The sequence below is a fragment of the Eptesicus fuscus genome, chromosome 7 (assembly GCF_027574615.1).
Source record: "Eptesicus fuscus isolate TK198812 chromosome 7, DD_ASM_mEF_20220401, whole genome shotgun sequence".
NCBI lineage: Eukaryota > Metazoa > Chordata > Mammalia > Chiroptera > Vespertilionidae > Eptesicus > Eptesicus fuscus.
The window spans coordinates 104,808,548-105,084,132 of NC_072479.1; the positions used below are offsets into that span (position 1 = coordinate 104,808,548).

Consider the following 275,585-nt stretch of genomic DNA (forward strand, 5'->3'; position numbering starts at 1 on the left):
TTCTCAGATTGGCCTCTTTCACCTAGAGATACGCACTTCAGGTTGCTCTGTGTCTTTCCGTAACTTGATAGCTCATTTCTTTTGATCTCTGATAACATGCCATGGCCTGGACGCGCCCCAGTTTAGTTATCTGTTCAGCCATCAGAGAACATCGTGGTGGCTTCCCAGTGCTGGCAATGATACATAAACTCATAAACATTCATGGCAGGTTGCTGTGTGCATGCAGGTTCTCAGCTGGCCGGGGCACATGCCCAGCAGTGATGCCAGCTCTGTCAACGAGCAGTGGTTGGTAGGGACAGCCTCTCATGGCCTCAGGGTGCAGACAGCAGCAGCACCCGTGAGAAATGGGGAACAGATGTGTGGAGCTGGAGGGAAATGCTTGGGCCCCAGGCATCTTCCAGCTGGGTGTTTAGTGAGAGGACAGAGAGGGGAGAGGAAGGTTAGTGCAGAGCACGCACTGACCTGCCGGGGGCTCCTGGCAAGGCCTGCAACATCAAGGGCAGGCAGAGGACAGAGGCAGGCTGAGCCCGGCCGGCGTGGCCCAGTGATGGAGCGTCGACCTGTGAACCAGGAGGTCACGATTTGATTCCCGGTCAGGGCACAAGCCCGGGTTTCGGGCTCGATCCCCAGGGTGGGGCGCACAGGAGAAAGCCGATCAAAGATTCTCTCTCATCATTGATGCTTCTCTCTCTCTCCCTCTCCCTTCCTCTCTGAAATAAAAGAAAATATATATATTTCAAAGATGGTTTAAAAAAGCCATGGTGTTTTATTTGTATTTATTTATTTGTTTATTTATTTGTTTGTTTGTTTTTTTTTAAATCCTCACCCAGGGTATTTTTCCATTGATTTTGAGAGAGAGTGGAAGAGAGACGGAAAGACAGAGAGAAACATTGATGTGAGAGAGACACATCGATTGGTTGCCTCCTGCATACGCCCCAACCAGGGCCCCACCTGGAGAGAAGCCTGCAATCAGGTACGTGCCCTTCACCGGAATCAAACCCAGGGCCCTTGGGTCCACAGGCCGACGCTCTATCCACTGAGCCACACCAGCCAGGGCCAAACCACGGTGCTGTAACCGTGGGCCTTAGGAACCGGCAGGCTTTCAGCGGTGGCCGTGGGCAGGGAGGAGCAAGCCAGGATGGGGAACAGCATGAGCTGTGGTCGTGTTTTTTTAATCCTCACTCAAGGATATGTTTATTGATTTTAGAGAGAGAGGAAGGGGGAGAGAGAGAGAAACATCCATGTGAGAGAGCAACATTGATTGGCTGCCTCCCATACGCGTCCTGAGCGGGAATTGGGACTCACCCTTTTGGTGTGCGGGACGACACTCCTACCAACGCGTGCCCGGCCAGGCCGAGCTGTGGCCTGTGGGGGGCCGTGAGGGGCCGTGGGCGTGGCTGGCTGTGAGAGGGAGGCCCGGAGCTTCAACGGGACCACCACCGGGCAGCGGCTCCGGGCCAAGCGGCAGGTGGGCCGGGTGCGGGCGGGGCTTGGCCCAGGTGCTTCCGGCTAAAAGGCTCCCTGGGCGGCGATGGGATGAACTTTTCCACTGTCCTGTCCTGCGTTCCCTTTCTTTCTCAGAGCCGCTCTGTTTGCCTTGAGGCGTGACAGCACCCTGCCCACCGGAAGGGAGTGTCATGTCACCGTGACCCCCACCCCCACCCGGGAGGCTGTGATGGACGTGACTCAGCCTCGCCCAGCCCAGGCTCTGCCAGCCCCGAGCTCGCCCACCAGCTGGGCTGCCCTTCCCTGTGGGCGGGCAGGCTGCTGCCCAGGGGAGGGTGGGGATGGAGGAGGGGGGCCCAGCAGAGAGGTGAGCATTGCTGCTGAGAACAGGGAGCGGCCAGGGCAGAGGGGCCCATGGGTGCCAGCTCGGCCTCTGCCTCTGCTGCCCTGGCTGGGCGGGCGGCCATCACCTGAGGTCACCGTGCACCCTTAGGAGACCAGGGAACACCTCCGGGAGGTGGAGGAGCCAACCGGGGCCACAGCCAGCGAGTGGGTGGGGCTCCCCCAAGGACGTGGATCTCAGCGCTGGGCTTCGAAGCCACAGGTTTATTGAGCACCTACTACACCCGGGACCGGTTCTGAGCACTGGGAACGCCGTGGTGGACGGGACCAGTCCCGCCCTCAGGGGGCGCTCCTCCTGAGGGAGAGAGGGCTACTCAAGGTCTCACAGGACCGTGGAGCCGGGGCCCAGCCTCTCCCCGCAGCTGGCGCCCCCCCCTCCTGCCCCCCGCAGCTCTGAAATGGCTCTTCTCTTCTCCACGTGAAAACTCTAGGTCACCCCGGAAGCTGGGATTCCTAGAAGCTCACCTTCGGAAAGGCCCCCAAGCCACCGGTTCCTCATGACGTCCCTCCGCCCACCCCTGGGACAGGGGCTCACTACCGCCCACGATGACCCATTCTGCAAGTGGAGAGTGCTACGAAGTCCCCCCAGACCGCCATGCGCCTCGTCTCCTCTGCCGCTGCTCCTGGTCCTGCCCCTGGACACCCCATTACACGTCCCCGTCCTCCCGCGGCCCGCCGGTCCCCCTCCGCCTCCTCCTCTTGGGAATGACTGTCCTCGCTTTCCCACCACCCGGCCTTGCCCTGCCCTCAGTGCCCGCAGAGCCCGCCGCTCTAACACTGCCAGGCACTGACCGTCAGGTGAGCGGGACAGAAGCCGCCCGACCCCCGGTTCTTCCGTCTCAGCCTGGGGCGGGGGGCAGAGACCCGGCAGACAGCGGGACCCCACGGGGAGGGCGGGACGGCCACAAGCCAGCAGACGCCACCGTTCCTTCCTTCCATCAGTCACTCCGCGGTCCTCCATCTAGGGCCCCTCAGGCCCGGCCAGTGCCAGGCGGCGCCGCGGTGGCTTTGTGGGGAAGAGAGTAAGAAAAGCGAGGGGACGCCTAACAAAGATGTTTCAGGCAGCGGCCATGCCTTGAAGAAAACAGAGGAGTTTATAGAAAACAACAACAACCAGCCCCACAAAGGTCACGGGGAAGAGAATTCCAGGTGGAGGCCACGGCCAGGGCGAAGGCCCGGAGGCAGGGAGGCCCCACACGCAGAGGCTGAGGCTCCAGCCCAAGAAGCCAGGGCTGAGGGAGGGGGTGTTGGGGGGCGGCAGGGGGCGGGGCTGGAGAGGCGGGAGCTTGAGCTTAATCCGGCTCCAGGGCGAGTTCCCTGGAGGGTCAGACCTCAGCCTCGGCTTCCGGAGGGGCCAGTGTGGACAAGTGCGACCAGGAAAGGCTTTGGGGAGCCAAGGGAACCTTCTCCCCCAGAATTAGAAAAGAGTCCCAATCTAGGAGCAGTGGAAGATTTACCCCCTTTAAAAAAATTATTTTAAAATATATTTTTATTGATTTCAGAGAGGGAGAGGGAGAGATAGTGTTAATGTAAAAAACCTTTGAATCCTGTCAAGAATTTTTGTGAGTTTATTTGAGCCAAACTGTCCTCATATGCTGGGAAGCAGAACCTCAATGAATTGAGATGATGCTCCGGAGAATGGCGGGTACATCCAAATTTATACATTGCAATCAAAGGAGGGACGGAGGTGGGTTACATGACATTCATTGGCGATAGACTAGAGAGGGGGGAGAAAGCAAAGCGGGGGGGAGGGGGAGGACCTCTGGGATTGGATAAAAAGTAAAATGATGGACACATACTTAGGTGGGTGCAGGAACAACTAACATGATAATGAAGGAATTTGTGGCATCTGTCCTGGCGCCCAGCACATTAGGTTGTGCCCCAGGGGCTCCAGAAAAAGGGAAGTTACAAGTTACCCAGACATTTCAGGGGTGTGTTATCATAGATGCAAAAAGACAGATAGGCTCAGCTAAGGTAAAGGTTGACCTTGTCAGTGAAGATACCGGCCTAGGATGTGACTGCCCACCATCACTGCTTTTAGTTCAAGTTTCATTTCAGACCATCCTTTGTGGTGACTTTAGGTCTCTCAGTTTGCAAGACCGAATGCAGGCCTCCCTGAGCTGTCAGGTCAGCATGTGGCCCCTTCCGTCCACAATTGAAACATCAATGGTGAGAGAGAATCATGGATCGGCTGCCTCCGCACGCCCCACGCTGGGAATCAAGCCCGCAACCTGGGCACGTGCCCTGACTGGGAATGGAACCGTGACCTCCTGGTTCATCGGTCGACGCCCAACCACTGAGCCACCCTGGCCGGCCGGGCAGACGCACCCCTTCCAAACGGCTTCTCCAGGAAGAAGCACTGAGGCCTGCTCACGCCCAGCAGCGTGGCCGGAGGGACAGGCGGGTTAGCAGGACGCGGGGAAATGCGCGGCGGCAGGCGCAGCTGCTTTGGAAAATAGCTGGGCGGTTTCTGTAAATGTCGAGCATACATGTATCCACCCGTGACCTGGCGGTTCCACCCGGACGTCACCCAGAGGAATGGAAACCTGTCCCACATGAACTCCTGTACGCGGCGCTCGGCCGCACTCCTCGCTGCTCGGATGCACGGCCCTGGCCTCTGGGCTCGGACTTGCTTTCTGAAGTGGACATTGTTAATCGCTTTCCCACGGCTCGGGGCAGACGGCCAGCGCCTGCAGAAGCAAGATAAGAACCTTCCCCCTGACGGCCCTGTGCACCCCCCCCCCCCCCGCCTCTGCTTGACCGCCTGGTGCACCCACATCCTGACCCTACATGGCATAGTCCTGGCCCCCCCTCGGCTGACACCCACACACTGGTCCCGCCCGCTGAGAGAGAATGGAACACAATTTCCTCAACTCTCACCACGGCTCTTGGCCTGGCTCCTGTCCACACGGACCCGACGCTCACGGTGTCCGGTAAGTGAAAACCACTCACGTGTCATCAACGTGGTGATGGGTGATCGCACGCGGTGTGTCTACCGAGATGCTGACAACCACGACACGGCGTGAAAGACGCTACGTGCGAAGCAGTCCCACACGCGTCGTAGGTTCCAGCGATGTGACAAGGCCCACAGCCAGACCTGCAGAAACAGAAAGGAGACTGTGGCCGCAGGGGCTGCGCGGAGGGTGGGAAGTCATTGCAAACGGGCCTGGGAGCTTCCTGGGGGTGACGGTTGTGCAACTCTGTACGGCTGCTAAAAAGCCACTGAACCACACACTTGAATTGTGCCCCAGCACAGCATGTTGCTTCCTTAATCGGAGCATCAGTCTAGACACAACCCTGGGGGCGGCCACCCAGCTGGGCCAGCTCCCCCAGGCCTTTCCGGCCCCCCTACGGGCCACCTGGGGTGGGGGCGGGCTGTTCTCCAGGTCACAGCGGTTCTTACCTCCCCGGGGGCTGCTCCTTTCCTTCCCTCTCCTCTCCAGCCTGGATCCAGGAAGCGAGGACCTGCCTGCCTTGCTCCTCGCTGTGCCCGCTGCTCCAACAGCAGGTCTCCTTCCGTTCGTTCCGGGAGATTCCATGGAAAAGCAGGGGATCCTCCTGCTGGGGGAGGGTCCTGCCGGGGGCACACCTGTAGGAAGAGGAGTTGGCTGTACGTCAGCTTTCCCACAGATTTCCGTTAAATCTTATTGTGAAGTTCTGATTTCGTTTTAACGAGTACAAGACTCCGGAAGGGAAGTAAACCGGTGCTCTCTCGCTGTTTGGTCGTTCCATCGGAGCAGCACACTTTCATAGCCTTGTGCTAACAGGACCGCCGAACAGCGAACAGCTCCGGGAAGTACTTCAGTTAAGGCAACTCAGCCACGTTTACCTCTTTCTGCTTACAAGGCTTGACCGCCTTTACAGCCCGCCCCCTGCTGGGCGACTGAGAATTGCTCTGGACTCTGAGGATCTCCCTCTTCAGGTGCTCGAAGCCACACCCCACCCCACCCCACATATCCTCTGCCCCCCCTTAGCTCACACCCTCGCCTCTTCACTGCTGTGCTTCCCTCCAGCCTCCGCCCGCCTCGTTCAGCCTCTGAACTACCGCCCATCACATCTCTAAGAACACCACTCATCCCTCTACCCCTCTAAAGCACTCCATGGCTCCCTAGTGCCTGTGGAACTGGCCCAAATTCTTTAGCCTGGCACCTGAGATCCTTCCTAATCTGGCCCTGAGCCATCTTTCTGAAATGACCCCCCACCACTCCCGGCCTCCCATGCAGTTTCCACTCGTTCTTGAAGACACAACTTGGGAAGTGCCCCAGATCACCCCGCCAGCCCCCATGACGGGTGAGCCCCGTGCTGTCCACGCCGCCCCCAGCGCTGAGCTTATGCTGCCTCTTTCATTGCTGCTTGTGTCCGGTCCTTACAAGGAACCGTTTCTCATCTCTTTGAGGACAGGCACCAGGTCTAAAAACAAGTTATCGCGCCTGGCCGGTGTGGCTCAGTGGTTGAGCGTGGACCTAGGAACCAGGAGGTCTCGGTTCGATTCCCGGTCAGGGCACATGCCCTGGTTGTGGGCTCGATCCCCAGTGTGGAGGCTGCAGAGGAGGCAGCTGATAGATGATTCTCTCTCATCATTGATGTTTCTCTCTCTCCCTTCCTCTCTGAAATTAAAAAAATATATATTAAAATGAAAAAAAAAATTATTGCAAAAATTGTAATACTGGTTTGGCACTTTTGCAGTTCTCTTTCCCTCCTCATGATGGCCGTGTGGAGCAGGTGCCACAGGGTCATAAGCCCCACCTGGCAGAGATGAAGCCAAACGCAGAGGCCTAGGCTGCAGTCCCAGCACGCAGCGGGGCCGGGAGAGGGCCGTCCTTGTCCCACTGCCCCCGCAGTCACCCTGTGCGCTTCCCATGTCCCAAGCCTCAGCTATGGCTAGTGACAGCCAATATTTGTCAGTCTTACAATCTCTCACTTCCATCTCTGGACAAAGTCCAGTTGCCATAGTGACCTGCTGTTTCCCTGCAGATACAGCCTCCATCTCTGCCTGTTCCCTAGGCGGCCACACCCTGCACTGGACAGACCGGGTAGGGAGTCCCACGCACCAGGTCACCAGATCCCAATGCAGCTGCTGCCCTTTAACCCCTGTGTGACCTCGAGGAGCCCCTCCCCCCCCAATGAAGGACTGGGCAGCATGCCAGGGCTCTCAAATTAGGTGCTGGGAGCTGTTTGTTTTTTAAATTAGTAAGTCCTTAAGGCGTTGTGGGAAATGTAATTTGCAAAAGTTTAGAGTGCCTAGGCCTGCTGGCTCTCCCCCGACCTGGCCGTAAGAAAGGCGGGCGTCCCTGATGCCCAATGCCAGGCCCAGCTTCTGCCAGCCCCCACCGTGGGCATGCCTGCCGCACCGACTGAAGAGGAAAACGTGTTTACCTGTGATCCACGATTAAGCAGGGCCTCAGACTGAAGAGTCCCGGGTTCGATTCCGATCAAGGGCATGTACCTTAGTTGTAGGTTCCCTGGCCCTGGTCAGGGTGCATGCAGGAGGCAACCAGCCAATGTGTCTCTCACATCGATGTTTCTCTCTGTCTCTCCCCCTCCCTTCCACTCTCTCTAAAAATCAATGGGAACCCCTAGCCGGTTTGGCTCAGTGAATAGAGCGTCGGCCTGTGGACTGAAGGGTCCCAGGTTCGATTCCAGTCAAGGGCATGTACCTTGGTTGTGGGCACATCCCCAGTAGGGGGTGTGCAGGAGGCAGCTGATTGATGTTTCTCTCTCATCAATGTTTCTAACACTCTCTCTCCCTCTCCCTTCCTCTCTGTACAAAATCAATAAAATATATATATATTTTTTAAAATAAAGAAAAGCCTTTCAAAGAGAGAGGCAACCAGCATTTTTTTGAGATCAATCGGAACAGCTGTTCAGGAAGCGCCGATTCAGGCAGCAACCCAAATAGTTCTCCAATCTGGAGGCAAAGGGAAGGGAACAATGACCCCCACAGAAGGAAGGCCTTTCGATGGGTGCAGAGAAGCTGACAGAGGGATGCTAATTCTAAACAACTTTTAAAGCTTTCCGTCCACCAGGTGGCTGCAGGGGGGCATTTCCTGCCCCGTATGCATCAGCCTGCGAGTCACAGCATCTGCTTTGCTGCGATCTTTGCAGACAGTTCTCTGGGATACAATGTTGCCTTAGGCAGAGTCCAAAGGTTCTTCTGCCCTGTTTGTGACATCTCAGAGGTCCGGGGACTAAGACGGGCACCTAAAGTGGCCCGTTTAGGCTATTTTGACTGTCCTTCGGGCAAGAGAGTCTTCCACAGCCTACATCAGCAATTATATTTATGCACGGCCATCACATGACTGAAAAAACCAACACGCCGGCTTTCTCAAAGCATCTACTTCAGTCACTTAGGTGAGAGAGAACTAGAGGACAGGGACGCAGAGCTGGGCCCGGCGGTCCGGGTGGGCAGGGGGGAGCCCGGCCCTCACCAGGAGGCGCGGTTGGTTAGAGGGTTGTCCAAATAGGCCCACGTTGGGGGTTTGGTCCCTGGTCAGGGCACACACAAGAATCAACCAATGATCCCCAGCCGGTGTTGCTCAGTGGTTGAGTGTCAACCTATGAACCAAAAGGTCGATTCCCGGTCAGGGCACATGCCCAGGCTGCAGGCTCGATCCTCAGTGTGGGGCGTGCAGGGGGCAGCTGATCAATGATTCTCTCTCATCATTGATGTTTCTATCTCTCTCTCCTTCTCCCTTCCTCTCTGAAATTAAAAAAAAAAAAGGTCAACCAATTAATGCGTGAATGGGTGGAACATCAGGTCAATGTTTTTCTCTCTAAAAAAGTCAAAAAAAAAATTTTAAAGAGAAGTGGGAGCCTGGGATAGGAGAAAGAAGATACAACCTGGCTGGTGTGGCTCAGTGGTTGAGTCTGAATCTATGAACCAGGAGGTCACAGTTCAATTCCCGGTCAGCGCACATGCCCGGGTTGAGGGCTTGATCCCCAGTGTGGGGCGTGCAGGAGGCAGCTGATCGATAAGTTTCTCTCATCATGAAGTTTCTATCTCTCTCCCTTTCCCATCCCCTCTCTGAAATCAATAAAATACATGTATATAAAAAGGCACAAATAACTCTTCTCCAAGACCACCCACAGACCACGCTGCACACGGGCTTCCCCTGAGGCCGGGCAGAGCCGGCCTGGGCGGTGGAGGCGGACGGGCAGGTGACAGCTGCCACAGGGAGGGGCACCTGCTGCGGTGAGCCCCGGCCTCTCGCTCTCCTGACCACCACTCCTCTCCTGGGGCTGCTGCCACGAATCCCCTCGCCTGGGTGCTGAACACAGAAAAGCTTTCTGCCGGAGACACATCGCGGTGCCTCAGGGCCGGTCCTTCAGGGAGACGCCCCCTGCCTCCCTCCAGCGGTGCCACCGGCCTGCGGCTTCCTCGGCCCGGGCAGCGGCTCCCGCGCGGCCCGTCCGACCTGCCTGCCCCGGTGACGGTCCTCCGCCGTCCCTTCCACTCCGAGAAGTCGTTCCACGGCGGGCTCCTGTGCAGACCCTGACAGTGGGTGCTCCTCCGTGTTTGTGACGCCAGTGCCCGGCCTGGGCGCCCATCAGGAGGCAGCCACTTCCCCGATGGCCCTCGGCCTGAGCGCCCAGTCCCAGGTCCGACCAAGAGCCGGCCCGTCCCGGAGGCGATTTCTGTGCGTGACCGCGGGGCGACTCGTGTGCTTCCTCGCCGGTGCTTTCCCCGCCATCTCATGCTTCACACTCACCAATAAAAAGGGAGCCTGTGAGGGCCCAGGCCCCGCCCCCCCCGCCACCCGGGGACAGCGGAACCCCAGGTCAAGTGCTCCCCGTCCTTGGGACTTTGCCGAGGGGCCGCAGGGGCTGTCCAGGCCGTGTAAGTAGTAAACGCTGCTCCGAGTCCCCACGTTGTTGCCGAAGGGCGTCCTGCGGTCCTGCAGTTACCGCATGGGCTGGTCCGGCCACGCGTCGGTTGTTGATGGCTGAGCCCCCACAGAACGGGCCCCCGAGATCCACAGGGGCTCGTCTGGAGACACCCGCAAAGACTGGCTTCCAACACGGTCCCATTCTGAGCTTCTGGGAAGAACTGCATTGGGGGGCGGGGAGGGGGTGTTCAACTCACTGCCCCCACCAAGAAGGCTGAGGTCCTTGATGGCCCCAAGGCTGAGGTTGAGGGTGATGCCCCTGCAGGATCAGGCCCCGTGGCCGGTTCCGGGCCCGGCAGGCACTGGGGGCACGTGGTGGCCAAGTGCTCCATGGACGCTGCTGCCCCCGCCGCAGGCCGCCATCCCGGCCGAGCTCGCAACATGTCAACGTGTCGGTGTGGAGGGCCGGCCAGCCCCCCTGGCCCCGCTGTGGCTCTGAGGGGCGCACCTGCTCCCCCTGCCGCCGAGGCTACTGCTGGGGGGGAGTGAGGTCTGCTGCGTGCCACCTGGGGCTGCCCGCCTCCTCCCGTGCCCCATCCCAGCCACAGCGTCCAGCCCTGCCCCCTGGGAAGACACTGGGCTCCGGAGTCCGCTCTCCTGTCAGACCACCTGCGGAGCCAGGAAGAGAACCCGGACTCCGGCTGGGGCTACGGTGCAGCATTCAAAATATTTATATATATTTTTTAATTTCAGAGAGAAAGGGAGAGAGAAAAAAACGTCAATGATGAGAGAGAATATTGATCAGCTGCCTCCTGCACACCCCCTACTGGGATCAAGCCCGCAACCCGGGCATGTGCCCTGACCAGGAATCGAACTGTGACCTTCTGGTTCATAGGTCAACACTCAACCCCTGAGCCACGCCAGCTGGGCGCCGCAGCCTTTTTATATAAGAAAAATCACGGACGTTAAACTTGAAAAAGAAAAAACACTGGACAAGTGGGGGGCAGGGGGCTCTGCAGCCTGCGGGCCTGTCCCTGCTAACGTAAATGTGTGAGATGGAGAGCGGGCATCCCAGGCCCGGAAGGAGGAAATGCTATTTTTAACTTCAAAGCATATGAGACACAATATGGCTCGGGCTGGGGCGATCAGAAAAGACCTAAACATACCTCATCTTCCTAAGTGAGAACCCAGAAACAATTGGAGAGGGCTCCTCCTCCCCAGGGAGGGTCCCGAAATGCCAGAGAGCATCCCACGTGGGCACCGCTCACGTTAAAGGACACTGTGGACACCTGTGGACACCTGGTCACTGAGCAGCAGGCGCTGGGCCTGGAGCTGAGCTGGCCACGGCCCCTGCAGCCGAGCACGGCTTGCCCCTTGACCGTGGGAGGCGGGTGGCCTGCGCGGGGAGACCCAGGGCGGGCAGCTCGGGGGCAGTACCGCCCCGCTGGCCTGTGGCGTGGGGACTGCTGGGCGGGGCCGGGAGGGAGGGCAGTTAGGAAGATCCCTTCTTTCCTGCCTGGAGCACCCACCTAGGAACACAGGGGAGCAGCCCATTTGGGAAGCAGGCAAATACTCAGGGAAAAGTCAACGAAATCAAACCAGAGAGTCCCTGTGAAGATGACCACGGGGTGCGACCCTCATCGAAAGCCAGTGCCCGCCGCGTGGCTCTGTGGTTGAGCGCTGCCCCGTGCACCAGGAGGCTGCTGGTTCAATTCCCGGTCAGGGCACATGCCCGGGTTGCGGGCTCGATCCCCAGTAAGGGACGTGCAGAAGGCAGCTGATCGGTGTTTCTCTATCATCGATGTTTCTATCTCTCCCTCTCCCTTCCTCTCTCTCTAAAAAAATCAATAAAAACATATTCAAAAAAGAAAAGAATGCCCGAACCGGTTTGGCTCAGTGGATAGAGCGTCGGTCTGCGGACTGAACGGTCCCAGGTTCGATTCCGGTCAAGGGCATGTACCTTGGTTGCGGGCACATCCCCAGTAGGGGGTGTGCAGGAGGCAGCTGATGGATGTTTCTCTCTCATCGATGTTTCTAACTCTCTATCCCTCTCCCTTCCTCTCTGTAAAAAATCAATAAAATATTTTAAAAAAAAAAAAGAAAAGGAGAGCAAGTCAGGAGAGCTGACGAGGAAACAAACCCTCACCCTGGACGAGCCCGAGCCGCGGCCACGTGGGAGGGGTGCGTGTCCGCTTACAGCCCACCCCCAGGCCGGCTCCGCCCCGCACACTTCCCCCCCGGCGTGCTGTGAGGAAGCACCTGCCCCGAACATGACATCACTACTGTGACCGTCAGCACGTGACACAAATCTATTCAGCAGACACTGTTCGCACCTGGCAACCTGGTCCTCAGCAAACAGAGGCCTCCCTGCTCTCCACGCTCAGACCAAGGCCCGCGTCCCCCAGGGCCCCTCCCCTTCCCGGGGACATCCGGGAGGAAAAGTGACACAGCCTAGCCAGGAGCGTGGGTTGTCAAGGAACGCAAAAAGGCACATACAAATCCGAGCAATATGTGGGAACACTCTGAGGCTTAAAGTGAATAAAGCAGACACACTCCTCCCAATTTCTGACTTATTTGGATTTGGTGTGGCTCAGTGGTTGAGTGTTGACCCGTGCACCAAGAGGTCGCTGGTTTAATTCCCAGTCAGGGCATGTGCCCGGGTTGTGGGTTCAATCCCCAGTAAGGGGCGTGTGGGAGGCAGCGATCGATGTTTCTCTCTCTCTCCCTTCCCCTCTCTCTAAAAAATTTTTTTAAAAAAAGGACCTTTTCTGTCAGTGAGGCATCATTAAAAATATGTGAGTACATATGCACACGACATGACATGTCAATGTGACATGTGTTCACACATGGGTAGGGAAAGACCTCTTATCTGAAGTATGTTCTCAGCATAATGATATGAGAACAAAATCCCATTGCTAACATCATCACAAAAAAACAGGTGGCCAGCCCGGCCGGTGTTGCTCAGTGGTTGAGCGTCGACCTATGAACCAGGAGGTCACAGTTGGATTCCCAGTCAGGGCATACGCCCAGTTTGCGGGCTCGACCCCCAGTTGGGGGCGTGCAGGAGGCAGCCAACCAACGATTCTTTCTCATCACTGATGTTTTTTTCTCTCTCCCTTCCTCTCTGAAATTAATAAAAATGTATTTTTAAAAAATCAGGCAGGAAGTTGAACTTCAAGACAGCGAATGAGCTCAGTCCACGGGGTCAGTGCGAACTCAGTGAAGGCTCTCCCTGAGGCTCACGCCGTCTCGGGTTATTGGGGTGCACCGGTCACTCTGTCCGGCCAACCGGGGCTCCTCCCGTGTTCTTCTGCAAGTCACCGTGTCAGCTGGCTTCGCGGAAACACACATCAAGAGCGTGTCGCGCGGATGGCTGTCCACGGCGCCTACCTCCTCTGCAGCAAGCCCAGGCGCTGGCGTCACATAGGCGGTCTGGCTCCGGTGACAGCGGCGCGCCCGCAGAGCAGGCGACAGGCCCGCTGCCTCCCGCGAGCGCCTGGACAGAGGCCTTTGCAAAGACAAATTACCGCGGGGATTACAGCTGCCTATCGCCCGCGAAGCCAAAGGCAAAGGGAACGAAACCCAAACAGCCTTCAGGTTAAAAACCGTGCTTCCTCGCAGCACAGGGCTGTGAGATACGCAGGTTCCAGTTTTGTTTTTAAATCAGTGCAAAATGTTTAAAACGGGAGTACTTTGTAATAAGCTAAGTCACACCTCAAAGCCATTACCGTCTGTGGAAAGAGCCAGTTTTGTACAGCTGAGTCACTTCTGTCAGCCCTAGTGAAACGCGCTGATACTGTGACTTAAAAGAAGAAACATATTTGCTCGTCACCCCGATCCAGGCACACGGCCCCTAAAACCTGTCATTTCCTCCCTCGGAGCTACGGAGCCATCGTGGTGTTTTTGCTCCTGGTTCCTGAAACAGCTCCGCACACGGAGGTGGGACGGGTTCCGTCGTCCAGGACAAGCTCCTTTCCACCTGCAAGGTTTGCGCTAATTGATGACGAGTGGGGGCTCAGAATAGCCTCACACGGGGGTGGGGCTAGTTCCCACCCCCTCCGAGGGCTGGGTCAGTTGTTAGAGCCCTCTCCAATTGTTTCTGGGTTCTCACTTAGGAAGATGAGGTATTTTTAGGTCTGATTGCCCCAGCCGGAGCCATATTGTGTCTCATATGCTTTGAAGCCAACCATGTGATCACGGGGTTGGCACTTTCAGGGCCACCCCTGCACCCCCGGGAGGGGAGGGCTAGAGGCAGACTCGATTACCAATGCCCAGTGATGTATCAACGACAGTCACGTAACGAGGCCTCCATACATACCCCGAACCATGGAACCGGAACAACGGGCCTCGGAGAGCTCCCTGGGCACCGAGCACTGGGAAGGCCTGGGCATGGTGCCCCGGGGAGGCATGGACGCCCGTGCCTCTCCATCCCTTGCCCTTCGCATCTCTGCCACCTGCTGTTCCCGAGTTGCTTCCTTTATAACAACCAGTACTCTAGTGAGTCAACTTTTCCTGAGCTCAGCTCCGGAAGCTCTAACAACTGACCCAGCCCTCGGAGGGGGTGGGAACCTACGATGTCCAGTCCGTGGGTCAGAAGCACAGGTGACAGCCTGCGCGTGTGACTGGCATCTGAGGTGCAGAGAGGGGGCGGTGCTGTGGGCGGAGCCCTGCTGCTGTGACCTGGCGCCACCTGCAGGCAGACGGGGTCAGAACGGAATTAAACCGCAGGACCAGGACCCCCGGAGAACAGACTTGCTCAGAAGTTCGTGTGAGAGCAGAGGAGAAACTGAGTTTTTTCTAGGAATAGACTCCTTAACCTTCCAAAGAAATGTCTTTATTTACTAGTATTTACAGGGCTCAGGAAAGGAAGAAAGCTCTAGAAAAAGGAAATTTCAAAATAGGTCTTTGGTGAGCGCCGGTCCAGGCTGGAGTCTGGCCCTTACCGTGGTCACTTCCAGGTCGTGAGGATGGATCTCCCCGAGTCTCTCGACCGGATCCCTCTGGGCCCCAGCGACTGGCCCGAGCGACTTCTCAGCTCGCGCTCGGCCCCGTCGCCCTGCGCCAGCTCCTCGTCGTACCTGCCACGGGAGGGAGAAGCACAGGCTCCAGGCCTCGGCGCCGCGGCCACTGGGCTGCAGCGTGGCACGTCCCACGCCGCCCAGGGAAGCAGCCCGCCCCTCCCCGGGGTCTTGGCAGCCCAGAGGCCACCGGGCCCAGGGGTGCAACCTTCCTGACTTGCCGCAGTGGCCGGCCTGCAGCTGACCTGTGACACGGGCCACCCAATGGAATTTCCCAAAGGAAGCGGGAATGAGGTGGCAGGGGAGTGAAGGAGAGAGGGGTCTGGGAATACTTCACACACAGCACCCGTGGGGCGGGCATGGCTAACACACCTCAGACAGGGACGGGGTGCCCAGTGCCAGGCGTGTGGCTAGAGCTGCGTTAGGATTTATTACACCGAGGCCGGGTCTTCTCTGCTACAAAGTGACCTGTCCCACAACATGGCTGGTAAACGGCAGACTGCCCACACAGGCCAAGTCCACACGGAGCCAGGAAACCCAAGCTGGCCTCGGCGGCCCTCGGTCTGAGACACCCAAGGACGAAGGACAGTCCCTCGCAAACTCACAGAACTTCGTAATTGCCAAGAACCTCCTTCGGCGGGGACTTGTTCCATTTACAGTCCGGAATTTCGCCGTTGGGGACCGCGATGTTGAGGGTGTCGTTAATCAGGTTATACTTAAGGATCCGATCGTTGGCGGTGCTGGAGGTGAGAGACGGAGACGCGTTAACCTACGAGAGGAAAGAAACCATGTCCTTCACTCGCGTCCCTTCCTCCTCTGGAGTAAAAACGCACAGTGCAGCAGAAAGCACGGCTACCACGCACTGAGGTCAAGCTGTGCCTCATGCTGTTAGCATCCAATAGCTTCAGGGCACCTTTAGAGGAAGTGTTTTGTGATCTACTTCTTTTGTTGTTGTGCTAATACACACCCAAGGACATTTTTTCCATTGCTTTTCAGAGACAGAGTGGACAGGGAGAGAGAGAGAGAGAGAGAGAGAGAGAGAGAGAGAGAGAGAAACATCAATGTGAGAGACACACATCATTCTACTGCCTCCCGCATGCATGCCCTTGACCCATGACCCTTTGGTGTGTGGGGTGACACTCTAACCACTGAGCACACCAGCCAGGGCTGTTATCTACTTTGATTAGCTGTTAGATGAAACATAAATAACAGTTGAAGGCAGGATTAGGATTTTGATCTACAAATCAGTCATCACACAAATAAGACCTCAGTGCTGACCTGTGAGCTGCGCTCTGTCCTCAGTGCCAAGAGCCACCCAGAGCTTTGCTGGGTCGTGAACCAAATGACCGTGAACAAGTCGCACTGTGGGGTTAAAGTCCATGGTAACGGGCCCCGCTTTGCTGAGAGAGTGATACCTCACAGAGCAACATTCTGACCCGAATGAGGAACCCATCCGACCGATGGGAGGTTAGTCCCACAGGCCTCTGGGGAGCTAAGCAATGTCGCAAGATCCACGGAGCGTCCCACAGGCCCCCAGTCACCTCCTTACTCTCATGTCAGGCACAGTCGTGATGACCTTGGGGAGCACAGGTCGTGATGACCTTGGGGAGCACAGGTCGTGATGACCTTGGGGAGCACAGGATGTGATGACCTTGGGGAGCACAGTCGTGATGACCTTGGGGAGCACAGGATATGATGACCTTGGGGAGCACAGTCGTGATGACCTTGGGGAGCACAGTCGTGATGACCTTGGGGAGCACAGGTCGTGATGACCTTGGGGAGCACAGTCGTGATGACCTTGGGGAGCACAGTCGTGATGACCTTGGGGAGCACAGGTCGTGATGACCTTGGGGAGCACAGGTCGTGATGACCTTGGGGAGCACAGGACTGATGACCTTGGGGAGCACAGAAGTGATGACCTTGGGGAGCACAGTCGTGATGACCTTGGGGAGCACGGTTGTGATGACCTTGGGGAGCACAGGTCGTGATGACCTTGGGGAGCACAGGTCGTGATGACCTTGGGAGCACAGGTCATGATGACCTTGGGGAGCACAGTCGTGATGACCTTGGGGAGCACAGAAGTGATGACCTTGGGGAGCACAGTCATGATGACCTTGGGGAGCACAGTCGTGATGACCTTGGGGAGCACAGTCGTGATGACCTTGGGGAGCACAGTCGTGATGACCTTGGGGAGCACAGGTCGTGATGACCTTGGGGAGCACAGTCGTGATGACCTTGGGGAGCACAGGATATGATGACCTTGGGGAGCAGAGGCAGCAGACATGTAAGTTGTTCAGGTGACTCCCAACTCGTGCTGCCAGCAGGGCAGCAAATGTGCGTGGGAAGGAGGGGCCTCCGGTGCCCTGGAACCGCTGCGGGCACGGCGTGGCACCGTGACTACCAGGAGTGTGCCGGGGTGAGCATGCTGCTGTGTTAGACGTGATCTTCTCAGTGAGGCCCCAGCTCATCCAGGCGAGCGGGACTGCCACTCCAGTCACTCTGTCTGAGACGGAAAGCAAGCCCTGCTGGTGGGGCTCAGCCGGTGAACCTGGTCCTGCACACCCAACGGCTGTGGGTGCAATGCCTGGTCGGGGCACATTCCCGGGATGCAGGTTTGATCCCCGGTCGGGATGCGCATGGGAGGCCACCGATCCATGTTTCTCTCTCTCCCTCCCTCCATTCCTCTCTAAAATCAACAGGAAGCACATCCTCAGGTGAGGTTCCTCATCTCTGAACGGTATGCCACCACTTCCAAGGGCTTCCGGCTCTGCGAGCTCCTTTCCAGCATGGGAGCGACGTCCCCCAGGCGGGCGGGGCGGGGCCTCCGAGCGAGGACTCGTCCATGGAGCGCGGGGCCATGCCGGCACTGAGCTCCCGTCTGTGAGCTGGGCCCCCGGAGGGGCAGACCCCGACGGGCTCATTTCCCACCATCAGCAAATAGACACCTGGACACCTGTCCCCGTTACACTTAAAACCTCCTCAGACGCCCTAGCCCTGCCCCGGCCTGGGCCGTTAGGCTGGGTCAGCGGAGCCGGAGGCGGGCAGCAGGCGGGCGGGGGGAGGGGAGGAGCAGGCTCCCTCCGTCCGCAGTTACCTCGATCAGCCAGGGCTTCAGCCTGTCGTCGATGATGATGTCGTAGCCGTAGCACTCGAAGCAGTGCTTGTCGTTGTTCATCACCGGCTGCAGAGAGAGACCAGGGTTGAGCGTCGACCTATGAACCAGGAGGTCAGGGTTCGATTCCCGGTCAAGGGCATATGCCCGGGTTGTGGGCTCAATCCCTACTGTGGGGGGCGTGCCGGAGGCAGCCGATCAATGATTCTCTCCTCATGGATGTTTCTATCTCCCCCTCCCTCTCCCTTCCCCTCTGGAAAAAAGAAAAGAAAAGAAAGAAAAGAAAGCGGTAGGCTCCCTTCAGCCCTAAGTATCGATGAAAGAGCAAAGCAAACGCCTAAAAGCAAGGAGGCTGCTGGAAGTCCCCTCAGAACCTCAGCTTCTGCCACAACATCCCTTCTGGACTCAACGGCCAGGAGAGCTGATGACAACCCAGGGCACTCGCCAGGCCCACGGCCACGGCAGAGCCGCTCCGGGCGCACGTGGGCAGCCCCGGCGGGAAGTGCCCCTTCCCGAACCTGCCTCAGCCTCGAGTAGGAGGTGAGACCCTAAAAACAGGTATTTGTAGCAAAGCACAAGCGTCACCAGCTCCCAAGCACCCGCGGGGCGGGCCCTTCCCTCCCCCACTCTGCCCCTGCCCGCCCCTCCCGGCCCCGCTCACCGCCACGGCCTTCAGCGACTGCACGATGACCCAGTGGATCTCGTCGAACAGCTTGCCGGTCACCTCCTTGCCGCGGGTGCTCTCCAGGTACAGCCGCAGGTTGCTCACTGTCCACTTGCCCCCGTGGATGTGGTTGTAGTCCTCCTGGCCACGGGAAAGGGGCGGAGCCTCAGGCACTGCCCCGGGGGGACCGGGTGCCGCCCTGCCTCCTCCAGGCGGATCTGCCCAGGGACCACGCTTTTGAAATACTCAACTCGGGACCGTCCTTACGATTAATCATTTATACCTTGTGCTGCATGCTGTGGAAGCCACCCAGGCCCCCCACCACCCCCTTAAGGCACCTCTCACTCCGCCACCCACGCCGACCTCCTTTCCACTCCTACAATGCTCCTTCCTGCCACAGGGCCTTGGCACATGCCGTACCCTCTGCTCGAAGGCTCTTTCCCACCTCCCCTGGGCCGCCCCTGCGCATACTTCAGGCCTCTGCACAATCCCCCGCACGGGAGCCTCTCCGACCCCAGGGACACGGGAACCCCGCCATCCCACGCGCTCCCCTCAGAGCACACATCTCAGGCCGTGGCTACATGCCCCGCGGTGACGCCATCTGATGACTGTCTCCCCCCACACCGCCGACAGGCCCTCGGCCCCATGAGGAGGGACCAAGGTAGGGACTGCCCAGCACTGAGCCTGGGACCAGCCCAGATGGTGCGCAGCGTGTATTTGTTGAACAGATGAACGGCTGAGCGTGGGTGCTCTCACGTGCTTCTCCCAACCACCCTCTAAGGCAAGCATGTCAAACTCGCTGCTGGCGGGCCGCATGCCGCCCACAATGAGTATTTTCGCAGCAGCCAATGTAACAGTATGTAAGAAAACAGGAATTTCCCCATTGCTCTTGTTCTATTTTATACTATACTTTCCGAAATAAACCTACGTTTCTATGAACATTGAAGCTTGTGTGTTTTTTGCGGACCATGTCAACTTAAACCTTGTTTATTTGGCCCCTGTTAGCCTTTGAGTTTGACATGCTTGCTCTAAGGTAACATCATCTCCTTTACAACTGGAGAAACCGAGGCTGAGAGTCCAACTCACCTGCCTGAGGTCACAGAACTCGAGAGGCAAGGCTGGCACTGGCCTCCTGCGTCCCCGTGTCCCCTCCCCCACCGCAGGCTGACGGCAGGACAGCCACACCAGAAACTCAGGGCTCCCACGCGCGGTCGATGCCAGGGCATCTTGCTAGGGCCCCCATACCCACCCCTCCCTCTCCTGCAGAAACAGGGAAAGAAAGAAACCCCAGCCCTGGCTGGCTGGACCCAGTGGACAGAGCATCGGCCTGCGGACTGAAGGGTCCTGGGTTTGATTCCGATCAAGGGCACGTGCCCGGGTTGCAGGCCGGATCCCCAGTGGGGGGCGTGCGGGAGGCAGCCGATGAATGATTCTCTCTCATCATTGATATGTGTCTCTCTCTCTCTCTCTCCTTCCTCTCTGAAATTAATAAAAAATATATTATATGTATAAATATAAAAAGAAACCCACAGAATCACTCCGCTTCCTTCGGCGCGAGGGAGAGCGGCACTCACCCCGTGCTTCTGGATGGCGACGTTGGTGAGGTGGACAAACATGTTGTCCAGCTCGCTGGTGCTGGGCGTGTACTTGACCGTGCAGAAGCGGCAGAACCCGAGCTTGTACCTGCGTGGGGTGCGGGTCAGTCAATGCTCGGAGGAGAAGCACAAAAACGCGACATGGAGCTCTCGACACGGAGCTGTGGGTCTTGTTTTGAACGTTTAAAAGCACTGTGTTAGCTCTGGCCGGTGTGGCTCAGTGGATAGAGCGTCGGCCTGCGGACTCAATGGCCCCAGGTTCAATCCCCGTCACCTTCCTTGTATCTTGGTTGCGGGCACATCCCCAGTAGGGGGTGTGCAGGAGGCAGCTGATCGATGTTTCTCTCTCATCGATTTTCTAACTCTCTATCCCTCTCCCTTCCTCTCTGTAAAAAATCAATAAAATATATTAAAAAACACAAAAAAAACAAAAAAAGCAGTGTGTTGTTTTAATGCTTCGTTTTTTGTAACAGCTTTATCGACATGTAATTCACATGTCCATCTACCTCACTCCCCTAAAGAATTCGAGTCCAGGGTTCTGGCAGATCCAGAGTTGTGCGACCATCACCGCAATCCACTTTGCAACATTCGCATCACCCCACACGGACACCCCGTGACCCCTGGCAGCCGCTCCCCATGCCCAGTGCTGGGCAAACACGTCTACGTTCCGTCTAAAGACCCGCCTGCTCTGGGCACTTCACGTAAACAGAACGATACAACGCGGGGCCCGCCCTGGCTTCTCCCCAAGCATGACCGTGAGGTTGAAGAGCTGCTTTTTATCTGCGAGTCTCGCGCGGGCACCGAGGTTCATCACTGCACTTGACGCTCACCCTAGCCGGGCGCTGGGCACCGGGCGCCTCACCCACCCCCACCACGCCGCCAAGGAGCGCGCACTCACCGCCCCACCTGGAGGATGGGCATGGGCCGGGCCTTACATGTAGCAGCGCAGCGGGCGGTAGGTAGACACGAGGACGTACAGGCGCAGGTCGAACTTCCTCCCGCCGATCAGCAGCGGGTTGCTGATGTAGAGGGAGATCACGTAGGCTTCCTTCGTGGACTGGGACACAAACCTAACCGTGCGGAGAAGGCCGGGATTAGACGGCGAGACCAAAGGCGCACTCAGCCGGCAGGTAACCAGCTCCCGCCTCTCCTTCAGCGAGAAAACGGGGGAGGCGCTGTCCGTGAGGAGCCCCGGGCCTGGGAGCCCCAGGGCAGTGCTCCTAGGGCTGACCTTCCCGGGGCGGGCGACGTGTCATCAGACTTAAGCGCCAGTCCTGGGGTCTCCCACGGGAAAGGCTCACAGCGACAGCAGGTGAGGGCCTCGCAGAGGCAGAGCGAGTCCTGGACGGACGAAATGCCCTGGACTCTGCTCCAAGGAGAACTCCTCCCAGGGAGGAGGCGGGGCCTGACCTGATGCGGCCCCTCTCACCGACGGGGCTCAGGTGCAGACTAGACGAGAGGCGAGGCGAGGCCATCGGTGCCCTCAGCTCACCCAGGTGAGGAGCCTACGGATCTACACAACTAAATGTGCTCGCCAGCAGGTGTCAGGGAGTCAGTCCCAGGTCCTAAGCAGATGCTCTGCTGCCTCAGAAACACTGTAACTGGCCCGGCCAGTGTGGCGCAGTGGGTGAGCATCGACCTATGAACCAGGAGGTCAGGGTTCAATTCCCGGTCAGGGCGCATGCCCGTTTGTGGGCTCAATCTCCAGTGTGGGGCGTGCAGGAGGCAGCCCATCAACGATTCTCTCTCATCATGGATGTTTCCATCTCTCTCTCCCTCTCCCTTCCTCTCTGAAATCAGTAAAAATATATTTTAAAAAACGCGCACACTGTGACTGGACGCGTCTCCAACTTCGGGAACACAGGCTCCTGCTGACTCCCGCTGACTCACCCCGGTTCCCTCTGCACCCCCCTCAGGGAGAGTCTACGATGAATGACGCCCCGGGACAAAGGATGCCCTCCCGCAAAAGCCAGCCCGTGGCCGACAGACGGACGGACGGCGGGAAGCTGCCCGCACTCACGAGGACGTCTTGCTGTCCCGGGACCACTTTTTGATCTGCGAGAGCTTGTTGATGAGGAAGATGCCCTTGCCCTGGGCCTTGCCGCACGGCTTCATGATCCACGTGCTGGACGGGCTCTTCCGGAACTCCTCCACGAACAGGTTGTAGTCGGCGGGCAGCATGTAGGTGACCGGGACGAAGTCTGAAAGGGAAAGCGGAGGGGACCCGTGAGCCAGCCCCGCAGCGGCCGCGAACAGACAACGCTGCCACTGCCTTTCCGGGGCCCGTGTCCCACCCCCACCTGCCCAACCGGCACCGGGCACACCGAGGCCTTCCGCGGCTCAGGGCCGGCACAGTAACAACTCACCAATACACCTGTGTGCAAGCGCGTTACACGTCTGTACCATCTACTAGTGTTCACCGCAGCACCGTGAGCTAGGGACTCACGGCGTTCCCATTTATCAGATGAGGAAACTGAGGCCCAGAGAGCTCACCTACATGATTGTGCCCAGGTGTGTGAAGGGATTCTGAAACTATCCAACAGTCCAGCTTTACCACCAGACAGGGCATGGGTGTGTGCTCTCCCTGGGTGTCGCCAGACACGGCATTTGTAGCTCAGGAAGTGGTCACGCGTGCTGAGCACCGCGGACATTCTCTCCCTCACACAAAGCACACTCCCCAGGCCTCACTCAGATTCCGAAACTGAGCACACACACCCCCCACCCCCGACCCCCAGAGAATCTGGATCCAAAGAGGCGCCCAGCGCAACCTGCACCAGCACATTCCCCCGTCAAAGCCAGCGGGGTCACCTCAATGCCTTGAGCAGCTGAAGAGAAAAAACTCCACTATTTACATGTAAACCTGAGGCCGTGGGAAGGGCACACACCCAGGTAGAGGTATTTCCCATTCTCGTCCTTCTCTGCCAGGGGACTCCCCTCCTTCTCCAGCTCCTTCCGGTATCTCTTAATGTTCTTCACCATCAGGTCCTTCCGGGTCAGCTCGTAGTGGTTCGGAAAGTGGTTGACTATCTGGTCGTCTGAGAGCCGGTAGCCAGTTTCCACGCTGAAGACGTTTCGGATGGTTTGCACGCTCATCCTAAGAGGGGAGCACAGGGGGACGTGCAGGACAGGAGCTCACGTTTGTCCACGCGGGGGTGGTCTCATTAGAGCCCGGGAACTCCCCCAGAGCTTACCCGCCCCACCCGCAGCACCGGAGCCAGCCCACGGCCCACGGCCCACGGCCCACGGCCCACGGCGGCACAGGAAAGACGGCTATGGCATGAACTGTTTGAGGCAGTAGACTATACACCGAACGGTTTCATTCTCTGGCACACAGTAGGTGCTTCATAAATGTTTACCAATTAATGATAACATTGATTATTGATAACAATAATCAACTCTGTAGTCAGGAAAGTCATTTACACAATATTTGCACCCAAAGTCAGGAAGGACAGGGAGCCCTTAAACCCAAACCCCAGGGGTTATTCAAGGCCAAGTCAGCACTCACCCGGGCTGCCCCCTAGGAGGGAGGAGGAGGAGGGAGAGGAGGAGGGAGAGGAGAAGGCCAGGGTCCTGTCACCCTCCGTGCCCTCACCAGCCCCAGGCAGGGAAAGAGCAGGAAGGACGGGAGGGCCGGCACCCACAAGGGAACCAGAGTCACAAAAAGGCAGCTGGTGGCCTCTCGCTGTGTGGTCCCTGCCCCCGCCCCCACCCCAGGGCACCACCTAAGAGGGGGTCTGGAGCACCCAAGATCATTAGAATAAGGAGATTTTTTTTTTACTTTTTATTATGGTAACAGTCAACCGTCTATGAAAGTAGAGAGAGAAACGTGTAACAGAATCCCATGACCCAGCCCACGGCTGTCACCAGCCTTGTTTCGTCTGCGCCCCACCCACTCCCCACACACTCGCCTGCTGTTCTGTTTCCTTAATTTATTTTCTAATTAGAGTTGACAGCACTGGCTTGTTCTGCAGCAATTCCCAGACATCATATCATTTCATCCAAAATGCTCCCGCAGCCCTAGCCAGTTTGGCTCAGTGGATAGAGCATCTGCCTGTGGACTGAAGGGTCCCGGGTTCGATTCCAGTCAAGGGCACATGCCTGGGTTGCGGGCTCAAACCCCAGTAGGGGGTGTGCAGGAGGCAGCCGATCAATGATTCTCTCTCATCGTTGATGTTTCTATCTCTCTCTCCTCCCTTCCTCTTTAAAATCAATAAAAATATATATTTACAAAAAACACACAAAACAAAATGCTCCTGAGGAGCCTCGAGCAGCTCAGGACTCCTTTTCTGTTACACGATGTCCTGTTATACTGTTACCACACCCGGAAATATTCCCGAATATCACCAAATTCAGCAAACCAGGGTCCCAACTTCCCTAATCGTCCGATATACTTTCACAACTCGTGCAAATAAGGGCCGGGCCTTCTGATCAGTTGTTCTCCCTCTCACGTCTCTCTCTCTTTTCTTTAAAATTGATTTTAGAGAGAGAGGAAGGGGGGAGGGAGAGAGAGAGAAACATTGATGTGAGGAATACTGACCGGCTGCCTCCTACAAGGCCCTCATGGGGATCGAGCCCGCAACCTGGGTATGTGCCCTGACCGGGAACTGAACCGGCAACCCTTCGGTGCGTGGGACGATGCTCAACCACCTGAGCCACACCTGAGAGGGGGCAGAGAGCACAGCGCGAACACAGGTGTGGAGGCAAGAATGACGGGACAACGTGCCGCCCGCTGCTTGGGGTGGAAGAACAAGGAGAAGGGAAGTGGCTAAGAGGCCGTAACATCTCTCAAGGCAGCGGCAGGGAGAGCGGGTCCTGAGGAGGGGGATGTGCAGGGAGAAAAGCCCCCAGAGACCCTGATGAGCCCCCCCACCTCAGGGACTCACGGGGCTCTGGACCCAGGTCTGCAGAGGGTCGGGTGACAGAGGCCCGGCCGACTCAATGTCACCCTGCCAGAGGGGCCTGTCCGAGCAGGGAGCTCTGTCACCGCTGAGGGCAGGAGCAGGCCTGGACCGAGGGGGACGGGACCTCCGCCCGAGGGAGGCGGAGGAGGGGAGAGTCCAGGACAACCCCCAGGCTCCGGGTTGGGCGGAGCACCGTCCAGGAGGCGATGCCACATCCTGAGACTAACTCACCTTGGAGGGGGGGGGGGGGGACATGGAGGAGGGGGTTGTAACCTAGGCCAATAGCGCCCTCTCGCCATCCGAGAGGGAAGCGAATGGAAGTACTGGACGGCTCCCACAGGGCCCTCCTGTGACCCCCACCCCCACCCCTGGGCGCTGGGCAGTAAGGCGCTGGCTGTGAGAAACTACCCAGAGGGGGGAGGGCCCTGGTTTTCACCCAAATCCCCGCAGTGGGGACCCCACTCTGCTGCCTGGTAAGCAGGACTGTGGGATCTGAAGCGCCTGGTGAGGAGGCCCGGGACGGCACAGACAGCTTCACCGGGACGCGGTCCTCGCCGGCTGCGACCTGGCCCGGAACCCGTGGCTGACCGACGGGCTCGGACAGCCAGCGGCCCTGCTCCGTACTCACCAGTAAAAGTTCCAGTCCTCGCTCTCCGTCACCTGGACCCATCCTCTCTTTTCGAAGTTATTGATCAGCACTGACTTCTCGATGTCCGTGACCCACTTCACTTTCCCTGCCATAATCCTGCGAGAGAGCGACGCCTCAGGGTGCGAAACGGCAACAAGTCCCTGTCGCCCGGAGGAACCCCGGACCTCCCGGACCTGAGACGCCCCCAAGTTCAGTCCCCCCAGCTGCGGCCCAGCCAGGGGCCTTGCAGTCCCCGGGGACACCGGGCAATGGCTAGAGGCATTTTGTTTGTCACAACTGGGGGGGGGGGGGAATGCTTCCAGCATCGAGTGAGAGGCCGGGGATGCTGCCCGACACCCCAGAACGTACAGGATGGCCCCCCACAACCAACTATCCAGCTCAAATGTCAACTGTTGCCAAAACTGAGAAATCCCGGGTGAGTAGGAAATAAAGGCAGCAATTAGCCATCAATCAATGTCCAACTGCAATTGCAACAGGGTTTCAGGTGAGAATCGCTCCCCTACCCCCCCCCGCCCCCCGCCCCCGGCAGCACCCACACCACAACCACCCGGCCGGCCGCCGCACAAGTGAGGGCAGCAAGGAAACCACCAAGGCGCGTGCTGTGCGCAGCGAGCAGGAAATGGACCTCCGGGAAGGTGGGATGTGTTCCCGGCCCCTGCTCCGGCCCCTGGTCCCGCTATCGTGACCAACGGCCACTCGAGGAGGACGCCTGGGCTGGACTTACCATCGGTTCTTACGGAGCCAGCACGGCGTCCAGCTTCTCGTCACTTGCACGGGCTCTCCCCGGGGTTCTGGCCTAAAGTAACACGACACGCAGGTGAGAGGTACCCAGCACAGACCAAGGGGCACCCTGACCGTCTGAACGTAGAGGACGGCTATGCCGAGGGCCCGGCGGAGAGCGTCCTGGGTTCACAGGAGCACAGAGGGCGGCTCCGAAGCACTCCTATTGCCGTTTAATCCGGTGCCAACTCAAAGCTCAGCTCAGGGCCCGCAGGCTGGGCGTCGCCCGCAGCTTGTTAGAAATGCAAATTCTTGACGCCCCGCCCCCCCATGATGCCCTGGGTCAGACTTTTGGGAATGGGACCCAGCAATGTGTCCTAAGCTCTCAGGAGATTCTTAGGCACGCTGGAGTCCCTTGTTTGAAGGGAACGGGTCTAGCCCTAGCCGGTTTGGCTCAGTGGATAGAGCATTAGCCTGCGGACTAAAGGGTCCCGGGTTCAATTCTGGTCAAGGGCATATGCCCAAGTTGCAAGCTCAATCCCCATTACAATCCCCACTAGAGGGTATGCAGGAGGCAGCCGATCAAGGATTCTCTCTCATCATTGATGTTTCTCTCTCTCTCCCCTCTCCCTTCCTCTCTGAAATCAATAAAAATATATATTTTTTAAAAAAGGGACAGGTCTAGTTCATGTATTTGGTTCCTGTCTTCAACAGGAATGTGGTTCCACTTTTATCTCTTGCTGAGCTCCCAGCCCCCCAGAAAAGTGTCTAGTAAAAGCACACACTCAGTCACTATTCAATGAATTAACCAAAATGAAGACGTGAATTCCCGGCACACACCGTCAGGTAAGAGCTGCCTGTGCCGAGCCGTGAATTGGGCACGGCCCGGCCCTGCAGGGGAGACTTGTGCACGATCACCCACGACGTGCCGCAGCTTTGCCAGCATGAAGCAGGGGCCGAGAGGTGGGCTGGTCTCCGCGGAGTGAGGGAACATCTCGGGGATCATCCGCGCCTACAACCCCAGGAGGACAGGGCTTTGCCAAGAGGCCTTCCTCATCCTGGAGTTTCAACGACTCTCATGAGGCAAAAGCCAGGACAGCCTTTCAGGAGAGACAGCAAGCAGGGCCGCCTCCCTCCCTCTTCCGGTCCAGCCTTCTGAAACCAGAGCCCGGCCCTCATCCCACTCCCCGGACTGTCACTGACTGTCAGTCAAGTCCCAGCGGGGCCAGGGCTCTAGGGCATCTGGATTCGTTTCCAGCTGGCCTTCTTCGACAAGGAAAAAGCGCCATCTTTACTTATTATTTTAAAAATGTTTTATTGATTTTAGAGAAAGAGGAAGGGGGAGAGAGACACACACATGGATTGGTCGCCTCCTGTAGGAACCCTGACCCAGGATCAACACCCCCCTCCACCCCTAACCCCCACTCCCAACCTGGACATGTGCCCCGACCAGGAATCTAATTAGCGACCTTTGGGGGCACGGGGGGACACTCTGACCCACTGAGCCACCCTGGCAAGGGCCCAAAGCGCCATCTTTAAAGAAGATAATAAATAATAACGTAAATGACTCCGATGGCAGCTGTGTTGCCCCGTCCACCGCCTGCCCGCCCGGGAGGCAGGGCCATGCGCCACCAAACTGGGATTCTGAGCGCAGAGCAGGGCCGCGGGCTGGCGCTCCCACAGCCTCGCGCTGAAACGTGCTCAGTAAGTGTTTCCCGAACAAAGAACCGCGTTGCAAACCCTAAACGGCTCACAACCACACGATACTTTCCCGTCTAGGATGGATCCCCTGGAAAGCCCCGGCTACTCTATGAGGTGGGCGACTCCCTCTGCCCAACCCCCTCTCACTGATAGGGAAACCGCGAGGGGAGGTGCCGAGGTCCAGACCCCAGAGAGAGGGGCGCAGAGCGGGGAAGCCCAGGCTCCGGGCCGCTGCGCAGGGCCCTCGCCACAGGTGCGCTGCGCTCAGCAAGACGCCACCGGGAACCACAGACGGCAGCGGCTAAAGCCTGGGCCCGGCGAACTGCGGGAGCAGCCATAGAGAATGCAGCTCCGAGGACCGAGCGGCACAGGCCGAGCCACCGAGGAGGGAGGGGCACAGCCGCGGGAGCCTTCTCCCTGGAGGGCGCGGCCCGGCCGGCATCAGCTGGGCATCACCCTAACGGCGGAGCGGACCGGGCGCCCGCCCTCGCTCGCGCATGCGCACTCACCCAGCCACGCACAGCCTCACCCTCGGTCCCGGGAGCGGCAGCCCGCGCGGGGCCGCACCTGTGGGCGCGGAGCGCGGGGCAGCGCCGAGGAGCGCGGAGCAGGGAGGCCGCACCGCGCCCAGGCCCCGCCTCCAGCCCCGCTCCCTGCTGGCAAGAGGACGCCGCCGCCCGCCGCCCAGCGGATCAAGCCCCCACTACTTCCGGGGCGGCGCCCTGGCAACCGAAGACGCTACCGCCGGCGCTACAACGGCTTCCGGGATCGGGCTTTCCCGGCGGGTCTCTGAGCCCTGGGCTGAGAGCTTGGGAAGAGCCTGCCGCTTAGCCTCCCCCCCCCCCCCCCCCCCCCCAAGCCTCTGAACCTTCAGGGCCCAGAAATGCGGTGGAGAAGGGGGTGTGCGTGATGATTGTGGCACTGAGGCCAGTCCGCTCGTACCCCTCTGCTGCTCAGCTTCTGTATCTGCAAAATCGGGACGGCCGTAGCGCCTACCTGGTAGACTTTGTTATAAGAATAGTATGACAAGTTGAATTCTGCGTGTAGCAATCCATAAATGGCATGCTCAGCCATGACCGGGCAGCTCAGTTGGTTAGAGCGTCCTCCCCATTCGTCAAGGTTGCGGGTTCGATCCCAGTCAGGCCACATATAAGAAGCAACCAATGATGCATAAATAAGTGCAACAACACATTGATGTTTCTCTCGCTTCTTCTCTAAAATCAATAAATTAAAAATATATATTTATTGATTTCAGAGAGGGAGGGAGAGGGAGAGAAAGAGAAACATCAGTGATGGGAGAGAATCATTGATCGGCTGCCTCCTGCACACTCCCTATTGGGGATCCAGCCAGCAACAGGGCATGTGCCCTTGGCCGGAATTGAACCTGGGACCCTTCAGTCCGCAGGCCAACGCTCTATCCACTGAGCCAAACCAGCCAGGGCTAAAATCAATAAATTTTTAGAAAATTAAATAAATGGCCTACTCAAAGTTCAGCTCATTTGTGAAGTGTTCCCTTGAGGGTGGGATAGGTCTAGTTCTTCAAACTATATATTTTCAAACTCTCCCTGTAAGGAAGAAGCAGCCTGGTTTAGTGAGAAGCAAAACTGAAGCCAGACCTGGACTGAATCCTATTGCGGCATTTAAGCTGAAGCCATGTGTCTTCGTCTACTCCGGCTGCTATGACAACAAACACTAGAGGTGGGGTACCTTCTAAACACCACAGATTAACTTTTCACACTTCTGGCACCAGCAGATTGGTCTGTGGTGACGGCTGCTTCCAATAAACGGTTGGTTATCTTACTTTGTCCCCCCATGGCAGAAGGAGTGAGGACGCTCCTTTGGGGCCTCTTTTATTAGGGCACTAATCCCATTTATGAGAGCTCCACCCTCACGACCTATTCACCTTCCAAAGGCCCCACCTCCTGATCCCACCACGTTGGGGCTTAGAATTCCAGCACATGACTTTGAGAGGACATAAACACACCACTCATTGTGCTATGAGAGCAGTTCAGGAAAGAGAGAGTTACACTCAACCAAAAATATTGAACACCCGCCCTAACCGGTTTGGCTCAGTGGATAGAGCATCGGCCTGTGGACTCAAGGGTCCCGGGTTCGATTCCGGTCAAGGGCATGTACCTTGGTTGCGGGCACATCCCCAGTAGGGAGTGTGCAAGAGGCAGCTGAATCGATCTTTCTCTCTCATCCATGTTTCTAACTCTCTATTCCTCTCCCTTCTTCTCTGTAAAAAATCAATAAAATATATTTTAAAAAAAATATTGAACACCCACAGCATTCAAGAAAGGCACAAAAATCAGCCAAGATGAACTGAACACCAAGGAAACTTCTAGACCAGCAGTGAGCAAACCACTGGCCACATCCAGCTTCCCACCTGGTTTTTATCTTTTTTCTTTTTGTTCCACTTGGTTTTTATAGCTCAAAGCTAAGAATGGTCTATACCCATGACCCCAATTAAGTGAAATTTAATTTATCCCACCTCCTCTTAAAAAAAAAAGTCCATGTACTCATTAGCAGACCTGTATTACTAAAAAGTTATACTCCATTGTTATTTTATTTTGTATTTCATCAATTAAAAAGTTGTACAATTTTATGGACAACTGAGCCAGGTCATCCCAAGATGGGGCCCTGACCATACACCCAAGTTGCTATTTTAAACCTCCCGTGGCTGAACCTGGCCCCAGGAGCCAGCAGTACTTGTCAGTGGCAGAGCCTGGATTTGAACCCAGAAAACCTGACCACTCACGCTACTGCTCCCTTGGAAAACAGAGAGCAGCCTCGGGGAAGATGGAGTTTTTCTGGGTGAAGTTCTGAGCTTTGCTTCCAGGGATTCCTGAAACCTCCCACAGGCCTCTCCGAGGCTATTTCCATTCATCACCGCTTACCGTTAGCACCATCTAGTGGAACCAGCGCTCACCTGGAGCCTGCCAGGCCAAGTTCACACCCACCGCACAGCTGCCACTGTCCCTCCACTCCACGGCGCTCAGCCTCAGTGTTCTCTGTCAACTGAGGAGGGGAAGGAGCGTGGGGAGATGACACAGGCGATGCCATACGGCGCCTGGCACCACTGGCTCCTAATAGATGCTCAGTGAGCATGTCTGCTGGCTCCTGGGGCCAGGTTCAGCCACGGGAGGTTTAAAATAGCAATTTGGGTGTAAGGTCAGGGCCCCATCTTGGGATGACCTGGCCCCAGCCCCTCCCCAGCCTCCGCTGTCTGCGGCTTCTCCTCCCTGGGCAGGTGGCCCTCTGCTCCTCAGCCCCGAGAGCAGTGTTGTCACCATGTGGCCTCGAGGCCTTCGCCCCGCCCACTATGGTGCATCCCTTCGCCAGGCTCTTCCTGCCCGGAGGTGGTGACAGTCTGTCCAGGTGTCTTTTTTACTAAGAACCACCGGTTTCACAGTGGCTGATGGCCAGAGCCAGCCACATAGTTTGAGGGGCCCCGTGCAAAATGAAAATACATGCTCCCTTGTTCAAAAATTATTAAGACTTTGAGGCCCTGGCCAAGTAGCTCAGTTGGCTAGAGCGTCCTCCCGATACACCAAGGTTGCAGATTTAATCCCCCAGTCAGAGCACGTGCAAGAATCAACCAATGAGCCCTAGCCAGTTTGGCTCAGTGGATAGAGCGTCGGTCTGTGGACTGAAGGGTCCCAGGTTCGATTCCGGTCAAGGGCATGTACCTCGGTTGTGGGCACATCCCCAGTGGGGGGTGTGCAAGAGGCAGCTGATCGATGTTTCTCTCTCATCAATGTTTCTAACTCTCTATCCCTCTCCCTTCCTCTCTGTAAAAAATCAATAAAATATATATTAAAAAAATAAAATAAAATTATTTCCTTTGAGAGAAAAAAATCCCAAAATTCCGTGGTCCCTGGGTCCCCCTCGTTCTCCGAGGCAGGGGAGGGAGTTTGGAAGCTGTGATCAGCATCTGTGAGACGGGGAGGCCCCCCCCTCCCCCGCACCACCTCCCCTGCCAGGCCTCGGCTTCCCCCTGTGAGGTGGGACCGCAGGACCTGCCCCGTGAGGCTGCTGTGAGGCCGGAAGCGATGGTGATGGGACACTCACCCGCCTGGGAAGCAGTGTCTACTGAGGGGCCCAGCGGTGGGTGCAAGGGAGTGAGATTGCACAAGGGACCCTGCCCTCGGGGGGCTTATGGACCAGGTCCTCCTGGGGCGCCCCCACCCCCAGAGCAGCGGTGTGGACAGCAGTGGCCGCTGACACCAGGCTGGCTGCGCGAGCTGCCCGGACGGCTGTCCTTGTTCAGAGCTAGTCTGTCATCGCACCGATAAACCCGGCTGTCAGGGGGATGTTATTTCTGGATGGAGGGAGGTTCTGCAGGCCTGGCTCCTTCCTGCCGGCACCCACGGGGCCTGCTCCTCGCACGATAACCTGGGGCTTCCAGCCCGCCGCCCGCCGGATGCCCAGGCCCGAGCCGGCCGCCACAATGCTGGGGAGCAGACAGCGCTCCCCTCTGACCGGATTCCTGGCATTGTCTGAGGGAGGGAGGCCTGCTCTCTGTCTGCCTGACAGGCTGCCTGAGATTCGGCTATTTCGGTCACACGGGCCTCTTGGTTTTTGTCCCGAACGCGTGTCTATGGCATCGTCGTGGCACTGAGCTGAGCCGGGCCGGTTGAGCCTCCGCCATCTGCCCTGCAATGCGCTGGTCCCGTTGCCAACTGTCACCTACCCTGTCACCGGCAGCGCTGGCCCCTCCGGTCCCACCAGGGGCTCCTGATGCCAAGCAGCCCTGGCAGCAGCCGTAAATCGGGGTCTACATTAAAGCCCCGGCCTGGGCTATTTCAAGTCTGATTCACGGTGCCTCGCTTAATTTTATCTTGTGGTATCGAGCTGAGTTTTAATTTGCCGAAAGTGCACAGATCTTTTTTTTTAAATATATTTTATTGATTTTTTACAGAGTGGAAGGGAGAGGGATAGAGAGCTAGAAACATCGATGAGAGAGAAACAACGATCAGCTGCCTCCTGCACACCCCCTACTGGGGATGTGCCCGCAACCAAGGTACATGCCCTTGACCGGAATCGAACCTGGGACCTTTCAGTCTGCAGGCTGACGCTCTATCCACTGAGCCAAACCGGCTTCGGCGAAAGTGCACAGATCTTAAGCACTCAGCTCAATGCACGTTTACAGAAGTACAGACGCCATCCATATCACCCCAGGAAGTTCCCTCCTGCCCGCTCCCAGCCGACGCCCACCCCCCCCCCCCCTCAGAGGTAGCCACTGGTCTCACCCCCATCGCCAGAGATCAGCTTTGCTGGTCTTGAACTTCAACGAATGGAACCACGCAGTATGTTCTCTCTGGCTCTGGCTTCTTTCACGGAATATAACATCCCTAAAACAGTTATTGTTTATGACCGGAAACTCAATACACATTCATTGCAAATAATTTACAAGAGAAAGAAAAGACCATTTAAACCCGGCGGCAGTGATCAGTGGTTGAGTGTCGACCTATGAACCAGGAGGTCACAGTTCGATTCCCGGTCAGGGCACATGCCCGGGTTGCAGGCTCGATCCCCAGTGTGGGGCGTGCAGGAGGCAGCCGATCCAGGATTCCCTCTCATCATGGATGTTTCTATCTCTCTAGCCCTCTCCCTTCCTCTCTGAAATCAGTACAAATATATATATATATATTTTTTTAAAAGAGAAGTAAACTATTGTGTGTCTGAGAGGTGGTACTGCAGGGAGGTTGGTACAGAAGTCTAGGGGCCACGGACTGCGGGTTAAACGGGGCTGTCAGGGAAGGCCTCCTGGAAAAGGGACGTCTGAGCCAAGATGTAAGGAAATAAGACAGACAGCAGGTATCTAATGGGAGAGCCTTCGGGGAGAAAACAGCAGGTGCGAAGGCCCTGAGGCCGCCAGGAACCTGTACGTGAGGAACAGCAGGGAGGCCAGTGTGCCGGGGTGGAGTGAGCAACAGCAGTTATAGAAAATGGGGCCGGAACGGTAATTAGGCTGGATTAGGTAGGGCCTCGCTTTCACGCTGTGTAAGAGAGAGAACCCTGGCAGGATTGAGCAAGGGAGGAACCAATCAGAATTTTATTTTGTTTTTGTTAATCCTTGCCTGAGGATTTTTTGTTAATCCTTGCCTGAGGGTATTTTTATCCATTACTTTTCAGAGAGTGGAAGGGAGGGAGGGAGGGGAGAGAGAGATAGAGAGAGTGTGAGAAACATCAATGTGAGAGGGCAGAAACCGGTTTGGCTAGAGCGTAGGTCTGCGGACTGAAAGGTCCCAGGTTTGATTCCGGTCAAGGGCATGTACATTGGTTTCGGGCACGTCCCCAGTGGGGGATATGCAGGAGGCAGCTGATCGATGTTTCTCTCTCATCGATGTTTCTAACTCTCTATCCCTCTCCCTTTCTCTCTGTAAAAAATCAATAAAATATATTAAAAAAAAAAAAGAAACATCAATGTGAGAGAGATACAGGAACTAGTTGCCTCCCGAATGAACATGCCTGGACTGGAAGCGGGGAGCAAACCCGAAACCCAGGCCTGTGTCCTTGGCCGGGAACTGAACCCGCAGGCGGACACTCTAACCACGGAGCCACACCGGCCAGAGCTTTAGTTTAACCGTCACTCAGGCTGCTGTGCTGAGTCCAGGCCGTAGAGGGGCCGGCGTAGAAGCAGGCAGACCAGTGAGGAGACTTTACGCCGACCAGGTGGGAGGACGCGGTTCACAGGCAACGCCAACAGGATTTGCTGAGGAGTCAGGACGGGGTGTCTTCGTTTCTGTCGCCGCCTGACAAACCACAGCAGCCTAGTGCCTCTGAGCAACCGTGAACATTTGTTATCCTCACTGGAAGGGAGTCGGGACCTGAGGGGCAGCGGAGCGGCTGGTTGGCTCAGGGTGTCCATGAGGCGTCGGTGGGGCTGGGGTCAGCTGACGGCTTGACTGGGGCCGGAGGACGCACCGCCAGGCCGGAGCCCTCACGTGGTGCCGGCTGTTCCTCCCCGAAGGTCCCTCCAGGGCCGCCCGCTGTCCCCAGGGTGAGCGAGTCAAACCCGAGCGGGAGCCAGGCCAGAGCCACCCTCCAGCATCCGGCTGGGGAAACGCCAGAGCGCCCCTCTGCCACGTTATGTCCATGAGACGTGAGGGCCGGCCCCGGGCCCCCGCCCCTCAGCTCTGCCCCCGCCCGTGCGGGTTAGCGGCCCACACCTGACTCCAACAGCCCCCGCAGAGCCCCCCTCCGCGGCCTCAGCGGCCAGTGCCCTCACTCCGCACTCCCGGGAGTCGGACAGACAGAGAGGTCAGTAGGTGCCTCAGGGTGAAGGAGGGGACGCGGAGGCCCCCCACTCCTGAGTGACCTCGGACAGAAGTGACGATTGCCAGGCGCTGTCTGCCATCCTCACAACCATTTTTAAAAATATATATTTTATTTATTTTTTACAGAGAGGAAGGGAGAGGGATAGAGAGCTAGAAACATCGATCAGCTGCCTCCTGCACACCCCCCACTGGGGATGTGTCCACAACCGAGGTACATGCCCTTGACCGGAATCGAACCTGGGACCTTTCAGGCTGCAGGCCGACGCTCTATCCACTGAGCCAAGCTGGTTAGGGCCTCACAACCATTTGAGTTGGGTGTTCTCTCCACGTTTCCCAGGAAGTGAGAGAAACTGAGCCCCGATGCGTTAGGCCGTGCTGGGAAGGAAAGCCCCAGCCCTCCCCCCGCCCCCACCCCCCACCCCCGCATCCAGGCCTCTCCGCCCTGCCGGTCAGCCGGCCTCTCCTAGCCTCGGCTCCTTGCCTGTAAAACGGGGGTGTCGTGAGGCTCCCGGAGGCTTCCCTCGCCCACAGAGGCCCCGCGCAGGGCAGGCCGGGCCGGGTGCGCCGAATGCCAAGTGTTGAAGGTGCTGCTGGCCCTGGCCAGGGGACGGGCGGCCGGGCACCTCTGCCCGTCGCGTGAGGCTGGGATGCCCCGTCCAGAGCCCTGGGCACTCAGAGGCTCCGGGAGCCATCTCTCCCATACCCTTCCACGTGGCTCCCGCCTCCAGTTCCTGAGATCTGGCTCCTGGCCTGCTGCCAGCCCTGCCACGGCTCCCTGCCACCCACCGGACGAGGGCCGGCCTGACGCCAGGCGCCCCCGGTACCCCTCCTGCCGGAGGCCTTTCCTGATCGGGCGTGGCCTCTGCAGGGCCGGCTCTGCTGTCCCTCTCCTGGGGGCCCCTCACCTCCTGCTCAGACCCAGGGTGTCTCCTCCAGGTTTGGTCTCACTTGGAGGAGGCATTTGCCACCGTCTCTGGCTCTGCTCTGCCCGGACAAGACCAGGCATGCTTTTCTTCCTCTTCTTCTTCTTTTTTAATCCTCACCCGAGGGTGTTTTTTCTATTGATTTTTAAAGAGACTGGAAGGGAGGGAGGAGGGGGAGAGAGAGATAGAGAGAGAAAGAGAAAGAGAAAGAAAGAGAAAGAGAAAGAGAAAGACTAAGAGAGAGAGACATCTGTGTGAGAGACATATCAATTGGTTGCCTCCCGCACACGCCCCGACCAGGGCTGGGGATCAAGCCTGCAACCCAGATACGCACCCTTATCGGGATTTGAACCCGAAACCCTTCCAGGCACAGACTGACACTCTAACCACTGAGCGACGCTGGCCAGGGCTCTTCCTCTTTAAAAAGAAATCGGCGTTTTTCTGATTACCAAGTTAATACGCTCCTCTACAGAAAACTGGGAAAACAAAGGGAGAAACACTGACCCACGCACCCCCTCACGCTCAGAGACGACCACCATTCCGAGCTCGCGTTCCCTTCCGCGGCGCCGGACCGTCAAACCTCAGTTCTCGAACGCCTCCCATCTCGAATTGTTCAGTTCTCGACCAAATTGCTCACAGACAAAGTCTCCGCTGTCAGCCACCACTGCAGTTTTCACTGCGGTGCTCAGCAGGACACAGAGGTCTCTCAGGCAGCGAGCCAAGGAGAGGACGGTGATTGCGCACGTTTACACGTCGAGAGGCCGGGAGAGGCTAATGCTGCTGCGGGTGTGGAAGTGCGCACAGAGCCACCACCCCAGGCCGCTCAGGGGGAGGGAAGCTGCTGATGGGATCCACGCGGGGCAGGGAGCCAGGGATCGCATTCCGGAGGCGGCGGTGTGTGAACAAGGTCTTGTTGAGGCTGGGAGGGCGTGGCGGGGTACATTCAAGAACAGAAGTGTTTCTGCATTGAACGGCCCATTAGACGTGTTTGTGTGTAAGAAAGGTTATGGCAGGGAGTCCTGCGTGGCTCGGTGGTTGAGCTACCACGAGGTCACCCATTCGATTCCAGGTCAGGACACGTGCAGGAGGCAGCCGGTCAATGATGTTTCTCTCTCACCCGTGTTTCTGTCTCTCCCTCCCTCTCCCTTTCTCTCTGGAACAGCCTTCCGGAACTAATGAAATTCGAGAAACGAGGTTCCACTTTATTTCCTTCCAAGCTTTTTAGATACGGATTAAAAAAAAAAAATCTGGGATGGAACTGGGCATACTGATTGTAAAATGTTTTATTTCATTTACTAGGCTAGTGGTCAGCAAACTCATTAGTCAACAGAGCCAAATATCAACAGGACAACGGTTGAAATTTCTTTTGAGAGCCACATTTTTTACACTTAAACTTCTTCTAACGCCACTTCTTCAAAATAGACTCGCCCAGGCCGTGGTATTTGGTGGAAGAGCCGCACTCAAGGGGCCAAAGAGCTGCATGTGGCTCGCGAGCCGCAGTTAGCCGACCACGGCACTAGGCGATGCATCTCTGAGATACAGTTTCTTTTGTGAAAATGTCAGACTCCTCCGCAGTTCCTACCGGGGACCCCTTGCTAACAGCCTCTGGTTGACTCACCACCTACTGTGCGCCAGGCCCCGCGGGGACGCCTCGGCCTCATCCTTACTGCAGTCCAGGCTGTAGCTTTCCTCCCCAGAAAAGGCTTCACTTTAGGGGTGCACAGACCCCCAAGTCAGACGGGCCAGAGAGACCTGGGTTCAAGCCCCCGCCCTCCAGTTTCCGGGCTGTGTAGCCTCAGACAGAAAACATCATCCCCCTTCTCCCCCAGGCCTGCTTTGGGGTGATAGGAAGCCGGCGTCTTCTGCAGGCCCAAGTCTATGTCACAGGGAGGGGAGCATCAGGATTTTAGAGGTGCAACGGGGAGACCTACCCTGCAGGGGGCCAGCAGGGGCTCGTGGAGCCACCCAGGCGGCATAGGCACTCGAGGGCCCCATCCAGGGAAGGACCCCCCGACCCGGGTGTCCACCAGGCCGTGGCAGGGGAAATGCCTTGGAGGGGAGCCGGCCCTCAGGCTGCTCTGGCTCCCGGCAAGCGGGCGACTGCACAGAGAACAGCAGAGCCCTGGCAAGGCCTCTGGAGCTGGAGGGTTTTCCAGATACGGCAGCGGCAGCGGTTCCCAGCCTCATTTTGGCCACGCCCCCCTGAGCATCTCTAAGTCCTGATGCCCCCCTCCCTGTGACATAGAATTCTTATTATTAAAAAAGTGACTCCTATGCACGTGGAGGAAGCCTGAAAGGCCATTAGCTTGGTCTAAACAGGCTTCCAAAGGCCATTAACTTGGTCTAAACAGGCTTCCATAGAACATGGCAGCCATGAAAGAGAAAAATAAAAGAACGAAAGGACAGTTGAAGTTCTGAGGAAGAAATCACTAAGAAATTGTTAATAATAATAATAATAATATGAAGTGATATGAAAAAATAGCAAATAAAGATTCAAAACATAATAGAGAACTGAAATGCATAAATACGTCACAATATATATTTACTAGAGGCCCGGTGCACGAAATTCGTGCATGGAGGGGGGTTCTCCCTCAGCCCAGCCTGTACCCTCTCCAATATGGGACCCCTTGAGGCCCGATCCTAAACGGGCAGTCAGACATCCCTCTCACAATCCAGGACTGCTGGCTCCCAACTGCTTGCCTGCCTGCCTTCCTGATTGCCCCTAACCGCTTCTGCCTGCCAGCCTGATCACCCCCTAACCACTCCGCTGCCAGCCTGTTTGCCCCCAACTTCCCTCCTCTGCCGGCCTGGTCACCCCTAACTGCCCTCTCCTGCAGGGTTGATCACCTCCAACTGCCCTCCCTTGCAGGCTTGGTCCTTCTCAACTGCCCTCTCTTGCAGGCCGGGTGCCTCACAACTGCCCTCTCCTGCTGGCCATATGTGGTGGCCATCTTGTGTCCACATGGGGGCAGGATCTTTGACCACATGGGGGCAGCTATATTGTGTGTTGCAGTGATGATCAATCTGCATATTATTCTTTTATTAGATAGGATAGAGGCCTGGTACAGGGGTGGGGGCCAGCTGGTTTGCCCTGAAGGGCATCCCGGATCAGGTGGGGTTTCCCTTGGGGTGTGGGGCGGCCTGAGCAAGGGGCCTGTGGTGGTTTGCAGGCCGGTCACGCACCCTGGCAACGCAAGCAGAGGCCCTGGTATCTGGAATTTATTTTCCTTCTACAATTGAAACTTTGTAGCCTGGAGCGGAGCCAAGCCTGGGGCTCCCTCCGAGGCCCACAGCCATTTGTGTTGGGGTTATAATTGAAACTATGTTGCCTTAAGCAGGTGGGCCCCGCCAGGGTGTGTGGAAAGCTTTGCTTCCCCTGTTGCCGGCGGCAACCCTGGCCTGCTCTCTCAAGCTCCATTCTGCCAACATTTGTTTGAATTTGTTTACCTTCTATAATTGAAACTTTGTAGCTTGAGTGGAGGCTTAGGCCTGGAAAGGGCAGGCAGAAAGCTTGGCTTCCTCTGTTACCTAGGAAACCTTGCTCTGTGTGGCTGTAGCCATCTTGGTTTGGGTTAATTTGCATACTCACTCTGATTGGATGGTGGGCGTGGCTTGTGGGCGTGGCTTGTGAGTGTGTCAGAGGTATGGTCAATTTGCATATTTGTCTACTATTAGATTATTAGATAGGATATGCTGTACATGAGGCCCCTAGAACCATAAGAAATGCAAAAGATTCACTGTTAATAACTCATTCTCGAATTGCCCCCCTAAAAATCAAATTGCCCCCCTGTGGCGTGTGCCCTACGCTGGGAACCACTGAGATAAGGTGTCCCAAGGCTGAGGACACAAGTCTGGGATGACAAGTGGAAAAACTGCGTGGTGCTGGCCCCCAGGTGGGCACTGGACGCTGGGCCAGCGCTGGGTGCACACACGCGTGCGCACACACACACACGTAGCCCAGCCCTCGCCCTGGGCCGCTCCCCTCCCCTCCCGCACTCCCGGAAAGCCGTGTCCTCACTTCTCTCCAGGCTTTGCACTGAGGTCAGCGCCTACAAGACTCCCCTGACCACCGGCTAAGGACCCCCACCCCCAACTCTCACGCCCTCCCCAGCTTCACTCTCCCTCCGAGGGTGGCCTGTGCCATGCTCCCAAGCTTCTGACTCCACTGTCTCCCCCACTTGGGTGTGGGCCCCCCACTAGACTGTGTCATCTCTAGATCCCCACCATCTACCGCCCTGCTTGGTGTAGTGCAGGGGCCAATCAATAGTTGTTACAGGGTCCGGGTGAGGCCACGCGTCCCTGGATCCGGGTGAGGCCACGCGCCCCTGGGTCTGGGAGAGGCCACGCGCCCCTGGACCCGGGTGTGGCTGGGTCCCTGGGCCCGGGTGAGGCCACGCGCCCCCGGGTCCGGGTGAGACCACGCGCCACTGGACCCGGATGAGGCTGGGTCCCTGGGCCCGGGTGAGGCCATGTGCCCCTGGGTCCGGGTGAGGCCTTGCGCCCCTGGGTACGGGTGAAGCCGGATCCTGGGTCCGGGTGAGGCCGTGTGCCCCTGGATCCATCTGGGTGAGGCTGGGTCCCGAACCCGGGTGAGGCCACGCGCCACTGGACCCGGATGAGGCTGGGTTCCTGGGCCCGGGTGAGGCCAGGTGCCCCTGGGTCCGGGTGAGGCCTTGCGCCCCTGGGTACGGGTGAAGCAGGATCCTGGGTCCGGGTGAGGCTGTGTGCCCCTGGATCCATCCGGGTGAGGCTGGGTCCCGGGCCCGAGGGAGGCCACGCGCCCCTTGGGTCTGGGTGAGGCCACGTGCCCCTTAGTCCGTGTGAAGCCGTGCCCCTGGGTCCGGCCGAGACCAAACCAGAGGGAGTCGGACCTCCGTTACCACCATTTGTCCACCATCCAGAGCTGAGGGGTCAGTGCTGACATGTACACATAAGGAACTGGTGGACATTGAAATTGGGTCTCAGAAGAACTGTTGGTCCAGAAAGAAACTCACTACAGACTGATTCATTTGCCTGTCAGCATAACTATTATTGCTCGTCTCACATTCAGTTCTGATAAGTATATCTCTAGTGACACATGATCTCGCTCATCTAGGGGAAATGATGAACCACATGGACTGAGGAACAAGAACAGAACCAGAAACAAGGAGGCATCGATCGGACTATCGGGCCTCAGAGGGAGGATAGGGGAGGGTGGGGGGAGGGGGAGAGTTCAACCAAAGGACTTGTGTGCATGCATATGAGCCTATCCAATGGTTAAGTTCAACAGGGGGTTGGGGCATGTGTGGGGAGAGGGGTGGGATGGGAATGGGGGGATGAGGACAAATATGTGACACCTTAATCAATAAAGAAATTAAAAAAAATAATAAAATAAAATACAAATAAATAAATAAATAAATAAAAATAAAGTGTATAGAGTAGGATCTAAAAAAAAATAAAAAAAATAGTTGTTACAGGAACGATAAAAAAAAGTCCTACCCTATGTTGGTGCCGCAAGGCCTGCTGGGCAGCGGTCGTGGCCTCAGCAGGAGGGGCTCTGGGGAAGGGCCCCGGGAAGAAAGGGCTGCCCCACTGGGTCATGGCCACCTTTAGAGAGCAAGATCCACACTCAGTCCCACGGCGCTGGGAAGGCCAGCAGCTCTCCATGGAGAAAGGGAAACGAAGGCCTGGGGGCTGGGGCCAGCTGTGGGGGGTGGGCGGGCAGGAGGTGTAGGGAGACCTGGCCTTGAACGACTCTGCTGCCCACAGGCTGGATGGGCTCCGGTAAGTGGCCTCCTTTTTCAGAGCCTCAGTCTTCTCATCTGTAAAATGGGTTACAAGTTCTCTCTTGCCTGTGCACTGACCCCTGCGGGTGCTCTGGTGTCTGTAGTGGGGGGGGGGAAGGGGTTGTAAGGACTCCAGATTGGAAAAGGTGCTTAGTCCTGAGATTGGGGGACTGACCAGGTGGTGGGAGCAGCGCGGTGGCGGCCATTACTGCTGTTATTGCTATTGTCATTCACCTTCTACCCCAAGGCCTACTGTGGACGGGGAGAGGCCAGGGTCCCCCGCAGGCCCAATTCTTATTCAAAACTTGTTTTCCTCCTCCTGTCCAGGGATCAGCATGTTATCTCAAGGATACTCTCACCTACCCCTCCCTAGGCCTTCCTATCTCCCATCTGTCCCCACTGTCCTCCTCCCTCCACCAGTTTTGCTAATGTTTTCTGAGCACCTACTATGCGCCTGGCACTGTGCCTTCAGCCTCCAGACCCTCTGGAGGCATTCTCACACTCCTGGGCCCCTGAGACCCTGGGCCATCACCCCCCTGCGTCTGATTTTTCATCTGCAGTGAATGTGGAGAGAGGCCCTATTTTTAGGCTTCTGGCTCCTGCCAGGGAGGCACTGTGGTTATTAGGGAGGGTCAGTGCCATCCAGACTTTGGGGGGCTGGGAGACAATGGGATTTGGGGCGGGGGAGGGAGGGAGTGGGGGAGATCAAAGAAAGGATCACAAAGTCATAGGAGGCCAGAAGAGCTCCCAGGGAGGGGGAAGCCTTGGAGCTGGAACTGCAGAGTTTAGGAAACATTTTAGGATTATCTCCTCTTACTCCCCCCGCCCCCCAGCCTGGGGATCTAGGGGGTGGGGGTAGGAGGTGTGTTTGGGGGTTGGGGGTAGGAGGGGATGCCAGACGCTGTCATCCCATTTCTCAGGTGAGGACCCAGAGAGAAAAGTAGGTAACACTGGTCACTACAGAGGCGGGAAGGGGCGAGGGGGCCCCAACAGGTAGCAAGTGAGAGAACTAGGAGCAGGGAGCCCCCGGACCCCCGCTGCTCGGGTCCTGAGGCTGCAGGACTGAGGTAAACAACCTTGTTGTTGTGTTCCTGGGACAATGGCTACTTTGTAATTCCAGCCCTCCTCCACCTCCAACTGAGACCCCACGCCCCTCCCCCCAGGACCCGCCCCTCCTCACCTGCCCGCCCCCCAGGAACCTTTCTGATTTCTCTTCCCTCTCAGACCTTTCGGGGTGGTCTCTGTCCCCCATTTCCCCCTGGGCCCAGGAACCCCAGAGCAGGGCTGGCAGACCCCACTGTGGGAGGCAGGAAAACGGGGGTGCTGTGAGCGGTGCAGCAGGAAGGAGGGGGCGGGGAGGGGGCGTGGGGCGGAGGGTGCCCAGAAAGCGGGTGGCTGCGTGCGCCCAGGGTTCTTGCATTTGCACTCGACGGGAGGTTATGGAAGGCGGAGAGGGCTGCACCTTTGGAATGTATTTCATGCCGCTGAGCGTACACTTCAAACTAGTTACGATGGTACATTTCACGGGTCTTTCACCACAATAAAGAAACTGGAAACCAAAACAGAACTAGGGTAACTCCCGGAGCGCTCAGTTCTCGCTGATTTTGGTGAGCAAGTCGCCGCGTCCTCTCGGAGCCTCGGTGTCCCGGGGAAATAAATGGGCGTGAAACGGACACCGAGCCCTTAGGACGGCTTTGAGGACGGAGGGGGCGCCCCTGTAAGGGTGCGGGGTTCACCCACAGGTGTCCCCTGGCCGGCGGCCTGCACGCCGCGTGCACACGAGCTGGGAACGGAGAGCAGGAGCCGAGCGTCAACAAGCAACCGCGACACTGTAGCGGGTCTGCTCTCCGCACCGGAGCCCGGATTCGGCGGGCGCGGGGCAGGGGCGGCCCCGGGGCGGAGCGGCAGGGGCGGGGCCGGCGGTTTATACGGGAGCGCGGGCCGCCAGCTGCACGCCATCCGCCGCCTGGCTGAGCGCCGTGGGCACCGCCACCCCTGGCACCGCCACCGCCGACGCGAGGTGAGTCCGAGCCCCGCCTTCCCTGCGGGGACCCTCACCCCGCGGCCGCCCGCCCCTTTGCCCAGCCCGAGCCCGAGCCCCCGGAGCGGCCCTGGGTGCGGGCGGCTGGAAGGCGGGAGACCCCAGCTGCTGTCGGGGGTGTCGCTGGCGGGACCCTGGCTCCGAGACACCCCCTCTCTGGCGGGGACCTGGGCTCCCCGCGGGCCTCAGTCCCCGCATCCGAGCGATGGGGCGGCCCCTAAGCCGGGAGGACCGGATCCCTCGCCGTCCCGCTCCGCCCTCCTGCGCGGCCTCGGGGCCGGGCGCCCGTCCCCCCTCCGTGCGCACCGGGCCCGGACGCGGGGGCGCCAGCCGGGCGGCCACTAAAAAGGGAAGATGGCGTCGGGCACCGTCCCCGCGGGACCGAGGTGCCGCCCGCCGCCGCGCACCTGCCCGGAGTGAGCGACGGGCCTGATGACGGGACCGGGGAAGTCCGAGCAGGAACTTGGGCGGCCGGGGCGCGGCGCCACTCCCCTGCCGGGACCTGCGCAGGTGCCGCGGGGGGCGGCGTGCGAACCGCGGGGGCCGCGGCCTGTCCCCGGGAAGCGGGAGTCGGCGGCCGGGGTCCGCACTCCATCCGGTGACCGGCCGCGCCCCGCGCTCAGGCCTCCTGGGTGCGAGTCGCTTTGTAAGCCGATGGCGAGTTGTTCCTGTAATTTTGCAGCACGAGCCCCGGGGCTGGACGGGCTGCTGCTGTGTTGCTGCTGCGGTAACATTGTGCGCGGCACCTGCTGTCCGGGCTCCGGAGAGTGTGTGCTCCGTCGGCTGGGCTCCAGCTCCAGCTCCCGGCCAGGAGGTGCTCAGCCGGTCCTTCCCTCGTTAGGAGGAGACGGCCTGTTGCTCCCCCGGCCGCCTCAGGATGGGTCCCATGTTACAGATGGAGAAACGGTGAGGTTCCGGGAGGGAGCTTACATGCTAAAAGCTCACAGCCATGCTCTGGAAGCCGAGCACAAACCCTCCGCTCAGTCCCTCTGTGTGATCTTCGCTGGGCTACTCTACGGCGGGGCCTCAGTTTGCTCATTCTGTAAAATGGGTCCATGAGGTTTCCAAACCGGGTGTGGAGAACACCGTCCCCAGTGATCACCGTTAGTGGCGTCCTGGAGTTAACACTTGAACCTTATTCTACTTCTTCTGGCCGTGCCTTAGGGATGAGTTTTGAGGAGCGGCGCGTTTTTGTATTATTGGTACCGTTTGCACTCGTTCCCTACCTGGTCTGTCTGAGGCCGACGCTGGGCCTAGATCCCGGTGCCGGCTGCTGAGTGCTGCTCTTCCTCCTGTTTCACCTCTCCTCCACCCTTCCCCTCCCTCCTCACTCCAGGATGTGGGGATTTCCCACCATCTTCTGAACCTCAAGGTCACAGGGATTTCGCTGTGGCTTCTCCAGTCTTACCAACCTTAGGCCATACAAGTTTAGTGCTGCTAGTTGTTTTTTTTGTGTGTGTGTTTTTCTTTAGTTTTTGTTTTAATATGTCTTCAGTATCTAGGAAGACTGGCTTCCAAGCTGCGGGCTTTCAGCCAGTGCCTCAGAATGTCTTCGTGGGCAGGGGGATATACATTATATTTTCAGTGACTTCAGAGAGAAGAAGGGAGCGGGAGGGAGAGAGAGAGAAACATAATGATGAGAGAATAATTGATTGGCTGCCTCCTGCACACCTCCTAACCTGCAACCTCCCCGCCTTTCCCGGCATGTGCCCTGACCGGGAATGGAAGCATGACCTCCTGGTTCATAGGTCGTCACTCAACCACCGAGCCACGCCAGCTGGGTGGAAACATATTTAATAAACCTTCTGAGTTGGCGGCCAGTTGATCTTGGTTTAGGTGGGACCTATCTCGGCCGGGATATTTCTCCAAGCACCAGGGATCCCCAGAGGCCTTCCATCGGATGGTGTGAGGCTTAAAACAAGTGGAGGGATACGCTCAGCACGCCCCCTGTGGGTGTCACTCTCATCACTGCCGCCTCCTCTGAGAAGTCTTCTCTGACTGCCTTGGGTAAAGGTGCTGTCCTCCCGCTCCTCCCACCACCTCCTCTGTCCCGGGACCTTATTGTCCTGCCTCCAGGACACGAAAGGCGGCGTGAAATGGCCCGTGTGGGCCCACTTGGTGTGACTTAGCCCGCCTGGGTGCCGTGAGAGCAGGAGCTCCAGCCCAGCCTGGGCCCAGGGGCGGAGTGGGCAGGGGCCGGCTGCGTGCCAGCTGTGGGCAGTTTCGGGTGGGCAGTAGGTGAGGAGCTGGGCTCCCTGCGCTGCAGAGAAGGCAGAGAGCAGTGTCGGCCGCGTTGGCACTTGTGAGCGTCTCTAGTAAACGGAAGGGGCGTCGGGAAGGGGTCCATTCCGCTGTGTCCTGGGCTGACCCGGAGGCGCGCCCGCTCCTGGAAAGTCCTGTTTGAGGCCCTACTAAGTTTGTGGATGGGGAATGGCGTCTTCCCCCCCTGCCTCGGACAGGGTGGAGCCCACGAGAGACCCGCTGCTTGACCCTCTGCTCAGAACCATTTCGAGGAAGTCCCGGCACGAAGTCCCGGCACGCTCGGTGTGTTGCTGGCGGCCGCCAGGAAGCCTGCAGCGCCCGGAGTGGACGCGCGCAGCCGCCCCCTCGTCCCTTTGTCCTGCCCAGGGTGGGTTGGGGCCGGGCTCCCTGCGAGAAATACGGGGGACGTACGGGATGCAGCCAGGCCCCCGCAGCCCTGTCTTTGTTGGCCTCGAGGCCAGGGCCGCGGGCGGCTCCGGGGAGCAGCTGATTTTCCTAGAGTCAACATTAGGATGTGACAACACAAAACACTGGGGGCGGCCGCTCTGGAAACCTGTTTTTCTGGCGGCAGGAGAAGACACCAGGTCACCAGACTCGGAGGAAGTGCATGTTCCAGGGCGGAGACAAGCCGCCCTAGCCGGTCTGTCTCAGTGGCTAGAGCGCCGGCCTGTGGACTAAATTGTCCCGGGTTCGATTCCGGTCAAGGGCATGTACCTCGGCTGCAGGCTCCTCCCTGGCCCGGGCCCTGGTCGGGGCTCGTGCAGGAGGCCACCTATCGGTGCGTTTCTCTCACACCGATGTTTCTCTCTGTCTTTCCCTCTGTCTCCCACGCGCCCTAAAATCCCCTCAGTGAGGATTAGCCACACCGAAAAGCAAAGAAAAGCCCACCTGGCTCTTGGAGGCTCGCTGTGAACGGGAGGTTTAAGATCGAGGTGACCTGTGTGTCTGGTTTGGAGCTCAGGAGGGGCCCCCCGAGGCAGGGCAGGGCGAGCTGCGGACTCCATGGACCGACCCAGGTGTGACCCTGGGTGCCCAGCGCGGGCGGAGCTCAGGCTCCCGGGACGCTAGCCTCCCGTGGGTGAGCATTGTGTGTGCCCTGCACGCGGGCTGCCTCCTCACAGCTGCCTCCCCACCAGGTTCTCACGCCTGCCCTTTGGCAAAGGTGAGCGTGTGTCCACTCTAGGGTCCCCCAGCCAGGCCTGCCCGGCACCCTGAGCCCAGTTCCCACAGCGTGTGACATGCCGCCTGGCTCCCCCAAGCTGTCCGTGTTCACTGGGCCTGCGCTGAGCTGGGCAGACAGACCAGGAAACGTTTAATGAGACTTTAATGGGCCGAGTGCCCATCCAGGTCTGTTTACCCAAGTGCTGGGAGGAGGAAGATGAGGAGCCATTGATTGGTGGGGAGCAGCTGGGTTCTGAGGCCTGCCTGGAGGAGGGAGCAGCTCCCCCACCCCCCCCCCCACCCCATGCCAGCCTGCGGAGGCAGAGGAAGGGTGTAAAGATGGGGTTGAGGCTGCAATAGGGCTGGGGTGAGTCTGGGGGTGGAGGGGTGGAGGGGTGGGCCCTAGGGGTGTCAGAATCTGGTGAGTGAGCGAGGCCCTCAGAAGGCACTGCAGGGAGACCCCAGCCTGGGGGGAAGAGACCCCGAGGGCTGCCTGCCCCGGGCTCCGCAGGGTTAGCCCCTCGGCCACCGTCAATACACGCTCTTTAACTTACCGGCAGACCAGGTGGCATCGGCATCGGCACCGACACCTGCCCTTCCAATGGCGCTGGGAAGGCACGGGGTCCGCTTGCTGGTGTCCCCCAGGTCCTGGGTGACTGGGACCCCCTGTGACTCGGAGAACGTGACCGCTGGGTTTTTCTTGCCCTGCCTCCTCCCGCCGCCCCCGCCCCCCCGCGTTTTCTCTTTATCTCATTGAACTGTTTATCATAACAGACTGGGTGGCTCAGAAGCAACACGATTTATTTCCCGCCCGTATTTCCCGCCCTTTGGGCGCTGGGAGGCCAAGGTCAGGGCCCACTGACTTCCGTCTCCACCCTGGAGGACGGGGCGGGCCCCTTCAGAAAAGCACGAATCCTATTGGCGGACCCTCCCAAGGGCCCGCCTCCTAAAGCCCCGTGGCCTGTTAGGTCTTCAACATAGGAATGGGGGGTCGGGAACACACCCAAACATTCAGACCAACCACAGCAAACTGACTTAAAATTACCTTCAAGCCCTGGGCTGTTTGGCTCAGTGGATAGAGCGTCGGCTTGCGGACTGAAGGGTCCTGGGTTCGATTCCAGTCCAAGGGCACAGGCCCAGGTTGTGGGCTCCATCCCCAGTGGGGGCCACGCAGGAGGGAGCTGATGGATGATTCTCTCTCATCATTGGTGTTTCTGTCTCTCCCTCTTCTTTCCTCTCTGAAGTCAATAAAAATATATTTTTAAAAAATTACTCTCAAAACCTGTTGTCAAGAGGATTATTAATGTTACACTTCTGCTACAGTTTGGAGTATTTTTATAGATAATCAAGAAGGAAAAGACAGAAAAGAATCTCCCCAACGCTTGTTTTACAGACGAGGAATTCGTCCAGAGTCCGGAGGGGCCAAGGAATTTGCCCGTGGCCCGTGGCCCATGGCCCGTGTCCGTGGCCGAGCTGGCCGAGCACCCAGCCCCAGCCCAGTGTCTTCCAGGCGGGGCCCTGGCATCCGCTCCGCCCCGCCTGCTTGGGCCCCGCCAGCCTGGGGCCGGGTTGGCCTGCTCCAGTGGGGAGACCAGCCCCCCCCAGGTGACCATGGGGCCGTTTTTTTCTCCCATCAACCCCACAAACAGCGGAAACCACTTTGTCCCTGGGCAGGTGTGAAGGCGGCACGCACACACCTGTGTCTTTTCACGTTCCTGAGGGGTTACTACGCAACCTGAAACCACACTCAGGTAGAACTGGAAACAGGAACCGATTCCCTTCTGTCTTGCTGAGGGTTTCAGGGTCACCTGAGGGCATTTTCCCATGGGTTTTTAGAGAGAGTGGAAGGGTGAGGGAGACACAGCAATTGGCTGCCTCCTGCATGCACCCCGCCCAGGGCCTGGGAATGTGCAACCAAGGTCCCCTTGCCCTTGACCAAACCCGGGACCCTTCCGTCCGCGGGCGGGAGCTCTAGCCACGGAGCCAAACCGGCGGTGGCGGTGGTTGAATCTCCAGTCCTGTCCCCAGCTGAGGGGGTCCTCCTCCCTGTGCCTTTGAGGACATAATGATCAGAGAGGTGGTCGCATGTCCGGGGTCACACAGGACAAAGGCCACACGTGAACTGCTGGGTTTGGGGTGAGGGTGATATGTTAGTTGCAGAAGTAATTATATACTCATCAGAGAGAACACTGAAGCCTTCCTCCATCCCTTACCAACTACCCCAGGCATTCCGCGAGCCCCTCCAGAGGTAGCCGCTACGAGACACATTTCCTTCCAGGTCTTCTGTGTTTCCATTTGTCCATAACGTATGTAACCAGCCTGGCCGGTGTGGCTCAGTGGTTGACCTATGAACCAGGAGGTCAGGGTTCAATGCCAGGCCAGGGCACATGCCCATGTTGCGGGCTCGGTCCCCAGTAGCGGGTGTGCAGGAGGCAGCCGATCCATGATTCTCTCTGGTTGATGTTTCTATCTCCCTCCCTCTCCCTTCCTGTAAATAAATTTAAAAATATTTTTAAAAATGTATGTAACCAGTGATATGTACACATTTGCATAAATGGAGTCACAGCTGGCTCCTCTCTTGTGTCCCTCGCCACGCCTTCTTTCCATCTCTTATGGAGACCCACCCAGACCCGCCTCCTTCTGTTTGCCCGGGGCCACCTGCCCACCACGTGTGGACTCGGGGAGGACGGGGGTGCCGGCCCTGCACCAAGCTAAGGTTCTGGAGCGTACGTTGCCAGGTCCCCAGGGCAACCCCAGGGCCTGGCCGTGAATCCGGCTTGAACAGCTCCTGCCAAGTTTTGACCTGAACTGTGGCTATAAAGGAAGTGCCTGGAGTTGGGGGCCTCCGATGGGTGACCAGCCCTTCACTGCTGAGCCTCAGTTTCCTCACCTGTAAAGAGGGGGGCCCCTCCCACAGGGTTAAAACTGTGTATGTATGTGCACATGTCCGTTCTGCCCCGCCTCCACCTCTCTGGGCTCCAGGGCAGGATGCGAACAGGTGGAAGGACGCGTTTTTCCGAGCGTATCGACCCAGGTTGCTGCGTCAGAGTATTTCTGGAGCCCGGATGTGCGTACCCTGCTTTTGTGGCGAAGAGGCTCTGGATTTCCGTTCTCAGCCCTCTCAGGTCCCCATCTGTGAAATGGGGCGAACAGTCCCCTCCTTCTGAGGGAGGCTGTCCTCAGTAGATGCAAATAAAAAGGATGTGGGGGTCACCCGGAGATGAAGTCACAGGCCCGGAGAGCCGCCCTTGGGGAGCCACAGCAGCCAGAGCCAAGCTGGGACTGGCCTTGCCCAGGTCCCCCGCCCAGGGGGGTGCAGCGGGCACCGGGCTGGGCTGGTGGAGGCGGCAGGCTGGCTGCAGGCGGAGGGCGGCTCCCAGGGGGCCCCAGGGGGCCGGGGCCTCAAGAGCCCCTTTTAAGCCACAATGTTCCAAATTTGTGAACAATACCCACCCACCCCCAAGGCCAATTTCCAAAACTTTCTCTTTGCTTGAAATGCCTTTCTCCTTACTTACCTCTCCCTCCCTTTCCCCATGATCTCTCCATCACTCAGGGAAGTGAACCCGCCCCCCGCCCCGAAACAGGCTGTTTGAGCATCTGCAGGTTCAGAATGGCCCAGGCTGGAGCCTGGAGCCTGGACTTCCGCTCCAGGTGGGGAGGGAGTGGGAGGAGGAGGGAGGAGGGGGGGGAGGGGGTGGGTACTTGGTAACTGAAATAGACCTTTGAGACGAACAGCTCTCCCTCCTCCAGAGGCCCAGTCAGGGCACATAAAAGCATCAACAATAAATGCATTAGGGAAGTGGAACAACACGTCGATGTTTCTCTCTCTCTGAAACCAATAAAATTAAATAAAAATGATAAAAGACCAACAGCTCCATTTCAGACCAAGTCAACTATTGACTTGAAACAGTTTTTATAAAATTAATTTTCTTTTTATTGATTTCAGAGAGGAAGGAGAAATAGAAACATCAATGATGAGAATCATTGATCGGCTGCCCTTGCACGCCCCCCACTGGGGATCGAGCCCGCAACCCAGGCATATGCCCCGACTGGAATTGAACCCGGGACCCTTCAGTCCGCAGGCCAACACTCTATCCACTGAGCCAGACTGGCTAGGGCTTGAAACAGTTGTTTTTGCTTTAGTTTAAAAAAAAATAATTTCAGAGAGGAAGGGAGAGGGAGAGAGAAACATCAGTGATGAGACTCATCGATCGGCTGCCTCCTGCACGCCCCCTACTGGGGATGGAGCCCGCAGCCCTGGCCTGTGCCCTGACCTCCTGGTTCATATATCGATGTTCAGCCCCTGAGCCACGCCGGCTGGGTTTTGCTTTAGTTTTGAGTCAGTGGTGGCTGCACACCCGTGGCAGTAAAGGTCCCGGAGCACAGAAGCATCTTTATAATAAAGATGTAACGTGCAAATGGTCGTTACGCCAGGAAGCATAGGGGGCAGGGCAGCAAGCTATAGGGGGGAGGGGCTACAGGAGGGCGGGGCAGCGGGCGGAGAGCTGCTGGCGCTCGGGTTGGTGCGCAGGGCCACCTTATGTAATAAAAATCCAGCCTCCCTCCCGCCCTTCCCAGAGACACGTCTCCTGCACTGATCTGTGCAGAGCAGTGTCTGCTTACTCCGCCTTTCCCTCAGGGCAGCAGCACAGTCACCAACTAGCTGCCCCCTCCCGCTGTGTCCTGTCGCCACGCGCCTTCACGATCTTGGCACCGGGCACCTCCAGACCCGCGGCGTGTCCCTCCCAGGGCCGCCGGGACGGGTGGGTTTCTGTCGGATGTGTCCCTGGAAGTCAGGGGTTCCGGACGTTTGTGACTTGGGTGGATGCTGCCTGAGGGACCCCGCTGCCGTCCTGCCCCTCGTGACCGCTCCCGTCCCACCTGTGGGCTCCTTAGGGGCTTTGCTTGGCGCCTGCCGGGCACGCTGAGGGCCACAGTGGAGCTTTTCCCCCTGGGCAGACGGGTGCTGTTTGCCTGCAGAGGGCCCTGTCCCGGCCGCTCAGGTCAGTCCTGGTCGCACCGCAGTGGCAGGGCTGGACGGAGCCCAGGCCTTCCTGCTGAGGTCAAGGCCGCTCTGCTCGAGCGCGTGCCCGATGCTGTGGGCTCTGGGTGCTCCACCCACCGGGGCATGACCCATCACGGGCGGGGGCAGGGCTGTGACTGGGACGGGGGTGGGGGGGGAGGCCCTTCCGGAAAAGACAGGACCAGGGTTCCCAGCCAGGCCCACCCAGCACCCTGTGGCCTGGCCCCAGGACCCAGTGACCAGGGGGCATTGCCGGGCCATGCCCTGTTCCTGGTTTGCTGACACGTGGCAAGGCTGGGCTTGAGGAGGCAGAGGGTCCACACGCCAAGGAGGGGCCAGCTGTTAGTGTGCGTGTGTGTTTGTGTGCGTGTGCGTGTGCGTGTGTGTATGCGTGCATGGGGCACAGCCTGTGACCTGTGATCTGTTGGAAGGAGCATCTTCCTCCCTCCACTGACCTGCCAGTGACCCCTCTGGTCCCTTCCGCCCTCTGACCTTGGCCTGCCATTTTTGAAATTGAACTTGTCAGCGTCCTGCCTGGGTCTGTGGGTCCCCCACCCGGAGGTTGACACCCCTCCCCCACTTCTGCAGCCCTGGCCTCGCTGTCTTTGGCAGAACACCTACTGTGTGCTGCACCGGAACTCGACTCGCTCAGCTTTCACGCAGCCCTGGGAGGGAGATGGCATGTCCCCATTTCCCAGGCTTGGAAACTGAGGCCAGGCCCGGAGCTGGTGGCTAAGGGCGGGGCTGTTTACCCAAAGCAGGTCAGCCGTGTGCCCCGGCCCGCAGGTGTCCCCACGCCGCGGGGGCGGCTGTCCTCTGCACAGGGGCTAGATTTGCATCCTGACCTCTGCGGGCTAACGGGGCTCCTGGCTGTGTTTTCCAGAGTCTGTAGGAGGGTGGGGGGTGGGCTGTCTGGGTGGGTGGGACGTGTGGCTTCCTTTCACCAAAGAGGGGCTTTAAACCACATATTTGCAAACCTGTTGGAAAAAATAGATGCCGACAGCCAGGCCCGGCTCCGGGATCTGCAGCCGCCGCGGCCTCCGCACGGGCCTTGGCTGAGTCCTGCGACAGGCGCTGCTCCGCTCTGTGCCGCGAGTCAGGGAGGGTGGAGGCCGCGCCTGCGCTGTTGCCGGCTGACGCCGAGTCTGGCACCTGAGCACGGATTCCGCCCCTTTGTCCCCACAGCAGCCTGAGGGCAGCACTGCTGGTGTCAGTGACGCGGGAGGGCACCCCGCAGCCTGGCTCCGAGTCCCTGCTCGAAGTCACAGACGCGGGACCCGCAACGCCAGTGTGGTTGGCTAGAGACAGAGGGAGCAGACGGCCGTGGGAGCCCCGTGGTGCCCCCACCTGGCTCTAGGATCTGGAAGGGGACGCTAGAGCCGAGTTCTTTAGGGGCGAAGAGGCGTGAGCCAAGCCGAGGAGACAGGATGGTGGCCAGCGGGCACTGCCCATGACACATCGGGCATAGTGACAGCCGTCGGTAGTGTGGCAGGGACAGGGCCCAAGGTGAGGGTGGCAGGCGGAACTGGCGAGGTGGCCTGGGTGAGGAGAGGGCCCTGGTCGCGGGGTGGCACGGCTCCCGTGGGGACGAGGAGCCGAGTGGACCCGTGACAGGGTCAGATCGCAGACTGCTGTCCGGGAATCAGGTCGGAGAGAGCCCAGCTGCAGCCTGGAGGCAAGCAAGGCAGGGCAGCGGGGCGGGCGGAGGTGCCCAGACCACGGCCTGTGCCAGGTGCTGGGGCCGCCGGGAGGGACCCATGGAGGCTGCTGGGGGGACCTGCCCCAGTTCCCAGCCACACTCTTCTCCCGCCCAGAGCTAGAGCCCCGGCCAGCCGGCCTGCCTGGGGAGCATTAATGGGTCCTTACCCAGGGCCGAGGTCAGGCCTGGACAGTGGTGGATGCTCGGACACCTGCCAGGATTGTAACGGTGCTGCTGGCTCCTGCCCGGAACAGGAGCCCGGTTTGGGGGAGCGTTACCCTGTTTTACAGAGAAGGCCACGGTGCCTCCACCAGCTCACACTGCGAGTGGCCGGCTGGGTGAGGATGTTAACCAGGATCCCCCCCTGCTGGAGTGTCCGCAGTGGGACTCAGACGGGAGGAAGGCGGGGCCCACATGAAGGTGTAGACTCAGGCCCTGCCCCGAAACAGTTCAGTCCATGGGGGGAGGCCCCACCCCACAGCTCACCCACCCTGGCGCTGCTCAGACCACGCAGGCCTCGGCCCCAGCCTGGCCAAGCTGCCCGCCGTCACTGTCCCTGGTCAGGCACCTCCCTGTAGGACTGTTGGGGTGGTGCCGCCCCATTTGTTGCCAGAGGTTTCCGGGATTGTTTGGAGGTGGGGCGGGAGGGGGGGGTGAGGGGAGAGGCAAGGGATGTGGGGACAGTGGGTCAAGGTGAGGCTCCGAGACCCCAGGCCCAGTGACGTCCCCTCGAGGCCCCAGCAGGGAGGGGTGTCCAGGGGCGCACCCAGCAGCCTCAGCCTGCAGAGGGGGGTGGGCCGGAGGGAGGGGGAACCCCGAGGCCCATGCAAATGAGGGCTGGGACTGCTTTCCCAGGGAAATGGTCATTTCCATAGACACCAGCCCCGGGGCCTGGGTGCAGGCAGCGCTCCTGGTCACAATTCCTCAACCACCCGCTTACACCAGCTCCAGTGCGGTGTGCGCTCACTGCCTGCCCCCTGTGCAGGGCGCCCTCCCCCGGAGCCCTCCTCCGTTCATCTGGGTCTTTCCTGTCTTTAACGAAGTGTTACATTTTTCTTTCTTTCTTTTTAAAATATGTTTTTGTTGATTTCAGAGAAAGGAAGGGAAAGAGAGAGAAAGAAACATCAACGATGAGAGGCAATCATCGATCGGCTGCCTCCTGCCTGCCCCACACTGGGATTTGAACCGTGACCTCTGGGTCATAGGTCGACGCTCAATGCTCCACCCCTGAGCCTCACTGGCTGGGCTGGAGTGTTCCGTGTTTCTCCGGAGATTTTAAGCGTGTTCTGTGAGATTCATTCCGGATCAAAACCTGTGACGATGTATTTCTTTTCTCCTGGTCCCTTCTGGTTGCCCTGCAGGGAGGCGGTGGGTTTCTGTCTGTTGATCTTGGATCTGGAACCTTGAAACGCCTGCCTTTTACGAAAGGACCCCTTTCCTTCTGCCGGCGGGGATGGTGCCATCCTCGGTTCCCGCAGCGGCTTCCTTCATCACCGTCCTCTCTGTGGAAGTCTAGCTCGGTCCTCCTTCCTTTGGGACTACTGCCCCTCCCCGAGTTCTCCTTTCTCTGTCCCAACGGGCCAAGTTGCCGGAAGAGGGGTGAAATGAGGCAGGGCTGGGGTCACGCCCTGGCTGCCGGGATCAGGGCTGGTCCTTTCAGCAGCCAACCTCCCCTCCCCCCAGTCATAAGGCTAAGGAGTCACTCTGGCTACAGCAGTGGCTTCAGACCGTACTGGTTACGTGTCGTGAACAACTGCGGAGGGGCCGGACGCACGGCCCCAGCACCCCCCCCCCCCCCCCCGGCGCTGAGGAGGGAAGGCTGCACCCCCAGCGCTGGGCGTTTGGATTGCTGACAGCATTTAGGGTCTTAGGAAGGTCACCCTGCCCTTCCCCGGACACGTGTGCAGGCCCGAGGGTCTGGGGGAGTCCCTGCGTCTTGGCCCTACCTGCCTTTCACCTGTGCCTGCAGGCCCCTCGGCAGGCAGCGGCGCCCCGCCCCCCCCCCCCCCCCCCCCCCCCGGGTGCGGATGCTGGGCCTGACCTGCCAGCTCCTCTCTGCAGGGCGGGGGCTGTCCTGACAGGTGCGCTGGCATATGCCAGGCCGCGGGCTCGCCGAGCCATTGTGGCTGTGTTTACACCTTCAGGTCTGATTTCTCCGCCGCTCCCGCCCCCGCCCCCGCTCCCGCACTGCCTGTCCGTGGGCTCCATCTGGAACAGACGGAAAACTGCCGCTTCCCGCTTAGGAAACGCAAACAGCCGTCCCTCTCTGAGAGGCGCTCCGGGCAGTTCTTCTCGGGAACAGTGCTGTCCTTGTGCGCCCCCTCCCTCCTCCGAGGCCCCCCACCCCCACCCCCTGTGCCTGTCTGCGCCCTCGATGACGCCGCGGCTCGGCCTCGCTGCGCCTGCCTTTCGGGCGCATGGTTGAGACTCACCTGTCTAGACTCGCCCGGCACCTGGGGGCCCCAGCTTCCCTCTGTGTTCCCTGAGCCCTGCCCGCCTTCGCCTTCTGTGCCCTCACCCTTTCACGCTGGAGCAAGTGGGGGCGCACTCTTGTCCAGCCTCTGTCCCCGGAGGGGGGTGCCCTCTGACCCCGGAGGGGGGTGCCCTCTGTCCCCGGAGGGGGGTGCCCTCTGTCCCGGAGGGGGGTGCCCTCTGACCCCGGAGGGGGGTGCCCTCTGTCCCGGAGGGGGGTGCCCTCTGACCCCGGAGGGGGGTGCCCTCTGACCCCGGAGGTGGGTGCCCTTTGACCCCGGAGGGGGGTGCCCCTGCACGGCATGCCTGCAGACATCACTCTAGGAGCCGGGAGGTCTGGGGCTCTGCTCCGTCTTGGTTCAGGGCGGGCAGACGTGCGGAGTTGGACCCGTTTCAAAGCCCGGGACGCTGTTGTAAGAAGATAATAGGGAAACGCAAAGGGAAGGCCGTGAGGTTAGCGCCCTCCCTCAGTGCTCCAGGCTCTGCTCCAGGCACTGGCAGGAGGCCCCTCCCCCCCAACCCCCGAGCGGGGGGCTGCGGGTGCCGTACAGATGAGAGAACGGGCGTCACGCGGCTGAGTGGCAGAGCGGGGACTTGAACTCGGACTCTTTGGTTCCATCCATCCTCCTCCTCTGGACCCACGGCCGTCTGGCACAGCGTGGGGTACACGATGGTCAGCCGGGGCACAGCTCGCCCAGCGATCACGTGGTGACGTGAGCAGTTACTGATGTGGGAGTTCACAGGTGAAATTGTGGGCCTTTGGCTGCAGGAATGGGAAGGTTAGTGAAGGGCCATTTGAACAAACTGGGTTTTACCTTTCCTGCACAGGCAGCCAGTGGCGTGTATTTTCTGTTGTTCCCATGGTGCCACCGGAGAGCCAGCTCTTCCCCGTGGCTGTGTCCTAGCCTGGCAGTCACTGGACTCAGCACCTCCGTGCCCCGGAAGGCGGCTCAGCTCCAGCCCCACTCTGTGCTGCAGGCAGCAGGAGGGAGAGCGGCCCAGGCCCAGTCCGCTCCCTCTCAGCCCCCACGTCAGACTTCTGAGACGGCAGTGGCCAGGACTGGGTTACATGGCCATCCCTAGCTGCAAGGCATGCTGGGAAAGGGAGAGCAGGAGTGTCGTGATGGGCTTAGATGCACAAGGATTCGGGGCCGCCCTGAAGAAACTTAGTTGTTAGCAGGGGACGGGGGGTGAGGGAGTGGGGGGGGCCGTAAATAAGAGCCTTGCTGAGACGGTGGAGGAAGGAGCTGTAACGCTCTGTGGGAGGGATCCCATGTTTGAGATTGTGTGATGTGTGACTGTGCTTAGAAACAAAGACTGGGAGATGGGCAGGGTCCCGTGGAACTGGGACTGCCCGACTGCTCCTCACGCCGCTTACCTGCTTTTCCGCTCCCGGGAAACAGTGCCACGGAGCGGTGCTCTGTCACTACTGCCAGCCGCCGTCACTACTGCGACGACAGACACCTGGGTAGTTGGCCAGCCGCCTCCTGGGGGCCTTCCTTATATTTGTGCGCTGATGCCCTTTTTCTTTTCACAAAGAGGAAAGACCAGAGCCCTCAGGAGTCATTTCAGACCCCTGACGTTAGAAATGTCTGAGGGAGAACAGAGAGGTGCGGTGACTTACCCAGAGACACACAGCCAGCGTGTGGGGATTCGTGCTGGGGGGCTGGGTGGGAGGAGGCTGATGACGGCTTTAGCAGAGGGAGCGTGGGCGAGGGTAGAGGTCAGGGCGCATGGTTTGGGCGTCGGTCAGCCCGTGTTTGTCCTTTTCTTTCTTTTTTTTAATTTATTGATTAAGGTATCACATATTTGTGTCATCAACCCCCCCATTCCCATCCCCAACCCCCCGCCACACACACACACACGCATGCCCCCCTCCCCCTGTTGTCCGTGATCACTGGTTAGGCTCATATGCAAGCACGCAAGTCCTTTGGTTGATCTGTTTGTCTGTCCTTCCCCCAGAGAAGACATGTCTCAAGCAGGACGCCTCTCCCGGAGCCTCATCTTGTGCACCTTCCTTCAGGAGCATGGCCTGCGAGCGGCGGCGGACCCGGGCGTGACCAGTCTCCTCCAGTTCTATCCTGAGCCCCTCGGGTAGGTCCCGCTAGCTGTCTGTGGGCCCGCCCACCCCAGTCCTGGTCCGTGGCCTTTGGGGGGCGTGGTTAGGAGAGCAGGCCTTCTGGTCTGGGCAGGGCTCCAGAGTGGAATTCCCCGGGTGTGGTCGTGGAGGCCAGTGCCCCGGGCAGGGAAGCTGTGTTCTGGTCCCGTTTCACGGAGGGCACCTTCGGCGCCAGCCATCCAGTGACTCAAGCTGTGGCCTTAGGACGGAGTGCCTCCCGGCCCCCATGATCGCAACCCCTTCATCAAGGCCTCTTAAGAGCCTGGCCAGGTGTGACTCCGTGGTTGAGCATCAACCTTGAACCAGGAGGTCACTGTTCGATTCCTGGTCAGGGCACATGCCTGGGTTACAGGCTCGATCCCCAGTGTGGGGAGTGCAGGAGGCAGCTGATCAAAGATTCTCTCTCATCAAGGATGTTTCTCTCTCTCTCCCTCTCCCTTCCTCTCTGAAATCAATATTTTTTTTTTAAAAAAAAGGCCGCTTAAGAGATGGATCGAGGTAGCCTGAGGCCGCTTCAGACTCTGCTGCGGCTCCTGGCCCTGGCTGGGGGGGGGGGTGGCGAAGAGGGCACGTGCCCAGGATCAGTTCAGGGTCCCGGGTGCTCTAGGCCTCAGGACTCTTAGTCATTAGATCTTGGACTTGGGGGTTGGGGCTGGTTGGGCTGTGAGGGCGGAAGGGACCCACAATGCGCCTTTTCCCTCCACCTGCCCCGTCTGTAGATGGCAGCAGGGGACGTCCAGCTGGCAGTTTTCCTGAGGCCCCACAGGGTATGGGGTATCGGCATGCAGGTGGGACCTCAGCCCACTCCCTGGTGCCAGCCGGCCCTCCCCACCCTCCCCGTCCCCCATTGCTCCTGGAGCAGAGAGCATGGCCCAAGACTGGGCGGGTGGCCGGGGCTGCTGTGCTGGGAGGGCTCTGGTCTGGGAATCCCCAGGCAGCGGCCTAGTCACTGGGATGGAATGTGTGGCAAACCCCGGAGAGCAGGGCTGTGACCCGCCCAGGCACCAAGGGGGAGGGCGCACCTCAGGCGGGGAAATTGGGGGAGTGTAGGCGCCACTTCCATGAAGGAGTCCGTTCAGTGAGTAGGCCCCCGATGGGCTGGTCAGCCCCTCCTCTCTCAGGGGTGATGACAGAGGAGGTTTCAGGATTGGGGACCAGGGAACAGGTCCCTGAGCACCTCCCCATGAGGAAGAGGGTGAGGTGAGGCCCCTGTGGGAAGCCAGCCTGTGATCCGGGGGGCTCAGCCCCCCACCTGCCCAGCTCCAATGCCCAAAATGCCTCCATGTCCTCCTACCCTGGCTGAGGGCTCAGACCAGACCGGAAGCCCCCGCCCCCACTTCTGGAGTCCCCGGTGGACAGACCTCGATGGCTGTCTGCCGCGAGGTGGGAGCCAGAGGCCTGAAGGTTGCCTGCCCCGCGCCCCGCTCTGCGCCCCGGAACCTGTGGCCCAGTTGGCTGGGTGGGTTAGGTGTGAGTCGCTGACACAGCCCACCCTGCTTCCCTGCCCCCCTCAGAGCCCTGCCTCACGAGGTGGCCATGCGGCTGGCCGTCATCGGGGACGAGCTGCAAGTGAGATGGACGCTGCCCCGCTTTGCCCACCTGCCCCGGATGGCCATGTACAGGTACCAGCCCCCGCCCAGCGTCGCACTCTGTCCTTCCTGCCTTGGCCGCCGACAGCCGGACCTCGAATGACAGACGTGCTGAGTGGGCTCCGATGGTGGTGCCCGGATGCTGGTGCCTGAGTCCCTGGCAGAGACGCTCATGACGTGCCGGCCTCCCTGAGGGTCCTCAGACCTCATGGATTGCTCCGGGTGGGGACAGAGAATCCTTACTTGAGACCAGGCCCCAAGCGGGTGCGGTCCCTTGGTCTCAGGGAGGCAGCCTTCTTTTGGGGAGCCCAGGCCTGTACCCAAACATAGCTTCTCTGGAGGGAGGACCTGCTCCCCTGGGACCCGCCTCTTTGGGCTGTGGACAGTGGAGGGTTTTCCATGTGGCCAGGTCCAGAGCGCAAGGCCAGACGCCAGTGCGCTGGCAGGTGGGGGTGGGGTAGGGGGGGAAGACAGGGGAGCGGGGAGAGGAGACAGACAGGAAGTCAGGTGAACTGAGGACCAGAAACGGCCATGGAGCATGGAGAGACCCTCATTGCGGAGCCACCCAGGGAGGAGGGCGAGGGTGGGCGTGGTGGCCGGGGAGCGGGGACGTGCCCACGTCTCCCCACAGCTGTCCGCGCAGTAGTGGCCACTCCCTCTCCCTCTGTCTTACAGCTTCGCTCACACCTACAACCAGACCGGCCTGAGGGTTGTGCTTACAAGTGTTATGGGGGGTCTCACTTACCTCAGGGGGAACAGAAGGTTCTGGAGCTTCCTGATCCTCAGGGACTGGGTGAGCCTGGGCAGTGGAGCTGCTCCGTAAAGCGTTCCCTCTCGTGGCCCGCTCCCCGCCACCCCCTACTGCTTGTCTGCCTGCTCCCCCACTTGTGCCTGGTCCCGAAGCCTCTGGGCTGAGCCTGGGATTGTTGGCTGCACGGCCCTGGGGTGCCCTGCCTGCTTCACACCCGTGTCCACACCTTTCCCTCCGGTTCCTCACTCACCTGCCAGGCGGGGACTCTTGTCCTGAGCAGCTTTCCTACCCCCCGCCCCCGGCCCTGTTCCTCCCACCGGCACAGTGGATTGTCCCCCACCCCTCAGCCTGTCCTCGGGGGCACCTGCCTCTCCTACCCTCCTGCCCTCCTCCTCTCCCTGGACCAGGTCCCAGAGCCCCGTTCCTGCGGGAGATGCCCTTGTTCACCCGCCTTACCGACTCCCTCCTCACACCCCGCTCACACCCCAGGGCTGACCACCAGCCCCCCAGGTGGTCCTCACTCTCCGCTTCCTCTCACAGGTGGCCCCCCGCCAGGGCCAGGGACGGGGGCGCAAGCTGTCCGGGCTGCTGCTGCTGGTGCTGCTGCTAGACTGGGGCCTGCACCTCCTCCAGTGACGGACGGACGGACGGACGCGCTGCTGGCCAGTGCGGGGCGGGCTGGCCCCTCCCCCCCCACCACCCTGGAGGTGGCCTTGTTGGTTTTGTCTTTTTAACTGTTTTCTTATGATCCCTTTTTTATATTTAACTGCTGAGTGCTGGGACACTCCTGAGGTTTCCTCCGTGTTGTTTTGGTTTTGTTTTTGTAAGAAATGAAATATACCTCTGGGATCTTCACGGCTCTCCCTCCCGGCTCTCCCTCCCGTGGGCCATGCCGCAGCGCTGGGGAGTGCTGGTCACACCCGCGTCTGCGACGCCCGCAGCAGAGGGAATCACTCTGCGGGAGCAGATTCTGAGGGGCGAGGAGAGCTCAATAAAATGTTGGTTTCCATTCGTCTCTGGTCCTCTCTGGGTTTGCAGTGTGGGCTCCATCTTGCCCCTTGGAGGGAGATGATGGGGGGGAGGGGAACGCCCCAGCCACTTGCCTGCGTCACAGCCTCAGGCTCCCCCCCACACCTAAGTGCTGCTTGGGCCCCCCAGCACCGGCTCACTCTGCCCTTCACGTCTTGGTGCCTGACATTGACCTTTAGGGGTTCTGTCCTTGGGGCTGCCCTCCCTCCCACGCGTGCTCATCCAGCCCTGCCTGCGGGCGCGGTGCAGCCTCTGAGCGGGCGCACAGGAGGGGGAGGCTGGCAGGGCCCCAGGATTCCCACAGGGGCAGAGGGACGACCCCTCCTACTTAAAACCAGCTTCGGCCCGAGTCCGTGGTGATCTAAGAAGCCTCTTCAACCCCAAAAGGCAGGACCAGTGGCTGTTCCTCTCAGGCAGGCTCGGGATCCCCAAAGAATCTCCACAGTGCTCCCCATCACCCGAAGCAGCCCTCTCCCTCAGGCGGGGCTCGCCCAGGGTGGACACGACCCCACACCCCGGGGACCTGAGGCGGAGGCTGTGGGGCCAGGAGGGGCCCCATCATCTTCCATTTCGGGGCCTTTGCACACGGCCCCTGGTCTGGTCAGGATTTCTGGAGATGAGGTGAGATGGAGGCTCAGAAGCGTGCCCGGGGCACCCTGCTCCTGCCAGGGCAGGAGGGCAGCGCCCAATCCAGGGAGCCAGGGGACCCAAAGATGGAGGGACACCCCGCACAAAGATGGTGTTGGTGTCCCCAGGGCGGGGGGACTGGCTGCCAGCCCTCCAAGGAGAGTACGTGGGCTCCCCCGAGACTCGGCTCCCCCACAGCTCCCCACTCCCTGTCTCCTCCAGATTCAGTTGGCAGGGGCAGGGCGAGGGCCCACCCTCCCCCCACCCTCCCCAGGACTCGGGGTGGAGGTTCTCGCCACACCCTCGGGGTCCCTCCTGTGCCACTGCCTCTCGCTGGCTGTTCGGCTCCTCCAGTGGCTTGGAGCACGCTCAGACCCAGGGCACCCTCCCAGAGGAGCAGCAGGCCTGCCACATCCGCTGCCTCCACGCACCCCGCTCCCTCTCGCGGGACTTCCTGAGGCTGAAGGGACCTCGGACCCCTCCCTGCCTGCAGCGCAGCCCGCCCAGAGCTGGTCCCCTGACCGCGCTGCTCAGCACTCCACAAAGGGGATTCCAGCAGAACTGGCAATTACTTAAAAATAATAAAGTTCTTTGTGAATGTTTGAAAATTTCTACATGTTTTAAGAAACAGTTCTTGCCCGGCTGACGTGGCTCAGTTGTTGAGCGTCGACCTATGAACCAGGTCATGGTTCGATTCCCAGTCAGGGCACATGCCTGGGTTGCAGGCTCGATCCCCAGTGTGGATTGTGCAGGAGGCAGCCGATCCATGATTCTCTCATCATTGATGTTTCTCCCTCTCCCTCTCCCTTCCTCTCTGAAATCAATAAAAAGGTATTAAAAAAAAAAAACATCTTCAAGGAATGTCTGGACAGTCGGCATATCCGCAGTGGCTCTCGGCCAGGGCTGTGGAGACCGTGTTTGGGGGTCACAGTGGCCAGGAGCCGGCACAGCTGCCCACAAGCTGGGGTTCCCACAGGGGGGCCCTGCTGAGAAACACTGTGGAATGAAACACCAGCAGCCCCGCCCAGGATTTGAAGAGCCAGCACATCAGCAACATGTGAAGACTAACGGGCTTCGTTCCCAGGAAGGCTTGCCCCCTGTCTCTGATCAGTGAGAACCTCCCGAGGAGAGAACCGAGATGGCAGCGTAGGTAGGTAAACGCCCGCTGGTACTTCCCGCCTCCCACAATGGCATCAGCATTACACCTAAACCAGAACCACCATCGTTTGGAACCACCTGAAAGCCGGCTGAATGGAAGTCCTACAAGAAGGCACACTGGTAGGAGGGGCGGAGGCACCGAACGGGCTGGACCGGCACCCTCGAGTGCCACTTCTTTAATCAGGAGGGAGACTGTCTCTGCGGAGGCCCCCGTGAGGAACAAGGGGTCCCAGCCCCACACCAGACCCCCAGCCCAGGCTCCCAGAGCTGGGAAGACAAGTCCCCATAACTACAGGCTGTGAAAACCTGCAGGGATTGGGGCTCAGTGACACAGAGGCTGCTGGAGAACCAGCTGTTCCTCTTAAAGGGCCAGCGCATGAACTGAACTTACAAGGTCCTGCTTCCTCTGAGCTCCAGCACCGGGCGGGGGGGGGGGGGGGGGGAGAGAAGGCTCTGGGGGACCCAGACATACTGGGAGGAACTGGATTGTCTGGCATTGGGGCAGAAACTAGAACCAGTAGACAGCTTCAGATCATACCAGATTACAACTCCACATCCACAGCAACACACTCACAGAGCAGACACAGTGAGCAAGTCCTGCTCCATAGGGGTGTCTCCTGCACAGCAGCTCCCACTGTAGGGCAGCGGGTCCTCACAGCCAACTGGCCTGGAGGTCAATTCCTCCCAGTGACACCAACAGCACTCAAGGCTCAGCAGCCCCTTCACATAAGCAGCACAGCTGCCCCTCCCCCAGCATCCAAACACGTGTGGAGGAGAGATGGACTGTTGTATAAATACTCACTTTATGTGCTTTAGTGGCGTCACACAGTCCCTCCCCATCACTGGCAGGCGGAGACCGGACAGGAAGCAGCAGGAACAGCCTCCTCTGGGGAGGCCAGGCTGGCTCAGCCCCCGCCGCCCCCACCCCACCCCGAGGTCATCGGAGACCCTACAGGTCCTCGTCCGCGGCCTCCTCGGCCTCGAGCACGTCCACGTGGCTGTAGGACTTCCAGGCCTGCAGGTTGCAGCTCCGCAGGATGGCGCCCAGCTGCTTCCCGGGCCCCACCTCGAAGGTCCGGGGGAAGTCGGAGCCTTTCTTCCTCTCGTACAAGGCGTGCATCGTCTGCTCCCACTTCACCGGGGAGACCACCTGCTTCACCAGCAGCTGCTGGATGTGCGCAGGGTGCATGTACCTGCTCCCGCTGACGTTGGCGTGCACGGAGACCAGGGGCCTCTTCACGTCGATGGCCTTGAGGACCTGCGCCAGGGGCTCCACGGCGGGCTCCATGAGGCGGGTGTGGAAGGCCCCGCTGACCGGCAGCATCTTGGTGCGTCGGAAGTGGAACCTGGAGGAGTTCTTCTGGAGAAACTGCAGAGCCTGCAAGGGAACGGGAGGAGGGGTAAGCCAAGCAAAGCTCAGGAAACGACACAGCAGCCAGCACGGCTCCATCACAGCCCCGGTGCAGAACAGGCTCACCGCACCTCCTCCCACACCTCCTCCCGCAACCACAGGCGGTGACGGACTCCAGGCACCTCATTCGTGAGAGCGGCTCCCGAGTCAGTGCCCCAGGAGGCCCCCTCCAGGAGGCCCCCTCCAGGACCTGACCATGGACCGGTGCCCAGGCAGGCGACCAGTGTGGCTGAGACCTGAGGCGGGAACCGCGGGATCTGGGTCCCATCTCAGCACTGTCATTCACTAGTTGGTGGCCCCAGGCAAACCACTGGATCTCTGACCTCCTCCTTCCTCCCTAAAAAAGCACAATTTCATCTACTTTGAAGGTTGCTGGGAAGTGATCAGACCGGAGGGGTGTGACAGAGTCTGATTACAAAAGGGAACTATCTAGCCCTGGCTGGAGTGGCTCAGTTGTCTGAGCATAGCCCTGTGCACCGAAAGGCTGCCAGTTCGATTCCCGGTCAGGGCACGTGGCCAGGTTGTGGGCTCGATCCCCAGTGTGGGGCGTGCAGGAACAGCCGATCAATGATTCTCTCTCATCACTGCTGTTTCTTCTATCTCTCTCTCCTTCTCCCTCCCTCTCTGAAATAATGAAAATACTTAAAAATAAAAATCAACATAGAATCTTTAAAAGGAAAAAATTTAAAAAGCAGTCTATTGCAGCGGTCGCCAACCTTTCGGACCTCACGGACCACCAGTGGTCTGCGGACCACGGGTTGGCGACCGCTGGTCTAATGTGTTCATTTTCCATCCAATTCCGCTACCCCTCGTCATGGTTACTAGGGCTGTTTTCATGGTCCTACGTAACCTCCACCGTGAAAACCCAGGAGGCTCCCAGCTCATTCCCAGCGCAGGGTCTTCCCTGGCCCCCTCTTCCGGAAGCCCATCTCGACCCCCAGGGCCAACAGGCCTAAACCAGGAGCTGCTTGCAAACAACATAATGTGCAAATGTCTTTAACAACAGATATTCTTAAGAGACCTTTGCTCTCAGGACACAGCCCAGGGCCGCCCTCCACTGGGACCTGTGCACTAAACAGTCTGCCGTTCCCCTCAAACCCGACACCATCCACAGCCTGCTCCCCCAAACCCAACACCATCCACGGCCTGCTCCCCCCAACCCGACACCGTCAGGGCCTGCTCAGAGCCTGGGCCAGCTGCTCCCTGGAAGACTAAGTTAAGCCTTAAAAAGGTCACGGCAGTTGCATGATCTTGGGTGATTTTACTTTACCTCTGTGCCTCAGTTTCCTCCTCTATAAAATGGGGTAACGGCAGTAGTTACAGGGCTATGGTAAGGAGAACTATGCTTGGCAAACAAGTGCTATTTAAGGTTAGCAGTCATTCTCTGGAATACCAAGCCCATCCCTGCCCACCGGGAAACGTTGTAACAGGGCACCTAGTCTGTGCCCCCACAGGAGGAGGGTTCGTTTTGGGTGGCACGGCACCTCTGGGGGCCCCTCCCTGCAGGGGTGCATCCTGCCCGCCCAGGCATGGCCAGGGCCGCCCTTGGCCCTCCTGTCACTCTCCTGTGCTGTTTGCAGCTTGAACCCCGGGGGCAAGTGCAAAGTAGAGCCCAGCCCAGCACCGCTTACCCGGCGTGGGGACCTCTCCTGTGGGGACCACACCCGCGGGGACCATGGAGGGGTTCGGGCCGTCACTGCGGCAGAATCCAGACGCCCTGCCTGCCCTGGTGCCTCACATCCGTGGCCACCCTCCCCCCACCCCCGACCCCAGCTCACGGAGGGCCGTGCCCCAGCAGCCTCTGCACAGAGGCCTGTTGACTCCATGCGGGGAGGCCTGTGACCCAGCATCCTGTGTGGACCCTGCATCATTTCAGTGGGTCCCATAGTGCTTTCCATGGAGCCTCCGACTCCTCCAACTCGAGTCCCAGCCGTGGGCCCAGCCGTGGGCCCAGCAGGCTCCCCTGTGGCTGGCGCTCAGGTCAGCGCTGGTCCAGCAGCGGCGCCGAGGGTTTTACATCCTGGGCTGAAGACCCCGGCACTTCCAACAGAACCGAGAGGCCACACCTGGGGCTCCGGGGGCCACCGGGCGATGCCCACCTGCCCGGGAGGCTGCGAGGGAGAGGCCTCCGGGGTGGGGTCCGCCTGGCCCACTCTGCACTTCGTCCCAATGAGCAGCCAGCTTCATGAAGACGTGGAGGCCGCTGTACCTGGTCTCCGGTCTCCTCCCCATCTTGTCACAAGAGGGACCTGCTGGCTCTCGCTGACCCAGGAGACACGGGACACCTGGCTGCTGGCAAGGCCTGAGCGGGAGCCCTGAGCAGTCAAGTGCAGGAAAGCACTCGAGTGAGACCGGCTTCAGCCCCGGCGCCGCCTCCCTCCCCTCCAAGCACTTGCCCTCTGCCTCCACTTCCTCGTGTGTGAGGCTGAGCCCAGACTCCCTGCCGCAGAGCAAGGACTGGCTGGGAGGACCAGACGAGGCGTGCGAACAGCGCCCTGCGCCCGCAGCCCTCCCTCGGGTTCCTGTCTGCACTCAGCCCGAGGCGGGCGGGCACCCTCTCCCCGGCATCCATCTCCTCCAGGCACTGCCATCTGGCGTCCCCTCCGTGGGCCCACTGGTGGACAGCCTGGCCCTGGCTGTGCCCTGGACCTGGTTCCCCCGATCCCAGCGGCCTTCCTTCGATGGCAGGAACCTGGCTCATCAGCCACGGGGCCCTCAGCGCCTGTCACAGAGGAGCTGCTTGGAGGGTCGTGCAGAAACAGACATCTGAGAGCAAGCAGGCGGGCAGAGCAGCCCAGCAGGAGCCAGCTCTCCCCTCTCTAAGGAAGCAGCACAGCAAGGCTGTGAGAAGCCCAGAATGTTCTGCAGGGAGGCCCTGGAGACCATCTGGCCAGCCCTTTACCCCTCAGGTGGGCTGGCGGTTTGCCCAGGGTCCCTGCCTGTACGTGTGAAGCGGGGATGGCACCCGCCTTCGGCCTCCTCTGCATCGCTCCCTGCCCACGCTCCTGCCCTCACCTACTTCCCAAGCCCACGGCTGGGCAGAGCACCCGCCGCGCCGCTGGGGCTCACGGGGTGGCAGATGCCAACCTCCTCGCGGGACCAGGGTCAACACCAACCTCCAGGTGTCCCGAGATCACCCTGCAGTCCGGGAACAGGTAGTTGGCCACCTCGCACACGGGGTTCTCTATGCCCAGGGTCTTGCAGTGCTCCCGGGCTTCCAGACAGGCGGACGTGAACTTGGTCTGGGGCTGGCCGAGGACGGACAGCATCCCGCTGGGGACGGCTTCCGAGGCCTCCTGCATCGCCTCAGCCCGGATTTTCACCGCGTACAGACCTGGCCGGAGAGAAATGCATGGGAAATCAGCGTACGTAAGAGGGAGGGACTGAGTGTCTGTGGGACACGGCACCAGCTCCACACGGCGTGCCGAGGCACTGACGTCGGCATTTGTCACCGGCCACACGGCCGTCGTTCTGTCTGCGCCCATCACTCAGAGATGTGCCACTGTCACCAGGAAGCAGTGCTGTCCTCAGCCGGCATAGATGGACTCACGGAGCTCCCACCCAGAGGCCGGCCTGGTGTAGGGTCTGACCAGGGGTGATCTTGTCTGCAGGCACTTTTTCATTGTCACAACTGGGGGGGAGAGGGGTGCTACTGGCAACTGGTGGGTAGAGGCCAGGGATGCTACTCAACATGCAAAGCACCCCCAAAGCAAAGAACGATCTGTCCAAAATGCCAACAGTGCTGTCGCCGAGAGACCCCGGTGTGCGGCGAAAGGCAGGTGTTCGGGCCACGTTGCTTTGGGCAAGTCGTGGTCTCCTTCCAGGTCAAATTTTTTAGTCAGTACAACGAGGATAACAGTATGCACCTGCCTGGACTGTTGTGAAAAGTCAGGAGTAGTTAGTTTATTATGTAAGAGAAATCTTGTTGAAGAGGAAAAACAAGAGCCAGCAGGTATTTGGAATAATGTACCAACTACAAACAATTACATGAGCTTCAGTAATGTAATTATTATAAACCCGGCACTGCCACCCTCACTCGGCAGCTCTGCCAAGGCAGACGACCGAGAGCAAGGCTCCTGGCTCTGTGGCTCCGGAGAGGGGAGAGGACAGGGCTGGACCCAGCTACGCAGCGCCAATGGCCGTGACCCAGGAATGACCTGTACCTACCGTCCCTGACCAGACCCAGGGGCCATCCTGGGTTTGATGGGACAGCAGAGAAGGTCTGAGGAGCGAGTCCTGCACTGCGTATCTAACGTCCTCAGTCACTTGGTACCAACATGTGTTTGTACTGAGCTCTGAGCCCCCTTCCTGGCAGCGAACGCGTAAGAGCCTGTGGTGGGACGTAGCAGAGAACACGCAGGAGAGAGAACATGGGAAATCCTCCCACGCAGGCATTCAGGAAGTAGCTATGCAAAACGTCAAGCGAGAAAACTGAACACAGAATGTGCACCTGATATAATTCTGAAAATTACACGCGTAAAACTATTTATGTACATATAAAAGAGTTTTATTAGCAAGTAGGAAATATGAAACTTTTTCATTTCCTTAATAGTGCTATATATCTTTAAAAACACTGAGGTGAAGTCACAAAAAAGATAAGCAGTTTCAAGTGTACAAGGCAGTGTACTTGTTGCATTCATGCTGTGCAACCACCAGCTCTCGTTTCAAAACTCTCCACCATCCCATGAAACACCGCACCTGCTGCGGGTAATCACTCCGTTCTCCTTCCCTCCACCCCAGTAACCACTCATCTGTTGTCGCTGGACCTTTCACACGCAAGGATCACACAGCATGTGACCGTTGTGGCCCGCACTGAGCACCTGTTTGAGGTTCATCCACGTTGCAGCCTGTGTCGGTGCTTCACTGCTTTTCACTCCTGACTACTATTCCAGCACAGACACTTGATCAGCTCGTCCGCTCATCGGATGATGGACGTTTGTACTGCTTCCGCCTTTTGGGTGTTATACACATCTGTGTACACGTCTTCATCCTCGGTACAGACCCCCGGGACGACTGCTGGCGCACATGGTGATTCTGTTTCGCTTTTTGAGGAAGCACCACGCTTCCCCACAACGGCTGCGCCATTTTACACTGTTACCCGCACCGGGGAAGGCTCCTATCTTCACACCCGTGCCAACACTTATTCTTTCCCTTTTTGTCACTGATGTTGTAAATTAAAGCCTTCCTGCCCTAGCTGGTTTGGCTCAGTGGATAGGGCGTCGGCCTGCGGACTGAAAGGTCCCAGGTTCGATTCCGGGGGGGGGGGTACATGTGCCCTCAACCATGTACCTTGGTTGAGGGAACATCCCCAGTGGGGGGTGTGCAGGAGGCAGCTGATCGATGTTTCTCTCTCATTGATGTTTCTAACTCTCTATCCCTCTCCCTTCCTCTCTGTAAAAAATCAATAAAACAAATATATATTAAAAAAAAATTAAAGCCATCCTAGTGGAGCCCTGGCCGGGTTGGCTCAGTGGATAGAGCGTCGGCCTGTGGACTGAAGACTCCCAGGTTTGATTGCAACAAGGGCACATGCCCAGGTTGCGGGCTCGATCCCCTAGTAGGGGGCGTGCAGGAGGCAGCCCTTCAGTGATTCTCTCTCATCATTGATGTTTCTATCTCTCTCTCCCTTTCTGAAGTCAATAAAAATATATTAAAACAAAATAAATGAAAAATAAAAATAAATTTTAAAAAAGTCATCCTAGTGGATGTGAAGTATCTCATTGTGGTCTGTTGCTTTGTTAAAATATGCTTTTATTGATTTCAGAGAGGAAGGGAGAGGGAGATAGAAATATCAATGATGAGAGAGAATCATTGATTGGCTGCCTCCTGCACGCACCCTAATGGGGATTGAGCCCGAAAACCAAGCATGTGCCCTGACTCAGAATCAAACTGTGAACTCCTGGCTCATGGGTCGATGCTCAGCAGCTGAGCCACACCAGCCGGGCTCACTGTGGTTTTGATTTGCATTTCCCCAGTGATTAGCAATGCGGCACATCTCCTCATGTGCGCATTGGCCATTTGTGTATCTTCTTTGGAGAAATTCAAAGTCCTTTGCCACGGCTCACTCAGATTCCTGTCTGCACGCAGCATGCCCCAAGCCAGGCACCGAGGCCAGAATGGCCAACTGTAAACGAAGATGTCTAACTTTTCACTGTATGCAAAACTCTTAGGAAGTGAAACTCAAGATCAAACATTCATCTCCTCCTTTTCAATCAATGAACTGTACTGAGTGTCTACCATGTGACAGGCACTGAAGGTGTGTGATGGACCGAGAATGCACAGGACAGCGGGAAGATGGTCAAGCACGCAGATTCCATGAGATTACAGAAAGAAAGGAAAACCCTGAGGAACTCTCCCAGCGTAAACGAGAATCAAGGTGCAGTCTGGCCCCCGGTTCCCATGTCGCCCCTCTCTATATGCTCCTCTATCACCCTCGTGGTGCACAATTACTTTTGGCAACGTCCCTTATCGCTAGTGAGCCCAGCAAGACGACACCCCTGCGCCACACCAAAGCCCTCTCTGTGTACCTTCAGAGAATTCCATGGCTCCGGCAAACACTAGGGCTGCGAACTCTCCCACACTGAAACCAGCAGCGGCGACGCAGTTCTCAATAACCTGCAGCGACAGATGCAGAACGTGAGGCCTGTTCGGGCTCTGCTCTGAGAGCTGGCGGGGGCTCCGGGAGCCAGGCTGGGCGGGCCTGGGCTCCAGCTCTAAGACGACACTCGCTGACCTGGCCCTTTCCTGGTCAGGAACTTCCCTGGCAGTGAAGGCCCCTGGCTGACTCCGAGGCAAAGCTCTGCCTCCAACTCTTGCCCCTGCCCTGGACCGCCTCCCAGGCCAGATGGAGCCGGAGGGAGCCGAACACAGAAGTGAAAAGTAGGACTTCCAGCGTCACGCAGGGTTGGATTTGATTCTTAGCTTGGGATAGTTCCCTAACCTTTCTGAGCCTGTTATCTCATCCCGGAAATGAGGAAGGAGCAGACCCAGTCCCAGGCCGCTGAGAGAAGTACGTGAATTAAAGGGTAAGCACTCCTGGAATGTTATCATCACAGCTCAACAGGCCCACCCAGCTGCTTCCTTTCATTCCGAGTCTCCTTTCCTCATCCACAAACGAACAGTATTTTCCTCACAAGGTTGAGGAAGAAATGGAGTGAAGGGTTTAAAGTACTAGCTTTACATTTACTGTCTTGTTGGGGGCTTTTTGTTGTTGTTGCTAATCCTCATCCAAGCATACTTTTCCATTGGTTTTTAGAGGGAGTGAGAGAGAGAAAGCGAGAAAGATCAATGTGAGAGAGACCCATCGATTTGTTGCCTCCCGCACACGCCCCGACTAAGTTCCGTGCCCTTGACTAGAATCGAACCCTCGACCCTTCAGTCTGCAGGCCAAAGCTCTATCCAAGGAGCCAAGGGGAGCACTTACTGTCTTGATAGAATTAAATAATAACAGCAATCAATTCACACCTGCAAGTGAAGTGACACCCTCAGCCGTATTCTCAATGATCTTCCAAATTCACTTAGTACTCAAACTGTTAAGGATCATTTAAAACAGCATCCCGGCCCTTGACCCCCCGGCCCCTCCTCTATTTTCCTTCCTGCAGCACTTATCTCTGAGACACTATGTAATGTACACAGTGCATTATTCCCATCACCTGTCTCCCTCCCCTATGCAAGCTCTCTCAGGGCAGGGGTCCTTGGTGTTTGTTTATGGCGGTATCTCCGGCCTAGAACAGCGCCTGGCACGGAGGAGGCCCTCAGACCCCTGTCCCTGTAGGAGCGCCCGGCGTGGCGGTGCGAGCGCGGGCCTCACCGCGGGCTGCAGGTGCTGCAGCTTCTCCACGGCGGCCAGCGAGGCCACGAAGACGGCGGGCTGGCAGTGCGCGGTGCGGTCCAGGGCCTCCTGCGGCCCGCGCAGGCTCAGCTCCAGCAGGTCGTAGCCCAGCACGCGGCGGGCGGCGGCGTAGAGCTCGCGGACGCGCGGGTAGCGCAGCAGCCCGCGGCCCATGCCCACCACCTGGCTGCCCTGGCCCGGGAAGAGCAGCACCGAGCACTGGCCGGGCAGCCGCCGCGCCGCCGGCTCCGGGGGCGCCTCCTCCGCTGTGGTCGCATCTCGCAGCAGCTCGGCTACGTCCACGGCGCCCGGCGGAGGCGGCCGGAAGTTCGAGACGCCGCGGCGGCCGCCCGCACCCCAGCCCCAGCCCCAGGCCCCTAGGGCCCGCGCTACGCGGACGCTCATGCTGCGGAACCGGCCCCACGCGCGTTACCCGGGCGACCGACGTACGACTGCGGCGGCGCGGCGCGGCGCGGTCCGTGACGCATTTCCTCCCGGGCGGACCGGGCACCCGGGGCGGGAAGAAAGGTTCCGCAGTTCCTGGTTCCGGCCCCGCTCGCCACTCTTCACTGCTGCGTGCGGGCGTCTAGAGTGACCGGTGCGCTGACTTCCACCCCCACGGAAAAGACGAAAACGCGACCCTGCACCACCATGAGCCCTCCAAAGTATTTATTGACTAAACAACACCAGCGAAGCAATAGTCACGCTTTCTACCTAGCACCTGGAAGTGCTCGAAACGCCTCCACATTCTTTGTCTCAGCACTTACTTGATTCTCCCAGCTGCACTGGGCGATAAGCAAAGTAACAGCTCTCTTGTATAATGTTTCCTGCAAACCAGACCCGGTGCCTAGCCCATAATAAACACCCAATAAATGTTTGTCCCACCGAACGAAGCCCTGGAAGTTTTTCAGACATTCGCTTATTTAATTTCTAAAAGCTACGCTGTGACGAATAGGTACTGTTATCCTCCATTTATGGGTGAGTAGACAAAGGCTCTAAGAGTGGGTGACAGAAGAGGAATGGAAATTGGGGTTCCCTGGCTTCTGAGTGCTGGTGTGAGGCTGGGCCAAAGAGAGTCTATCGCTAAACCTCACCCTAATCACATCCATACACCTCCCCCTTCGCTTCTCTCTCATTTCCTGCCCACCTCTTTCAGTGAGTTCGTCCTGAGAATGAAAGCCCTAACTCTTGGGACATTGTGGCAGCCTTGCTCTTGACAAGGAAAAAGTGGGAATGAGCTGCTTGCCCCACGAGAGGAGATTAGTTAGGTGAATTACGGCGAATCTAATGCAATGCTGTGATCGTGAAAGACTGGGAGGAGCGTCTCAGGTTGGGACAGGAATGGAGCCTCAGGAAGCCCGTAAATCCCCAGCCCCGGAGCCGGTAAAGACATCAATGCACAGGGACAGGGAGAACAGGAAAGGGGCCAGCAACAGCCGGTCTGGAAGCCGGAAAGCGGGCGGACCAGTGTGACCTGGCCTAGCGGCCCCCACGCAGCCAAATCCCTCCGGCAGTGGAGCTGAGGACCAGCCTTTATTCACACAACAGCAAAGTGTAGGAGCTGGTAGCAGGCTGCTTCTAGACCTGAGGTGCAAGGCTAAAGTAAAGAGAACCATTTGGGGGGTCTTTGGGGAACAGTTAGATCTCTGGCTCCCTCCTTCTCTCTAGCCACTGAGTGATGCCCCTCCCCGATTCTAGCAAATATCCAGAGATGAGCTCTGGGAAGGGCTGGGCTTGCCAGGGACAGCGGTGGATGTGGGTACTGGGCTGAAACAGGGGGCGCTGAATGCTGAATGAGGGACGGCCTCCAGGGTTCTCCCCACGGAGCTGGAACCCTGGAGCCAGACCCCTCCCCTCCAGCAAGGGCCTGGAGGACCTTGGGGAATCTGGCCAGTCCAAGATGAAAATCCTGAAGGTATTGACAGTCCAGGAAGTTCCCAAAGGGCCCACCAAGTTCAACTTAGAGTGAAGCTAAACCAACACATACCATCCCCTGACTTATTCTCCTTTTTTTTTAAAAAAAAATATATATATATATTTTTATTTTTTTTCAGAGAGGAAGGGAGAATGATAGAGAGTCAGAAACATCGATCAGCTGCCTCCTGCACACCTCCTACTGGGGATGTGCCCGCAACCAAGGTACATGCCCTTGACCGGAATCGAACCTGGGACCCTTCAGTCCGCAGGCCAACGCTCTATCCACTGAGCCAAACCGGTCAGGGCTCTCCTCCTTTTTTCCCCTAATATGTCCCTCAAGGCTCGATATATATGCCCCTCAAGGCTGGCACATGACACATGCCCAAGGACGCTCCCGTGCTCAGTGCTGTGGAGTTCAGAGGTCACGGCCCACTTGGAGGGGAGGGTGCAGAGTTGGGGTTCTGGAAGAGCTTCCTGGGGTGACACTGGAGAGCAGTCAGCCTTGGACACGTGGAGACACCCAGGGGGAGGGGGAGGGGGAATGGCGCTCCGGCAGGGGAACAGCGTGTGCAAAGGCAGGGAGGCGGGAAGGGGTGGGCAGCCAGCTTGACCCCAGCTTGGCAGGGCCGTGCGTGCCGGGCACAAGGCTTGGGCTGGCTCCCGAGGCCGTGGGGGCCGCGGAGGGTTCTGAGCGGAGGAGGGGCGTGGAAGGGAGCTAGGGGCCAGCGAGGGCTGTGGCTGCTGCCAGGTGCAGGTGGGGTCGCTGGGTTGGAGGGGAGGGAGGCGGGAGGCGCGGAGGCATGCAGGCAGAACGATGGACATGCCCAGCGGTGCCCAGACCTCGGTGGGTCCTCGGAGCTGCAGGGTCCCACCGGAGACAGGCTGTTAACCCGTGAGGGCAGGGCCCTGGGGGTTTGTGCCCGGCCCTCCCGCTGGCCTGCAGGGCAGCAAGCAGTCTCTGCCTCCGGGGTGCCCGAGGGCCTGGCGCCTGCACGCAGCAGGGGCGAGGCTGGAGGGAAGCCACACGCTTTCTCCCACGGGCCTTCTGGGGAGGGAAGTGTGTCACTGGGCCAAGCCACGGGCACCTCTGCTCGGGAGGAGGTGAGGCTGGCGGCTCTGGGAGGCGCAGTGCCTGGGCAAACACCTTAATTTCTTTTAAAACCCGAGGAGAGGTGGGTGGAGTCCAGCCTGGATTGTGCTTGTTGTGCCAGTGCAGCCAAAGGCGGAAGTGCCCACCGACAAAATGCCAGGGCCCGGGAAGTCGGACCTGGACCCAGGAGGCCCCCGCTGAGCCCCTGAGCCCGGGGAGAGGGGTGCGGCTCACCTTCCCCCGGGACAGCAGGGGCGGCGGTGAGCCTGCAGGCTCCGGGCTCTGCCCGCCAGGTCAGCCCACGCCGGACAGGCCCGGCTGCAGTGATGAAGCGGCGTGGGATGGGGAGGGGTGCCCCCCCCCCCCCCCCGGGGCTGGACCTGTGGGTCCCATCAGGGTGACCCTGGCAAACTGGAGGCACCTCTGGGCTGTGAGCCCGCAGCCTCCACGCACCGAGCACCACGGCTCTGCCAGGCCCGCATTCTAGGCGCCATTAGTCCCACCGCCTGCGCCCACCTTCCAGACCAGGACACGGAGGCCGAGGACCCGGCCAGAGGGCTGCCAGGAGGAGGGTGAGGCTGCCTCCCGCCCTGGGCAGCAGCTAAAGGGGGGGTTCCTCCGCAGACGGTGGCCAGGCGGCTGTGTAGGTGGGGGTTCAGGTTTTGCCATCCAGGGATGCGATGCCCCTCTCTGAGCGCCATCTCTGTTGGCCCATTTTACAGATGGGAAAGGTGAGGCTCCAGAGAAGCGACCTGCTTGCGGACCCAGTCGGGTCGCGGCTGGGACCTGGCGGGTGAGCAGAGCGCGTCCCGCGGGCGCCGCCGCAGGGAGGAGGGAGCTCCCCGTCCCGCCCCGTCCCGTCCCGTCCCATCCCGCGGGCAGGCCAGTGGGCGGGCCGGGCTCCCAGCCAGCCGGGCGGGGCCGGGCGGAGCCTCACTGCCCCGGGCGGGCGGGGCGGGCCGGACCGACTTCGGCAGCCACTTCCCCTGCGCAGCTCCCTTCCCGGAGCGAGTCCTCGTCGCTGGTGAGTGGGGACGGGGCGCCCGGGGAACCCGAGCAAGGGGCCCCTCGAGGGCGCGATCCCCGCCGGCGTTTGGCCCGAGGGGGAAACTGAGGCCAGAGGTGGCAGGTCCCGGGCGGAGACCCGAGGGGAGGCCGCGGGGCTGCACTAGGAGCTTGGCTGCAAGTCACTGGGGCGGCGGCGGTTGGGCGATGGGGAGACAAGACGTGTGTGTGTGTGTGTGTGTGTGTGTGTGTGTGTGTGTGTGTGGTGTGTGTGTGTGGTGTGTGTGTGGTGTGTGTGTGTGGTGTGTGTGTGTGTGTGTGTGGTGTGTGTGTGTGTGTGGGTGTGTGTGGTGTGTGTGTGGGTGGTGTGTGTGTGTGTGTGTGTGTGTGTGTGTGATGTGTGTGTGTGTGTGTGTGACTGGGGCAGCCCCGCCCTGTCCCACCTCCGCCCCCTTTCGCCCAGCCCGGGGCACGTCCCGGGGGAAGCAGAGCCGCGGGGAGGGGCGGACACCCCTTTTCCGCCCACTCCTGTGAGCCAGCCGGGCTGGGGAGGGTGGGACGCCCTTTCTAGGGGAGGAAACCCCGGCCAGACTGGGGAGGTTTTGCCCAAAGCCAGGTAAGACCCCAAGCGGCCTTAGAACCCTTAGAACCCGGTCCTTAGCCCCCCATTCCAGTGCTCAGGTGCGCAGTAGCCTAGACATGGGCCTGGTGACCGACCTGTACCCTAGGCACACCCGCCAGAAGGGGAAACTGAGGCCTGTGGGCTTCCAGGGGCGAACACTGCGGAGTGCTGGGGTGGCTGGCAGATGCCGTGGGCTGCTCTGGGCGGCAAGCCCCTCCCGCTGGCCTGCCGAGGCATGTGGGTGCCCGGGGCCAGGTGCCTGGCGCCAGCCACGTGCTCAGGGTGGCTGCAGGAGGGGGGCTGGGCCTCTCCAGGCTCAGGAGCCGAGGCCCTTCCACCAGGGCCACGACCAAGGCTGTGCGCCAGGATGTGGGCTGAGGGCCCGTCTCTGTGGGGCAGAGTGGGGCCCCGCAGGGCAGGAGGAGACAGGCGTCAGCTCCTCCCTCAGCTTCTCCAAGGGAGTGGAGCTTGTCCCCTGGTGGGAAAGGAGCTGTGAGCTAGGGAGGGAGAGGATGGCTGCTCCCACCCAGAGGGAGCCTCCCAGGGCATCCCGGGCCCCGCGGGGGAACTGAGGCTCACGCAGGGACCACTGGCCCAGGGAGTAGCCTCAGCCGTGGAGCTGGGCTTCGAACCACGGGGATCTGTGGTGGCTCAGGGGTGGGGGGAGGGCCCACAGGGGGGAGCCTACTGTTTCCTGTGTACACTTGCGTTTTCATCATTTTACGTTTGAATCTTGGTTTTTAAAATCTGTATTTTCTTTTACTTCTTTTTAAAAAAATATATTTTATTGATTTTTTACAGAGAAGAAGGGAGAGGGATAGAGAATTAGAAACATCGATGAGAGAGAAACATCGACCAGCTGCCTCCTGCACACCCCCTACTGGGGATGTGCCCGCAACCAAGGTACATGCCCTTGACCGGAATCGAACCTGGGACCCTTCAGTCCGCAGGCTGACGCTCTATCCACTGGGCCACACCGGTCAGGGCCTTTTACTTCTTTTTGATTGTGCAATGCCTGGCTGCTCTCTGTGTTTAAAAAGTAGTCATGCTCCACAAAGCAAGTTTCTTCTTGTCTCCCAGCCGGACCCAGCGCGACCCCAGCCCACCCCAGTCCCACTCCTACCCCAGCCTCACCGCGGCCCCGCCCGCCCGGTTTCCAGCGGCTGCGGGTCCTTCCAGACCTGCTGTCTGGTACCTCGGACACTTTCATGGTGGAAAGGCTTTACAGAGGTTATAATGAGGAGGACTGGCTGTGAGTCCTTCACACACACACACACACACACACACACACACACACGCACACCCCAAGTCCCTGGGACGGTGGTGGCTTCCAGGGAGAGAGGCGGGGAGGCTGGGTCAGCTGGGAGGGGGGTCAGAGAAAGGGCAAAAACGCTTTGTGCTGCCGGGGGGCAGCTCTGCCACCTTCTGTAGGAGCGTCACCTACAGAGGACCCACAGCCCACAGAGGGTCCAGGGAGACGGAGGCGCCCCCGGGACCCCAGGGCCGGGAGTGAAGGTCACAGGCTCGGAGGGCCTGGGTCCCCGTCCGGGGCGGGGAAGGTTCAGATCCTGTTCTGCTGCCCCGATGCTCCGAGGGGCTGGGACGTGGGCCTCAGGGTGGGCGGGAGGGAGGCCCTTGGCGCTGGCGTGGTCCGTGGGCGGAGCAGTGGAGGAGGGAGGTGGGGGGACACAGGCCGAGGTGCCATGTCAGGATGGGAAGGGGCTGAGAGGGGAGGCCGCACAGCGTTGTGAGTGGACGTGTGGCCCAGAGCTCAGGCCAGCAGAGTCCCAGCTGTGGGGGTGGGGGTGGAGTCGTTGGCCTCAGAGTTACACAGACCCCACAGTTCTGTGATGCCCTGTGCCTCAGTTTCCTCTTCTGGACCGTGGGAATAGTGAGGAGTCCACACGGAGGCCCAGAGGGCCGGGCGGCTCAGGGCTCTGAGAAGAATAAGCGAGGGGATGAGTCCAGCCTGGCCCACAGCGCCCTCCGCCAGCCCCACCCCTCCAGTAGCCCCACCCCTCCACCAGTATCCCCACCCCTCCACCAGTATCCCCACCCCTCCACCAGTATCCCCACCCCTCCGCCAGCCCCACCCTCTCCAGTAGCCCCACCCCCAGTATCCCCACCCCTCCAATAGCTCCACCCCCTCCAGTATCCCCACCCCTCCGCCAGCACCTCACCTGCTGGTCATTCCCCGGGGGCCCAGGCCCTGAGCCCTGCTTGCCCCATTCTTGGCCAGGTTTGGAGGCCGTGGGGGCGGGGCCTCCGTGCAGCATTTCCCCTGCGTGTCCAGGGGCCAGCCAGTTTTCTCAGCCTGGGGTCGGCTCCATGGAGGAAATGGGGCGAGTGGCCCCCAACACCCATACCCACAGCCCCTCACTCCTCTGGTCCTCACTTGAGCTTGAGCCTCTCCACGGCCCCATGAAGCAGCCAGGCCAGGTTATACCCACTTGCCCTAGGGGGAAACTGAGGCCCAGAGAGGCGCTTTGGCCTGGGGTCACCAAGCCAATTGGAGGCAAAGCCAAGGTTTGGGTTCTTAGTCACCTTCTGCCAGAGGCAGAAATGAGGGGGTGGCATTGCCTCTCTGCCCGAGTCCAAGCGCTTCCCCCTCCCGGCCCCGGCGCCCCCCGGGGCCCCTTCCAGAGCGGATCTCTCAGGCCCCCGGGCCCAGCCGCCCTGCCAGCCTGGCCAGCATGACTCAGCGTGTGGGTCCCCCCGGGGGTGACTCAGGAGCCAGGCAGCCTCCAGAGGCCCAGGAAACGCCCGCCTGGCCTCTCCACGTGGGGCATCTGGGCTCCCTGTTTGCGACCCGCTGACCCCCTCGGCCCGTGGAGCACAAACACAGCCCGGCCCTTGAAGGGGAGACCGGGGGTGGGGGGTGGGGGGGGAAGGGGCGCAGGAGCTCTGGCTCTCACCCTGCTCTGTCGCTTCGGCCACAGGGAAGCCACCCCCCTGGTGGGGGGCTTGGGAGGTGGGCTCTAGGCCCAGGCCGGCTGGCACCCCGCGCGGGTCTGTGTGGGGGTTGCTTAGGCAAGCGCTGGGTGCCATGTCAGGGTGCCTACCCCGCCCACAACCCCCCCCCCCCCCGGGAGCAGTGTGGACAAGGCTGCATTGTGGGCGCCCTGACAACATGGTGCTGAGAGGAGCCGGTCCCCAAAGGCCACGGGCTGCAGCCCTGTGAGGGGCCGGGGTACCGGTCAGCCATCCTGGAAAGCCTCCTGCGGAGGGGCGATCGGGGGCTCCTCAGGGGCCAGGATCGCGCCTGCCCGGCCGTGTCGCGGGCCCAGCCCCGGGCAGTGACCGGGAAACTGTCCCCACTCAACAGGCGGGAAGACCGAGGCCCAGGGAGGGAGGGATCCCGGCCGCCGAGGGCAGAGCTGGGCCCCGCTGGGAGCCCAACACTCTGTTCCTTCAAAATTAAGATTCACTGGCCTCTCTCTCTCTCTCTCCCTCTCTCTCTCTCTCTCTCTCTCTCTCACACACACACACACACACACACACACACACACACACGCCCGCCTGTCCCTCCCCTGAGCCCCGAGGGCCTCCTCGGCTTCTTAACTGGCTTCCTGAGCCTGTGCAGCTGGCTGGCTCACCCCACCACCTCTAACTTCCTCAGTGAACTTTCTCTTATAATTTGAAAAAAAAAAATAACGCTCATAGAGACGTTTTGGAAAAAGATGGCGATGTAACGAACCGCCCCGTGCGGGCCTCTGGGCCGGCGTCACCGCAGGGCCAGACCTGGCGAAGCTCCCGCCCAGGCCGGGGCCCAAGGCCCACGCTCAGGTCGGGGCTCCGCCCGGGCCGGCCACACAGCTGGTGCCAAGAAAATCTTGGTTTCAGGATGATGACAACATCTTTGAGCGTTTGTTACAGCTTTTACAATGCATACTTATATGGTCTACTTTCTGTTAAAATTGGGGTTGTCTGTAGTATTCAATTTTATATTTATGCGGGCCTCCGGGTTGCGCAGGGCCTCTCCCCTGCATCTGCCCCCCTCCCACCCCCCTCCAGGCCACCCTTGCCGGCCGGCGTGTCCTTCTCTGGACCCCCGCATCCCCCTCCCCTGTCCCCCTCCTCTGTCCCCCTCCCCTGTCCCCCTCCTCTGTCCCCCTCCTGTGTCCTATGGAGAAAGTGCTCGCTACCTTCCAGCACCTTCTTCCCCAGATCCCGGGTCAGGGTGCCCCTTCTGAGGCTGTGCCCAGCCCCCCTTCCTGTGTGCAGAGAGGGAAAGCTGTCCCCCCCCCCCCCCCCAGCAGGCTGTGATGTAAGTTTACTGAACCGAATCCAGTGTGTGGCTTATCTCATGCAAAGACACCCCCAGATTCTCCAACTGGGGTCAGTGTGTCGGGGCGGCTCAGCCCCTCCTTTTGTGATGGGGAAGCAGATGCTGAGTCAGGGGTGCTGAGGGGCTTGGGGTGCCGCAGCAGATCCCGGCAGAGCTGGCCCCAGAGGCCAGCCTGGGCTCCCCGCCCCCTCCGTGTCTCTCTGGACTCTCAGCCCCAATGAGCGTCTCAGCTTGCCAGGAGCATGGCACGCTGCCGGGCACCTAGTAGGTCCTCAGCGCAGAGCTTGGTGCTGCTGGGCACGGGGCACGGCCACCGAGCGTAACGGCGAGGCCGATGCCTGGGTCCCCAGCTTCCCGGCCCGAGGCAGAGCCTTCCTCACCCTGAGCCCTGCCCTCCGGCCTGCTGAGGCCTCCCCCTCCCACTCACCCCCTCGGTGGCCCCGGGTGTCAGGCAGGAGCGGGTTTGGACCCAGGCCAAGCTTGGCCCCAGAGTGCTGCGCGACCCCAGGCAGGCTGCTGTTCCTCTCTGGCACACGGGGGGAAGGTGATTTTATTGATTATTTATTTATTTATTTTAAAATATATTTTATTGATTTTTTACAGAGAGGAAGGGAGAGGGATAGAGAGTCAGAAACATCAATGAGAGAGAAACATCGATCAGCTGCCTCCTGCACACCTCCCACTGGGGATGTGCCCACAACCAAGGTACATGCCCCTGACTGGAATCGAACCCGGGACCTTTCAGTCCGCAGGCCGAGGCTCTATCCACTGAGCCAAACCGGTTAGGGCGGGAAGGTGATTTTAGGGTGTGCACAGGTCCCACACTGGGCTGGGCCCAGGGAGGCCCAGGTTGATGTTCCATTTTACGGAGGGAAAGACTGAGGGCAGCCCAGAGGGTTTGGGTGATTTGCCTGAGGTCGCCGTGAGTCCGTGGGAGGCAGGAAGGAGCCAAGCCCTGTCTGCTGCCGGCTGCCCAGTGAGTGAGCGAGAAGTTCTGGGACCTAAAGCACAGGGTGTGGACTGGCCCCGGCCTCCCAGGCCCCCGGCTGGCACTCGGCCTGGGGGAGGAGGGAGCCTGGGAAGCCTGCTTGGTGGCGGGGGCCCAACTGGCCTGACTGAGGGGGCAGAGCGGAGGGCTCCCCGGTCTGGAGACGCTCGGCCAAGGCTGAGGCGAGAGCACAGGTCCCTGGTGCGGAGGCCGGGCTGAGGGGGGCCACAGTGGACGGGCACCTGGGAGGCTCCTGTGGTCGGGGCAGCTTCTGGGCGGGAGGAGTTTGGGTGGAGATGGGTTCACTGGCGCCCCGGGCTGGGAGGGCCCCTCCCCCCTCGCTCATCCTTTCCTCGCCTCCCCTCTTCCCTTCAATCGAGCGCCTTGTGAGTGACGAGGGGCTGGTGCCAGGTCCGCCCCAGGTCTTTTGGTGACGCTGAAGGAGACGGCCGGCCTGACCCGGGTCTGCGCACAGTAGGTTCTCGGGAAATGCCCAGCCTCTCACCCGGGCCCTGGTTTCTCTTTCAGAGCTTCCAGAACCGCAGCCAGAGCAGCGATGGCCCCGCCCTGGGTGCCCGCCGTGGGCTTCACGCTGGCGCCCAGCCTGGGGGCCTTCCTGGGCTCCTACCACGTCCGCGGGGAGGGCCTGCGCTGGTACGCCAGCCTGCAGAAGCCCTCGTGGCACCCGCCCCGCTGGACGCTGGGCCCCATCTGGGGCACCCTCTACTCGGCCATGGGGTGAGCGGGCCAGTCCCCGGGGCGGGCGGGCAGGGCCTCTTCCCTTTCCAGGGGCCCAGGCCGGGGCAGGGCTGTCCGTGCTGCTGGGGCAGCGGCACCGTGTCGGGGCCTCCTTGCCAAGGGAGGTGGAGAGGGCGGCGGACCGTGGATTGCACCACCCAGCTTTCCCCTGCGGGCTTCTCGGCAGGGGCAGGCCGGATGGCTCAACCCCACACTGGCATCCTGGCTGTTTTCACAACTCCAGGGTGAGACGGGCTCCGTGGGCAAAGTTCATATGTGGGCAGCGTGGAGGCTTCCCAGACCCATGGCAGCATAACAGCCGCAGTCACAGTGGCTGCCGTTGGCTGAGCATCCGTTTGGTGCTAGAGAGCGGGACCCGGCGGGAGGCCCTGGACTAGACCCTGGGAGTTGCTGTGCTGCAAGGGAGTGCTGTGTGTGGTCGCCCCTGGTGGCCACAGTGGGAACTGCATGCAGGAGGTGCCGGCAGCTTCCTGCCCATCTTCTGGAATGTTCCCAGCATGCGGGTTCTGGGCCAGCCCAGGGCAGGGTGGGGCCGTAGACCCTAGCTACCCTCGGGGCAGGTAGCAGAGGCTGGGCTGGGTGCCCAGAGTTCTGGTGGGAGTAAGTCCCTGAAACCTGGCTGTCACTGGCCCCCCCCAGCCCCCCAAACCAGCCAGGCTCCCAGCGCTCCCTGCGTCCTGCTCCCTTCTCCCCAGTCCTGGCCCAGGACCTCGCTTCTGCGTCAGCTCGCTCTGGCCTCCAGGCCTCCGCAGTCCTCCTTGGCCTTCCTCTACCATCGAGATCCTGACACGGCACAAACGTGTCCCCGTCTCTTTCCTGGAACCCTGCCCCGTGAGGCTCCTGTAGGCACTGCCAAGGGCAAACTCCTACTCATCCTGCAAGGCCCAGCCCAAATGTCCCTGTATCCTGCGCAGTGCCTTGGCAGGGCTGGGAGCCTCACGGGCTTCCTTCACAGCACCGATAACGATAATAACGGTAAATACTTACTGAGTACCCCACGTGCCAGGCACTGCCCTAAGCACGGCCAGTGTGTTAACTTGATTCCCCACAGCAACCCTGCGAGAAATGAAGGCCCAGAGAGGTCAGGCAACTTCCCAAGGCCACACAGCAGCAGCGGCAGGGCAGGCCTGCGCCATCACCGTGCCGTCCCGGAGGTCAGCGCGCGCCTGGCCTCTTCCCGCCGTTGCCCTGACAGTGGCCTCTGTTTCAGATACGGCTCCTACCTGGTCTGGAGAGAGCTGGGGGGCTTCTCGGAGGAAGCGGTGGTCCCCCTGGGCCTCTACGCGGGGCAGCTGACCCTGAACTGGGCGTGGCCCCCCATCTTCTTTGGCTCCCGGCAGATGGGTGTGGTAAGTGCCTCCCTGGCCCCTGGAGATGGGCCGCGGAGGGTGGGCCTCCTTCGGTTTGGGGGTTTGGGGCCTTGGGGGTTTGGGGCCGGGGCCCAAAGGCAGGAGCTGGCGGCGTGGCGCACAGCTCATGGCAGCCTCCCGTCAGCAGCCTTAGGGGCCAGCGCCCTCTGGTGGAGCCTCCAGGCGGCTTTCCTCCAGCGCAGGCGCCGGACAGGCTGGGGCTCCGGTTTAGGGGCCAACGTGGAGGACAACCCACATTGCCCCTGGCGCCATGCACCCCGCACGTGGCGCGGGTCAGGCAGAGGCAGTTGTTGCCATGTTACATGTGGGGAAACTGAGGCGGAGAGCTGGGGAGGGGCGTGGCCGGGTCATGCAGGGGTGGGATGGAGACTGCTCCGGTGGGTGGGCAGCTGGGACATGCACCCTAGTGGGTCCCTTGAGCCTCAGGCCCCCGTCCTCCGTGTCTCCACAGGCCCTGGTGGACCTCCTGCTGACGGGGGGGCTGGCGGCAGCCACCACCGTGGCCTGGCACCGGGTGAGCCCTCCGGCTGCTCGGCTGCTCTACCCGTACCTGGCCTGGCTGGCCTTCGCCACCGCACTCAACTACTGCGTCTGGCGGGACAACCAAGGCCGGCGTGGCGGCCGGCGGCTCGCGGAATGAGGTGCCTGTCCCTGAGGACTGGCTGCTGCCAGGTGGGCCTGGGGGTGGTGGCCTCACACCTTCGTGGCCACCACACCTGCGAGTCTGTCGGGGGCTCAGCCCAGGGTCACCACCGGCTTCGGCGGCTCCAGGCTGAGCCCACACCCCGGGCCACGTCCTGCACTGTCTGCGCTGCTGGGGGCACGGGCTCGGGGCACCGAGTGTCACAGCCAAATAAAGTCTCTAACGCGCCCTGGCCTTTTTCTCGGCGGGGAAGCTCATCCCCTGCTGGTGTCAGCTGCGTCACCGATGGGCCTGCTCAGGGCGCCTGCACGCTCTGGGGGCCACCCCAGACCCTGTAAGAGGCGAGGGGCCCAGGGCGAGCAGCCCGGGTTTGACCCGGAGCCCACGCTGGCCGTGCTGCTGCCTGGCTGGTAGGGACCAGGCCCGGGCCTTGGGCTCAGCTGACAGGCCGGCCTGCCCCCCTCCGGGCCTCCAGGAGCCGGGGCTCAGCCTCTGGAGGGTGCGGCCCACAGTCTGCCTGGGCCCAAGGCAGGGCCCTCCGTCGGCCGCCCCTGGGGGCCAGGACGCCTGCCAGCCCGCCCCACCCAGGGCAGCCCCTCAAACATCTCATGGGGGGAGGGGACATCAGAGGCAGAAAAGGCCGGTCCCAGCCCAGCAGGCAGCAGCCCCTCACTGGCCAGGCCTGCCCAGGTGTCACCCCGGCTTCACACGGGAGACCCACGCCCTCCCAGGCAGCTGTTTGGAGTAAGGGAGGCGGGCAGAGGGCTCGCCCTGGGGGCTCCTGCTGGGAGGACGTCTGAGCCCTGGGCCGAGCTCGGCAGCTCGGCCTCCTGGGACCGTGGTCGGACCTGCGGGCTTTGTTGCCGGTGTTGTGGTTGTCAAATAAGTTAATTAGAATCAGAGACACTTTCCTGTGCAGAGCTCTCGGCGGTTCAGCAGCCCTGAGTTTCGCTGCCTCTGCTCTGTCTCCTTCCTCCTCCTGGCTTCACAGTCAGACGTGACCCCAAATTACGAGGAGCTCGGGGAGCCGAGCAGCCAGCCGCCCGCGCTGCCCAGCAGCCGCACCTGCGCACTCACTGCGATGGGTTGTCCACGCTCGGCTCCGCAGGCGTCTGGCAGGGCCGTGAGCGCGTGGCGGGGCCCGGGGCGGCTCCCGCCGTGTTTCCGGGGCTCCGCAGAGCAGCGGGGTCAGGTGGGACTGCACGCCCACTTTATTGCTTGGTTTCTAGTTTCCCACCACGGCCACGCGTGCCCAACGGAGGCCACGCGTGTCCGACAGACGCTGTGCGGCATGCAGCACCCGAGGCTGCTGATCTTTCCCGTGACGCACGCAGACCGCTGTGTCCGTTCCCTACACCTGGGTCAGCTCCTCTCCAGCAACATCCCACCTGCTCAGCCAGACGCCGGGAGGGTGGGCAAGAGGCGGCGGCATTTGCCGCTCCGCCTGCTGCGTCGGCGAGGCTTTCGCTGGTCTTTGCCGCGTGCTCCCCCTTTCCAGCTGTCACAGCCACGAGGGCCCCGCGGTGGTTTCCACGCTGGCTCAACAGGAAAGCCCACACCGGGCAGGTGTATCGGGTCCTCGGGGCTGCACCCTTTCCCGGAGCCGCTTCCGCGGGTGAGGTCTCGGCTCCCCTCCTGTCCACTGACCACGAGGACACAGGGCCAGCCGCTCACGCTGCCCAGAGGCTCAGCAGGTCGTCACTGCTGCACCAGCTCCCTGGACCCTCTGGCAGTCCCTTGAGCGGCGAGGGCCCCTGTGATCCCTCATCCCAGGACGAGGAAACAGGGAGGAAGTCCCGGCCGGGCCCTGATGGAGGAGCTGAGCTCACGGCCCAGTGCACAGCGGCCTGGGCTCCACACCTGCCCACCACTTCCTGCTCTGAAACGCAGGCACTGGGTTAGGGAACCGCTGTGGTCTGAGGATGCCTGTCCCCCCCAATTCATGTGTTGACATCCTAACCCCCACGTGATGGTATCAGGTGAGGCCTTTGGGGTGATGAGCCCTCTGGGGTGGATCAGTGCCCTAATAGACTCGCAGATTCCTCACCCCTCTGCACGGGAGGACACAGCAAGTGATGTCCATGAACTGGAAGTGGACCCCCAAACACCGATCTGCTGGTCCCTTGATCTCGGGACCCTCCCCCCCACCCCCCTCCAGGACCGTGAGAAAAGCTTCTGTTGTTTAAGCCGCCAGTTTACGGCATTTTGTTATGGCAGCGGACGGCCTAAGACGGGGACTTGGGCCCTGAGCACCCCGACTTCTCCTCCCGGGTCTCACATCTGGAGAGTTTGGTTGAGCCAGGAGGAGAGCCGCTGGCAGAGCATGCCAGGCCTGTGGCCCCGGGACCCAGACACAGGGAGGCCAGGGCACGAAGGCGCTGAGGAGGGGACAGACGCCAGCCGCTCTCCCGGGAGGAAGCAGGCGCTGTCCCGCCTGCGAGACCTCCCCTCGGCTCATGGACGGGCCTCGGCCCCGGTCAGCACAGAGGGTGGACAGGCAGATGGGAGGCACGGGCTGGTGCCGTCTCACTACAAGGACTTCTCTTGGCTTCAGAATGAAACACACACACACACACACACACACACACACACACACAGCAGGCCCCCGCCACTGTCCCGTTAGCTGGGCAGGCGCATTGCGGCTACAGCTGGCATCTGACTCCACATTTCAGAAACGACATTACGAACGAGAACTTTATATTTTCTTCCCATAAACGAAAGAGTAACAATAATCCGACGTCTGACCCTGGACTCTGGTGGAGGATGTATCTGACGCGAAGTTCTCGGTGGAATCATCCCTCGAAGCCGCCCCCTGCCTGTTGCTCTGCTGCCCACGCCGGTCCCCTCGCCCCAAGTCCCCTCGCCCAAGCGCCACCCACCCTCAGAGAGGGCGACCCCTGCCGTCCAGGGAGGCCAGGGCCACGGGGAGCAGGACGGCTGCCCTTGCTGGATGGCGAGGCATCAGCAGCTGCCCTGGGGCCACAGGTTTGCTGGTGACGGTTCTGGGGAGTTGGGGGGGGGGGGGGAGAATGGGGGTGCGAGAAGGCTGGGTCTGGCAAGCAGGTCCCCGAGGTGTTCTGGGGACGCCTGCCACACGGGCCGAGGGGAGGGTGGGAGCCTGGCCCCGCTCTGGGGGAGCCACGACGCCTCAACAGACTGGACAAGAGCCGCTGGCCCTGCTGACGTTTGGGCTCCCACAGGCGTTCCTGGGGACCTTGTTTCTGGGGACACCTCGTCACACTCCCCAGAGCCCCTCTCGCTAACGCCCCGGGAAATATGGACGCCAGGACCCGAACTCGGCGATGAAGCTGGGGCTGAGCAACACCGCACAGGCGGTGGGGGGTGCACACAGCGCGGGCACGCGGCCGGGACGGGGTGACGGCCTGCTCCGGCCTCAGGGAGGCCCTGCGCCCCGGGTGGGAGCGGGACCTGGCGGCCCGGCCCGGGAGGAGGGGACTCTGCAGCAGCGGCTCAGAGCCCGGGGCCGGCGCCTACACCAGGCGGGTGACGGGGCAGCCGTCGGGCTCGTCCAGGAACAAGGTGCTGAAGACGTCGTTGAAGAAGGTGGGGTGGTACCGGCAGGCGCGCTCGCAGTCCGGGTTGAAGTTCACCTCCAGGATCTGGGGCTGCATCGCTCGCTGCCCTGAGGGCACACAGCGCAGGCACTCACTGCTGGGAGCGCCCGGGGCTCCGCTCCTCGGCCTGGCCTGGGGCCTCCTCCACGGAAGGACCCGAGGGCCCGGCCCCGACTCTCCTGAGCCTCCAGGAAGCAGGGTGCCCCCCCCTGCCCCGTTTGTTCTCCATCACGCAGGCTGTCGCCCCTGAGCGACGGGCCTCCCCAGGCCCAGGTCTCCTGGCAAAGGACGGCCCAGCAGCCCTGGCCAGCGACGCCCCCTCTGGACACGGGCTTTGGGTGCGTGAGGGTTTGGGAGGTGGGGACCCTCACCGTCTGGACGGCTGTCCCACTTCAGCATGAGGTCGACGGCGTACACGGCCCGGGACGAGGGGTAGTGGCAGAGGCCCCGGGGTGGCGGCTCAGCACACGCCGCCTGGAACAGCTCCGTGAAGGCCCGGAAGATCTCAGCCTGGGGACCAGGCGGCTGTGTCAGGGCTGCCCGGAGCGGCTCTCCGTGTGGGGTTTGCTGCCCCTTCCCAAGCCCCAGCCCCCAAAGGGCCCGAGTCACCTCCTCCTCCATCCTTTGTTTCCCCCGGCCTGGCCGAAGCCGCCTCTGCCCACACCTGCCCCCAATCCCGGCACCACCTGCCTGCCTCCTGCCTCCAGCCCCGGCTCCCTCTGCACCACGGTGTGCAGGGCACTGCCACGCTCACCCGGGGACGTGGAGGCCAGCCTGCACCTCCGGCGGAGTCCTTGATGCCCCCTTAGGTTTGCGACTCCTGGGACAGGCAGGGCTGTGGCCGCCTGCTGCCCAAGGGTGCCCTGAGGCTCTCCCAGTCGCCGTCCACACCTCACCGTCCCTTCCCTGACCTCGGTGGGAGGAGGCAGACCCCCACGTGGCCCACACAGAGGCCCTGGCCCCTCAGCTTCGCTCAGCACTCACCTGGACGCTCCTCCAGGGGAACTCTGGGTACTGCTTCTCAAATTCAGGGATGAACTCGTCGTAGTGCACCTGCGACAGACACAGGGCCCATCACCGCTGCCCTGACTCCACGGGGGCCTCGGACTCTCGCTGGGGCCACAGGTTAGCACCAGCAGCTTACCCACCCCCCCCCTCGGGGCACAAGGGAGGCAGGAGCCGAGTCTGAACCCTGGACACACAGATGTACTTCTCGCAGCCTCAGTGTCTTCATCTGTGAAATGGGACGATGCTCCCTGCCCAGCAGGCTTACTTTGCAGGGCTGCTGCGGGCCTCACAGGGGCAGTGCCCGCAGAGGGCTCCGCAGGCTGTGAGGTCGGGACGACGCGCCCCCGTCCGTGTCAGTGCGCTGGGGACAGGCCTGGGACCCGTGTCTGCACGGCCCGGGGGCAGCAGCTTTTCGGGTTTCTCCCAGAAACGCCCAATGGGCTGCCCACGGGAGCCCGGGGCTCACGCCCTCCCGGACACGTGTCCCCACACACGGGGGCTCCAGAGGAAAACGGGCCCCAGGACGACACGTCCTCGATGCAGCGGGAAGACAGTTCCCCCAGCGACAACGTCCCACAGCGTCGTGGGGCCCGGTGAGCGCTCAGGCTCCCAGGGACCCGTGGGCGCAGCCCCGGACAGGAAGAGGGACAAGAAGCAACCGCCCTGCTGGGGTGCACGCGGCACCGGCCCTTGGGGGCCTCAGGCCTGGCCCAGGGCAGCAGGCTCAGGAGCCGGGAAACCCGGGAATGAGCTCCAGCTGGTTAGCCAGTGAGGGACAGGAATGCCTGCAGCCGCACGGACAATAATGACGAACCCTAAAACGTGCTCAGCAAGAGCAGCGCAGGGGTTTGTTCACGAGAGTGCTGTTCACACAAAAACCTCCATGTGCAAACAGGCGTGTGCCTTGTTTAGGGATGAGCTCATGCTGAACAGACTCAAGACGGGCCTCTCAGCCCGACCGGCGTGGCTCAGCGGCTGAACGTCAACCTGTGAACCAGGCGGTCACGGTTCGATCCCTGGTCAGGGCACAGGCCCGGGTCGCAGGGTTGATCCCCAGTGGGGGCCGTGCGGGAGGCAGCTGAGCAATGATTCTCTCTCATCACTGATGTTTCTGTCTCCCTCTCCCTCTCCCTTCTCTGAAATCAATCAAAACATATTAAAAAGGAAAAAAAAGAAGTGCCTCCACATTTGGGAGCGGCCCCTGGCGGAGGGAGGAGGCACGGCAGGCCTGTGTGGGGGTAACCCCCGCAGGCGAGGGGGCTTGTGGGATAACGCACCGAGGCTGCGGCCCCTTCCTCCTCCCTCCGCCCAGAGCCGCCTGCTTCCGCCAGGCTGTGCCCACCTGCCCCAGGGGCGCGCTGGCCGACGGGTTTGCTGCATGAACGGAGCCGTGAAAGGAGCTTTGCCCTGATGCCCCTTTGCTCCAGGCGCCCGGAGAGTGCGGGGCGTTCAGAGAGACCAGGCAGGGTCACAGGCCAGCGCCCCCCCCCCCCCAGCCCCCCGCCCGGCGTGGGACCCTGTGCCCTGCTGCTCCCCTCCCCCAGTGCTCAGAGGTCTGAATGGAAGCAGGTGGTGCGTCTGGGGGCCCGTGCCTACCTGCTTCAGCACCACTTCCGGGTCGTAGTTCATGACAGTGAAATGTTTCTCGTAGTCGTCCAGGTCGGTGAGGGCGAAGGGCCTGCAGGACCAGCAGGCAGACCCGAGTGGGTCCCGCGGCCCCACGGGGACCCCCCGGAGGCCCGTAAACGTCACCGCGGCCCGCAGGTGTGGGTGCCCGTTTTACAAGGAGGCCGCCGTCCCTTACGGTGGTGGACGCGGCTCGTGGTGCGCGGACAAGGACTTCCCGTCTGAGGCCCCCCTCGCCCGGCCCCGCCCGCCAGTCTCTCCGTTACCGGTTGGAGAAGCGCAGCCAGAACACGTCGTACACGAACAACCGGAGGGGCTTGACCGAGCGCAGCAGCACGATGTAGCGGACGTCGAACTTGACCCTCCCCACGTCTTCTCGCAGGAACAAGACAGGGCTCTCAATGTACTTGCACACCACCTGCAGGGCACAGTCCAGGCTCACGGGGGTCCCCCCGCACCTCGGCAGGGGAGAGCCTAATCCGCCCCCCCCGGAGGGACCTGCACCCCGGCTCTCCTTCCTCTGCCCTTCCGGACCCTCGTCCAGCCTGGGACGGTTCCCTTCTCTCTCCTTTGTTCACTGGAAGGGAAAGGTCCCACCACTTCAGCTTTTGGGAACTGAACACACGTTCCAGCCTGAAACCCACCGGCCCGCGTCCCAGGGGGACCCGCAGTGACGGCGCTGGGCCCGCTCCCCTCGCCTCGGCCTCTGCCCGGAGCAAGCTCTGCGCCCTCCAGCGCCCGGCACTGCCGCCTGGCGCCGTGCACTGCACACCTCCGTCCAGGGCCCAGGGCTCCTGGGCCCGGCCGCCTCCCTCCAACCGTGCGGTCACGCGTGGCGCAGCGTGTGGGGACCCCGAGGTCAGATACACCCAGGACGGCTCTGACCCGGGCTCCCTCCTTTCACCGGACGGCCACGGCCCCTCCCTGCTGGCAGGGCAGGGGAAGGAGTGGGGGTGCTAGACCTGTCCCCCGCCCAGTGGCCACCCAGCCTGTGCACCGAGCGCCCGCGCCCGCGGCGGACCCACCTTGGGGCTGCTCTCGCGGTGCCGGATGACGCTGTGGAGGCTCCTGGTGATGTGGGTGTCCAGGCTGCGAGCCAGGTTCCAGGGCTTGCAGATCCAGTGGTTGTCCTCGCCCCTGGGAGCAGAAGGGAGGCTGGGCTGTGCCTGGGGCCCCCTCCCAGGCAACGGCCCCCAGGACCTGGGGAGAGAGGGACACCCACCTCCCCCCCCCCCCCCCGCCCGGGGCTGAGGGAGGCCACATCACCGCAGAGGTCAGAGGCGGGGCCTTGGGGATCAGGAGGCGAGGCCTGGACCCTGCACAGCGGAGGGTCTCGGCCAGGCCCCCGGGACGGCGGGTGGGACCCCCGGGACGAGGGTGGGGGCTCACCGCCTCTCCCGCTGCTGGAAGCAGCTGACGAACTGGGGCAGCTCGGTGCGCAGGTTGAAGGTGCGGGGCAGCCAGGCCGGGCCGTCGGGGCCCCCCGCCCGGCGTGCGATGGAGGCCAGGCAGTCCTTCACGGTCAGCAGGCTCTCGCAGGGGAACTGGTTCAGCAGCACGTGCGGCCTCTCCTGGCTGAGCCGCCTGCGGCGAGGGGGGACCGGCTCAGGGGCTGTGGGGGGCGGGGGGCGGCCCGGGGCCTGGAGGGGGCCTCACCTGTAGTCCTTGAAGTGTGAGAAGTTGTAGAGGACGTCGGCGTCCGCCTCGCTCTGCGTGAAGGTGAAGCGGGGGTGCGTGAGGTGGCCGAGCACCTGCTGCACGTCCGTGTGGACCCTGCAGGGAGAGGGCTGGTCGGCGGCAGGGGCCCCGCCTGGCCGTGGAGACGAGCTCCTCGGACCCTGACAGCCCGCTCTCCCACCTGGAAGGGGCCGCCTTGTTAGGGTGAAACGGGGTAACCCCAGGGGTGCAATACGGCTCTTCCCTCCGCGGACACACAGGCACCGGTCAACACTCCGCTGCCCACAGGCTCACCAGGAGCCTGACCCTCAGAGGAGCCGGCGCCCCAGGCGCCCCAGGGGAGGGTGCTGCTCAGGCCCGTGCCCCGGACAAGGCCCCTCCCACACCGGTGCTCGCTGTGCCCGCCTTGCCTGGCCCCGGGCAGAGGTGTGGTCAGGACCTGGGCGCCTGTCTGCTGGGGTTGAGGTGGAGGCAGGAGGCCTGCCTGGGAGGGGCTCGGGAGGAGAGAGGAGCGGGGCGGGGCTGCTGGCAGGACCGGGGCAGGGAGCAGCTCAGGGAGGAGGAGGGGTGCTGGGCAGTGGGCCTCGGGAGAGGGGATGAGGGCCAGGCAGCGGGAGGAACCCCCAGGACTGGTGGGCGGGGTGAGGGGAGGTGCTGCTTTCTGGCTAGACCAGGTCTGGGCAGCTGGAGGGGCCCCACTGGAGCAGAGGCCAGTCCCCGCCCAGCGGGACCCGCCTGGAGCCTGTCCACAGGGCGGGTGGGGCTCTGCACCCCACTTCCTCATCTGTAGAATGGAGCATCCGCTGCTCCGGGGCCGGCTGGGGCCTGCTGCCTGGCCTCATGTCACCCGCCAGCCCACACCTGAGGACGGGGCGCAGCCCCTGGCCGCAGCTGCCCTCCGAGGTGCCCAGCACGGCTCCCAGCCCGTGGGGCCTGGCTGTTTACTCCGGGACCAGAACACACACCGAGAACCTGGGCGCGCACAGCAGTCTCGCGTGGAGCCGTCGGCACACGACACTCCGTGCCTTAGGACAGGGCGGGGGCGGACCCAGCTCCGGGGTCCTCCGCCTGCCACCAGCGCACTCACAGCCGAGTCCTGTCCTTCAAGGTGACTCTAAACTCTCCCTCCAGGGCCCGCTCACCCCTCACTGCCTGTAGCATTCTGTGACCCTAAGAACCCCACTTCTGGCATCTCAGTCACCGCGGGGCCCCAAGACAGAGCGGGCCTAGGAGCGCCTCACTGAGTGGGTGCTATTGTGGGAGCCGTGGAACTGGGGGGGGGGTAGGGGGAGGTCTGTCTGAGCGCAACGGGACCGGGAAGTCTGGCCGGAAGCGGAGGGCACGCACTTGAAGATGTGGCCGCTGGGACGCACCGCCGGATCGATGGCCAGTGGCAGCTTCTCCTTGTTCTCCTCCAAAATGGCCTGGAAGGAGAGACGTGGGAGTGGAGACGGGCCTTCGAGAAAGGAAGCCACGAGCCCCGCCTCCCCATCCCGGCACCCCAGGGCTTAGGACCTGGGGGCACACCCTGCCCTCATGTGGAGCTTTTCCCCAGAGCTTCCGCCCCCCCCCGCCCCCCCCCTCCCCCGCCCCGCCTGGGGGTCTGGGCTCGAGGCCCCGCAGCTGCTGGACAGCCCGTTTCTCAATCCACCTCCACACCCAGCGGCAGGTGCCCAGCCTGCCGGGAGGGGTGCTCCCAGCCTGAGCAGCGTGGTGGCCTAGGACACGCCCCCCGACTCTGACCTCCCTCAGAAGGCCTTCATTCGCCTTCCCCTGTGTGTGAGCTGAATGAGCTGCTTTTAACCAACAGGAAGTGGAACAACATTGTGCAAGTTCACCCAAGGCCTGGGCTTCCTCCCTTCTCCTGGGTCACCTGCTCTGAGCGCAGTGAGCCTCCACCCCGCGAGGACACGCCAGCAGCCCGTGGAGGCCCCGAGGCCTCCTGCCAGCAGCCACACCCCGCCGGCGTGGAAGCAGGTCTCCGCGCCCAGGCCTCCGGAGGCGGCTCCGGCTGGCGCCTGGCTGTGCCTCCCGGCAGACGGTGTGGGATGGTACGTGTCTGCTGTCGGAAGCTGGAGCGGCTGGCTCCCCGGCGATAACTAACTAAGCAGGCGACCAGGCCCAGGGCACAGCCTCCGCCAGATGGGGCGTCTGGTCAAACCACCAGCGCGGTTCAGGGCTGGGCCTCATCCCTCTTCCTGGCCAGTAGAGGGCGACCCAAGGAAAAAAGACATTTTAATTCACGTCCCTCTAACAACACTGAGATCAGGAAGTCTTGCCCGGCCGGCGTGGCTCAGTGGTTGAGCGTGGACCTGTGAACCAGGAGGTCACGGCTCGATTCCGGGTCAGGGCACAGGCCCGGGTTGTGGGCTTGATCCCCAGTGGGGGGCGTGCAGGAGGCAGCCGATCAACGATTCTCTCTCATCATCGATGTTTCCCTCTCTCCCCCTCTTCCTCTCTGAAATCAATAAACACATTTTTAAAAAAGGATCAGGCAGCCTTTGTCCCTCAGCCATTCTTATTAAGCCTCGCTCCTTTGCTTTCACTCACTTTTCAAATGTTTACTAAGCACCTACTAGGCGCATGCACCGTACGAGCCTCCGAAACACCTCTGAACCGAGAAGGGTGGCGGAGTCTTGGGCCTGGCTAGTTCCATCTCCGCTGGCGATGACCCAGAATCCGCGGGAAAAGTACCAGCAGAACCCCGCTGCACCCCGCCTGCCAATCAGCAGCACCCAGAGCCGCCAGCACCACACGGCACGTCCCACAGTAACCCCAGGGACGCGTTCCCTGCTCCCCACAGCCCGAGGCGTTCCGTGAGCGGCTGCGTGCCGGGGGACAAGGCGGCTTCAAGACGGGGGGAAGCGAGGCAGAGGCGTGTGGCCTCTGCTCGGAAGCCATCCGGTCCCCTTGGTTTTGGACTCCGGTTCTCCCACCGGCTGTGTGACCTTTGGGAAGTTACTTAACCTCTCTGTACCTCAGTTTCCTCATCCTCGGTACAACGAAGGCAAAAACAGGACTGTCGGTCCCACTGTAAGGACCACAGTAGCGGGCGCCCCCGAACGGCTGAGCACAGGCTCACTCGTTGCCCGGTTTCCCGCTGGGACCGGCCGACAGCAGGCAGTGGCAGCGGACCAGAGGGCGGGGGAGGGGAGGGGCCGGCGCTAAGCCCTGCCCGGCCCTGGCAGTGGCTGTGTTCCCACAGGCCCCACGCCCCCTCCCCCCAGGCCTCACTATCCCCGGCTCCCGAGCCGGCCCCCACGTACTGGGCCCTGCACTGAGCTCACCACCAGGCCGGCACCTGTGAGGGCCGGTGTGTCCCGGGGGGCCCTGACCGAGGCCGTGCACAGACTAAAGCACCTTTGCCGCCCTCGCAGGGACAGCTCCTTATCGGGGCTCCTGCACCCGGAGCTGAGTGCGCTGCACGCGTCTGAATACAGCGTCTCCCTGTGCCCGGGGAGGGCGGGGTCAGGAGATGTGGAACGAAGACGGGGCAGAGCGCCCTGACCACCGTGCCCAGCACCCAGCTCCTCGGAGAGGACGGCTCCCAGAGGCAGCGCCGGAGGCAGGGCTCGGGCCGACGACCAAGGGGTGCAGCCACGGGCCTGAGCTCCGAGCCCCTTGTCTCTGACGCTCCCCCTCTTCCCCTCCCCACGGCAGCTGGCGTCACTCAGTAACATCTGGCGATGGGTGGAGGGGGCTCCTGGACCTCCAGGCTACAGGCCCAGGGCAGGGAGGCGGGGGAGGTCGCACCTGGTAGTACTCGGCGGGCGGCTCGGGCGTGCGGGCGCTGACGTCCAGCAGGTCGGAGGGCGCCCAGGGCAGCAGCATGCACCTCCGGACCAGCGGGTCCGTCTCTCCGTAGGCAAAGTCCCGAGTCACCTCCTCTGCAGCGAGACGCGCGGGCCCATCAGGGGTGGCAGGGGACGGCCTGGCCACCTCCGAGGGCGGGCGTCGGACTTACCGCCCGTGTCCAGGTCCCGCAGGGGCCACAGCAGCGTGTAGGCCACCTGCTGGGGCGTGTAGAAGAAGGGCGCCGTGGCGAAGCTGGGCACGTCCGCGTGCTGGATGCGCGAGCCGAACTCGTCCATGACGTACCACACCGGCACCTTCTCCTCGGCCGTCTGTGGGGAGACACGGCCCTCGTCCACGGCCCACCACCCGCCCCTTCCGCCCATGCACGCACCCGGCACCCACCACCCGGCGCTCTGAGCGCGGAGCGGCTGTCGCAGACCCCAGGCCCCTGGACACAGGGCCTCCGGGACGTGGCCCGGCCTGGCAGACCAGGACACAGGCTGAGACGGGGTGACTGCCGTGTGCTGAAGGCGCGTGGAGACAAGGCGTGGATGTGTGAGGTCTTGTGTGTCTGACCGGGGCTGGGGGAGGGGGCAGACGGGAGACTTGTCGTTCAGGGGAGGCGACGTCGAAGCTGAGATCCTGAGAAACAACTTGTTCTTCCCAAGAACACGTGGTGAGGGCTGGAGCCCGGGGGTGAGCGGGGGCCAGGGGGCCGACGGCCGAGGACACGTGCCCACAGGACTCAACTCGTCTCCCGAAGGCCCAGGGAAGAGGCAGCCCAAGGGTAGGGGTCTGAGCGGGTGTGCCCGTGAGCTTAAATCCACACAGACACCGGGGCCCTGGTATTGGCTGGTGCGAGGCAGTAACAGGCCCACGATGAAGCCACGGGGGAAGGGGCGCTTGCTCACGGCGGGGTGGAGGCTCACGGTGGGGTGGAGGCTCACGGTGGGGTGGAGGCTCACGGTGGGGTGGAGGCCGGCTGGGCCCGGGCTCCTGGCCGCCCACCCGCCCTGATCACCTGGGCAGTGAAGGCCCTTGTCCGTGTCCGCCCTCTGCCCCTCCCCCCCGCGCACTCACCCCGTGGGACAGCTGGTAGGTCTGGTTGAACTTCCACATCTCCTCCAGCACCTGGTCCACGGCCTCGGCGCTGGGCAGCTCCCCGTGGAACTCGACGCCCATCAGGTTGGCCATGCGGTGCAGCAGCCCCGGGATCTGCTGCAGCTGCTGGCGGGCGTGCTGCACGCGGCACGTCCAGGCGTGGTCGATGAGGAAGATGCTGCAGGCACAGGCCACGGCGTGAGGCTGCCACGCGGGCACCGCGAGAAGGGAAGCAGCAGGGGACGGGAGGAGGAGCGGCCGGGGCTGTGGCCTGGACCTGCGCTCCACCGACCGCTCCCGGTGTGGCCGGGGCACATGCCTCCACCCGTTTCTAAACCAGGACGACAGGGGCCTACGTCCCACCCCGGCCGATGGAGCAGCAGGAGGCGGAGCACAGAGTGCTGACTGTGCGCCGGGATTATTACGGCGACCACCCTGACGGAGTGACTGCCCCTCGCCGCGCTCCTGGACCTGCGGCCCGGCCACGGCAGCGCAGCAAACGCACAGGCGGGGCGGCCGGCAGCGGGCGGGTGCTCGGAGGAGCCGCCACGCGGAGCTCATCACGCTCGCCGGGCCCTCTGGGCACCTCCTGGGAAGCACCACGGCCTTCTTTCGGGCGAGGCCTCAGGTCCCCACACGTAAGGACGCCGGCAGCCCACACCCTGGTTTCCCTGGAGGGGCCTGGGGCGGGGGAGCTGCAGGGCGCCCATACAGCGCGGAGGGGTGAGGCTGAGGCCGAGGCCATGCCCGCCCTCCTGCCCCCAGGACAGGGCTGCCGGACACCGACCCCACACAAACAGGTGAACGGGCCTGGCATGCTCCCTGGCAGGCTCGGCAGTCTCGACTCTGAGCTCGCACAGCCGGCCGGCCCTCCGCAGCCTCGGCTTCAGCAACCTCAGGCTGAACATGTGCAGCCCGCCGGGGTCGCCGTGCTGTGGTCAGGCCTACGGGGGGGCATCTGTACGGAACATGTGCCGACACTGACCCCTGTTCCCTAAACCACAGAGCACAACAGCTTACACACGTTAGGTTGCAGTCGGTGTTATAAGTAACCTAGAGGTGATTCCACACACGCAGGGTGTGGTAGGTTCCAGGCAAACACAGGGGGGATAAAAGTGCGGTTACAGCTGTTCGCAGGGAAAGCAACACAATAACTAATCAATAACAAGAATAAGCTGCTTCACGGACTTCCAGCTGCAGGCCTGCTCCTGCCCGCCCTGTGCTACGCCCTTTATCCAGGGCACGTGAGCAGCCGGGGGTTTGGCATCCGAGCGGGTCCTGGGACCTTCCCCACGGACACGAAGACAGTTACTCTGGATCCCCTAAAGCAGTGGTCGGCAAACCGCGGCTCGAGAGCCACATGCGGCTCCTTGGCCCCTTGAGTGTGGCTCTTCCACAAAATACCACGTGCGGGCGCACACAGTACAGTGCGATTGAAACTTCGTGGCCCATGCGCAGAAGTCGGTTTTCGGCCTGGGCGAGTCTATTTTGAAGAAGTGGTTCTAACGCCGAGCCACACTCAAGGGGCCAAAGAGCCGCATGTGGCTCGCGAGCCGCGGTTTGCCGACCACTGCCCTAAAGCAAGTGAAGGTGCGTCCTGCCCTCCCGCTTGGAGTTCGTGACCACGTGGCGCAGTGCACAGCTCCCTGAGGTACCACGTGCCCGATGCCCTGGGCCTGGGCCCCGGGCGCCCACAGGCGGGAACGGAGCAGGCGCAGGTGGAGGCCGGCAGCGCTGAGCTCCGTGGGGAAGAAGGGCCGGGAGCGTCTGCATCAGAGCGGGCGGCGGAGGTGCCGGGGCTGCAGTGACCTGGGTGGCCACTCGCACCACCTTGGGCTGGCGGACGCGGCAGCCCCTTCCCTGAAGAGCACGGACATGGGCCTGACGACTCCCAGAGGCCAACAGGGCTCTCCCTCCAGGTGCCAGCGAAGTCGGGCAGAGGGACCTGCAGGCCTGTCCTGGCTGGCGGCCCCTGGGAAGCAGGGAGCTGGGGTCCGGTCTGAGCTCTGCCCTGTCCACCCTGTGGCCCCGGACAAGGCCCGCCCTGCTCTGGGCTCGGTGTCCTCACCTTCGGACTCAACCAGACCACACTCCTCAGTCCTGGGGACAAAGCCCCAGAGAACATGCTGGGTCCCAGGCGCCACCGGAGACGCAGATTCCGGAGACGGGGAGAGGCCAGGCGTCTTGTAAAAGCGGGGTCCCCCACTAAGACTGCAATGGGTTTGACACCCACACTCCACAGCTACGGGCCCTGGAGAAGTCCTTCCCGCCTCCTCATCAGCAAACCAGAACTCATCCCCTGCTGTGCGACCACTGTGGCCGGTGTGCCACGGAGGCTGCGCTCAGGAACACGACCCACAGGGGGCGCCACCAGTACCAGGGCCGCCGCAGCCTCGGCCACAGGAGCCCCGGCCTTGGGGAGACCTCTGAAAGGAAGCCCGGCCCTGACAGCCACACGCGGTGACGGCGCCCCACCCAGGCCTACCTGTTGGGGTCGGCCGCCTGGAGCCCGTTCTCGTTGGTCACGATGACCTTGTAGCAGAGCTCGCTGCCCGGGTTGGGCTTCTTCTTGTGCGCTTCCCGCGCGGCCTCGTCCTCACTCTCCTCCTCCACCTCCTCCACCTGCATGATCCCGAACATCTCCCCCGCGTCGAACACCTGGGACCACAGCGCGAGCGTCAGGGGTCGCCCAGCCCCGAACCCTCCCCACGGCCGGACTTCGGCTCCCGGCCTCCAGGTCACACTAAACCCCTCAGGAGAAGCAGGACCTACTGCTCGCCATCTACCCATTTCACAGGTGGGGAAACTGAGGCTCCTAAAGAGAGCAGTCAGAACTGGGACCCAGCCTACCCCGCAGGACCATGCTTAGAAGGGGGCCTGCAGGAACGTGTCCGAATCCTGTCTGCTCCGGCCCCTGCCGCACAGGGAAAACGAGTCGCACGCGAAGCTGTGTGTGTGTGTGTGTGTGTGTGTGTGTGGCTCCGGTCACACTGGAAGCAAACGAAGGTCAAGATCTTGGGATCTCACCCCAAGTTTGTTCTCAGCAGAGGAACTCACCAAGCAGCTGAGAAAACCCAGAGGGAAACAGGTGTCGGAGCTCCTGTGGCCACCGCACCAGCCCCCCCCCCCCCCCCCCCAGCAGCCAGGCCCGCAGGAAGCGTGACCTGGGGTCGGGGCTGGTCTCCTGAGGTCCGGGCCAGGAAGATAAAGGCCTCGGCACCCGAGTTCCCCTGGCAAAGGACAACTGCCAGCCACGTGCAGCGGGTGAAGAGGAGTCAGCCCCTGCGTGCTCTGGAGCCGGGCTACGTGACCTCGAACGAGACAACGAGCCACGCCGCGCCTCAGTTTCCCCATCCATCCATCGGCATGTCAGGACCCACCTCAGAGGGCTGTTGGGAGGATTCATGATGAAACAAAGAGCCAGACCCTGAGCCCAGCAAGTGCTCCGAGCACCCGCTCCCAGCATTCCACTTCCGAGGCCTGGCACCGGGCGGGCGGGGGCGGGGGGTACCATCGCCTTCCAGGACAGCTTTGCCGGCTAGGCCAACACCACGGTGCACAGGAGCCCCTGGCACACAGCAGGGACTCGGCAAAGGCCAACTCTCCCGAAAACCCGTTTCTCACCATTATTTAAAAAGGATGGAAAACTCCCCCAGCAGTCGGAAAGCTGCAGCCACCCGGGCACAGGCACCTCGGGGCGTGAGGGTGAGCACCCAGGGTCCTGCCCAGGGAGCTCGGCCGTTTGAGGGCCGGGTAAGTGGTGCTGGGCCTGGGGGGCTCAGGAAGATTTTACGGAGGAGACAGACAGAGGCAGGGTGCACAGTGGGGGCAGACAGAGGCCAGGGTGCACAGTGGGGACAGACAGAGGCCAGGGTGCACAGTGGGGACAGACAGAGGCCAGGGTGCACAGTGGGGACAGACAGAGGCCAGGGTGCACAGTGGGGGCAGACAGAGGCCAGGGTGCACAGTGGGGACAGACAGAGGCCAGGGTGCACAGTGGGGGCAGTCAGAGGCCAGGGTGCACAGTGGGGGCAGTCAGAGGCCAGGGTGCACAGTGGGGACAGACAGAGGCAGGGTGCACAGTGGGGGCAGACAGAGGCCAGGGTGCAGTGGGGACAGTCAGAGGCCAGGGTGCACAGTGGGGACAGACAGAGGCAGGGTGCACAGTGGGGACAGACAGAGGCAGGGTGCACAGTGGGGACAGACAGAGGCCAGGGTGCACAGTGGGGACAGACAGAGGCCAGGGTGCACAGTGGGGGCAGTCAGAGGCCAGGGTGCACAGTGGGGACAGTCAGAGGCCAGGGTGCACAGTGGGGGCAGTCAGAGGCCAGGGTGCACAGTGGGGACAGACAGAGGCCAGGGTGCACAGTGGGGGCAGTCAGAGGCCAGGGTGCAGTGGGGGCAGTCAGAGGCCAGGGTGCAGTGGGGGCAGTCAGAGGCCAGGGTGCAGTGGGGGCAGTCAGAGGCCAGGGTGCACAGTGGGGGCAGTGTCAGAGGCCAGGGTGCACAGTGGGGGCAGACAGAGGCCAGGGTGCACAGTGGGGGCAGCCTAAGGCCTGGGGGCTGAGGGCGTCCTCAGGGCTGGCTTCTCCCGGGCTGTGGGGTGGGCGTGACCAGTCCCTCCCCGGTGGAAGTGCTGAAATTTGTTTTCATTTTAAACGCTTCCCCAGCCTTTCCAAGGGACCTTTCTTTCGAGGCCAGGCGCCAGGGTCAGCGCCTTGCGGATGGAACGGGGGGACTCCATCCCTGCGGGCAGGTGCCTGTGCCGCTGGGTTCAAGCAGCGGGCTCCCCTGAAACAATGACTGCAGGGTGGGTCAGGCAAAGCCGTGACTCACCACCTGCCCATCGCTCAGAGTGGCAGCGAGGCCACGGAAAAACACTGGCCAGAGCAGGGCGGGCAGGGCGGAGGGGGCCCTGGTGGCAACTTATCTCACGCCTTCCCGGCCCTCCCTGCCGACCTCTAAGGTGTGTGTGTGTTTAAAGGATGCTTTATGGATATGAGAGAGGAAGGGGGAGAGAGACAGACATGGATGTGAGAAACACTGATTGGTTGCCTCCCATACTCGCCCAGACCGGGCATCAATCCATAACCTAGGTGCGTGCGCCGACTGGGAATCAGACCCCCACCTCTTGTGGTGTAGGGGAGGACGCTCGGACCAACGGAGCCGCCCGCCAGGCAGGACTCCGGTTTCTAGGTGGAGGACCCAGGTCAGAGCTTACTGCCCAGGGAGGCCGGCTGGGCTGGAGCGGTGAGGACCTTTTACCCTAACCAACTGCTGGGGTCCCCCCCCCAAGGGGTCCCCTCCCACCCCAGGGCAAGTGCTCAGGAAATGCAGGCGGAATTGAGGGCAAGTCCTTGGGGAGGGGGTAGGGGGAGGACTTCACTGTTACAAAAGATAGGTATGTTCTGTCTGCGGTTGGCATTGTATCTTTTTTACAGCGACTGCCGGTGTTTGGAGCAGGAAGGCACTTGGTCCAACCCCAACGCTGCAGATACAGAGACTGAGAGAGGGGACTGTCCAGGCTCGGGGACACCCTTTGCCTGGCTCTGGAGTTCCCCTCATCACTCACACCGCTCAGTCTGCCTCAGCCCCAGGGGCAGCCCCCTGAGAAGGGGCCTGATTCCAGCTAAGAAGGACCCACTAGCCTGTCTTCAGCATTGGGCCAACTACCCCAAACCAGGGGCCACCCCTTAGCTAAGACCCCCCCCCCCCCCCCCCACTTGGAGGCCCAGGCCAGAGCAGCTGGTGAGCAGAAAGGAGCTGTCCCCACAAAACGGGAGAACCTACACATATCTAGGCCTTTTTCATTTTCCTTTAGGTTTGTCCTCCAACTCCCAGACTGTTTTCTTTAATCTGCGAAATGAGGGCGAGTCAGGCTCAAGTCAAACGAGGAAGATGAAAACATTTTATGACCGAGAATTAAAGCCACACAAATTCACGGGGCTCCTGTTCTCCCAGAGGGAGGCAGTGGCTGAAAGCTTCCAGTTCTGACAAACTTTGGGAGAGTCACCCCCTCTTTCCCAGCCTCAGTTTTCTCAGCTGTATAATGGGGGTAATGCCTCTTCCTCCTCCCGGGCCGCTCTGGGCGTGGAGGCGGCGCAGTCCGCGCAGGGCCTGGCACACCCCAGGGGCCAGGCTTCCTTTTAGTTCCAGGCTCCGCGCGGCCCTGGCAGCCCCCGGTGCTGGCGGGACCGGCCACAGGTACAGGCCCCGCCTTAGGCGGCCCCTAACCTGCCAGGGACGCAAAGTCTAAGTCGGTCATCGCGGGACTCGTGGCTCTTCTCTGCCAGCTTCTCCGGCCTCGTCCATCCACACCGCCCCCAACTCCCCGAGACCCGCCCGGCGGGGACACCACGAGCCCCCGACACACACACACACACACACCTCCGCACGTGCCCAGCCTTTCCCAGGCGGACCCAGCCCGCCTCCCGGCCGCCGAACTCCAGCGGTTCCCCGCCGAGGACCGGCCCGCAGACCACACCCTTCCCGGTGCGAGGGCCCAGGCGGTGCGCCCCCGGCGTGCCCAGGGCCCGCGCCCCGGCGCCTCGACCTCCCCGCGTGGCCCCGGCCCGCACCTCGTGCTCCAGCTTGTGCAGGAGGCGGCCCCAGTACCGCTCGGGGACCCCCGACGCGCGCAGCGCCGGGCCGTGCAGCGCCGCGAACTCGGCCCGCGCGACCTCCTCGGGGTCCGGGCCCTGCTCTGAGCTCGGCGCCGGCTCCGGCATCGGCACCGGCCCCGCGTCCGCCTCCATGGCGCCTCCGCCAGCGCCAAACCCAGAGCCGCCGCAGCCCGCGGGCCCGGCCCTCCCACCTCGGCCCGCCCGCCAGCGCCGCCCCGCCCACCGCCGGGCGCCCGCCTCCCCCGCCGGGGCTCCCCGCTCAGCCCTCCGCGGCCCCGCCCCCTCCGGGCGCCCCCCCCCCCCCGCCGCCCGCGGCCACGCCCACCGCCGGAGCGCACGCTGCGGGCAGCCCGGGCGCCAGGCGCGAGGGGCGGGATCCGGGACCGAGAGCCCAGCCGCCCGAGGGGCGCGTGCGCGAGTGCGCGTGCGCGTGGCGTGGGCCCGCGAGGGCGGGGCGAGTTGGTGGCTCGGCGAGCCGGGCTGTGCGCACGCGTGCCTGGGGGGCGGTGCTTCCTCTCTCCCACGTGGCTGCCCCGCGGGATGCCGGGAGCGGTGGGAACCGGAAGAGACTCCGAGTGCCCGAAGGAGAAACTGAGGCCAGAGCCGCGTGTGGCCAGGCTGGTGCCTGCAGAGCCACCGCCGGCCCTCGGAGGGGAGGGGCTCCCGGTCCCAAGTTTCACCGCATTCAGGTTGCGGAGTGGGCCTTTCAGCGCCCTCACATTTGGACCGGAGTGCACCTGTGTGCCGTTAACCCGGGGGGCGGGGGGCGGGGGTCTTACAGGTGGAGGGATTGCCCAAGCATTTCAAGGTGTCCTTACAGAACCTGGAAATCATTCTTCGGACATTTCAGTTTCCCCAGTTCTGTTGCTTCTGTGGGGGTTCCGATGGAGCCACCCCAAGATGAGCCCAGGGCCATGCGGGTTATTAGTTACAGGCGACTGAGTGCTGTGCCCTGAAGAGAAACTTCTGTCTCCCGCCCCCCCCGCCCCCCATTATCTGGAGGAGTTTGAGTCCGGCCTTGCCCATAAGAGATCATTGCAGATAGCCTTCGGAAACCTATCTATTGGCAGGGAGACTGATTGCTGAACAGCTGCTCTTAGGGACCTGCTGACCCGAAGCCCCCAAGACAGCTTCCCTCACCCCCAGCTCGGAATGCCACATGCACCCATTTCCCCTTCCTGTCTCTGAACCTCTGGTGTAAGTGGGGGTCTCTGACTCATGCATTCGGGGTTCCCATGCGAATGTATTGAATTTGGTTATTTTTTCTTGCTAGTCTGTCTCCTATTTGATTGTGAGAACAGTGAGACCAAGTTGCTTCCTCCCTCACTTCCACAGAGTTGCTTCCTGTTGCAACTTTGTAATGATTGCATTTCGCTAAATGACTCCAAGGCTGACGCTTGTGGGTTTTTTGGTGCTTTGGTTGGTGAATACCAGTACTTCGTTTTAAACTGAATTTAAGCAAAATGTGCCAGTTCAGAGGACCTGTTCGATGTGGCTAGGACACTTAAGTTGGTTTGTAAAGGCTTAAACTTCCAAACTCCAGCTGGTGAGGGGCATAGAGAAAAACATTACTGCCCTGCGGAAGGTTTTTTTAAAAAAAATATAACATCAGCTTTGTCACAAAATGTTTGTGGTTCAATTACTCCATGAAAAACATACTTGAAGCCCTGGCCGGCGTGGCTCGGTTGGAGAGTTGTCCAGTGCACCAAAGGGTGGAGGGTTTGATTCCTGATCAAGGCACATACTCAGGTTTCAGATTTGGTCCTGGGTTGGGGCACGTAATGGAGGCAACCAATTGATGTTGCGCCCTCTCTCTCATTCCCTCTTCTTTCCTCTCTAAAAAACCCCAATAAGAATGTATCCTCAGGTGAGGATTGAAAAAAAATACTTGTAAAATTTTGACAACTATGATTTTTAATTCAATTGGTATAATTTCACAGCTTGTTTGGATGAAATTATTAACCACATCCAGTTCCAGGTGCCTTTCTGCTCCTTGGGGTAATGAATTTACCAAGAATGTTAGTCTCTGTATGCTGGGCCACATCCAATTTTATATGAGTACTGGTGGCCTGGTGCACGGACTTGTGCACATTGAAAGGAAATTAATTAGAAGAAATATTTTAATACTGCTATTCGCCCTTTATTGGTTAGAAGTGTCAACCAAATTCACGATCAACAAGGACATATTGAAATACACGCGTGCAATTGGCGCCAGAGAGAGCTTTATATGTATTGCACATGCACGAGCCAACGTTCATTTTTGTATTGCCAGTGTGCGTCATATGTACCGGCCGGTCGGTAGTCCGGTTGGTCACTTAGCCTTTTATATATATAGATTATCATTGCAAGAAAAAAGGCCTTTACTATTCAACATTTTAACTGAACTTAGCTGAGTAGCATTCACAATAATGCTAGTTTTTCACTTGGAGCAGAATGAACTTCAGATAGCTTAATTTTAGTCCCACAAATTGGATGAAATGTTGGAACTATCTAATGACTGATACACATTGGCTTCAACTATGGGATAATTCCTCGGCCAGTGGGGCCAACGCACTAAGGGGGATGGTTTGGCTTTTCAGATGAACACAAGGAAAAGACTTTTGAGATTGCTTTCAGTTCTTTTGGGTATATTCCCTGAAGTTCCCATAGACTTTTGTTTTTATTTAAAATATATTTTATTGATTTCAGAGAGGAAGGGAGAGGGAGAAAGAGATAGAAACATCAATGATGAGAGAGAATCGTTGATTGGCTGCCTCCTGCACAACCCCTACTGGTGATCGAGCCCACAACCTGAGCATGTGCCCTTGACTGGAATCGAACCTGGGACCCTTCAGTCCACAGGCCGACGCTCTATCCACTGAGCCAAACCAGCTGGGGCTCATTTTTTAAGATGTTTTTATTGATTTTGAGAGAGAGAGGGAGGAGAGAGAGAGAAACATTGATGTAAGAAACATTGATCCTTCCGTACTCACCCCAACCAGGGATTGAGCCCTGCAACCTGGGCACGTGCCCTGACAGGGAATCGAACCGGTGACCTTTCAGTGAATGGGATGACGCCCAACCAACCGAGCCCCACTGGCCGGGGCTTTCCTTAGACTTAAACCACTGTGGTCCCCTATCTCATCTGGACTATTAATATCCTTTATAAAATTGTTTTTCCTTCTGTCGAGTGCATGATGCCGGGGGTTCTCCACGTTATTGAGGAGAACAGTGGTTATTAGCCTTTTAGGGTTGAGAACCCGATGAAAGCCATGGCCACACACACACACACCCACACACACACACACTGGTCACACATCTGGTTTTGAGGGTCCCTGTCCCCTGAGGCTTGCTGACCGTGACTCCCAGGGGAGAGTCCGGCAGAGGAACATCTCCGGTGCACGGCCAGTCATGAGGAGACATGGGACTCGAACCCCGACGTTCACTTTCTGGCAGCTCATTTGGGAGTGCCTCTGTTCCCTCACGTGGGGTGCCCTCCACCTGCAGGTCTCACGTTCGCCGCGCTGCCGCCCAGAACCCACTGTGGCCCCTTTACTTTCAGCCCTCAACACAGCCAGGGCGTTTCTGAGACCACTATTTTCTTTCTGATTTCAGTTACCGTGGTCCTCCCCACCCCCACGTGACCTCTGATGAACGTGAGAAAGGGAGCATATTCCAGTTCATCTTCTGTTTACTATGAGAGCGGTTTTCACACGTGTTCAGTTACATGCATGTGTGTGAACATAACGGAGAAAACAGCATTCAAGGCAACGCAGTGTGCCGGAGCTCAGACCACACAGCGCCCCGCGGAAGCCCCGGGGAGGCGGCGGGCCCGGGCCCAGCTCCACGCGTGCAGACACCTGGGGGCGGGGGGCAGCCTGGCTGCGTGGCTCCGGCTGTTGAAGGTTCTGAATAAGCAGTCCCCGGCCCTGTGTGGCCTCTGGGGGCGAGGGCCGGCGCTCTAATGAGCGTGTGCTGGGCCTGGAGGAGGGGAAGCTGGGGGCGGGGCACTGGGTGTCTCCCCAAAGGCCGGGGCTAGAAGCAGCAGGAACCTGGGGTGGGCGCCGTGCTGCGGCCTCGCTCGCCCTGCCGGCCAAGTTCCAATGGACTAAATGGCTGTCCCTCCAGGGAGAAGGCAGAGGCCATCTTCCCCTGAATGAGCTGCAGGCTGGTTCTGGAGGGAGGGTTGTCACTAAGACCCCACCCCCACCCCTCCCTCTGCCCTTCATATCCCCGCCCTGTTCACCCCACTGCCAGGGCGGCCCAGCCTGAAAGACTCGGATCAGCTTTGGGCTCAGATGGGCGTGGTTTGGATTCTGCTCGATTACTACCCGTCTTGGGCAGATCACCCGGCCTCCCTGGCTCCAGCTCCAGACTGCACTGTGTGAGTAGGCGGTGAGGCTGAGCCCAGAGCCAGCCGGGCAAGTGGGGGGACCTCGGCCCTTCCTGCTGAGACTCGGCGCGTGGAGGATGTCAGAGTCCACTCAGGCTCTGGGCCTCGGGAAACACGGGGTCCTGATCCTTGGGGGCCATCTGCAGGGTGTGGCCATGGCCATGTCGTCTGGTCCTGGGGTGGGGCCGCCTCGCCCCTGCTGGTGGCTGGCACACAGTAGGTGCTTAGACTTGGGACTTCTTAGGACTTCCTCCCGGAGGGGCTGGCGGTCTGGGGGTGCTGCAGACGCGGCCGTGGGAGCACCAAGCCCTTTGCAGTGTGTCTCAACGTCAAGTCCTCTTGCCTTTGGCCTGACGCTGGGTCCGTGCTGCCGCCCAGGTCAGAGGGAGGGCTGGCTGCCACCACGTGCAACTCGACGAGGAAGGGGGCCTGGGTGCAAGCTGCAGTTTTCCGGGGTGACTGACTTCCAAGCATGGAGCAGGGAGGTGAGAAAAGCTGGGGTTCCTGGTGACAGGTGAGGAAGCGCCCACCCAGAGCGCTGGCTGTGGAGGCACAGGCAGCGGGCACTGCGTGGGGCAGACGCCATCCTGCCCACCCCCGGCTTTGTCTCTTCATCCAGGGGCGTTCCAGGGGATCCGTCAGCCCCGGCCGTGGGCTCTCCCCCTTTCTAGGAGCCCAGCACACAGTAGGTGCTCAGCAAACATCTACTAAATGACCCAGCTTAGCTCAGCATCTTCTTTGCTGCTGGGTGGTGGAGGTGCTGGGAGAATTAGTCACTCCCCAAATGTCACCTAGTACCCCCACAGCTCCGCGGGCTGGGCCTCGTCCTGGGACGGGGCGGCCTTGGCCGTGTCTGGGAGCGGAGCAGGGCTGTGAGAGGTGGGCAGATGCTGTGGTCAGGCTTCGGAAGCCGGCCTCTCGGAGCCACTGCAGCCTGGATGTTCAGGCCTGGGCCTCAGCTCTTCTGCGTCTGCGTGTCCCAGACCAGCGGACGGCAGGAGGGGAAGCTGCCTGAGACACCACGGGACCGCGGCCTCCTCCAGCCTGTCACCACACGCCGGGAGGAGCTGCGGGCCATTCTGGGACACCCAATTTCTAGGGACGACCAAGGGCTTGACAGGGAGACAGGCCTCTTTCTGGAATCCAGGGCTGGCTTTCCGGGAAGGGCGGTGTGGCCCTGGGGTTCCTCCGCTGACCATGACCTACCCCAGTGCTGACCCCAGCGGGAGTTGGATCTGGCAGAGAAGGTGCCGGTGGCACTCAGGGGACTTGCCATACCGAGATGGGTCATGGCAGCGGCATTCCTGGGCCCCGAGCCCTCGTCTGAACTGTAAAATCCACCCTGATCCGCTTTGTCACCAAGCCCCTGTCTCCGGGACCTCACTGGCCTGCCTCCATCCTGACCCCCCACAGGGTGCCGTGACCTTCTCACCCCGAGCTCACCGCAGGCTGGGCATTGTGGCTGGGGGGGGGGTGGGGGGAGGAAACAGCCTGGGGGGGTTCATTGTAAGATTCTCCCATGTTCCTTGGGATTCTGAATGCCTGTTAACCCTAAAAACACAGCCACCTCCTGCGCACGCCCTGCGCCTGGAGCCCGTTAGCACGCGGGTCCTCACGCTCCATCCCAGGCGCCCGCTTCCTGGCTGAGCGGGACTCCAGGCCACCAGGTCCGGTCCCAGACTCTCATTTTAAAGAGATACTCCGAGGGGGAGGGGGACGGGGAGGGGGAGAGAGAGGGAGAGGGGGAGGGAGGCAGCCAGCACAGAAGGGGGCTTCGCTGGGGCTGGGCCTCCGGCCCCAACCCCGACCCTGGGGCGGGGGGGCACCTGCCTCCCTGGGCCTGTCTCCTTCGCGAGTAAAAGCAAGGAGTGGGTGCTGCTCCGAGGCCCTGTGACCCCACGGCCAGTGCCCGTTGGGAAAGGCTTGCTTCCGGTGGCACGGGGGCACAGCATGGACCCCGAGGTCATGCCTCGGGGTCAGACACAGCCCCTCCTGAAGGGAGTGTAGGCCCTGCACCCCGGGGGGGGGGGGGGCTGGAGGGGAACCGGCCTCCAGCTGAGGGCAGCACCCCAGAAAGCGTCGGAGCCCAGCTCCCAAAGACCTCTTCCAAAGGCGCCCCAGCCGCGGCCCCGCCTCCCATAAACGGGTGCCCGGCCCTGGGACGCATCTGGTCAGCTAGGGAAGCGGGCCAGCTGGGCGCGCACTGGCTGGTGGAGACGAGGGGTCACGGTATTTCCAGGGCCTTCCCTGAAGTACCCACAAGTAGAAGTCTCTATTTGTATTTATATTTATACATATATAATACTCAATTAGACGCTCTATTGAGGGAAAGCACAATCTACAGGTCCCTCCCCGGCTGCTCCTTTCTGTGCCCCAGAATCCGCAGAGCTAACCACAGGGCAACGTGTCCTGGGCCTGTGGCCGAGGGGCCTGCAGTGCGGACGCCCCGCGGCACCTTCCCACTTACCAAAGCCCTGCAGCCGCCCTCACGCCCTCTCTCCAAGGCCTGGCTCAGCTCTCCCATGATCCCTCCCAGAGCCTCGGAGTGTCACTCGAGGGGCACCTGCAGTCTCCCCACTGTGCTCTGCCGGGACCGCCTGTGGCCCGGGCATGTGCAGAGGGCCTGGCCCGGGAGCAGCGCGGTGTCCTGGGAACAGCAGGCGGGGAGGGAGGAAGCTGCCGAAAGCAATGTTTCCCAGGGGCGGAGATGGGAGCGATGGGAGCCGTGTGGCTGGGCTGGGGTCTGCCTGGGCAGGGTCTCCCCTCCACAGGCTGGTCAGCGCTTCCTGACGGGCAGCCCCAGGCCACGTGGAGGCCGGTGGAGCTTCTTAGCTTCTGCTGGGGGCAGGCCCTCCCTCACCCGCTAGGGTCGCTGCGGCAGGAGCGGGCGGGTGCACCAGCACTATTTGTAGGGCCGCAGGAATCGGGACACTTTGGAGCGCAGCAGCTTGATGAAGGAGCGTGGGAACATCTCCTTGGACTCCTGGGCCGTGTACTTGAAGTAGTTCTGGGGGTGCGCCAGCACGTCGAAGAGCGCCTTGATCAGCTTCTTGTCCTGCAAGACATGGCCGGGCCGCGTGAGGTCGGGCTGGGCTGCAGGGCCCTGGCGCCACCCTCTGCAAGGGGCACCTGATGGGGGCGGTGGGGTGTCTGCACATGTGCGGGGCGGAGGGAGATGCGGGGATAGCTGGTCAGTTTCAGGAGCCCACACTCTGCCATAAATGACTTTTACTTTTAATTATCGAATTTAAAAAAATATTTTTATTGATTTCAGAGAGGAAAGGAGGAGGAGAGGCATATAGAAACATCAGTGATGAGAGAGAATCATTGACAGGCTGCCTCCTGCACGCCCCACACTGGGGATCGAACCCGCAACCCAGGCCTGTGCCCTGACCTGGAATCTAACCATGACTTCCTGCTTCATGGGTGGACGCTCAACCACTGAGCCATGCTGGCCGGGCTCGAATTGGTTTTCAATAGTTTATTGGGGGAGCATTTGAGATCTTGCTCCCGGCATACGTCAGTTTGGCTCAAATGAACTCTTAAAATAAAACAGCGGTCTAGTGGTTTTAACTTGTGGCGTTGCAGTACTCCTTAATTTAATAAGCGTTCTGCAGAAAACAAGGCAGAGCAAAAACTGCTGGAAACCAGAACGCGGAGCAGAGAGCACGGGCTTTGGGGGCCAAAGACCTGGGTTTGAAACTAGTTCCAGAACCTTCTCCCTCGCCTGGGAGCGGGCCGCCCTCTGCAGGTCACTCCTCTGTGTGAGGGGTCCCTCCCCTCAGGGCTGTGCGGGGGGCTCAGGCCTACATCCCACTCAGCACTGCACTCACTCCGCCTCGGGCTGCCTCACCGCGGCCTGTGCACCGCAGACGCGGTCCGCACTCTGGTGCTGTCGCTTAGTAGCCGGACGCCCTCTCTGAGCCCAGGGGCGTCATGTCTAAAGGGGGCGATGCGACCCCGGAGGGGACCCTCAGGAGCAGCGTGAGCCTGGCTGTGGTGTCCCAAGGGCTGCAGCAGAGACCCCACACGTGGCCCACGGAAGGGACTCAGCGGAGGCAGCCACCATGCCACGGGCTCAGCGTCACACTGACGCGACCCAGCCCACACTCGTGGCCTCTTACACACGTGCCTGCAGCTTCATGCCCTTGAGAAACCCTGTGGGCCCCTCCCGTGTGCCAAGTGCGCTGCCAGATGCCGGGGACAGAAGGCTGAGGTGGGCCCCTGCAGCCCGCCACAAGGAGGACGGCCACCAAATACTGTCACCGCAGGACAAACGGAAACTGCAGGGCTGACGGGAAGGCCGTGGGACTCCGAGTGCGACCTGGCCAGGGAGGTCCAGGCGGTGAGCTGAGAGCAGAGGCTAGGTGGACGGTCACTGAGGAAAGAGGCCTTGGTGAGTGGAGTTTCAGGGTGCGGAGGCCCAGGCCCTGCAGAGCAGGGGGCGGCCATGCTGCGCTGGGCCCGCAGCCCAGGTCTCCATCCTAGCTGAGCACTTCTCTTCTGAAGAGCTGCTCCCAGCGATGGGGCAGAGGGCCAGGCGGCAGAGGACAGGTGAGGAGGAAAGAGGTGGGCACTGTCTCCAGGACAGACTGACAGAGAGGCCAGGACGACCCTCTGGTTCCCATCACCAGCCGGGCGCCAAGGAGGAGAGGCGGCACTCCGAGCCCCGAGACCGCCAGGTTTGTAACCTCTCCACTTCCACACTGCCCGCCCGCTGTGGCAGCGTACAGGCCGGGGACCCCAGGGCTGTGAACTATTTCTCAGCCCTGGAGGTGGGGCTCAGAGGGCTTGCTGGGGCCACCCAGCTGGGAGTGACAGCCTGTGACTGCCCCAGACCCACTCCTGCCCTCCAGGCTCGGGTCCTGTCAGCAGGGGCTGAGCCCAGAGCCCAGGGTGCTGTCTGCAGGGGCTGAGCCCGGAGCCCGGAGCCGGGGAGCTGTCTGCAGGGGCTGAGCCTGGAGCCCGGAGCCGGGGAGCTGTCTGCAGGGGCTGAGCCCGGAGCCCGGAGCTGGGGAGCTGTCTGCAGGGGCTGAGCCCGGAGCCCGGGGCACTGTCTGCAGGGGCTGAGCCCGGAGCCTGGAGCCGGGGCGCTGTTTGCAGGGGCTGAGCCAGCAGACCCCTGGACTGGCCTCTCCTGGTGAGGACTCAGGGTCTTGACCTGGACAGTGTCAGCTGTCTGATGCCATGGCCCCTCCGTGACAAGGTGGCTCTGTCTCCGGGCCATGGATGGGATAAGGAGGGAGTCTGTCCCAAAGGCGGCTCCGGATCCCATGGATTTAAAGATACCCCTCTGTCAACTACCCGCACTTCCCAGATGAGGAGAGGGGCTCAGAGCTGGTAAGGGACCTGCCCCAGGTCAGGGCTAGACCCCACAGGGAGCTGGTTTTGGAGCTCCTGGTCTATAAGGACAGACGTGCCAGCCTCAGCCCCACCCCCAGGGCCCTCTGACCCCCCACCTTCCCTCACTAGGGGGGCTGGGGCAGGGAGGTCCCTGGATCCCACAGCCCGTCCTGGGATTGCACGAACCCCTTCCCACAGAGCAGCTCGCGCACCTTCAAAATCTCCTGGTGATTCTCCGAGGCGTAGAGCCGCCCGTCTCGAACGATGTCCTCTATCAACTGCTGGTAGTCCTCTGCGAGCCGCCGGAAGGAAGGGAGGCCGGTGAGGGCTCCGGACCCCGCGGCCCTCTCCCCCGCACCTCTGCCCGCCCCCCCTGCGCCAGCCACAGGCAGCTCTGCCTCCGCACCTGTGTGCCCTGTACCCGCACTGTTCTCCTTGAGGTTTGGTGAGCTAGGAAACTCCTATTCAATCCTCAAAACCCTGCACCAATTGCTCCCTCCTCAATGCCTGGGACCCACATGGGCCTGCTCCCTCCCCCAGGCTGGAGCTCCTGAGGCCGATGGGATTCGGCTGTGAGCGCAGGGCTGGCCTGGCTCGGGGCGCAGAGTGGCCCACGTACCGTCGTAGGTGACGTAGGGCACCTGGAAGCCTCTGCCGCTGTTGCCCTCGTTGGACTTGAACTGGATCCAGAGCTTCCGGGAGCGCGAGGTGAAGGCGATGGGTCTCTCGTAGGCCTGGCAGGTCTCGTAGGTGGTGACAGACGTGGGCGAGGCTGGGGGCGAGGACACGCCACTGCTCCTCTCCCCCCACCCGGGAGCCAGCCCCGCCATGCCCACTGCTCCTCCCCTCCCCACCCAGGAGCCAGCCCCGCCACGCCCACTGCTCCTCCCCTCCCCACCCCACCCGGGAGCCAGCCCCGCCACGCCCACTGCTCCTCCCCCCCCACCCGGGAGCCAGCCCACTGCTCCAAGCACCCTCTCTAGTTTCCGCACTGTTCCCTCTGCCTCAGATGCTCTTCCCACCCCAACCCCAGTGCCTAATGGTCCTTCTGAGCCCGTTCCCAGGCCCCCTCCCCCGGGAAGCCTCCCGCTCTGCTCTGGCAAACCCTTTATCACAGCCTCTCTCTATGGGGTGTCACTGTCCTGCCACCTGCGCCTCGAGGCCAGGGCTCATGCCTGCACCCAGCGCAGAGCCAGGGCTGAGGTGAAGGCTCAGACGTGGGGAGTGACCCTCCCTGTGGGGGCCTGGGGGCCCACCTTCTCACCGCTCCCTGGGAGCCTTCCTGACCTGCCCTGGAGGTGGGAGAGGCTGGCTCCCTGGAGCTGACCCTGTGTGTGAACAGTAGAGGGAGGAGGGCAGCTGGGGGCTGGTGACCAGCATGGGCAGGGACAGGGGACAGGGGACAGGGGACAGGGTCCCAGGCCGGGCTCTGAATCTCCGTGGGAGCCCGGGCGGCTCCGGGCCCTTTGCGGCCTCGGTCCTATTGGACGTGGGGTTTCCCGGCTCAGCAGCTGCGCTGAGGGGGAGACGGTGACGAGACCCAGCACCGGGGCTCAGCCTGCCCTGCTCCGCGGTCTCTGCGCCAGGGGCAGCCGAGGCCCAGGTGGCAGGTGCGTCTGTGCGGCTGCCTGTGTCCTCCCCGACCTCTGACTGGGGGCTTGTCCCAATGGGCACCACTGCCTGCGGCAGCGCCCACGGGGAGGAACACAGCTGGTCCTGGGGGCACTCAGGGTAGCCCTGCCTCGCTGGCTGCCGTGGCCGTCCGGGCTCACGCCTGTCCTGCGGTGGAGGGGCCACCGAAGACTCACCGCGGGCCGCCGACAGGGTGACGAGCCAGGAGGCTGGGCTCGTGGAGGGGAGGGGGCGGGCTGTCCACCTGGCGTCTGTGTGAGGGCACACACTGGCCCTTTGCCACAGGCCACCCCCCCAACTTCAGAGGAAGGAGTCTGGGGAGGAGGGGCCGCTCCGGGTCTCACCCTGGCCTGTGTGGCAGGACCGGTGTGTGGTCAGTGTAGAGACCAGCTGGACCAGGTCCTGATTCCCATGGTCAGGGCACCCCGAAGCTGTCCAGACCTTTCCACAGAACTCTATAGCGCCCACGGCTTAGAGTCAGACAGAAGTGGATTTACACCCAGGGGTGCCCTGGCTGGTGTGGCTCAGTGGATAGAGCGTCGGCCTGCAGACTAAAGAGTCCCAGGTTCAATTCTGGCCAAGGGCACATGCCTGGGTTGTGGGCTCAATCCCCAGGGGGGGCGTGCAGGAGGCAGCCGATCAATGATTCTCTCTCATCATTGATGTTTCTATCTCTCTATCTCTCTCACTTCCTCTCTGAAATCAACAAAGAAAACATATTTAAAGAAAAATAAACAAATAAACCCAGGGGTGAAGGAGTGGCATGTGGCCGAGCCCGGCCTCCGCGGCACCTACCGCTCTTGCGCATGACCAGGACGTCGCCGCACTCGTCCTCAATGGGCAGGAAGATCTCGGGGACCACGATGAGGATCCTGCGCTTGGGGGGCGGGGAGATGTACCACACGCACTCTGCGTTGGCCGGGTAGTCGCCGGGGTAGTTGGGGGACTCGATGTAGCCCATGTAGTCGCCGAGCTCCCCGCCGCAGTGCTGGTCTGTGGGCGCGGGGCCCGCGGGCCGGTCAGGCCCAGCTGATGGGTCTGTGGGCGCGGGGCCCTCAGCAGCCTTGAGGCTGGCAGGTGCTCCGTCCCCATCTTGCCCACCTCCGCCTGGCCCCCCCACCAGCCAGCCAGGCCTTGAGCCGCCTTCTCCTGGGGACCCTCTCACAGCCTCCCTGGCCTGGCTTCTCTTCCACAGGCCCCGACCCGAGCAGGACCCGGCCCGGCACCCAGGTGCAGGCCGCCCCGTGAGCAATGGAACCGAGAGAGCAGGCCGAGCCAGGCACAGCCTCCACACCGGGGGCTCCCTGCCCAGGCCCCTCCCAGCGCCCCCAGGCCCTCCCAGCACCCCAGCCCCTCCCAGCGCCCCCAGGCCCTCCCAGCGCTCCCAGCCCCTCCCAGGACCCCCAGCCCCTCCCAGCGCCCCAGCCCCTCCCAGCGCCCCAGGCCGGAAGAACAGCACCCACTTTTGCAGTGCGTGACGTTGGTGGAGCCATCGAAGTCGGTGCTGGTGTTGCCCGGGCAGGTGATGCAGTGGTTCTGGCCGAACTCGGGCTGGTAGGTGCCGACGGGGCAGCGGATGCAGCGGTGGGAGGTGGTGTTGTAGTGGTGGCCGGGGGAGCAGTGCACTGGGGGGCAGGGGGGCATTAGTGGGGGGGCATTCTCCCCGAGGCCCCCCTGCCCCCGGGGTCTCAGCAGAGCAAGGCCCTTCCCCACTGCCCGGTGCCCTCCCACTGCGTCTAGTCCCTCTGTCCCCGCCCGTCCACAGCCATGCAGAGTGCTCTGGGCCTCCGGGGTCTGAGTGCGGGGGGGGGGGGGGGGCACGTGGAGGGGGAGGGGGAAGCAGACCGAGTCCGCCTCGAGGCCAACATCCCGCTGCAGGGGAAGGAAATGTGGGTTAGGGTGGGGTTCCCCAAGGGCCAGAGAAGGGATCCTGGAGGCCGGCCTGCCGGGAGCAATTCTCGGGGAGCAGTGGGGGTGAGTCTGGCTGGCTGGTGGGGGTTCAGGAGAGAATGGGGGAGAGGAAGTGGCGTCCAGACCCTCGTTGTATGAGGCTGAGTCACGGGGAGGAAATGAGGCAGGAGTGGAGTGGGGGCGCTGGAGCTGGGGCTGCCTCCCTCAGAACGAGGGCTCAGAGAACCCGTGTGTTCCTACACATGGGGGTGTCAGAGGGGCTCCCCAAAGGCGTGCCTGTGCCCCCGGTGGGGAGGAGTGGTGGGGCTGCAGGCTGGCAGCCCTGGAGGGACGGGGTGTCCAGTGGGGTGACTCTGACCTGGCCCCACCGTCCCTGCTGCCTCCTGCCCACCGTCCCTGCTGCCTCCTGCCCTTCACCTTCCTGCCCACCGTCCTGCCCACCATCCCTGCTGCCTCCTGCCCTTCACCTTCCTGCCCACCGTCCCTGCTGCCTCCTGCCCCACCGTCCCTGCTGCCTCCTGCCCCACCGTCCCTGCTGCCTCCTGCCCACCGTCCCTGCTGCCTCCTGCCCTTCACCGTCCTGCCCACCGTCCTGCCACACGAAGCGCCCAGAGGAGCTGGCGGCTCCCCTCCTCGCCCGGGAGGCTCAGCGCCCTTGACCACAGCTCAGGCGGTGGGGCCGCTGTCCTGCCCAGTGTGTGGCACAGAGCCGGTCCCCAGTGTCCAGCGCCGGATGGCTCCAGGTTCCCTCTGACCCGGAGATGTGGGCGGGAAGTGGTCCCCGAGCCGCTCAGCCAGCCTGGGGGAGGGGGCGCCCTCACCTTTGGCCTCGCAGTCTTGGAAGGAGGCCGTGCCCTCGTGCTTGGTGAGCAGGCCCCCGCCGCAGGGGAAGCAGCCGGTGCGCCCAGGCTCCGGCTGGTAGGTGCCCACGGGGCAGGCCTGGCAGGGCCTGAAGCCGTCAGCGGAGAAGGAGCCGGGAGAGCACTGGCCTGGAAGACAGAGGCCGCGGCTCACTCGCGCCGGCAGGAGGGGCCTCGTCCAGCCCTGCCCTCAGCCCTCATCTGCCCCTGGGAAGGGCACCAAGCACCAAGGTTGGGGTGGCTGGGGGAGGAACCTGGGGTGCCCGAGCCTGCCACCCACCCATCTGTGGCGGTCAGAGGCTCATGGCCGTGAGGCTTGGCCAGGCCCGGCTCTACCCCCACCAGCAGGAAGAGAAGTGGCCTGGTGCCGAGCTGGGTGTGTGGGGGCCGCAGTGGAGATGGGGCGCGGGAGGTCACTTCTCTCAGAGAAACTGTCCCCGAGGGCAGGCCACACCCGGGCTCACAGCAGGACTGGGCTCTGAGCTCACGGCTCACCCTGCCGCGGCCGTGAGCAGGGCCGGGCCAGAGCGGGAGGAGGGCCGCGGTCCCGGGGACACCACCTAGCAGAAGGCAGGATGGAGTGTTCCCTGGCCTCGCCGGAGGGGCGGCCCAGACTCTGGGTTCTCTGTTCCCAGCGGTGGCCACACCGAGCTCCGTGCCAGTCCCATCCCCGCTGGGGGCAGGGACCGCCCTTCTGGAGGGGCAGCGGGCCTGAGGGCGGCGGGCAGCCTGCAGACCCAGGCCTGGGCCCTGATCTCCTCTGCCCCAGCACCACCCCAGGATCTCAGGCACCCCTTTCCCCGCCTGGTCCCTTGGGTGACCCAGGGGAGGGAGGTTGATGGGCAGAGGTCCATTTCACAGAGGAGGTTTAAGTGGGCACTACATGGAAAAGCTCTTTGCAAACCCACTGTGCTCAGGAAACGGACCCAAGGCTTTCCAAACCACCTACAGGGCCAACTGCCAAGTTCCGTGTCGAGCAGTTCTTGCCCAAGCAGGTGCCACAGAGCATGTCCATGGCGACGCGTGCTCCATAAAATGTACCGTGACTGGGCAACCAGAAAGCGCCGGTGCCTCCGCCACAGACCACGGGTGAGCTGCCGGTGGCCAGGTGTTTGTGACCGTGAGGTCCTTTCCGAACTGCGGGGGCTGAGAGCAGCCGCCCTCGCTGACCGGGGCCCTCTGCGGCGTGGACGCCGCTGGCCCGCAGTGCACCCTGCAAGTGGGTCAGGACAGCTCTGCGAATGGCTCGGAGCTTTTCAAAGTCACAAGGCTATGGCCTGTGCTCTGGCAGCCTCGATGGAGGACACAGTGCCCCGGCCCCGCCCCGCCCCGCCCCGCCCCGCCCTCCCCTTCCTGGCTGGGCCCACACTTGCCTCCACATTCAGATACGTTGCGGGCACCAGCCAGGCCGAGCCCGTCGCTGCTGGGGCACGGAGTGCAGCTCAGCTGGCCTTCCCCGTCCTGGTAGGTGCCCGGCGCGCACGGCACACACTGGCCAGAGTCCCCGCTGAAGTAGGTGCCGGGCTCGCAGGCCACTGCGGGCAAAGCGGAGAGACTGCTGGTGGCCGGCTCTCCTGGCGCCTCAGGGCCACCTGTGAGGACCCTGGAGGCCAGACCTGGCCTCAGGCCCCTCCTGGCTGCTCCTGCTGAGGGTCCTCTCAGACCGCTCCCCTCCGCCCTCTGTGCAGGCTGCGGTCCAGGCTCCAGCGGGACCTTTGTCCTCTCTCGACCCACATCCTGCCTGCAGCTCTGAGCCCTTGGCCTGCGTACCATCTGCCTCCTGGAGGAGACACGGTCATTTCGTCCAAACCCAGCTCCCTGCTCCCCCTCCCTTCCCCCTGTGGTGGGAGGTGATGGCTGAGGACTGGGATCGCAGAGAGTTGGGGCAGTGACAGCACGGGCAGGAAGGCAGGGGCAGAGACGGGGGATGAAGACAGAGCCAGTGTGGTTGGCTGCACTGAGCAAATACGCAAAGAGGAGCAGCAGAGGAAACTGATGGGGAAAGGAGGGCTCCCAGACATTCTGGGGAGGAGGGGGGGAGGGGGGGAGGGGAGGGGAGGAGGAGGGGAGGGAGGGAGGGGAGGAGGGGAGAGGGGGGATGGAGGGTGGAGGAGGGTGGAGGAGGGGGGAGGGGGGAGAGGGGAGGAGGGGAGGAGGGGAGAGGGGAGGAGGGGAGGGGGGGGGAGGGGGAGGGGAGGAGGGGGAAGGGGGAGGGGGAGGAGGGGGGAAGGGGGAGGGGGAGGGGGAGGGAGGAGGGGGGAGGGGAGGAGCGGGGGGAGGGCTGTGGGCTGGAGGTGACGCTAGCAGGTGCAGGGGCACGTGGGACCGATGCTGCCAGTGTCCACAAGGGGGATCTGGGTGAAGAAATATGGAAGTTGGGTTCTGTCTGGCAATGTTTCTTAAAGTTTGAAATGACTTTAAAATAAGTTATTAAAAATAAAAGAATGAAGAAAAGGAAAAAAAAAAAAAAAGGAACGGCAGAGAAAGGCAGCACTGCCCACTTCATCGCCTGAGCCAGGACCCCGCCCTCCGCTCCCTTCCCACCTCCTGCCCTCCGCTCCCGTACCCCTAAGCCCCTTCTCCAGCAGCCCCCACGCTCCTCTAGCCAAGCCTGTGCTTTGGACTTGGGGCTCCAGCCGCCCAGTTAAGGGCTTCACCGGGTGGCGGGTAAGCGGCAGCTCCGCATCGGTCCCTCCCCGTCGCCCAGAGCAGAAAGGGGGGCCGCCTCTGCCCAGGAAGCCCCTTTCTCCCTGGCCCCTGCAGGTGTACTCTGAGTGCACCCCGCTCCTGCCACCTCCTTGGCCTCCCCCCCACCGCCCACCCTCCGCTCAGCCTCCCCACAGCGGACGGGGGTGGGGGGTGGGGAGACGGGGGGCAGGTGGTTTCCAGGCACCCAGAGCAGCCCCTGCCGGGTCCGATGCTGCGTGTTGCCCGGGTGTGCTCGCTTGCTCACCACCGGCCTTCTCTCCCCACGTCAACTACACCCACACTCAGCACCCGGCCCGCTGCAGCCAGTCTCCTCCCAGCAGGCCCGCCCTGGGGGGTCATGTCACCAGCCTGTTCACTCGGCCCTGCCGGCCCCGCCGCACCCCCGGGGCCCTCAGCCTCGCGCGCATCTTCTCTCGGCTCCTGCTCTGCCCTCCGCCCGCTGCCGCCCCGGCCCTGCCTCCGCTGTCCTGCTGGCCTGCGCTCTCCGTCCCACTGGCAGCCTGCGGTGACGGTCACTGTACCAACGCCCGCCGAGTGGGAGCCTCGCCCAGGGCCCGGCACCAGGAGCGTCCTCCGGGGAGCCACTGTGACAGCGCCACGCTGCTCCGCTCTGGCGGCCTCGTGCTTCTCTGTCCCCTCCCTCGTGTGCCCTTTCCCCGGGCCGCGGGGAAGGAAGGACAGACAGTGGCTGTGCCGGGCGGGACTCACCGCATGTGCTGTCCCGCAGCGTCTGGCCTGTGCCGCATGTGCCCGGGCCCTCCGGGGCCTTGGCCGGCTGCTGGGCCACCTCGTACTCGGTGCCCGCGACCTGGATGGAGAAGAGCTGCCGGCTGACGGCCTTCCGCAGGGTCCTGATGGCAGCCTGCACGCTCTGCTCTGCCCGCCTCCGCACACAGTCCGCCTCGCAGGTGTCTGCAGCCAAAGAGAACGTCACACCCCTCCCCACGCCCCCCCTGCCCCCCCCCCCCCCCCAGCTGCCTCTTCCCCAGGCCTCCCCTCTGCCCTCTGCCAGCACCGGCACCGGCACCGGCACCGCACTGGGCCAGGCGAGGCACCATGGCTGCGTCCATCTGACAGACGGGGAGACTGAGGCTCCCAGAGCTATGGCCTGCCCAAAGCCACGCGGCAGATCCGAGCGGAAACCAGGCCGCCGCCACTGCACCACCCCCCCGCCCAGGCACACCCACTGCTGGTGCTCCTGCTGCCAGTCAGACACCTGCCCGTCCCAGGAACATGCCAGCCCCCTGGCCCTGCTCCCTGGCCCTCCGGGCGCGGCCCCTCGCTGTGAACGCCGCTTGCAGCCTCCCTGCCCGACACGCTGCTTCCTGGACGTGTCTTGCTCTCTCTGCCCTCTGGGCCTTTGCCTGTTCTAGTCGCTCTGCCTGGATGCCAGTCCCGCGCCCTCTCCATGGGGTGAATCCAATGGCACCTCTCTGGGAAGACTTCCCGGGGCCCTCCCGGGGGTAGACTTCCGGGGTGCCCCGTTTGTTCTCACGCCCCTCCACCTAGCGGCTCCCCAGCACTGGGCGTCTGTGTGCACATCTGCCTCCCCGTGGCTGGAAGTGCCACCAGTGAGGGGACCCTGGTCTGATCCCCGCATTCCAGTGTCCAGGGGGCTAGGCACACACAGCCACATTTGCTGACAGAGCTCAACTCCTCTCACCGCTCCCCACTCACTCACAGCCAAGAGGAAGGTGTTGGTACGAGACATGAGCCAGAATCACCAGCCCCGGGAGCCCAGGAAGACAGGCCTTTGGCTGGTCTGTTCCGGGAAGGCTGCGGGTCAGCCCTCCGGCCCCCGTGATGCGGGGGAGGGTGGAGGCGTGTGCTGTCCCTGGCCCTGAGCCCTGCTCCTCTCATGGCCCTGGGCCTCCCCTGCCATCCTGGCTCCAGGCAGTTCCTCTGCCAGTCCTCGCCTGCCAGGCCGGCCTCCACCTCCAGCAGCCGTGTCTGGGCTGGGAGCAGCGCCATGCCCACAGATCTTGCCACCCCCCCGGTGTGCGGGCCTCCCCGACGCCCTCCACAGCCCACGGGGACCCCTCACCCACCTGAGGCCTCCTCCGCCTTTGTCTCCACCTCGAACTCCACCGTGACGTGGGCCACCTCCTTGGATGGGGACTTCCGGCCACGGCGCCTCTTCTTGGAGGAGTCACACTTGAGGGTCACAAAGGTCACGTGGCTGTTCTCTGGACGAGGAAGGGACCGCTGTGGCCGAGTGGCGCAGGCAGGAGCAGGTCCTACCCCGCCGTGCACACCATGGCCTCATCGCCCAGGTGCACACGGGAAGCTGAGGCTGGAGGAGGCCAGGGCTGGCTCTAGGTGCCAGAGGGCCGGTGGCTGAGCCAGCTCTGCCAGCCCCCGGAGCCCATCACCGGAGGTGCCTCCTGCATCTCCCTGTGCGGCTGCACCAGGCGGCTCCGCCCAGGGCTGAGGAGCAGCCTGAGGAGCTCGGCCACCTTCACGGAGGCAGAGCAGAGCTGCCTCCGCCTGGCCCCTCACCAGGCTTCCCCGCTAGTCGCCGGCCGGACCTCCTCCTGGGCCGCCCTCACTGAGCCCCGTGATTCCTGCCACTGGACAGCCAGGCAGAAAGCCCTTGCTCTGGGGAGCTCGCTGACCCCCCGGCGAGGCAGCGACGACGGCCCCAGGGATGCTGGGGTCCTAAGCTTTCTACTTCCTGCTGGCCGCCTTCCCAAGGGACCCATCGTGGCCTACAGTGTGCAGGTGTGGCCGCCGGACTAAGGGGCCAAGGGGTCGCCTTCAGCGGACCCCGCCCTGCTGGGCCCTGGCTCCCACTCCCAGGCATGGAACCCCGCCTGTGTGGGCTGGTTCCAGGGGGGCCCACTCACCCAGCAGCAGCTGCCTGGGGGCCTCCTTGGCTGGCTCCCGGCTGCGGGGCCGGAGGTGGCACTTGGCGTCTCGGATCTTGAAGCGCGCCTTCTGCCTGATGGGGGTGGCGGGGGCACCTGGGGAAACCAAAGTCCCCCAGGTGGTGGCCTCTCCTGTGAGCAGGAGGTGGTGGGGCCGGGGCTGCAGAGGGAGTGCCTGGGTGTGAGGGCTGCCAGGGGCTGGGGGGCCCTCTGCCGCCTCACTTCTCTCCCTGTGAGGCCTGCAGAAGGGGACGTGGGGTGCTGGGGGCAGGCTGGAGCCAGGGGCCTTCCAGCCAGAATCTGTGGAGCAAAGGAAGGCCCGCACCCTAACCCCCACCCCAAAGCAGCTCACGTGGCCCGGGTGTCCAGGGAAGTAGGCAGAGGAGAGAGGGAAGCCAGGGAGGGAGGGTGGGAGCAACAGATGCCCAGACCCCTGCTTCCTTGGAGGAGCTGGGACTACAGCAGCAGCAATCACAGATGCTGAGTCATGTCATGGGTGTTAGACACACGCAGAGGCCATGTCACTGAGCCCCATGGGACACAGCCTGCTCCTGCCGGTGGCCGCTGGCTGGGCCGTGCAGGCACTTTGGGGCAGGGTCGTCCCCGGCAGCGCTGATCCAGGAGCTTCTAGAACTTAATGGCCCGAGTGGGTGGGACTCGCGGCCCTGAAACCCACCCCCTAAATTTAGCACCTCAGGGTCACCGAGCCGCTCTGTGCTGGGGTCCAGGAGCCTCGCGGTCAGAGGAGCCCTTCCGTGGTCCCAGCCCCACAGCCTGCTTGCTACCAACAGCCCAGGAAGCTCCCCTCTGGGCCGTGCCCACGCCCTCCCCCCCAGCATGGAGCACCCGTGGGCGCACGGCCAGGCCAGGCTACCTGCGCAGCTGGGCCCGGCGCTGGAGCTGGTGCCGTTGCGCTTCTGCGGCGTCCTGCCCTGGAGGCTGGGGACCCCGCAGCTCAGACTGTAGCTGTTTTCTGAGTCTGCGGAGAAGTGGGTGGTGAGGCGCACCCGGCACCCCTCTCCCAGCGCCCCCAGGTCCCCGGGCCTCAGAGATGAAGGTCAGGGCCTAGCCTGTGTCAATTCCTTTCTGCTGCGAGACCACAGGGTACGCGGAGCAGGGACACTGCGGCCCATGGAGACCCAGGCAGCTGCCCAGGGCCACTCCATGAGCAGGGCTGGGCCTCAACCCCTCAGGATCCTTCCTGGCGAACAGCAGGAGCGGGGGCTGGACCCGGGGGAGGAGCCCCCACCCCCCCAGCCCATCCCGGGACGGCCTGGGTTACCTGGCACAAAGTGCGTGTGCGCCGGGCAGGCGAGGGAGCAGCTCTCCACCCCGCCCGCCTTGCTGCACCAGAGCTGGGCCCGGGGGGAGGCCTTGGCCGGAGCGAGGCACCTGCCTGTGTCTGAGAAGGAAGACAAGAGAGGCTTGAGGGGCCAGGGTGCAGGCCACCACCCCCGTCCCAGGGCCAGACCACCTTGGGCAGGGGCTGGGAGACGGCCGAGCCCACAGGCCCAGGATTCGGGCTCCATCCTTAGTGGGGGCGTGCAGGAGGCAGCCGATGAATGATTCTCTCTCATCATGGATGTTTCTCTCTCTCTCTGAAATCCATAAAAATATATTTTAAAAAAATAGCCTGGCAGGTCCTCAAAGTTAAACACAGCTACCACGTGGCCAGCAGTTCCACCCCAGGCATCTACCCGAGGAAACGGAAAGCGTGCCGCACAGACCCCTGCAGCGAATGCAGCGGCGCCACTCAGAACGCTCGGACTGGGAACCGCGCCCCGTGCACCGGCCCGTGAGGGTAACGGGGTGCCCCGCCGTACGATGGGACAGCATCCGGCAGCACCGGAATGAGGCCCTGGCCGCACGGCTCAGTCGTTAGAGCATCAGCCTGAGGACGGAGGTCTCAGGCTCGATTCCCTGTCAAGGGTGTGTACTGGGTTTCAGGTTCGATCCCCTTCCCGGTCGGGGCCCATGTGAATGACAACCAATTGATGGGTCTCTCTCACATCGATGTTTTTCTCTGTCTCTTCCCCTCCCTGCTCCCTTCCACTCTGAAAAGTATCAGTGGAAAAAATATCCTCACTCCTTGAGGGAGGATTAAAAAAAAAAAAGGAACGAGGCCCTGGCAGTGGGAACCCTGCAAACACGGACTGTGGTCGCCGAGGCCTGGGCTGGAGGGAGATGGGGAGTGACTGCTATGGGCTGGGCTTCTTATGGAGTGCAAACGCCCTAGAACTGACAGGGGCTGCACAACTAGGGCTGCACTGAAAACCATCGGCTTATACACTTTATTATTTCTTAAAGCATTTTACTTGTTTGTTTATTTATTTATTTTGTTAATCCTCACCCTAGGATATTTTCCCATTGATTTTTTTTTTTTTTTTTTTTAGGGAGAGTGGAAGAGAGGAGGAAAGACAGAAAGAAACATCGATGTGAGAGGAACACAACTGGCTGCCTCTTGCACAGTCCCGACCAGGGACCCCCAGGCTGGGGAGGAGCCTGCAACCAAGGTACATGCCCTTGACTGGAATCGAATCCGGGACCCGCAGGCTGACACTATCCACTGAGCCAAACCAGCTAGGGCACACTCTTTATTTTTACTTATTTATATTTAAATACATGTTTATTGATTTCAGAGAGAAAGGGAGACAGAGAGAAACAGCAACGATGAGAGAGAATCATTGATTAGCTGCCTCCTGCACGACCCCGACTGGGGATTGAGCCCGCAACCCAGGCATGCGCCCTTGACCGGAACTGAACCCAGGACCCTTCAGACTTCGGGGTGACGCTATATCCACTGAGCCAAACAGGCTAGGGTTCGAATCACGCACTTTAAATGGGTGAATTTGCCGAAACCGTCAGTCTACAGAGCGTCGGCCTGCGGACTGAAAGGTCCCGGGTTCAATTCCGGTCAAGGGCATGTACCTTGGTTGCGGGCACATCCCCAGTGGGGGGTGTGCAAGAGGCAGCTGATCGGTGTTTCTCTATCATCGATGTTTCTAACTCTCTATCTCTCTCCCTTCTTCTCTGTAAAAAATCAATAAAATATATTAAAATAAATAAATAGAAGAAAAAAAATAAATAAAGGGGTGAATTGCATGTCTCTCAATACAGCTATTAATAAAAACAAACACAAAACCCAAGAGGAAGAGGCATGTCCTGGAGGAAGCCTGCTGGTCCCGCAGCTCCGATAAACCCCGGCCCCAGCAGGACCCCAAGGAACCGGCGGGCACCCCTCTGCAGGCCCATCCGCCCACCACAGCCCCAGGCGGGAGGCAGCCTGGGGCCAGGCTTCTCAGGCTGGTGGCCTTACACCGGCACCAGCCACGCTTCCGAGACCTGGCCACATGGCCCAACACGCCTTCGCCCACGGCGGCAGGACCGTGCGCTCCGCTCGGCGTGGCGGTGCCCGGCAGCATGGCAGGCCTGCCTTACTGATTTCCAGGATCAAGTGCGGGCGCTCTTCTTCCAACACACACTACAGGGACTAGCTGCCAGCCCTGCGCTAGGTGCAGGCGTTCACGGGGAGCAAGACAGGCCCCCATCCTGCTCGCTGTGCAGTGAGCACAGCCCCACAGACCGGCGGTGTGGGCAACGGCCAACGTGTCTGGAGGTCGGGGGTGCAGTGGAGGGAGGAAAGGGGAAGCACCCGGGAGGGCGGCGGGCGAGGGGGCGGGCGGTGTCCGGTGGTGCTCAGAGTAAGGAGCCTCCAGTCAGTCGCAGGAGCGTGCACCCCGCTGTGCTCAGGGAAGGACCGCATCAGGAGCTCCGTGGGGGACGTGGGGCAAGGAGGTGAGGGGAAGGCCACCAGGCCGGGGCAGCGGCCTCCGGCCATGCAGAGAGCTGGGCTTTGCTTCTGGGAGAGGAGTCCCGGCGGGCTCAGAGCAGACAGGACTCAGGGCTGCAAGGCTCGCTGGCTGCCCTGGGCGGCCCGGCACCCAGAGCGGGCCCGGCACAGGCGGGTGGTCAGCATGTGCTGGTGGAGCCACTGAGTGTGGGGACTGTCCAGACCCCGAGCACCAGCAGGGGGCGGAGGATCCCTGCGCTCGCTCTAGGTGGCCCTGCCTCACACTGAGGGCTGGCAGCCTGGGCAGGGGTGGGTCTGAAGAGACCCAGTGCTCCCCGTGCTCCCCATCCAGGCTCTGCTGCCGCTGCACCCGGAACCCCCACCCCTGCCAGCTTTCTTGGCAGGACAAGGGGGAACCGAGGCCTCCACTCCCTCCCTCTGAGCCTCCAGCTCCTCCTGAGCCCACGGGCTGCACACGCTGAGCCCAGGCCCCCCAGGTCTGTCTGTGCTCGCCGACCCCCAGGTCTGTCTGTGCTCCGCCGACCCCCAGGTCTGTCTGTGCTCGCCGACCCCCAGGTCTGTCTGCTCCGCCGACCCCCAGGTCTGTCTGCTCACCGACCCCCAGGTCTGTCTGTGCTCGCCGACCCCCAGGTCTGTCTGCTCACCGACCCCCAGGTCTGTCTGCTCCGCCGACCCCCAGGTCTGTCTGTGCTCGCCGACCCCCAGGTCTGTCTGCTCACCGACCCCCAGGTCTGTCTGCTCCGCCGACCCCCAGGTCTGTCTGTGCTCGCCGACCCCCAGGTCTGTCTGCTCCGCCGACCCCCAGGTCTGTCTGCTCCGCCGACCCCCAGGTCTGTCTGCTCCGCCGACCCCCAGGTCTGTCTGTGCTCGCCGACCCCCAGGTCTGTCTGCTCCGCCGACCCCCAGGTCTGTCTGCTCACCGACCCCCAGGTCTGTCTGTGCTCGCCGACCCCCAGGTCTGTCTGCTCCGCCGACCCCCAGGTCTGTCTGTGCTCGCCGACCCCCAGGTCTGTCTGCTCCGCCGACCCCCAGGTCTGTCTGCTCTGCCGACCCCCAGGTCTATCTGTGCTCACCAACCCCCAGGTCTGTCTGCTCACCGACCCCCAGGTCTGTCTGTGCTCGCCGACCCCCAGGTCTGTCTGTGCTCGCCGACCCCCAGGTCTGTCTGTGCTCGCCGACCCCCAGGTCTGTCTGTGCTCGCCGACCCCCAGGTCTGTCTGCTCTGTCGACCCCCAGGTCTGTCTGTGCTCGCCGACCCCCAGGTCTGTCTGCTCCGCCGACTCCCAGGTCTGTCTGTGCTCACCAACCCCCAGTCTATCTGGGCTCGCCGACCCCCAGGTCTGTCTGTGCTCGCCGACCCCCAGGTCTGTCTGCTCCGCCGACCCCCAGGTCTGTCTGCTCCGCCGACCCCCAGGTCTGTCTGCTCCGCCGACCCCCAGGTCTGTCTGTGCTCGCCGACCCCCAGGTCTGTCTGGGCTCGCCGACCCCCAGGTCTGTCTGTGCTCGCCGACCCCCAGGTCTGTCTGTGCTCACTGACCCCCAGGTCTGTCTGTGCTCGCCGACCCCTGGGCTCTCTGCCGCCCTGTCCCCGCACTCCTGTAGGCCTCGTTCCCGTCAGCAGGGGCCGGCAGCAGAGGCTCCTGCCCAGCACCTGCCTAGATCACCCGCTTGCAGAAGCCACTGCCTCTCCCTGCCCACCAGGCACGGAACGGAGGGCGGGTCCCAGTGATGCCCACCCCAGGGCACCTGCCCCAGGCACTCACCCACGCAGTCCTTCCGGTTCCAGTGGAGTCGCCTCCCCGGGGGGCAGACGCACTCGAAGCTGCCCTTGGTGTTGACGCAGCCCTGGTCGCAGCTCCCGTTGCTCATGCTGCACTCGTCCACGTCTGCGGCACAGGCGGGGGGAGGGCAGGAGGGTAAGGGCAGGACTGCCAGCCCGGCCACCCCCTCGGGGCAGGAGGGCTGGGAATCCCCTGACCCTAGCCTGACACTGGTCACTGTGCACAGACACGGGGCTGCACACATCACACACAAGCACGCACACATACGTGAGCATAGACATGTGAGCACACACAAGACACACACACACCGACACATCCCTCCTGCCCAGACGGGGGGCGGGCAGAGCAGTGGCACCAAATTAAAGTTCCCATGCGGCCTCTTCTCGCTGTGGGACTTGGGACAGGCCCCTCCCAGCGCCGCCTCCTGTACCACGGGCACCGGCAGAAGGAAGTCACCCCTGAGCCTTCCTCCTCGGACCGCCGAAGGCCAGAAGCACGCGTTGTGCGGGAGGGCTAGGCTGCATTCACACTGGGGTACATGACTGTGAGCACCCCGCTGGCCGCCCACATTCGGGGAGCGGCCGGCCCAGGGAAGCTGGTGCCCGGGTTTTGGGGAGTCCCTGCAGCTTACCCCAGGTGCCACCCCCAGCACCAGCTGTGCCCGATCACTTCCCTGCCCCACCCAGCGGGCCCTCACGGCTGCCAAGGCACGGGGAGCGCAGACACCCAGGGCCACAGGGGACACCGGGCCCCCACATCTCCATGTCCCGTCTGCGCCTCCCAAGCCCCCCGGACCTTCGCCTCTACACGCCCCCACCCTGCCTGCCTGCGCTCCGGCAGCTCTGGCTCCCCCGTCTGGAGCCGTCTCCCCACTGGTGCCCGGGTTCCACTCCTAAACACATGGCAGCCAGAGCAGCCTCGGTGCATGAACTTGGCCATGTCCCAGCCCTGATGAAAGCTGCCACCGGGAATAAAACCCAGTCCCCTCCGGGCTCAGGCAGCCCTGTCTCCCATCTGCATCTCCTGCCACGCTCACGGGCTCTGGCCTCACGGGCTGCCTCCAGGTCACTCTGCCTCAGGGCCTTCGCACATGCTGACCCCTCTGACAGGCTCCCCCTCATCTTGACCCAAACGCTCCTCCTTTCGGGTCCCTCACCGTCTCCCTGCTCTGCCCCCCTCTGCTGTCACCTCTCCCACTGCATGAACTGCCCATGGGATTCTGTGTGGCGACCACCCCCTTCCAGACTGGGGTTCCCTGCAGCCGTTTCCAGTCTATGCCCACCACCTGGCCAAGGCTTAGCACCCGGTGGGTACTTGCTGCCCCTCCCTGTCCTCTGGCCTTTCCTTTGGCTGAGCCCCTCTGCCCACCAGTCCCCAGCCTCGCTCAGCCCCCCAGGCTCGTCAGGGTGAGGGTGAGGGTGTGGTGCAGGGGGCCGAGCGGCCGGCGCGTGCCTCAGGGGGAGGTGGCCTTGGAGGGCGGGCTGCAGACCTCCGCAGTGGGTCGTCCCGTAGAGCGTGTAACCGCGGTGGCACAGACACTGGAAGCTGCCTGGGGAGTTGACGCAGATGTGGTCGCAGGTCCGCGCGAAGGAGCACTCGTCGATGTCTGCGTGGCCACAGGGAGAGTTTGGGGAGGCGTGTCAGGGTGGGCGGAGGGGCATGCCTGCCCCTGGGCCCCGCTCAGTGCACAGCCCACCGGCTTCCTGTCCCTGCCCGGCTTTCCTGTCTCCACTGCCTGTGCTCCCGCATCAGGAGCCTCCTCTCGTCTTCTCTGGAGGCGGGCAAGGTAGGAATACTTTGGATGGAAGGGTTATGGATTTCTGCCACTTTAATACCCACAGTTAACGGTGATTAGGATTGGCTTTTTACCTTTTTAATATATTTTTATTGATTTCAGAGAGGAAGGGAGAGAGAGAGAAATCTCAATGAGAGAATCACTGACTGGCTGCCTCCTGCAAGTCCCTAGTGGGGATTGAGCCCACAACCCGGGCATGTGCCTGACAGGGAATTGAACTGTGACCTCCTGGTTCATAGGTCAATGCTCAATCACTGAGCCCTGCCGGCTGGACTGGTCTTTAAGCCACCCCTGCAGGAGGCAGCTGAACTGGGGCATGAAGCCAGGCCTCCTGGTTGCTGGCTAAAGTATGTTTTCCCATCACCCCCACATGCCTCTTGAGGAAATAAGCAGCACAGACAGACAGGAGCAGGGGAGCAATATGCTAGCCATGAGGGGCAGTGAGGTGGCCTGGACAGCAGTGAAGTCTGAGCCTGAGGTTCCTGGCAGCCGGGGTGAAAAGGAAGAGTGCTTGTTGCTGGAGGTGAAATAAGCCACATGCGCACAGGAGACAGGGCTGAGCTGCCGAGAACTCTGAGAACGGCTCCTGTGGGACAGGCACGGGCACTGCAGATGGAGCTCGTTCTCTGAGTACGTTAGCTCATGGGACTGCACGCATGTTCATAACACGCATGTAATAACACTGGTGCTGTGGGCGCTCAAAGGAGGCTGTGATCCCTCTGGGTGGGGGTCAGGAGAGCTGATGCTGTGGCCTCCGGACTAGTTTGCAATGAAGTTCGGGTGGGGGAAGGGTGCTGCAGGCAAAGGTGGGAGGTGGCAGCACAGGGCGCCCAGGGGATTGTGAGGCGCTCAAGGGGACTGGGGAGGTGTCTGGGGTCCCCATCCCCAGGGCCCTGAGTGCCAAGCAAAAGCACTCAGACCCCTCCCTGCCGGAGCTGGGGAGCCCAGGGTGGTGCTGGGGCAGGGGCGGGGCCCAGGCCTTAGGGATGAGTCTGGAAGAGGCTGGAGAAGACACGGCCAGAGACCAGAAGCAGACACGTGGTCGCCTCCTCTTCCTCCGCCTTGGCAGCTGCCCGCCTCTCTCACAGGGCAGCTGGGATGCAGTCAAGGGCCCCTTCAGCCCCCCACAGGGCAGAGGGAGAAACAAAGGCGAGTGCAGGGGCCTTGGCTGGGGCCTGGACAGATGCTGAGCTCCAGCACACCCTTGTGCCCTGAGAGGAAGCCCGGCCCTGGGGTGTGCTGAGCCGCTGGATGGGCTGGCCCTGGGCCCTCCCTCACCCCTCAGGGCCTCGAGCTGCCCCGGAGCCGGGCTCTGAGCGGCAGTAACAGAGAGAAGCTGCAAGCCCCACAGGCAGATTCGGCCACGCGTGGCTGCAGCTACTGGAACCCTGTGGACACGGAATGACTACCAGGCGTCCTCAGACTACGGCCCGCGGGCCACATGCGGGTGTTTTTGCCGTTTTGTTTTTTACTTCAAAATAAGATATGTGCAGTGTGCATAGGAATTTGTTCATAGTTTTTTTTTAAACTGTAGTCCGGCCCTCCAATGGTCTGAGGGACAGTGACCTGGCCCCCCGTTTAAAAAGTGTGAGGACCCCTGGACTAGACTGTAACAGAAATCGTGATGGGACTGGCCACGCCCTGCCACCCAGGCTTCCCTGGCCCGGCCCTCAGCATCCCCTCCCGAAGCTGCCCCCAGGGCACCCCTGTATTCTCAGTGGCCTCATCCAGCCCCACAGAGCTCCCTCTGTGGTCCCCAAGCTCCCTCAGCCCAGCAGTGCCACTTCCTGGGTGGGTTCACCTCCCTGCCTCCCCCTGGGAAATGCCTCTTTTTCAAGCATTTCACCACGTCCCCTCTCAGGACGCCCTCCGACCGACCCCCCTCCACTGCGCACGCCCTGGGCTCCTGCTGAACCGGGATGTCCGCTGGACTTATCCTGGGCTCTGATTCTTGGCTTCTGCCTAGATTTCTCCTCCCATTACCCTGCGCCTAGCAGGTGCCAGGACCCTATAAAAGGACCTCGGAGAGCACCTGCCATGTGCTGTTGCTTCCACCAGGTGGCAGCACTCCACCGCCGAGGCCAGGGGAGGCAGGGAGGGGACACAGCTGATGATCTGCTACCACTGGCTGTGCCCCTGGGACACCTGCTGCTCTCTCCCTGGGCCTTGGAGTCATAGAGGACAGGGAGGCGGGGAGGGCAGGAGCACATGCTAGGGAACCCAACACCACCTGTTTCTCCCAGAGCCGGACGGCCGGGAGCGGAAGGGGCCGGGCGGACGGCATGTCCCGGCGCCAGGAAGGCTCACCTTGGCACGTCCGCTCGTCGGTCAGCAGCTTGTAGCCCTTGCGGCAGCCGCACTCGAAGCTGCCCACGGTGTTGCGGCAGGAGTGGTCGCAGCCCCCGTTGTTGGCCAGGCACTCGTTGATGTCTGTGGAGCCAAGCGCGGGGCAAGGAGAAGGGGCTGCGAGCGGGGATGACGGCCCAGCACCGCCCTGCCCTGCCCTGCCTGTGCCCACTGCCCAGGCTGGCCTCAGTTTCCCCACTGAGCATAGGGACGGGGGTCCCAGCTCAGCAGTGGGGTCAGGAGGATGGGTACACCACTTCCCCCTGGACGTGGCCATCGTGTGCTGTTGGGCAAGACAACGGGAGGCCGAGGGCCCTGCGTCCTCTCACCACCCCGAGGGAGGCAGCGCGGGGCAGTGAGGCCTGGGCAGGCAGCTGCCTTCCGACGGCTGTGACCCTGACGCTCGGTCTGTGAGACCAGGATCAGAGGCACCTCAGGGGTAAGAGAGGGACATCGGTCAGCGCTCAGTGGACTCGTAGCGCCCGCTGGTGGAGGCGCTGCGGGCGGCAGCGCAGCTGTGGTCCTGGGACTGACGCTCAGTCTGCCTCTTCCTGCGGCCCCACCCCGGTGCCTGCCTGCTGATCTGAGCCGTTCTTCACTCAGCACCTGACGCGTGTGGCTGCACCCCGAAGATCCCTGCCCGCCCCCACGCCTCCCCGCCCAGCCCCAGGCCGAGCGTCCTGCGGAGGCCCCTGCGGGCACCTGCGGCGATGGCAGCCTCTCCCTCCCACGCGGCCTGGGGCTGACGCGGCCTGAGCTCCGGGCCCGTGCGAGCTCTGCTCCAGGCTCTGGCCAGCTGGCAGACGGTGGTCAGAGACCCTGCCTCTGAGGTGTTCCCTTTGGGCCGGCCCTCAGCCCCCACGCCGGTCACCCCTCCAGACAGGCCCCGCAGTTAGGAACAGAAGAGCTGGCTTCCAGGACAGGGCACAGGGAGCAGGACAGAAAGGACGCTCCGCGTGGGCCTCTGGCCTCTGGCCTCTCAGCAGGGCTGCCCACTCAGGTTGCAGCGCCCACTGGGCCTGACCTGAGCCGAGGCCGCACGCCCCTGTCCTGTGCCACAGGCACCTCCCTGCGATCAAGGTCACTCTGCCCCAGGTGCCTGAGTCCCACGCAGGACACTGGTCCCGTCCCGCCCCTCGCCATGTTGCTCTCGCTTCTTTTCCCGCAGCCTCCAGAGAAGGCAGGCGAGAAGTCAGCGAGGCCTGCCCAGGCATCGCCACTGTCCCCTCCCCTGGGGATTGTGGGAAGACGGGGATCTCTAACTAGAAGCTTCTCGCAGAGCGAAGGCCCACCTCAGCCCTGCCCCAGCTGTGTGATCCGGGCAGGGAAAGGCACCTCCCTGGGCCTCAGGTCCCAGTGTCACTGGTGAGACTGGCCCTGCACGTGGGACTGCCTCTTCAGGAACGCCTCAGGCCTCTGGAACCCGGGGCCATGCCTCCCCATCTGGACCTGTTGGCTAAGGGCTGTCATAGCAACCAGACAGGCGGCAGGAGGCATGTTTGCTCGGGCCAGGCCGGTGCAGCAGGCTGCGGGGTCCCCGCCTGGGAAGCAGCCCCCAGCTGCAGCCCGGACACAGATGGCTCCTCTACCTTCATTCTGACGCGGTGCATCTGGCGGGGCAGGGGGGGGGGGGGGGGGCAGCTCCTCTTCCCACTTCCTGCCCCTCTGGACTCTCCTCCTTCTCCACTGTGCTCCCCCAGCCCTCGCCAGGCGGCCAGAGCCCCCTCCTGTCCACGGGTCTCCTGCGGCCTCCGCTGTCCCAGAGGAAATGCCCGGCCCTCTTGCCTGCTCTCTCTGCCCCTGGCTCCTGTCTGGGCAGCCCCGACCCAGCCTGCCCCTGGAACATGCCCCCGGAAGCCTTCTCCGCCCTCCTCTCCGTTAGCTGCCCTGTCACTGGGCCTGCCCTCGGGGTATGGAAGGGCCTCAAGCACAGGGGTCGGGGGATCAGTATGAGGCCCCTGTTGGGAGCCCAGGGCCTGGCACAGGCTGGCACAGTGACTGCCCAGGGGTGCTCACTGGATGGATGAATGAGGAGGAAACGAGGGAGTTAGGGGGGCTGAGAGGAGGGTGGGGTCTTGAGCCATCTGCTGGAACATTCAAATGCATCCATGTTCAAGGGTCAGTACTGTGTGGGGGAGGGGGAGGACGCAGCCTGGCCACCCAGAGGCGTGCGGGTGAGGGCTCTCGGGTGGGAGCAGAGGGAGGAGCTGGGAGTGGGCTGGGCTGGAGGGGCAGAGGCAGGGGAGAGAGGAGAGGAACCGGCGGTGGGTGGGGTTCTCTGTTCTGGAAGGTGCTGGAGGAGTGGCTGGTGCCTGAGGAAACCTGGGCTCACGCTCAAGTAGTTGAGGCCCCGGACCCCCTCCTCTCGGAAGGACCAGCTAGCAGGACACCCTTCCCAAGGTCAAGTGGGTGCAGTCTTGAGCCCGGCCCCGGGCACTGTCTACACTCCTGAAACAAAGCGAGGGCCTGGGGCAAGTCCTCTAGAACCCCCTTTCCCACGCCGGCCTCCACCTGCCCTGCGGTCCCTCTGGGTTTCCTGAAACCTCTGCTACCTGACCTCCGGCCATTTGCTTGACAATGACCTTTCTGGTTCCGGAAGACACGGCCCCTTTGAGGCCGGTCCTCTGACATGCCCTCTGGGCCCGGCCAAGCCCAGGATGTGCACGCGGACTGAGGAGCGGAGGCCCAGGGCCAGGGCCAGGCTGTGCGCCCCGGGACTCGGCTGGGAGCCGAGGCTCTAGAGCACCAAACCCTGGGGTCTGGGGTCAACGTTGGGTTCCCAGGTCCCTGCCATGAAGATGTCAGGACGTTCTTGTCCTGCGTTCTAGACTAGTCCCTGACCGCTGAGTCCTAATGCATCAGACAGCATCCAGACCACCCTTCACCTCACGGCCCCCGGGCCCAAGCCAGTCCCCGGAGCCTGGGTGACGATGGCAGCTGCCTCACTGCCCTTCTGGACCTGCCCAGAGACCAGCAACGACCAGGGACCCTCCCCCAGGGAACACCTGGCCGCGGCTGCCCCTGCCCAGTAGCTTTGGGGCCTCACCAAGGCTTGAAGGATGAAGGGCCAACCCCTTCCCCGGCACACAGGCCCTGCACCATCTGGCCTCCCCCGCTCCCCAGACCTGGGCACTCTCTGCCTCTGGCACCTGGAAGCCCAGGCCCCGGGCAGCCCCATGCCCCTGGAGGTGCTGCCCCGACCACGCCTCTCCCTGGCCCTCTGCCTGCTCACGCCCAGGCCCGGCCCCTCCGCCTGGCCTCCAGTTCCCGCCAAGCTGGACTTCTCGGTCCAGCCCCGAGCAGGCTGGTTCACACTGATCCCCGTGATTGTAAAACATGAACATCTGTCTTCTGCGCTCAACAGAAGACCTCAGGAACGGACTATTTCATCAACCGTCTCCCAGCTCCTGCACGCAGGAGGGGCCCAGAAAACCCGTCTGGGACACAAGGGAGCCAGCATTTCCTGCCTCCAGGGCGGTGGGGCTGAGCAGGGGCCGCATGCCTCCCGGCTCAGGGTCCTCAGACTCCGGCTCCTCCTGTTCCAGCCGCGGACAGGTCCTTCAGCTGAGATGCACCCCCAACTTCACTCCTCCAGTGACCAGGACACAGAGCCCTAATTTTTCTAATGGGGACTCGCAGACAATCCCACCCGGGGAGGAGCAGACCCTGCTCCCCGCGCCGCCCTGCGCCACGCTGTCACAGCTGTGGGGGTGAGGACACGCGGCACCCGCCCCCTTGGGGAACCACACGAATCCAGGAAGGAAGGCACCTGTCACCCAACGTGCAGTCCAGTTCTTTGATAGGAGGACCCTGTTTTTGTGCCCAGGAACCTGGAGGTGTGCGGCGGAGCCAGCGTTCCCTGGGACGCTGTGGGGGTGCGGGTGCTGAGCCTCCCTCTGCTCAGCCCCTCCCCCAGACATGCAGGCGACAGCTCAGCTTCCTGGTCCCATGCCCACCCCACCGGCTGGCATCGCAGGCCCTGCTCACGGCTCCGGGCTGACCTTTGCACGTCTTCCCGTCGGGCTGCAGGGTGAATCCCACGGGGCAGCTGCACCGCACGCCTGTGGCCGTGTCCTTGCACGTCCGGTCGCAGCCTCCATTGTTGACGGCACACGTCTCTGGGGAGGGAAAGAGAGAGAGAGCTGCTCAGTCTCCTCGGACAGAAGCCACCTCCTCTCCCCACCCAGGGGGAGTCTCCTGAGACAGGAGACCTGAGTTCCAGTCCGGCTCTGAGACCCTCCAGCTGTGGGGCTTCGCTGAGCCTCACGTTCCCCATCTGTAAAATGGGAGAATGGCATCATTTCCGGGGGTTGCTGGTGAACACCCATCGTGATGATGGTGGACGGGGCGATGTTTGCAAACTGCAGAGGGCTGGGCTTGGGTAAAGGTACTGCCAACAGGGCCCCCCTACTCCTGGGGGCCAGTGCCTATGGGCCTGGCTGGTCTTTAACACCCGGTCAGATTCCTCAAGCCTGGCCCGGCCTGGCCCAGGCCCCGAGCGCAGGCTGACGCTGGCTGGGGCTCCCACATGCACCCCAGCACCCTGGCCTGTGGCCCTGGAGCCCCGAGGGAGGTTTGCAGAGCGCGCACCATCCATCACCGCAATGAGGCTGGGCCCAACATCTGTTCTCACTGAACAAGAGGCCACGGGCGTCTGGTTTTTGTCCACTTGAAGCTTGTCTAGGGCTTTTTTTCCTCTTTTGCAAATTCAAAGGAGCTGGAGTGGCTGTGGCATAACTGAGGTCACAGAACCTGTCGTGTGGTGCGAGTGATCCTCCCCAGGCCCGCAGGAGGGGCCGGCAGAGCCAGGTCGCCGGGGCGCAGGTGGCCCGCACACGAGGAGCCTGGCTCCCGGGCCTCGGAGCCTTCCCATCTGGGTTTCTTCCGAGCATCCGGCGGCTTTGATCTTGTGGGAACTGTGCCCGCCCAAGCCTCCCTCTTTTCTTGGCTGCTGGGAAGCAAAGAGCCAATGGGCTCCTCATTCTTTTATGACCGGGATGCCCTGCCTGCCTGCCTCAGCTTCCCCTGGGCGCCTGGCCTGGGGTCCTTCCCAAGGCCCCCAGTTCCTTCAGTCTGCCCAGCCGTCTGTGGCACCTGACTCCTGCCAGCTGCCTCTGGGCCTTGGCAAGGAGTCTGGGATGAGTGTGGGAGTGGTGACTAAGTGAATGTGTACCCCAGTTGCCAGGAGTCCCTGACACTACTTAGACCAAGTTCACGGTGCCTTGCCTTTGACCTTCAACTTGTGATGGGGGCTGTGCAGGGAGAGGAGGAAGCCGACTTTGCCTCCTGTGGGTGGGGGTGTGCATCTGGCCTCTGCGGGGTGGCCTCTGCCTCCTGTGTGCGTGTGGGGGGGGGTGCATCTGTGCTCTGCGGGGTGGCCTCTGCCTCCGGTGTGCGTGTGGGGGGGTGCATCTGGGCTCTGCGGGGTGGCCTCTGCCTCCGGTGTGCGTGTGGGGGGGTGCATCTGTGCTCTGCGGGGTGGCCTCTGCCTCCGGTGTGCGTGTGGGGGTGTGCATCTGTGCTCTGCGGGGTGGCCTCTGCCTCCTGTGTGCGTGTGGGGGGGTGCATCTGGGCTCTGCGGGGTGGCCTTTGCCTCTGGTGCGTGGGGGGGTGCATCTGGGCTCTGCGGGGTGGCCTTTGCCTCCGGTGCGTGGGGGGGTGCATCTGGGCTCTGCGGGGTGGCCTTTGCCTCTGGTTGTGCGTGGGGGGGTGCATCGGGGCTCTGCGGGGTGGCCTTTGCCTCTGGTTGTGCGTGGGGGGGTGCATCTGGGCTCTGCGGGGTGGCCTTTGCCTCCGGTGTGCGTGGGGCTGTGCATCGGGGCTCTGCGGGGTGGCCTTTTCCTCTGGTTGTGCGTGGGGCTGTGCATCTGGGCTCTGTGGGGTGGCCTTTGCCTCCGGTGCGTAGGGGTGTGCATCGGGGCTCTGCGGGGTGGCCTTTGCCTCTGGTGTGTGTGGGGCTGTGCATCGGGGCTCTGCGGGGTGGCCTTTGCCTCCGGTGTGCGTGGGGCTGTGCATCTGGGCTCTGCGGGGTGGCCTTTGCCTCCGGTGCGTGGGGGGGTGCATCGGGGCTCTGCGGGGTGGCCTTTGCCTCCGGTGCGTGGGGGTATGCATCTGGGCTCTGCGGGGTGGCCTTTGCCTCCGGTGTGCGTGGGGGTGTGCATCGGGGCTCTGCGGGGTGGCCTTTGCCTCCGGTGCGTGGGGGTGTGCATCGGGGCTCTGCGGGGTGGCCTTTGCCTCCGGTGTGCGTGGGGGTGTGCATCGGGGCTCTGCGGGGTGGCCTTTGCCTCCGGTGCGTGGGGGTGTGCATCGGGGCTCTGTGGGGTGGCTTCTGCCTCCGGCGTGCGTGGGGGTGTGCATCGGGGCTCTGCGGGGTGGCTTCTGCCTCCGGCGTGCGTGGGGGTGTGCATCTGGGCTCTGCGGGGTGGCCTTTGCCTCCGGTGCGTGGGGGTGTGCATCTGGGCTCTGCGGGGTGGCCTTTACCTCTGGTGCGTGGGGGTGTGCATCGGGGCTCTGAGGGGTGGCCTCTGCCTCCGGTGTGCGTGGGGGTGTGCATCGGGGCTCTGCGGGGTGGCCTTTGCCTCCGGTGTGCGTGGGGGTGTGCATCTGGGCTCTGCGGGGTGGCCTTTGCCTCCGGTGCGTGGGGGTGTGCATCTGGCCTCTGCGGGGTGGCCTTTGCCTCCGGTGTGCGTGGGGGTGTGCATCGGGGCTCTGCAGGGTGGCCTTTGCCTCCGGTGTGCGTGGGGGTGTGCATCGGGGCTCTGTGGGGTGGCCTTTGCCTCTGGTGCGTGGGGGTGTGCATCGGGGCTCTGCGGGGTGGCTTCTGCCTCCGGTGTGCGTGGGGGTGTGCATCGGGGCTCTGAGGGGTGGCTTCTGCCTCCGGTGTGCGTGGGGGTGTGCATCGGGGCTCTGAGGGGTGGCTTCTGCCTCCGGTGTGCGTGGGGGTGTGCATCGGGGCTCTGAGGGGTGGCTTCTGCCTCCGGTGTGCGTGGGGGTGTGCATCGGGGCTCTGCGGGGTGGCCTTTGCCTCTGGTGCGTGGGGGTGTGCATCGGGGCTCTGAGGGGTGGCCTCTGCCTCCGGTGTGCGTGGGGGTGTGCATCGGGGCTCTGCGGGGTGGCCTTTGCCTCCGGTGTGCGTGGGGGTGTGCATCGGGGCTCTGCGGGGTGGCCTCTGCCTCCGGTGTGCGTGGGGGGGTGCATCGGGGCTCTGCGGGGTAACCGTGGGGGCTGCCTGAGCAGAGGCCGCCAAGCCGTCTTCTCAAGGCCGAAGCCCACCATGATGGGACGAGCTGTCCCTACCGCAGAGAGGCGAGCGTCCTGGCCCTGGCCTGCCTTTCAGTGTCTCCACAACCCCGAGCCCTCCGCAGGGCGTGGCCAGCTCGGGGAGCTCGCTGCTGTGCGCTGGCCCAAGGTTGGGGAGGCCTCCTGCCTGCTAGCGTTTTAGGGTGCAGCTCAAAGACCACACGGTCGCTGCCTTTCCCGGACTCACAGCGGCTGGCCTCTGGTGAGCACAGGCCAAGTCCTGACCGGCACATGGCCCTCTCCGGCCCTGTCTCCCCGCCAGACCACCGACGGGGGCGCTGCCTTGGCTCTGTCACTCACTGACTGGCCCAGGGAGGTCACCCCTGGGGCTGGGCCTCAGCACCCTCACCTGGCGGATGAGGACAAGCTTTCCCTTGCAGGGCCCAAGTGAGGGTCACACAAACCCCCAGCTTAGCCTGCCCGCCCAGGTCCTGGCCTGTAGTAGTTGCTCAACAAATGCTAGTTTCCTCGCCTGGGGTTACCACCAGAGGGCAAGCCCACCTCCCACTCCACCCCCAAATCAAAGAGCCCTCGCTCACCACAGTGCCCGTGCAGCCTTTCCCGTGGAGCCCCGCTCTGGAGGGGACAGAGCCCGTGCCTGCCCAGGTGCAGGGGACTAAGGCTCAGGCCTGGAGGGCGGGCACACTGTGGGGGTGGGTGCTGCAGCAGGAGCTGGAGCGGGGGCCCAGCTGGTGGCCTTACCCAATGATAGCAGGGTGCGGACCAGGCCTCCATGGTGGTGGAGGTGGGTGTGGCATGGGCATGGGGCGTGGACATGTGATCCTGAGACGGGACCTGGCAAGGCAGACTCCAAGGGTCTCGGAGGCCCGCCCTGTCTCTGGAGGTCCCAGGAGGACACGGAATCTTGGCCCTCCAGAGCGGAAGGGGCTTCCAGAACCTGCTGGCCTCCTGCCCACGGGATGGATAGAGGCCCAGAGGGGGTGAGGTCAGTCTGAGCGACCACCCACTCTCTGGACCCCCATGCAGGCTTCTCCCCTGCCCTGTGCACACCTTTAGTCTCCCGAGTTGCCCAATGGTTGGTGCCTAAACTTCACGTTTTAAGCCAGGGGCTTGGGGTCCTGTGGGCTATTCTTGGGTGCTGACCACCCCTTCCCACAGCTCCTCGTGATGGTGGGTCACTCACACCAGGCCCATCTCAGTCTTCCAGGCCTTCGTCCCCCACGCTCACGGCAGCTTGCCCTCTCCTTCCTGGTAGGGACAGTCAGAGCGCCCTCTACCTTCCTGCAGGAATGGTGCAGAGCGCCCTCTCCTCCCTCTACTTTCCTGGTAGGGACGGTCAGAGCGCCCTCTACCTTCCGGCAGGAATGGTGCAGAGCAATGTGTAATCACACTACGGGCAGGGTCCCAGCTCGGGCGGCTTGTGAGGAGACGCAGCCCCAGGAAGGTCGCCTCTCTGAGCCTCATGTCCACGTCAGCCACACTGATGGTGCCCTCGCAGTGCGGAAACACGGACATGTGATCACACACCTATCTGTGCCGTGCACACGGCCGGCCGGCCGCCCAGCAAGGGTCTCACCCAGGCTGCTGCAGAGTAGACACTGTAGACCCTTTTGCAAACAGAAGACTGAGGCTCAGAGATGTGAGGTGACTGGTGTCCCTGTCCCCCCTTCTTTTCTCTAACACACTCTGCCTGGCACACTGCCTCCACCCCTCTCCACACAGCTGTCACCACGACCCAGCCCGTAGTGTGCGTGCACGTGTGTGCCTGCACGTGTGTGCGCGCGCGTACGTGCATGTGTGTGTGCATGCATATGTATGCGTGCGTGCGACTAAACTCAGGCCTCAGCGGGGGGCCCAGCTGACCAGCGATCAGCAACAGGGCTGAAGTGTGACCACGGGCTCTTCCTGAGTGAGAGCCCGGAGCCGGGAGCTCAGGCCTGTGGGCAGGGAGGCCGCGGCTGGAGGACAGGTGCTGCCCAGGCCCCAGAGTCCACAGCCTTCCCCTCTGGCAGGGCCCCTGCTGAGTGCCTGGCCCAGGCAGCTGTCCTCTGTCACCAGCTCCCTTGCCTCTGCTCTGCCTGACCCCGTCCACTGCTAGGCCTCTCTCCCAGCAGGACACCTGCCTGTGCAAAGGGTCAGCAGTGAGGCCCTGCCCCCCCGCCCCGCACCTTCTCTAGGAAGCCTGTCAGTGCCCCTCTGTGGGGTGCCCGCGGGGCCATCAGAGCGGGCACAGGCTTGGCCTCTGCCCCATCCCAGGGGAAGGGGGTCCAGGCTTGTGACAAAACAGGGTGCTGGTGGAGGAGGGGCGAGCAGTGGGGCTGGGCGAAGGTCTGTTTAGGCCAGGATGAGCCTCTGCTAGGCAGAATCGTCCAAGATGGCACCTGGGTAGAGTGGTGGGTGGCATGACCCCTGAGGCAGGAAGCCTGGGGCAGGCTGTGCGCGCAGGGCCCGAAGGACACCCTCCTGGGAGGTGACTGCATGTGTGTGGGGGAGGTGGCCTGGGACACGGTTGGTGAAATCAGGAGACCCAGGGGTCCTGGAGACGCGGCTGCAGAAAATGGTACCAGTGGGGACGGGGAGCCAGGAGCTGGGAGAAGCACAGCAGTCACACCACCGGGAGGTTCCTCCAGCTCAAGTGGGACCCACGTCCTAACCCCTGTGCACTCTGGCGAAAGGCCTCAGCAGATGGGGCTTCAAACGAGAGCCCTGGAGAGGGGGGATACGGTGGATGGTCTGGGTGGCCCAAGGAGGCCACACGGGTCCTTACCAGTGGAAGAGGGGGGCTGGAGAAAGACGTGGGGATGGAAGCTGGGGGGGGGGGGGGGCAGACGCAGTGCTGCGTGCTCTGATGGGGGAGGGGCTGCAGCCAAGGAAAGCCGCTGGCGACTTTGGCACACGTGCCCACTCTGGCAGAGCCTTGTACGCGTCCACCGTGGCACTGCTCACATGAGACCATGGGGCACCCGGCCCTGCCTTCTCGCCACAGCTGCTCACTGTCCTCCCAGGAGGAGCTGGCCAGTGGCGGCCCGGGCCTGACCTTGCCGTGAATTCCTCTCTCGCCTTCCTCATCTGCTCCTGGGCCTCAGAGCAAGCGCCTCTCCCCTCTGCTCTTCCTCCCCATCCCCTCCCAGGACCCACCAGTGGGAGGAGCCACTGGACGGCAGTGCCCGGGCCCCGACCCTGGGCCGTGGCCCTGATTCCCTCGAGTCTCAGCTGCTCTGCCCATGCCGGGCGGGCTCTCAGCATGATGCCCAGGTGTCCTCTGAGCAGCACTGGGCAGAATGGGGATGGTCACCTCCTTCATCCTTCATCCCTTGCCTCTGTTAACACAGCCGCGGAGCAGCCCGGTCTCCCTGGGGACTCCTAGTGAAGGCCGAAGTCCCAAGCTCCTAAGCCTGTGCCGCGCCGGCTGCTCTCAGAGGAGACGGCGTGGAGGATTAGGGTTAGGGGCTCCTGGGAGGTCTAGCGGCTCAAGGTGCCTCGGGGCCTCTGAGGGTGGCTCCCTACGGCGTGGGGCCTGGGCTGTGGGCCTCAGCCCCGGGGTCAGTGCTGTCGGAAGACCAGAGGAGGGAGGGCTCCGCCTGAGGACAGGAGAGGCTCTAAGGGATGGGAGGGGTTCTATATCAGAGAGATGGGAATGTGGGGGCCGGTCAGCACCCATTCCCTTCACCCCCCTCCCGACACCGGCTTCCCAAACCCGGGTGAGGTGGCTGGCTGTGCCCTAGTGCCCTCCTCATCTGCAGGGCGGCTCGGGGCCATTGCCCACCGCGCTCATCAGGAAGAGCGAGAGCAGAGACCTCGCCACTGCCCGCCCCCCCCCATCCCCCCGGGATGCCCACTCACTCCGCCCTCTGCCGCCACCCTCGCTGGTCCCTGCTCCGGGCTCTGGCCTCCGCAGCTGTGCCTGCCTCTCCCCAGGAGGCTGAGGGGCCTGGGCCCTCTTGGGCCTCAGAGCACCGGCAACTCTTAGGTTCCCACCGTTCACGTCTAGGCACGTTTCCAGAAAGTCCCCAGTGCTGACTCACACCTTCCCGGAGGGCACGGGACCTGACTGCTCAGAGGGCCTCAGCCCTTCCCCGCCTTCCCAGGCCACCCAGGTGGCCCAAGTCAACACGACAGCGCCGTCCAGAGAGCCTGCAGAGCGCGGCTTCCGCCTGAGCTAAGCCACCTGCCTGTGCCCGGAGTGAGTCCCGGGCCCTGCCGGCCTCAGTGTTCCCGTCGGAGAAGCGGGGCTTCCTGCCACGGGCTTCAGGGTTCGCAGAGCACCCCCAGCCAGCCCATGCGCTCCTCTGCTTCTCAGAGCACCACTCCCAGCACACGGGGCGCCTCCCTCCCGGGGCCCACTCAGACCTCCCCGCTCCCCGGGCACCTGGGCTCCTGGAGGTCCACAGGACGAGAGACCGGGTGACCTCCCCAGCCCCTGACCCCATGGTCCCGTGACAATCAGGATGACCCGATGCCAGCGCTCCGGGCTAAGCTCAGGTAGTGCGACCGTGGGCGGCCAGGGCGCCCAGGGAGCCTGTTTCCTCACCTGAGACATGGAAGCGCACTTGTATGGGATGCCCCTACAGTCCCCAGGGCTGGTGTGACCTCTCAGTGCCACCGGGAAGGCTGTGGCCGCCCAGGGAACCTGCAGCTGCGCTCCCGAGGCCCAGGCAGTGGGCGCCGCCGGGCCAGAACCGGTCAGAACCGCCGGAGCAGCAGGATGAAGGAAGGAGGCCGACTTCCCTTCGACTTCCCTTCCGTGGGGGCTGGGCTTAGTGGGGGGCAATCACCTTCTCCTCCTCCCTTCCCCGACACTGCCCTGAGGGGCGCAGTGTCCAGGGCGCCACCTGGAGTCTGGATCCAGCCCAGGAGCAGTGCTCAGAGTGAAGCGGATACTGTGTGGACTCCCCACGCAAGCAGGTGCCCGAGGGGTTCCCATGGAGGAGGGGGCCAAGGCTGGCAGCCCAGCAAGCCCAGCAGGTGGGGCTATTCACCAAGTCGGGGGGGGGGGGGGGGGCGGTTGGGGCCAGGCGGAGCTGAGTGAGGCCTGTAGATGACCTCACCCAGTCCTCCCCTCCCCGGTGGCAGATCTCCCAAGTATACAGTGAGCAGGGTGGGCGGGACGCCCCTACAGTCCCCCAGCCCTGACCCTAGATGTGGCCTTTTCCCAATGTGGCTTCTCTCCTGAGGAGGGGAGGGTGAGGACCGCCAGGCCGCCCGCAAGCGTGTCCTACACACACGCCCTCCTCTACACCTGCGCCTGCGCGCGGTGCTGGTCCCGGGACCCTCACTGCCAACCGGCATTGACCGCACGCGGAGGGGTTACCGCACACGACTCCGCACACGCAGAGGCCACCTGACGTGGGCTCTGGGGTCTCCGCTACAAACACACAAACAGATACACGTGTTTGATGAAGGGCAAAAACTTTAAAAAGGAAAAGGTGAGTTCATATCTGGAGTGGAGCCCCCCACACTCACACATGGCACGCGTGACCCCACGCATGTGGGCACACCACACAGACGGACAGCCCCCACACACACACCCCACAGGCCTGCACACGCACTCACAGCCCGACACGCCAGCACCACGCAGACCCCCGCACGCTAGCACATACCACACACGTGCATACGTGCAAAGGTGCAAGGACAACAAAGGAAGTGGAAGAAAAGTGTTACCCATGAGGAGCCGCCGTTTCACCCGCTTGTCCACATCAGCTACTGACGTGGCATTGAACTGAGAGCGCTCAGTTGCAGCCTCATCCTTCTCTAGAACACAAGTAAGGGACAAAGATGGAGCCGCTGGTTAGTGACAGCCCACTTCCCGCGCCCACGTCCGCCTCCGCGTGGCACACAGCCACCGCATGCGGCCAGCGCGGCGTCCTCGCCACGGGGCTAACCCGGGCCCCTCCAAGGTGGTGTTCAGGGCAGAGTGAAGAGGCAGCAGGGCAGGGCAGGGGGTGTGAAGAAAGGGGGTGACCACAGAGGGACGCAGGTGGGACGCAGAGCCCACGTGCACACAGAGGCGGCAGCTGAGGGCAGAGCAGACAGGATGCATCTGCGGGGGCCACAGAAGCAGACGGCACCCCCGCAGAGCCCACGCAGACAGCAGTTAGACAGCCTGGCGTGGGCTGGGGGCAGGCACAGGGCAAGCACAGGACAAGGGGACAGGGCCGCAAGGTCCGGTGATGGCTGCGCCTGGACAGCAGATAGCCTATCTCCAGGGTGTGCGAGAGTGCAAACACTCATGCAAAACTAAGTACAAAACACACAGAAGCACACACACACGCACACGCACACACACGCGCGCGCGTGCACACATACACACACACACATACACACACACACACACAGCAATGGATCCAATCGAACACACTGAAACCAGGGGATCAATCAATTGGGGCAGCACTGGTTGCCTGCTTGTCTCTAGAGGACCAGAGTGACAGCTCAGGTGCTCAGCAAGGGGCTGTGAAGATGGGCAGTCATGTTAGGGGCGTGCAGAGAGCCCGTGCGGCGCTGGGCAGGAGCTCCGCCAAGAGCGCCCGTGGAGGGGCACGAGGCTGGCTGGGTCCATTCCTCTGCTCAGTGGGAGGAGGGCAGAGCCCGGGGCTGGCTCCCGGGGAACCTCAGGAGCAGGGAGCAGCAGGCGGGAGGGCTCCCTGGCCAGCAGGGAGCACGGCCAGGAGCAGGGTCTGGGCAAGGACTCTAAGGGGAGGGGCGGGAGAGGGGCCAGGGAAGTTACGTTAGAAAGATCCCAGCAGGGGCTGTTGCATGCAGCAGACGCTACAAGATAAAAGTAAGGAAGGATGAGTCGGGTGGACAAAGACAAGGTGTGTTAGACGAGCCTGGGTGGGTGTCTGGCCGGCAGCTGTTTGCGCTGGTCCAGCGGCCACAGAGGCGGCTCCACCGCAGAGGCAAACACTGAGGGAGACCCCAGAAGACGAGACAGGGAGGGGTGGGGCGTGGGGGGCGGGCGGGGGACGGCAGAGAGAGGGCAAGAGGAGGGTCTAGATGGGATCAGGCTGCAACGGAGACACTGGTCTGAGACCGGGTTTTGCTTTGAATTTTGTTTGGTTTGGCTTTTGGCTCTGAAAATAATTAACGAACGTCAGTTATCAGACAAGACAGGCAATCAGGGACCATCACCAGAAAAGCAGGAGGAATGAGATAAAATGAAACCAAAAACGGCTGTTGGAGAGGAGGGACCACACAGAGGAAGGGAGACCCGCACGGTAGCAGCACCTGGGACCACAGCCAGGGACTAGGATGGGACCCTGGCCCCCCCCCCCTGCCCCCCGCCCCCTGCCCCGGCCTCACTCTCAGATACCAGGGACCAGAGTCACAGGGGACAGCAACCTCTGGGCGGCATGGCTTAGCCTGCTTGCCACCCCCTATTTTTGTTACTTAAAAGTCCCTTAAGAAATATCTTCCCAGTCAGATAATACGAAATGGGGTGTTTTTAAAAAACAAACAAAAATATAACCACGGAAACGGACTTGTGGGCTTCTAAAGCTCGCCAACACTGAAGAGAAAGAAAGAGAACAAACAAAGGTGGATGGACATCAACCCTGACATTCCTTTTTCTCAGTTAAAAACGTTCCTCTTATTTCTGAGAGGGGCAGCAGCCTCCTAGAGATCAGGGCCCGAGGTACTCACAACACTCAACTTCCCTGGGAGCTGAGGGCCAGGGGGAAGGAGGTGACCCAGACTCCCATGGAGACTCCCTGTAGCCGGGAGGTGACGGGAGAGGGTTCGCTGAGAAGGGACTCTCGAGGTGGGCGAGGGAGTTTGGCTAGAGCTCCCAGGAGTGGGGGAAGGGAGAGCAGTAGAAACCCCAGGGCGTCCTGGCCAAGGGGAGCTCGGAAGGAGGACTTAGCAGCTCTGAGACCGGGCTGTGGGGAGGCTGCTGACCCTGTGCTCAGACCGGAGCTGCTGCCCGGGCACACACCTTCCTCCCCGCAGACCGCCTCCTGGGGCCGCTCCCCAAGGAGGAGGACCCGCAGAGCCCCAGCCTGATCCCCAGCAGAGGCGCCTGGTGCTGGGGCTCAGTGCCCTGGGCGCCTCCACAGGCGGCTTCCCCTCACTGCGTGGGGCACACTTTTCCTGGCTCCCCTTAAGCTTCCTTGGGGTGCTGGCTGACGTCAGGGCCGCACGGCGCCTCCCATGGGGGCAGGGGGTGCAGGGGTGCCAGGGCAGCAAAGGCGCCTACTTACCGATGCACGTCCGACCGTCCGAGTGGAGGGCGTACTTCTGGTGGCAGCCGCACACGGGGCCAGTGTCTGTGTCCTCACAGCTGTGCTGGCAGCCTCCGTTTCCATAGTTACAGGTCACTAGTTAGGCCCAGGGTGCAGAGACGTGTGTATAAACAGAATGACAAGAACGGTTAGTTTCTCGGTGTTGGTGGTTTCTGTTAAGGGGTGAAGGGTGGGGAGGGAGAGGGCATGCGACACTCAGCGAACGGGCCCACCTCCCCTGCCCTCAGCCCTCGAGGTCTTGGCTGGAACTGCTCATTCCCCAGAGGTCACGGGGCGGGACGTGGTGACCTGGGCTTTGAGCAGAGGGGCACACAGCTGATGCACTCAGACAGTGCGAGTTAAAGAGGGAGAAGCTGGACAATTTGATCCTGGGCCACCAAAGACACCTGAGCCTGACTCGATGGGGCAAATGTCTGTAGTCCAGGCCTATTCTGAGGTGGGGGAGGGGGTGCACCTGGGGAGAGGGGACACTCATTCCCTTGATTCCTGAGAGCTTTCTTTCCCCGGCTTATGCTCTGGGCGTGTGGGAGGGTGTCCCCCTGGGTGCCTGTTCTCTCCAATCCCAGCAGCCATCTCAAATCCCACCCCCTCACAGCCCTAACCACCCCCCCCAAGGCCATGTCCAAATGGACAGAAGGTATGCCAGTTAGTCACTCAGGTGCACTTTGAAATGACCTTTGACTTGGACACGTGACACAGTCCGCACTGCCCGGGGCCCGGAGGGGCTGGTATTGTCCAGCCAGAATGTTAGAATGTTCCAGCGACCTGGGGCAGCTGAAAAGGGGCCGAACAAAAAGAGCCAGTCTGTGGGGAAGACGACAAACTCAAGTTTATTGAGAGGACACATGCTGCCCCCCTGCTTTCCTCTGCGGCCAGACCACAGGCGCCTGTCGCCCGCCACGCCAGGCCCCGAGGACAGGGCATCTTCTTGGATCCTCAGCCACTTGTCCAGAACTTTATCTAAACTTTTAATTCGCTTGGCAGTGTGAGTATGTGACCTCCATCGGGTGACCCATGACAGTGCTGGTCCAGGGGGTTCGCGTGGTGGCGAGGTCCTGGTGAAGGAGCCGAGGTCTGCAGCCCCGATCCAGGCCGGCCCTTGCCCCGCGAGCGCCGTCCCGAGTGATGGCACTGGGGAGACGCAGAGTGGCGCCGGTCAGTGTCCCAGAGGCTGTTGTAGAGTCCAGAGGTCCCAGCAGGCCAGGCCGCTCTTCCGCAGGGAGCTGAGGTCCACCTGAAGGAGGGACCCACTTCCAGGGTGACCCTGCACGGGCCCGCAGACCTGCTTCGGCTCAGCTGGGGCTTCGAGCACAGTCCGCAGGCCCCTTCTCCACAGGAGCCTGGCGGCGCCGAGTCAGCCTCTCCCATCCCTGAAACAGCCCATCTCCATCCGGCCCAGGAAGCGTCGCAGGGAAGCCCAGGGTTCCAGCGGTGGTGGCTGAGCACGGGTCCCAGGGGAGGGAGATCCCGTGGAGCCTGGACTTGGGCGAGACCCTCATGCCTCTTCAGACTGAGAAAGGCCGCTGCAGAGCGGGCGGTGGAGCCGGGAGCGGCCCTCAGCCACTGCGGTTCGTTCTTCCCCAGCTCTGGGTGCAGGATGTGAGCTATGCCCTGGACGTGAGGACACAGCCTGTCTGAGGCCACTCAAGGGAGGGCCACGCCCAGGGCCCCTCGCTCCTTCCACACAGGACCCCAGGCCGAGCTTGTGGGCACCTGGAGAGCCTACAGCCTACACGGAAGTGAGAACCAGAGCCTGGAGCTCTGGGAAGACCGAGAAGAACGGGGAGTACCTCCCTTGGCCCTGGAGTGGGTCCTGGGCTCTGGAGGGGTGCACGGCCCCTGTGGTCCTGCTGGTCCGTGGAGGCTGGGCCAGGCCTCACCTCCCAACCCGATTCCAGAGCTAGAATTTCCTGGACCTCCAGTGACCTCCAGGTCATCGCTAACTTGACTCTGACCTGCCATCGTAGCCACACGGAAGAGTCCAGGGCCGCCTGGGTGGACTGCTGTTTCTTCCACCCGCAAACGCTCTGGGCAAGGGCTCGGCTCTTCCCTGCTGGGGGGCCGGGAGTCCTAGCCACACCCAGGCTCCTGCTTCCCCGACACGGACCAGGCCGGCCGCCAGGAGCTGCTCCCTGAGTGAGGTGTCCCCTTGTCGCACTTGTCCAGATGGAATTTCAGAGCGAGGCAGCGTCGTCAGCCCGGCCATCTCCCGCGGCTTGCAGCTCCCTCCCCGGCGGCCGGCTCAGGGCGTGGCCAGAGCGGGTCTCTCACTGCAGGAAGGTGCCTTCCTCCGGCCACGGGTGCCGCCCGGGCCTTGGTCCGCGGAAGCTGGGTCTCCGGCGGGAGGGCCGGACGGCTGGGGTCACTCAGCTTTGGGTCTGGGGTTGCCAGGCGGCGGCAGGTTTCTCCGCGGCTAAAGGCATGTCTCTGGTGCAGGGACAGGAGGCCTGGCCAGAGGCCGGGGCTGGAGCGGGGCACCCCCCGAGTGCCTGCCCTTGGGGACAGCAGTGTTTATCTCGGACCCACGGGAGAGACCGGGGAAGAGGAGGGCTCGTCCACTTCTCGGGCCACACCGCGGCAGAAGGAAGCGTCTTCACCTTGAGCAATGGCTGAACCCTGAGTGGGGGCTGGAGGGCGAGCTCCTGGGAGACAGGGACTGTGCCTAATGCACGCGGGGCCCAGACCTCGGGCACTGCCGGAGGAGAGCGTGAGCTGGGAGCGGTGTGGCGGGCACCCACGGGAGAGAGGAGGACCTGAGCGAATCACAATGACGGAGGATGGTGCCCACAAGGGCCGCGGACCTCTCCGCAGAATGAAGGCGGAAAGCGAGGCCATTTCCTTATGAGCTGGTCAGCCTCAGGCCCCCAGCGCCGTGGCCAGGACGGGCCACTTCCCTCTGGGGAGTTGGATTTGGGCTCCTCCACACCACGTCCTGCATCGGGAAGGGGTCTGGTGTGGAGCACCTGCCTGTGCCAGAACTGGGCATGTTCAACCAGCCTCCCCCACTCTGCAGACCCGGGGCAAACATTACAGCGGTCTGGGGGTCAGCTGCCCAGTGAGCAGAGGCCTCCTCCCACCGCCCCACGCAGCTGAGGGCCAGGCTTTGAGGACTAGCTGAGTGTGTTGGGCCACTGTCCTACTCCTCCTGGGGAGCTGGGGGACCCCATTAAAGGCTGCGTTTCACTCGAGCCCCGCAGGCTGACCTCGAGCTGTACTGAAACGGCCCCTTGGCCAGAGGCCTCACTCATCCGGGTCTCCCAGGGTGGCACCATTTACCTGGGCCTTGCAGGGGGCACTGTGGGTTCTGGTCTTAGGTTCTGGAATCAGGTCACAGCCTGGGCTGGGACCCTCCAGAACCAAGCTCCGCTCCTGCTCTATGTCATCCTGCCACCGAGGGCTGCCCGCCAGAACCCGGGCTTGTAGACCCGTGCCTTGCCCTCCATTCCCGCCGAAGAGTGAGGGCTCAGGGCGGTGGGTCTCTGGGGTCAAGGGGAGAGGATGGGGGTATAGGAGACACCGGCAGGGCCACCATGCAGGGCCCTATGTAAGACCCAGCCCAGCTCGGGCTGTGTGGGTGGTGTGATGCCAGGTGGGAAAACATGACCCCATCCCTCATGCGCCCCCAGACCACTTCAGGGGCCCTGCCTTCTCCTCCCCCAGGGGCTGAGAGCCCTCCCTGGGCCACGTCCAGTGGACTGGACAGACCCCCCACAAAGCAATGACAGGAGACGTGTGGGGATGTCGGACCCATTTGCCTCCATCTACCTACGTGTGCAGTCCTTCTGGTTTTGGGCAAGGTCAAAGCCGGGCCTGCAGTCGCAGGCCACCCCACCTTTGGGTGTCTCCCGGCAGATGTGGGCACAGCCATGGTCTTTGTTCATGCAGTTCATACCCTCTGGGAAGAGACAGACAAGAGAGGGGTTGGGGATCAGGGGAGAGAGGAAATTTCAGGCTGAGAAGAGACAGCCCATGAAACGTCATGGTCACATGGAGTGTCCTGAGCTGTCCCGAGAGAGGGCCTCTGGGGACAAACCAAGGACACGGTGCCCAGTCCTGGAGCCAGGCCTCGCCCCGAGAGCCGCATGGCACCCGGCAGTGAGGGACCCACAGGGAGCCGCTGTGCCGTGGTCAGATTTCAGGGTGTGGGCTCTGAAACTGCTTCCAGGTCAGGGCTTTAGACAGTGTCCCCACTAACGCGGGCGCAGGTGGCATTAAAACAGTGTGTGCAGCACTTTTCAGTCGCACAGAAGTGCCACCTGCTCCTAGGAGGCAGGCAGAGCCCAGTTCACCGGGCCTGGCCAGCCGCAGGTGTCCCCCGGGCCATCAGTCCCCTCACCACCTCTCACACTGCATCTCTGCACAAGGCCACCCACGGGACCGCCCAGCCTCGTCCTCGCCAGCCCCAGCAGTTGCCAGAGGGGTCTCCATATGTACCTGGTTCAGGACCCCCAGAACCCTCACCCCAAGTGCAAAGCCCTGCTCACCCAGGCGCTGGCCTCCAGCTCCATGTGCACCCCTATAAAGACAAGCACCCCCTTCAGAGACAGGGAACTGTGATAAGCCGCCCGCCCCAAAGGCCCACGGTACGCTAAAAGGCACCACGAGGCCCTGAACCGGGCCTCGGACTCTGAAGCCCCCTCCCCCTCCCGCCCAAGTGCCTCGCTGAGTATGCAGCTGGCTGCCCACAGGTGTTGGGGGCAGGGACCACCCGCTTCATGTCCCCGGAGGCCTGGCCTCTGCAACCTGCCCAGTCAGCGCTGAGGGCGCTGGTATGATGGCGAGAACAAGGCCCGCCCTCCTCAGTCACCCCAGTTCCTGCCTCCCTGCCCCCAGACAACTTGATCTCCCTTCCTGACTGCCTGGAGTGGCTCGGACCCCCTTCGGTTGACCCCAGTTGATGTTTATCTTCCTAGTGATTGTGAGGAGTTTCCAGAATTTATTAGGCCAGGAGTCAAGTGAGAGGCTCTAGGTCCCAAGTCCGCCAAGAGGCCAAGGGCAGATGGAAGGAAGACGGCGTCGGCCCACGCACCCCGAGACCTGGCTTCCACGTCCCGCTGCCGGGAGCTGGCCTCGGACGGCGGGAAGGAGCCGCCGGCGGGCCACACCGGCCTCCCCTCCCAGGTGGCCTGCTGGTGTCCTGTCCGAGGTGCGGACCAGCCCGATCCTGACCCTGTCCCTTGGCCCACGCACGTGGATGACCGAGAATCAGCATTTATTTAAGAACACAGACACCCCGGCAGCTACAATGAAGATTTAAAAATTCTGAACCTAAATAAAACCCAAAGTGGAAATGAACAAAGCCTGCATTTTGCTCCACATGCTGCCCTCTGGTTTCACGCCTCTTATTGTGCCGTCACCTTGATTTTTCTCCTTATTCAAATCGAATTGTTGTACCAACGCAGCAAAGCGCCTTTAGGCCAGACTCCGCACAGGATGCTGAGTCCACACGGGACTCATGGAATTTTGAAACAGCAGGCACGCGTGGCCTGCAGGGTGGGTGCTGATAAACTCCGAGCCACTCACAGGGCAGGGAGAGGCCGGGGTGGGGCTGGTTGGCAGCATTTGCCAATTTCTGTGGTGTAAATGCTCCAACCCGCTCCAGGGAGACGGCAGGGGGATGGACGTGGCTCTGCAGCTGGTATGAGCCAGCGTGGCACGTGGCTTTCCTGGGAAAGAAGCCCGGTAAAGCCAGGTGATGTGACTGTGGCCTGGCCTCCTCACTGCTCACACGTCTTAGAGAAAACGGCTTCACTTCTTACAGCCTCGTCCGTAAAGCGGGAGTGATGCCCTCTGCCTCCCCGACAGGAAGGTGCCGGATGGGGCAGGCACCAGGCACCACAGGGCCCTGAGGCCGCGCCTGCTCCTGGGAGCCAGGGAAAGGGCAGCCCCTCAGGGGGCCCCGTCAGGCCAGGCAGCCCCGCCTCCAAGAGGCTTTCAGGACAGGGCTCCCTGGGCCCCGCAGACACCCAGGACCTCGCAGGTCTCCGAGACTCGGCCCCGCGAGGTTTGGTTAGTGGGTGGTGGCGTGGGGCAGCCTCCCTGACCATCATCAGTGGGTCAGGGGGAGCCCACACATGTACAAGCTGGTGTTTTAGCTTCTCCCTGAGTGACACCCGCCACTTCCCACATGTACTTCTCGGCCTGCGACCGTCCCCAAAGTGCCCCCCCCCCACTCCCTGCCTTCTCCAGACACAAGACCCTGTCCTGCCTCAACCCCACCAGCTCCGCACACCTTCCTGCTCTGGGCGATGCTCCCTGGGCCACCCCAGGTTAACCCTGCAGGGCATCCCAGGGCGGCACAGGAGACTGATGCCCACCAAGCTGGGCTGTCCTCCCTGAGCCGGGGGCCCAGGGCCCCTGTTTAAGTGCAGGCCTCCTCCATGTGTGCAGAAGGGGAGGCTGAACTTCCAGGCCCAGCGGAGGGCCACAGCTTACAAGCTCTCACCCCGCCCCCCCAATCTTCACAACATAAACCTGGCCCTGGGGAGCTCACTGGCCCAGACTTGGGACACTATACAGAGTCCAGCTTTAGAATTGCTCAGCTTCCGCCCCCTCGGGGGACTTGCCATGGGCCTGAGCGCTTCTGGAGGCACCTGCTTCCTGAGGAGATGGTCATGTGAGCCGCCCCGGGCCAGAGTCCTTCCCAGAAATCCGGTCTTCAGCGGCCCAGTGCCAGCCTGGCCGGGCTGCCTGCCAGGTCAAATCTAATTGGATCCAACCCATCCAAATCCAATTATGTCCTGCAAACTCGGACCGAGTGTCTCGCTGGTGCCCAGGATGGGGCGGGGAGCCAGGAGACAGATGCTCAGCCGCGACACCGCCAGCTTCCAATGCAGACTCTGCCAGCTGCTGCACGACCCAGGCAATCACGTCACCTCTCTGAGCTTTAACTTCCACCTGAAAACGTGGGGCCACAGGACCTGCCTCAGGCGCTCACGCATGTGCACCCCTTTCTCTGGCCAGGGGGCTGCTCAGGGTGCAGGTGAGGACTGGAGGGACTCCTCCTTGGCAGGGGGAGCCGGAAAAATGGTAAATCGGGCCAGATCTCTGGACGCCGTGGGGAAGCAGGCAGACTGCAGGCAGAGGCAGGTGGAGGCTGGGGTATCACCTTGAGAGGAAGGAGCTGGAGGGGATGGGCACCGAGGAGGCTGGATTTAGGACACATTTCGGAGCCCCTTCCTGTGAGGGTTCCAGATGTGATACGGGCATGTGGGCTCTGCCTGTACTTCCGTGTAACCCCACCCTCACCAAAGCCTGTGGAGTGGTACTGCCGGGCCCATGTCACAAACAAGCCCGGGGAGGCTGGATGAGGGGGGAGATGTGCCAGGGCCACACGTGTGCGAGGCACAGCCATGGCCCGGGCAGCGCCTCCTCTCCCGAGTGCCCAGTGCTTCCTCCTGGGGGCCCTGGGACAGGCCTGGCTGCCCTTCCCCATCGGGGCCGATCTGTCCCCAAGGCCTCCATCATGACACCCCACCAGAATGTGCAGAGTTCAATGGCGGCGGGCTCTGCCGGCCCCTAACCAGATGTACGTGGCGTTCTGCAAAGCAAAGTTCACAGATGCGTCTGAGCAGGGCCGCGGGGGGAGCCCAGTCTGCACGGAGGAGCCGCTCTCTCACTGCCCCAGGATAACAAAGCTGGAATGTGTGCCTCCCAAGGGTCGTTGCTATGGCGACTTCATCAATAACATCACTTTCTGTATCCATGTCCTTTACGCCCGGGAAGGGAAGGCAAGTGGCAACAGCAGAGCAGGGAGGAAAGAACAATGACCTTGCTCTGCCCCCGCCTCCCCAACTCCCACCTCATCAACAAGGTCCGCAGCCCAGAGAGAGGCTGTGGCCTTGGGGGCGGCAGCAATGGCCCAGTCCGCAAGCTGCCCAGGCTACGCAGGGCAAACGCACACTCCCGCGTGCTGCGGAGGGCAGTGAGGAGAGCGCGGAGGTCCTGCCTGGGGAGAGGCGCAGGGACAGCGCGGGGACGGGACTGGTGGGAGGTGACGAGGACACCGCCTTCTCCCAGAGCCGCCTGCGTGCCACGCTGTGCTGCGCGCTGTAGCAGATGAAAACGCTGAGCCAGAGAGAGGTCAAAACTGAGGTGTGTTGCCGAAACCGGTTTGGCTCAGTGGATAGAGCGTCGGCCTGCGGACTCAAGGGTCCCAGGTTCGATTCCGGTCAGGGGCATGTACCTTGGTTGCGGGCACTTCCCCAGTAGGAGGTGTGCAAGAGGCAGCTGATCGATGTTTCTCTCTCATCGATGTTTCTAACTCTCTATCCCTCTCTCTTTCTCTCTGTAAAAAATCAATAAAATATATATATAAAAAAAAACACAAAAAAAAAACCTGAGGTGTGGGGCGGTGCGGGGCGGTGCGGGGCGGATCTGGGGGGCCTGAGGAAGGCAGATGGGGTGGCTCTGGGCTGCAGGCTGAGCACTGTGCATCTCCTTACGCCCCAGGAGCACTCTGCACAGTAGGTGCTTTACCCCCACTCTGCAGGTGAGGAGAGGAGAGTCAGGTGAGGAAAGGCTGGGCAACGTCGCCAGGGACTCGGAGTGGGACAGCGGGTGGGACCTGTGCCCCCAAGGAGGCGATGGGGCATTCGTGCCGGGGGAGGGGCAGGGAAGCCCCGCTGCCCTTCTCTGCGTGGACTTCCCGCGGTGATGGGAGCCCTGGAATGACCCAGGCCCTGGCCCTCCTGGCTCCGTCCACACTTCCACATTCAGTCTCCCCAAGCCCATCTCCAACGCCAGCTTCTCTGAAGTACCTAGTTCCTTGCCCGGCCCTCCCTGAGCCAGAGGGTGACCTGTCTGTGTCCCCAGGACCCCCACCCAAGCTGGCTGAGGGCTGGAGCACCCAGCCCAGCCCAGGCCTGGCACAGAGAACAGATCTCCCGACCACCCTGCAAGCGAGGCAGCTTTCTCCTCGCTGTACAGAGCAGCGCAGAGCGCCTCAGCGAGGTGCCCCGGTCCCCTGAGCAGGATGGGGTAGAACCAAATCAGACCCCTGCTCCTCTGACTCGAAGGCCTGCCCTTCTCCAGCTGCAGAGGGAACTTGCTAGAATATAAACAGACGGTCTCTCCACTGCGAAGCAGCCTTCCGTGTGCCCTGCCCCACCCAGGGCGCACCGTGTGGGGTTGGAAGTTCTCAGTGTGGCGCTCAGGTCCTCCTGTCCCCACGCCCGCCGTGGCCCTGGCAGCAGGGACGCGCTCCTGCGGCCTGCTCAGCCTGCCCTCCCCTCACCGAGGGCCTTCGGGAACCTATTTCCTTATGCCTGGGACACTCCCCTCCTTCGAATGTCCGCTTCCTACTAGTTACTCGATATTCTGTTTGGGTGTCACCTCTTCTAGGAGGCCCTCCTTGTTTCCACCCTTCCGGCAGGTCCCTAGGCCGGATTAGGAGCCCAGCCTGGGCTTCCAGGCGAGCAGGCTGCAGGGAGCGTCTGTCTGCAGGCCCAGGCCCAGGCCCAGGCCCAGGCCCTTGCCACCCGCCGCCCCCTACTGCCCTCCAGCAGCATCTGCACCTGGACGGTGCTCCGCCGGCCTCGCGTTAGGGTGCCTGGGCTTGAGCAGAAACAGGTCTCTGTTCCCACCCTGTGCCCCAAGTTATATCCTCCGGGAAATTCCAGGCCTGGCTGGGGTGCCAGCAGCTGGTTGCCCCAGACGACACCCCCAGCCGACCATGAGCCCCGCCCATCCCAGCTGCATCCCCAGCGGCAGCCCCACCTGGGAAATGGGAGCGACTGGGACTGTGGGCTTCCTCTTACCCAGAGCTCTTCAGCGCCAGGACCCCTGCCAGGCTCTCTGCAAACATCCCGAATTGCCCATCTCCACGACTGAGTGCCAGGTGGCATCAGCAGGTCCCTGGCAGGTGATGATACTGAGGCTCAGAGAGGTCTCCCCGCAACCCCCAGCCACTCCAACAGCAGGCCCAGTGCGCACTCTGCTGCCTCCTGGCCCCGAAGGGGCCTCTGCTCTGCTCCTCCTGCTGCCGGTGGTGCATTCTCAGATGCGACCAAGTCCGAAAGTGCACCACTGGGTGGACAGGCACGGTGCACGACAGACGGACGTAGGGAGAGCTGAGATGTGGCTGGCCCCTGACGTCCAGATGACAGCAGAGGGGGTGGGCTGCCTGCCTTCTCGGGAAACAGGGATGGACACGTGGCTCCCACCCTGGTGCCTTGCCTAGCCCTGGCCCCGGGAGCCCCGGCAAGCTGCCTCCATGAGCAGGGAGGGTGCCTGCCCGGCAGCTGAGACCACACGCAGTCTGTGCAGGCGAGTGTGGAGACAGCATGGAAGGTGCCACCATCCGGCCGTGTAACGTGTGTGGCCTTGGAACCTGCTCAGTCTCCTCCCCAGAAGAGGAGGAGGAAGATCATTAAAGGGTTGTAAAGAGGCGATGGCTCCAGCTCAGGGCCCTCCGACAGCCACCTCACGACACAGCTGGTGCCCAGTCCCCTCGCTCTGCACTGGCCTCCTCTGTGTGCGGGTCCCGACAGAGCCTCACCTCACCCTGGGCCCACGCCCCTCCAACTCCTCCACCCCCTCCCAGCGCTAACCTCCCCGCCCTCCGCCCTGAACTTCCCAGGCTGGTCACTAGGCGGCACCAGGAGCACGTCCAGGCCTGGAGGCCCAGGTGGCTGGGACACAGAGGCCGCCAGACGCGCTGGCCTCTGAGTTTTCACTCCTTCTCTCGGCTAGGGCTGCAGATCCAGCAATAAAAACACAGGCAGCCAGGGTGAAGCTGGGTTTCAGGTCAACAACAGGTACTTCCTGAGTATAAATATGTCCCGAATGGTGCCTTGGTCATGCTTATACTGAAAGAGTATTTATTATCTGAAATCCAAGCTTCAATGGGTGTCCTGCATTTTGTCTGGCAACCCTATCTGTCCCTCCACGGGGACCCTAAATGAAGCCGGGGGGGGGGGGCAGTTGGCCTGCCCGTGACCAGGGACAAGTCTGTTTCTCCCTCCCACAGGTGACTAGATGGAGGGCCCAACGTGGGGGCCTCGAGAGCGTTCCCACAGACGGCCCTGGGGACCAGGAGGAGGCGGCAATAAGAACTCGGGGCCGCAAGCGGGCGAGTCTCTAAGGACACGAGCAGTTCCCCGCCCCAGGCTGGTGCCTCTCCTCCGTCGCCCATCCGGTGCTGAGGACAAGAGCACCAATGCTCCGGGCTCCACCCCAAACTGGCTGTTCCTGCTGCCGCCCTGCGCCGCCTTCCCTCCGAGGCACAAAGGGGCGGCCACTGTGACTTCCCGGGGCCTTGGAGGATGAAAGGGGGACACGCAGGCATCAATAAACGCTGAGAACCGTTCCCTCCCCCAGAGCGCGCATCGAGGGCAGGCACAGCCCGGCCTGGGAATGTATAGGACTCCGACCATATCTTCCCACCGGGCAGACTGCGGCTGGCCCCTCACCAGGCAAACACACGGTCAGCACTGGGAGGCCTGGGAACAGAGTCCGCAGGGGGGGAGGTGTCCGGAAGAGGGAGCAGCGCACGCAGAGGCAGGGATCGTGAGCCGGGCAGTCTCTGAACTTGGGACACATGTGGGCGCCACTGCTGGTGAGGCCTCAGCTGACCTCAGGCTGCACGCAGCCTCGGATCGTCCTCCGGGCGCTGCGAGGAGCCCAGGGCCCTGCTTGCTTCCATTCGGCAGCCTCCTCCGCTCCGCCCCGTGCCAGCCCCGAGACACACGTGCGCCCATCGCAGGAGCTGGCACACCCGTCCCCACAGGAGGGCGAGTCCCTCGGAACCACGCGCTGCCTGCCCGAGGGAGAGAGGGCTGCACAGAGGGGCCGCAGGGCGCTGGGTCGGAAGGGTGAGGAGTCGTCGGGAAGTGGGGGGCTGGGAACGGCCCTGAGGCAGAGGGAACGGCACAGAAACAGGGCTCCCGGGTCACAGGAGAACAGAGGCAGGGGTGCTGGGGAAGGCGGGGAAGGCAGTGCTCCAGGCAGACGGTGCGTTGTGGCTGCGCCACCATGTATGTGCACAGCGTGGGGAGGAGCCGTGGAAGGTCCTGAGTGGGTGTCAGGGCCAGCATGTCCACAGAGTGGCTCGGCTGTCGTCTGGAGATGGGATGGGACAGGGAGGCTCAGTGGCAGGGTGAGGCGTGTGCCTCGAGGGGACAAGTCTCTTTGCTTCTTAGCCTCCTGCAGAGCAGGGGTAACAGCTATGTGCACGGTTGTCTCAGGATCTGGTGACTTGTGTCACACTCTGGGCACAGTGGGTGGCACATGGTGATGCCCAGTGACAGCTAACAGTCACCAGGGGACACCGTGTGTGCATCTCATCTCATTTCAATCCTCATCAACAGTTCTGTATTGAGTACTAATGTTTGTCCCATTAGACAGGTAAGCAACTGAGGCCCTAGGACTTGTGGCCGAGCAGAGAGCCGGGGCCAGGGTCAACTACCTCTTGGCCTGGGGCTCGCCCTCTGCCCTGTACTCCACACGCTGGGGGGCCCGAGGGTCTGCAGCGTGCGGGAAGCCCCACGACTAACCCGTGAGTGAGGCCTGGGGTCCCCGCAGGGCTTTCGGGCCTGGCTGTCTGGAGGCCAGGCCAGGAGAAGGGCGTGAGGCTGGCTCGCCAACAGCCGAAGGAGTTGTTTATGGGGTGGGAGGCTCGTAAAACATAACGGGCTGGATTTATTGTGCCCGCCGCGAGGGCCGTTCCGGCCGCGCAGGTCCCGGACAGGCCTCTCCCGCAGCACATGAATCTTCCCGCTCAGTGGGTGAGCTGTTTATTCTCCCGCCCACCTGGTCGGCGGCAGGCAGGGGCCAGGGGGACCTGCACACCGAGACCCTCACCTCCAGCCTGGCCGGCCCACCCTGAGGAGCAGCTGGAGGGCGGCCCTGAGGTTGGGGCACGGCCACGCCGGCTCACCCCACTGAAAACACAAAGTTTCCAGCCACAGACACCCACAGCTGATGATGGAAAGCCCTGGCACAGGCAGGGGATGTCCCTGGCCCTGGAGGGGCCATGTGGGGGCGCCCACTCGCCAGGCGTACTGGCAGGATCCTAAGTCACGTGTCTGGGGCAGTTCGGGAGGGTCCGTGGGTCTGTCTACAGGCTGGTTCATTCGAGTCTGGCGGTGGGTGGAGCAGAACTGGCTGTGTCATCAGACACCGGTCCCCCATGCTGGATACTGCCCCTCAGGGTGGCCCCGCTAGGTTTTCCTTCCTGCGAGGGGATGACAGCTCACCGGAAATATTTCCCAAGGTAGCTGCGGACATCCAGGAGGTCAGGAGTGTAAAGACGCTGCGAGCTGAGCAGAGTGGGGGTGGCCTCTGGGGGCATCTGCTGGCTAAGGTGGGGGAGGCCAGGGTGGTGTCCTGTCTGCCTGCAGGCCAAGGGCAAGTGGGAGCAGGAGCAGCCGGAGGGAAGACAAAGTCCAGAGGAAGGTCAAGGTCCAGGCTGGAGGAGCGTGGGGGAGGGGCCCAGGACAAGGGCAGAGACAGGGCAGAGAGGCAACATCCTGGGACCCACTGGCTCTCTGCTCTGATCCACCCCAGGGGTCCGAAAACTCCCCAGTGGCCTTTGCCAAGGAGCTCCCCCAGCCAGACCCAAGATGGGGTGTGCTTTGAGCAGTGGGCTCAGCCCCAAGGGCCAGGGTGTGTGCTGTGGCCGTGGTGTCACTGCACTGCTGCCTGCGGGCTCTGCCTCTCTGTTCAGAGCCCTCCCCCAACTTGCCTTCCAAGGTCAGCTGTCTTCAGTCCATTACTTTCAACCAAGGTCTGGCCCGTGGATTAGCCGGCATCTCCCCCTCTCCTCCCACAGCACCAGCCACCCAGGCGCCACAGAGTTCCAGGCCACGCTCAGCTGGCCACCTAAGAGGCCACCTGCTTGCAGGGCTTCTTGGCCCCCTCTTCACAGCCCCCAGGCAGAACCGGCTCCCTCTGACCTAAATAGGCTGCTGACTAACCCTTCAGCACTGCTGCTCAGGACCCATGCTGACCACCCAGCGCCACGCCACGCCACGCCACGCCACACAGAGTGCATGGACATGACAGAAGTTTAAGAGAAAAGAGCAGCATGTGAGAGGGAGACAGCTTGAAGGTGCTGACTCCTGGGTGGTTTGTCCACTGTGGGACCAGAGACGCCCGTCATATGACCACAATGAGGGGCAGTGGAGCCTGGGACTGGCCTGGCCTGGCCGCCCGGCTGTGGACCGGAGAGGGGCTGCATTGCTTGCTGTGTCAGGGGCTGAGCAGGAGGCAAGTGTGGGCTGTGATGGGCCAGAACTGGTGCCTGGGAGCCCTGGGCAGAGGGAGACGAGCCACCGATGCCAAGAGCTCCGGGTCCCCCCGCCCCCGACCCAGCGCCGGGACAGAGGAAGGGCCCTCTATGGAGCCTGAGTTCTGGAGAAGCTACGTACGTGAGTCACTACCCTCAGGCGGCCACTGGCCTGACCGCTTCAGGCATTTCCCCGAAAAGATCTCTCACCCTTGGGGGCGGGGGGGGGGGGGGGGGGGGGGGGGGGAGGCGGAGGGGGACTTGCTGGTCCCAATTTACACACCAGGAGTCCCAAAGAGGCAGGAGTGACGCAGAGGCCACTTGGCCAGTGGAGATGGAGAACAGCCGAGAACCTAAAGCTCCCAGCCCCAGCCTGGCCAGAGCCGCATGCTCTGGGCCAGGGTTTGTGCTGGCGCCTGGGAAGTGGACCACTCAGAAGGGCCGAGCCCTGTGGCCGATTGCTCAGCCAGGGGCCTTGGCTGACCCTGCCTGACCTCTCGCATGCATCCAGCCACCTCTAATCAAAACCAGCCTGCGTGCTTCTCCTCTTGCTTAGGGGAGGCTCTGAAGAGCTGACGGGCATTAGGAAGAGTCAGAGGACGAGGAATCTGAACTGCCAAACAGCTCTGGACCCATCAGCCCTCCCAGGAGCCATGGGGATCAGAAGCCGCTTAGGTGCAAAGCAAGCTGGGGCTTAGCACCCAGGCCGCCCTGATTCTGAGCGCTAGCGATCATTACTGTGGCGGAGACACAATCACAACAGCTACAGGAATGGTCACGACAGACGGAGGCTCAGGAGAGAGGCAATGAGTCCAGTCACCCGGCCCATCTCCACCCCCGGGATTAACGAGCCGTCAGCCCACATCCCGTGCACTTGACCTGTCTCTTTGGACGTTCCATGCAGCCTGTGGGAACCCCAGAAATGCTACCACCAGTCCTTCCTGAGGTATCCAGGACGTCTGCTGTTTTGTAGATGGATTCATTGCTCAGATTTACTAGTAACAATTAGGAGATTCACACAAAGATCCTAACGAGGGAAGGGATTTCTTTAATCCCCGTGCTGGGTAATGTATGCTGGGGCTGAGCCCCCACATCTGTATTCCGGTTAAATCGCCATCCCTGGCTTCCATGAAGATCTGGACCTGGCCACCCAGGCCTTTGGGTGGGCGAGGCACGTGGCTTGAGGCTCCACTGCACAATTAGCGGCCCAGTCCCTGAAGGGTCCGAGTTCCCCTAGGAGTCCCCCCCTCTCCCCTCAGCATCGTTCCCCACCTCTGCTTCCCCGGCCTCAGTCCAGCAGCCTCGCAGGGCCTAGCCCCGCCCAGCTCCCCTCACCCTGGGCACCTTGCTCTGTGGCTCTCTGTGCTCCACCATCCCACCCTCCGTTCTGCTCGTCACACCAGCCTGGGCCATGCCCGCCTCAGGGCCTTTGCACACGCCCTGCCTGGCAAGCTCCCCCGTTCTTCCTGTGGCCACTGGTGCCAGCCACTGGGTTTCAGCTCACGTGTGGCTTCCTCAGAGGCCTTTACCACCTGCCTGCTTCTGTCTATTTCTCCACCCCGTTTCTTTCCTTACCATCCTCGTCGCATCACAGCTAGTGACCTGCCTGGAATCCTACTGCCAGTTTCCTACCGTGTGACCTGGGGCAGCTCCCTCACGTGACAGTCTTTGGCCTCCTCACCTGTCGTCAAGTCATAATCTCTCCACCTTGCCACGCTGCTGTGCGGGCTCGGCTCAGAGTCTGCGCAGGACCCCGCAGCAGCCACCTCATCATGCGTCCTCCCCACCTCTCTGGCTGACGCCGAGGTCTGCTGTGTGACAGCCCTCGCACACGGTGCTGGGTGCTTACACCCGGGGTCCTGCCGTGGGAAAGCCATTCTTCAAAGGATCAGCCCCCACAACCTCGCTGAGGAAGGGGCTCAGGCCGCCCGGCCTCGGGAACTTTACAGCCTGCTCAGAGCTGTCGCCCTATAAACCCCTCCCTGATGAAAGCAGGACTCCCCTCCCACCACCACTCACTCTCTCCTCCATAAATCTGTTTCTTATAAAACTTGATTTGGGCCCAGGGTCCTCATCTGGGGCAGCTTGACCTCAGAGCCCCACAGCTGGGAGGTCTTATGAGGGGCAAACTGAGCCGCCCGCGTGGGCTGCCGGGGGAATCTGGACCAGGCGGCGGGAGCAGCGGCCAAGAACCCGCGCGGCCGGGCCTCTCTGTCCCGCTGGGGACACGGCCTTGCTGGGGATTATCGGTCCGTGCTGTCCTTGAGGAAACCGCCTAAACAAACACTAAGGGTCCTAAGGAGCCCCGGGAAGTAGCGCTGATTAATTACCCTGGGTTGTGTACTCTTTAGCTGTTTTTGTTTTTTTTTCTTTCTGAAGAACCGCTTTCAAATAAAAATCCTGCCCAGGGCCCCCGAGTGTCACGTCGGAGCCTCTGTCAGCTTCAGCGTCGCTGGGCCTTGGCACCAAGGACCTCAGTCCACCCCCAAAGACCCCCCCGGACCAACACACATCCCCGTTCTGTGGGGGAGGAAGCTGAGGCTCAGCTTCATGGGAGGCGCGCCGGGCTCCTCCAGGCCCATCGTGGGGCTGGCCTGTCCTCCTTGCACATCCACTCCCTGGCCACTCAGAACGGCCAGGCCCAGGAGGGCCGGCTCCTGCCCCTGCCCCCGCCCCTCCCACAACCCGCTCCCTGCAGCCCAGCCTGCAGAGGCCCGGACCTTGCTTCATCTTCAGCACACAGGCCTCTGCCTTTGCAAATGCTGCTCCCTCGGTCTGCAAGCCCCTCTGCTCCGAGCACGCAGGTTCTGGCTTCTAGCCAGCCTGTCCCGCCTTCAGCCCTGCTGCTTTGGGCCCAAACTCTGGCCACCACCAATGACCTTCACCTGCTGGGATCAGCAGGGGCCAGGCCCTGTCCCAGCCCGGGCTGTCCCCAGGCTACCTCTGCGGTCAGGCTGGCCAGGAGTCTTCCGGGTCCCTTTGTCTGGCCCCAGCCGGCTGGCCATCCACCTGGCCTCCAGGGGACAGCAGGCTCCTGACCAGGAAGACTGCCCCCGGGCTGGTGACCCGGTGAAACACAGCCCCTAGTCCTGGATGGTGCCAGACTCACAGAGACTGAGAGAAGGTCCCTCAGCCAGTTCAGGCCTCAAGCCCCCCTGGGGAAGGGGACCAGGAGAATGGGCCTTGCTCTTCCTGGCCACAGCCAGTCCCCTGGTCACATGTACCCGTGTGTGGCCCCACCTGGTCTCCAAATAAAAACACCAGAAACACCAACAGGCCTGGTGAGCGGGCAGCGGCCAGGCAGAACCAGCACCAGAGCACAGCGACAACGAACCGCGGCCTGACCCCGCGCCGGGGCCCACGCCCTGGCTGCCGGCTGCCGTGGGGGGGCGTGCGGGCAGCGCGGCGACTCACCGTTGGAGCGGTGGATGCAGGTGTGCTGGTTGTCACTGAGGAAGAAGCCGCTGTGGCACTGACACTCGTAGCTGCCCAGGGCGTTGACGCAGATCTGCTGGCAGCCACCGTTGTTGTCCTGACACTCGTCCACATCTGCAGGAGAGGAAGAGAGGGGAGAGGAGCTGGAAGGGCGGGTGCAACAGCTCCCCCAGACTGCATGGGCCGGGGGGCTCCCCGAGCTACACACAGCAGGACTCTACCCCACGGCGGTATCCACCCCATGGCGGTACTCCACAGACACGCTACACCCATGGTCAGCAAACTGCGGCTCGCGAGCCACATGCGGCTCTTTGGCCCCTTGAGTGTGGCTCTTCCACAAAACACCACGGCCTGGGCGAGTCTATGTTGAAGAAGTGGCGTTAGAAGAAGTTTAAGTTTAAAACATTTGGCTCTCCAAAGAAATTTCAATCGTTGTGCTGTTGATATTTGGCTCTGTGACTAATGAGTTTGCCGACCACTGCGCTACACCATGTCCCACGGAGTGACTCCAGAGGGAGGCAGCTACCCTGGCTGTCGCTCAGCTGACCCTGACTCTCCGGTGTGCCGGCGCCTTACCTACACTAACTCCTCTGAGCCTCCCAGCAACCCCGTCAGTCAGATCCAGGTGGACCCCATTTAAGAGGTCAGGGAACTGAGGTACAGAGAGGCAAAGCCACCTAAGGTTCCACAGAGGCAGGGTTCAAACCTGGTGGTCTGACTCCCGAATCTGGGCTCTCACCGAGACCACTGCTGCCCCTCCCCCCACGACAGTGCAGCCTACACTGTCCACCCCCAACCCAGCCTTGCCAGCCAAATCCCACTGTCCCTCTTCAAGCACACCTCCGGTTTGCAGCCAGCAGCACAAGACCCTGCAGCTAGGAAGGGGCTGGAGGACAGGGCAGCCTGCTATCCCCTGTCCCCTCCTCCCCCCGCTTTCCCCGATGCCCAGGCTTTTGGCCTCACAAATTGATTTCACAAGCCCAGAGAACGGGGAGGTTTTGAAAAGGCCCTGACCTCTGGCTGCCGAGACCGGGCGGAGGCTGCCAGGCGGCCTTTCCCGCTCCCCGAGAGCCAGACCTCGGGCGGCACTCAGTTCCGAGCAGGGCCGCTGGCACAAAGGGGGCCGCCGGCTGGCGAGTCTTTATGGAGTTCTGGTCCTGAACAGCACAGCAGGTTTCAATTACCAGAGCCGTAACTCCCTCCGCTGGCAGTTTGTTTAATGAAAGAAGGGCTTCTTAAACCTCAATGTGCCATGTCTGTATTGTCATTTTAATAGGCAAATATATGAAACCACAATGGCAACATGAGCTACTGGCTGTGTCTAGCCAATACCCCATCCCCCAGCACGCGTGCGTGCACCACACACACACACACACACTCGCTCATGCACACCCCTTTGGCATGGAGCTTTACACGTGGTTCTTTAAACACAGGCATGTGTTACTCCTGCAATCAGGTAAGAGGTCCGCAGAGTGGCCTGCACTGAGTGTCAGCTGGGCCCCTCGGGCACCGGCAAACCCACCACCTCCCCACCGAGAGCCGCCCCGTTGTGGCTGACCGCGAGGCAGGCGGTCATCACTCCTCAGCAAGCTCCAAGGTCAGCGTGCGGAGGGGCGGGCTCTGAACGCCATAAGCCACATTGCACAGCTCCAGGGGCAGAGGGGGCTCGTGCTGAGGAGCCCACGGTGGGGAGCGGGGAAGGACGGGAGGCATTATTCTGGAACCCTTTTCTACTCAACGAAGCCTTACTGGTGGCTCCCTAAAGGCCCAGGGCCCGTGTGGCCTTTGCTGGGGGCACCTCCCCCCAACACCCTGGTGGCGTCTGCTTCTGGCGGTCTGCCCCGCCATGAACAGTTCTAACCAGGCACCGCGTCCTGGTCATCCTGTGAAAAACAACAGAAGCCAGCATTCCCCGAGGTTCGTACGGGTCAGGAATGGGCCTCACCAACATCAATCACCGGACCCTCGCAGCAACCCGGGGGGGGAGGGAGCGGGGGAGGAGGCTGCGCTGCCGGGGAGCCCCTGCACAGAGGAGGGCACCGGGGCTCCGGGGGCTGGACTCACACAGCTGCTCAGAGGGAAGGCGGGACTCGGACCCTATCCAGCTCCCGAGCACAGGCCCTCGGCTGAGGCCAGACCGGAGTCTCCTTTCTATTCCGCACCCCACAGAGGGGTCAGGCGGAGTGGGTGCTCAGAGGTCAGCAGGAGAAACTGAATCGCACATGTTGCACACAGCAGGGACAGGGAGCTCACTACCACGCACGGCCAGGGCCCTGGAGCACAGCCCGGTCCCGGCTCCTGCTGGGGACTCCGAGGCGTCAGCCGAGGCTCTCCACAGCTTGCCCACTGTGTGCACAGAGCAAGCCTGCCTCATCCCGGAGCCACGGTCCCTGGGCGGGCTCAGCTGGGGTGAGGAAGCGCTCTGCTCCGAGCCTCGCTGGCAGCTCAAGGTCCCTTATCTTTACTACGGCCAGAGCGGAGTGCTCCCAGGAGGCACAGAGCGCCTTGGCACAGGGCTATCTACAAAGCAGAGGCCCCATGGGTTCTGGCAGACTCTAGGAGGCTCCTCTCAGGAAACCCTCTTAGCTGGCAACAAAAGAACTGAAGGTCGTAGTGAGGAGCAAGCCCCCCCCGCCAAAGACCCCTGCTCTGTAAGGGACCTACGTGGGGCTCTGCCTGGCTGTCTGGACCAGCCAGGTCACCCCCTGCCCACAGCCTCCCTGGGTAAATGTGCTCCCTCCTTGGACCCACAAATGCATCTCTGTGCCAGCAGGACTGATGGCCAGTGGTGGTGGTGGTGGTGGTGGTGGTGGGGGGTGCAGACAAAGGTGCTGGGAAGGCAGAAAGCTGAACTGTGGCTGGCTCCTGACTCGGGGCCCTCGGCTGGTGGAGCTGGGAGACACCCTCAGAAACAGATCATTCTGGTTTGGTCTGCGATGAAAGGAGACGGCTATGCTCCTGCGGGCTGCTGCCCAGCCTGAGGCCCAGGGCCTGGGCACAGTGAGCACGCCTTCATTCAGCCCAGCCAGGGAGGACGGGAGGTGGGAGGGAGGGGAGGTGGGAGGGAGACAGACTAGGGCGCCCAGGAGGACAAAAGGGGGACCTGGCTCCAGCTCTGCTCTGCTCCCACCCAGGCCTGAGGACCAGCTGTCTGCGAAGCCCCTCCCCCTGACCCTCCCATATCCAAGCAGCCACAAGGCTACTGATGTTTCCTCACGCAGTGCCCCCCGTCTCACCTCCACTCCCTGGCTGGGGCCGAGGCCTCTCCCTCCCAATCCCAGTCGCCACGGTGATGACTCTGGGGCCAGGGTTCCCCACCACCCCCTGCAGTGCCCTGTGTGAGCACAGGTCTGATGCTGGGGTGGGCACGCAGCCCTCAGCTGGGACTCCCACCCTCTCCGCTCAGTGTGCCCACCCCTCACAGAAACTGGCCGCCCCGGCCCCGCGGGCCACTGCAGGGCTGTGTCAGGGCTGGCTGGTTCCCAGCAAGCAGGGTCTCCAGCGCCGACCCAACGGGCTGCAGGCTGCTGTGCTTCCGAAAGGCCTCGGCGGTGGCTGTGGTTTGCCCGGGAGGCTGCGTTCTGGCCCACGGTGCTGGGTCTGTTTTTATTAATAGCTGGCTGTTGGTCCCACTTCGGGCCAAGAACCCAGGTCGGAGTTATTAATAAGAACTGAAAGTTACTGCTGCATCCAGCGTCGGCTGCTTTGTTTCCCACGGACCTTTCACGATGGGAAACAGAGACTGTGTTCTGCCTGGACCCACCCATGTTTTCCTGGCTACCAGGAGTCTACTGTGTGTCAGGCTCTGTGCCTGGCTCTGGCATCCCAGCTCCCACGGTGGGCCCAGGGGCAGAGGCGGAGGCTCCGGGCCATCCCAGGACCCCAACTCAACCTCCAACCCCGAGAGCTGCCTCCTGGTCCCTGGGGCTGAGGCCCGGCCCTGCCCGGCTCCTTTCAGAGGGAGGCTTGGGCAGAAAGCCTCTTGGCTATTGAGCGGTTCTTGCAAAATTGCATTTGATGACTTAAGTGTAAATAAATGAGAACCAGATGGATGAGATTTGGGGTAAAATGCACATGGGTCTCAGAGCTTCGGGGCCTGGGTCCTGCAGATCCGGGACACGCCCTGAGCTGTCAGAGGTATGGCTGGGTCTCCCGGGACCTGTCTACTTCCTGGTCTGGTCATCAGCTGGGCCTTCTCGGGGCTCCTGACTCCCCAGCAGGTCGCTGTGTGTAGAAGACACAGGGGTTCCTCGGTAGCCCGATCTGATGCAGCCCCTTGGGCTGGGCCTGAGTCCAAGCCCAAGACTGGGATGAGGTACATGAATGGTGGGCCGGCTTTCCACAAACAGCAAGCCCCCACTCACATCCACACCCAAGGAGCCCCTGGGGAGCAGCGCTCTGTGGAAGTCTGCTGGCCCCAGGGTCTGGTCACCCCATCCCTCATCCAGGCCACCTTCAATCTCAGCTGCTGCCGTAGGTCCCCAGCGATGGCTGAGCAGCATTGAACATCTCTAAGGACTGGGAGTTGGCTGCCGAGCTCCTCCTTACAGTGATCCACACGAGGTCTCCCTGTGACAGCCACCTACCCCTCAAGTCACAGCAGCTGGGGTACAGGCCTCAGTGAGTACTTGCTGTGTGACCCTGAGCAGCTCACTTACCCATTTTGGGCTTTGGTCTCCTTCTCTATAAAACAGGGATAATAGCAACCTGAAATTGTGTTTTTCAAAAATGTTTTTGTCAGTTTTAGAGAGAGAAGAAGGGAGAGGGAGAGAGATAGAAACATTGATGAGAGAGACACTGATCAGCTGCCTCCTGCATGCCCCCCACTGGCAATTGAACCCACAACCTGGGCATGTGCCCTGACTGGGAATTGAACTGGTGACCTCTTGGTTCACGGGCCGATGCTCAACCACTGAGCCACACTGGCTGGGCTGAGGCTGTTTTGAGAAGTAAAGAAAAGAGCGGAGTAAAGCACCTGGCGCAGTGCCTGGCACACACACCACGGTAAGTGTTACAACTGCTAACCAGGCGGCCGCAGTGCCTCAGGGAGTCCAGCGCGCACTCTGGGGGCAGAGTGACAACCAGCCGCATCCACAGGGGACGCTCAGCCTCACGCAGCCTGCGGTCTGCACCGTCATCTAATTCCAGAACATTCCATCACCCTCAAAGGAAGCCCTGAACCCAGTGTCAGTCCCAATTCTCCCCTCCCCCGGCCCCTGGCAACCAAGTCTACTTTCTACCTATTTGCCTATTTTGGACATTTCATATAAAATACGGAGCCATACAGTACGGGGCCTGTTCTGTCTGATTTCTCTCAGGTGGCGTCATGTTTTCCAGGTCCATCCGTGCTGGAGCACGTGACAGTGCGTCATCCGTTTTCACGCCTGAATATGGTTCCCATGTGCGATAGGCCAGGCTATCCACGCACCAGCTGGGTTGCTCCCACTCCAGCTGTTACGACAGTGCTGCTGTGACCGCTGCTCCCGTGTTCCTGGGCCATGTTTCAGATCTCTTGGGTATACACCCAGGAGTGACACTGTTGGGTCACAGGGTAATTCTAGGGTTAACTTTGGGGGGACTGTCCAACTGCTCCCACAGTGGCTGCACACCATGTACTGTCCCACCAGCAAGAGAAGAGTTTCCAATTTCTCCACATCCTCCCTGACACTCACTATTTTCCATTGTTTGTGTTTTAACGAGATTATAGCCATCCCAGTGGGTGTGAAGTGTATCTCATATGGTTTTGATCTGCATTTCTCCAACTAACGATGTTGAGCATCTTTTCATGTGCTCGTGGTCCACTCATACATGTTCTCTGGAGAAATGTCTATTCAAATCCTTTGCCCATTTTCAGACTGGGATCTTCGTCTTGTTACTGTTGAGCTGTAAGGATCCGGGTACAGCCCCGATAGTAGACTGGACCAGGTGTGTGGCTGGCCGGAACCCTTTCTCTCACTCTGCGGCCCTAAGTCCTTTACAGCGGCCGCAGGCAGCACTCTGCCCCAGCAGCTCGGACACCTGTGGGGGCCAGGCTGGCGAGGCCCCGGGAGATACCGCTCCGCCATGGCTTCATCCGCCACCAATGATGCGCAAACCTCCAGGCCGCCTGCCGAGCTGCGCCACACTCCACAGCAGTGGCTGCCTGGCACCCGCACCGGGACGTTCAACCGGCAGGACAGACCTAACCTGGTCCACACAGAACAAAGCCAAGTCTGGTCCCCCCTCCACCCTCAGCCAATGGCGGCACAACCCACAGTCGCTTCAGCCAAAACGCTTGGTGGCCATCCCTGACACCTCCCTTCCCCACTCCCACACCCACTCCCTCAGCAGGTGGTCCAGCAGCTCCACCTGCACAAACCCGAGGAGGATGACACCTCACCTCCACCCCTGGGACGGCTGGGCCCGAGCCCCTCCTTTCTGCCGGGATCACTGGTGACCTCCCCACGGGCCTCCCTCTGCCCCCTCATCGCGCACCCTGCAGTGACCTCCAGTGTCAGCCAGCTGTGCTAGCCCCGCCGAGGGCCTCTACGGCTTCCTCACTCCCCTCCTGCCCACGAGCCCCCGGGGATGCTCCGCTACACCCCCCTCCAGCCTCCTTCCGCTCCCGACCCAGCACACCGGCCTGTCCCCGCTGTCCTCTGACCACAGCGGGCTGGTTCCCATCTCGGGGTCCTTGCACCTCTGTTCCTCCGACTGGAATGTTCTTCCCTGATCTTGGCATGGCTCCCCGCACTCAGCCCTGAGCTCAGCCACCTCCTCAGGGACGCTCCCCCGACCAGCAACCTAAAGCAGCGGACAGCCGCTCCATCACATCGCCCTGCCGCCGGCCGGCACTTTCCCCCCCCCCCCCCCGGGGCCTCCCAGAAACACAGAGCTGCGTGTCACTGCAGCCAGGGCTTACACAGTGCAGGGGGCACACACCCATGTTTACGGACCGAGTGACTGACAGAACTACAAAATATGGCGGGGGCGCGGCTGTGGCCTCCAGGCCCTGCTCTTGGCCTATCCCAGTGGTCGGCAAACTACGGCTCGCGAGCCACATGCGGCTCTTTGGCCCCTTGAGTGTGGCTCTTCCACAAAATACCACGGCCTGGGCGAGTCTATTTTGAAGAAGTGGCGTTAGAAGAAGTTTAAGTTTAAAAAATTTGGCTCTCAGAAGAAATTTCAATCGTTGTCCTGTTGATATTTGGCTCTGTTGACTAGTGAGTTTGCCGACCGCTGGCCTATGCCATGAGGGATGAGCGGAGTGGGCCGGGAGGGGCTGCCCATGAGCCCTGGAGCTCCAGGATCCAAGCAGGAAGGCAACTTAGATGAGAGCCGGGAGCGAGCGCAGGTGGGTCTTGGGTGGCGAGGCCATGGCCCGTCAGGGGCCAGTGAGGGCTGGTCAGAGAAGAGCTGTGCTCACTGATTTGCTGCCTCGCCTTGCCCGGGGTGAGCCCCATTGTGGGGTGACCACAGCCCCACCCAGGGGAAGTGTGGGGAGCGGCCAGGAGGGGGAGGAGCAGGGGCCTTCAAACACCGCCACCCTGGGCGCTGCGGTGCCCCATGAACCACACAGGGGCTCTCGGTGTGTCCGCACAGCCCACGGCCTCCTCCCGCGTGGTCAGCGCCCGTCCCGGGACCAGGACCAGGACCAGGACCAGGCTCCCGCTGAAGGAGAGCCAGTTTCCCTGGGCAGTGCTTCAGGAGGCAGGTGAAGAGGGACGGGTCTGGAGACAGCAGGGACCTCTCCAATGACACTTACAGCAAGTCCAGCCCCTCCTTCCATCTCTCCAGTGGGGGCGCTCTCCTCCGGGCCTCAGGAGAGTGCTGGGCTGGGGCAGCCTGCCCTCATCACCAACGGGACAGTGAGAGGCAGGATGGGAGCTGGGCTTTCACGCCCCGCCCTGGGGGACAGCACAGCTGTGAGTGAGACCTGGGGGCACGCGTGGGAGGCGCTGACACTGGTACAGATTTCTTTTGATGGGGACAGAGCGGAGGACTGGAGAGAGGGGAGGAAAAGCAAACAAACACATCCTGGAACCAAAGCAAGAAGCTCTGAGAAAGGAAGGGAAGTGCTCTGACGGCTTCTTAACGAGCAGCCTCAGAAACAAACCAGGCTCAGCTGCCTGCAATTACTTCCCAGGGCCCGCTGGTGGGGCGGGCAGGGCGACCCACTGCCTGGGAGAAACTGCACGGAGCCCAGGAGGGCCCAGGAGGGCCCAGGAGCCGCCCACCGCCCCGGCTGGCACGGGGCCTCAGGCCAGCCCCTCACTCCTGACTCCAGCCAGGCCAAGTGACACTCTAGCATTCATTCCCAGCCTCGGGGAGGGTGTCGGGAATTCGGAACCTTTGGGCGTCCAGCATTTCCTTCCACCTTCAAACGGCTGAATGTAACACCTAGGCCTTTCCACCGGCCAGGGTGCTGCCCAGGGACCCACTCTCTCCGTCCCACCAGCACCGCCCGCATGCACAGTCCCACCGGGAGTTCCTGGGCGTGAGGCCCCCAGCACCCCCCAGGCCTGTGCTTCCTGCCGTCCTGTTCCCCGCCCCCCTCTGCAGTCCCTGTTAACAGGCCCTGGGTGGCTCATGCAGCCACAACAGGGCTGAGAAATGATTTTGTACTAACAGAGAATACACATTTAAGAAAGCAGCAGACAGCCCTGGCCGGTGGCTCAGTGGTTAGTGCGTTGGCCTGTGCACAGGTTCAATTCCCAGTCAAAGGCACACACCTGGGTTGCAGGTTTGATCCCTGGCACCGTGCGAAAGGCAACCAACCGATGTATCTCTCTCACTTCAATGTTTCTCTCTCTCTCTCATCCCTCTTCTTCTCTTCCTTCCACTCTCTCTAAAAATCCATGAAAAAATACCCTTGGGCGGGCCGAGTGTGGGCAGCAGGGAGCTTTGTGGAAAAGGGGGTACAGCTTGGCGGAAGCACTGGGAAGACCGCCATGCCTCCCACGGCCAACCTCACCCTTTCCAGCCCAAGTGTGCGGCCACTCCCTTTCCATGGCATGCCTCTCCTCAGAACCTCGCATAGCTCCCAATCACTTGTTCAAAATGGTGTTATTATTTTAAAACTAGAGGTGTGGTGCACGAAATTCATGCACGGGGGGGGGGGTTGTCCCCTCAGCCCGCTGGTGCAGCCCAGCCTGCACCCTCTCCAATCCGGGACCCCTTGGGGGATGTCCGACTGCCGGTTTAGGCCCAGGATCGGACATCCCTCTCACAATCCTGGACTGCTGGCTTCTAATCGCTCACCTGCCTGCCTGCCTGGTTGCCCCCAACTGCCCCCCCCGCCCCGGCCTGGTCGCCCCACGCAGCCTGCTGTTCAGTCATTTGTTCGTCCCTCACTAACCCCGCTGCCGGTCTGGTCGTAGGCAGCCATCTTGTGAAGGCGTGAGGGTCAATTTGCATATTACCTCTTTATTATATAGATTGAATTTACAAAGAATTTTGAAAAACAGTAAAAAACAAAACAAGGATCAACAGCTGGACACTTTAGCTACAACCACAATCAGGAGGATCTATGGGCGGGTTCTCCTAGGGCAGCGAGCCATCCCACCTGCCTTCCACCCTTCCTCTCTGACAGCGGAGCCAGTGCCTGGTCTGTGCTGGGACTCGCTCCCGACCACCCTTCCAACCTGCTGCCTGTCCATGTGGCTGGTGACCCTGCCCGACCCTGTGCACTCGTCTCTCCTTCACCCTGGGAGGGACACGGGGCAGCCACAGCTCTGTACGCTGGAGGGCCATTGCCTTCAGATGGCAATCATCCACGAGCTTTTCACTTCTCGCCACTCCCCACAGGACCCTCCCAACCTGATCTCCCCCAGAGCGTGCCTGCACGTGCAGCCGCCTCATCTGAAATCATCTTTCTAATGTCCACAGCTCCCTCCAAAAACATCCATTCATTCCGTCATTCCTTCACTCTCCCAGCAAGGATGCCAGGCCCCGCACACAGTGCTGGGAATAAGCAGTGAGCATGAGGTCCAAGCCGGCCCTGAGGGAGCTGCCAGGAGGAGAGAGGCAGTGAGACCAACGGAGGTAACTACTGCCTGGGTCAGAGGTCTGCAGGAAAAGAAGAGTGGGCCCTGTGAGAGGGGGCAGAGGCCACTCTGGGCAGCTGGGCAGCCTTTCTCTAAGTCAGTGGTCAGCAAACTCATTAGTCAACAGAGTCAAATATCAACAGTACAAGGACTGAAATTTCTTTTGAGAGCCAAATTTTTTAAACTTAAACTTCTTCTAACGTCACTTGTTCAAAATAGACTCGCCCAGGCCGTGGTATTTTGTGGAAGAGCCACACTCAAGGGGCCAAAGAGCCGCATGTGGCTCGCGAGCCACCGTTTGCTGACCATGGCTCTAAGTCACATGGGATCAGTGCAGGGAAAGGTGTTTGGTGGTGGGATGCGGTATGTGTGTGTATGTACGTGTGTGTTTGCATACGTGTGCATGCATGAGTGTGTGTGTGTGTGTGTGTGTGTGTGTGTGTGTGGTGAGGCTGCAGCAGCAGGTGGGGCCCTAGCAGCTGTTAAAGGAGGGGCTGGGAGCCAGCTTGGGTCTGTGACATGCCCCACATGCAGCCCATGGCTGCCAGGCTCTCCGCACCCTGGGCTTTGCTTCGGTCCCACGTCTCGGCTCCACGGCCACGCCCAGCAGTGAGGGGAGCCTGACAGAGCCCCAGGAAGCAGCACACCCCCCAGTGCACGATCGCCGCCACATACGGTCAGGTCTGCACAGACAACGGGACAGAGCGCAGCCAGGAGAGCTGGGCCTGCCGGGCGAGCGAGCCAAGAGGGCATTGTTTTCTCTTTTATATCCATTTCTCTGTGCGTTTCCGGGAAGATGGATCAGTCAACAGACCTTTTCAACTCGGCGTGATTAGTACTGTGCCTGGCTGGTCCCCAGAGGCGGGAGGGGAGCCAGTGATCCTGCCCAGGAGGCGGGGAAGGGGGGCAGGGCCAACCGGAGGCCTGGGGACGGCGGCTCGCCAGGCAGGGGAGGCACGGGGCCTGCAGTGCCGGGACAGGCTTCATGTTCAGACAGAGGGAAGGCAAGGCTGGAGCGACGGGAGAGCCCAGACCCCAGGGCCAGCTGCCAGGATGAGGAACCCCAGGAGGCTCCCACCCGGAGCCTCCACCAAGGCTCACCCAAAGGACTCCAGCAGCACCTGCCCCTTGCAGCCCGCGGATGAGCCAGGGGAGGGCACACCGGCCTGGGGAGCCCTCTCCCACCTCTAAGGTAGCACCGAGGAGGTGGCTAAAGACCCCAGACCAAGGCTACCACTTCCCACAAGCAAGGCCTGGCAGCTGGGCACAGGCACCTCTGCCTGCCGGCTTCTTGCCGGCTGCACGTGGCTGGGACGAGGTGGGTGGGTGGCAGGAAGGGTGCTGGGCAGGCAATGCCTGGGGCTGGCTGAGGGCCACGACTAACAGCCGGGGCCAGGCCTGCGGTGCCGGGAGGGGGTCACTGCGGCCGCGTCCAGGGTGATCCCAAACGCCACCAGGGCGCAGGCTGCCCCAAAATAAGCAGCGTGTTGGCCGAGGGCGTGCCGCCCTGTGTGTCCATGATGCCCTGTGGCAGCGGCTCAGCTCTGGCTGGGGGCATACGCTCTGGTGGGAGGATATTTTTAAGGAGCCTTCACAAGACACTTACTTTTTGTTTATTTCTCCGAGTTCTGACCAAGTCCTTGGCACACGGACTGCAAACAAGAAAGATGAAGAAGCGTCTGCTGGCCTGGCCTGCCCTTTGCAGCGGGTGTTTCTCTTCCCTGTTTACGGACAGAGCAGCCCTCCTCCCGGAGCCTCCACCTCGAGGCCTGTTCTGTTCAGAGGCGGGACAGGCACCGGGGGTGACGACACCTTTCAGCCCAGTCCTACGAGGGGAAGGCAGGCTCACTGGGGAGGTGGGCCCTGACTCGAACCCAAAGGAGAGTGGGAAAGAGGGAGGCCTCCAGCGCTCCTGATGCCACCGTGCCCTGTGCTCTCACCCAGACCACTCCCTGAACCCCCCTGCCCCTCCCAGGGACATCTCGGGAGAAAAAGGGGGAGCAGAGAGCTGGCCCGGAGGGGAGCTGGGAGCCAGGCTCGTGTGTCGGCCTCCTGAGTCCCCACTCTCCCTTCACCCAGAACGGAGGCTGGAAGGAGCTGGGCGCGGAGAGGAAGAGTCCCGACCTCAGGGCCACCAGCGCTGTAGCCCGCCGCCGGCTGCGAGGACACGTCCCCGCGCTGACGCCCTGCCCAGGCAGGCCTGAGCTCCCGCTGTCAGGTGGGGCTCCTCTGTCAGGTCTGCCCCCTCCTGGCCACCTGGCCAGCCCTCTATCACACAAATGAGCCTGTGCTGGGCCTGGGGACAGAGAGCTAAGTCACTTCGGAGCTCCGCCCCCCAGGAGATCCCATGTAAGTAGGGGAGACCCACCCCCAGATGGCCAGTGACAAGCCGGGGAGCTCAGGGCTGAGTCAGACGGAAGCTCAGGGGCTGTGGTGCCCAGGGGAGGGTGCGCCCCCGGGGAGGCCTCCGAAGGGGCTGAGTCTGAGGGGAGTCCCGAGGGACCAGCAGGGTCAGCCAAAGTGCTGACGAAGAGCACGGGGAAGGGCAATTCAGGCAGAAGGAGGAGCAGGTGCGAGGCCACTCCAAGCAGGAAAGGGCGGCGCGTCTCGGGAAAGGAAAGATGCAAATATGTAGGAGAGTCCAGTTCGGAGAGGAGGGGGGCGGACAGGGCCTGCACCTGGCAGGGACTCGGGGGACCCTGACCAAGAGCTCGGGCACTCGTGCTGAGGACGCGGCCTGCTGCCAAGTCGAATCACAAGACGCTAGAGGGGAAGGGGATTCCAACAGCGCTCTGGGCACCCGGGGCCTCGCAGGGGTGGGGCCGGCGCCATGGGGAGCCGGGCTCCATCCCTGCCAGTTCTGCCTCCCTTTCAGCCAGAGCCAGAGCAGCTCGACCTCCCAGGACTTTCCTTGAAACAAAGGCTCTGCTTCTGCAAACAAACCCCCGGGATCAGAAAACCATTGGTTGAACCCCATCCCTTTACTTCACATATGACAGGGAAACTGAGGCACAGAGAGGCGGGAATTTCCCAAGATCCCCAGCAAGTCTAAACCCTTGGCCCACTGCCCTTTACCAGGCACCCACCTGGCACCCACCTGGCCCTGCTGAGAGCAGCTCCCTGCCGCCCCGCCTGCCTCCCTCCCGAGCGGGCTGTGTGCAGGCCTGAGACACACCTGAGTCCCCCTCCCTTCTCCTCCCTCCCCCTCCCTCCCCGCTGCTCCATCAGCTCCCTGGTTCTGCAGTGACTGGAGAGGAGGAAGCGTGTTTATAAAGATGGACAGGCACCCAGTGTTTCTCTTTCTCAGGCCAAAGACTTTCCGCCTGGTTACAGCTGTTGGAAGCTGGAGGAGTGGGCCCGAGTCCATTTGTCCTGCAGATCAAGTGTGTTTAGATCACCTGAGGGGGCGCCAAGACGGGGGTGGGGGGCAGGCGTAAATAAAGAGAACAGGGAGAAACCACTAGGGTTTACCTTAAAAAGTACTGGTGTTTACGGATACCTACGTGGCCTCGAAGCTGTTTAGTTTTACATTACAACGGTCGGCATTTCCCCAGCAAGAAACGTATGTGAGCTGCTGAAGTATAAAGACAAATAAATGGAGGTTCAGGGAGCAGCACATTGCCTCCAGCTGTCCTCCCAGATGGGAGGGCGCCTTCAAAGGGCCGGGCGCGGAGGCCCTTTCATCCTGCCAGCCCGGCCTCGCAGGGAGGGCTGCGCCTGCTGCGCCAGGGGCCGTGAGCGTCCGGTGACTGCCTCCCACATGTGCAGCTGGGCTCCTGGGCCGGGCAGTCTCCCGCCTCCTCCCCTCTTCTCCCTCCGCTCGGCAGCCTCTGGGTCACCTGCTCATCCGCCTCCACCTCTGATCCTGGCAGAGAGGGATCATGCCCATTTTGCAGAGAACAAAACTGAGGAAGAGGCGATGTGTCCAAGGTCACAAAATGGGTGTGTGGCTGAGCTGGGTGGGACTGGAAGCCCCGAGGCCAGGTGACCCCCATGTCGAAGAACGAGCACAAAAACCAATGCAAGAGGACGGGGGACTTTCTGACCCGGGAGGGGGAGCAGTGACTTGTGGCAGGGGCTCCGTGTGGAACCCGAGTCCCCAGCCGAGGGGCTGCACACACAGCCAGGGCCCAGGCTCCTCTCTGCATCCCTGCCAGCTCAGAAAACGCATCCGTTTCCTTTAAAAAGCGTCCCAACTCTGCACACTAGGAATGAGTGAGAATGAGCTACGCCACCTCTCCTGAGACCTTGTTACATGCCAGGCACTACAGCCTGAGCTGTACAGAGCTTCTCTCACCGGTCTCTGCCGCATCCCTGTCAAGTAAGCACTCCTCTTAGCCCCACCTGACAGACAGCATCCTGAGACCCAGAGGGAAGCTCCTCCCTCCAGGCCACGCAGTAAGTGACGGGTCCAGGATTCGAAGCTGGGCAGGCTGATGCCCTCTGCTTCTCCAGGGCCGGGATGTCATCCATCTCCTAATCGCGGCTCCCAGCCCAGGACATGGCCCCGGCAGGTGCTCATGCATCCTTACCAAATGAACGGGGGCTCGGACCTTTGGCTTCAATGCCATCCAGGAGCTCCCAGGGGCTGTATCGGGCCCGAGGAATCATTTGGGCTGGCCCTGCCCAGGCATTAGGGGTGAGTTAGTTACAAGTGTGACTACATATAGCAGGCTAATTTCTAAGCTGACAATTTTATACAGGCCCTCGAATGATGTTATAAATATCCACATGGCTTTGGCAGAGAAAAGGTCCCCCCTCACCCCCCTGCTCTCACATTCCAACCGGCCCTCCCACCCCCCGCCCCCAGCTGACTGCTCACAGACTTCTGAACTGGACCCCATTCCCATCTGGGTGGCTGTTGATCATCTCAAACTGAACTTGGCCCAACAGACTAGAGTCTGCCCTCTTCTCCCTCCAGAATCTCTCCTGGCCCGGAGTCCCGTCTCAGCCACAGCAGCACGGCCACGCAGAAACTCCAGGCAGAAAGCTAGCAGTCGGTCCTGATCCTCTTTCTCCCTCGCCTCCCACACATCCAGTCCGTAAACAGTGTGTTAGCTCTGTTTTCAAACTATGTTCTCAATCCACCACTTCTCCCCACCTCCACCACCGTCACCCTGGCTGAGCCACCATCTCTGACCCACTGCAATGGTCTCTCTCTCTCATTCCCGGTAACACCTTCTCTACTTAAGAGTCAAAGCAAATCCCTTTTAATTAAAATGTCAACAAGACTGTGTCAGTCCGTTTAAATGTCCCATGGCCTCCCAGCTAATTTAGAATAAACCTCAGCACCCTTCTAGGCACACAAGGACCTGCAGGACCCAGCACTGCCCACTGCGTCTCCAGTTCCTGTCCCTGACCCTGACCCCTGACCCTCCAGGCGCACTGACCTGTTCCCAAACTCACCTCGCTTGCCCCGTCTTGGGACTCTGCACCTGTCCTCCCCCTTCTGTCTGGAGGGAAGACCCTCCCTAGACTTAACCGGTGGCTGCTCCCTCCTCACTGAGGTCCCTGCCCACGGGCCCTCCCCGGGGACGGGGCGGGCCTCCACCGCCACCCTGACTGTGCGGTGCAGTGCAGGTGACCTCCGAGGCTGGGCTGGCAAGACTTCTGGGCCTGGCCCCGCTCTCCTGGGCCCAGAGGCCGTGCTGCGAGGAAGCCCGCACCGGCCCACGCAGAAAGGCCACAGGAGAGGCTGCCTCAGGGCTCAGCGCACAGCCAACAGCAGCCGCCAGACAGCGGCAGAGAAGCCTCCAGGTGCTTCCAGCCTTCACGTGCTCTCAGCGGAGGCCCAGACCCGGGAGCACTGACAAGGCGGCCCTGCTGGGCCCCGTCTGAATTCCTGACCCTGGCACCCACCAGAATAAAAGGGTGTCGTGGGCCCCAAGGGCGGGGGATTTATGCAGGAACAGTCTTAGGGTACCGCCCTGTCCAGCCACCGTCTCCTATCGCTCTACCACAGTATTCTGTTTTCTTATTTCCACTGGAGTTGGCCTCACTGAACTTGAACTGACTTGACTGAGTTACGCTGACTTTACTGTCTCCCCCGCCCCCGCCCACGGAAGCCCCCAAGTGTGGGGAGGGGCCTGTGTTCACCACTCGCTGCATCCAGCCTGTAAAACTGCGAGGGGCGCACGGCAGGTGCCCAGAGCGACTTTCTGCCACAAACGAGCGGGTGGAGGCCGGGGGCAGGCTCTGGTTCGCTGCTCACACAGCCCGCTGCCTGCCATCAGAGCCAGGAGTGTTTCTGTCCTTCTCACAACCTGGGATCCTGTGACAGAGGCCCCTCCAATTCACTTCCTCTTTGCCGTGTGCCCAGCATGGAGGCTTGCTGAGCTTGAGGGCCTTTCACAAGTTCATTCATTCATTCATTCATTCATTCATTCATTCTCTGGGTGAGGGGAGCCCTCTTGCCCTTCAGCATGCCTCCCACCAACCTGGCTTGGCAGATACCGGGATTTCTGGATGCCCTCAGCGACTCCCAAACCCAAAGGGGATGCACAGCTAACACCCACAGAGGGGGTCCCTCCCTGAGCTGGCCAGCCTCCCAGAGCTGGTGCTGTTCCGGGCGCATGGGGCAGGGGGTGGGCAGTGGCTACGGCCTTGAACCGGCAAATGCACAGACTTGGGCTCGGTCCCAGCCCCACCACTGCCGGCTGTGTGACTGCCCTCTCGGAGCTTTTGCTCCCCTCATCTGTAAGGAGGGTCCTCGTGGCCTCTGCCTGTGGATGCTGGGGGACCCCCAGCAGAGATCCCCCCAGCGCCTCATCGCGCCTCAGTGACGCGGTCTACCCAGACAGGCCAGGCACAGCGTGGGCGCTCAACAACTGTGAGCGAGAGCGTGGGTCTGTTAACGGACGCGTCTCCCGCTGACCCCGGCTATAGATGGCTTCTCTTCACAGGGAAACAGTGCTGGGAAGCAAGTCCAACATTCCAACCGTGAGCGGCCCGGAGAAACGTGCCTTTCAGTCAGTCAGGGGAAGCCTGGGGCGGACGGAAACATCTGGCCGAGTGAACTAATGGCTTTGGAGAAAAGGAGCCTCGCCTGGCGGGGCGGGAAGAAGTGATCCGCTGCTGGTTCTAATTTAGGATGAAAAAAAGCCGAGTCTATTAGCCTAAATATTGCTCTTCTGTCCAGTTGCATGGAGTTTGGAATAATATTTTTCAAGCAGAACTCCTGCTATTTCAGTAATTGCGATGCTAAAAGCAGTCGTTTGGGGTGGAGCGAGGATCTCATCGCGGTCTGAGTCCCTCTGGTGTCACTTTCTGTTACGTTTGAGAAATTCCTCAATAAAGATGTCAAACAGAGAGCGGGTTTTGTTCCCCAGAGGACAGCCTTGGCCACCCTCCAGGGCACAGTCCCAGGCAAGCCATCTCCACAAGAAAATAACCCCTCTGCTCCGAAGAAAAGAAGAGGTTCAACTGTGAAAACTCTGGCAAGGAAACAGCCCCTAAGCCGTCGGCCTCGCTTCTGCTAATTAACTCGGAATGCTCTCAGCCTCCCGGCCAGGGTTCATCCCGCCGCTCCCGCAGGAATCCAGCGCTGGTTGAGAGGAATGTTACACCCAGACGAGACTCCTGACCCAGACTTCTGGGGACAGAACAGGAGATGCAAAGCCACCCAACTGGCCCCGATGGGTGAGGGCTTGTGGGTGGGGCCCCGGGGGACTGACCAGAGACGGTCAGGACTGCACAAGGCGGCCAGAACCTCCGAACACTCGGCCTCTCGCAGCCCCAACACCCCCAGGGGCAGGCTTTCTGCCAGAAGCCTCAGAGGCCAACTGAGCACAGTTACTGCCGAGGCCAAGCAGGTAGGCACACACCGAAGCTGACTGGCCGTGAGCAGCAGGAAGCGGTGGGGACCGGAGCAAACAGGAGAGGCCACCCCACCCAAAGGGGACACAGCTCCTCCCCCTGGCCTGGGGGTTCCCCCTCTGCCTGTCGTGTGGCTGCAGCTCTCCTCCTGGAGTCAGAAGTCCACAGAGGGTCATGTGCACCTGGCACCCCTACCTGCCCTTCTAGACCACATTCTGGGTCCTTGAGACCCTACAATTCCCCGTCCGAATGGCCCACGCCTGTCTGTTCTCTGAGGGACAGATGACACTTAGGACCACGCAGTAGCAAAAGGGAGCGGTGGGCTGGGGGCCCGGAGCCAGAGCTTGAGCGCTCCGACGGTGTGTGCCAGGCCCCGTGGGTGGGAGAAAGCCGGGGGCGAGGAGCAGGGGTGGAGCAGGGCTGGTCACACCTCCACTTTCTGGCACAAACTCCCAGGAGACCTAGAGGTCTAAATTCCAGTCCAGCCGCCCCAGGCACGAGGTAGGAATACTTGTCAAGGTTGGACAGACTGAACACATTCTAGTTCTGAAGCCTCGTAATGACTTCTACATATTTAGCCACATGGGATACGAGCCTCCATTGTATTCCTGCCAAAGCCCCATAAGCGCCAGGGGCTGGGGCCTGGCCAAGCAGGAAGCATGCTGGAAACACGGAGTTTTATGTTATACGCCTCGGTGTTTTCAAGGTTGGCAAATCCTTCAATGATGATGACGACGATAAATGCTGTGGGGACAGAGCAAGGGCGAAGGCGGCTGAGGCCTGTGGCCGCCACTGCACCTTCGGCCCCAACAGGACACCACCCAGCACCGGGGCGGGCCCTCGCAGCCGCACACAGCTCGCCACAGCCACCCCCGCAGGTCACTCACCGTGACCTCAGACACAGGTACTACCGACCCGCTTCAGAGTCAGGGGAAGCGAAGCCCGGAGGGTGTGAGGAACTGGTCCCAAACCGTAAGCTCGAGTGGCGGTGCGGAATGCGAGGCGACACCCTCACGCCGCAAGCCCACTCCGCACGCGCTATTTGTTTCTGCCACTCTTTCCCGAGCCTCAGGACCCCACACGGACCCCGCACTGAACCCCCACTGCACTTTGCAGATCGGGGTGCTGAGGCTCCGAGAGGTCCTGCGGCCAGTGCGGTTCGGGTCTGTTGGTACCAAGATCTGACCCTAGAGCGGAGTTGTGTCTTGAGAAGGAAAACGCCCGAAGAGTCCGCTGGGAAGGGCCTGCCCTCAGCTGAAAGCAGAGAAGAGAACCTTTCTCGGCCGCCCTGTGTGCGAGCGAGAGCCGCACGCAGTCCAATCTGGGCTCGGAGGTGGGCGGGGACTACCTGGTCCTTTAAGTTAATCCTGACCAGAACCCGCTGTGAAGATAATGCTGCTGAAACGGAGACCCACACCGATTCCACCGTCAGGCCGCAGGCGCTGGTGGGCCTGCTCAGCAAGAACACAGGGGCAGCCAGGCCTCTGCACAGGTGGGAGCGCTGTGGCCAGAGGGCCCGGGGCTCACACACGGCCCGGGCTGCGGACGGCGGGCTTGAGCCCCACCAGGTCTGGGCGGCATGAGACAGCCACCTCATTCATCTCCCCGAGGGTCGGCGATCAGATGTCCGCTTCACCTGAGTGCCCGGTGCGCTCTGCTAGGTCACAGCCACGATCGCATTCCATCTGCACAGGACCCTGACCCCAGGGACTCCGAATTCCACTTCACAGGGGGAAACTGAGGCACGGGGGAACGTGACTGGCCAAAGGTCACACAGCTGAGAGCCCGGCAGGGCCGAACTGGAGCCCAGAACCGGCAGCTCCCGAGCTCCGTCCTCCTGACCACGGGCTGATGCCGCCCCCTGCGCACAGCCCTGCCAGCTCCGCCTCCGCAGACTCATCAACTACAGAAACGTGCTCTCCCGTCACCCGAAAAGGGGGCAGACTGGTAGAGCTGAGGGCTGACGCTTTGGGGGGCGGGGGGCTCAATAGATAACACTTGGACGGTAATTAACTCGGCATCTGGCACAATAAACGCTGTACAGCCCGCTCTTTACAATCTAATCAAAGGCTCTGCGCACTTCCGCGGCCCCACCTCCCGTGGCTCCTGCCACCCACCCTGAGCCTGGCCTCAGAGCCACCCACCACCTGCTACACGGGCTGTGCCCTTGGCCCAGCAAGCTGCTCCCCGCCTCTGGAGACCCTGCTCAACGCAGCCTTCTCTGTGAAAAGCCCCCCTCCCCTCCCCAAGGAGTCAGCCCTCCTTCCCCCCCACCAGCGCCCTTGCAGGGGTGGTCTCTCCAGGCCCCTCTGGGCTTCAGCAGCCTGCCGTCCAGACGCCCGTTTCCGAGCTCACTGTGGGTGTCATTACCTGCTCACAGATCTGGTTCCCATAACAAGCCCATCCGAGAGCCAACAGGCACTAAACAAAAACAGGCAGGGAATCTAGGGCGGACACACCACGGAGAGGAAAGGTCCAGAGCACGTGGGACGGCACGCCCCCTGTGCCACCCTCCAGCCACCAGCCGGCACGGGGGCAGGGGTGCCGAGTGCTTCAGGAAGCGCTGCAGCGAAAGCCGTAAGGAACCCCAATGTCCCTCTGACCCAGCAGTGCCCCTTCCGGGAAGAACTGCTGAGGCCACAATGAGGAAACCGAGGGGGAAGGTTTATGGCCAGAATCACTGCTCCATTCTCACGGCTAAAACACACACACAAGGTAAGCACACGACCTAAACGTCCGACCACCAAGAATGGCTGGTCACCGAGAGCAGCAGGTGCCAACCGGGGGTCTGTGAGGTCCGACAGGTTGGCGACCGCTGACCTAGGGCAATACTCATGCTTGTCTGTTGACTATGTGCACCTACTAAGTGCCGGCCACTTCCCCCTCACACCTGGTGAAGCAGGCAGCATGGCTGCCCCTGTTCACAGCCGGGACTCGCGAGGCTCAGAGGCCAGGGTGACAGGAACAGCCACTGAGTGTGGAGAGCCTGTGCCGGGCACGCACGCTTCTCGGCTGCCTGACATGATCTCCGTTACTGCTCACAGCAGCCTGCCAGGTGGCTGCTCTTCACAGCCTCCCTCCACCAACGAGGGACTGAGCCCAGGGACATCAATAACTACTCACAGCCACACTCCTGCCAAAGCCGTGGCTTTAACCCTGGGCTCCCGCTCCGGCCCAGGGTCACTCAGCAGCCAGGTGCTTAGGGGACAGTGTGATCTACAAGCGAAGGAACACCTGAGGCTACTGGAAGCTGGGAGAGAAGCCCAGAACAGATTCTCCGCTGACACCTTCTCTTCAGACCTCTGGCCTCCAGACTGGGGGAGAAGAAACTTCTGCTGTTTAAGCCCCTCAGTCTGTTACTTTGTTACAGCAACTTCCGGTTATTAGAGGCTTATCAGACGATGAGGCAACTGGAAAAATGGCAATAACAGGGTGCCAGGTAAACATACCTGAGTGAGGCTCACATGATGGTCAAGGGAAAAATCAAGGGACAAAACCATGCTGACCACTGATTACTACGGTGAAATCACACCTGGGAGCAGGGAGGAGCCTGAGAGGAAATACACCAGCGTAACTAAGACGCTTCCTCATTTTTTTGTCCCTGTTCTACATGTTTCCAATTTTATCCAGCAAGCTCGCATTACTCTGATAAATTTTATACAACTGGCTTACAATAGCCAATTGAACCTTGAGACTCTGGAGGTATAGAAGAATCCTTGTTATGGGGTGAATTGTACTCCCCCAGATCTCCAGTACCTCTTCTGTTGGAGCCCTAACCCCCAGTACCTCAGCACGTGACGGCATTTAAGACAGGGCCTTTTCAGGGGTAATTAAATTGAAAATCGGTTAGGATGGGCCCTGCTCCAATTAAGACTGGAGTCCTCGTAAGAAGAGGAGATTCGAACACCCAGAGAAAGACACCCAATACACGGATGCACGAATGACCATGTGAAGACCCAGCAGGGAGGTGGCCATCTGCAAGCTGAGCTGAGAGGCCTCAGAAAAAAACCAAAAGAGCCAAGCTTTGACTTCAGACGCCTAGCCTCCTGAACGGTGAGGAAAGAAATTCCCGCTGTTTAAGCTCCCTGGTGTGTGCTATTTTATTATGGCAGCTCCGGGAAATTTAATGCAAAGAACCGAAGGAGAGCCAGCCTTCCCCCAGCGCCCCACACGGCAGCTGGAGCTGAGGAAGGGGCAGGTGTGCCCGGCAGGCAGGGCACGGCCCGGCACTCACCCAGGCAGTTGTGTCCATCGTGTGCCAGCATGAAGCCGTCGAAGCAGGTGCACCTGTAGTTCCCCGGGATGTTGATGCACTCGTGGACACAGCCCCCGTTGTAGGAGTCATTCTCACACTCGTCGATGTCTGCAAAATGAGGGGCATGAGAGGGGTCAGAGGAAGAGCCTGGGGTCCCCTCCGCCCCGTCCCACTGCTGAAGGCACCTGGGCATGACTAGCTAGGGCAGTGGTCGGCAAACTCATTCGCCAACAGAGCCAAATAGCAACAGGACAACGATTGAAATTTCTTTTGAGAGCCAAATGTTTTAAACTTAAACTTCTTCTAACGCCACTTGTTCAAAATAGACTCGCCCAGGCCGTGGTATTTTGTGGAAGAGGCACGCTCAAGGGGCCAAAGAGCCGCATGTGGCTCGAGAACCGCGGTTTGCCGACCACGGAGCTAGGGGATGACTCAACAGGCATTCACTAGAACTCTTGCGGGGGGCTGGGACCCAGAGGTTACCAAGGTGAAGATCCTGGCTCTGTACCAAGGCTGACCACACCTTGCAGAGCTGGGCCGTGTGCCAGACCTCCCGGCTCCCACCATGCTGCAGCAGGCAAGCCACCCCCAGCTCCGCCTCCTTCGAAAGCCTCTCAACACTAACAGCCTGTGGGGACCCTGTGTCACCTCCAAACGGGATCTCTTCGCCCCTTTGAAAGCCTCCCACAGATGGAGAGCTCATTCCTCATGAGGCAGGGAGGATCAGACGAAAGGAACGTTGCATGCCACCAAAACGTGTCACCTCCGGAATGACAGCAAGTCCGCACGCTCCCTCCAAAGAGTGTCCTTTCACGTCAGCATCTGAATTCTGAATTTCTACCGCCCCAGTGTCCCTGTGTTAACAAAGGCTCTGTCTCATAAACAATGGCCAGTAGCCTTTGGAAGGGTCACGCTTTTTGCTGTTGTAAGTCTTTTTCTAACGTTTCCCGTCAGGGTCCAAGGGGCTATCAGTTCTGGCGTTCCAGAGATTGGAGAGACTCGGAGGGTAACAGGAACGCCCAGCCACCATACAAAGAGCGGACAACGCCATGTAGCATGTCTCTTTCAGCCCCACGAACTCGGCGACGCAGGCGCTCTCACCACTATTCCAACGGCGCAAGGCACCGGGGAAACGGAGGCACAGGGAGGCTAACACCCTGCCAAAGGCCACCTCCTGACGAAGCAGGACACGCGGGGCTCGAACCAGTGTGGCCTGGCCCGGGAGCCCAGAGGCCAAAGCTGGCCGAGTCTCAACCGCCACGGGGAACCTGGAAACCAGAGAAGCGGGGAAGGGAAGGCGGAAGTGCCCTCACAGCGGAATCGGAAATGCGACACAGCAGGCCGGAAGTGCCCGAGCTAAGCAGGACCGGAAGTGCCCCAGCTAAGCAGGACCGGAAGTGCCCCAGCTAAGCAGGACCGGAAGTGCCCCAGCTAAGCAGGACCGGAAGTGCCCCGGAAGTGGTGACAGCCTGGGAAGAATGGGTCCGTCTCCTGTGCAGTGGAAGAGGGGTTTTTGAGGTGGGTTCAGCTATGAACGCTGGGGTGGGGCCAGCCTGGGGACGAGGGGGCACTAAATAAATGCAAGCCTCGCCACTCCTTCACATGCCCGAGGAGCTGGCGCAGGGAGACACCCAGCTCCATGCTGCCCACGTTGGTCCACCCAGTAAGGGTAGGCCAGGGGGTCAATTCGCGTTCACAGGGAGGCAGGTCCTTCTGGACGGTAGAGGCTGTCTCCTGCGAGAGAGAGCTCTCTGACTCCGGAGGGGACCAGGCACTGTCACCAGGACCCCTGCCAGCCAGGAGCACCTGTGGGGCTCACTTCATGAAAATGGCATGAAAGCGCCTGCATCGCGGGTCCGGGCTGGGCCGCCTGCTCCTGTGCCCGCCCACACAGCCGCCAGGAGGGGCGGACAGACTAGCCTGGGGCTCCAAAACGGCACGAGACTTTTTCCTAACCTGTCTGCAGTGGCCATCAGCATCCGCTGGGAAGCAGACTCAGTTCTGCAAGTCATTTGAATTGTTTTTAACCGTATATTTAATGCACTTAGACATTTTAAGTAACACTAAAGGAGGGTATAAGATTTTATGTTGGAAAGGCACCTGGGTTTGTAAAGACTGAGATATTAATGATCTCCCAGTCCCTGCAGCCCTGACCTTTCCCCAGGTGGGTTTCACCCAGGTACACGGACCACTTCTTCCCGTGGATCTTCCGCAGACGCTCCACAGGCAGTGCGGTCCACCTTGAACTCATCGGCCGGCACTTTCTGGGATGCCCCCATCCAGTGAATACCCTTCCGCCTCTCTGCGGACATCCAATCAACTACCAAAGCATGGCTTTCCTACACTATTAACATGGTTACCGTCTGCCCACGGGTCACCCATTTCCACTACCATCTGATCTGAACCAGCAGCCCCCAGAAGATTCCCTCCTTTCCTTCATTCAAGAAGGTGCCTCTGCAGAAGGTGGCCTGGTCCCAACTCTGAGAGTGGAATTTACTGGGTGGCTTTACGGGGTGGGCACAGGACTTAGGTTGGATGAGTCAGGCTGAGGGAAAGGACTTTTATTTCGTGCTTGGGTAAAAAGAATTCATGTCCCTCCCACCTTCCTTCCCTCCGTTGTTGTATCTGCCCATTTAGCAGCCCTCTAGAGTAGCCATTTTAACTCCATGTTATGGTTCAAACTGTAGTGCACAGAGGTTAGGCAATTGCTTCAGGTCATGCAGTAAGTGGTAGGACAAGGATCAGAACAAAGGCCTTTCTGTCTACAAAGCCCGCGTCCTTCCTAATAAGTCAGAAGGCCCATGGAATGCCAGGCTTTGGCAAAGTCCTTTATTTCATCCTTGGCACATTTACACTGTGTACCAAGAAAGAATTATCCAGTCATCCAAACACCCACTCATCCACACAAACACACCTATCCGTCTCCTACCCAGATGGCCAGCCAGCTGTCCACCCATCCATTATCCATCCATATAATCACTGTATTGGCTACCCATTCAAATAGCCACCCAGCCATCCTTCCATTTGTCTATTCATGCAAAATTTATCCATCTAAATATCCAGTCAGCTGACCATCCTCCTACTCATCCCATCACCTATTATTCACCCATTCATTTATCCAGCCGAACACCCACCCATATAACTAAACACACATCCACCATCGAAACATTCAGCCAGACACCTACCCTTCTATTCATCTAAACACCCATCCATCCAAACCTCCATTCACTCATCCATCCATCCACATAGCTAACCACCTATCCATCAATTCATTGATCCAAACACACATCTATTCAAACACACACACACACACACACACACACACACACACATACCCAAACCCCTACCCACTCGTCTATCCAATCATAAAGTCACTCATCCATCCGAACACTATTCATCCACCCATCAATTCCTTCCAACATCACCCATCTAAACTATGTATAAAATATGTGCAATAAAATGTTAAAAAAGAATAAGATGTTAGGATGAAGAAAAAAATAGGGGTTGAAGAAGAAAAGAAAGCTGGTGAAAGTATGCAGAAATACATTCAGTAATTCCAGCACAATTTCAAAAGGCTACAGATATGGCTCTGAGCTTCCTAGAAGCCAAAGCAAAGAAACACAATCAGCTACAGAGTCACCACATCCATCAAGTGCACTAAGACCAGCTATTTTAATGGTGGTAAGACCTGAGGAAAATGTTTCTTCCCCTGATAACAATAATCATACACCCCGCTCTGCCTGGCATAGTTCCAGTTTTTGCCAGCTGTCTGGGTGTAATTATTAACAGCATACTTTTCACTATCAAAATGATAAACTATTTGATCACTGTGGTCATAAGGCATAACAAAGAGATCGCTGAGAAGTCAGTTAAACAACACTAGCCTGTTCCTTCCCTCGACTCCCCACAGTGGAGGCCACAGCCGATACTAATGGGCTGAAGAGTGCAGGCATACTCGATGCTCATATCTCACCATAATCCATCCCCTCGGAGTTACCCATACATCTGAGTATCTCTCAAAACGACCAGTTCCTTCCCGGTCCCCAGGCCTGAGTCTTCTCCAGGCTTCTGAGCCCAGCCTGCTTCACACCAGCATCCTGGGCAGAGACTATACGCTCACAAATGAGCCCCCTCCCTTATTTTCTGAGTCTGTGCCTTGCATTTTTGTTTTTTTAAGATCATGTTAGCCTCCTCCTTTAATACATATGAGATAAACACACAAACAAATCCGCTGCACAAAGCCTGTGCCAAAGCAAGCGGGTTTATTACGGTGATAAACAGCCAAGGCCCCCAGCCCCGGAGGAGGCCCTGCACACCCTCAAGATGCTCATCAGGTTCAGACCACGTGTTTTTTAAAAAAATATATTTTATTGATTTTTTACAGAGAGGAAGGGAGAGGGATAGAGAGTTAGAAACATCGATGAGAGAGAAACACCGATCAGCTGCCTCCTGCACGCCCCCCTACTGGGGATGTGCCCGCAACCAAGGTACATGCCCTTGACCGAATCGAACCTGGGACCCTTCAGTCCGCAGGCCGACGCTCTATCCACTGAGCCAAACCGGTTTCGGCCAGACCACGTTTTGAAAACCGTTAAAGCCAGGTAATGAGGAAGATGGGGTGGGGAGAGGAGGAAGTAATAGAGGAGGGCAGAGCCAAGCTCTCTGGGTTTTAGTTCTTTTTTTAAAAATCCTCAACTGAGGATATTTTTCCATTGACTTTTAGGGAGAGTGGAAGGGAGGGGGAAGAGAAAGAAACAAACATCATGTGAGAGAGACACACCACGGATTGGTTGCCTCCCACACGGCTTGGGGTTGGAGCCTGCAACCGAGGTACAGGCCCTTGACTGGGAATTGAACCTGGCACCCTTTGGTCTGTGGGCCAATGCTCTAACCACTGAGCAACTGGCTAGAGCTGGATGTTGTGAGTTGAACTGTGTCACCCCAAAAAAAGATGTGTTGATGTCCTAACCTCTGCTATCAGTGAATGTGACGTGATTTGGAAATAGAGCCTTTGTGGATGTAATTAAGAGGAGGTCACATTGGAGTCGGGTGGGCCCTAATCCAATGACTGGTGTCCTTGTAAGAGGAGGGAAATTTGGGCACAGACACAGAGAGGATGTTGGGACAGAGGAGAACGCCACAGGAAATCCCACAGACACGCAGGGAAGAGGGCCACGTGACAGCCGAGGCAGGGACGGAGTGGGGAAGCTGCGTGGGAAGCCGGTGTGAGCGCTGCCCCCGATGTCGACGCAGAGACCGAGGCACAGCATGGCCGAGGCCCTGTCCCCAGCCCTGAGCCCGCGGCTGTGCTCCAAGGCAGGTGCTCTACTTGTCGGAGCCACGACCTCGGGGTGCACGGGACGCAAATCCTTAAAAATGCTCCAGGGCTCCAAAGGGTCATGAAGGTGGGAGGAGGTGTCATTCATTGTCCTGGAGGGTGAGGGCTGGTGACAGGGATGGTCCTACAAGGGGAAGGCGGGGAGGACAAACCGTCCGAATCTGACGTGTGCTGAGGGCAGGAGTCCGACGGATCGCCCGGGCGTCCCTGCCCTCTCTCCGGCTGGGACTTTTTTTTGATGAAAATGCAATTCCCAACAGAAAACATCTCCCGGCAATCGGCAGAGCAGAGGGACGCCGCAGGGAGGCTCGCGTGGGGTTTAGGTCACAGGGTCCGCGTTTCCTGCGCTGAACCCGCAGCGCGCACAGCTGCGTCATGTGCCAGCCACTCAGGGAGGCGAGTTCGGGTTTTTTCCATTTAATTCAAAATTAACTCTGGCTGCCCCCATAGATATCTACTCACTCCGTGGTGCCGAGGTTCTAGAAAGATTCTACTGCAGGGAGTCAGAGCGCCGTCTCCTTTTACTTTAATACTATTTCAGGGCATTCGCCTAACAATCAGGGCTGACTGCAAAGGTTCTCAGAATAAGGATTTTTTAAAAATTGAAGTCTAGTTGGTGTACATTAAGTTAGCTTCAGGTGTGCGATCAGTGACTCACCGTGTACATACGTTACAGTGCGAAAGGGAGGTTTGTTAGAGCCCCCGCCCTCCCCTCTCCGGTCATGACTGCAAATGTCTTCTCATTTCCCCCTTGAAATTGGCATTTTTCTCGACATTCCTTGCAGACGGCGGAGACCAAACGCTCTAACAAAGACGCCTTCGCTGGCTGGGCAGCGGCCCCGCCTCTGTCTGGGGCTTCAGGAGAACCGTGGCTCCTCGGGTCAGGCACCCGCTCCGGGAGAGAGGTACGGGGAGGAAGCGGAGTCCTCCTGGTGAATGAATGTTAATCTGGTTTGCTGGCTAATTGTGCCCGCGGGAAGGGAGTTTGGCGGAGCCGCCGAGCAGGAAGGATTAGGCCTCCCCCGTCTCCGGCGGCACAGGGTTAAGCTCCGGGTCTGTAATGACTGAGTAATGAGACCCGCTCTCCGCGGAGCCCGGGCATCCATCGATCAGGCTCCCCTTCTGCCGAGACAGTGCCAGAAGTGGGCCCAGCAGTTCATTATGGGAAAGGTCAGAGGTCACACAAAACCAACACACATCTATACACTTCTCCATTCCTAACTGCACACAGTGACCATGGCTCAGCCAGGGGCCGGGGAGGCCCTCCCTCTCCAGCCTGTGATCCGAGATAACCACGGGCTGGCGCTGCCTGCTGACCTCCCCGGGGGCCCTCGCGCTTGGGGCCGCTACACGGCTGCTCACGCTGTCCCCTCGGCCGAGCTCCTCCCCTTCACAGACACCCACACACTTTTACAGGCCGAGCCCCAGCACCACCCCCTCCCTGAAGCTTGTGCTGATCCCCTGGCAGATGGGACTCCGCCCCGCCCTCCGGGCCCCCTAACCGCCCCCAGCAGACACTGTCACTACCCTCGCCGGCTGTGTACGTGTCCGGAGGCTGTGAGCTCCTTGGCAGGAGCCGGGTCCTGTTCAGCCTGAGCCTCAGAAGCAGCAGAGTGCGCTCCACGACGGCCTGCTCCACACGGAAGGAGCGGCGGGCACCTCGCTGGTGGTAGCCTCAGCTGACTGACCCCACGCAGGGAGGCAGTCTTCACCCCCCCCCCCCCCCAGAGAAGAGGCCTTAGCGTCTCTCTTACAACAGGGAAACCGAGGCTCAGAGATGACATCTGCCCCGCCCAAGGTCACACGCTAACGCCAGGGCAGCCAGGAAGTGAGCCCGGCCACCCAGCTTCAAAGTGAATGCCATTTCGGGCACCAAGGACTGCCCGAAGGATTCTGTTTGTGTGAAGTCTCCAGAAACGGCAAGTCTATCGAGACAGAAAGGACCCTGGGCTGGGGGTTGGGGGCTGGAGAGTGATGCTAAGGGGTGCAGGGGTGCTTTCGGGGGGTAAGGAAAAGGCTCTAAAACTCATGAACACACAACTCTGTCAGTTCCTAAAAGGCACTGACTTGAACTGGGTGAAGTGAATGGTATGTGAGCGGTCTCAGTGAAGCTGTTTACATTTTTACAAAGTTCCTGCTGTTGGTTTCTTGTCCGCGGTGCTGGCTGGGTCCCTGGGGGCTCTGCCTGGGTGCAGGGAAACCACACAGAAGCTCACTCTGAACTGACCTCAGATGCCACCTGCCCAGCGTGAACTCGTGCTGGGCCCTGTGGTCCCCAAGCACCAGGCGGGACTTGCCTACCAAACCCAAAGGGCCATTTAATGATTCCTTTCTCCCCCCAAAACAGCCGGTCCTTCTCTGGGGGCTGCCCTCAGGCTCCGGCGTCAGGCCTGCTGGACACCAGGGAGAGCTGGCGGGTGGAGTGCTTGCGATGGCAGTGGGGAGGGGCCAGGGGCCTGGCAGCCAGAGGCCAGCCTCTCTGCCCCTTCAATGACAGCCATGGCATTCTCCCATTCCCTTAGCGCAGTGGTCGGCAAACTCATTAGTCAAGAGCCAAATACCAACAGTACAACGATTGAAATTTCTCTTGAGAGCCAAATTTTTTAAACTTAAACTATATAGGTAGGTACATTGTTATTAACTTAATTAGGGTCCTCCTAAGCTGGCCTTTGCTTAAAACTCAAGGGGCCAAAGAGCCGCATGTGGCTCGCGAGCCGCAGTTTGCCGACCACTGCCTTAGCGGAAGGTGGGGGCGAGGCCCGGGGCCCCCAAACTGCAGGCCAACCTCTGTGAACTCAACAGGAGAGCGATCAGAAATGTGAAGTCCCGCCACCTGGGAGAGGAGAGCCGGGACCTTCTGATGCCCCCCTGGGTTTATAAAGGGGCACCCGAATCCAGGCTGGGAACAGAGGCGCTACCTTACCAGCAGGTCAGGGGCTCACAGCAACTTGAACCCACGCCTCCCAGCTCAGGCTCCTTCCCCTCACCGCCCAGGCCGTGCAGTTTGACTTCTTTCTCCAAACCCCCGGGCGTCTCTTGCCAACAATAACAGGAGCAGCAACGACGACGGCATCGTCTAGTGGCGGTGGCTCAGCCCTCACTGCAGCCCAGGCAGCAGGGCCCGGCTTCCTGTCTCAGAGAAAGAAGCTGAGGCTCGGAGAGCTGACTGCCTGGCCCCGGATCACCCAGCCCGTAAGCGGCAGAGCCAGCGCGGAGCCCAGCCCGCTGGCCGCAGGCCCCCCCTCATGACCCTGACAGCCGGGGGGAGAACGCCCCCATCTCGGTGACCCAGGGGCCGGGGCTCAGGGTGCTCGCGAGGACCACGCCGCCTCCCCGCCTTCCCTCCTGTGCCAACACCTTCCCGGCTGGCCCCTCGCCCTCAGCCAGGCGCTGCCAGAGGCGCTGCCAGCCTAGAGGGAGAGACTGACCCCCGGCACAGACAAACACATCTCCTGTGAGGTCAGCCTCGCCCATCGGTGCACGGCCAGGCCTGTGGGAGGGACAGGCAGCTAACAGTCCAGCTGCAGCCCACCTGCCACCCCCGGACACAGCCAGCCTTGGGTGCCACCAGGCAAGGCGCACCCTGAAGGAGCAGCTGCCCGGCACAGGGGTCCAAAGGGGGCCGGGTGTCCTGGCCCCAGCCCTGAACTTTGCCATCAGCACACTGAGGCCCAGAGGTCCACAGACCTGCCCACGGTCACACAGAGCTGGCACCGGTCTCCACAGAACCACACCGGCTCTCTGCCCGAGACAGGGCCGGGAGGCCCAGCCAAGGCCCGCGGCGCCTGGAGAGAGGGGTGCATGGGCGAGACCAGGGCGTGGTCAGCCCGGCGGCCGTCAGAACCAGGCCAGAGTCCAGGCTGGCCGCTGGGCTTCACCGCCTCCTCCCACGGCCGCGGCCCTGGCCCATCTGGAGGACCCCCGAGCACACCCTCCGAGACCCCTGACCTTGCCCGCACACACAGCCCTCGGGCTCGCTTTGTCTCAAGGCCTGGGGGAAGGCCGTCATCCATTTCAGTAGCATTCAAAGGCCAACAGCCGCCGTTTATTTTCTTAGAAATAATGGTTTTTTTCTGGTTAGCATTCCTCAGATGAAAAAACAAATACAGCCACTGTAATGAGACGCGGCCAAGAGGAGGCAGAGGGCCTGGAGAAAGGGGCAGCCAGGGGCCTGCGTCCGGGGAGCGGGAGGGATGGGGGCGGGGAGGGGGCAGAGACCCCTCCAACCCCAGGAGAAATGGGGATTTAGAGAGAAAAGGAGCTCAACACGCAGGCACTGCCTCCAACACACTCTCCCACTGCCTCCTCCACCTCGGCTCCAATGTGCGTCTGGGGGCAGGTGCCTCTGCTGCCCTGGATGGCAGGGCCTGGGCCTCGGGAAGCTGAAGCCGCTTGGATATACGGAATCCGCAAAGCCCAAAGCAGCCTCTGCGTCCTGCTGCGGCGCCTCTGGGCCGCCAGAGCTGGAAGGGACAGCGGCCGTCTGATGACACCTCTGCGGGGAGCCCTCCTCACGCCCTCCCCCTCCCGCACAGGTACCCTCTCTTCTTCACCCCCACAGAGTCTGCTTTGTATTCCCCTCGCTGCACTCTCCACACCGTCAGGATCCCGTCTTTCCCACCAACCAGTGAGGCCAGGGAAGCCTGTCTTGGCCCCAGCCCCAAGCTTGGCACAGAGTAGGTGCTCAGTGAATAGTCTCGGCACTCAACTGAATCCGGGCCAGCGGACCCATTTTACAGAGGGGCAAACTGAGGCTTAAGGATGTGAACTTGCCTCCAAGCTTAAAGGACCGTAGTATGAGCTTTATATATATTTTTTCTTCTAAAAACAGATGCAGGCTCCAAAAAGCCTAAACTCTGCGCAGAGCCGGGACCACTGCAGTCAACACCACCTAATTGCTAGCTGACAGCAACTTGGAATGTTAAGTCCCATCGATTTCTTCCTGCCCGCTGGTCCGCAGGGCGGGAGCTTTCATCTCGGGCCAGGAGGGACATGTTAGCGCCCATAATTACACGTTTTAAGACTTGAAGAATTCCCCTCGCCCCAGCCTACCTCCTATGGCCTTTCCTGGCCTCCCCCAAAGCAGAATTTTATCTGGAGTTTCAGTAAAGTGGACAATAACGATGATGAAAACGATTTTATAAGGTCACAAACATTATTCCCTAAGAAGGCCAATTGGTTTTAAGGTGGGTTTTTTTTGTGTGTGTGTTTTTTCCCCTGATGTGAGACTAAATGGATGACTGGGTGTGTTATTAGGAATTTTGTTAAAACACTTAATAGCACGCCCTGTAATCTACCCAACTTCAGTGACTGACAGGGAGGCCCCGGGGACAGACAAGTCAGGAAGTGACTCTACATTCATTACACACATGCTAATTTTGTGATCTCCAATGTAATTTCTTTTCCTTTTCACAAAAAAGGGGGAAAATAATAATACATTTGATATACTGTGGCCAAAACAAAAATTTATTTCCCCCAAGAGTTTTAATTATAGCATTTTGGAGAAGGCCCGGGTTGGAACTTGCAAGAGGAACAAACCACTTGAGCGCAGGGTCTAAAAGGTAAGTGCACATCCAAGGGGCGCCCTGAGGAAGGGGCGCGCGCGGAAGGGACGCTGTGCGCCGCAGGTTCGGGGAAACAGCGGTCCCCCAGAGGGTCTTCGCCATTCAAACAACAAGCCGTGTGAGGGCATTCGCTCCTCGTTTGGGGCCTGGTCCTGATTATAAACGAGAGCTTTTAATTAAGATTAGCAAGACCCAATTCAGGCTATAATTTGGTCCTTTCCTTAGCAAATGTCTATGAAAACAAAGCAATTAAGATGAAATGAGTTGAGCATTTAAAGGGGATGAAATGCCCCCTCCTCACCCCGGCCTGCCCCTCTTCACCCCATCTTTCCCCTCGGTACAGAGAGCACAAACAGGCCCAACTAACTCAGACCAGCACAGGGCTGGCCCGGCAGCTCTCTGAAGGCCTCTGCATAAGGGATCTGGTGAGCTGGGGATGCGCAGGCTCAGCTAAATGAAGGATTGGGGGAACAGAATATGCAAAGGCCCTGGGGCAGGAAGGAGCTGGCAAGTTTGAACTAGAAAGATGGCGGTGATGCTGGGGTGTGGTTAGGGAGAGAAGGATGGAGCATGACAGCAGCTCCAAGTGGTCAGCTGAGTGCTGGGCAAGCCGAGGGATGCCACCTCCTAGTTATATGGTGGGCGCTGCGCTTTGAGACCATCGCTTCACAGGACCTGGCTCCGAGGGGCTGGCGGCAGCAAGGGGGTGGTGGTGGGCAAAGGACAGGGTTTCCTTCCGCAGCCCCCTCCAAGACTCCCTAGCTGGGAACTGTCCACTTTATTCACGCAGGCTGGTCCTCTGCTGGGATCCCGCGGCCGACCAGGGCTGGACCCAGGTTCTGCTGCTTCTCCGTCTGGAGACTGGGCTAGGGACTGGCCTCCCCGGGCTCACCTTCCCCAGCCTAGCTCTGCTGCAGGTCTACACCTGATGTCCTCAGACTGGTCCCTTCCTCTCTCAGGCCTGTTTCCTCACCTGGGAAACCTTCGGAGTCGGGGAGGCATGGCTCTGGGCCCACGCTTAAGTTAAGTCACGTAGGCCATCGCAACGCAGTGTAACGGAGCTCTGAAGGAGGGTGCCCACAGAGACAAACAGCTCACCTGTCTGGGGCAGCCGGGAAGGCTTCCTGGAAGAGGTGACCATTGCGATCCAGCCTCCCAACCTTCCGCTCAGCAGAAGCCTTTCATGCCCTGTGCCAGGCCTGGTGCTGGATTCTAGGGATTTGGAGGTGAATAGGCCACAGATCCTGCCCTTGAGGGGCCCACATTCCAGGAGGACGCACAGGGAAACATAAATGTAGAGTGACCGGGCCAAAGTGGAGGTGTGTATGGGTCTGGGAGGTGTGAATGGGCCCGGGGAGGTGTGTATGGACCTGGGGAGGCGTGAATGGGTCTGGGGAGGTGGGACTAGGTCTGGGAGGTGTGACTAGGTCTGGGAGGTGTGACTAGGTCTGGGGAGGTGGGACTAGGTCTGGGAGGCGTGAATGGGTCTGGGGAGGTGGGACTAGGTCTGGGAGGTGTGCATGGGTCTGGTGTAGTCATCTGTAAAACACAGGGACTGCCCTGGACACCTGCTCATGTTCCCTCCAACTCTGCCCATGCACGCATTTACCTCGAGCTACTGCAAATGCTGTCAGGATGCGCACCATCCGGGAGACACTGGGTCACCCTCAGCCTTGCTCACAGCCGTTCCCACCAGTCTGAGGCACCTCAGCCTGTATAAGCAAGCCTCCTGCCAGCTGACTGCACGGGGCCCCACACTGCTCCCCGGACACAGGTGGCTGCGCACGGAGAGGCTCAGCCATCCCCGCACATCACGGGCCGCACGGCACGGCAAGATGGCCTTGAAGGTGAGCTCAGAAACCGTCCCGGCACGGGGCGGGCTGCCTGGGGGGCTGGGTGTGCGAAAGGGATGGTCACAGCCAGCAGAAGTTGCAAGGCTGACGCAGTTAAGGGTTTAAGAGGCGCAGTCAGCCCCACACAGGGCTTCCCAGACGCTGGGTCCATTTCCGTGAAGGACTAGGGAGACGTGGGAGCCACGTGCCCCGGGCATGTCTGCAGAGAATCCGTCCTCTGTGCTTATCACAATAAGTAGCGCCGTCTACCAGATCTTAGGACAGGGTACTCATTCCCCCCAATCTCCTACGCCAGCCTCTGCCCAACCCCCCACCAGCTCAGGACCCGCAGACAGACAGCCCGGGAGGGAAGGGGCTTCCCCGGAGTGGGAGTGCTGTCTGGAGGGTGCGGCGTGGACGGTGATGTCTGCGGCAGGACAGGGCAGCGGATTTCGGGCCCTGAAGGAGGTTTGGAGCAAAGGAAAGCCTCTGTCACTTGTCATTTTAGTGTACGTTCTCGGTAGACGGTCATCTGTGAATGGCACGCGTGTCCGTATGTCTCTATGGGGATATGAATATATGCATATGGTTTATCTGAATCATCAATGAACCAAAACCTCACATTTCCCAGCCATTTTAGAATCTGGGAATTGCTGGAAAAAGACAAAGCCACACCCATTTTCATATGCTGAACAACATTATGATCATCAGCTTGATCATGGTATCATCCTCATCATCACCACCACCATCCTTACCATCATCAGCATTCTCATCCTCATCTTCAACATCACTATCATCACATCACCAACAACTTCATCCTCCTCATTATCATCAACATCTTCATCCTCATCTTCATCCTCCTCATTGTCATCATCATCACTATCATCACATCCTCCTCATCTCCATCCTCCTCCTCATCTTCATCCTCCTCATCATCTTCATCCTCCTCACTGTCATCATCAACATCACTATCATCATCATCTTCATCCTCCTCACTGTCATCATCAACATCACTATCATCATCATCTTCATCCTCCTCACTGTCATCATCAACATCACTATCATCAACATCTTCATCCTCCTCCTCCTCATTAACATCCTCCTCCTCAGTATGCTCCTCCTCCTCCACATCTTCCTCATCGTCATCATCAACATCCTCCTCCTCTCCGTCAGCATCACTATCATCATCATCTTCATCCCATTATCCTCCTCCTCCTCCTTATCCTCATCATCTTCATCCTCCTCCTTCTCCTTATCGACATCCTCCACCTCACATGCTCCTCCTCCTGCACATCTTCCTCATGTCATCATCAGCATCCTCCTCCTCACCGTCAACATCACCGTCATCCTCATTAACATACCCATCCCATCAGCACCGTCACCGGCACCTCGGTAACAGCAGCGGAAATGTTTACAGAGGGTGTGCTATGTGCCAGGTTATGCTCACATCCTTCATACGCATCACTCATTCAATCCTTACATTATCTCCCTGAAGTCGGTACTTTTATTATCTCTATTTGACCGACTTACAGAGGTTAAATAGCTTGTCCCTGCTTTAACGGCCACCTGCGGTGGGGGTATTTTGGGCCCATCTAGCCAAAGGAGAAACTGAGGCTCAGGAGGGAAGTGACTACCTAAACCTTCACATCAGAGGTGGGTGGCAGCCCAGGGCCAGGCCCACCCCTGCTGCTCTCTCATGAGGCAGAGAGAGCCTTCATGAACCCAGCACCCACGCTTCCCACGGGCCCTCGCTCCAGGCATCTTACAGGTGGCTCATCTAACGTGAACTCCAGTCTAGGCCAAAGAGAGCCAGCTCAGACAAAATGTACCCTGCACTCCTGCTAGTGCCGGGCCTGCCCGCAGAGCTGGAACCTGGGGGCAAACCCAAGAGACTCAGCAGCTGAGGAGCCCACTGTGCGCCCGAGTTCCACTCCAGTGCGGCGGCCCACACCGAGCCCAGGGCAGACCCTCGAGAAAGAGCTCCTGGTTTAGTGCGGGAGCAAGACACGTCGTTACAATCCAGAGTCAGCAGTGCCGTGATGGAGGCTAGCCCAGGGAGCGGAGTAGGTACTATAGCAGCTGCGTGTGTGTGTGTGTGTGTGTGTGTGTGTGTGTGTGTGTGTGTAGTGGAGGCATCAGCGAGGGCTTCCCGGAGGAGACAAATCTAAAACAGGATGCGAAATTAGCCAGAACACAAAGGTGTAAAGGAGCTCCAGGCGAGGGAAAGCCTGGCGGGTGTCTGTGTGGCCAGGACGTGTGTTACACGGTACTTCAGGAAGTGAGGGGCCGAGGCCGGAGCCAGGCCGGAGAAAGAGGGGCCCCTGGCCATTTGTGGCACACAGTCACAGCCTCCTCGCTCATCTGCACACGGGATGTCGGCGCATGGAGCCAGCAAGTGCGACCCCCACCCGGGCTCCAGCTGAAGCTGGCCGCTGGGACATGTCAGGGAAACAAACAGGTAGGCGACCAAGCGTGGGCCTCCTGGCGGGGCTGGCGGGGAGGGACCTAAGACCTGGGCTGGAGAGGACAAGCTGAGTGAGTGGCTGGACCCGGCAGAGATGGGGTCACCCTCAGCTCTCACGTGCCAGAGCGCTGGGCCTGAAGTGGGGAGCAGAGGGTCAGAAAACGGCGACACAGAGCCACACACGTGCCACTTGGAACCACGGAGCTAACTAACCCCCGGGCCCTGCTAGCAGCCGGGCCAGCACGTGCTTCTGGCTGACGTCCTGCTCGATCTGCCTCCGGCCTGGCCTCCTGCCAGAGGTCTGTGGGCAGGCGCCAGCTCCCCCTCAGGCTCCCGGGCCCCAGGCAAGGCCAGGATGCTGCCAAACAGGCAGGACCCGGGCCGTGTCATCTGGCCAGCACGCAGCCTGAAGGAGATGCCCAGCGGATGAGAAGGATAAACACTGTCAGTGTCCCCAGAGGCACAGCTGCTTTTGCAAAACTCGAGCTCCTGTGAAGCGTATCCAGAAGCGAATGTGTCGCTTTCCTAACACAAATCTCACGTGGAAAAGTGGGGCAGGGTTCGGCGAGGAGCGAACGAGACGTCAGAGAGCCGCGGAACGGGAATTCGGAGGCCTGGGGTGAGCACCGGCCATGCCGCCGAGAGCACGGGGCCTGCGAAGGTGCTTCTCCGCGCGGAGCCTCAGTTTTCCTCATCAACAAAGTGGGGAGATTGGGAGCAGAGCTTCTCATCCAGGGTGCACGTCAGTCACGTGCTGTTTCTGGCCCCGGATGCTGGCCCTGCCCCAGGCCTGCAGTCAGAAAAGCCACCAGACCCTCCTAGACAAACCTCCCCAAGTTCCGTCCGGCCTGGAGAGACCGGCCCCACGACGGCGGAGTCTGCTCTTGTCTCTCAGCCTGGCAGGGGGCGGTTTCCAGTGCCAGACGGTCAAGCCAGCACCCCGGGGGCAGGGAAGGAAGGCTGGACAGACAGACAGCACATCTCTCAGTCCCTGCCCGGGCTCTCGTCTCTGAGCCAGCCCCACGGTGTGGCCAGCTAAACCAGGTCCTTTGGAAGCTACAGGCCACATAGGGTGACGTCAGAGACCTTGGGGTTGTCCTCAGGCCTTTACCCCACACACACCCAGTCAAGGACAGGTGGGCAAATGTATCATTCAATACTTCATCTCGATTTCTTAAAGACAAACAAACAAAAACACACCCCAAAGTTTCAAGCCCAGGGGGAGCCAGGCACCCCATGACTCCCGATCCCACCCCCGGGAGCCCCAGGTGCGGCTGCAGGCCTGGAGGGCTGGCTGGGCTCACCTTCGCACTTCCTGCCTTCCCCCTTGTAGCCCGGCTTGCAGAGGCACCGGTAGGACCTGGGCGTGTTCTGGCAGATGGCGTCGATGTGGCATTCGTCCGTGCCCTCCGAGCACTCGTCCACGTCGACGTCCCCTGTCGGGGGAGGGAGACACTGGTGAGGTGTGGCCGGGAGGCAGGTGGGGCGGAGGAGCGGGACTCGCCTCCTGCCTCCGGCCCCACATTGGGCCTTGGACTCATGAACAGTAACAGCTGTGCCGTGACCATCTAGTGTGACGAGTGGCCTCTGGGAGCCTCGTAGGGGCAGCTGCTCTCGGCCAGGCCACCAAAGTGCTGGTTCTCCCTGGTTTTCACCACCACCATGACGTCATCTATTATTCCCACTAACGGTGAGAACCGAGGTTCAGGAGTACAGTGAGGAGAAGCCCCTCTCAGTGTCTGTTCCCTCCACATGCATCGCCCCCACCCACCCCACTCTCTTCATTACAGGATTTAGAACCCTTGAAAGCATTTACATCCATCCCCTTTGGGTTCCGGATGGGGAAACTGAGGCTAGCATGGAGCCATGAGCAGAGGCCAAGCCAGGAGACCCAGGCAGGTGATGGGAACATGGGACCCCACCCAGCCCCGAGGCGGGAAACAGGCCTCTGGGGCTCCCACCTCCCAGCCCGGAGGGCCCCGCAGTGACCTGCCTCGGGGGGCTCACCCTTCATCCACGGTTCCTACCTCACCACCCCCTCCTCTCCACCTCAGAAATCTCGGCTCACACCTGGTTCTCATATCCCAACTTCCAAAGTCAAGTTCAATCTAGGTTTTGAGGGCTCCTGATACTCCCCACCTCCCACCCCAACACATATCTTCAGTCTGGAACAGCTCCCAGGCAAAGTAAAATAGATTTGTGCATCTGTGTGTACACTGTAACACACACACACACACACACACACACACACACACATACACACATATACTCACATACACACACTCTCACACACATACACTCACACTCTCACACACACATTCTCACACACACAATCTCTCACACACACACACACACTCACATACACTCACACACATACACGCTCACACACATATATATACTCTCACACACTCACACACACATACTCTCACACACACACTCTCTCTCTCTCTCTCTCTCTCTCTCTCTCACACACACACACACACACACACACACACACACACCCCTCAGACAGGGAGAGGGCCTTTGGGGCACAGGAGAGCAGAGCCAGAAGAGCCTCAGCTATAAGGTAGAAAACAGATGAGGAAACTGAGGCCTGGGGTGGGGGGTTGTAGGTCGGTGGCTCCTTAGGGGCAGAGGCTGAAGGTCAGGTCCAGAGCTTGTCTACCTGCCCTGTTACCTCCAGCTAGCTATGAATGACATCCAGAGGCGGGGCAGACAGACAGAGGGACGGACCCAGAAGGCGGTACAAGGAACTCTGCGGTCACCGTCACCCAGGGGCAAGTCTGGGGCAGTCCTGGTGTGCCCTGCTCTCTTCATGCCTCCGGCCTCCCCCTGCACTGTCGGGTCCTCAGAGAAAGCCCCCCTGAGTGACTCCCCTGGCCAGCACCAGGCTTCCTCGGGGCTCAGGCTGGGGGGGGGGGCCTCTCTAGGAAACCACTGCTGGTTTCCTCCTTTGCCCTAATCCTAAGGCTCCAGCCTGCCATCAAAGGAAGAAGCATCAAAAGAAATACAGAATCACTTCCCTGTACACTCGCACATGCGCATGCACACACACACATGCACATGTGTGCACACAGCAGCTGGCATCACTTTTCAGGGTGGGTGGAGCGGCTCAGGTCAGCAGCTGGCTCTCTACATCTGCCCTAAGGAAGGTGGGGCAGAGGCAGGAGGCCTGAGCCAGCCATCGGAGTCCAGGGGCCGGCAGGACACCCCCTTCTGGGGAAGCGATGACAGAGGGACCCCGTGCAGGGGTGGCGCGGCCTCAAAGGCAGGAACCAGAGGCCAGAGAGGGTCACTGCAGCCCCTTCGGAGACAGGCCCAGCGGGGAGCAGGCCACGGACCCCGCCCCCTGCTTCCTAAGGGCCAGGCACAGGAATGAGGGGGCTGCCTGGGCTCCGGAGCCCCTTGTGCCTCTCACCCCCCGTGTCCCACCGAGGCAGGCATCCTCCCGAGGATGGGAAGGAATGACTGTTAGCTAAAGGGGCACCCTCAGGCGGGGGCTTGGGAGAGGGTAGGTGAGTTGCAGGAGCGGGAGAGCAGCCACAGGCCATTTGTCCCGGGGTGCTGGGCCGGGGCTCCCCCACAGGCAGCCCAGCCTTCCCATCGCAGGCTCTGACTTTGGTGTGCGTCCCCCGCCCCCCTCCGCACAAGGCGTCCGTGGGGTGGAGCTGGGGGTGGAGACAGACACAGAGGAGAGACCGACAGGCAGGGAGAAGCTCACACGGGAACAGCCAAACGGGATTTTAGGATCGCAAAGCTCAGGAGAGACACCCCCAGATAAGTGGGGGTGTGGGCAGCAGGACCCAGCTTCCTGGGGGTCCGGGGGACACATGAAAAGCAGCTCAGCTGCAACTGCGGAACAGCTGAAATGGCCTGGCACCCTCACTCAGGGCGGGACTCCCGTGGCCAAATGCAGACCTCAGGGCGCCCAGTGTGGCAGCCGGTGTGTGTGTGTGTGTGTGTGTGGTGTGTGTTGTGTGTGTGTGTGTGTGTGTGTGGTGTGTGTGTGTGGGGTGTGTGTGTGTGTGGTGTGTGTGTGTGTGTGGTGTGTGTGTGTGGTGTGTGTGTGTGTGGTGTGTGTGTGTGTGTGTGTGTGTGTGTGTGGTGTGTGTGTGTGGGTGTGTGTGTGTGTGTGGGATGTGTGTGTGTGTGTGTGTGTGGTGTGTGTGTGGGGTGTGTGTGTGTGTGTGTGTGTGTGTGGGGTATGTGTGTGTGTGTGTGTACGCCTAGAGAACGCCCAGGAGAACACCAGGGGCAGGCAGGACCATCCCCGACCTCCCCACACCAGGGAGAGGAAGGGAGGAAGATGCGGGGGGGGGGGGGACCTGCCCTCAGCTTTGTGGGGGAGTCCCGCCCAGAACACAGGAGAGTGGGAGGGGAAGGGGCAGGAGTGGGGGCCCTATGACATCCTGGGAGCCCCCCCTCTCTGCTGCCCGCTCGGACCCAAGCTGGGGCTGGGTTACTCGGCTGCCAGTAACTCCTTCCTCAGCGACTCCTGCTCCCTCCCTCCTGCACCTCCGGCCCACCGCGTCCCTCTGCTATCCTCTCCTGTTTCCTCCATCTCCTTCCCTCGGTGCCGTCTGTCTGTCCTCCCCTCCTGTCCCACTGCCCGTCTGCCTATCGCTTTCCAACCATCTCCATCCTTCCCCTCGGGCGCCTGCCTCCTGTGCCTCAGTCTGTCCGTCCCTCAGTCTCCCTCTTTGATCTTTTTCTTCCTGCTGCCCGTTTGCCCCTCCTCCCTCCCTCCGTCCCCTCCTTCGCCCTCGCGTCCCCGGTCCTCGGTGTCTGTCCCCTTCCACGTCTGTCTTTCTCCGGGTTTCTGTCCTTTTGTGTGCACCCTCCGTGTCTCCTGCTGTCCGTCTGTCCCTTCATCTGCCACCCCTCCTTTCTCTCTGCGTCCGTCCTTCTCCCCGGGCCACCCCCTCGCAGCCTCCCCTCTAACCCTGGGGAGCGCCCGTCCGGCTCCGGGGTCCCCACTCTCCCCTCTCCGTCCTCGCGGGGCAGGCGGGCGGGGGGGGGGGGGCTCGGCCCACGGCCTCGCTTTCTTTCTTCCTCCCGCCCTCGCCCTCCTCCTCCCCCGGGACCTCAGTCCACCCGCCCCAGCGGCGGGCCCGCCGCTCCGGTAGCCCCAGGCCACCAGGGCCGCGGGGAGGGGGCGCCCCGCGCGGGTCCCAGAAGTTACTTTGCAGAGTCAGGGGAGGACGAGGAACCGTGCGGGCGTCGGCGCTCCCCTTAGCGCGGGGCGGAGGACCCGCCCGGGACCCCGCCGCCGCCGCCCCGCGCCTGCCGCCCCCCAGGGGGCTTACCTGGGAGCCCGCTGCCCCCCGCCAGCTGCCCACGCGCGCCCAGGGCGAGCAGCACGCACAAGTGCCAGCGCACGGCCGCCGCGCCCATGCTCGCTGCGGGCCGGGCCGGGCCGGGTGCGGGCGAGCTGGGCGCGGGGATCCCCGACTGGCCGCTCGGCTAGCGCTCCCGCTGCTGGCTCCGCGGCCACCGCTCGGGCTCGCTTCCTCCGGCCGGCGCGGCTGACGAGCTGACAGCCGCGCGTTCATTGGCCCGTGGTGTTTGGGGGCGGGACGCCGCGCGCGGCCGGCCAATGGGCGCCGGCCTCCGGGCCGCGGGGGGAGGGGCGGCGCGGGGGTGGGGGGACCGGACCACCCGCCCCTCCCGGCGGGCGGCAGGTGGGGGGTAGGGGCCGGGGGGCTTGCGCGGCCGCGGGGTGCGCGGTCTCGGCCAGGCGGCGGCTTACACGGAAGCTGCTCCCCCCGCCTGTCCGCTCCTCCCCCCTAAACCCCGGCCATCGAGGGTGACCGCCCTTCTAGGGGCAGCACCCCCCCCCCGGCTCCCCCCGCCCCCGCACACACACACTGGGGTGAGGGGGGGGGGCCGCCACCGGTCCTCGGAGGTTTAGAAAGGCCCGGGGCATCCATTCCCAGTGAAAGGAACGCCGGTGCTCAGAGCAGAATCGCACATTCACCCAGTCACCCAGTCACTGAGTGTTTGTTGAACACCTACTACGTGCTGAGCGCGGGCAAGGCAGCGGGAACTAGCCAGGCAGGAAAAGTCGTGAAGATGGGCTGAAAATTTACGTTCAAGACAAATGAACTGTTTCCTACTCCCCAAAGGACAGCGGCCCTTGAGTGTGTCTGTCACAGGACAAGCCAGGACCCAGGCTGGGAGGCGGGAGCTCCGCGGGGGGCGCTGTCACCGCGGTGGGTGCCGGCCGGCCGTCGCGGGCCGCGGTTTGCATTTGATGCCGGAGGACTGGAGGCTGAGGCTGCGCAGGGCAGACGGCAGCGGAGCGTTCGGGGCAGCGGGAGCATCACGGCCGGCCATGCAACCCAAGAGCTGCCGGGCCGGCCTGGGGTCCCACCTGACGCCGGTTGACCTTTGTGCCTGAATCTGAGACCCCCGCCCGCGGCGGCTGGAAATCAATGGCCCCTCTCAGCGAGTCTGGACGCTCAGAGGGAAGAAAGTTCAGCAAACCCCAAGGCCCATCTCCTTGACAACCACCAATAAGAGCCCTTTTTTCTCCTCTCTCCGCGGCTCAAAGACTAGACTTGCCTCTTTTTGTCCACTCTGCCGGCTTAGTCCGGCCCAGCTCCCCACTTCCCCCAGCTTCCTTCCCTGCCCCCAACACACACACACACACACACACACACACACACACACATACACACACGCGCCACACACATACACACCCCACACACCCCACATACACACCCCCCCCCACCCCCCCCACACACCACACACACCACACACACTACACACACACACACCACACACACACCACACACACCACACACGCCACACACATACACACACACACCACATACACACCCCACACACCCCACATACACACCCCACACCCCCCCACACACACCACACACACCACACACACCACACACACACACACAGCACACACCACACACACCACACACACCACACACACACACACAGCACACACCACACACACACCCACACCCCCCTCACCCCCCCACAAACCACATACACACACAACCACACACACCACACACACACACCACACAAAACATGTGCAGGCACATGCTCTCACACACACATTTACACACTTTGTATAGCCTCACACATACAAGCTCGCACACACATTAGAACTCACACACTCGCACCCCCAGAACAGACACACACTCCCGCACACGCCCTTCCGCAGCCGTCCGCAGGCGATGCCCACAGCCCGCCAGCCTGGCTCCCAATCTGACTTCACATCACAGAGCGTTTGTGGCCCTGGCCTGGCGGCCGAAGCAGAGGGCCCCACATGGGGGTCAGGAAGGCCCCCACCCCACTTCCATCTGGAAAACAGACTCGGGCCGCTTGCCAGGACCAGGAGTCCCAGGGGACGGAAGCTCTGTGTTCTGCCTCCAGGAAGCTCACCCTCACCCATCGCTCCAGGCCCGTGGCTCCCAGCGAGGGGCGCACGCCACAGGGGGGCGATTTGATGTTTGAGGGGGGCAGTTCAAGAATGAGTTATTATCAGTGAATCTTTTGCATTTCTTATGGTCCTAGGGGCCTCATGTACAGCATATAAATATATATTGTGACGTATTTATGCATTTCAGTTCTCTATTATGTTTTGAAACTTTATTTGCTATTTTTTCACATCACTTCATATTATTATTTTTAACAATTTCTTAGTGATTTCTTCCTCAGGACTTCAACTGTCCTTTCGTTCTTTTGTTTTTCTCTTTCATGGCTGCCATGTTCTTTGGAAGCCTGTTTAGACCAAGCTAATGCTTTTCAGGCTTCCTCCCCCTGAGTAGGAGTCACTCTTTGAATAATAAGAATTCCATGTCACGGCGGGTGGGGGGGGGGCATCAGGGGTTAGAGATGCTTGGGGGGGGCACGGCCAAGACGAGGTTGAGGACCGCTGGTCTAGACATTTCCTTCGGCAGTGGTCCCGGCTGGCGGCTTCACTGGGAGACCCCGCTCTCAACTTTATTTTGTCCTCTTCCTGGGTGCGTGGCGTTGGTTTCTGGGGTATAAAGCTCCCCTAGAACCATGCTGTCTTGTGCCTTAGGTAACAGGGCAGGAAGTGTGAGTTTGGGGGGTCCTTTCAGGGGGCAATCCCTCTAATGTGCCTGTCCATCAGGGACCCCCGCTCCAGCCAGGTACCCAAGTTTGATGGTAGCAGGGACACCTTTTCCAGGCTCTGTCCCCCAAAATCAAGGAGGGAATGGAGGCAGGGTGATGGCCTGTTGGAATGTGGACCCCCAAAGCCCAGGGGCAGCTCTCACACCAAATTCCAGTCCCCGGCCTTCTCCTCTAAGGTGTGCAGATAAGTTGGGGAGCAGGGGAGGAGGGAGGTGGAGAGGGAACGTACTTGTAAGCCCCCCACAAATGCACTAAAAGGCAGAGAAAGAGATGGCGCCTGGCCAGTGTGTCTCAGTGGTTGAGCATCGAAATCAATAAAAAAAATCTATATATCTATATCTATCTATCATCTATCTATCTATCTATCATCTATCTATCTATCTATCTATCTATCTATCTATCTATCATCTATCTATTATCTATCTATCTATCTATCATCTATCTATCTATAAAAGAGATGGTCACACCTGCTCTGGGGTCGGTCAGGGAGACCGCCAGGGCACATGACCCTAGAGTTAGGCAGGAAATATGAGGAGGTGGTTTTCCGTGGGAAAGAATGTGCCCAAGTCTGTGAGAGAAGGTGGAGACGGAGGCGCGAATGTTCGCGAAGCACCTGAGAACAGGAAAGCACTGCACGTGCGTGAGGCGGCAGGACGGAGGGCGGCCACAGAGGCTGGGTGGCGGCGCTGGCGGGCCGGGCTGGCGGGCACCGCACGCTTGGACTCCAGCAAGAGGCGCCGGCAGCCTTTGGAGACGAGCGCCGAGCGGAGCCCAGGGAGGAACCGGACCCTCTGTTTGGCAGGAACGCTCCCTGGCCCGACCGCCTTCCAACCCCCCCCCCCCCCACCGCTCACAGGGCTCTCTGTCCCCCCTTGTCTGCCCCATCCTCACCACACCACTGGCCCAGGGGTCCCGCAGGCACCCGCGTGCACACGGGCGGGCCTTTGCCCAGACGCCTCCCTCTGCCAGGGACACCCCCTCTTCTTCACGAGGCTCCTCTTCTGCCCACAGCCTAGCCCCTACCCGCAAGCCGGGTGTAGGGCCTCCATGGGGGCGCGCACAGATCCCAGGGCATCCCCATCAGAGCCCAGCTCACCCCAAGTTGCACATCTTTCTCCTTTCAGACTAGGGGTCTCCGAAGGCCAGGCTCACAGCCAATGCACATCTGGTGCCACAGCTCCCACAGGAGGCCTCAGAAGTGATGGTTGAATGAATGAATGAATGAATGAATGAATGAAGAAACAGGACAGGTTTCACTGCACTGGGAATTCATTTTGTGCCAGGGAATGGATGAAATTCTTTGGCCATTTGACGGGGCCTGGGGAGGAGAAGCCAGAGCCTGCGGGAGGCAGGACCGCTGTCCTCCGGGTCCCTCTGGCTCCCCCTGCTGACACTCCACTGAGGTCTGCAGAGGAGAGGAGAGGAGAGGAGAGGAGAGGAGAGGAGAGGAGAGGAGAGGAGAGGCAGAGGGAGAGGCAGAGGAGAGGAGAGGAGAGGAGAGGAGAGGAGAGGAGAGGAGAGGAGAGGCAGAGGAGAGGAGAGGAGAGGAGAGGAGAGGAGAGGCAGAGGAGAGGAGAGGCAGAGGAGAGGAGAGGAGAGGCAGAGGAGAGGAGAGGCAGAGGAGAGGAGAGGAGAGGCAGAGGAGAGGAGAGGCAGAGGAGAGGAGAGGCAGAGGAGAGGAGAGGCAGAGGTGAGGAGAGGAGAGGCAGAGGAGAGGAGAGGCAGAGGAGAGGAGAGGCAGAGGAGAGGAGAGGCAGAGGAGAGGAGAGGCAGAGGAGAGGAGAGGAGAGGAGAGGAGAGGAGAGGCAGAGGAGAGGAGAGGCAGAGGAGTGGAGAGGAGAGGAGAGGAGAGGAGAGGAGTGGCAGAGGAGAGGAGAGGAGAGGAGAGGAGAGGCAAAGGAGAGGAGAGGCAGAGGTGAGGAGAGGAGAGGCAGAGGAGAGGAGAGGCAGAGGAGAGGAGAGGCAGAGGAGAGGAGAGGAGAGGCAGAGGAGAGGAGAGGCAGAGGAGAGGAGAGGAGAGGAGAGGAGAGGCAGAGGAGAGGAGAGGCAGAGGAGTGGAGAGGAGAGGAGAGGAGAGGAGAGGAGAGGAGAGGAGAGGAGAGGCAGAGGAGAGGAGAGGAGAGGAGAGGAGAGGAGAGGCAGAGGAGAGGAGAGGAGAGGCAGAGGGAGAGGCAGAGGAGAGGAGAGGAGAGGAGAGGAGAGGAGAGGCAGAGGAGAGGAGAGGAGAGGAGAGGAGAGGAGAGGCAGAGGAGAGGAGAGGCAGAGGAGAGGAGAAGAGAGGCAGAGGAGAGGAGAGGCAGAGGAGAGGAGAGGAGAGGCAGAGGAGAGGAGAGGCAGAGGAGAGGAGAGGAGAGGAGAGGCAGAGGAGAGGAGAGGCAGAGGAGAGGAGAGGAGAGGAGAGGAGAGGAGAGGAGAGGCAGAGGGAGAGGCAGAGGAGAGGAGAGGCAGAGGGAGAGGCAGAGGAGAGGAGAGGAGAGGAGAGGCAGAGGAGAGGCAGAGGAGAGGAGAGGAGAGGAGAGGAGAGGCAGAGGAGAGGAGAGGCAGAGGAGAGGAGAGGAGAGGCAGAGGAGAGGAGAGGCAGAGGAGAGGAGAGGAGAGGCAGAGGAGAGGAGAGGAGAGGAGAGGCAAAGGAGAGGAGAGGCAGAGGTGAGGAGAGGAGAGGCAGAGGAGAGGAGAGGCAGAGGAGAGGAGAGGCAGAGGAGAGGAGAGGAGAGGCAGAGGAGAGGAGAGGCAGAGGAGAGGAGAGGAGAGGAGAGGAGAGGCAGAGGAGAGGAGAGGCAGAGGAGTGGAGAGGAGAGGAGAGGAGAGGAGAGGAGAGGAGAGGAGAGGAGAGGCAGAGGAGAGGAGAGGAGAGGAGAGGAGAGGAGAGGCAGAGGAGAGGAGAGGAGAGGCAGAGGGAGAGGCAGAGGAGAGGAGAGGAGAGGAGAGGAGAGGAGAGGCAGAGGAGAGGAGAGGAGAGGAGAGGAGAGGAGAGGCAGAGGAGAGGAGAGGCAGAGGAGAGGAGAAGAGAGGCAGAGGAGAGGAGAGGCAGAGGAGAGGAGAGGAGAGGCAGAGGAGAGGAGAGGCAGAGGAGAGGAGAGGAGAGGAGAGGCAGAGGAGAGGAGAGGCAGAGGAGAGGAGAGGAGAGGCAGAGGAGAGGAGAGGAGAGGCAGAGGAGAGGAGAGGAGAGGAGAGGCAGAGGGAGAGGCAGAGGAGAGGAGAGGAGAGGAGAGGAGAGGAGAGGCAGAGGAGAGGAGAGGAGAGGAGAGGAGAGGAGAGGCAGAGGAGAGGAGAGGCAGAGGAGAGGAGAGGAGAGGCAGAGGAGAGGAGAGGCAGAGGAGAGGAGAGGAGAGGCAGAGGAGAGGAGAGGCAGAGGAGAGGAGAGGAGAGGCAAAGGAGAGGAGAGGCAGAGGTGAGGAGAGGAGAGGCAGAGGAGAGGAGAGGCAGAGGAGAGGAGAGGAGAGGCAGAGGAGAGGAGAGGCAGAGGAGAGGCAGAGGAGAGGAGAGGCAGAGGAGAGGAGAGGCAGAGGAGTGGAGAGGAGAGGAGAGGAGAGGAGAGGAGAGGAGAGGAGAGGCAGAGGAGAGGAGAGGAGAGGAGAGGCAGAGGAGAGGAGAGGCAGAGGAGAGGAGAGGAGAGGAGAGGAGAGGAGAGGCAGAGGGAGAGGCAGAGGAGAGGAGAGGAGAGGAGAGGAGAGGCAGAGGAGAGGAGAGGCAGAGGAGAGGAGAGGAGAGGCAGAGGAGAGGAGAGGCAGAGGAGAGGAGAAGAGAGGCAGAGGAGAGGAGAGGCAGAGGAGAGGAGAGGAGAGGCAGAGGAGAGGAGAGGCAGAGGAGAGGAGAGGAGAGGCAGAGGAGAGGAGAGGCAGAGGAGAGGAGAGGAGAGGAGAGGCAGAGGAGAGGAGAGGCAGAGGAGAGGAGAGGAGAGGCAGAGGAGAGGAGAGGCAGAGGAGAGGAGAGGAGATGCAGAGGAGAGGAGAGGCAGAGGAGAGGAGAGGAGAGGAGAGGAGAGGCAGAGGAGAGGAGAGGCAGAGGAGTGGAGAGGAGAGGAGAGGCAGAGGAGAGGAGAGGAGAGGAGAGGAGAGGAGAGGCAGAGGAGAGGAGAGGCAGAGGAGAGGAGAGGAGAGGCAGAGGAGAGGAGAGGCAGAGGAGAGGAGAGGAGAGGCAGAGGAGAGGAGAGGCGAGGAGCGGAGAGGAGAGGAGAGGAGAGGAGAGGCAGAGCAGAGGAGAGGAGAGGAGAGGCAGAGGAGAGGAGAGGCAGAGGAGAGGAGAGGAGAGGCAGAGGAGAGGAGAGGCAGAGGAGAGGAGAGGAGATGCAGAGGAGAGGAGAGGCAGAGGAGAGGAGAGGAGAGGAGAGGCAGAGGAGAGGAGAGGCAGAGGAGAGGAGAGGAGAGGAGAGGCAGAGGAGAGGAGAGGCAGAGGAGAGGAGAGGAGAGGAGAGGAGAGGAGAGGCAGAGGAGAGGAGAGGAGAGGCAGAGGAGAGGAGAGGAGAGGAGAGGAGAGGCAGAAGTGAGCTCCTCGTCCAAGCACGCAGCCTCGGCCACCGGCTCGGCCTGCTCACCGTCCTCAGACAGAAGCACTTGACTTACAAAACGCCCCCAGGAAGACTCCTCGCGGCTGACGACAGCGGTGGGAGCTCCTGAAGAACATACTTCCTAGACTCTTGTCACCGTCCTTGTTAGACATAAACTTTCACCAGGAGACCTCTGTGTGCGCACTGCTTTAGGCCGCGAGGGGAATCTTACAGCCCTCGGCGGCCCGGGGCCCCACAGGCCGGGCGTCTTGCTCAGGACCCACCTGTCCAACGAGGGTCTCGGTCCCCAGGGCCCTGGGCACGTCCAGCCCACGCGCCTGCGTCCCGGCACGCAGCGTGCCCTGACCCCCCCACGGCCCCCTCTCCCGTGGGTGCAGCAGCTCCCTGTGTCCTGTGTCCCGTGTGTGGGGTCCGCGCCATTGAATCCCGAGTGGCCAAGACCCCTCCAGCCCCACTTCCTGTCGGAGAGCCCGGGCAAGGACAGCTAGCAGATGGCAGAGGTGGGTGCGGACCCCGTCTGCGTGGCTCCTACAGATGCACTCTTATCATCACCCGTTCACAACCCCCTCTAGCCCTGGTCAGGTGGCGCAGCGGGTAGAGTGTCGGCCCACCCACCAAGGGTCTCAGGTTCAATTCCCAGGCAAGGGCATGCACCCGGGTTGCAGGTTCAATCCCTGGTCCCCGTCAGGGTGCGCGTGGGAGGCAAGCAATAGATGTTTCTTTCTCTCCTTCCTGCTCCCTCCCTCCCTTCCACTCCCTCTGAGAACAATGATAAGACAAACCAGCCAACCAAACCCCCGAAGGCTCCAAGGCTCAGCTCCTGGTGAAACGTGTCAAGTTTCCTTTTTGGCTTCGTAGGGAGCCAAGCCACGGGCTTCACACCGTGGCCAAAGGGAACACTCCACAGCCCACAGGGTTGGGGTTCGGTGCCCCCGCCCCCAGCTGCCCACCCGGACTGGCAATACTTCACTTTAGAGGTTGGGTGGGATGGTGTAGGCATGGAAAGGGGGGGTGATATGACACCCCCCTGGGGCGGAGGAGGGCACAGGAGACACCGGAAGGGCTCTGTCTCCCAACAGCCGAGCTCCAGGGGTGCTTCCTTCTCCCCGCGTTGTACTCCGGGGCACGGCCGCTCAGCACGGCTTGCACTTGTGAAAGGGACTCGAGCTGCAATCGTAGACACATGGACAGGAATCCCCCGTCACGGTGCCCTTGCCCACCCCGGTGCCAGGCAGACCCAGACACAAGGCTCAGCCCGGCGCCCTGTCCTCAGAGCCCCCCTGCTCGGGCCTTGGGGAGCGAATCCAGCTCCCACATTCCCCCAGTCACCTCCTTCCTGGAACCCCGTGGGGACGCTGGGCCAGCCAGCAGGACTGCCCTCCCCGGGGCTCCAGAAGAGGTGGCGTGTCCCCCCACCATGGGCACTGGTTCAGCTTTGAAACCTGGAACTTTTTGGTGAGGACACCCGTCTTTCGTTTAGGACCTAAACTTTAGGTCAAGATGCTGGGTTGCACAGATTAAACTGCCTGGTCACCTTGTATGTGGCACAGAGAGGTCAAGTGACTTGCACAAGGTCACACAGCAGAACCAGAAGTGAATGAATGAGTGAGTGAGTGAGTGAAGGAGAGATGTTGCCCCTGGTCACCCAGCCAATTAGAGGCAGGATAAGAAGGTGCTGTGGGATCCTGATTCCCTGTCCAGGGTTCCTCGATCTTTCCTCTGTCCTGCGGTCTTAGATGCTCAGTGGTGGTGGCCGGAGGGGGGGGGGGGGGCTGGGGGGTGGGGGGAAGCAAGGGCTTGGCGGGTCAGGACTAGAATCCCTGCTCTGTCACTTGCTGTGTAGCTTTGGGCAAACTACTGCGCGTCTCCGTGACTGAGTATTACTGGTGCTCGGAGCTAGGAATGCCGCCCTCCCAGAGCGGGCGTGAGCATCTCATCAGACCACACGCACACGGTGCTGGGCATCGGGCAGGCCCGGGACGCGCGGCAGGCGGGCGGTCTGCTCTTCAGAGGCTGTTTATGGAGCGCCTGCCTTGGGCGAGACGCTGCTCCAGGTTTGGGGACACAGTGGTGAGTGGGCCATTTGGGGGAGGCAGACAGCCAGAAACAAGGAACCGGGAACACCCCGGTGGAGGTAAGGGCCCTGCAGAGAACTGAACGGAGAGGCGGGGTACGGCCCACGGTGGGGCGGGTGAGGAGTGCTGCGGGTGGAGGGTGGGCAGCCAGGAGCGCTCCTGGGAGCTGAGGCGTGTGTTCGGAATGTCAGCAGGAGCCGCTGTGCAAAGGTGGGGTGGGGGTGGGGTGGGAGGGGGAGTGGCTGGAAGTCTGTCCCAGAGGGTCATAAAAGGGGACTTGACCTTCAGTTCTCTTGGAGTCCTTTCTCTCTTTACGTTACCGTGGAGCCGGTCCCAGCCCCCCGCACCAGCACGGTCTGTGTTGACCACAACACTGAAGCAGCACCGTGGCGCGGTGTGGGGTGCGGGTGTGGGAGTGGGGGTGTTTTTAATGCGGGCCCAAGTGCGCACGCTCCACGTGCCCTGCAAATACAAGAACACCTTCTACACAAACATTAACACCGCCCCCCCCCCGCCTCCCCCGAGGAAAACTTACAGCTACGGAACATAAAAAGCACCGGTCACTTTCTGCTGAATTTCCTTCCAGTCTTTTTCCTATGAGTACAAAGCCTTTAAAAAATGAAATTAAGATCACGATGTTACACACAGCATATTTTTCTGACCTCTGTTTTTTTCTGTTTTTTTTTTAAGCTTTATTTAAATTACCTTTTCAGAGGTGTAAGTTATATACCAGAAAGTGTGTCACGCCCATCGATGGCCTCTTGTCTGGCTTTTGCTCACCATGCCTTTCACGTTCCAGCTTTGCAACCTGCTTTCTCTCATTTTATTCAAATTAGTAAGTATTAAATCTTCTTTTAAAATGTGATTTGTTTTGGTTAATCCTCACCTGAAGATATTTTTCCATTGATTTTTTTTTTTTTTTATAAAGAGAGAGTGGAAGGGAGGGAGGCAGGCAGCCAGGGGGGCGGAGGGGGAGAGAGAGAGAGAGAGAGAGAGAGAGAGAGAGAGAGAGAGAGAGAGAGAGAGAGAGATGTGAGAGAGACACATTGATTGGTTGCCTGGAATCCAGCCTGCAGGCACATGCCCTTGACCGGGAATTGAACCTGCGACCCTTTGGCGCATGGGCTGATGCTCTGAAAACTGAGAAACACCGGCCAGGGCTGAAAATGTGATTTTTAAATCCGTTATGTAGTGTTCCATTGCAGGGTCTCCCCATAACGTATCTGACCACTCCAAGCGGGTTCTATTGTGCGGTTATAAACAACACTGAGTGGAACGTCCTTGTCCCCAAATCTTTGCCCACCTCTCCGCTCATTGCTCTGAAATAAATCTGTGGAGGTGGACTCACTGGGGGGAAGGGATCGACAGTTTTTCGTCTCCTAAACCTATTGCCAAGTTGCTTCTCAGAGAGGGTATCCATCCTGTCAGTTTCACCCCGTAAGTACCTCACGCACCGGTGCACCCCTCGGTCTCCATCTCTTGGGTCTCGGTGCCCTTTGGAGTCACCCCGTGGCTCTCTGCCCAGTGCCTTCTGCCTGAGTTGCAAGCAGCTCCCCAAACCCAAGACCAACACAGACCCGTCAGGAAGTCAGGCCAGGGCTTCCTGGTTCAGGCAGGGCACAGGCCTGGACACTAGGCGCAGAGCAGGGTCCCCGTGAATGAATCAGGGGGTCGCTAGTCCCCTTCCCTTCCTTCTGCCACCGGTGCCCAGCAAGAGGCCCAGCCGAGTAGGCACGGAGCGTGGGTATGGCCGCGGAGTCACTGCCTGGGGCCCCGCACACCCTTCCTCCTGGGCTGTGTGGCCGCAGCGATGACATACAATCTGGAGGCGATCGTGCTGGTCAGTGGCCCTGGACTCCTCCCAGGTGGGTCTCAGGGCCCAGAAACCAGAGGTCAGCCCGGAGGCCACAGCTCCCCATCCTCTGAGGCCTTGCCCTGGTTTGCCAACTGCATGAAGATGCCAGCCCTGCCCGGCCAGCGTGGCTCAGTGCTTGAGTGTCGACCTATGAACCAGGAGGTCACAGTTCGATTCCCGCTCAGGGTGCATGCCCGGGTTGCTGGCTCGCTCCCCGGTAGGGGGTGTGCAGGAGGCAGCCGATCAATGATTCTCTCTCATCATTGATGTTTCTATCTCTCTCACTCTCTCCCCTTTCTCTCTGAAATCAATAATATATACACTGAATGGCCAGATTATGATGATCTCTGAACGCGTAATAATCTGGCCACTCAGTGTATAGCCTATATAATAAAAGGCTAATATGCAAATTGTCCCCTCGACCAGGAGTTCGACCAGCAGGCAGGCCGGCCAAGTGCCCATGTCCCCTCCCCCTGGCCAGGCTGGCTGGACCCCACCCATGCACGAATTATATATATATATATATATATATACACACACACACACACACACACACACACACATATATACACATATATACACACACACACATACACACACACACACACACACATATATATATATATAGATATATATACACACACACACACATACATACTGAGTGGCCAGTACATATATATACATTAGAGGCCCTGTGCATGAATTCGTGCATGGGTGGGGTCCAGCCAGCCTGGCCAGGGGGAGGGGACATGGGCGGTTGGCCGGCCTGCCTGCTGGTCGAACTCCTGGACGAGGGGACAATTTGCATATTAGCCTTTTATTATATAGGCTATACACTGAGTGGCCAGATTATTATGCGTTCAGAGATCATAATAATCTGGCCATTCAGTGTGTGTGTGTGTGTGTGTGTGTGTATATATATATATATAAAAAAATGCCAGCCCTTCTCCGGTCCCAACCCTCGCGTAGTTCAACTTCAAGAATGTCCCCAAGACAAAGGAGGAGGAGGAGCTGTGTGGCCATGATAAAGGTCCCCACAGCCCCCACGCTAGGCTGCACACAGACGCAGCTCCTCAAGCACAATGAGCCATTGTGGCATTCCCGGCGCCATCCTTACCTCCCAGGAATGCTGGGGGAGAGAAGGAGACCGGCCCGACCGAGCCTGACCAAGGGGCCTGGGCTCCTCGGCTCTGCCCCCAAGGTCAGCCACGCTCTGACAGCTAGCCCCACAGGCCAGGGCGCTGTGACAGTGACGACGGCAGAGCCGCACAGTTTACAGACTCACTCACACCCGTCATCTGGTTGGATCCTCAGCGTCAAAGGCGGAGATCAGGTGTCTCATATGCTCCATTTCGCAGATGGGGAAACGGAGCCCAAGCAAGGTTCAGTGCCACCCGCGGGCCCAGGCTGTGGGGCCAGGGGAACTGTGAGAGGAAGAAAGAGCCGGTCGGTGGTTGTGCTGGTGCCGCAGAGAGGAGGAGGCGTCACTTGGTTTGGAAGCAGTGTCCTAAGGAAGGGCTGGGGGCCTGGCTGTGTGTGCGTTTGTATGAAGTCTCCAGGGGTGGCACCCACTGTCAGCCGTGGCTTCCTCCAGGGAGTGGGATTTGGAGGTTCCCAGCCAGAATTTTGAGGGTTTTTTTTTCTGTGTACCCCTAGCATGCCATGGAACTGTCCTTGCAATGGACATTCACTGCTTTTGAAAAAAAAAAAATCCGTGAAAATAAAATTAATCTGTAGAGGCTCCTGGCACACAGTAGGTGCTCACTAAATATGTGTTGAAGGCAGGGGTTCAACTGCAGGGGGTGTCCTTGGGCTGCTGTGCCTCCTGCCTCAGACTGGGCGCTCCCACCCAGGTGAGCGGGCCACGTGACCCTGTGTGGGTCCCCCCCCCGCCCCCCCCCCATGGCCTCGGATGTTGCTGGCATGGATGCTCAAGGCGGCTGGGAGCCGGCGGCCACATCTCCTTGGAGGGACTGCTCTAAGGCCAGAGCCCTGTTTGGTTGGCTCAGATTTTTATTTGTGGGGAGATTAAGAAAAAAAATAAAAATAAAACATTTAAAACAACCCAGCGCTCCTCTCCGTCCACTGCGGGTGAACGGTGCGGCTTCAGGCAGGCGGGCCGGCGCCTGCAGAATCGGGGGCACCGCCGGCCGCAAAGCAAACACACGGACAGACGGCGGGACAGACGCGGACTTTGTGCGCGGCCCCTCCTCCCGCGCCGTCCCCGGGAGCGGGGCGCAGCCTCCGCGTGGCTCCCGGTGGCCGGGGGACCCCCCCCTGGGGGACCCCCCCCCCCATCGCCGCCCGCCCCGCGTGTGAAACCCGCTCTGTTTGCGGGCCTCCGGGCGGCCCTCCGCAAAGGCCCGCGTTAGCTCCGGAGGGAAAGAAGGGCCGATCCAAGGGCTCGGAGAGAAAGGGGGAAATTAGGGTTCCGGGCTCACTTAAAAAAAAAAAAAAAGAGGAGGGGGGGGGAGAGGCCGAGGGTCTGCTCCCCGAAGCCGGGCTGCGCTGGAGCCGCGGGGAGGCGGCCGATCCGCTGAGTCCATTCCTCCCGCGCGGCAAGGCGGTGGCTGTTTCAATGGCTCCTTAGCTTCCAGCTGTTTTACCGGCGATTTGCCCAACGTCATGGCTCTTTAAGGCTTCACACAAGGAAGGAGCTGAGCGGCCCGCAGTTAGTTCAGACGGCGCCCGTTGTCCGAGGCTCAAACCTTCCCAGAGAGAGCCCCCGCCCAGGCCCAGCCCCTGTCCAGCTCCTGGGGACTCTGTATTTATCCTTTGGACACTCTGTTTTCTGGGCCTCCGTCCAGGGGCTTCTGCTAAATGAATGCTTTCGGGAGGGGCTGCCTGTCTGCTCCCTTAGAACACCCCCAACCAACAGTCATAGCCGTTAGGAGGACCAGAGCACCTGTCTGCTGAGCACCCACTGTGTGCCAGGCCTCGGGTCCAGCCCTTTCCTTCACTCATCTCATCTCATTCGCGCACGTGCCCACGGACACGTGGGTACTACTATGAGGACCATTTTATAAACGGGGAAACTGAGGCACGGAGGAAGGACTGTGACCAGATCAATGCTGGACAGCCCACACCTAAGACACCTGGGGTCCAGCCTGCCTCCTGGCAGACGAACGAGCGGTTCTCTACCGCCCCTGGGGAGTGAGACCCAGCCCTGTCTGCCTGGCTGGGCCGAGCGGCAGCCCCTGGGTGACTGTGTCCCTGGTGTGCCTGTCCCCCGCCCCTGCCACCCCCGCCCCCCGACACTCACAGGTAAGACGGATTCACTCTTTGTCATTGGTGAGTCGGTTTGAGAAAGGCCAGTCTACTTCATTCCTCTTATTTTACCCATGGGCGGTGGTCGGCAAACTCCTTAGCCAACAGAGCCAAATACCAACAGGACAACGATTGAAATTTCTTTGGAGAGCCAAATGTTTTAAACTTAAACTTCTTCTAACGCCACTTCTTCAAAATAGACTCTCCCAGGCCGTGGTATTTTGTGGAAGAGCCACACTCAAGGGGCCAAAGAGCCGCATGTGGCTCGCGAGCCGCAGTTTGCCGACCACGGCCCATGGGGAAGCCGAGGCCCAGTGTGGGGAGGGGATATGCCGAGGATCTCATGGCAGGTGAATTGGCAAAGGCAGAACTAAGATAGATTTCTTACCTTTGTACTACATTTGTAATTCCCGCCTATCCTGCCCTGTTCCTTGTATTTTTTAAAACACACGTAACAAAACAATCGTCATTCTTGGCACAGGGACACAGGTGTTCTCACACACAGTTGGTCAGAGTATAAATTGCTATAACCTTGTGGAAGGCAGTTTGGCAACATCGCTCAAAACTTAAAAAAAAATATATATATAATTGATTTTTTACAGAGAGGAAAGGAGAGAGAGAGTTAGAAACATCGATGAGAGAGAAACATCGATCAGCTGCCTCCTGCACACTCCCCACTGGGGATGTGCCCGCAACCAAGGTACATGCCCTTGACCGGAATCGAACCTGGGACCCCTCAGTCCGCAGGCCGACGCTCTATCCACTGAGCCAAACCGGTTAGGGCTCGCTCAAAACTTTTAATGCAAAGATCTGTTCACCAACCGATTCCATTGCCAAGAATTGTTCCTACAAATACAGTCACATATGTATGCAAAGATGTATGTACAAGGATGTCCATCACAGTCCTGCTGCTTATGCCTAAAACTGAAAGTAAAAATAAAAATGAAAATAAAAATAACCAGAGGCTCTAAATGTCTATACATGGGGACTGGTTAGATACATTTTGCTCTCCCCACTCACGGAGTATTCTACAGCCACTAAGAGGAACGGGGTAGACGGATTGACATTCCCACTGACAGTGTTTGAGAATGCTATTTCTCTGTAAACTTGGGTATTTTCACATTTTTAAAATCTTGGCCCATTTGATAGGTAAAAAAAGAGCATCTTACTGTTGGTACTTGTGTTTCTTTATGAGGAAGGCTGAACTGTTTCCTACAGATGTTGTTCATTTTCAATTCTTTTTCTGGGAATTTCCTTTTCATATCCAGCCTTGGCTCATTTTTTTGTTGGGTTTTAAGTCTTCCCCACGTATATGGACATTTTCTAAATCCAAGCACTCGATCCTATGAAATCCCGGTCCCTCGTCAGCTTTTATCCTGACTTTGTTGATGCTATTTTCCACCTAGAAATGTAAAAATTGTATGTAGTCATACTTTTTTGACTTCGATATTTTGGTGCAGAAGATATTTTAAAAAATAGTTGGATCGGTTCTTTTTTTTTTCCTTTTTGATTTCCTCAACCATTGGAAAGCCTGGAAGGTCCCCATCCCTCCAGAGAACTGGCCAATAGTCGCTGATATTTTCGGCCAGTTTTTCTAGGAGTTGATGTGCGTTATCGATACTTTATCTCCAGAACCCGTGAGAGTGGATTTAAACTTGTATTTTTACAAACACGACCTCCCAGCTCCATTCATTCCACGTTTCCTCCCGTGGTTCAGGAGCCGTTTCCGTGCTGTGAGTTATTTTGTGTGGGAAGGGCTGTTTCTCGGCTCTCTATTAATCATGTGTTTTAATATCGGAGAGGGCTTGTTTCTCATTTAAAAAAATAATCTTTGGATTTTACACTCTTTCATTTCCTCACATGAATTTTATTATGGCTTCTGGGTCTCCCGCTCAGAACCAGCTTTCCTTTCCAAGATTATAAATAACTTCACCTGTGTTTTCTTTTGCCGTCGTTTATGGCTCTGTTTTTGGTTTGGATCTGGGGGCCATCTGGAACGTATTTGGGCGGGAGGGGTGAGGTGGGGATGCGCGTTATCTGCTCCAGGCGGCCGGCTGCGGCTCCCGGGGCCCCGGCCGATGGGCACCCGTCCTCCCTCTCACGGGAACCGCCGCCTCCGTGCTCTCCACGCGCCGGGTCCCCGCGTGTGTTTCTGTGGGTTCCTGGGCTCTGGGCTGGGCGGAGCGTCGAGTTCCAGGACAAACCTGAACCCGCGCCGTGTCTTCCCATCTGGAGAGCGGCCCCCGTTCCGACTTTGGCTCCTCCGTAGGTTCCCCTGGCTGGCCTCGCACGCTCCTTTTTCCAGATGAAACTGGGTATCGTTTTGTCAAGTTCCAAAAAAATCAAAGAAAATAAAAACTTGTCCGTTTAAAGAGGTGGTCCCTCCCCCCCCCATAGACTGTTGGTATTAACCCTTTGCCATTCACTGGGTTGTCAGTCTCTCTCCCCCCCGCCCCACCCCGAACCTTGCTGTATTTTTTGTGATACAGAGATTTTTGTTTGTTTGTTTGTTTGTAATATATTTTATTGATTTTTTACAGAGAGGAAGGGAGAGGGATAGAGAGTCAGAAACATCAATGGGAGAGAAACATCGATCAGCTGCCTCCTGCACACCCCCCACTGGGGATGTGCCCACAACCAAGGTACATGCCCTTGACCGGAATCGAACCTGGGACCCTTGAGTCTGCAGGCCGACGCTCTATCCACCTGAGCCAAACCGGTCAGGGCTTTTTGTTTGTTTTTTTATAGTCAAATTCATGCTCCATTTTCTTTAAAAAACAAAACAAACAAAACCTCCTCAGTGATTTGAAAGCTTGGGAATGTCTCCTTCCTGCAGAGCCCTGGTCACCACTCACGTCGATGTTGGCCGGTCGTCCAGACGCGCTCTGCTTCGGAAACCACCCCCACCGCGGCCGGTGGGAGCGTGAGGCGGCCTCTGAACGGGCCTCCCTGTGCGCCCCTCCGCTGTCCGCCGTGCCCCTCGGCGGGTTCACCGCGGCTGAACCACCTATCCCCACACCCCAGGGGCTGGGGGCTTGTGTTTCTGGAATCGTCTTTGCATTTCTCACCTCCTTCTGCCCAAAGCACCCAGCCGGCACACGCCCTGGCCCTCGCGAGAACCCGGGCAATGGGCGAGAAGCAGCCGTCCCCTCGCCCAGTGTCCGTGGAGGGAGCGGGACGAAGGGACAGACACGGAGAGGAGTTGTCATGGCTGTGGGGGCTCGAGCTTCCCGTGGGATCTGAAACGCCCCGAGGGGAGGGCCTTGTCCGGTCAGCAGCAGCTTTGGTGGGTTGCTGAGTTTGACACAAAGAGGAAGAGAGGGGGCTGTGTATGCAGCAAGCGTTCACTATTCGGCCTCAGATGACCGAGGGCTGTTCCCATGGCAACTGGGATTCAGGGTGAGGGTGTCACTAGAAAGGGGTGGGGAGACCCATCTGGGCTGGGGGGGCGTGAGATGGGATGGGCCCTCGCAGGCCCCTCTGGATGGATACGCTTCATCTCTGTGACCTCGGTGCGGGGGTGCCCTCGTCTCTGTGACCTCGGTGCTGGGGTGCCTTCGTCTCTGTGACCTCGGTGCTGGGGTGCCCTCGTCTCTGTGACCTCGGTGCTGGGGTGCCCTCGTCTCTGTGACCTCGGTGCGGGGGTGCCCTCGTCTCTGTGACCTCGGTGCGGGGGTGCCCTCGTCTCTGTGACCTCGGTGCGGGGGTGCCCTCGTCTCTGTGACCTCGGTGCGGGGGTGCCCTCGTCTCTGTGACCTCGGTGCGGGGGTGCCCTCGTCTCTGTGACCTCGGTGCGGGGTGCCCTCGTCTCTGTGACCTCGGTGCGGGGGTGCCCTCGTCTCTGTGACCTCGGTGCTGGGGTGCCCTCGTCTCTGTGACCTCGGTGCGGGGGTGCCTTCGTCTCTGTGACCTCGGTGCTGGGTGCCTTCGTCTCTGTGACCTCGGTGTGGGGGTGCCCTCGTCTCTGTGACCTCGGTGCAGGGGTGCCCTCGTCTCTGTGACCTTGGTGCTGGGGTGCCTTCGTCTCTGTGACCTCGGTGCGGGGGTGCCCTCGTCTCTGTGACCTCGGTGCGGGGGTGCCCTCGTCTCTGTGACCTCGGTGCGGGGGTGCCCTCGTCTCTGTGACCTCGGTGCTGGGTGCCCTCGTCTCTGTGACCTCAGTGCTGGGTGCCTCTTGAGCCCAGTGCACTGGCCTGAGCCCTGCCATGAGTGTGTGACAGCCTGGGAGCCTTGCTCTTAGGGGGCGTGGGGGGTCCCTCATTTGCAGTTGACGTGGCTACACGGACACCAGCAGCCCCTGAATGAGCCGAAGGTCCATGCAGACGGGGTCTCTGAGGCGATTCCCTCAGGATCCTCAGCCACGGCCACATCTCACACTCTCCCGGGCCTGCCGACGCTGCCGGGCTTGAGGGCACTACCAGGTCAGAGGCAGAGTCACAGAGTCACAGAGGACACAGAGATCCAGGGACGACCCCCCGCCCCAGGCCCCGCCCTGGTGGCCCTGGCTTGCTGGCTCTACCTAGGCTAAGGGGGCCCATTGTTTAATTCTTCTCTTTATTTTATTTTTAAACATTTTTATTGATTACAGAGAGGAGAGGAGAGGCAGAGAGAGGTAGAAATATCAGTGATGACAGAGAATCATGGATCGGCTGCCTCCTTCATGCCCCCTAGTGGGGATCGGGCCACAACCTGGGCATGTGCCCTTGACCAGAATCGAACCCAGGACCCTTCAGTCCGCAGGCCGACGCTCTACCCCCTGAACCAAGCTGGCTAGGGCTCTCCTCTTTATTTTTGGCTTTTATTTTGATCAAACGTATAACGGCAACTAGTTCTGGGGTTTGTTGTGAAGAGCGGCCGTTTCTGCGGGTCCCCACCCGCTCCGTGGATGCCCCAGAGGCCGCTGGTTCGCCTCCTTTAATGAATTATTGGGGCTCTCCCTCCGCACCTCCGGGACCACACCTTGTTTCTGCAGTCATCAGCCAAGTGGAATGCTCTGGAAGGCGAGGATTTCGCCGTTTCTGCCTCCCCACCCCCCACCTGCCTCACAGACCTTCCCAGTCCTCGGGCCTGTCCGTGTGGCCACCTGTTTTCAGAAATGAAGGGTGTGGATCGGAGCCGCCTGCCCGGGTTCCTGTCCTCTGCCCGGCTCTGCCAGCCACCAGCTGTGCCATCAGACAGACAACGCAGCCTCCGGTGACGCCTCCCGCCCGCCTGTGGGTGTGGCCTTACACGAGTCACGTACAAACGCTGCACGCGGGGCCTCGGGGAGCGAGTGCCAGGACGGAGGGGAGGCCTGGGCTGTGCCAACCGTCCCGGCAGGCTCCCCCCCGCCCCCCCGCTAATAAAGGCCTCCTTCCCCCTTTGCTTAGTTTCCTGTGCAATTGTCGCTATTGCAGCTCTGACCTTCCTCAGGGGGCAGCCCAGGCACCAGGCTGCCCCCCTCCCGGGAGCCCGGGCCTGGTGAACTGGGGTCTCCCTCCCCCAGCAGCGGGCTTCCCCTCGCCTCTCCTGTTTCCTGTACCCCATCTTTTCCTCGTCCTTGAGCTACCCGCCCTGCTGGGGCAGTATTCCCCAGGGACCGCCCGAGACGGCGGTGAGGACAGTGCCGCCGATGCTCGGGGCGCTGGCCCCGTCTGTGAGCCTGCGGACTCCGCGTCAGCCCGCCCAGCAGGGCCCGGGCACGCGGCTCAGGGGCCTGCGAGGCTGTGGTCGCCCTGCCACCGCCGAGCCCGCCTCGCCTCGATTTCTGCGCGTGTTCTGCTGACAGACCGCTCTGGCTGTCTTTCCACAGCTGGGAACTTCTCATCGAAACCCTCGAGGACAGACCTCGATGTTAACTACACTGCAAACTTGGTACAGTTTTTAAAGATCTGACCTCGTGTCTCTCTCCCGTTCCCAGATCCCGTTTGGGACACGGCTTCTCGTGGAGGCTCACGCTCAGACGCCTTATTGGACACGCGTTACCGACTCATTAGCCTTGACCTCGTGGCCGCCGGCGCCGTGACTCCCGCCGGAACGAAGCCCACCCAGCAGGCGAATGTCTTCCCCCAGAGATTCGCTGAGAGGTGCCCGGGCGGGGAGGAGAGGGCAGCACCCCCGAGGCCCGCCCTGTGCCGCCCTGTGCCGCCCTGTGCCGCCCTGTGCCGCCCTGTGCTGCCCTGTGCCGCCCTGTGCCGCCCTGTGCCGCCCTGTGCCGCCCTGTGCCGCCCTGTGCCGCCCTGTGCCCGTGGACGCCGCGGGAGCTCTGCCGGAGCTGACCTTTAGGTCACACGTGAGCGAGCAGGCGACCTGGCCAGGAACTTCCCTGCGAAGAGGGGGAGCCGCTGCCAACGTCTCAGGCCTGGCACCTCGGCTTCCTGCCTTCCCTCCTCGCACCTGGCGGGCAGCTCGGACAGCTCGGGGGGAAGGAATGGAGCTGGGAGGCCTTCCTGTGCCCGCCGGCTGCCCTGTGGCCAAGAAGGCCAAAGCCACTCCCGCCCCTCACCGTGACCTTCTCCCTCTCCCTGAAAGCTTGTGGGGTTGGGGCGGGGGGCCGGGTGGAGGGGGGAGTAGGCGCCGGCGCGGAACCTGTCACCTCTGTCGGAAGCCCCCGCTTATTTCTTGAAGCGCCTGTCTGCCGTCCCTTAGCCCTGAGCTCCCGCAGACGAGGAGCGGGTCCGGCTCGTTCCCCAGCCCCCCGCCCTCCCCCCCCCATGCCTGTGCACAGGACCGGAAGCAGTGGCTGGGCGTCTCAGGAGAGAGCAGCAGGCTGGCCTTCCCGCCAGGAAGGCAGATGTCCACCGGGAGGTCCGAGTCTAAACCCCAGGCCTGCCGTTGATCTGCTGGAACTGGACACGTCCTTTTATCTCTCCGTGCCTCGGTTTCTCCCTCTGCGAAATGGGTCTGCCTACGTGACCTCGCGCAGCTGGTACAGGACAGAAGGCGGAGGCTCTGTGTGGGAGCGCCGAGCGAGCTTTAAAGCCCGTTAGAGATTTCGCTCCCGGTCACAGCAAAGAGTGGCTGCGGTGTGAGAAGCCGGCGGTGATGGGAGGACGCGGCCCGGGGTGCGAGCTGGGCTGTCACCCTGCTTCCGCCTCTGCGTTTCAAATGACCTTCACCCGTCCCCCTCTGAGGCCCAGTTCCCTCTCCTCGTCATCACCACCATCTCACAGTGTTGTCGCAACTAACGCGGCGTCCTCCCAGGAGGCCCCCCGTGTGCTAGGAACCCCCTAATCACGGTGACTGTGTATAATTACATGTATAATTTTTAAAAACTCTTCAGAATATGGAAGGGTTGGATTGTTAGGACGACCTTGATGAGGTTCGTCAGCATCCTCTCTGTTTTGTGTTCAGGAAACCGGGGACTGGGGTCCGGGACTTGCCCAGGGCCACACGGCGGAGGAGGGGGAGGCCTCAGACCCAGCTCTGGCCGGCGCACGAGCTGCTGTGGCCCGGGTCCCGGGCCGCGTTCAGACGGTTTGGCTTGGCCGCCGTCCACGCCTCCCGCCGCTGCTGCGTGTCCCTCTGCCGGACCCAGATCAGAAATAACTCGGCTGTGAATGGCCCCGCGGCGCTGGCCAGCGGCCTTTGGAGGAGACGGATGGCCCGGGTCCCCCCAGGCAGCGGTGTGAAGGAGGCGGGGAGAAGCCGGTCTGAGGGCCCGGGAGCCCTTCGGGACCGGGATCGGTTCCATCTGGAGGAGGAGGAGAGTGAGCCGGCCCCACTCCGTCAGACGGGCCGGCGCGCTGGCTGCCAGGCGCTCGACGCCCGCCGGGCGGCCTCTGGTTGGCGTGGCTGCCGTCCACGGCCCCACACCCGGCTGGTGCGGCTCCAGCTGGAGAGGCATTTCCTTTTGTGGCGTCAGCACCTGGTTTGCACCGGGCGGTTTTGAGGCCTTCTGCGACCACATCCTGGTGGAGATGCGGCCCTCGGGCCCACGGTGATGCTGTGAGGAACAGCGAGTGACAGGCCAATGTCCAGCAGCGATTCGGTCCTTCCGCCCCGGCATGCTGGGAGGGGCATCAGGCAGGCCCGGCGCCGGCTGTCCCTGCAAGCCACAGGCTGTGCCGACGAAGCAGGTTAGAGGCTGGAGCGAGGTCCACTTGCTCGTTCGTTCATTCGTTCATTCATTCATTCATTCATTCATTCGGCTTCTGCTCACGTGGATGTTGTTCCATGTTCACATCAGGACTGAGGACACTGACCTTCCCTCCTTCTGCCCTTGAGCTGCCCTTGGCCTTGATGGAACACAACAGCAAACCCACAGGGAAGCATGGTATGCTGCAGTGTGTGCCAGAACAGAACAGGTTGAAGGCCAAAGCAAGTTCTGGAAAGTTCTCAGAGAGAGCGTCTATTCCTGGCACACTGCCCGTGTGGATACCTTGACGAACTCCCCTGATTATAATGAACTTGCTGGAGACAATATTTTTTTAAACTTGGTTTCTGGCCCAGCGGGAGTGGCTCGGTGGTTGAGCATGGACCTATGAGCCAGGAGGTTATGGTTCGATCCCCAGTCGGGGCACACGCCCAGGTTGTGGGCTCGATCCCCAGTAGGGGGCGTGCAGGAGGCAGCCGATGGATGATTCTCTCTCATCCTTGATGTTTGCATCTCTCTCTCCCTCTCCCTTCCTCTCTGAAATCAATAAAAATATATTTAAAAAAACAACAGGAAAAATAACCTTGAATCTGCACGCTGCTGCACGGGCGTGGAAGCGGGAAGTGATGGGTCCCCGAAAGGAAGGGGAGGCGGGACGCTGGCACCGCTCAGTTTGCAGGGACCGGGAGCCCCCGAAGCTGCAGTCCGAGGGCCGTGCCCCAAGGGTGGGGAGGAATGGAACGGAAACCACCCTGCGGAAGAGGACGGAAAGCAGACCTGCCTGTCCTGACCTTGACACTGGGTTGAGCCGAGAGAGAGAGATCATCTCCCGGGAGAACCTGGACCCACAAGCTGGTCCGCACGTGGTTTTCCAGTTTGAATTCCCGCTGCTTGTGTGGTGCCGAGGAACTCCGTGGAGAGTTCCATTTAAAGGGGCCTGTGCTCCGCAGAGCCCCCAGGGGACGGGCAGGAGGGAGTCCTGACCCTCCCCCGAGGAATTCAGTGACAGAACCCCATGGGGTTCCAATGAAGTTCCAAGGACAATGGGCCCTCACGGTGAAAATAATAAACGCCACCCCGGAGAGAGAACCAGCGAAACCAGGCAGGAGAAACAGAGCTTGAGCGCCTTTAGGTTGGAAATGATTGCATTCAGGCTACAAACAAACCTAAAAGGAGTCTCTGGGTGTGTGTGTTCTTAAATAAACAAACAAGAAATCTGAAGCGATGCGCAGGGAATGCGACTCTGTAAAGAACAGCCAGATTTGAAAAAAGAATCAAATAAAACGTACAGAAACGAGAAACCTAGCACCGAACACTTGAAACTCGATGGACAGATTGACCCGTGGATGAGATGCCATCGAAGAGAGAATTTGTACGCTGGTCGAGCCTCGGAATCACCCGGAATAGACAGGGTCCGACGCACACCTGTTTTGAGGCCTAGAAGGAGGTGGTAGAACAGGGAACAGGCCCTGTAGGAAGAGACAACGGCTGACAACTTTGTAGAATTGCTGTCGATACAAAACCTCAGATCCACAAAGTGCAGTGAATCCCAAGCTAGGTGGATACCCAAAAATTATACGTAGACACACAGGAGGAAAGGTGTGGAACCTCAAAGACGAAGAGAAGACGGGAAGCGCACCAGAGAACAAAAGACGGCTCCCTCCCAAAGATCCGCAGTTAGACGGACAGCGGACTTCTCACTGCCAGCCACGGGAGCCGGCGGGCGGTGGGGCTCAAGCTTCCATGCGCCGAGAACAGATCACTGTGCACGCAGAGCTCGACACTGTCTTTTCAGAATGAGGACGAAATAAAGACATACGCGAATCCAACTGTTAGGTTTTACCAGTAAAATACCCTCCCGGAGGGGAATCCTACGTGAAAGTCATTGCAGAGAAAAGGCTAGACACGTAAGGGAAAATGGGCAAAGATATTGGCAAATATTTGGAGGGAAATGACCAAAGCCTGGGCTGCATGACTCCACAATAATAACGTCTAATTTATGGCAGGAAGAGAAACCAAGCTAGGACCAGAGTACCGGGCAACACCATGTAATTTTGAAGGGGATGGCCAAAATGGAAGTTTCCAAATTCCTTCAATTACTTGATGAAGTTAAGATGTTGTCAGCTAAGTGCTCAGTATTAAGGTAGCTAGGGCAAGCATGAAAAACTGGTCTTAGAATGTATAATTTCCAAACAATTAGAAAAAAAAATTAGGATAAGAAAAAGAAAAAAAATCTTAAATGATTGAAAGGAAGGCAAGAAAGGGGCAGTGGCAGAGGGGAGGGGGGGAGGGTAGGAAAAGTTAGAATGAATAGAATATACAGGATGAGACTATAGAAATCAATCTAGATATACACTGAGTGGCCAGATTATTATGATCTCTGAATGCATAATAATCTGGCCACTCAGTATATATATATTAGAGGCCCGGTGCATGAATTCGTGCATGGGTGGGGTCCGGCCAGCCTGGCCAGGGGGAGAGGACATGGGCGGTTGGCCGGCCTGCCTGCTGGTCGAACTCCTGGTTGAGGAGACAATTTGCATATTAGCCTTTTATTATATGGGATATACACTGAGTGGCCAGATTATTATGCGTTCAGAGATCATAATAATCTGGCCACTCAGTGTATAAGCTATTGGCAATACACGTAAAAGGGCTAAACTCTCCAGTTAAAAAAAGATTGTCCGGCTGGATTTTTAAAATATCTAGATTATGCTCTGTTTACAAGACACATACCTCAAACGTTAGGACCCAGAACTGCTGAAAGTCCAAGTATAGAAAAAAGTGGACGAGGCAAATACCAACGGAAGGAAAGCTGCTATAAAAATAGACTTCGAGGGGGAAAAGCGCGGTTGGAGGTAAGATGGTTGCCAGATAATGACGGACGGCATTTCAGTTCACCCGGGAAAGCCTTCGGCTTGCTCCATCGAGTTAGCAGAAGCCTGACGGTCAGGGTACGGAACACTAGGGAAACATGTCACGTTAATTTCACTCATGAACATAGATCCAAAAGTGCTTTAAAAATACCGGTGCAACCCAGCCGGTGTGGCTCAGGGGTTGAGCATCAACCTATGAACCAGGAGGTCAGGGTTCGATTCCCGGTCAAGGGCACATGCCTGGATTGTGGGCTCGATCCCCAGTAGGAGGCGTGCAGGAGGCAGCCAGTCAATAATTCTCTCTCATCATTGATGTTTCTATCCCTCCCTCTCCCTCTCCCTTCCTCTCTGAAATCAATAAAAATATATATAAAAAAAATAAAAGAATAAAAAATACATCAGGGGCAGTGCATTCAGCAAGGGCCATTGGTTGGCTCATTGTTAGGAAATTAACACAAGTCATCACATTAATGTGAAAAAAAATGCCCATTTCACGAGATGAGAACATCTTTAGGATTCTGAGTGGGAAGGGAAAGGGAAAGTGGGTGAATCTGACTGCATTGAAATGAAGGTTTTTAGGAAATCAGAAGACCATACCTGGATGGAAAAGACAAGCCCCGAGTGGAAGATGCTTGCAGCAAAGGGTTAATGTCCAGAATGTGTCAAGGATTCCTGAGAACCAGGAAGGAAGAGCAAACAGCCCGTAGGAAAATGGGGTCATGGCGAAGGGCGGGCAAGCGCGGCGCCGGCCTGGGAGCAGGCCCATGCGAGCTCTGGCCGGCTCAGCACGCTCTCTGCTGTGTGCCTGCGGCTGCATCGCTCGGCTGCTCTGAGCCTCGGCGTTCTCTCCGGAGCGTGTGTCTCGCTGCTTTGGCGCGAAGTGGACCTCTCCTCCTAGCCCTGGGCTGGGGGGCAGCATGTGGCCCGACCATCCATCTGTCCGTCCCCTTACCCCAGCCATGGTGGGGCCAGGTCTCCGACCTCCTGGCTGGGCCTTGTCTGTGGTCACCAGGGCCCTGATCTCGAGTGTCCCCAATCCTGGTCAGTGAGGGCCCCCCAGGCCTGTCCGTTCTCTCCCTTTCACCAGAGTGTGTGGGGCCGGTGGCCTGGAGGGCCCCGCTGAGCTCCGCAGGCAGCCTCAGGCCTCGGGGGAGGAGTCGATGGCATTTGTACAGGCTCCAGCCCCTCACCGTGGCAGTGTCCTGGGTGTTAGGACCCACGGCGGCGGCTGCTCCCGCAGACTTCCAGCGCCCTTCATGGGGGCAGGACCGGCACAGGCCTGGAGCTCCGGGACAGGAGGCGGGTGGCAGGCACAGGAGCCGGAGCAGGAGAGGCACCTGCGGTGCTGATGGGGGAGTGAGGGCAGGAGAGAGTTCTGGGTCAGGAGAGGTGCCCCAGGACTCCCAGGGGGCTCCAGCCCAGGGTACCCAGGCACGCGGAGCTGTGGGCACTGCCCCAGCTGTGGCTTCCTGTGCTCTCAGCTGGCCCTCTGCCTGGGTCACGCCACCCCTGTGCCGCGGCCCCTCCCAGGCTGAGGGTCTGCTCGGGGCTCCATGCCGTGCTCTGCTGCAGCCCCTGCAGCCCCAGACTGAGGGGGACGCCAGGGCTCTGGTCTAGCTCGGGTCCCACACACCGGCCAGGGGGGCACTGGGAGTGCTGTGTGTGTGTGTGTGTGTGTGAGTGCGTGTGTGTGTGTGTGTGTGTGTGTGTGTAGCCTTGTAGCAGCGGCCCAGGGACCTTTGGCTAGAATTATCTGATGCTCACGGTCAACAGTGCTGAGGTTGGGGGGCCCTGCATCCAGGACACCCGGCTGGGGAACCCCCAGTGGTCTCAAGTGCACATGCCTCCCGAAGGCCAAGGGTCACGTGAGTAAGCGTGTGGGGGAGGGAACAGGGGTGCAGAGGGGAGGAAGCTGTCCAGCCCAGAAGGAAGGGGTGTTGCCAGATTTTCTGTTTTTTAATAAAGTGTAGACGCAGCCAATTATTATTTTTGGAAAACTGTGTGGATTGAAGGAGACTGCATAGTTCTCCCTCTGCTCCTGGCCCTGCCACACTGCCGGCTCCCTGCCTGCTGGCCACCAGGTCCCCGCAGAGCGGAGCGGGAGCGCCCCACAGCGAGGCCGGCCATGGCCGGGGCGCTGCTGCCCCCTTGTGGCTGCAGTGGGGCGGTGCTGGCCCGGCGTGGACGCTGGCATTCCTGAGACCAGGGCTGGATCCCAGAGCTGCCCGTTTGAGCCCAGTGCTCCCCCCCCCACACAGGGTGACCCTGGACGGTCACTCCCCTTCTCTGGGCCTCAGTTTCCCCAACTGAAGCCGGGGGAAGTGGGGGTTTGGGGAGGGGTAGGTGAGAGAATGGGCGTACTAATGCCAGGTCTCGTGTAAGGTGACTGGTGTGGGCACAACCAACGTTTTCCATTCCACATCCCGGGAGGCCGCCACCCGCCAGGCTGGGCACACGCCCTGCGGTGACCTGAAGTGTCCTCGGGCCCTGTGGCCGTAGGCCCATCTCATGGATCCTCCCCCGCCTGAACCCGGGCCGGGGGAGGGACACAGGCAGACGGAGCAGGTCACCTTCACAAGGACTCTGGCTCTGAAAATGGTGGGAACCAGCGGCCACGGCCCTGGGCTGGACGCTGGACCCCCCCCTCCCTGATGGAGAGAGGAGGCGCCCCCTGCCAACAAGGGCCTGGAGGCCCATTCCGGTGAGAGCCGAGACTCCGAAGGGAGCGCCGCCGGGGTCTGCTCCCGAGCCTCCCTGGCCGGTGGGTCGCATTGCTGTCCCGGAGGAGGCAGGACTGTCGTGGCTGCTGCCGCCCGGAGCTGCCGAGGGCCAGGGGTCCTGTTTGCCGCCAGTCTCCGCACCGTGGTGGCTTGGGGAGACCTGGGGAAACCGGGGATGCCCAGCACCCCCGGGGGTCTGCGGGCTCTGCGCTCGCTGGTGAAGGGAGGCAGGCGGGGAGGACGATAGCATTTCAGGGCAACCTCGTGGGAGTCCAGTGTGACCTCGTACCGGACAGGAGGGAAACTGAGGCCGGGGAGCAGCCAGGCATCCCCAGGTGGCCCAGGGGCCTCCCCCCGCTGGCCACAGGCTCGCCCCTCATCGGAAGGATGGGGGCTCATCCGGTGAAAGGGGGTGCGGTGGGGGTGGGGTGGGGAAGGCGGTCACCCGGGGCTCTGTCTGCTGTCCCTCTAGTTGGGGGAGGAGCACAGCTCTTGCAGGGCCCGGGCTAAGTCCGAGCCACAGCGCAAGCCACTGAGCCAGCTGCTCCCTGGGGTCCTGTGAGGGAGGGAGTTGGGGCTGTCCGTGCAGCCTGGCTGTGGGGAGGCTGGGGACCCTGCCGCCTCCTGCCTCCTGGAGACGGGCAGATCTGGGTTCCTATCGGGCTCCATCCCCTCCTGCTGTGTGATGCTGGGAGGGCCGCTCCGCCTCTCTGAGCCTCGCCCACCTGCCCGTCAAGCAGCAATCACAGCCTCACTGCCGGCCCAGCAGGCGGGGAGGGCGGCGGAGGCGATGTTGCACTCTCCTTCCGAACCAAGCGTGAGCACGCCGGTAATTAAGCGGGTCCTGGGTAACGAGTGTGAGTCCCCGCCACCTGCCCGCCCAGCCGGCCAGCATCACGGCTCTCCGGCCGATCATCACGTCACCCGTGCCCGGCAGAGGGGCTGCCCTCGGCATATGTTTGGAGAGCTGAGGGTGTATCGCGTGGCACACACCGGGACACGGAGAAACCTCGGGTCTTTGAAAAGCCCGTGGGGAGGAGATTGCCGGGCCCCCTGACCCCGGGCTGCCTAGGCCCGAGCTCAGGACCCAGGGAGGCGTGGGCAGCAGACGCACTTCTCACCTGTAGCCAGCAGGTGGCGCCCGCGCCTGCCCGCCGCCCGCAGCCCGCAGGCCAGTGGCCGCTGTGCTGCCTGCGGTGGGTTGTCCGGGTGCCTCGTTCCAGTGCATTCCTTCTCCAGGGGGAGTCCGCTCACAGCTCCCTGCGGCTGCTGCTCCTCCTTCAAGGCCCACCTCAGGGCGCTCCAAGTGGAGTGACTTCCTCGGAGCCCAGCCCAGTCCTGTTAGGGAGGGAGTTGGGGCTGTCCGTCATCCCCAGGGTCTGTCTGGGGACGATGCTCAAATGTTGTGACCTGAGGCGGGAGGTCAGAAAGGAGGGCCCTGGGTCACGGGTGCCGCTTGTTAAAGAGGAACAGATGCATAAACGTATGTGTACGTGTGTAATAGGTGTGTAAAGTCACGTTTCAGTAGGTAATGGCTGGACATGGAGGGAGGAGGGATGGAGGGAGGGAGGGAGGAAGGAAGGAAAAGAAAAGGAGGGACAAAAATCCAAGCAGCACAAAACGCCATAGAGTAAAAGTCAGGTCTCTGTCGTCCCCGCCCCTCTCCCCCCCCCCCCCCGCCCCCCGCCCGCTGCCAGATCTCCACCCCAGAGCCCCCTGTGGTTGTGGCTTCTTGAACATTCTTCCAGACACTACTCAGACCTGTGTGTGCGTGTGTGTGTGTGTGTGTGTGTGTGTGTGTGTAATGCACGCGAGTGGGTGCCTCGGGGCCTGACTCCGGTGTCAGCACCTCTCCCAGGGGACAGTGCCTCGCAGCTCACGGCATCCTGGCTTTGTGTCACACTCAGGATTGGGCGGGTTCTCCCAACGGCTCAGGTGCAAGAGCATTCCGGTTTCTGCCAGGGCCGGAGAGGCAGGGCAACCCTCCACGCCACACAGCAGGCGGCAGAGAAGCTGGAGTGGGGAGCTGGGTGTCCTGACCGGGGGCTCTGGCCTGTGTGACGCTCAGATGCCCAGGGATGGGCGGGCAGGTGGGCACCGAGTCAGCTGACCACGCCGGGGTCTTTCCAGCGTCGTGGTTTCTAAAGCCGCTCGGAGACCAGCCTTCAAAATATTTTCCTGCTCTCCCTCCTCCTCCTCCTGCCCCCTCCTCCCCCTTGTCAGGAATCTGTGAGAGGAGTAGAGAGTGGATGATAATTGCCCCCCACGGAGCTCACCTGCTATGAAAGGGTGTTAAATAACACGCAATTTACATGTCTTCCCTGTAGGAAACGATAGAATCAGAGCTTTCAAATTAGCAGTAGATTGTTCTAATTGAATCTATTTCCCGTACGGCAGGTGAAGGGAGGAATGATCAGGCAGTCGAGCTTCCCCTGCAAATGGACCACCAGACAATTGAAGGAATTAAATGCTTATTAAAAGTGCAGGGGAAAGGGGGATCATGTTTCTGGGAAATCTGTCTGCAGGACGGTGTTGCACGTGCGTTTGGATCCATACGATCAGTCTTGTGACAAGATACAGGGTGTGTGTGCCCAAGGAGGCGGAGGGAGGGAGGGGGGAGGGAGGGGGGCTGCTCCCTCCCCCCAGCCAGCTCTCAGCACACGGCCCGGCTCTGGGATGGGGACCTTGCTCCGTCCTGTTAACCATCCTGAGCCGTTTCTCACCTGTAAATGGCAACCGTGAGATGCTGATGGTGAGTGTGGGGAGAGACGAGACAATGCACGTGATGTGCCTAAATTAATGCCTGGCACGTAGTATGTGCTCAATAATATAAATGTGTCTTACTACCATGACTATGTCTCCCGTCATTCTGATGTTTGCGTGGTGTACTCGCTGTTTAATTCTGCATAATAAGTTAGCACACGGCTCAGTGGCTTAAAACAACACACACTTGTTATTTCATGGTTTCTGTGGGTCAGGAGTCTGGGTCCTCCTGGCTTCCGGGGCTCTCAAGCAAGGTGTCGGTCCAGCGTCTGCAGTCTCACCTGAAGGCTCAACCGGGGAAGGAGTGCCGTCCAAGCACGCGTGGCTGTGGGTGGCATTCAGGGTCTTGCCGGCCGTTGTCTGGAGGCCTCCCCTGGGCCCGTGCCACGTGGGCCTCTCCAAGGTGGCAGTGGCTCCGTCAAAGCAGCAAGCGAGGGAGTCCGTTAGCAAGAAAGAGGCGTGACCTGGTGTGACCTCATCACAGCAGTGTCCCCTCTGCATGGCCCATGGGAGAGAACCAAGCCGCAGGCTGCCGAGGGGGCCGGGGCCTTGGCGGAGCTGCCAGCGCAGCAGCCATCAGGAGCCAGCAGGAGCCGAAGCCACGTTTGGGCCGAGAGGACCAGCACCTGGGCGGCTCGTGGTCCACGCCAGGTGGGTGGCCGGAGCCTCATTCCCACGGGGCCTGGGCCCTAGTAACCCTGTCTGTGCTGGGTCGTTGTTTTCCACAGACGTCGTCCCAGTCCTGGTTCTGCTGCCGAGGACCTGGGCCACCTTCAGGCACAGGACACGCTGACCCTGCCAGGTGCCCCCATCCTTTGCCTCTACACCCCTAAAACTCTTCGCTGCAAGGTGCCAACACACCCTGAGCAGGATAAATCTCACCTGGAGGCCCCAAATCAAACCCCTGCACAGGGAACATCGACTTAGGGGCCAATGGGAGAACGAAACCTTTCAACCCAATTTATTTTTATTTGATTACTAGAGGCCCGGTGCACAAAATTCGTGCATGGGGGTGTGTGTCCCTCAGCCCAGCCTGCACCCTCTTCAATCTGGGACCACTTGAGGGCAGTCGGATATCCCTCTCACAATCCAGGACTGCTGGCTCCCAACTGCTCTCCTGCCTGCCTTCCTGATTGCCCTTAACCACTTCTGCCTGCCAGCCTGATCACCCCCTAACCACTCCCCTGCCAGCCTGATTGATGCCTAACTGCTTCCCTGCCAGCCTGTTTGTCCCTAACTGCCCTCCCCTGCAGGCCTGGTAACCCCTAACTGCCCTCCCCTGCAGGCCTGGTCCCCCCCACACCTGCTCTCCCCTGCAGGCCTGGGTCCCCCCCAACTGCCCTTCCCTGCAGGCCTGGTTGCCCCCAACTTCCCTCCTCTGCCGGCCTAGCCCCCCCCCCCCCCACCTGCTCTCCCCTGCAGGCTTGATTGCCCCCAACTGCCCTCCCTTGCAGGCCTGGTCCCTCCCAACTGCCCTCCCCTGCTGGTCTGATTGCCCACAACTGCCCTCCCTTGCAGGCCTGGTTCCTCCCAACTGCCCTCCCCTGCTGGCCATCTTGTGGTGGACATCTTGTGTCCATATGGGGGCAGCCATCTTGTGTGTTGGAGTGATGATCAATCTGCATATTACTCTTTTATTAGATAGGATAGAGGCCTGGTGCACCGGTGGGGGCCGGCTGGTTTGCCCTGAAGGGTGTCCCGGATCAGGGTGGGGTTCCCTTGGAGAGTGGGGCAGCCTGGGTGAGGGGCCTGTGGTGGTTTGCAGGCCAGCTATGCCCCCCGGCAACCCAAGCAGAGGCCCTGGTATCTGGGATTTATCTTCTATAATTGAAACTTTGTAGCCTTGAGTGGAGTCCAGGGCTGGCCAGGGTGTGTAGGAAGCTTGGCTTCCTCCATTGCCAGGGAAACCCAAGCCTCCTGCTCTCTCTGAGGCTGCAGCCATCTTGGTTGGGTTAATTTGAATACTCGCTCCTGATTGGCTGGTGGGTGTGTCTTGTGGGTGTAGCGGAGGTATGGTCAATTTGCATATTGCTGTTTTATTAGATAGGATTATTTTTTAGTTTAAATGTATTTTTATTTTTATTGACTTCAGTGAGGGAGAGGGAGAGACAGAAACATCAATGATGAGAGAGAATCATGGATCAGCTGCCTGCTGCCCTCAGCCCTACTGGGGACTGAGCCCCCAAACCTGGGCATGTGCCCTTGACCAGAATCGAACCCAGGACCCTTCAGTTTGCAGGCCGACGCTCTATCCACTGAGCCAAACCGGCTTGGACTCAACCTGATTTAGAACTTGAACGTCGGTCCTTGAAACAAGGGCCTTGGCCGAGACAGACTGCCACCCGAGGACGCCCACGGGCCGGAGCGGTGCCGGCCGTGCGTGACTGGCACGGAAGCCCCCGGGAGAGGCCGTCGCCAGTGGACCTGTCCTCAGGGGCCACAGGCCATAGCGATCCCAGGGAGAGCCAGCTCGGGAAAACGAGAATGAAAATAAAAACAAGAAGCTAGACAGGTTTATCGCGCTCGCTGGGCGACCGGTCAAGACACTAAAGGAACAGAAGGCGCTCCAGCTCGGACCGCAGCTGCTCCAGAACACTGTGCACGGCTGAGAACAGGCTGGTGACAATATTGCTCCTCACCCGCCAGGAGTCAGAGGCTGGCCAGCCGCGTCGTGTCCCCATGTCCCCGCAGGCGGCCCACGGAGTGTGCTCAGGCCGTCTCCTCTGTCCCGCAGCGTGCTGACCAGGCACCGACCCCTTCCTAGAGAGAGGGACCCGGTGCCCAAGAGAGGTGCCCCCCTCAGCGGCCTCAGGTGGGGCGCGGGGGTTGGGGGTGCTCAGGGCTGGAACAATGATCAGGGGCCAAGGGGAGGTTCAGGCGTTGACACGGGGGGACCTGTCCTGTAGGTCCTCCTGGCCTACCTGGTCCTGAGCTCAAGGGGAACGGGGGGTGGGGGTGGCTGCCAAGCTCTGGGCTCCCGGGGTCAGCACTGGGCAGCTTGGGGGGTTGGGCAGCTGAGTCCGGGAGATGGGAGGGTGAGGAGCGAGGCGTGAGGAACGTCTAGGAAAGCGGGTGGGAGAAATCGCTATTTATTGAGCACCTACTGTGTGCGTTGGCACCTGACATCCACTATCTGCTCTGAGCCCATAACAGTCCCACACGGAAGGACTGTGGTCACTTGTCCGGGAGGAAGTCGCTGGTCCGAGGCCGCACAATGGACAGGCGTCAGGCCCCGGTCTGTCTGTCTGTCTCTCTGTGTCGCCAAACTTCCCCTCGGCACTTGGGCTCCGGCCCTGCCTCCCCTCGGGACCCTTCCTCAGGGTTAATCCTCTCCCCGCATTATTCCCGCCATGAAAAGCGCCCTTGTCTTCCCTGGAAACCCTCTCGGGAGGGCTGCGCTCCCCTCTGGCCCTTTGTCCCTGGCCACAGCCTCCCGGGCTCCCAACCTGGGCCTGGCCGCCCCCACCCCTGCCCCCACCCCTCTCCCTTCCTGGGCCCCATCGTGTAGGAGGCCCCGGTGAGGTCATCCCTGTGTTAGCACAATAGGGCCCGTCTATCTTTCTGCTGAAGAGGGAGATTGGGGTGGGGGTGGGGAGGCAGGAGGCTGCAATCACAGGTTCCACAATGGGCGCCTCGCAGGCAAGGGGGCCTCGCAATTAGAGCTGCCGCTGCCGCTGCTGCTGCTGCTGCGAGTTAGGAGAGGCTGGGGGCGGGGCAGTGGGCCAGGCAGGGCCGGGGGTCAGGCCAGGTAGGTTGGGACAGCCATCGCTCCTTCGTGCTGTGGACACTGTCTGTGCACCCCGGAGGATGCATCAGCAGAGACAGCGCAGGTGAGGCCGGTTGTGATGGAGCGAGACACCGTAGGTGAGCCAGACAGACAGACAGACAGACAGGCGAGGAGGCACGGGCCGGTGAATGAGCATCTTTCCCCCACGATGACATTGATTAGGCTCCTGCCGTGCGCGGACACCTCTCGGACCTCTGCCTGTACCTTCGCCCACTTAATTCCTGCAAAGAGGCTCGGAGAGGTTAGAGGACACGACCAAGGCCGCCCAGCTCTTACCTGGGGAGTCCGCCCTCTCGGGCGTCTGCCTGCGCCCTCACCTGGGCTCTTGCCAGGCCTTTGTCCCCCACGTCCACCCTTCTCTGTAGCTCTCCATCCACCGTCACGTGGCTACAGCATCCACAAGCCTTCTCACAGGAGGGCGCGGGGAGCCATGACCTAAGAGCGGCTCACTGTGCTGACCTACCATGAACCCGCCGCCCTCACAGTCCCCACCGCGGCCGCACCCTGGGACGGGGCTGGCTTTACAGACGGGGCCACAGGCTCTCGGCGCCCAGATCAGACCGGAAACGAGGCTGGGCCCCGCGGCTCCTGGACCGAGGGGCAGCCTTGGCCCACGGCATGTGCGTCTCCTCCCCCCGGGGCCTCCTCCCTGTGCCTGCTGTTCAAGGACACATCTGGCCAGGTGCTGGGCTCACACACTTAGGGACGTGGATGGGCCTGCGGGACGTCGGGCAGGAGGCCGGGGGAGGGGCTCCGAGAGGACAGAGCTGCCTCCTGGCTGCTCCCCGCTCCCCTCGCTGTGTGAGTCAGGGAGGCGGCTGGGTGCAGACGGCATTTCGCTGCCTGGAAGGGAGGCCCGGGAGGGTGCTGGTCCACGGAGGCTGGAGCCTTGGGAAGCTCCATGGCCCACACACGGGGACCAGGGGGAGGGGCGGCTGCCCTGCCCCCGACTGAGAGGTGGCCACAGGGCTGCCGGCCTCCGGGGGCACATGGACACTGGCATCAGCTCCGGGGAGCCCCCTCTCTGACAAGACACTGCGTGTTTTCTCTCGTCCTCCTCCCAGGAGCCTCACCCGGCCCCGTGGGCTGCACCGGGGCTCTGTGTGCCTGGCCGGCCGGGGGGCTTTGGCATGACCTCTGTTTCCTCTTCTATTCCATGGCCCTGACCATGGCCATCTGGTCAGGGTGGGACGAAGGCAGCAGGTGTAAAGCGCCATTGCCCCATTGTCTGGGTCTGCAGTCCCCAGCACCCGTGACGCCACCGACAGTGACAGCTACTGACCTCACACGCTGTGCCAGGCGCTGTCTAAACATGTCCCCGGCCCTGACTTCTTGAATCCTCATGAGGCCCTTCCCGGTGGAGGTGATGGTTAGCATCACCCCATTTTACAGACGAAGGAACAAGGCCAGAGCAATGCAGTGACTTGCCCAAGGTCACCCTGCCGTGAGTGGCGGGGCTGGGAGTCTGGCCCTGGGCTGACCGGGCTCCCGCATCGTCTCACAGCTTCTGCTTCTGCCCCAGGCCAGGAGCCTGCCCCTCAGCTCACCTGCTCACCTGCTCACCTGCTCACAGGCCTCCGCCCGGAGGGTGCCAGCTCGCTGAGGGACCGCACACAGGCCGGACCCCAGCGATGTGGAGATTTGCACACTGCACCCCCCCCCCCCACACACACACACACAGCACGCGCGGCACGAGGGAAGACAAAGGGAGCTAATCAGGCTCTGGGCTGCGGGAGGCAGCGAGAACCCCTGGGACCTGCGCAAACACGCGGCCTGGCACCTGGGCGCCGGCAGCTCCCTGATGCCGAATCCCAGGCGCAATCTCCCCTCAGCCTCTGTTTGCGATGTAAATACCCGCTTCCTGCAGTGGTGCCCGGTCCTGCCCGCTCTGCCTGGGCGCCAGGAGAGTGGTGGGGGGTCCCCCGGGCTTCCTCGGGCTTCCTGGACCGGGGTGGCTGGAGGTTTTGAACATGAGCTTCAAAGGGGCCGTCTGTGTGGCACCGGTGACCGCTGTCAGAGGGTCAGGTGTCCCTGGGGTCCAGACACTGGCGACTGAGCAGAGTGGGTACCCCAGGCCTCGCGGGGCTGGCTCTCAGGGGAGGCCTCTCCGTGAGAGCTGGGGCGCCTGCAGGATGGGGTTCAGGCCCCTTGATGAGGGGCTGAGGCCTGGGGAGCGGAGGTCTAACCAGAGCTCTGCCCTCCCCGCCCCCTCCCGCCATGGCTCAAAGCGGGGCCTCGTAGTATCTGCCCTGCTCCACGGCCTGAAGTCCGCCCACCTTGGCTCAGGGCTCCTCCGTGGGGCCTTGACCCCCCCCACCCCCCGCCTCTTCCCTCCTCTTCCCCGCAGCCACCTGGCTCCCGCCCGCCGCAGGGCTCTGGATGGGCCCAGGGTGCTGGGACACACTGGGGGGACCCTGAGTCCTGAGGGCCCCTCAACCTCCCCCCTGTCAAGCCAGGAGCCACCTGCAGGGCCGCCCCGCCCACAGAGTCTCCGCTCCCTGGGATTGGCCAGACTCACACGGGCTGTGTGACTCCGCCCCCATCGTGGCTGATTGGTCCAGACTGGACACCTGACTCAAGCGGGGCCCAATGGGATTCCCTCCCGTGAATCTGAATCGGAAACTGGGACACCCCATCCCAGGGGCGGGCCACCTGCTGGGCGCTGAGGGCCCAGGTGCGGGGTCCTCGGAGCCCCTGGGTTTCTCGATCTTTCCTCCAACCCACCGCCCTCACAGCTAACAGCCACCTCCCCCTTTCGCTCCTCAGGGCTCCTGTTGCACACGCTCTCTTCCCGCTGCCTGGCCAGTGTGTCCCCGAGGACCCGCCTCCAGCAGGTACCCTGCGGCCTGCGGGTCCTGGCACCCCCCCCCCCCCCCCACACACACACACACCGGGCGGAGGCCCAGGCAGGGCGGGCCAGCTGCCTTTGCCTCTTTTTTAAAAAAAATATTTTTATTGATTTCAGAGAGGAAGGGAGAGGGAGAGACATAGAAACATCAATGATGAGAGAGAATCATGGCTCGGCTGCCTCCTGCATGCCCCCCACTGGGGATCGAGCCCACAACCCGGGCATGTGCCCTGGCCCGGAATCGAACCGTGACCTCCTGGTTCATAGGTAGATAACCACTGAGCCACACCGGCCAGGCTGCCTTTGCCTCCTTCCAGGGCATCCCCCAGGCCACCGCTTTCTCACTCTGGAAGGAGGCAGCAGGAGTAGGGGAAGGGCAGGGGGGTGGGGGGGGGGCAGGGGGACGGGGGGCAGGGGGACGGGGGGCAGGGGGATGGGGGGGGGCAGGGGCCGAGGTCTACCCCCTCCTTTCGCTTTCACCAGCCTGACCAGGAAGGCTTAGAGGCAGTTGGGTGGAGGAGGAGGAAGCAGAGGCTCAGAGGTGGTCCTGGAACTAGACCTGGGCTCCCTTATCCTCATCTCCCGCCAAAGGGTGGGACAGGGGTTCCTGTGGCCACTGGTATCTCAGGGAGTCAGGTGTCCCCTGCCTAGCCCTCAGCTGCCTTTGGGACTCATCAGGATGGGGACAGAGGTCGGCCTCCAGGAGCCAAGCACAGCTGACCTGGAGGGCCAGCCAGGCACCCGGGACGGAGAGAAGCAGTCATGCTGAGTGGCCGGCAGGGCAGCCCCTGAGGCACCGCCTGCCGCCTTAGCCGTCACGTGCCCACCTGGGCTGCGGTCAGCCAGGCGGCTGGGTGGAAGGAAGCGCTGACTGGGTGAAGGGCAGGGCCCTGACCCTCCTGAGCTCCGCGTGGCCGGTGTGGGTTGAATGGCAGCAGCCCCGCCGAGGGAACTGCCTTCCTCTCACGTCTTTGTCACCTGACGGGTTCATTCGACTGATTTAGACAATTTCAAAGGAGGCCTGGCTGACCCCCAGCCTCAGTTTCCTGCTTTGTAGTGAGGAGGGTAGGGTTCCGCCAGCGCCGACCCTTCCCCGCTTCCCCGCTGGGGGCCTGGGGCTGGGCCTGCCCTGCTGGCCCGGGCCTGTGCCTGGGAACTCGGGGAGGGCCGGAGGCGGGTGTGTGCCAGGGAAGCTGCTGGCGCTCCCTCTGGCTGCCTCCAGGCGATGAAAGGAGCTGACGGCTGGGCTTGGCAGTGCCTCCTGGGGAGGCAGCAGCCGGGCTGGCAGCAGGCGGAGGGGATCGATCGTGGGAGGGGCTCCCGAAGAGGAGAACAAAGCACTGAGGGTGCTGGGCTCCAGGGGTGACCAAGGGGGTGGGGGTGGGGGAGGCCGGGGCTCTGTGGCTGATTTGGAGGGGTGGCCCACAGGGAGGCCGTGGCGTGAGGGGATGCGCGGGTGTAGGATGGGGAGCCCACCTCATGGCTGTGTGAGTCCCGGGGCCACTTAGCCTCTCGAGCCTCAATGCCCACCCCTGTTCCATGGGAACCACCATGCCTACATCGCCGCTCACTGCTGTATGCTAGTGCTTACTAACGGGTGTGGCACATAGTAGTCGCTCAATACATATTTTTGGATTCAATGAATAAGTAGGGTTGATGGAGGATGGGGCTGGCTGATCCTTCTTAGCGCGATGCCTGGCACACGACCATTCTAAATACCTGATAGCGTTGCTATTGCTGCTGTGTGATCCGCCGCGGGGGCAGAGGACTGAGCCAACGTGGAGTCTCCACCAAAGAGAAGGAACTTGGCAGGCGTGTCCGGAGAACAGAGTGGGGTGGGGCCTGGGATGAGCCTGGAGATGCCCGGGACCAGAACTCGCAGAGCGGAGGGCCACGGCCAGGGGGCTGACTCGGCCTGACTGCAGGGGAGGCCGGCAGGGCTGGGGCTGAGCAGGGCCGCCGTGGGCACCGGGAGGCTGGTGACCGGCCCTGGCCGAGGAGATGGCTGGGGACGCAGGGAGTGGAGACCAAACGTGGCGGCCTTTCTCCGGACGCTGGACAGGGAGGGCGAGGTGGCAGGTGGACAGGGAAGGCGAGGTGGCAGGTGGAGAGGGAAGGCGAGGTGGCAGGCGCGGAGGGTGAGGGGGAGGCCAGGTCTTGTTCCTCAGGTCAGAGACATGACAGGTATAAATGCAGGTGGAGAGGGGTTCTGGGGGCGCCTGAAGACGTGGGGAAGCGGGGTACTGGCTAGAGGGGTCCCTGAGAGAGGCAGAGGCCAGAGGGCGGCTTGAGGGGGCTTCAGGAAGAGCTGCAGCTCTGGGGGTTATTGGGGCTCAGTAGGGTGCAGGGAGTGGCCAGCTTCAAGGCAAGAGGTAGAAGATGGGACAGGGCTCTGGGGAGAGGGCGGCGTGGAGGGCTGGGGAGCTCTGCGGGGCCAAGGCCGGGTGGAGAGGTAGGAGCCCTGCGGGGCCAGCGGGCCCTTTGGGAGGGCAGCGTCTCTCGGGCCAGCCCTGCGCAGGGCCGGGAAGGACCCGGAGGCTGCATCCGGAACGGAGCCGGAGAGAACACGTAACTGATTAGCGGTCGGCTCTGGGCTCTCCATGCGTGAAGCTCAAGCTATTTCTGCGCCTCCCTCCGGCCCCGAAGCAACAGAGAGCCGGAGGCCAGGCACAGAATGGAGCCAGGACCGCTGTCGCTCCAGCCCGAGGAGGGACCCAAGGTATGGCCTTGGCAATCCATCCTTCAGCCCCAGCTTGTCGCTGTGAATGGTGCTCACAGGCTAAAGGCACCTGCGTGTGCCCAGACACCGGAGCTGTCGTCTCTGTGAGGGGCCCCAGCAGCTGGGCGGTGCAGGGGGCCCTGGCGGTGGGAGGCGGGAGGGAGGCGGAGTGAGTGACGTTTGTGGTGGTGGTGGCCCGGGACGCATCTGCACACCCCCGTCCCCCCACCCCTGCCCTCACTGCCTGCAGAGCCCTGCCAGGGGCGGAGCATGTGGGAGTGGGGGTCCTGGAGCTCTGGCTGTCACTCAACCCTCCGACCTCACTTTCCTCATCTGTAAAATGGACGCTCTTCCTGACGAATTAGAGCAAGAGGGTTCCCAGCTGCTCCTCGGGCCCTGGCATCACGGCCCTGGGCGGAGAAATCATAAGCCTATCTTCACCCCCACCCCCTGACCCTCTTCTGTGGGAGATGTTTGTCCCGCCCTCTAATCCGGGGACAAAGTATTCCCTCTGCTGTGTTCCTTCTCTATCTGGGCCTCAGTTTCCCATCTGTACAGTGGGGGAGTAAAGGGAGGTTGGAATAAGGCACTGAGCTCTCTCCCTAACGCGGATGATTCTGAGTCAAATCTGCTCTTCGGAAGGGGCTGAGACATTCAGACTAGGGTGTGAATGACTGCCACAGCAGCAGCACACACTGGCTCCCATGGCCCCAGGCCTGCCCGAGAGCTGCACTGCGTCTCAGCACTGGTCTGCCTGCCACACTTTGGGGGAGACAGGGAACTTGGGGCTCATCTGGAGGAGAGGACCAAGACGGGCAGGGCGTGTGTGGCAGGTTAGGGCAGGAGCAGCGGCAGCATTCGCAGCTGGGGTGGAGTCTGGGAGGAGCAGACGCCCGGAGTTCTGCGATGGCCCCAGGGCTCCTCAGAGAGGAGGGAGCCAAGGTGCTGTGCGGCCGGAGTGGGTGGGGCGCAGGGGGGAGCGGCAAGCTTAGCAGAAGGAAGACCCTCTGACAGGTGAGGGCCCAAAGACGGAACAGGCCCGGGACGTGGAGGGATGCGCCTGGAGACAGGCGAGTCGGCACGAGGGCGCTGGCAGGAGCGAGGGGAGGGCTTCCCTCCTGAGGAGGGCGCTGCGTGTGGGGGCCGGCACCGCCCCCGAAGGCCTCCTGGGATTCTGCCTTTCACCAGGGATGACGGCTCCCCATGGGGGGATTTCAGGCATTAGCAGGGTGGGGACGCTTCCTGGGCCCACGGGTCTGGCACGCCGAGTGCGTTGTCTGCGGAGTGCCTGTGGGCGCGGGAACGGAGCTGGGGTGCGGCAGTGACCGGTACGGGGACACCAGTGGTCAAGGAGGGGCTGGGGCTGGGCAGGGCGGCTGGTCCCTGGGGACCGTCCCCGGTTTGTAATTGCAGGAAGTCACAGCCAGCACAGTCCTTACCCACACGACGGGCGCGACCGCGGGGCAGATGCCTGCCCTGGTGCAGAGGTGGGGGAGCAGGTCCCGCCCTGCCCAGGCCCAGCAGAGGACAGCCTGTGCTCGCTCCTCCAGCTCCCAGGGGAGTCTTCGGTGGGGCGGGGGTGGGGGGGCTCCCAGCAGGAGAGAGATGGGCTGGGGCTCTGGGGGCTCTGGAGCTGCTTCACCTGCCGCTGGGCCCCAGGCCTCCCCCCGTGCTCTTGACCCCACCCCAGGCTCACGGCTGGATGCTATGGTGGATGCCGTCTGCTCCCCCTGACGCTCACCAGGCCCCGATGGGGTTCAGAGCTCCGGGACATCACGGGGATCACAGGCTGGGCCGGATGGGGACACTGGCAGCCTGTGGGCTCCACCGAGTCTGGTTGCTGCCACCCTTGCCCACCACTCCGCACTGTCGGTGTGAGGGTGGTGAGGTGCGAGGGGGAGACTCATTCATGCAAAGTGCCCAGGAGTAGCTACTGTTGTTACTATTACCTGTAGCTCACAGAGCCCTGGGTGTCCTGCCTCCGGGGGGTCCCTCTTTCCATCCCTCTGTCCCTACTTCACACCATCCACTGCCCAGCCCCTTCCCTGGGGCTCTGCGCTGGGCCGGCAGAGGTGCGGCCTCGCCTCTCTCCGAGCCCCTCTCTCCTCCGTCCCAGGCTCCCCTTTGGCTCCTGCCTCCAGGCCTTTGCTTATGGGGCCCCCTCCCCACCCTCCCTTCCCTCTTCCCTTGTCACCAGGCAGCCCGCCGGAGGGATGAGGCGTCCTCTGCTCAGCGGTGTGGTCATTGCTAGTTTCCAGGCCCCACAGGCTCTGGACCCGTTGCTGAAGGGCGGGGCCGGTCCAAGTCCCTCCAAGTCTCTGGCTTTGCCTGGCCCAGAGGAGGTGGGGGGCCATCGATGGGAGTTTATGGAAGATGAGCCACCTCCTGGCCTGCCCCACGATGCACCCATTCTTCAGAAAAGGAAACCAAGGCGTGGAGAGTGCGAGTGTGCTACCCAAGGGCCCGCAGGGAGTGCAGGCAGTGCGAGATGGGGCCCCGGGACAGCCCCGCCTCACCTGCCCCCCCTCTTTGATATCTGGACGGACCAGGGAAGGCTGCGGGGCAGGGCTGGGCCTCGCCAGGACCCTGGACAGCTCCGCAGAGCTCCGCAGACCCGGTGCTGGATGGTACCTAGATGTGCTGGGGGCCTTTAGTGGGGCTGGAAGGAGCTGGCCTGGGACCCGGGGTCGGGGGACCGGGGTGGGGGTGGGGGGTGGAGGTGAGAAAGGCGGGCTGGAGTCTGAAGACTGGCCTCGCAGTTCGAGCTTTACATGTCTGCCATGTACTGGCTGGACAGGTCCAGAAACCTCCCAGAGCCTCAGTTTCTCCATCTGTCAAATGGGCCTTCCAGTCTCGCTTCAACAGGGAAGATTGCTCCCTGCCGAGTCCCACCAGGCTGTTGTGAGAAATAAACCAGCGACACGGAATCTGGAAAAGTTCTCAGAAAACCACAAAGGCTCACGGGCAGCATGTGAGGGGCCAGGCCACGGTGCTGGGAAGCTGGCCACCCACATGACTGGCGGCCCCTCCACAGGGGAGCTGGGTTTGGCCTCTGTCCAGCTCCTGGAGACCCCGATCCCGGAGCAGCATCGCCTGGGGCGGGGACACCATTCCTGAGGCATATATATATATATATATATATATATATATATATTCTCACTAGAGGATATTTTTTCCTTGATTTTTAGAGAGAGTAGAAAGGAGGAGGAGGGGAGAGAGAGAGAAACATTGATGTGAGAGAGACACGTTGATTGGTTGCCTCCTGCACAGCCCGACCAGGGCTGGGGATCGAGCCTGCAAACGAGGTACCTGCCCTTGACTGGAATCTAATCCGGGACCCTTCAGTCCGCAGGCCGACGCTCTATCCACTGAGCAAGACCGGCTAGGGCCTCAGGCCTGTGTTGAGCCAATTGTCCAGTGATAAATGCCTCACCCTCCAAGTCAATCTCCCCCGGCAGACCCCTGCGGAACGACCAGCTCACTTTATACCAGGTCCCTCTGCACCTGGCATTTCGGGTGATGGCCCCGTGCGGGGAGTGTCCTGGAATGGGTCGGGGACTCATTTGAGCACAGTCTGGCCGGAACCTCAGCGAGGGGCCGGAGGAGGGGGCTCCTGGGGTCTTTGCACTCTTGTCATTTCATCTTGGAGCCAGCCCAGGAGGGCGCTGTGACATCACCTCCTCCTCACGGTGAGAAAACCGAGACTCAGAGTAACATGAGAAAGTCCCAAGGTCCCAGGCAAGCTGGTGGCAGAATAGATGCATTCGAACCCGGACCCGAGATTGGGTGCCCAGGACGGTGACAGCGTCAACAGCCCCCGCCTCCTGAGAGCCGACGGCGGAGGGCACGCGGGCACTGCCCTCCGGGCGGGGTATCACACCGGCTTTCCAACAGTCAAGAAGAGATGGAGGTGGTTCAGAGTCACAGGCTGTGAGTGGCAGAGGCAAGATCCGAACCGGTGGTCAGGACGTGGCCCCAAAGTTGGGGCCGTCATTATGGGCTGCACCGGAGCCTGTTCCCATCTCTTTGATTGACCAGAGGTGGGCGGGACCTGGGCCCCTGACGTGGTGTGGCTTTTTCACCCTGGGCTCTGGCCTCCAGAAAGGCCCGGGACGAGGCCCATGTCCGACAGCTGGATTGAAACTGCCTTGGGCTGTGTCGGGATCCAGACAGACCTGGGGTGGGAGACAGAGACCTTGAGGGGTGTAAGGGAGCAGAGGTAAGAACGCCAAGCCAGGCTTCCCCCTGCCAGCCCCAGCCCAGGCCACCCCCTCCAGGGAGCCCCTGGCCCCCGCCCTGGCTGACTCCCACCTCCCCTGAAATCCTCTGGCCTCCCCAGCCAGGGTGGTGCTTGGGGCCTGACCCAGCCCTGGCATTCTGCTAATGAGAGCCACTCCTGCATGCTGGCTCTGAGCCGTGGAGGAGCCGACGGGGTGAGAGCCCAAGATCCTCTGTCAGCGAGGCGTGAGAGGTCCTCCGTGGCCCAGGCCCTGCCCATGACTCCAGCCCTGCCCTCTTCACGCTCTGCTCTCACCCCTCCCTGAATGCCCCCTACCCTTCACGATATTTTGATGGTCACAGAAATGTTGGGTGCCCTGTCTGGTTTGCTCGGTGGTTAGAGCGTCCGCCATTGGACTGGTGTCCTGGGTTCGATTCTGGTCAAGGGCACATCCCTCGGTTGGAGGCGATCCCCAGTCCTGGTCAGGGCGCGTGCAGGAGGCAATCAATCGATGTGTCTCTCTCACATGGATGTTCCTCTCTCTCTCTCCCCCTCTCTTCCACTCTCCCTAAACATCAATGGAAAAAATATCCTCAGGTGAGAATTAACTACGACAAAAAAAGCAGAAATGTCAGGGATGACAGGAAGTTCCCCGAAGGTTAGAAATCTATTGTAATCTCATCCTCAGGGCTGCCACTTGGCCCTACACACTTCCGCCTTCATTTCTTCTTTCTGGTTCTCATTTTTCAAAGCACAGCACCGGCCGCGCTCCAGCGTAACCCGCTTCCCTGGTCGTCAGATGGCGAGCAGCGGCCGTCACTTTCCCGCCACAGTCCGTCTCGGCAGCCTGGTCTGGCCGCTGGGCGCTCCCGGGCACACCGGCACCCTAACACCGCCCCTCCGGCTGGGTGCTCAGCTAGTGCCTGTCGCAGGGCTGTTAGAAATGGCCGCAGTTACCGCCGGGGCCGCTTCCGGGAGGAGAGTTTCTTGGCCCGGGGATGTCAGTCCACGCTCTCCTGGCCTCTGAGCCGCTGCTGGGCTTCCCGCTCCCTCCCATCCCCACCGTGACGCCTCACTCCTCGGAGCACACACCTCACCTCGGAACTGCCCCTGCTGTCCTGCCCCCTGCCCCCGGCTGCCCCCTCCGACCTCCTGCCTCTGAGGCAGACCGTCTGCCTTCTCCACCCCCTCTCTCGGCTGGCAGCACGTAGTAGGGCCGGGAAGTGCTTCCGCCCTGGCTGCGTGAGCAGTGTGGGCCGCACCGTGTTTCTATTAGTCTCCGAACAAGCGCCGCTGTTATTGAATCCTCCCCAAAGCAGCATGTCTGCTGTGTGTGCCAGGCTGCTGCTCTTTTCGGAGCGGGTCTCCCCTGCCCGCCCCGCATTCCTCGTTCCCTGTCTTGCAGAGCCCGTTCCCTGGGCACCGACGGAGCTCCAGGCCCTGTGGGAGGCAGCGCTGGGGCCCGAGGGAGCCCGACCTCCGAGCAGCAGCCTGGACCAGGGCAGGTGCTGGCCAAGCTCAGAGCTCATCGTCTGGGACTGGGCGGTGCCGGTAAGGGCAGGTCCCTTTGGGAGGGAGCACTGTTCCAAAGGCAATGCTGAGCGCTAGGCATACAGCAGGTGCTCAATAAATGCACGCTCCAGGAAAGTACGAGACGGTGCTCTGGGAGCTAAGGAGGGGGCCAGTGCGATTGGAGGTGGCGAGAAAACTGGTCAAGTGGGGCAAGTGTCCCAAGAACCTGGCTCTTACCCCAGGGACCAGGGCCACGCATTTTCCACTCCCCCAAACCACATGTCCTCGGGGCTCCTGAGGCCGTGGCCGCTGTGGCTTTGTCCTGGGCAGGCGGCAGGGGCAGGCAGTTGGGCTGTTAAGGCCAAGCCCTGTCTCCCGAACAAGCACCATTGTGCTCGGGATGCCTGTGTCCCCGGGGGAGAGATGCTCCCTGCTGAGTCTGGGACACGCATTTGGGTCCACAGGGTGGGGAGCCCTGCTGGGGGGAGCTGGGAGGTCCTGTGAGCTAAGGGGGGTTTAGGTTGCTGGGTCTCATCCTTCATCCGCTCATTCCTTCCTTCCTTCCTTCCTTCACTCATTTACTCACTCTCTCAACAGACACTGGCCTTGTCCTGGCTCTGGGACAGGACAGCACAGAGCATCTTGCTCATCTGTCCTCCGGAGCTTGGGGCCTGCTGAGTGTGGCATCCCAGGGCCCGGGTGACCGGCCTTGAGCTCCAGGGCCTCTGGAGTCCCTGCTGTCCTGGCTCTCCTCCTGGGCACCTGCTGTGCCTACTGCCAGGAACGCCCGTCCGGCTCCTCTCCCTGCCCACGTCCGCCCTCTCCTCTGGGCAGCGCTCCGCTGTCTTCCGGGAGCCCCTGCCTACCCCCCCACGGGCGCACCTCCTGTTCCCGGTCTCTGACCTGTCTCCCCTTTGGCCTAGCACTGGCCCTGGCCGGGTGGCAGGGGCTGTATCTGGGTGCCCCCTGCACCCCTGGCCGCCCAGCACAGGCCAGGCGCACACGGTCCCCGGGATGGCAGAGGTGCCAAGTAGACGTGGCAGCTGCCTGAGCAGTGGTGCTGAGCGTGGATTTGGGCCACTGACCAGGATTTGGGTCTCTGCACCAGGCCTGCGTGTCTCCCGGGGTGTGTGTGGGGGTGGGGGGGTTCTTTCCTCAATTCCCAGGCGGCTCCTCCCACAGTCCTCTCTGTCTGGGATGGGAATTACCTGCCCTGGGGTTCTGACCCTCACTGGCCAGGCAGACGCCAGCTGGGCAGCTGCAAGGTCAGTGTGACCCCTGGGGGGCGGAGGGAATAACCATGGGGGAGACCTCTGGCTGGGCGAGGGTGGAACCTGCTTCCCCGGACTGGCCCTGAGGAGACTCTGTGGCAGCTGCCTGTTCGAGAAAAGACGGCAGGGCCTGCCAACCGGTGCCCACCACTCAGGTGTCCTTCCCACGTGCCCCCGCGCTTGTATTTCCAGCCTGGCTTCTTCACTCTGCCCAGAGTGACCCCAGTACAGGGTGAGAGAAGTGAGGCTCAAACACAAGGAAGAGGAGGGGGTGCCCTCCCGAGCCCCCCTGGCCAGCCCTTGGCTTCCTCTCTGGCCTTGGCACCCCAGCCCAGGCCTCTACCCCCAACTCCACCCCCACAGCCCTCACCTCTCCCGCTTGACTCTCCCTCCTCCTGTCAGGGCCACCAGAGCAAACTCTAAAAATAAAATAAAACCGACCAAGTCATGCCCCTGCTCAAACACCTCCCATGGCTCCCACTGATAAAGTCTATCCCCTTAAGCAGGTCCCCGGGGCATCTTCTTGATACCCCTCCCTCCCTCCACCCCCCCTTTCCTCTTCCTCTAGCCCCCTCCCAAACACGCCAAGGTCTTTGCACGGCCTGTTCCCTCTGCCCGTAAGGACTTCTCCATACCTTCTCTCCTTGGCTTGCTGGGAGTGTCCGCCTCCAGGAAGCCCCCCCAGGTAGCTGTCCCCACCTCCACGCTGTGCCTGCAAGGGGCATTTTCCTACCAGACGGGGCTCCCCCCCAAGGCAGGCCAGGCCTGAGCAGCGGCACAGGGCGTCCACCTGGGACTGTGTGAAGCTGAGATGAACGCAGGAGGGGGAGGCACAGTGGGAATGTGGGGGGAGGGGGCCCACAGACATCTATTGAGGTGCCTTAGAAGGGCTCAGAGGGGCCACACCCCTTCTCACCCCCACGTGGCCTGGACCTGTGCCCTGAGACAAGGCCCTGTGGACACCTCTCCCCGCTGGTGGCAGGGGTCAGAGGTCACGGGGCACCTCAAACTCCCCAGGGTGGGACCACCCTGATGGGGGTGTTGCTCTTGTCCTCCCCAATAAGCCAGGGGCCAGGTTCTCAGGTCCGACTGCTTACCTGGAATGGGGAACTTGGGGTCCCCGGGGTTAAGAGAGAGGGGCACAGAGGGGCGCGGGCCTATGCTGCCTGGGAGCTGGGGTCCATGTCTCCCCAAAAGGGGGCGGAGGGGATCTTCTCAGACTTCCAGCAGGAGGGGTCCCGAGCAGGGTGCCCTGGTGGTTCTGGGAGGGGGTCCGGGCGGGGGGCGGGAGCCGCGGCGCCCCGGAAGGGGCTGCGCACGCCGCGGCCGCCGCGGATCCGGAGGTGAGAGCGCCCCCGCCCCGCGCCCGGCTCCCCGCTCCCCGCCCACCCGCGCGCGGCCGGCCGGGCAGGGGGCGGGCCAGCGTGGCCGGAGCTGCCGGCGGCCCGCGACCCTCTCCGCGGCGCGGCCCCGCTCACCGCCCGGGTCCCGGCCGTTCCCAGCGCTCCCTTTCCCGGGGCGGCGGGATGCGGGCGCCGGGCCTGGGCGGGGGCCGAGGGCCGAGGCCTGGCCTGCCGGGCGGGGACCCCGGCGGGGACCCCGGCGGGCGCAGGGCGTGGGGCCGAGGGTGAGAGCGCGCCCCTCCCGGCGGCGCGGCGGGGGAGGCGGGGAGGGCGGGGGCGGGCGGCGGGCGGGGAGTCGGGGAGGCTCGGAGCGCGCGGCGGGCGGGCGGGCAAGGGAGGGGGCCGCGGGGAGCCCCCCGCCCCCCGAAGGAGGAGTCTGGCTCCCACTTGCTGCCTCGGACGCGCGGCGAGGCGGCCGCCGGAGCAGCCCCCGCCCCGCTCGCCTCCCCCCCGGAGCCGGGCCCCTGCCTCCCTCCGTGCGCGCTGCTCGCGGCCGCGGCCGCCGAAGAGGAGCCCGGGGCCAGGTAGGGCCGGGCGGGCGGGCGGGGCGCGGGGGCGCGCGGGACCCTCTCCGGGCGCGGGGTGACGCCCGCGGCGAGGGGCGGCGCAGGGGCGCCCGCAAAGTTAGTTTGGCCGCCTTGGGCTGCGCCGGTGCCCTGCCCGCCGAGCGGGGGCCGCCAGGAGGGCGCGCGGCCGGGCGCTGGACTCCGCCTGGGGCCGCGGGGTCAGCGAAACTTTCCCGGCTCGCCAGGCGCTGCCCACTGCTGGCAGGTCGCTGGCGCAGGAGCGGACTGGCGGGTGCAGGTGATGCTGCTGGTGGCAACAATAGCAGCCCCGGCCGTGGAGAGCCTACTGTGCGCAGCGAGGCCCCTGCTGGTCCTTGGGGGCAAGGGAGGGGGCACTCATACTGGTCTGGTGGCCACTTTCGCGAGCCGTTGCCGGAAACTCCCTCTCCCTCTCTCCACCCGTCTGTCTGTCTGTCCATTCATCCATCCCTCCATCCCTCCCTCCATCCCTCGTCCATCTATCCAGCCACTCATTCCACACAGATTTCTGGCTGTCTGCTGTGTGCCTGGCCCAGGAAACCAGTGGCTAACCAGCAGGTCCCAGCCTCACAGGCAGTATTTCACCGCCTGCCCTGCGGAGGAGCAGTGCTGTTTATCCTGGGACTTGTTACAGGAGAGTGAATCCATGCACAGTCTCCCTCTCCCTGCTGGAGACCGAGCTGAGGTGGCCAGGCGTCCCTGGCAGGCCACGGCTGGCCACGGCAGGCCACGGCTGGCTCGGGGTCCTGCTCCCCTCCCATGCTGCTGGGTGGCCTGAGATGGGACCAGGAGGCCCCCGCCTGGAACTGGCCCCCAGGCCTGCCCAGCTGACCTCTGGGGGATGTCCCCCTCAGTGCTGGGTCAGACCCCCTCCGGGTGCCCCTCCGGGAGCTTGGCTGCCTCCTCCTCCGTTTCTAAGGCGTCTATTGAACGCCCAGAGGAGAGCTTGCTAAGTGGCGGACAATTATGAAATTAAACTGGGAACAAAAGTGGGCCGGCTGGTGAATGGCCGAGCTGGCGCTGCAGCACTGAATGGTGACGGGAGCCGTGCTCGCAGGGCTCAGCCAGGCCGGGGGCTCAGGCAGACACTGCCACTGCCGACACCCCGATTGCTATTTGCAAAAAAAGGAAAAAAAGAAAAATTAAGCCAACTTTCCCAATAACTTGCCACGTGGGCTACAAGGCGTTGGGAGATGTCGGAGCGGCCATCGTCTGACGGCCACGTCCAGGTTGGAAGCCAGGCCTTGGTTCACGGCGCCAACACGCCAGGAGACCGTTGGGGGAGGGTGGTGGCTTGGCTGGGGCGAGGCAGGCTTTGGTGGTGATCAGAGAGAGGCATTCTGGGGCCCGGCCGGTGTCCAGGGGACCTGGTGCGAGCCCCCCCCTCCGCCCTCCGCCCCCCGTATAAGCTGCTCCATGACGCCTGGCTCCCTGCATTCGGCTTTGCGAGAGGCAGCCCCCAGCACTTGTAAACCCGCTTCTCAAGATGGTTTCTGCGGGATGCTGCATCTGTCCGAGCCTCACCGGGCGAGGACAGTCTGGCTGATGGCCGAGCCGAGGCGAAGAGGCAGTCACAGGGGGTTAACTGTGTTTGAAGTCTTCGGGGTGGGGCTGCTCTCCTATTTATGTCCCGGCCCCGGGAATTTTGGAAGACCCGGATCGAACCAGACCCCTGTCAGGTCCGTGGGGCATGTAGGTTCCGAGTCTCACCCACGCGTGGGACACCGGATCTCACACGCCCCAGCCAATGCCCTGGAGCTGGGACTGTGGACAGAGAGACCGGATCTAAGTTTAGGTAAAAGATCGGGTTTTGGGGATCTTTCTACACGAGCCCCAATGTCAGGAATGCAGAGACGACATATAGAATAACAGCCCAAGAAGAGCCTGCTGGTGAAACAGGTCCCAGTCCACCCGTGAGACTGTTCAGTCTTCATCCGACGGACGTCATGGAAGCTCCCTGGGTTCCCTGACCTTGCTGCCTTCCCTGCAGGCGGTGGTGGGCACCCACGCAGGACACCCCTCTGCCCTCGTCGGAGGAACGCAGGCGCGTGGCAGGGTTTCACGGAAGGGTGGCACCCAAGGAGAAAAAGCAGCATTCGGGGTGTGGGTTCCGGACTCCGAGAAAAAAGGAAACGCTCCCCAAAGTGCGGGCGTCTTTTAATCTGTCGAAATGACTTCACGTTTCCAGCTTCAGGCCTGCGCACTGCTCGTGACTCGCAGGGGCCGGGGACCTGAGCCGGCCGGGCAAAGGCTTTTAGCAGGTAAACATCAAGCACAGAAAAAGGCGCAGTTAGCGGAGGTTAGTCAGTGCCTCTCAAGTTGTGGCGAGCCGCAGCTGAGGGTGGGATCTCTGCCTCATCCCCGAATTGTCTGTCAACATCTTTCATGTGACAGTGTGACAGGTCTCTCCCACCGTCCCTCCCTCGCTGGCAGCAGAAAAGGGTCCTTTCAAGCCTCCCCTCCTTTCCGTTCTCCTCCCCGAGATCTCTGTGCGCAGTCGGTACCTTTGTCTGCCTGCACCTCAGAGGGAGGGAGGGACCCCAGGGGAAGGGGCGCCCCAGGCGCAGGGGCCGAGGGATGGGCTCTGGGCCTGCTCTCTGCCCACAGACCCCCGCTCTGGCATCGTGATGAGGGCAGGCTGCTGGTGGGGTCTTCCTTCTGGCCAGAGCCCTTGCCTCCTAGGATAAGACGAGAGAACACTTGGGGGGGGGGGGCAGGGTGAGGGAGAGCTTCATGCAGCCACGGTCCCGTGTTTGGATGATGCTGGGTGACCCTGAGGGCGGTGCCCTGCAGCCACAGTTCCGGGGGGCTGAGGGGGGTGGAAGTACCCTCAAAGGAGGCGTCCCCCCAGCTGGCGTCCTCTCCAGACTGCCACTGAGATGTTTGACTTGGGTCTGAAGAAGTGAAAAAAGAAAAAAAGAAAAAGGAACGAGCAAAAGCAACCCCAAGAGAAAGAAAGGAAGAGAGGCCCCTGCCGGGGGGGGGGGGGGGGGGTTGGGGGGAGGTAGGAATACAGCTTCTCCGTTAACTTGATTCTCCGTGGCTCTCCCCGGCGACCTGGCCATTCTGCTGCCAAAACAGTTTATCTTATTTTGACTTTTCCCCCCCAAATGAGACAAGACTTAGTTATGCTTTATTCCATTTAAAATATCTCTGGCCAATCTCATGAAAAAAAAAAAATCTTCAGTTGAGATTGTTTTAATTTTGAGCTCAGACAGTGACTGGCAGGTTCTTGGGTCTCCTCACGCCTCTCGGTAACGACGCTTTGGGGGCTTCTGGGACGTGGTCGCGGCCAGCTCGGTGTCAGAGCCGGGTCACACATCATCCGTGGACGCAGCTCCCGGGAAGAGTCCCCTCCGGAGGATGGCGCTGAGTTCAGAGCCAAGGACCGAGGAGGCCCCCGTCTCCCAGCCCGGCCCACACCCGGGAGGTCCTGTCTGCCGCAGTCTCCACACCGCCATCCCCTTTCCGAGGAGGACGGAGCTCAGCCCGGATGCGCATGAAGAGACTTTGGCTGGCATCGCCCGTGCTAATTTCATCCCTTTACGAAGAAAATGATGCCTGCTTTCAATTTCCAACACACCCATCCGTTCTCCTTCATTTCATGCTTTTGCGTTTTCCAGTAGGACTGAGGCCTGCGAGGCTGCAAAATATATCGCACCCGCTACCTGGGCAGTGGGCCCCCTGCCCAAGCCCTGCCTCCCCCCTTCGCTGCGAAAGCACGGCAGCGTTTGGGGAGCAGGCAGCGGGTCCCTGCTCCACCCGGGGCCCCCTGCCCAAAGCCGGTGGCTGGGGGGATGGAAAATGGAGTTTTGCTTTTATAACTTTGTCACTCAGACACATTCGTTAATTGATCATACTTTGGAGGTTTAATCTTTAATTGCAAATTCCCACACGACCACAAAAAAACACACTTAAATTGATCATAAAAATGGCAGAACCCCAGCCGGAGACTTGAGTGTAGAATTACCGTAGTGCCGATTTGATTATGCTTCGGTGACATCTGTTTAATAGATTTCCGTGAGAACTGTAAATCCACGTTCACTTGCTTTGCAAATTGTAGTTGAATGAATGCCGAGCAACCAAGACTTCCTTGCTACCCCCCGGCCCCCGGCCCCCAACCATGTGTGCCCCAGGCCCCCGTTCACGGTGAGGGTGCTGGACGTGTTTGGGGAGAGGGAGGGGGGGGCGGAAGGCCGATTGTCACACACGCGCCTCGTGTCCTTTTGTGCGCGGGCGCGTCTGAAGCGGATCCGAGCCGCTTCCCATTTGGACTCCACAGCTACGTGAATCTCCAAGTGCTTTATTTCAAAAACTAGGACATAGCACTTTGCAGAAGAAAAATCAGTCCATCCGCTATTATTTATGTGATTGCTGATCTGCTGGGTGGATAGAGAAGGCACCCGGAATTATAATAATTTATGGAGCGGAGCGCTGGTTTACAAACATATGTCTCAGCCCCTGCTCCTCGGTTTCTTTGCGCCTCTGGCCTCGCTCGGGGCCGCGGGCACGGAGAGCATCCGGAGGGTGAAGCCGGCCGGGAGCAGGGACCACCGCCGCGGATCAGACGGGAGGCATAAGTGAGCAGCTATTTGTGGCAGACAGGACATGATCCAGTAAGTAGCGCTCTCCATCATTCTGAAATAAAAGCGCATAATTGGAAAATGAAGCGGCAGCAACTGGGGGGGGGGGGTGGGGTGGGCGCGAGGAATTAGAAAGTGTAATTTAAAATCATGTTGTCATCATTCAAAAGGGGCCCGACTAAAAGGTTTTTAAGTGGTAAATGCTTTAGAGCCACTCACGCTTGATCCTTTTTCAAGGCAGAGTGTCCAATTTTCTCAGTGTTTCTGGAGCCCTTCATCGCCGGGCTCACCGGCTCCTTGGACTTGGCCGCCAGGCCCGGCTGCGGGCGGTTTTTCCTCTGGCCTCGCACAGTCCGCGCGGGAGGGCGGGACGTTGGGCCAAGCAGGGGCGGGCTCTGACCCCCCCACTCCACGGGGCTGTTCGTTCTTCCCCCTTTCCTTTGAGTGCCTCTGTTTATGTTTTGATCCTTTAGAACATTTTCGACTACCAACTAATCACATTGCATATTTCCAGGCACCAGCAAAACAAGAAAAAAATAAAGGTGGTTTTTGTGCTTGTGAGGAAACCTGGCTTCTAAAGGAATTATTGCCAACCCTCCCACACCTTGGTGGCTTTCTGTTGCACGTGATTGCTCCTGCCTTCTGCGGAGTGGGGGGCTGCTTAGGAGACCTTAGCGTGGCTTTTCTGTGACATTTCGCCACGTGGCAACTGAGTTATCCACAGAAGCCTCCGCCGTGAGCAGTGCCTTCCGCTGAGCTGGCTGGCCGGGCAGCCCTGGGGTGATGGGCTGGAGGCTTGCCTGCAGGCGGGGCTGGCCAGGTGGGTGCAGGCCTGGGGCTGCTGGCTGCCCCCCCAGGTGAGGGGTGGGGAGGAGCAGGGGTGGGTGGGGTCCGGGAGAAAGCTTTCCCTTGAGGGGCCTCAGTGGGGAAGGCTGTTGGGGCCGGCACTTCTGAGGGGCCTCTGTTTCATAGACAACCGTTCCCCCTGCAGCCGTAGATGGTCCCCCGAGTTTCAGACTCGGGACAACACCGTGTTGTCCTGGCCCCCCAGTTGTGGCTGCGAAGGTGCTCGTGGTGGGAAGAGAAAGGGTGCCTTCCGCAGTGGCCGCCCCACAGCCTCGAGTTGGCTTTGACTAAAGTGACCGTGACGCTTTGTGACGATGGAAATGGGGACACTTTTGAGAGCCAGCGAGGATGCTGGGAATAAGGGCTGATGGGGGATCACAGGCATGGACGGGGGCTGCCCTGGGTGCCCACGCGGGCCTTGGGGAGGCAGTGCAGGTAGCCGTGGATGCCTCGTGGCAAAGGGACTCTGTCCTTGCTCTGCAGACCAGCACCCCCTGGCCCTGCAGACACTCGGAGATTTCGTTCTTGTACTCAGACTGTTCGGGGCTGCTGGGATGACCCAGCATCTTCCTTTGCGAATCCCCGCCCCCTCCACCCCCCATCCCGGGGTTAAGATGATCCACACCCGTCAAGGCCTGCTCAGTCTCTCCTCTCTGGGCCTTTGGCCCATGCTGGCTGGCCGCAGAGTTTGGTGGGGGCCTTTTGGGGGCCCCCTCCTCTCTAAGCTGCTGTTGAGGGTCTGGCTGCTCCTACTGGGCCTGCGCCCTGGGAGGGTCAGTTTCACATCCGAGGCATTTGGGTCCCCAAACAGGACCTGCCCTGGACCAGGGGCTGTGGGAGTCTCCGGGTTGGTGCCCTGTGGTGCCGGGTGAGGGTGCGGCGAGCTCGCCTAGGAAACGTGGTCTGGTGGTCCTGGATGTGCCAACCACACGCCCAGGGAAGCGAATCACAGGGGCCTCACCAGGGACGGTGGGACGGAGGGGGCAGGGGAGGAGGGGTCCTCGAGTCTCTGAAAACCTCTGCTCAATGCTCAGCAGTTGCCTGCAGAGCTCCTGGGTTTCAGAGGGACGTTCTGACCACAGCGGAAGGACGTTTCGGGAGCACCTACTGTGTGCTGGGCCCTCCGCCAGCTGCTGCTTTGGGTACCATGTCCTGTGACCCCCCCAGTGGCTCTGGAAGGGCGGTGTCAGCATCCCCGTGTTTACAGATGGAAGACCGAGATCCGGTCACATATGTTTTACCCTTTGGCCTCTCACTCAGTCAGACACAGGACGAGACTCTGCGTGGGGAGCTTTGGAGAGGGGGGCCCTGGGGGTTGTGGGTAGAGGCACCTGGCCCAGCCTGGGGAGGTCGGGGAGGTGTCCACCAGGCCCGGAGCTGGGAGACAGGTGTGTGTGTTGGTGCTCAGAGCCGGCCAGGCAGAGGGAACAGCATGAGCGAGGGCTCAGAGGCAGGACTCCTGGTGTGCCGGGAAACGCAAGTGGTGAGCTTGGCCTGAGGGGTGAGGGAGGCTGGGCCCGGGCCAGGCCTCCTGCGCTGACTAAGGAGCCGGGGCCTCCCCGGGGGAGCGGGCTGCCCTTTGGTCAGAAGCATGTTTCAGGACTTTTCTTTTTTTTTAAATATATTTTTATTGATTTCAGAGAGGAAGGGAGAGGGAGAGAGAGATAGAAACATCCATGATGAGAGAGAATCATGGATCGGCTGCCTCCTGCAACCCCACACTGGGGATGGAGCCCTCCACCTGGGCATGTGCCCTGACCGGGACTTGAACCGTGACCTCCTGGTTCATTGGTCGACGCCGGCCGGGCTATTTTAGGACTTTTGTTCCGGAGGCTCGTGTGGCGCTGGCCTTGGCGAGGCAGCTGGGGGAGGCCTGACCGGTTGTGGGGCTTTCGGAGCGCTCTTGCCTCCTGTGAGCTGTGCGGACAGTCGGCGCCTCGTGGCTGCTTCGTTCCTCTTGGAGGGCCCTGGCCTGCCCGGCTCATGGCACCCGAGGACAGCACGTCCGCGCCTGTGAGGGCGCCCGGAGGGGGAAGCCGCCTGGGACAGGGCTTTTGAGGAGCGAGCCTCAAGCGCGGAGGGCGTTTCTCAGCAAGAATTTCCGGCCCTTTCCGTCGGGCTGCCTCGGCCGGTGTGGAGAGGCCAGCTCAGGGTTCACTCTGTCCCCTTGTGACCCAGGGAGGAGGCAGCGCACAGAGAGGTCAGGGGACCGGTCCAGCGTCCCCCAGCCGAGCAGCACCATCTGAAACCGAACCTGAGCCCTGCTTCTCCAGTGAGGAGCCCCGAGGCTGAGAGCTCTCCAGAGAGACGCTCAGTGCCTCTGCCTCGGGGCCTTTGCACATGCCGAGCCCTCTGCCCGGCTCCCTCTCGGCCTTCGATTCTGCGGTGACGTCACCTCCTCAGACAGGCCTTTCTTACCACCCAACTTAAAGCGCACCCTCCTTTCCCTGATTACTGTCACCCCATCACCCCTTCTACCTCTTGTGGGTCCATCTTCTCGTCTGAAAATAGCTTTTGTGTTTGCTTAGGGGATGACTTTACCGCCCCTCCCCCACCCCCGGTGCGTGAGGGCCGTGACTGCCTTGCTTTTTCCTGCTCTTTCTGCCGCCAGGCACAGGGGCCGAACGCTGAGTAAGTGCAGGTGCCCATCAGGTCACCCACCTCCTCTCCAGTTCCACTCCCCGCCCACCCCTGGCTCCGGAGGCACCCGTGGTCCAGCCGGGACCTGTGACTTGCTCAGGGTCACCCTGCTGGACAGAGCAGGCACCTCCACCTCTTCTGCAGTGCCCCCCCCCCCCCCACCGCCGCCTGCGGTGCTGCTTCCTGGACCAGGAGGAGTGCTTCCCGCTGAAAGCTGTTTGGCGGAATCGGCTCCCGCTCCGTGATGGCTGGCTGTCTGCGCGGTGGCTGACGCTGCTGCAGCTCCATAAATATTAAACGGCATTAAGGAGGCTCCGCGCTCCCGCGCTCCCTGGTTTCTCCGAGCGGGGCCGTGCGAACCCCCTTTATGTGAAACGCAGCATCTCACTGCGGAGCGCCCCGGGACGTGGGCGCTGCCTTTTCTGGCTGAGTCCCTGGTGCAGCGCCGTCTCCCCGCGGAGGCGATGCAGGGCCCGCGGGCGCCTGCTTCCGGGGCCGGTGGGTGCAGGCCCCTGGGGCCCCTTTCATAAGGGCGGTGCCCACCTGGCCAGCTTCCTTGCGGATTCGTGGGGTGGGAAAGGGGAGAGGGCGATGGCTCTTCAAGCTTTAGCTGAGCCCTCCTGACACCCCCCTCCACCAGGCCTGTGCTGGCACCGGGGAGGGAGACTGGCAGGACACTCTGTCCGTCCGTCCCTCCCTCCATCCTCCCTCCCTCCACTCACTAATTCAGTGTGTATGCAGCCTGGTGGGAGGCCCTGGCGGCGGGGATGATGTAATCATGGAATAGCGAGCATTTATTGGGCACTTACTATGTGCTGGGGACTGTGCTGTGAGTCGGGATGTGTTCTGTGTGTGTGAGTGGGCCTTGGAGAGAGGATACGGCTATTGTTGCCCCTTGTATGGGCAGGATTGTCGAGATTCCTTTTTAAAACTAATAATCCATGTCTCCTCTGCACCTAGCTAGAATGTTCTCCAGGCTCTAACTTTTGTCATTTCCCTAATCTAATCTGTGTTCTGACCGTGTGGATCCTTCTTCCACGCGCAAAGCGAAGGGGGTTTTCCTCGTTTGGCGTGACTGGGCCGTGACTGACCAGGAGCGTTCACATGACTCAGTTTCCTCCCTGGTTAGTGCAGTGCGCACGGAGTGATCGCAGGGCCTGAATGACCAAACGCGGGATCAAAACCAAGCCACGTTCCAGGCGTTTCCTGTTTACACGGGTTCAAAAAGTAACGATGGAGCCGGGCGATGGCGTGGATGGAGCCACGGCAGCGCATGGCCTCGGTGAGGAGGCGCCGGCGGCCTGGCCGGGGTGCGCGGACCTCACACAGCGGACGCGGGATGGTTCCCAACGTGAACCCGCTTTCCAATGACACAAATTCAAACAGTACGGATCGCGCCACGAGCTGTGACTCTAAGTGGGTTCGAGGGTTGACAGGATCCCTGAGATGCTGAAGAAGGCGTCGGGGAGGGTTTTGGTGAAGGTGGATTCTGCTCCCCCCCCTCCTCCCCGGCCACCCCGGAGCCGGAGCCGGAGCCGGAGTGAGCCGGTGGGGGGGCCTGCCGGGAAACTCCCTCTGCTCTGAGCTCTTCAGGCGGAATGGGTGCCCGGGAAGGAATGTGCTGAGCGCCCACCTGCTGGGGCTTGCCGGGTGGGTGTGGGGCCTGGGGAGTGGGTGCATCCGGGTCCGAGGGAGGGGCTGGGGCTGGAGCTGGAGGGGAATGCTCCCTGTTCCCCAGTGTGGAGACGTGAAACTCACTTTACCTGTTTGCAGCGCACCAGCCACGTCCCGCCCCATCTCGGTCCCTCACCCGGTGGGCTCGGGGATTTTGTCAAAGGCAAAAAAAAGCCTTAAGTATTTAAACATGTTGGACCATGCCAGCATCCATCCCCAGCCTGGCGGGTTGTTTTTTTTTTTTTTTTGTCCCCTCCCTCCTTTTCCTTTTCTTTTTACCAAAGTATATTCATCAAACTGCTGAGTTGGAAAGATTTGTAATGAGTTTTTGAGCTGTACGACTGTGTTTCCCCCCCCTCCCCCCGCCCTCTCCTCTTTCTAAATCTTCATCTGACATTAAATAAAGCAAATCCCAAACAGATTAACTGTCGCACGGTTCTGCTCCGTCTCCTCAGTCTGCTTCCAGGTCTGGCGCGGGACCGGGCGGCGGCGGCGGCGGCGGCGGCGGGAGATGCCCGGGCGGCCCGCGGAGGCCCATGTGGCGCGCTAGGTGGGATCCCGGCGCCCTGAAGGCCGAGGCCCTGGCCCTGCTGCCCTGCGGCCTGGGCATGGCGTTCTCCCAGTCCCACGTGATGGCCCCGCGGCGGCACCAGCACGGCCGGCTCCTCATCGAGGTGGACGAGTACAGCGCCAACCCCACGCAGGCCTTCACCTTCTACAACATCAACCAGGGCCGCTTCCAGCCGCCGCACGTGCAGATGTGAGTGGGCGGCGCGGGCGCGGGGGGGGGGCGCGGGGCCCGGGGGGCGGGGGGCCCGGGGGGGCGGGGGGCCCGGCGGCCGGCGGGTGGGCTCAGCACGGGGCGCCTCCTGGCTGCCGCCCGACCTTCTCTGGCGTGCTGAGCGCCCCGATGCTGGGATGCCAGGATCTCGGCGGCTCGCACGGGGAGGGAGGAGCGAAGCTGTGGAGCGATGGCCTGTGGGCAGGTTCTGGCCCGGAGTCCTGTTTCATTTGGACCGGAGAATGTTTTACAAATACTAAAAAAAAAATGAGGTGATTGCATATAAACGTCCAGACTTCTGGCTTGGCTTTGCAGCGCCCCAAAGCCTGGCAACGCCGGGCCCACAGGTCCTCGCGCAGCCGGGGAGGGGGTGTGGGCCGAGGTCCCGCTTCCCCTTCTGGGTATTTGGGTCTCAGTCATCTTCCTCATTGTACAGATGGGGAGACCGAGGCCCGAGCGGGGAGGGGACTTGCCGCAGGCCCCAGGGCAGGGTCAGAGCAGGCCCTGGTCCTGGGCTGTCTGCCTTCCCTCCTCCTGCCCGCCCGGCCCCCAGGCCTCCCTGGAGACAGCAGGGGTGTTCCAGGCGCCTGGAGACCCTGCGGCGTCTGTGGGTGTAGGTGCCGGCACGGGGCGGTCAGAGCTGTGATGGGCACGGTGCCCAGAGCAGGCCCTCCTGACCGCCAGGTCCCGCTGCGGCCACGAGCACCACCTCCTGGGAGGTGGGGGCCTGGAGGCTGTTCCTATGGGGAGACCCGGGAATCCAGCAGGTGGGGTGGGAGGGGTGCTGCCCTGTTACCGAGTGGCTCCCTTAGGACCTGTCCCCCGTTGTGACGGGTGGGCACCGAGGCGGTATTCCCGGGAGGAGGTGGGGGCTCCGGGCCTGGGGGGTCCCAGCACTGGCGTGTGCTCCGGAAAAGGCCCGTTTCCCGGGGGCTGTGGGGCTGGCGTGGGCAGCAGCTGCCTGCTTTAGTTTTTGGTGGGTTTCTGCTTGGAAACGGCCTCCAGCTTCCATTTTGGGGCCGGATGGGCAGGGCTGGGGGGACGGGTGGCCTGGGTCTCAGGCACACTGTTCCCTGGGAGCTGGACGCCGGGCAGAGGGGGTGGCCTCCTGGACGCGCCTTCCTGAGGCCCCTGGGTGCCCGCCAGACTCCTGCCTCCCTGGGAAGGGGCCAGAGCCGGGGCCCTCCGGCCGGGAGCTGGGCTGTGCTGTGTTTGTGGCCGTGTGCATGCCCACGGGGGCCGCAGGCCCCACACATGATGCCCGGATGCCGTGCAGTGCCAGGCAGAGCTGCCATCGATAGCACCTTTGCCTGGGCCCGCGGGCACCCAGGCGGCCCCGGTCCCAGCTCAGAGCCGGGGAACCAGGAAGTCCTGGGAGGGGAGGCCCAGGGGTGGGGCAGGACCCTGTGGGGAGCGTGGCTTCTAGGTTGAGACGCTGAGGAGGATGCGTGGGGGCAGCGAGCTGGCGGGGCTGGAGCAAGGGCCACCTGGGAGCTGGGTGGAGGGTGCCGCAGGCCCGGCCCTGTCCTGAGCAAGGACGTGAGGGGTTTCTCCCATTTAACCCACGAGCAACTGTGGGCTGTTTTCTTGTTTGTCCATCCACTCATTCATTCACTCATTCACTCATTCATTCATTCGGGAAGTGAGTGAGCAGCTGCTTAGCACACCGGCTAGAAATGCGCGCTGTGTGCCGGGTTTGAATCCTGCCTCTGCCACTTCCTTGCACGCCCCCGTGCGCGCTGAGCTGACCCCTGGGCGGGTGGCAGACGGCACATGTGTCATAAGGGGCGTCAGGGCATGAGACGCTGGCAGCAGGAAGTGCTATGGGGAGATGCTATAGCTTCCTAGTGGTCACTCGCCACTAGGAGTGGTCGGAGCAGACTCACTCGGGCCTGCCCTACCCCCTCCCTCCCGGCCCGCTCTGTGCTGCCCCCTCCGTGGCCAGGCTCCGGGCCTCCGTGGGCAGTGGGTTCAGAGGTGGCTGGGGTTTGAGCAGGGCCCAGGAAGACCAGGCACTGAGCCTGGTTCCGGACTCCTCATCCAGTGCTCCCGCGCTGCCCGCCCGGGCCAGCCAGGCTCTGAAACACAACTCTGCACAAAGCTACCTGAGGCCACGGTCATGCAAGGACGTGGGGTTTGCTCCCTCCAGCCCCTCCCCCTCCCCCTCAGATCCCAGCCCCGAGCGCCAGGGGAGTGTGCGGGCTGTGCGGGTTTCCATGGTGAGTCTCCACCGAGGGAGACGCGGGAGACGGAAGCCACTCCCCCACACGTGATTGATCACCGCCCTGGGCTTTGTCTGCGGGCAGAGGGAGTGAGGGGGCCTTATTGAATAAATCCACAATTTATATTTAATAACAACAGTGACAGCCCGAACGTGGCCTCCGATTGAGCCGTGAGATTTACGCCGTTGCCCCCAGAGGCCCTGGCGGTGACGAGGCTGCCTCAGCCTGAGTCATGAATCTCTGGGTCTGCGTCTCTGGGTTTCAGGCCCTGAGAACGCAGGCCCTCACCCTGGGGGCCGAAACCCCCCGCGGTGGCCTGGGAGAGCCCCCCGCAGCCCCCCGTCCTTCCGTGCTGGGCGGGCAGGGGGCGCGTGGCCTGGTGTCGGGGAGAAGGCAGGGGTGGTGCTGCAGGGACAGGGTTATCCTGGGGCTGGCGCCAGGCACAGCACCTCTTCGCGCCGCTTTTAAAGAGTCCTGTTGGTGGAGCCCCTCCCAGCACGTGGGGCGGTGGGGGTCCTTGAAGAGCGTAGCAGGCCGGGGAGCGCCCCTGTGTGCCAGGCCCAGGCGGCCCCTTAGCGCCCCGGCCCTCCCAGCTGAGCCAGAACAAGACCGTTTTAGTTCTGTTCCTGTCGTCACGGTCACAGGAAGGTGTTGAGGTTGGATGCCAGCTTCCTGTGGTGGAGACGCAGGCTCAGACCCACTCTCTAACGTACTCGCTGCGACCTTGGACGTGGGACTCACGTCCCGGCCTCGGTCATGGAGGGCCGCCGTGACTCGGGTGTTCACGGGGGTTTTGCCGTTCCGAGTGTCGGAAACCCAACTCCGACGGTCTTCAGGGTAAAAGGAGTTTCCCGGCTCATAGCGAGGATCCAGCGTCAGGCACAGCTGGGTCTAGGCAGCAGGTGATCCGTCGGGCCCTCTCCTCTGCTCGCTCGCTCTCTCCCGTTCCCCACACCGAGACTGTTCTGGTTCTGTCCTCACTTCCAAGCACAGCTGGGTTTCTGGGAGCTCCGTGCGGAGGTCTCCCTGGGCGTCCTGGCCACAGGTGTATCCTTTGAGCCTCGCAGGTGCCTGCCCTTTAAGAGGCAGGAATAAGCATTTGTCCAGGCCCGGCTGGTTGGCTCAGGGTCTTGGGTTCGCTTTCCGGTCAAGGGCACGTACCTGGGTTGCAGGTTCAATCCCCGTCCCCAGTCAGGGCACCTGTGGGAGGCAACCAATCAATGTGTCTCTCTCACATCAATGTTTCTCTCTCTCTCTCTCTCTCCCCCTTCCCCCTCACTTCCACTCTCTCTCTAAAAAAAAAAAAAAATCAATGGAAAAAATATCTTCCCTCCTTGGTTGAGGATTAAAAAAGAAAGAAAGCATTTCTCCATAGATGGACTGAAGGAAATGAATGAGGACCTTGCCATAGTCCAGCCTCGTGTGAACTCGGGAAACAAAGCCAGCTCCACAGCGTCAGTGTGGCCGGCTCCCACCGCCGGGGCCCCAGGCAGCCTTTCCCGAGCCCGGTTTCCTCATCGGTACAACGAGCGAGCGCACCTGCAGCGCCCGCCCGGCCGCACTGGGCAGGTGCCCGAGGAAGGCGGGGGAGCGCCCGCCCAGCGGCGATGAGCTCTCCGTTCCCGGGGACCCTCCGCACCGTTCCCTGGTTAGGGGGTTGAGCGTTCGTTGTAATCCACATAGCCGGAGGACAGTGCCGGGATAAGAGTCTTTATTTTTAATCTGGGATGAGGAGGCTTGCATGCTCACCGAGCTCCGAAGCCTCAGGGTGGAGAGAAATGAGAATGGAGTTAATTAAAGAGCCTGTGAGTCTGGGAACCAAACACCAGCTCCACAGTGTCAGTGTGGCTGCCTCCCACCGCTGAGAACCGGGCGAGGGGAAGGGGGTTACCGGAGAGCCCTCGCTGTTCTGTTCGGGGCTGGCTGATGCCCCGCCAGGGCCGCTCAGCAGCAGAGATTGTGGGCATGGAGGTGGCATCTGGCTCTTTCTGGCTCCCTTCTTTGTCCCTCTTGGACTCTTCGGCTTGGCCTGCTCACAACCCCAGTGTGTGTGCGGGTGAACGAGTGAGTGAGTGAACTTGATCGGCTCACTCACGGGCCTGTGCCAGGCCAGCAGCCCAGACGCGACTGGCTGCCCTGGGTTCAATCAGCCGCGTGGGGCAGACGAGGGGTACAGGTGGGTTCAGGGCCAGGCACCTGCAGAGCCTCGGTCATATGGGTCATGTGGGGGGAGGGGCGGGGGGGAGGGGAGGGAGGGAGCCAGAGGACAGAGGAGTGGCGGGAATGACCGCTCTTTCCCTGGCTCCCAGCCTCGCTGCTGCCTCACGGAAGCTGTGGCTTTACTGGCTGGCCACGTGTGGGCTCTCCTGGCCACGTGTGGGCTCTCCTGGCCACGTGTGGGCTCTCCTGGCCTGGGGTCGGGCACGGTGCATCCTGATGGCCCAGCCCTGAGCTCGGGGCTGGCTCACAGGAGTGGGCAGAGGTGCCGTGCTGAATGAACCGGGAATGAAAGAGTGAGGGGATGAACGAGTGAGGGGATGAACGAGTGAGGGGATGAAGGAGTGAGGGGATGAAGGAGTGAGGGGATGAAGGAGTGAGGGGATGAAGGAGTGAGGGGATGAAGGAGTGAGGGGATGAAGGAGGGAGGGGATGAACGAGTGAGGGGATGAAGGAGTGAGGGGATGAAGGAGTGAGGGGATGAAGGAGTGAGGGGATGAGGAGTGAGGGGATGAACGAGTGAGGGGATGAACGAGTGAGGGGATGAAGGAGGGAGGGGATGAACGAGTGAGGGGATGAAGGAGTGAGGAGGGAAGAGGAGGGGTGGAGGAGCTCCCAGCGCCCCCTGTCGGTCATCAGTGGACTTGGAGTTTTCTTCTGCTCGGGGCTGGGCCCAGCGCCCACCTGCTGGGATTTGCTGGGATTCCAAAGGCCCAGCAGCCCCAGGAAAGGCCCCGGCGGCCCCTCCTGTCACGGCTGCGGGCTGGGGCGGCCGGGCTGGCTCGCGCCTGCGGCTGCGGCGGACTGAGCGTGCACACGCGCCCTGCACATTAGCATGCTGAACCCACGTCGCTCGTAAGGTGTTAATTAAATTTCTTTGAAGTATATTGTCTGAAAAAAAAAGGGT

The 275,585-nt window shown here is 61.3% G+C and overlaps 7 protein-coding genes and 2 long non-coding RNA genes across 13 annotated transcripts in view; 5 read left to right on the plus strand and 4 right to left on the minus strand.

Moving 5' to 3' along the window:
* Nucleotides 1–14,486: 14,486 nt before the first annotated feature.
* Nucleotides 14,487–28,717, minus strand: TTLL1 (TTL family tubulin polyglutamylase complex subunit L1). 4 transcript variants are annotated; one of them, XM_054719612.1, is made up of 11 exons: nucleotides 28,602–28,717; nucleotides 26,338–26,409; nucleotides 25,593–25,709; nucleotides 22,949–23,157; nucleotides 22,084–22,264; nucleotides 20,999–21,133; nucleotides 20,043–20,151; nucleotides 18,466–18,609; nucleotides 17,787–17,873; nucleotides 15,298–15,461; nucleotides 14,487–14,752 (listed from the first exon to the last, which is right to left on the minus strand). In XM_054719612.1, exons 3-11 carry the CDS (start codon nucleotides 25,703–25,705, stop codon nucleotides 14,623–14,625), a joined length of 1,272 nt encoding a protein of 423 aa, XP_054575587.1. In that variant the 5' UTR covers nucleotides 25,706–25,709; nucleotides 26,338–26,409; nucleotides 28,602–28,717; the 3' UTR covers nucleotides 14,487–14,622. The 4 variants fall into 4 exon arrangements, with proteins under 4 accessions (XP_054575587.1, XP_054575586.1, XP_054575588.1 ...); XM_054719611.1 differs by having other exon boundaries at nucleotides 28,544–28,717; XM_054719613.1 differs by lacking the exon at nucleotides 28,602–28,717 and adding an exon at nucleotides 27,174–27,192.
* Nucleotides 28,718–43,951: 15,234 nt separating this feature from the next.
* BIK (BCL2 interacting killer) lies at nucleotides 43,952–61,989 on the plus strand. The gene is made up of 5 exons (XM_054718573.1): nucleotides 43,952–44,028; nucleotides 58,629–58,760; nucleotides 60,300–60,407; nucleotides 61,050–61,167; nucleotides 61,666–61,989. The coding sequence occupies exons 2-5, from the start codon at nucleotides 58,636–58,638 to the stop codon at nucleotides 61,759–61,761; spliced, it is 447 nt and encodes a 148-aa protein (XP_054574548.1). The 5' UTR covers nucleotides 43,952–44,028; nucleotides 58,629–58,635; the 3' UTR covers nucleotides 61,762–61,989.
* A 2,734-nt stretch (nucleotides 61,990–64,723) lies between these two features.
* On the minus strand, nucleotides 64,724–73,622 carry MCAT (malonyl-CoA-acyl carrier protein transacylase). The gene is made up of 4 exons (XM_008155444.3): nucleotides 73,161–73,622; nucleotides 71,878–71,965; nucleotides 68,467–68,684; nucleotides 64,724–65,317 (listed from the first exon to the last, which is right to left on the minus strand). The coding sequence occupies exons 1-4, from the start codon at nucleotides 73,584–73,586 to the stop codon at nucleotides 64,889–64,891; spliced, it is 1,161 nt and encodes a 386-aa protein (XP_008153666.2). The 5' UTR covers nucleotides 73,587–73,622; the 3' UTR covers nucleotides 64,724–64,888.
* Nucleotides 73,623–76,269: 2,647 nt separating this feature from the next.
* LOC129149700 (uncharacterized) lies at nucleotides 76,270–77,017 on the plus strand. The gene is made up of 3 exons (XR_008556549.1): nucleotides 76,270–76,481; nucleotides 76,663–76,760; nucleotides 76,911–77,017. It is a non-coding gene; the product is annotated as an uncharacterized LOC129149700 (long non-coding RNA).
* A 110-nt stretch (nucleotides 77,018–77,127) lies between these two features.
* Nucleotides 77,128–86,120, plus strand: TSPO (translocator protein). Its single transcript, XM_008155399.3, has 4 exons — nucleotides 77,128–77,212; nucleotides 83,620–83,829; nucleotides 85,061–85,199; nucleotides 85,672–86,120. Exons 2-4 carry the CDS (start codon nucleotides 83,648–83,650, stop codon nucleotides 85,858–85,860), a joined length of 510 nt encoding a protein of 169 aa, XP_008153621.1. The 5' UTR covers nucleotides 77,128–77,212; nucleotides 83,620–83,647; the 3' UTR covers nucleotides 85,861–86,120.
* A 2,425-nt stretch (nucleotides 86,121–88,545) lies between these two features.
* Nucleotides 88,546–105,449, minus strand: TTLL12 (tubulin tyrosine ligase like 12). The gene is made up of 14 exons (XM_054719615.1): nucleotides 105,224–105,449; nucleotides 101,131–101,303; nucleotides 98,625–98,823; nucleotides 97,714–97,873; nucleotides 97,503–97,636; nucleotides 95,097–95,173; nucleotides 93,729–93,845; nucleotides 93,462–93,656; nucleotides 93,098–93,209; nucleotides 92,339–92,490; nucleotides 92,043–92,124; nucleotides 90,423–90,491; nucleotides 89,810–89,948; nucleotides 88,546–89,506 (listed from the first exon to the last, which is right to left on the minus strand). The coding sequence occupies exons 1-14, from the start codon at nucleotides 105,398–105,400 to the stop codon at nucleotides 89,355–89,357; spliced, it is 1,938 nt and encodes a 645-aa protein (XP_054575590.1). The 5' UTR covers nucleotides 105,401–105,449; the 3' UTR covers nucleotides 88,546–89,354.
* A 5,933-nt stretch (nucleotides 105,450–111,382) lies between these two features.
* Nucleotides 111,383–210,641, minus strand: SCUBE1 (signal peptide, CUB domain and EGF like domain containing 1). 2 transcript variants are annotated; one of them, XM_054719616.1, is made up of 23 exons: nucleotides 210,454–210,641; nucleotides 206,452–206,583; nucleotides 189,929–190,057; nucleotides 167,834–167,968; nucleotides 153,962–154,087; nucleotides 150,151–150,267; nucleotides 147,617–147,706; nucleotides 138,697–138,813; nucleotides 134,657–134,779; nucleotides 132,044–132,160; nucleotides 130,537–130,659; nucleotides 126,245–126,364; nucleotides 125,837–125,941; nucleotides 124,942–125,058; nucleotides 124,144–124,281; nucleotides 122,804–123,007; nucleotides 120,760–120,921; nucleotides 119,348–119,515; nucleotides 118,079–118,240; nucleotides 117,411–117,608; nucleotides 115,603–115,755; nucleotides 115,196–115,275; nucleotides 111,383–112,695 (listed from the first exon to the last, which is right to left on the minus strand). In XM_054719616.1, the coding sequence occupies exons 1-23, from the start codon at nucleotides 210,539–210,541 to the stop codon at nucleotides 112,543–112,545; spliced, it is 3,057 nt and encodes a 1,018-aa protein (XP_054575591.1). In that variant the 5' UTR covers nucleotides 210,542–210,641; the 3' UTR covers nucleotides 111,383–112,542. The 2 variants fall into 2 exon arrangements, with proteins under 2 accessions (XP_054575591.1, XP_054575592.1); XM_054719617.1 differs by lacking the exon at nucleotides 147,617–147,706.
* LOC129149872 (uncharacterized) lies at nucleotides 198,394–200,429 on the plus strand. The gene is made up of 3 exons (XR_008556681.1): nucleotides 198,394–198,479; nucleotides 199,627–199,822; nucleotides 200,119–200,429. It is a non-coding gene; the product is annotated as an uncharacterized LOC129149872 (long non-coding RNA).
* Nucleotides 210,642–269,994: 59,353 nt separating the features above from the next.
* MPPED1 (metallophosphoesterase domain containing 1) overlaps nucleotides 269,995–275,585 on the plus strand; it is a 46,328-nt gene continuing 40,737 nt past the window's right edge. The window contains exon 1 of the mRNA XM_028130970.2: nucleotides 269,995–270,218. Coding sequence (XP_027986771.1) covers nucleotides 269,995–270,218 — 224 coding nt within the window. The remainder of the gene's footprint in view (nucleotides 270,219–275,585) is intronic.

Coding starts and splice junctions, on each gene's coding strand:
- MCAT (XM_008155444.3), bottom strand. CDS start 73,586: ATGAGCGTCCGCGTAGCGCGGGCCCTAGGGGCCTGGGGCTGGGGCTGG. Junction 71,966..73,160: donor TGCAGCACCTGCAGCCCGCG/GTGAGGCCCGCG, acceptor CTGTCGCTGCAG/GTTATTGAGAACTGCGTCGC. Junction 65,318..68,466: donor TGATCTCGGGACACCTGGAG/GTTGGTGTTGAC, acceptor GTTCCCTTGCAG/GCTCTGCAGTTTCTCCAGAA.
- TTLL1 (XM_054719612.1), bottom strand. CDS start 25,705: ATGGCAGGGAAAGTGAAGTGGGTCACGGACATCGAGAAGTCAGTGCTG. Junction 23,158..25,592: donor GAGGACTGGAACTTTTACTG/GTGAGTACGGAG, acceptor CTCCCCTCTTAG/GATGAGCGTGCAAACCATCC. Junction 18,610..20,042: donor TCGCCATCCAGAAGCACGGG/GTGAGTGCCGCT, acceptor TCCCGTGGCCAG/GAGGACTACAACCACATCCA.
- TTLL12 (XM_054719615.1), bottom strand. CDS start 105,400: ATGGAGGCGGACGCGGGGCCGGTGCCGATGCCGGAGCCGGCGCCGAGC. Junction 97,874..98,624: donor CCTACCAGCTGTCCCACGGG/GTGAGTGCGCGG, acceptor GTCTCCCCACAG/ACGGCCGAGGAGAAGGTGCC. Junction 89,949..90,422: donor TCCCCTGGAGGAGCGTCCAG/GTGAGTGCTGAG, acceptor CCTGGTCCCCAG/GCTGAGATCTTCCGGGCCTT.
- SCUBE1 (XM_054719616.1), bottom strand. CDS start 210,541: ATGGGCGCGGCGGCCGTGCGCTGGCACTTGTGCGTGCTGCTCGCCCTG. Junction 154,088..167,833: donor CTGCATCCACCGCTCCAACG/GTGAGTCGCCGC, acceptor GTCTCTTCCCAG/AGGGTATGAACTGCATGAAC. Junction 126,365..130,536: donor GAACCGGAAGGACTGCGTGG/GTGAGTGCCTGG, acceptor CTTCCTTCTCAG/ACACAGGCAGGTGCCTCGCT.
- BIK (XM_054718573.1), top strand. CDS start 58,636: ATGTCTCAAGCAGGACGCCTCTCCCGGAGCCTCATCTTGTGCACCTTC. Junction 58,761..60,299: donor TTCTATCCTGAGCCCCTCGG/GTAGGTCCCGCT, acceptor TGCCCCCCTCAG/AGCCCTGCCTCACGAGGTGG. Junction 60,408..61,049: donor CCCCGGATGGCCATGTACAG/GTACCAGCCCCC, acceptor TCTGTCTTACAG/CTTCGCTCACACCTACAACC.
- TSPO (XM_008155399.3), top strand. CDS start 83,648: ATGGCCCCGCCCTGGGTGCCCGCCGTGGGCTTCACGCTGGCGCCCAGC. Junction 83,830..85,060: donor ACCCTCTACTCGGCCATGGG/GTGAGCGGGCCA, acceptor CCTCTGTTTCAG/ATACGGCTCCTACCTGGTCT. Junction 85,200..85,671: donor GCTCCCGGCAGATGGGTGTG/GTAAGTGCCTCC, acceptor GTGTCTCCACAG/GCCCTGGTGGACCTCCTGCT.